At 45.5% G+C, this 253,951-nt stretch overlaps 5 protein-coding genes, 2 long non-coding RNA genes and 1 pseudogene across 37 annotated transcripts in view; 6 read left to right on the forward strand and 2 right to left on the reverse strand.

The window, feature by feature from the left end:
* The window catches only part of UNC13B (unc-13 homolog B), a 199,199-nt gene extending 193,488 nt beyond the window's left edge, over positions 1 to 5,711 (reverse strand). For all 7 annotated transcript variants that reach the window (XM_084791248.1, XM_084791247.1, XM_084791256.1 and 4 more), the window contains exon 1: positions 5,352 to 5,711. Coding sequence is in view for 6 of the 7 variants with exons in the window: in XM_084791247.1 (XP_084647373.1) it covers positions 5,352 to 5,373 (22 nt within the window). In the remaining variant the exon portion in view is untranslated. The remainder of the gene's footprint in view (positions 1 to 5,351) is intronic.
* A 12,613-nt stretch (positions 5,712 to 18,324) lies between these two features.
* Positions 18,325 to 33,950, forward strand: ATOSB (atos homolog B). 10 transcript variants are annotated; one of them, XM_084791267.1, is made up of 10 exons: positions 24,918 to 25,001; positions 25,409 to 25,460; positions 29,192 to 29,338; positions 29,616 to 30,584; positions 31,290 to 31,348; positions 31,524 to 31,629; positions 31,758 to 31,916; positions 32,143 to 32,211; positions 32,307 to 32,482; positions 32,719 to 33,950. In XM_084791267.1, exons 4-10 carry the CDS (start codon positions 29,691 to 29,693, stop codon positions 32,870 to 32,872), a joined length of 1,617 nt encoding a protein of 538 aa, XP_084647393.1. In that variant the 5' UTR covers positions 24,918 to 25,001; positions 25,409 to 25,460; positions 29,192 to 29,338; positions 29,616 to 29,690; the 3' UTR covers positions 32,873 to 33,950. The 10 variants fall into 10 exon arrangements, with proteins under 10 accessions (XP_084647395.1, XP_084647394.1, XP_084647392.1 ...); XM_084791271.1 differs by lacking the exon at positions 25,409 to 25,460 and adding an exon at positions 26,609 to 26,718 and having other exon boundaries at positions 24,928 to 25,001; XM_084791270.1 differs by lacking the exon at positions 24,918 to 25,001 and adding an exon at positions 26,609 to 26,718 and having other exon boundaries at positions 25,408 to 25,460.
* Positions 33,951 to 34,810: 860 nt separating this feature from the next.
* Positions 34,811 to 38,193, forward strand: STOML2 (stomatin like 2). 2 transcript variants are annotated; one of them, XM_084791278.1, is made up of 10 exons: positions 34,811 to 34,969; positions 35,215 to 35,352; positions 35,808 to 35,907; positions 36,039 to 36,097; positions 36,190 to 36,291; positions 36,443 to 36,577; positions 36,708 to 36,852; positions 36,945 to 37,024; positions 37,208 to 37,336; positions 37,923 to 38,193. In XM_084791278.1, exons 1-10 carry the CDS (start codon positions 34,925 to 34,927, stop codon positions 38,049 to 38,051), a joined length of 1,062 nt encoding a protein of 353 aa, XP_084647404.1. In that variant the 5' UTR covers positions 34,811 to 34,924; the 3' UTR covers positions 38,052 to 38,193. The 2 variants fall into 2 exon arrangements, with proteins under 2 accessions (XP_084647404.1, XP_084647405.1); XM_084791279.1 differs by having other exon boundaries at positions 34,948 to 35,087.
* A 4,601-nt stretch (positions 38,194 to 42,794) lies between these two features.
* On the forward strand, positions 42,795 to 52,460 carry PIGO (phosphatidylinositol glycan anchor biosynthesis class O). Of its 2 annotated transcripts, XM_084791284.1 has the most exons (11): positions 42,795 to 42,922; positions 43,567 to 44,078; positions 45,470 to 45,613; positions 46,023 to 46,146; positions 47,318 to 47,477; positions 48,424 to 48,603; positions 48,750 to 50,280; positions 50,753 to 50,959; positions 51,144 to 51,361; positions 51,869 to 51,939; positions 52,084 to 52,460. In XM_084791284.1, the coding sequence occupies exons 2-11, from the start codon at positions 43,568 to 43,570 to the stop codon at positions 52,211 to 52,213; spliced, it is 3,276 nt and encodes a 1,091-aa protein (XP_084647410.1). In that variant the 5' UTR covers positions 42,795 to 42,922; position 43,567; the 3' UTR covers positions 52,214 to 52,460. The 2 variants fall into 2 exon arrangements, with proteins under 2 accessions (XP_084647410.1, XP_084647409.1); XM_084791283.1 differs by lacking the exon at positions 42,795 to 42,922 and having other exon boundaries at positions 42,929 to 44,078.
* Positions 52,461 to 70,245: 17,785 nt separating this feature from the next.
* Positions 70,246 to 193,111, reverse strand: RNF38 (ring finger protein 38). Of its 13 annotated transcripts, none has more exons than XM_084791295.1 (13): positions 192,747 to 193,111; positions 146,348 to 146,418; positions 107,877 to 108,026; positions 100,909 to 101,102; positions 97,972 to 98,185; positions 87,977 to 88,144; positions 87,004 to 87,174; positions 85,358 to 85,519; positions 84,085 to 84,191; positions 81,561 to 81,645; positions 79,498 to 79,619; positions 76,372 to 76,471; positions 70,246 to 73,639 (listed from the first exon to the last, which is right to left on the reverse strand). In XM_084791295.1, the coding sequence occupies exons 1-13, from the start codon at positions 192,994 to 192,996 to the stop codon at positions 73,577 to 73,579; spliced, it is 1,857 nt and encodes a 618-aa protein (XP_084647421.1). In that variant the 5' UTR covers positions 192,997 to 193,111; the 3' UTR covers positions 70,246 to 73,576. The 13 variants fall into 13 exon arrangements, with proteins under 13 accessions (XP_084647421.1, XP_084647411.1, XP_084647416.1 ...); XM_084791285.1 differs by having other exon boundaries at positions 107,964 to 108,026; positions 192,747 to 193,051; XM_084791290.1 differs by having other exon boundaries at positions 107,979 to 108,026; positions 192,747 to 193,050.
* Positions 118,479 to 124,518, forward strand: LOC311602772. Its single transcript, XR_014780843.1, has 3 exons — positions 118,479 to 119,454; positions 119,583 to 119,651; positions 123,895 to 124,518. It is a non-coding gene; the product is annotated as an uncharacterized lncRNA (long non-coding RNA).
* LOC311603257 (large ribosomal subunit protein uL22-like) lies at positions 126,457 to 127,103 on the forward strand (annotated as a pseudogene). Its single transcript has one exon. The product of its transcript is annotated as a large ribosomal subunit protein uL22-like (transcript).
* Positions 130,487 to 135,092, forward strand: LOC311602771. Its single transcript, XR_014780842.1, has 3 exons — positions 130,487 to 130,934; positions 132,621 to 133,225; positions 134,394 to 135,092. It is a non-coding gene; the product is annotated as an uncharacterized lncRNA (long non-coding RNA).
* Positions 193,112 to 253,951: the final 60,840 nt, after the last annotated feature.

The following is a 253,951-nucleotide window of genomic DNA, read 5'->3' on the forward strand; positions in this document are numbered from 1 at the left end:
ACTTCTCTTAACCACTGAGCCACCACCCCAATCCCTCACTGTAGTTTGTCAATGTGCCTCTTACAAGGGACTATTCCAGTTAAGACAATTCCAGTTTCATCTGACCAATGTTGTCTCCTCTGTCCAGGTCACCTTAAGTGTAACAACACAAGACCAGGACCAAATTTCCAGACCACAAGCTCTTTAACAGAGAAAAAGGTCACTGAGGACTGAGGAAGTTTTCAGCTACAGAAGTAGACTTTAAGCTGCTAAAGGAAGGACATAGTTTATATAAATAGAAAACATAAGTCTTTTAGAAGGTCTAAGCACAGAAGAGCAAAGCAGATGCAGGCATGGGCAGTTAGTGCTGAAGAGCACAGTACTGGTAAATGTGTCATCTCGGCGAGATGCTCTGCCAGTTAAAAAGCACACACTGCAGCAGGGGCCCTGACATCAGTTCCCAGCACCCACCAGAGTGTCTTACCCTCCTGTAACTCAAGCTCCTGAACATCCAACTGTCACTCTGGAATCTAGGGTGAATACAACCCCCCACAGACGTGCACACACACACATAATTGAAAATAGACCCTTTTGGCGGCAGCAGGGTGGAGGCAGAGGCGGTGGTACACACATTTGATCCCCTTACTCGGCAGTCAGGCAGGTGGATCTCTGAATTCAAGGCCAGCTTGGTCTATGCAGCTCAGGGTTACAGAGAAACCCTGTCTCAAGAAAAAAAGAAAAAATATATATACATATATATGTATGTATGTGTGTGTGTGTGAGAGAGAGAGAGAGAGAGAGAGAGAGAGAGAGAGAGAGAGAGAAAGAGGGGGGGGCAGAGAAAGGAGAGCTGGGACCAGCAATTTGGCTTAGTAGCCAAAGGCACTTGTTGCCAAGCCTAACAACCAGACTTCCATCTCCAGACCACAGACACCAGCTGGTTGTCATCTAACCTCCACAAAAGGCATGAACCTACACATATGCACACACTAAATAAATAATTTTAGGGACTAAGGAGATAACTCATTGGTTACTCTAACAAAGGACCAGAGTTCAATTCCCCGTACCCACATGGTGGTTTACAGCCATCTGTAACTCCAGTTCCAGGAATCCGAGGCCTCTTCTGGTCTCCGAGGGCACACTTGTGGTACACAAACATTTGCATCCAAACATAATAAATTTTTAAAGAGAAAGAAGCACGTGAGTAAGCACACTGGAGTCGAGACCCTGAGAGCCTTCAGCCTGAGGGAAACGTGGCCTGACTGGAGGGTTAGAGCATGAAAATGAATTCTGGGAGATTTGGGGACAGTTAAGTCAAAACCAACTTTCCAGCACTTAGGAGGTAAAGGCTGGAGGATCAGGAATTCCAGGGGATGTGAGACTGTCTTAAATAAACAAATAAATAATAAATAAAGTTAAAAGCAAGACAATAAAACAAAACAAAAAAAACCCCAACAATTTATCAATTTAGAAATCAAGTTAAGTACTGTTTGAACTTAACTACATGAAAAAGTTGGGTTCCCCTCCTCCTTTTTTTTTTTCCCCTGAATAGCCCTGGCTGTCCTGAAACTTGTTTTATCGACTAGGGTTGCCTCTGTACTGATAATTGTGTGGGTTTGGTTTCTTTAAAAATAAATAAATATTGGGGGCTGGAGAGATGGCTCAGAGGTTAAGAGCACTGACGGCTCTTCCAGAGGTCCTGAGTTCAATTCCCAGCAACCACATGGTGGCTCACAACCATCTATAAACCACATGGTGGCTCACAACCATCTATAATGAGATCTGATGCCTTCTTCAGGCATGCAGGCACACATGCAGGCAGAACATTGTATATGTAATAAATAAATAAATAAATCTTTTAAAAATAATAAATAAATAAAGCCAGGCAATGGTGGCGCACGCCTTTAATCCTAGCAATCGGGAGGCAGAGGCAGGCAGATCACTGTGAGTTCGAGGTCAGCCTGGTCTACAAAGAGAGTCCAGGACAGCCAAGGCTACACAGAGAAACCCTGTCTTGGAAAAAAAAAATCCAGAAATATTATGGGAATGTTTTCGTTTTGTGGTTAGCATAAGGGGCTGCTTTGCAGCAGCTGACTATCATTTGCCTCATGCTTGGTTTTGCCAGCTGCAGAGAGTTTCTGCAAGGTGTGTGGCATTTGGAATTCTGTAGACTTTCCAGAGGGTATGGAAGTGCTAGAGCCCCAGTAAGTGGCTGGCAGCTGGATGCTGGTGGCTGCAGTGTGTCAAGTGGTCGTGTGCAAAGAAACAGAAAAGAAATTAGATGTCCTGACATCAAAGATCAACCTTGCCCCCAAAGAACTCCTAAGAACACCCTAATCAGCAGGAAGTAGTCTAACGATAACATCACTCCACCCCCTTTCCCCTCCATCCTTTTTTCTCTCCTATCTAGTATTAGGGGATTAAAAGGATGAAGAGGGATGGGGCGGGGGGACACGACACCATAGAGCAGCAAACGCCAGCCACAGGCCTCAAACTCAGAGATCCGACTGCCTTGGTCGTCCAGGGGCTGGAATTAAAGGCATGTGCCACCATACCAGACTGAAGAGGTTTCTAATCCAGTTCCGTTCCAAGATGAATTGAAACTGAGTTCTTAAACAGTATCACTAGATAGTTTGCTTTCAGAGTACTAATAACATTCCTACTGTCAGCTGGGGGGGTGGGGGTGGAGTCACACATTTATAATTTCAGCCCGTGCTTGTAAAGTTGTTTTGGTTTTGTTTGCTCATTTTTGTTTGTTTGTTTGCTCATTTTTGAAACAAGGTCTAACTATGTATCTATCCATGGTTGGCCTGCAATTCATTATGTAGACCAGCCTGACCTGAAACTCAGAGACCTGCCTGCCTCTGCCTCCCAAATTCTGTAATTGTAGGACAGGTACATTAAATCCCAGTACTTAGGAGACTAAGGCAGGAGAATCACCACCAGTTCAAGACCAGCCTGGGCTACACAGTAAGTTCTAGGCTATTATGGACCACAAAAATAGACATTATCTTAAAAATGACAACAAGAGAACAGCAACAACACAAATTCCAGCTGCCAAATATAATGCAGGGAATGCCATTGTAAAAGATTTACTGTAGTTTTTAGCCAGGCAGTGGGTGGCGCATGCCTTTAATCCCAGCACCCCAGAAGACAGAGGCAGGCCGATCCTTGTGAGATTGAGGACAACCTGGCCTAAAGAGTTCCAGAGCAGCTGGGGCTAAAACTGAGAAACCCTGTCTCGAAACACACACATGATTTAATTTTTGCCAGGTGTTAATAGCTCACTGGCAATCCATGCACTCAGAAGGCCAAGGCTGTCCTGGGCCACAAAATGAGACACTGCCCAACCTCCATCCACCCCACCCCAAAAAGGCAAACAAGAGTTAAGGGTATAGATCAGTGGTTAAGTACATGCGTAACATACCAAGGGTACTGAGTTCAAATCCCAGAAAACGAACAAGAAGCAAAGCAGGCATGGGAGCACAAACACGTAATCCCAGAATGTGAGAGGTAGAAGGCTGACTCTAGAGTGAGCCTGGGGAGAGGAAGGGAGAGACAGACAGACCAGACCCAGCAACAGTCTAAACAGCAGAATTTCCAACAGTGAAAGCTGACTAATATTAAAGCAAATAAGAACAGCATCAGCTCCTTTTCTAGTTATTTGCAGATAAATAACTTCTAATTTACAAGTGCTCCTGCCTAAAGAGTCTTTTATGGTCTAGCTCTGTATGGTGTGGCAGCAGAGAATTAAGCTCTGTATGGTGTGGCAGCAGAGAATTAATAAACTGTCCAAGAGGCATTTACAAACCCAACCTCTCCCAAATCCCGATACTTGGCAGCAGGAACCTAAAGGAATAAATAGACTCCCAGCTGCTGAGGGGAAAGGCTTCCCTAAAACCAAAGCAAAATTCTCATTAATGAAAAACCAACCGCTAAAGAAGGGGGGAAAAAAACTGTATCTCTCATAATCCCCGGAAATAACCAAATCCTATTTGGGGTTAGTGCAGATTTAATGAAACGTTGGAAGAGAACCACCCAAAGCAGTCAGTTCCTTTTGCCAGCAGCTGGGGGAACACTGTCATCAGAGAGATCACCAACAACAGTGCCTCTAATCTGTACAGCCAAAAGAAACATGAGCTGAGCTAGCCAGTAAAAAGCGACAGGAAAAGGCTCTGGGAAGGCTGTAGTGGATAAACGTGCTCTCACAACCCACCCACCTCATCCCACTCTGTTCAACTGATACGACTGGCTCGTAATTTGAATTTCCTGAGATCAAATTCAGTCAGCAATCCAAACCCTATTTTTTTTCTGGCCAGTTAATCTCTCTAAAATCACAGTTCTTGCATTCATTCAAAATTTCTACGGAGTCTGGCACTCAGAATACTACAAAAACCAGCAACACAGTCTTTATTCACACAGCGCTAAGTCCAGGGCGCGGTACCTCATAGGACTTAAACTCCAAAGCTCTAGTTTTATAAAAAGCTTCCCGTAATCCCAGTGCTCAGGAGGTGAGTTGGTTAGATCACAACTTCCAAACCAGCCTGAGCTACACAGTGAGTTCAAAGCCAGCCTGGGCTACCTAACAAGACTGTTGTTGTTTAAAAAAAAAAAAAAAAAAAAAAAAGCACCCTTTCCTGAGCGAAACAAGTGTCCTCAGAGACAGGGACTGAACCTAAAATAAAATAAAACCCTATCTCCATGTTCTGCTCCCAAAGAAGAGAAGCCAGCAAGCACATCCTTCTTCAAAGTGATATGTGAAAATAATTTTAACCTAGGCACAGGCTGAGGTTCGGGGGGAAGGGGGGGGGGGAAGGGGACGAAAAAGAAGCCAGGGATGAAACAGACAGACAATAGTAAGATGCAAATCAAGAAATAAGCTACGACAAGGCATCTGACAGCTATACCAGTAACACGGTCCGGAGTAGTGGGGGGGGGGGGGGAGGCTGTTCCTCCCCACCCACCCACCCACGCCCCCAAGAGCAGACTAGTTTCACAGCGCAAGGAGAATAAGAGGATACCCGCTACAGACAAGGCACCAACCACAGGAGTTCCCCTACTGAATCGCCCCCTCTCACCAGCCCCTTCTCAACTGTTTTATATAGCATCTGGCAAGCACCGCAGGACAACCACCCAGTCCTCACCGCTGCCAGAATAAAAAGGTAACAGGGGTGGGTGGGGTCAAGAAAGAGCGTGGAGAGCGCGACGAATGTTTCTAAGTGACAGTGGACAAACTCGCGCGCCCCCCCCCCAACCCAGGGAACCCCAGGTGGAGCGAAGTTGGGGAAAGACGGTGGCCGGACGCTCCTAGGGGCGTGTGGGGTGGCGTGGGAGACCTGGGTGGGTCCCGCCAGCCGCGCGGCGCAACTCACCACGCACGCAGAGCAGCGACATGGCCGAGGCGCGCGCGGACGAGCCTCCTCCGTCGCCGCCGCCCCTCAGCCGAGCCGCTCCCTCTCGCTTTTCCTCTCTCAGCAGGTGCCGCGCTGCCTCCCGCCGTCCGCCTCGCGGGTCCCGCCGCTCCGCATGGTGTGTCGTGCCCACCCCCCTCCGGTCACCGGCCGCGTTCCCTGCTCCCTCCGGAGCCGCCCGGGTCCTCACGGTCGGAGTGAGCTGGGGAAAGAGCTGAGGCTCCGCCGGCAAACCGGGCACTGGGCGCGGCCCGGAGGCGCCATCGCTGCGAGGCGCAAGCGAGCAGAGAACACTCCCCTCTTGTCGCTCCGGCGTTGCGGGGGGGGGGGGGGCGGCCCGGAGCGAGAACCTGGGCGGACTCAATCCTCGGGGCCACGCCCACCATCACCACCACCCGACCAATCGTCTCGCGCCTAGTCTGCAGACCCCGCCCCTCAGGAGCGCGTAGACTTACAGGTTCCCCCCCCACCACCACCACCCTTCATTTTCCTAAGGCAACAGATTGGAAAACAGTTCCGCCCACTGAAAGGCCTTTCAAAAGCAAGGACGGGAGGGGCTAGCCCTCAACCTGTGTGCCCTGGGAGTTGAAACCTTTAGCTCCTCCCACGTGTGTGGGGTTTCCAACACACAGAACAGGTTCTTTTCGTTGAACACTTTGCAATTGATGCCCTTAAGGGAGGCAAAGACCTTACAACCTGAGAGGTACTTGCCCTAGTAATTTCACAAGGTTGCGTTGGGGCTGTGACATAGAGGCTAGGGAATCAGGAGTTCAAGGTCATCCTTGGCTACACTGCAAACCTGAGGCCGGCCTGTGAGCTACAGGAAACCCTGTCTTTAAAAGAAGGAGAGGGGCTGCAGAGATGGCTCAGAGGTCCACATGGTGGCTCACAACCATCTATAATGTGATCTGATGCCCTCTTCTGGTGTGTAGGCATGCAAGCAGAGAACTGTGTATGTAATAAATAAATAAATACTTTTTTTTTAATGTAAAAGAAGGAGAAGAAGAAGCAGCCCAGCCTGGTGGGTCATGCCTGTAATCCCAGGACTCTGGGAGACAGAGGCAGGCGGATCACTATGAGTTCGAGGCCAGCCTGGTCTACAAAGCGAGTCCAGGACAGCCAAGGCTATCCAGAGAAACCCTGTCTCGAAAAACCCAGAAGATTGGGGCTGACAAGATGACTCAGAGGTTAAGAGTACTGGCTGCCCTTCCAAAAGTCCTCAGTTCAATTCCCAGCAGCCACATGGTGGCTCATAGCCATCTATAATGAGATATGGTGCCCTCTTCTGGGCTGCAGGCACACAAGCAGGCAGAACACTATATACATAATAATTAATTTAAAAAAAAAACAAGCCGGGCGTGATGGCGCACGCCTTTGATCCCAGCTCTCGGGAGGCAGAGGCGGGCGGATCACTGTGAGTTCAAGGCCAGCCTGGTCTACAAAGTGAATCCAATCCAGGATGCCAAGGCTACACAGAGAAACTCTGTCTCAAAAAACCATACACACAAACCAAGAAGAAGACCACGACGATCGAAGAAGATGAAAACGACAAAGAAGAAAGTGTCTTTCCAAATGCTACAGCTACAAATATTGGGGGGGGAGGGGGAGACTGAATCCCGAGGAAGATTTAAGCAGGGTAACTCAGCTCCCTAGCTGAGAGGTCTCACAGACAGTGGCTATTTTAGGGCTGCCAGTGGTTGGAGCACTTAACTATCTCAGTTTTCCTAGAGCGGACAAGGAACTGAAGAGGAGTTGAACTTCCTAATTCTGGTTCTGAGCTTAGGCAGAACAAAACAGAACTGATATAAAAATCAAGGCCCCTTCTAGAGGATGCAAAGACTGGCCAATGAGACACTGGCAAGCACTTTGCACTTGCAAAGAATATGGAGTGGTAGGGAATGTTCTAAAGAAATTGTGAGGAGCACATTTCAGAGCTCAGCAGACTGACCTGTATTACCTAGCGGCCTGTAACAAATAATCCCAGAACTTAAAGTCTTCGAACAATGCTGATTATCTCAAACTTTCCGCAGGTCCAGAACCCAGGCACAACTTAACTGGGTTCTCCAGTTCAGGGATTCTCAGAACTTAGAAGGTGCCTCTTGACTGGAGCATCTCAGTTACAAGATCCTTTCTGTGGTTGTTGGCATGAGCCCAATTCCCCCCGGGCACAGAATAATAGCCTCAGCTCCTTATAAACTGTGGGCAAGCCTCAGTTCCTTGTCATATGGGCCTGGACAACATGGCTGCTTGCTCTGTCAAAGCATGCAAGCTGGGGCCAAGCATGACTCACATCAATCAGGTGTCTGTAATCTCAGCACTTGGGAGGTGGAGGCAGCAAGATCACAAATTCAAGTCCACCCTTGGCTACATCAGACCCCGTCTTAAAAAGCAAATAGAAGAGGAGCAAGGGGCTGGAGAGATGGCTCAGCAGTTAAAAGCCTTTGCTGTTCTTTCAGAGGACTAACTCCAGTTAGTTATAGGAGATCTGATCACTTTTTTTTTTTTTTGCCTTCACTTGTATGAGACATGCACATGGTACACAAACATACATGCAAACAAACATTCATACACATGAAATAAAAATATTCTTTTCGAGGAGCTGGGTTTGAAACAGAGTTTCACTGTGTAGCCGTGGCTGTCCTGTCTCCTCTGCAAACCAGGCTGTCCTCAAACTCGCAAAGGTCCACCTGCCTCTGCCTCCTGAGTACTGGGATTAAAGGTGTGAGCCACCACAGCCCCGGGAAATAAAAATCATCTTTAAAAAATAGTTTTAAAAAATGGAATTTGAAGCATGAAGCTGAGAATGCAGGAAGTTTCCTGAAAAAAAAAAAGTCAAAATGTTCATTATCCAAACCAGGCATGGTGGCGCACGCCTTTAATCCCAGCACTTGGGAGGCAGAGGCAGGTGGATCGCTGTGAGTTTGATCAAGGCCAGCCTGGTCTACAGAGTGAGTCCAGGACAGTCAAGGCTACACAGAGAAACCCTGTCTTTTTTTTTTTTTTCTTAAGATTTATTTATTTATTATGTATACAAAGTTCTGCTTGCATTTATGCCTGTCCACCAGGAGAGAGCACCAGATCTTGTTATCGATGGTTATAAGCCACCATGTGGTTGCTGGGAATTGAACTCAGGACCTCAGGAAGAGCAGACAGTGCTCTTAACCTCTGAACCATCTCTCCAACCCCGAGAAACCCTGTCTTGAAAAACCAAAAAAAAAAAAAAAAGTTCATTATCCTAATTATGACATCACCTCATTTTAAGAATTTAGTTCATGTTTGATTATGTGTTTGTGTGTAGTATGTGTATCTGTGTACTAGTACCCTCAGAAACCAAAGGAATTGATGCTCCTATAGCTGGAGCTGCAGGTCTGTGTCACCCAACATGGGTTCAGGGAGCCAAGCTTGGGTCCTCTTGGGTCCTCTGCGAGAGCAGTACATACTCTTAACTGCCAAGCCACCCATCCCTCCATCCTCCCCCTACACCTCTTTTTTAACGTGTTCTGTTTATTAAAAGTGAGGGGGGAGGCTGGAGAGATGGCTCAGAAGTTAAGAGCACTGGCTGCTCTTCCAGAGGTCCTGAGTTCAATTCCCAGCAACCACATGGTGGCTCACGACCATCTATAATGTGATCTGGTGCCCTCCTCTGGCCTGCAGGTGTACATGCAAGCAGAACACTATACATAAAAAAATAAATAAATCGTGTTTGTGTGTGTGTGTGTGTTGGGCAATGGTGGCACACGCCTTTAATCCCAGCACTTGGGAGTCAGAGGCAGGTAGACCTCCGTGAGTTGGAGGCCAGCCTGGACTACAGAGCGAGTTCCAGGACAGCCAGAGCTGTTACACAGAGAAACTCCGTCTGGGAGGGTAGGGAGTGAGTCACGGGACTTGTAAGATGGCTCAGGGGGAAAGGTGCTTGACACTTGGCTTTCTACTTAATTGCTGGGCATGGTAGATGATGTATGCCTGAGATCCCAGCATTCAGGAGTCCAAAACAAGATCAGAATTTGAGCCCAGCTCCTGAACTGTATGTATATCAAGGGGGAGGGGCTGGGGAAAGGGGGGAGAAGGAGAGGAGAGGGAGGAAGAGGAGGAGATGTTGAGATTACGTGCGCTGTATTGGCTTGAAGTGACTTATTTTTTATTTTTTTTTTTGGTTTTTTGGTTTTTCGAGACAGGGTCTCTCTGTGTAGCCTTGGCCATCCTGGACTCACTTTGTAGACCAGGCTGGCCTCGAACTCACAGCGATCCGCCTACCTCTGCCTCCCGAGTGCTGGGATTAAAGGCGTGCGCCATCACGCCCGGCTGAAGTGACTTATTATTGTGCACGCAATTCACGTCACCACAGCTGAGAGCAATAGTAGTCCATAATGTCACACGGGGACAGAAGACTAACAGGAGCAAGAGGTGGCCTTGGTGATGAGATGGTGACAGAGATAGAACGCAGTCCAACAGTTCCCACCAGCACCCCACGCCTTCAACATCCATTTTCCACTCCTCCGCTGCTGCCGTCTCCATCTGTACAAGCTAGCTCACTTGGATTTTTGCGGCATCTTTCCTCTTCTATGCTTTCTTCGGACGTTTCTATATGGAAGATGAGCTAGAGCGAAACTCTTAAACCTTCTGGAGTGCTGTTTTGGGTAGCTGTTGGGTCCCTTATCTTTTGAGAGACAGCAGTACAGACAGCGCCAGTAAACCGGAGGGAACAACAGCAGATGACACTCGCAGTCCAGCGCCTTGTGTAGGCCTGAGGTGCCAGGACTCTTAGCATTACAATGACAGATGTTACCACCTTTTGTAGGCCTGGGGTACAAGAGACCCTTAAAATTGTTACAGCACTATGTAGACCTGAGGTGTCAGAACTTCGCCGCTTGAGCCGGGGCGGTGGTAGCGCTCGCCTTTAATCCCAGCACTCGGGAGGCAGAGGCAGGCGGATCGCTGTGAGTTCGAGGCTAGCCTGGTCTACAAAGCGAGTCCAGGATAGATAGCTAAGGCTACACAGAGAAGCCCTGTCTTGGAAAACAAAAACAAAAACAAAAGAGAATTCCTCAGCTTGTGCTAGCATAGCAACTTCCGGGACTACCAGCGACTCCTGGACTAGCTCTGGGTCTGCTGGCGCTGTTTTTTTATCTACTTTAATTGTGTTCCTATACCTCTAACTTTCTTCCTTCTACGTCCCAATCCCTTCCAACCCCCGAACACCAGGTAGGAGACAAAGAGGGTTAGTGTGGAGAGGGGACGTGGTTCTCTTAGACTACTTCCTGCTGTTTAGGGTCGTAGGGTACTTTGGGGCAATACCTGCCAATCTTCGTTTCAGGATATCTCCAGCTTCTTGTTAACCTGTATCAACAGCAACCAGGAGCAACAGGGGGAGCAGCCGGATTCTTATTTCTCAGAGCCAAACTGAAAAAAAAAAAATGGGAATAAGAGAATAAGACGAAAATTGCAGAGCAGGACAGCTGGTGTCCCAGTTTCATTTCCAGTTTGTGTGAAGAAAGCAATGGACGGGGAGAAAGGCGAGTTTGGTGTTTTGGGGTGTTTGTTTCAAGACAGGGTCTCTCTGTGCAGTCCTGGCTGTCCTGGACTCACTTTGTAGACCAGGCTGGCCTCGAACCCACAGAGATCCGCCTGAGAAGGGTTTGCTTTAGGTCACATTTCCAAGTTCCAGTCTATCGTAGCAGGGAAGTCACGGCGGCAGAAGCTCGAGCGAGCAAGTGAGCAGAGAATGCCTAGACGGTGTTCCGCTCACTGTCCCCATTCTTCTATGAGCCCCAGCAACAGTGTCACCGACATTCAGGCCAGTCCTCCCGTAATGTAATGAAGAAAACCCCAAAGCGTGTGAGATGGCTCAGTAGGTAAAACGGCTCCATGAAAATCCTGATGGCCTCAGTTCAAATTCAAACCTGGGACTCAACTAAGAGGAGAAAGCCGAGCCGGAGAGATGGCTCAGTGGTTAAGAGCACCGCCTGCTCTTCCAAAGGTCCTGAGTTCAAGTCCCAGCAACTATAACGTAACCTGATGCCCTCTTCTGGCCTACAAGCAGACTGTATACATAATAATAAATAAATCGAGAGAGAACCAAGTCCAGTAAATTGTCTTCCTGTAATCCTAGAATCTATCTTCAGGTGGAGATCTGTCTCCTCCCACAAGGGTTAATCAGCGGAGCACCAGGTTCACCTTAAGATAAGGTGCTTTCTTTCCCAGCATTCCCTCCCTAGTGAAGCCCCGAAGAGCCACCTTAAGGTTCTTTTGGCTCCATCCACCTTTTCTAACAGAAACTGGCCAGAGTCTTTTTTTTTTTCCTTTCTTCTTGTTGTTGTTTGAGATAGGGTTATCTCTATGTAGCCATGTAGATCAACTTGTAGACCAGGCTGGCCTCGAACTCACAGCAATCCGCCTGCCTCTGCCTCCCAAGTGCTGGGATTAAAGGCATTCGCCACCACGCCCCGGCTTCTAAGTACACTTTTAAACTCCCTAACTAGTGTTCAGTGCTTCCTTACTCTTTCTAAAGCTCTCTTTTTGGTTTTGTTTGTTTGTTTTGGGTTGTTGTTGTTTCTTTTTTGTTTTGTTTGTTTTGATTTTTTTGTTTTGGTTTGGTTTTGGTTTTTCGAGATAGAGTTTCTCTGTGTAGCCTTGACTGTCCTGGAACTCACTTTGTAGACCAGGCTGGCCTGGAGTTCACAGTGATCCACCTACCTCTGCCTCCCCAGTGCTGGTATTAAAGGCGAGCGCCACCACACCTGGCTCCTAAAAATTTTTAAAAGAGGAAAACAGGTCAACATCTGCAGAGGCTGTACACACATGCTCTGAGATTCAGCTATTCTGCTCCAAGATACATGTCCAATAGAAATGCAGGTATATTGGTGATGGCACACGCCTTTAATCCTGGCACTTGGGAGGCAGAGGTAGGCAGATCTCAGAGCTGGAGGCCAGCCTGGTCTACTTGGTCACAAAGCAAGTTCCAGGATATGCAGGGCTTTTACCCAGGAAAATCCCGTGTCAAAAATAGTAAACCAAGGGCCAGGTGTAGTGGCCCATGCCTTTAATCCCAGCCCTTGGGAGGCAGAGGCAGGCGGATCGCTGTAAATTCAAGGCCAGCCTGGTCTACAAAGTGACTTTTGGACAGCCAAGGCTACACAGAAAAGCCCTGTCTCAGGAAGAAAAAAGAAAGAAAGAAAGAAAACATAAGAGACCCTTGGGAAGCTGAGGCAGGAGGGGCAGGAGTGCGTGGTTGTGGTGACTGTTCCTGATTGTCAACCTGACTACAGTTGGGAAGAACTACAGTCAAGAAACGGCGGACACACTGTGAGAGGTTTTGGGGGTGTGAAGCGGGTGAATCCACTCCTAGTCCAGACCTTTGAGGTAGGAAAACACGTATCTCTAGTCCAGATCTCAAGGCGTGAGTATACAAGCCTTTGGTCTGGATCTTGAGATTAGGAAGACGCACCTCTAATGTGGTCTCCACCTTCTGCGGGAAGTCTAAACAAGGACATAGGAGAAGGAAACTTTGCTCCTCACCTGGTTGCCCTCGCCTTGCAGCACACCCACCCCCCACCTGCAGCAGGCCCTGATCTTCAGGATTCTGCCACAGACTGAACACCAGATGAGACATCCAGCCTTGCTGACTGAACAGCTACTGGATTCCTGGCCTTTCCATTCATAGGCAGCCATTGTTGGACTAGCTGGACTGCAGCTGGCAAGTCATTCCAATAATTACCATTTATTTATTTATTTATTTATTTTGGTTTTTCAAGACAGGGCTTCTCTCCGTAGCCCTGACTCTCCTGGACTCGTTTTGTAGAACAGGCCAGCCTCGAACTCACAGCGACCTGCCTGCCTCTGCCTCCCAAGTGCTGGGAAGAGATTCATTCTATAAGTTCTGTTACCCTAGAGAACCCTGACTAAATACAGTGGTCATCCTTTGCTACTCAGAAACTTCAAGCCTGGGTTATATGAGACTGTGTCTCAAACAAAGCAAAACGCATAAGAAAAACAAAGGCCAGTTTGCAAACTGGTTCCTTCTGGGGAACAAATGTGAAGAGACCATGGAAAAGGAATAAAATTAGGCAGGAGACTGTGAAGGTTTTAACTTTATCCGACTGTTAAATATTCAATTATTCTGTTTTTTAGTTGTGTGTGTGTGCATGTGTATATGTTGTTTGTGGGTGCCTACAAGCCCCAGTGAGCATGTGGTACTCAAAGGACAACTTTTAAAAGGAGTTCTCTCACCTGGCCCAGTGGCTCGCACCGTTAATCCCAGCACTCAGGGAGGCAGAGGCAGGTGACCTGTGTGAGTTCGAGGCCAGCGGTCTACAAAGCGAGTCCAAGACAGCCAGCGCTACACAGAAAAACCCTGTCTTGACAAAAAACAAAATGACAAACACACACAGTAAATGAAATAAATGTAATAATCCAAAAAGCAATGAAGAACTTCATGTCTGAAAGCCACACATTTATCACATCATTGTTATTTTCATTCAGAAATCTGAAAATGGATCTTTTTTGTTTTGCTTTGTTTTGTTTTTTCGAGACAGGATCTCTCTGTGTAGCCTTGGCTATCCTGGACTTGCTTTGTAGACCAGACTGGCCTCGAACTCACAGCGATCCGCCTGCCTCTGCCTCCCCGAGTGCCGGAATTAAAGGTGTGCGCCACCACGACCAGCTCTGAAAATGGATCTTGCAGAGCCATCATGCTTGCCTGGCACTAAGGATCCAAACTCAGGCCCTCATGTTTACACAGTGAATGTTCTACTGGCCAAGCCACTCCCCCGCTGCTAGCTTTCCCCGCTTTGGGACAGGGTCTCATATAAGTGAGGTTAGTCTCAGTGGGTCTAAGTAGCAGAGGCTGGCCTTGAACCCTTTTCTGCCCCCAGCTCTCCCTCCACAGCACTAGCGCGGCAGGTTTCTAGCACACATTCAGCTCCAGCAGACTGAAGGAGACTCTTAGAAGCCTGATGTGGTGGGTCACAGATGTAATTCCTGCTCTCGGGAGCCCAAGGCGGAACTATGAACTGAGTTCTGTTGGGATTCAAAGGCCATGACAAGTCAAGCAAATCTGAAAGGCCGTCACAGCCAAGAGAAGCCTAAGGAGACTTCATTTAGTGTGCGGTCCTGGAAGGTGTGGGGAAGGGGGATGGGACTGAGAAGAGCTGTATAAAACATTGCTGTTAATCAGCTGCGCGTAGTGGCACACGCCTTTAATCCCAGCACTCGGGAGGCAGAAGCAGGTGGATCACTGTGAGTTCAAGGCCAGCCTGGTCTACAAAGCGAGTCCAGGACAGCCAAGGCTACACAGAGAAACCCTGTCTCGAAAAAAGCAAAAAATTAAAAAAAAAAAACATTGCTATTAATCAATGGTACCATATTAATCATAACAAATGAATGAGCTATATGCTGTCTGATGTTAACAGTACCTGGGACTTAATAATCAGTGGTAGACAGCTTGCCTGGGATGTACAGTGCCCAAAGTTTAATTCCCATCATAAACATAAACATGGTGATGCTGGTGATGGTGGTGATGGTGATGATGCTGGTGATGGTGATGATGCTGGTGATGGTGATGATGGTGGTGATGGTGATGATGGTGGTGATGGTGGTGATGGTGATGATGATGGTAATGGTGATGGTGGTGATAGTGTGATGATGGTGATGATGATATGATGATGGTGATGAAGATGATGATGATGGTGATGGAAACTGAGTTTGAGGTATGTATGGGAACTATCCTATCTTTACACAATATCTGTAAGTCTAAAAAGACTATCCTATCTTTACATGAGTTCTGTAAGTCTAAAGAGAAAATTGTTCAGCCGGGCAGTGGTGGCACATGCCTTTAATCCCAGTACTTGGGAGGCAGAGGATCTCCTTGAGTTCAAGGCCAGCCTGGACTATAAAGTGAGTTTCAGGACAGCCAGAGCTGTTACACAGAGAAACCCTGTCTCAAAAAAACAAAAAAGAAAGAAGGAAAGAAAGAAAATTGCTCTAGGGCTGGTGAGATGGCTCAAGGTAAAGACCCTTTGCTGCCAAGCCTGACAGCCTGAGTTTGGTACCTAGGCCCCACAAAGTGGAAGGAGAGGACCAACTCCAGCAAATTTATCCTCGGACAGAACCTCAGTCTGCTGGCAGCTTAAAAAAAAGTCTCTATGTAGCCCTGGCTGTCTTGCTACATAGACCAGGCTGGCCTCAAACTCACAGTGATCTGCTGCCTGTCCCTGCCCCTCAAATGCTAAGAGTAAAGGCTTATGCCACCATGCCCAATCCTTTGGCACAATCCTTTAACCACACACTTAAAATCATGGGCCTGAAGCCAATCTGAAACTCATAGGGAAATCCTGTCTACAAACAAAATATAATTTATCTCAATCTATGGTAAGTAAAAACTTAAAATTCAGAGGGCAACCTTGTTATCTTCAACCCTGTGTTTTTCCCTCACTGCATACAACCCTTCCAACTTTAATTATATAAGTATTTATGTAGTTGTCTAAGTATATTTCTTTTTTTTTTTCTTTTTGGTCTTTCAAGATAGGTTTTCTCTGTGTAACCTTGGCTGTCCTAGACTTGCTTTGTAGACTAGGCTGGCCTTTAACTCACAGTGATCCACTTGCCTCTGCCTCCCAAATGCTGGGATTAAAGGTGTGCGCCACCATCTCCGGGCCATTGTTTTTTAAGATTTATTTTAATTATGCAGATGTACCTACAGATGCTGGCAAAAAGCCAAAACCAGCATCAAGTCCCCTGGAGCTGGAGTTACAGGCAGTTGTGAGCTCCAGTCAGAGCAAAGCAGCAAGTGCTCTTAACCACAGAGCTATCTCTTCAGACCTCATAAGTAAATGTCTTAAGAGTGGGAAATTGTTTTTTCTTTCATTTCCTTTTTCCTTTTGTTTGTAGCTATGTAGCACACCTTTGGCACTGAATTGACCAGTTTTTGTTACTCGCTGGCCCTCACCCCATCCCAGCTCCCAAGCAACTGAGACAAAGAAAAAAAAAATCTCAGCACATTCAAAGCCAGTGTGGCCTACATTGTGAGTTCTTGGCCAGCAGGGCTACAGGAAGATGAAGTCTCAAAACAAAAACAAAACAAATGAATAAACACCCACACCCACACACACAAAGGTAACTAAAGCTAAAATCACAGAGCCAAAAGAATCAAAGCCTCAGCACCTGTAATCTCAGCACTTGGGGAGGCAGAGACAGGTGAATCACTGTGAGTTCAAGGCCAGCCTGGTCTGCAGAGGAGTCTAGGACAGCCAGGGCTACACAGAGAAAACCTGTCGGGGGTGGGGGGGTGGAGGGTGGGGACAGGACAGACAGAGATAGAGGGAGAGAGTGAGGGAGAGAGGGGAGAGACAGAGAGAGAGAGACAGAGAGAGAGAGAGAGGGGGACAGAGAGAGAGAGAGAGAGACAGAGACAGAGACAGAGAGAGAGACAGAGACAGAGACAGAGAGCGAGCCTTCTTTGCCTCTTTGCCAGATCCAGCTCTCTGATATCCAAAGTACCCAAACTAGCTCTTTGGCCTCACTTTGTTCTGCAAGTGTCCTGTGCTGCCATCTACTGGTTTATTATTACACCTTTGATCCCCCTGGTATTTCCTATGGAGGACTCAGGACCTAATTAAATTGCAAAGCGTTGGCTCTCATAGTTCCCCCAGTACCTTTCGCAAGGCAGAATACTTTCCTCATCAGTTTCAGGCTTCCGTGGAGCCCACTTAAATGCTTTAACATTTCAAGTAACAGTATCGTGTTTCCATTTGTGTTTTTCTATTTGTAGAGAGTTCGTTGTTTATTCCCAACAGTCTTCTTTTGCTAGCGAAATCTATTTAAAGTATTTCTTCTCACTCTGCGCCTTGCCTCTCACTTTTGAAACAAGGTCACACATTTCCCTGAGCTACCTCAACAGAAATGGGTATGACTCCTACTGCCGGTTCCTGATCTCAGATTCAATCGAGTATTTTAACAAACCTGGAGCCCTGCTCGCTGTTCAGATTCTCCCACTTTGGGGGTGGTGGTGGTGGGGAGAGACAGGGTCTCTGTGTAGCCTTGGCTGTCCTGGACTCACTTTGGAGACCAGGCTGGCCTTGAACTCACAGCGATCCGCTTGTCTCTGCCTCTCGAGTGCTGTCAAGTCCTGGGATTAAAGGCATGCACCACCACTGCCCGGCAATATTCTCTTTTTTAAAAAACAATTTATTAAATTCTATTTTATGTGCATTGGTGTGAGGGTGTCAGAGCCATTGGAACTGGAATTACAGAAAGTTATGAGCTGCCATGTGGTAGCTAGGAATTGAACCTGGGTCCTTTAGGAAAAGCACCATCTCTCCAGGCCTGGTTCTCCCACTCTTTACAGACCTCTGAGATTTCTTTACACTAGGTTGCAAATCTCACGGATTTCCATTAAGGGCAAAAACTTATTACTAATTCAGTAATTTACAGAGGCTCAAGTTCCTCAAGTAGCTTGCACACACCAGTTAAGAAAACCTCAGGAGCTGGGTGATGGTGGCGCACGGCTTTAATCCCAGCAGAGGCAGAGGCAGAGACAGGAGGATCGCTGTGAGTTCGAGGCCAGCCTGGTCTACAAAGCGAGTCTAGGACAGCCAAGGCTACACAAAGAAACCCTGTCTCAAAAAAGAGAGAGAGAGAGAGAGAGAAAGAAAAAAAGGAAACCTCAGGAACCCCAGCACTCTGAAAGGGGAGGAAGAAGAATAACGAGTTAGAAGCAAGTTTAAGGTAGAAAGGGACCCTTAAAGGAAATGAGAGGCGGGAAAGGGAGGAAAGGGCGGATAAGGAGAGAGAAAGAACTTATTGAGTTTTGGCCGGAGCCTGGGATCCCCTCCAGCCACCGCATATGGTCAGGTTGGGGTTGTCGCTGGTCAACCAAAGCCCCGCCCTTCTGGACCTGTCATCATAGAAGCCGCACGTGGCCCGGGGGCGAGACCTCAAATGACCCGCAGCCATCACTTTGTCTCCTCCGTCATCTGTTGGGGCCACCGGCGCCAACCACAGCCAGCCGACCCGGGCCAAGGAGCGTGTGCGCCCGGGTGAGGCAGGCGGGGGAGAAGGGGAGGGGAACAAAAAGTCGCTGCATTCGGAGGTGGGGGACAGTCCGGCAGCCTTGGAATCTGACGGCGGGTGGGTGGGTCCCGGCGAAAGACGGAGAATCCAAAAGTGGGCGGGGCCAGGAGTAGTGGGTGGGGCCTCGGGAAAGCAGAGGATCTTGGGGTGAAGCAAGGAAGACTAAAGAAGGCGTGGTCTCGGGCTAGGGGCGTGGTCTGAGATACGGGGGAGGAGTCTGAAGGATTAAAGAACCGGGGCCAAGGGGACCAGCCTGGGGGGAAGGTGGGAGCTGGGACAAGGGAGAGGGGTGGGCCCGGGGGCGTTGCGGGGGCGGGGCTTTGACCCAAGGGGAGAGGTTTGCAGGCCCAGGCTGCTGCAAAGAGCTGCTCAGTCACTGTCCAAATCCACTACCTTCTCAAGTGCAGCGGGACCCACGGAACTACAGGTGTGGGGCCGGGTGCGTTGTCGGAAAAAGAGACAAGGCCGAGGGTGGGCTTGGGCAGACCTGGAGTAGAGAGCATCGCTAGCAAAGAAAAGAATCTGGAGATTGTTGCTTTGGAGCGGGTGAGGCAGGATTTGGGGGGCGAATCTGGGCGCTCAGTGTGGAAGCAAGGAGGTATACTTTCTAGGGGCTGCTGTTGGGGGAAGGGCGAGGAGTGCTTTGTGAAAGCGGGAGGTACGCTATTAGGGGGAAGAGAATCACTGTCTGATGTGGAGGATTACAGGTGATACTTAAGGGATTTGGAGGAACTTCGGGAGAATGGGGAGGGGGTGTATAAGTGGTGGAGGAGGGCTTGCGATCCAGCGTATGGGAGAGTCAGTGGAGTTCTGAGAGAGAGGGGATGGGTTGTGGGATATTGTAGGAAGGGTATTGTATGAAGCTGTAGGGCGCCCTGCGCTCTGGGGAAAATCTCAGTACTTCTAGGAACTTCTCTCCTGCGTTGCAGGGACTCCAGGAAGGCGTCTCTGGGCTGTGTTCTAGGAGTGAGGGTGCTGGACTCACTAGAACAAGAAGCCAGTCTGGTGCTACTGGCTGCTGAGCTCCTAGCCCCACCTTCTGGCGTGGGTACACAGAGAGAGCAGGCAGGCTCTGCTGGCCACCAGGGTTTGTGTCACTGTGTCTTTACCCTACTTTGAATCTGTAGCTAGCCGAGACTAGGATTCCTTCCGGGGGTGGGGGGAGCCGTCTCTGGGGACCCTTGTGTCACTGGGTTCCTGTCAGTCCCTAACCTGGTTCCTGTTCCTACAGAAACCTGCTTTGGTCTCTGCCCACCCCACCCCTCCCCCAGCCCCTCCCCCTGCCCTGCCCTTGTGTTCTGGGTGTGCTCACTTCCTTCCTCACTCTGGGGCCTGGCCTGGCTCGTGCCAGTCTAGGATCTATGACCTGCCTCAGACTTTGTACTTAATGGCCAGAGAGACCCTGGTAACCAGCACGGGGTGGGGGGGTGGGGGTGCTCAGATCCCACCCCACTCCTACCACCACCATCTCCGCCAGTAAATCCCCAGGGACTGATAGCCACATTTTAACCTCTTGCCAGAAACTGGTTTTCTCTACCTTTGTCTTTCCCTGGGTGGGGAGTCATAGGATCCTCACAAGGTCTGGGGGTTCTCTAGGACTGAAGGGCTTTGCTTTGAGGGGGTGTGTGTGTGCACTATGGTAAGCCTGACCAGGAAGGTCGGGATATGAGGCTCTAGCCCAGCTAGGGGATGAAGAGAGAACAGTGCCCTACACTCCAGACTTGGAAGTAGACTTATCAGAACAGGATGTGAGGCCTAGGGACTTGCGGTGCCACTGTTCTATTTGCCTCTAGGTTGGCTTGGGGAGTGGGGGGTGGGGGTGGGAAAAGGCTGCCTTCTGCACCACCGTGACTGAATGAGTGTGACAGTGTTGCTGAAAGGGGCCCCCAGCCAGCCTTCTCACACAGCCACGCAGTTGCTGAGTCTGGCTGAGGAAGGGAGGGGGTGCTCAGGACAGACAAAGCCATAGGGTAGTGTCGGGTAAAGAAGGGGCAGGCTGAAGCCTTTTGAGGAGGCCCTGATTTCTATGGCAACACTGCTTCCCAGATGCTCTCTGTCAGAGAGGGGTGGGCCGCCGGGCCTCCTCAGGCAGAGGCATTCAAGCTTCCTCTGGGCTAGGGCATTTTGTGTGAGTGGGTGGGGTATAAAGAGAAAAAAGCCACCAGTTTGCTATGCTGAGTATATAGCCTTTCTGCCTCAGTGCCAGCAGCAGGCAACACCGTTGCCTGAGCCCATCCTGGGATGAACGTGAGGCAACAACAGCCATTAGGATTATAAGGCCAGGCAGTAGATGTCCTCACCAGTCATTGTTTAATGGAATCCTTCTCTATTTATCATCTATTTATCTATTTTAAAATTTGAGGCAGGCTTTTTAAGTAGCCCAGGCTGGCCCCAAACTCACTAAGTAGCTGATAATGACTTTAAACTCCTGATGCTGACATGATAGACGTGCACCCACCAAACCCAGCTCAAAACATCTCTTTCTACAAACGTTTCAAAATTGTGGTCAAAGAAACTGGTTCCTAAGGCTGCATAGTGAAAGAGCAAGAGTTAAGATCCAAGTTTTCAGTCACAGCACTCAGGAGGCAGAGGTAGGTGGATCACTGTGAGTTCAAGGCCAGCAAAGACCACACAGAGACACTGTCTAAAAAAAAAAAAAAAAACCAAAACAACAATAAAAACAAACAAACAAACAAACTCCAAGTTTTCAAATTGCTGCTCCTTATCTGGGCCCATTGTTTTCTTCACAACATTTTATTGAGAATCTATTATGTGTCAGAATGTTAGCACAAAGAAAGGACAGAGTTGCTGGAGCTTCCAATGAGACAAAAGGGCAGGGGGCGGGACTATGTGTATGTTTGTGTAAAAAAAATTAAGTTGCAAGGCATTGGTGGCATAATACCTTTAATCATACTACTTGGGAGGCAAAGACAGGTGGATCTCTGAGTTCGAGGCCATCCTGGTCTACAGAGGGGGTTCTAGGACAGCCAGGGATACAAAGAGAAACTCTGTCTCAGGAAAAACACAAACAAAATAAAATAAAGTAACCTAGTGGTAGCTGCTATTTATTTATTTATTTATTTATTTATTATTTTTTAGTTTTTTGAGACAGAGTTTCTCTGCGTAGCCTTAGCTGTCCTGAACTCCGTTTGTAGACCAGGCTGTCCTTGAACTCACAAAGATCCACCTACCCCTGCCTCCCAAGTGCTGGGATTAAAGGCGTGCACCACCATGCCTAGCTTGCTGCTATTTATTTTTAAAGGATGGTGGGCAGGAAGGTGTAACAGTGTGTAAAAACACTTGTGCAAGCCTGATGACCTGATTTTGTTCCTTGACTTCATAGTCAAAGGAAACAACCAAATTCGCCAAGCTGTCCTCTTACCTGCCCTCACACACATACACATAATAATAATAATAATAATAATAATAATAATAATAATAATAATAATAATAATAATAATAATAACAACAATAATAATAAATGTTTTGAAGAGAAGGTCTTACTATGTAGCCTTGGCTAGCCTGGAGCTTCATATAAGGCTGGCCTCACACTCACTGAGATCAGCCTACCTTTGTCTCCCTGGTGCTGGAATTAAAGACATGTGCTACCATTCCTGAAAGCAAAAAAAAATTTTTGAGACAGGGTCTGTGTAGCCCTGACTGTCCTGGAATTCATCTTCAAACCAGGCTGGCCTCAAACTCACAGAGATCTGACTGCCTCTGGGATTAGAGTTGTGTGTCACCATACTGGGCTCATTTATTATCACTATTATATATTTTTTGTTTTGTTTTGTTTTGTTTGTTTTTCGAGACAGGGTCTCTCTGTGTTATTTTGGCTGTCCTGGTCTTGCTTTGTAGACCAATCTGGCCTTGAACTAACAAAGATCCACCTGCCTCTGCCTCCCAAGGGCTAGGATTAAAGGTGTGCGCCAGCATGCCCAGCCAGGCAATAATTTTTAAAAGATGTAATTTAGCACTTGGGAAGTGGGAACAGAAGGATCCAGAGTTCATGGTCATCCTCTGACATATAGTGTATTTGAAGCCTAAACTACATGAAGCCCTGATTTTAAAAAATGTTTGTTTGCCAGGATTGCTGTGAGTTCCAGGCCAGCCTGGTCTACAAAGCGAGTCCAGGACAGGCAAGGCTATACAGAGAAACCCTGTCTTGAAAAACCAAAAAGGAAAAAAAAAATGTTTGTTTGTTTGTTTAAGTCTGGCTGTGTCCAGTGACACCCACTTGTAATCCCAACACTCCAGAGGCAGAGGCAAGAGTTACATTCGATTTGGGCTGCTTAGAGAGCCTGTCTCAAAGACACAAAGCAAAGACAACAAGCAGAACACACCCCATTGCCTGTAATATGAACAATCTGGAGGCTGAGGCAGGAGGATCCTGAGTTCAGGCTCGGCCTAGGTTCCATAGCAAGACCTTGGCTCTACAAATTAAACAACCAAATGCAAGCTAATATTGTAGGGCAGCTAGGTCTGACCTCATGCATGATTGAGTCACACTACTTTCCCCAGGGCATACAGAGGCCTGGACATTTTTTTGATCCTGCCTCTTTTAGTATTCCCCCTCTGATCTTTCTAGAAAAGTAAGGCCTGAAAGTATAGTCATAGTAAGACAGAACAAAGTAGGGCAGCTGTGGGTTTTTTCCTGGGGTGTGCTATCTTTCTCTCTTCCTAGTGAGCTTTCCTAAGGCAAATAGGGTCTCATATTGCTATCTGCAGCTGTGTTTAGGACTTTGAGAGTTTTTAAAACCCTGCTTGTTAGCAGCAGGGAATTCAGTCTTAGGTAACTGGGTTCTTTTTTTAGAAATTTCCTACTCATCCGAGATAAGGAGAAAGGAGCCTAGTGAACTATTGTTTGCTTGTATTAATGGCAGACCATAGGGAGGAAGTAGGGGAAGGGGGCGGGGTCTCTTCTTATGGTCTAAGTAACAAACCTGCCGGTCCTGGGGCCTCATAGCATTGGCAAAGCAGAGAGAGACCTTGGTCCCTAGTCAGCCTTTAAACTATGAAAGCATGAACTTTTACTTCTTTTGGTTCTGGTGTTTGTTTCCTGTCTTCAGTGACTGACAGAAAAGGCCTGGTTTGGTGACAACCCGTGTGACTTGCTGATAAGTCCCAGGGAACGAGGTAGACAAGGTAGACATTCTCTGGTAAGGGGTTGGAGGGCTCCAAAGTGGTCCCTCTAAAACGTGCCCGTGAAGGCCCAGGCCTTGCGAAGAAGATTCCGCCCTGGCTATTTACAAAGCAAGAGGACAAAGGTTAGGGACTCTGCATCTGCTGTCTCTACGTTCCTTCTTTCTCTGGTTCTGGGTTGGGCCTGGGGCCCAGTGACTCAGGGGGAGGTTGGGGAGTTTCGACGGAGCCATGAGTCATGATGAAGAACTTGATCTCTGGACAGGAGGCCTATCTAACTCATTCCTTAGGATGCTGCGCTTCCTTGGAGCAGAGGCCTGTCCACAGAGTTGCTCCTCTGCAGCGTGATCTGTGACGTTTTGAGCTGCCAGGAGTAAGGCCTGACTCCCTGAAATTCAGATGTATTCCTAACTTAAGGAGCCCCCTGGGAGCTCTAGCAAAGTGGGGGAAAAAGATGCCATCCTTCAGTATGGATAGAGATAAGGTAGGACTTCGGGTCTTTTCCTTCACTTCTGACCTTTAGGGCGCTTACTGGATAGAACATTGCTCTCACTTGGAGCTCTGTTTAGGAATGCCGGAGAGACGGCTGGGCCAGAGGGATAATCCAATCCCGGGTTGGGTTTGGTATGAGTTGGATATTGTTGAGCTGTGTCTCTGAAAGCCCTGGAGCTTCCTATCAATTTACGTCAGAGCAGGAAAGGGTGGAGGAGAGAAAGGTTTGTTGAGACGTGAGAGGATGAGGTCTGAAGAGGTTAAATGACAGGGCAGCTTGGGGACCTGGACGGGGGGGGGGGGGGGGGGGGGGGGGGAGGGGAAGGGGTTAAGAAGGTAGGCGGGGCGACATTGGGTAGGCCTGCCCTTATGTGGACCAATAGGCGCGCGCCCCTTGGAGAGGGCGTGCCCCACGCTCGAGGTGGCCGAGAGGCTGGCCTCCACTGGGCCAATCCTCAGAGTTGTCGCCCGTGGAAGGTGTGGCCCGAGGGGGGCGTGGCAGCCGTGGTCGCAGTGGCGGGGGTGGCCGGGCGCTGGGCGGGGCGGGCGGCCCCATCAGCTGGTAGGAAATGGCCTGTGAGTCAGAGGGGCAGCGGAGTCTGCGGCGCGCAGCCGGGGCGGCCCCGGGGAGGGACCGGCGTAGGGAGGGGTGCAACAGCGGCTAGAGGGGCTGCGGACGCCGGGGCCGCTCGTGTTGCACACGAAGCTCATCAGAGAAGAGCCAAGCAGAGCGAGCAAGGCTGCTCTCAGCCTAAGCCACCCTTTGTCTGGGTTGGGGGGCCCGTAGCAGGGGGTGGTGTGGGGTGTGTGTGTTGTAGGGGGGGGGACTGGATACCCAAGGGGGAGGGACCGGGACCGGGACGGAAGGGCCCGGAGCAGCAGCCACCGCAGAGGAGCCAATTTGGGAGCGGGGTGAGTGTGTACGAGGTGGAAGGGGCAGAGCTCCAAAGCGTCTGCAGGGTATGGGGCCTCACCCAGGTTGTGGAGAGGAAAGGAGTGAGAACCGACCTGGGAGGCTTAAGCAAGGGGTTTGGGGAGGGGGGTTGGGGTTTGGGGGTGGGGGGGATCGTCCAGAACAAGAAGTCCAGGAGCCAAGGTGAGTCCACGCGTGTGAGTTTGGAGGGGTCGCTGAGGTCTGCTCTTTCTCTTATGAAGGGTGAAGGGGACTCTAGGCCAGGGAGCCAGACAGAGGGAGGCTGAAAGCAGAGGCTGACCTTCCTACTCACCAGCGGTGGGCTTGGAAACAGTCACGCTGGAGTGTGTATAGACATATGTGAGGACAAAATGTACAACAGTGAGCAGCAGCACTCTCTGCACAGGATGGGAGTGGAAAACACATGGATAGGAATTCTTCACCTGACAGTGCTTATGGTAAAAAATAATAATAAATATAATAATAAATATAAATATAATAATAATAATAATAATAAATAAATAAATAATAATGGGTGTCTTAAGCACTGAAGGGAAGGAGAGAATGAGCCTAGGTGTTCTTCGTAGACCAGAACCTCTCCCACCTGCCACAGGCCTCACAAGTATCTGAGGGTACAGACCTCACGGTATTCTGGGACTTGTTGTTTTTAGCTGGCCTTGCTCTCGGCATGTTGGGAGCTGTAGTCCTTGGCAGCCACAGCCTGGCACAGCTGTTTAATGCCAGCTGCTGCCCATCCCCTGCATGGAGGGTGAGGTTTGGCTTAGACTGGCCTGTTCTTCCCCCCCCCCCAGCCCCCCTCCTGCAGTGTTGCCCCATGAGTCAGCTTGAAGCCACCGTCTACAGCCAGACTGGCCGGGTGGCAGAGGGGTGAGTCTTAGAGTCTCTTGACAGGGAAGGAACTCTCAGTTAATGAGCAGATGCCAGGCATGCTGGGGTCAAGTAGGGCATCATGGTGTCATCACCTGGCTTCCTCGGGGCAAGGGCTCAGGAGGGCAACAGAGATGACCTGGAAATTGGGGTGCTAAGGAGAATTAGCCTGTCTTGAACTTTGAGGCCTGGGTGGGTGGAGAATAGGAAGGGAAGAAGGAAGAACAGGTTGAGCCATCTCACAACACTGCTTCTCCGCTTTCTACCCATCTCACCGCCATCAAAGACCAGAAAATTCTCAGTTCTAAAGAGGGCCTGGTGAGATGAAAAAGTATGGCCTGCTGTGATGGGGTTGATTGACAGAGGGAGCATCTCAGTCCTAACTGTAAATGTCTCTTTTCTCTCTGCCTCCTACCCCACACCTGCCATAGCAAATTCCCCCAGTACAATTATTCTCCCGGCTTCTCACTTGTGGGGTCTTTCTCTGCAGTCAGGACTGCTTCCCAGATCACTGGGAGTATTTTCTTTCTTTCTTTCTTTCTTTTTTGAGACAGGGTTTCTCTGTGTAGCTTTGGCTGTCTTGGATTTTGCTTTGTAGACCAGGCTGGCCTCGAACTCACAGCGATCCACCTGCCTCTGCCTCCCAAGTGCTGGGATTAAAGGCGTGTGCCGCCATGCCCGGCTCTTTTCTTTTCTTTTCTTTTCTTTTTTTTTTAAGGCTTGATGTGTGTTTCTCCTGAGCTTGAAATTAGCCTGAGGAAGAAACAAAGACCAATCCTCAGTCTGACATGATCAGAGCTCAACAGAAGTGTCCCTGGGTCACAGGAGGTAGGGACGCTATCACATGGAAGTCTCAGAGGAGAGAGATTTTTTGGAGGGGATGGACTTTGAGCTTTCCAAGGGAGAAGAGTGGGAAAGAGTATTTTGTTTTGTTTGTTGGGTTCAGTTTTTTGTTTGTTTGTTTGTTTGTTTGGTATTTTTGAGACAGGGTTTCTCTGTATAGGGAATTCTCTGGAATTCACTCTGTAGACCAGGTGGACCTGCCTCTGCCTCCCAAGTGCTGGGATTAAAGACGTGCATCACCACCACTGCCCACCTGGTTTGTTGGTTTGGTGTTTTGTTTGAGATCTAGAGTCTCTCGTAGCTCCAGCTGACCTTAACTCCTGATGTAGTGAAGGCTGGCCATGACTTGGTTTTTGTTTGTTTCTTTTTTTGTTGTTTTGTTGTTTTGTTTGTTTAATTTTGAAGAAGGACTTCTCAGAATGTAGCTAGATTGGTCTTAAACTCAGATCCTCCTGCCTCAGTCTCTGGCATTATGTTAAAGGGCACCGTGGTTGATAGTGCTCACGGGCCGCTGAAAGACAAGCTGGCCTTCACCTTGACAGTCTCTGTCGTGTTAGTTTTTGGTCTGTGACGACCAGTGTGTGTGTGTGTGTGTGTGTGTGTGTGTGTGTGTGTGTTGGCAGCAAAGAAATAGTCTGGTTTTGTTGTTATTGTTGTTTTGTTTTGAGCACTGGGTGAGCACTGGGGGAAGGGCATAGAGACCTACTCCAGTTGTTTCCAGCTGACTGCCTACTGCTTCCTTATCTCCAGTTTGCAGGGCCTGGGGGGAGGGGTGAGAACTACAGAACCTTCTGACATGGTCTCTCCTCCTACCACTTGTTTTTTGTTGGGTTCTTTTTTGTTGTTTGTTTGGTTGGTTATTATTTTTTCAAGACAGGGTTTCTCTGTGTAGCCTCAGCTGTCCTAGACTCTCTTTGTAGACCAGGCTGGCCTTGAACTCACATCAATCCTGCTGGGACTAAAGGCGTGTACCACCACTGCTGGGTTTGTTTTATTTATTTACTTTATTATATTTTTGGTTTTTCGAGACAGGGTTTCTCTGTGTTAGCCTTGGCTGTCCTGCACTTCCTTTGTAGACCAGGCTGGCCTCAAACTCACAGTGATCCATGTGCCTGGTTGGCATTAAAGGCGTGCACCACTATGCCTGGCTTCATTTATTTATTATTTTTTGTCTGTTTGTTTTTCTTTTCTTTTTCCTTTTCCTTTTCTTTTTTGTTTTTGTTTTTTTCAAGACAGGGTTTCTCTGTGTAACAGAGCCCTGGCTATTCTGGACTCTCTTTGTAGACCAGGCTGGCCTTGAACTCACAGAGATCCGCCTGCCTCTGCCCCCCGAGTGCTGGGATTAAAGGCATGCGCCACCACTGCCCAGCCTATTTTTGGTTTTTCTTTTTTTCATTTTTCTTTTTTAATTTTAAAGTCTTTTTTTTTTTTAAGATTTATTTATTACATACACAGTGTTCTGCCTGCACACCAGAAGAGGGCACCAGATCTCACTATAGATGGTTGTGAGCCACCATATGGTTGCTGAGAATTGAACTCAGGACCTCTGGAAGAGCAGACAGTGCTCTTAATCACTGAGCCATCTCTCTAGCCCCTTATTTTTGGTTTTTCAAGACAAGGTTTCTCTGTGTAGCCCTGGCTGTCCTGGAACTCTCTCTGTAGACCAGGTTGGCCTTGAACTTACAGAGATCTGCCTAAGTGCTGGGACTAAAGGTGTATGCCACCACCACCTTGATTTGGGTTTCATTTCTCTTGTGGCGCGCGCCTTTAATCCCAGCACTCTGGAGGTAGAGGCAGGCAGATCTCTGTGGGTTCGAGGCCAGGCTGGTCTACAAAAGGGAGCCCAGGGCTACAGAGAAACCCTGTCTTGAAACAAACAAACAAAACAAAAAACAAAAAAACCCAGGTTGCTGGGAGACATTGGGATTTCAGCTATGAAGGGCTGGCTTGGAACTAACCTGAGGTTTGTAGTTGTGTGATGGGGTGTGACTGCATGACTCTGCCCTTAGCATTCTTGGGTTGCACTTGGCCCTTTGGACATATGGAAATGAGTTGTGTCACTGTGTGGCCTTGAGTAAGAGAGGTAAATTATTGCTGAGAGGTAAAAATATAGCTGCCATGGTAGCTCTCTGATCTTTGGGGACCTCATCCCCTATTATTCAGGGCTAGTTCCCAAGATGGTGACCCCGACAAATGGTCCAACGCACCTCAACTCACTTCTCGTATCCTTAATCCAGCCAGCCAAGACTTGCTTTTCTCTGTTGACTCTTCAGGTCGCCTAACTCCTCTTCTGCCTGGGGCCTAGGCAGGTAGGGGAGCCTGCCCCCTACCCCCCCCCTCTGGTCCTGGAGAGCTTGTGACAAGCAGAAGGATGGCCTGGTGTGATAGCCCATAGTAGTGGCGGGATCTACCACTGGGCTGCGGGGATCTGGGCTTATGTTTTCTCTTTTTCTCTCAGGGTCCAGTTGAGCCCAAGAGCTGCACGGAATGGTGGTGGCAGTCACCTTGCCAGTGCAGTGGGCATGGACCAGACTGCAAGCTAGAGGGACAAAGCATCAGACAGGACGAAGGGACACGCGCCTAGGCTTGAGGCTTCTTCATCGGGGTAATCTCCAGGAAAAAGAAGGGGGGGGGGGGGATGCGTAGCAGCAAGTCCAGTTAGAAACTGGAGCTTAAACATGTGGCAGCTATCAGGGCTTCCGAGGGTGGCCTCTGGATTCTGTTAGTCTGTCCAGGTTTTGGACAACTTTGCCTCCGCAGACAGCTCAAGGTCCCCTGTTGAGGAGAGATGGGGGATGAGGGTGGGGGCATGGGATCTAAAACTCAGCCGGAAGAAAGAAGGCTGCTTGATTCCTCTGACCTCTTTTTCTTCTCTTCTACAGATGTCCCCAGGCCCCCCAGCCCAGGCCCAGCATAAAGGCCGTGTGGGGGGCCCCCCCTGACCCAAGGGGGGCTTCATGCGCCACGTGCAGGCGGAGCCGTCTCCATCCTCAGAGCCAGAGGCTGGCCCTTCACAGCCTCCAGTCAGACAGGGGACCCTCCAGGGTGGCCTGCTCATGGGCTACAGCCCTGCAGGCGGGGCGACATCCCCTGGGGTCTACCAGGTATCCATCTTTTCTCCCCCAACTGGTGCCTCCGAGCCTCCTAGGGCTTTGAAGCGGCCAGCCACTCCCACTGAGGGTCCCCGGGAGCTGAAGAGAGGCCCTGGGCTGGGCGCCAGAGAGGGACTACCCACTGAAGAACCGTCTCCTGTGGGACTGTTGAGCCCAGAGGGACTGGGTCTGGGACTGGGTGTGGCCAGCCAGCATTTCTCCCACCATGGCCTCTGTGTTGTGGAACAGGGAGGTAGGGCCACCTCCTCTTGGACTTCAGGGACCCAGAGTAACCCCTGGCCCTCATCAAATGCTTCCTGCAATACTTTGCACACCAGAGACTGGGCTTTCCCAGACCAAGGGGGACTGGGGTGCCTCGGGGAGTCCCCAGGGCCAGCCCCTTCAGGCCAGCTGCACACACTTGACACTGATTTGCACAATCTTGCACAAATAGGGGGTAAGAGCCCAGTGGCTAGGGTGGGCAACGGGAACAGCCCCTGGCCTAGGGAGGCCCCTGGAACTGTCAATGGGCACAGTCCCGAGCGCACGCCCCCTGGCCCTGGACCTCCAGGCCCCTGCCCCACCAAGCGAAGGCTGCTGCCTGCTGGAGAAGCCCTGGATGTCAGCCCTGAAGATGAGGGGCCAGCCCCTCGGAGGCGCCGGGGAACCCTGGGCTGCCCTCTTGCTGCCAATAGTTCTGATGCCAAAGCCACCCCCTTCTGGAACCACCTGCTGCCTGGGCCCAAGGAGCCTGTTTTGGTAAGCCAGTGGACACGTTCGTTTGTTCTTTTATTCCTATGGAGACAGGTTCTTCTGTATCCCAGGCAAGCCTAGGGTGGCCAAAGACGACCTTGAACTTCCTCTCCACCTTCCAAGTGCAGTGATGGGGTCACCAAAAGACATGTGCCACCAGCCAGGCGATGGTGGTGCACGCCTTTAATCCCAGCACTCGGGAGACAGAGGCAGGCGGGTCACTGTGAGTTCGAGGCAAGCAAGTCCAGGGCAGTCAAGGCTACACAGAGAGACCCTGTCTCAAAAAATCAAGAAGAAGGAAAAAATAAAATGAAAAAGACATGTGCCACCATACCTAGTGTATCTGGTGCTATAGATTGAGCCTAGGCCTATATGCCTGCTCTACAAATGTTCTGTCAACTGAGCTATGGCCCCAGCCTTCTGGTTTTGTGTATTTTTGTTTTGCTTTTTTTTTTTTTTTTTTTTAAGACAAGGTCTCAAATAGCCTAGAATGACTTCACACTCCCTATGTAGCCAAGGAGGAGTGTTCATGCTCTGGCCTCAGGCTCCTAAGTGCTACGATTACAGTGCTATGTTACCACATCTAGCCTACTCTCATCTGCTCCTAAGCAGACATTGTACAGGTGATGATGGTGGAGGAACCTACAGAGGTGTTCTGAGAACTTGTCTGGCCTTCATGCAGTCTCTTTTTTCTCAACATTTCCGCCATAGGACCCAGCAGACTGCAGTCGCACGGGGCGGAGGCTGAAAGGTGCCCGCCGCCTGAAGCTGTAAGTGACCTTATCCTCCTACCCTGGCTGTGAAAGTGAAGGCGGAGTCTGTACTGTTTTCCAACACTAGATATAGCCAAGAGCCCTGGGGAGCAGCAGAGAGTGGGACCCAAGGACTGCAGACACTCAGACCACTCAAGCCGACCAACCCTCTGTGTGTCTCTCCTCCCGCCAGGAGCTCCCTCCGAAGCCTCCAGAAGGGGCCAGACCTGCTGAGCCCTCCCAGTGCCTGCCCCTTTCCTTCCCCTGCTGTCAGCCGTACCCTGCTGTGCAACTTTGAGGTAGCTCCTTTGGGGCTGTGTGATTTAGGCAGTCCTGGGAGGGATTTGGTGGTGGCCCATGGCTCGAATGGACAGAGGGAAGAGCTGGCTTCCGCTCTCAGATGTGTCTTCTCTTAACCTAACACCAGGAATCCTTGCTTCGAGGACGCTTTGCACCATCTGGCCACATCGAGGGCTTTACTGCAGAGATCGGAGCCAGTGGGTCTTACTGTCCCCAGCACGTCACGCTGCCTGTCACTGTCACCTTTTTTGATGTTTCTGAGCAAAACGCCCCGGCCCCCTTCTTGGTATGACATAACACCTTCCCCCCCCCCAAAGTTACCTCAGGGCGGTTGGGTGGCCAGAGGTATTTCTTACCTGGCTTTTTCTAGGTAGGAGTGAGTCGCAGTCAGATGGGCAAAACTCCAGTATGGGGTGGAGTCAAGTCTGAGGGGAGACATTATAGAGCAGTCAGTATCGAGTGCTCATGATTCTCTAGTTCCTGCCCTGGCTAACGGTTCATGATTGTCCTAGGGAGTCGTGGACCTGAACCCTCTGGGGAGGAAGGGTTACAGTGTGCCCAAGGTGGGCACCATCCAAGTGGTGAGTGAGGGAGTGGCGCCCTGAGGGGGACTGAAGTGGGAAGAAAGGAAAATCAGTCAGAAGGTCCCCGCCAACCTGGACTGTCCTGTCCCCAGACCTTATTTAACCCCAACCAGACTGTGGTGAAGATGTTCCTTGTGACCTTTGACTTCTCGGACATGCCTGCTGCCCACATGACCTTCCTGCGCCATCGCCTCTTTTTGGTGCCTGTAGGTGAGGAGGGAAATGCTAGCCCCACCCACCGCCTCCTCTGCTACTTGCTGCACCTCAGGTAAGCGCAGGCCCCTGGAAGCGCTAGGGGCGCGGGGGGAGGGGGGTGTTTGGCTGGGGGGGGGTGGCTAGAGAGGGGGAGGGGGAAGGGGAGGGGGGCGGGGATGCAGATGGGAGAGGGAAGGGGGCAGGGAGGGAAGCACAATGTCTTTCCCCTATCGTCAAACAGGATCTGACCTTTCTTCTCAGTCAGGGTTAGGGTAGGCCACTGACATGGATGGTGCTGTGTTCCCTCAGGTTCCGGAGCTCCCGCTCAGGCCGCTTAAGCCTGCATGGAGATATCCGCCTGCTCTTTTCCCGCCGGAGCCTGGAGCTGGACACAGGGCTCCCCTACGAACTGCAGACTGTGACTGAAGCCCCCCATAATCCACGTTACTCACCTTTGCCCTGAAGACTGTCATTCTGAACTTAGGTGGGCCCAAAGCCTGCCTATGCTGTTCCATCTTGGACAGGGTAAACTGTGGAGAAACGGCAAAAAAGCCCCTTCAGGCTTAAATTAAAGCCCTCACCGCGCTCACACCCAAACTCATTATTGGGTGTTCAAAGCTTCGATCCTTCTATACCCTGTCTACTCTGTCTACTCCATGTGCCTGTCCCCTCCCTTGGGTTTCCCAGGCCAGCTTAGGCAGTAGGGAGGAACCAGAGCTACCCTGAGGTTGTCCCAAGTTCCCAGGCAAGTAATGCCAGCGATGCCTCCCTGTCCTGGGCAGGGACCACTTATTATTTTATTTATTTTTAATTTATAATTTATTCAAATTGGATTGCCTTGGAGACTCCCCCTCCCCCAACCTGCTAATTGGCATCACCCCACTCTCAGATAGTGTTCCCACCTCAGGACTTGAAGAAGCTGATGTCTGGGCAAGGGGAGAGCTGCTCTCCTTTGCCTAAAGGCAGGGGGTTTATTCCGGAGCAACTGAGTCACATGCCAAAGACTCAGCCCCCCCCCCTGTTTTGTTTCTACTCCTTTTCCTTTCTCTACCCTTCAACCCATCTTTGAAAGCCAGTGTGTGTGTGTGTGTGTGTGTGTGTGTGTGTGTGTGTGTGAGAGAGAGAGAGAGAGAGAGAGAGAGAGAGAGAGAGAGAGAGGAAACTTGCATGTATGCGTAACAGAGGGGTTTAACCACCCCTCACCTAGGGCTTCTTCCGCCTGTGTCTCCTTGCTTTGGGGTCCTGACTGAGGAAAGTGTCCAGGGACAGAGTCAGGCCTAAGGACTGGGGAACCTTCTCTCACCTGACCAGACTCTGACCCACCTACCTCAGCTGGGATGAGGGGTACCCCTCATATTCAGTCATGTGGTTCCCAGTTACCCCACTCAAGACTCTGACCCAGCCTCAACCCTTAACTCTTGGGGCTTGGCTGAGGGGAACAAGCATTTGCTGAAACTTGAAAAACTAAAACAGGAAAAATTGTACCTGGTACATTTTTTTAGGAAAAAAAATAAAGAATAAATTCTTGTTTGGAAACTTGAGCTAACCTCTACTTATTTTCTATGTTCAAGGGGACGTGGATGGAGAGGTAGGACCCAAGAGGAGCTGGGACTTGGTTCTGTGTTCTGAAAGGGAAGCAAAGGGCTGGACCATGAGACCTTGGGCTAGGTTGGGCCGGGTCTTGGAGTCCCCGGCCCCAGACAGGGTTTCTCTGTGTAGCCTTGGCTGTCCTGGACTCACTTTGTAGACCAGGCTGGCCTCGAACCCACAGAGATTATGCCTCCCAGAGAAAGAGTATTCTACAGAGTGTCAGAGACCTGAGCAAGGTGGCGTGCTCCAGACAAAATGAAAGGTTGAAGCTCTTTGCTGCCCTTTTGTATGTAAGAGGATCAGGCCTGATAGTTCTGGCTCAGAAAATACGAAAAGAGCTGTTGATGCCTTGGGAAAAGAGGGAAGGGGTAAATCTCCGCCCAACCGTCAGGCAAAGCTAGGCCTCCTAGTTACCATGACAACGGGAATGGGGTCACTCCGCAGTGGGAGAACTGGGCAAAACAACAGCTTGACTACCCAAGAACGTTACTATGGCAACCACGGGCAACTAGTCAGCACCTAGCCATTGGTCGTTGTGGCGGCAGTTTTACGAGCTGGGGGATAAACTGAGTCACGGCTGTGGGTACAGAGCTTGGTGGGAGGTGTTTCCGCACCACTTGCAGACAGACATTGCCTCAGTTTCTAACACAACGCCCAGGAGCTTCTGGGTTCTCGAGAACCAGAACAAACTTGCAGGCTCGGGCTCTCTCTTCAAAGTCTACGTTTCCCAGGGAATGATTTGACCTGACGTACGCTCGGCTAAGTATGCAGATTAGGGGGTGAGGGGGGAAAGAAATGTGGAAGGAGACACCGGAAGTAGGCCGGGCGGAGTGGAACTGCAGGAGGAAGGGCTCGGGTTTAGCGTCCGCAGAGGCCGCTCTGCTCCACGTCTCGTTGGTTCCGGAGGTCGCTGAGGCTGTGGGAAATGCTGGCGCGCGCGGCGCGGGGCACCGGAGCCCTTTTGCTGAGGGTGAGGACGAGGCAACCCTCTTCAGAGGCTCGGGACACAGAACACCCGGGTCCTCAGCTGGGAAGGAGCGGGATTCCAACTTTGGGGAAGGACTGGGGTCACAGGTCATGGTCCCCACGTGAGTCTTTCTCCGGGGATCCTTTGGGGATGGGGGAGATGGTGTCGAGGTTTAGGGAATTGCCTTCCGGATAAGGTGGTAGGGTTTCCACGCCGCGCGTCCTCAGCCGACTCTCGTCGTTCTCAAGGGCTCCGTGCAGGCCTCTGGCCGCGTTCCGCGCCGCGCCTCCTCTGGACTGCCCCGAAACACCGTGGTACTGTTCGTACCTCAGCAGGAGGCCTGGGTGGTAGAGCGAATGGGCCGATTCCACCGGATCCTGGAACCGGTGAGAACCTCTTTTGTCCGCCTTCAGCCAGCCAAGTTAGCTGATCCCTTACAGGTGTGGGAGTGGGGCCTTCCTTGGGGCCTGTCTGCACGATCACCTATTGGGACCAGCCCTGGCAGGGACTAGTTCTGGCAGAGCCCAGCCTCCTGACCCGTCTCATCCGCGTTTTCCTGCTTTTCTGTTATCCTAGTATCGCATAGGCTCCATTGTTGGAGCACCCATCCTCTCAGCCCGACCCGTCTGCCTGAAGATGGCAGTTCTTGCTAGCCCTCGACTCTGGTGACATTCAGAGGCCTAGGCTTTCATTCTTGGGTTTCCCTAGCAGTGACATCTCAACCTTAGAGGACGTATCTCGGGAGGAGTGTTTGCTTTCCTGTTCATGACTTAAGCTCCAGACGTCGTAGATTTCAGGTTTCCTGTTCCATCCTTCTGAGAACCTGTGACTCCTTCCCCAGGGCTTGAACGTCCTCATCCCTGTGCTAGACCGAATCCGATACGTTCAGAGCCTCAAGGAAATTGTCATCAACGTGCCTGAGCAGTCAGCTGTAACTCTTGGTGAGAGACAACAGGGTGACAGGGATGTGCTAAGCACAGTCGGATGTGGTGGCTATGGCTTAGGAGAAAGAGCTGCTGGGACTTAGAGGTCTGGCCACCTAGTTTGTTTGTTTGTTTGTTTGCTCCTGCAGACAATGTAACCCTGCAAATAGATGGAGTCCTTTACCTGCGTATTATGGATCCTTACAAGGTATCTGCCCGTGGCTTCATCCAGCCTTTTGCACAGCCTCTCCTTAAAATCCTCCATCTACGTTTCTTACCCCATCCCCAACCCCCTTTCAGGCAAGTTACGGTGTGGAAGACCCAGAGTATGCTGTCACCCAGTTAGCTCAGACAACTATGAGATCAGAGCTCGGCAAACTCTCTCTGGACAAAGTTTTTCGGGTAAGCAGATCTGGGCCCAAGGAAAGGTTTGACAGCAAGGCACATGCTGCCAACTCTTTCCTCCGGAGAACAAGATTAGCCTGGGACCTTCCCTGTGTAGGCTCTTGATAGATAACGTCGACCTGCGCTGCTCGCCTTTGTCCCCCTTTAGGAGCGGGAGTCTCTGAACGCCAACATTGTGGACGCCATCAACCAGGCCGCAGACTGCTGGGGCATCCGTTGCCTGCGCTATGAGATCAAGGATATCCACGTACCGCCCCGAGTGAAGGAGTCGATGCAGATGCAGGTGGGGAAAAGGACTTGGGAACTCGGGGGACCCCAGTGGGACTAGAGTCCACGGTTGTGGTAGGTAGGTCTGTAAGTGCTGGCTAGAGTTCCCCAGGCCTCTTTCTGATGGGGGTCGTTGGGGCTTCCAGGTAGAGGCGGAGCGGCGGAAGCGGGCCACAGTGCTGGAGTCTGAGGGGACGAGGGAGTCCGCTATCAATGTGGCGGAGGGGAAGAAACAGGCCCAGATTCTAGCCTCCGAGGCAGAAAAGGCTGAACAAATAAACCAGGCCGCAGGTGAGCCACGGGTAGCATAGAGGTCGAGGAGGGAGCCGAGCGTGGGCTAGGAGCGTTGCGTCCTTAGCCGCACCTTCCCCGCTTTCTTCCAGGAGAGGCGAGTGCAGTTCTGGCCAAGGCCAAGGCTAAAGCTGAAGCAATTCGAATCCTGGCTGGGGCTCTGACTCAACATGTGAGAGGCTGATGGGTGGGGGTGGCTTCTCGCTGCTGTCCCTGTGAGGGGTTCCTGACATTGTGGGCCCCATTAAGCCAAGTCATATGAGCTTTGTGTTACGACACCCCTTTTCCAGAGACCTAACCTTTCTCTTCTCTCCCAACGTCTGTGACTTTTGATTTTTATCCCCTGTGGCCACAGAACGGAGATGCGGCGGCCTCGCTGACGGTAGCCGAGCAGTATGTCAGTGCATTCTCCAAGCTCGCCAAGGATTCCAACACGGTCCTGCTGCCCTCCAACCCCAGCGATGTCACCAGTATGGTGGCCCAGGTTAGAGCCCTTTGAAGATAAGCGTAGGATAACAGGGTCGGGAGCTAAGAATGAAGTGTTTCCACACGCTCCTGCAGTGGGTCAGTGTCTAAGTCGCCCTGTTCTGGTGGCTTGTCACATTCTTATCATTGACTGCAAGGCTTAGAAAAACTGAGGCTTGAAGGAGCAAGAGAAACCAAGGGGCTGGGTACGATGGTGCGTGCCTGTGATACAGCAAACTAGAAGGAACTGTAGGGCGTTCAGAACTTAGAGGTGTGGTAGCGCACACCTTAAATCCCAGCACTCGGGAGGCAGAGGCAGGCAGATCACTGTGAGTTTGAGGCCAGCCTGGTCTACAAAGTGAGGTCAGGACAGCCAAGGCTACACAGAGAAACCCTGTCTTGGGGGGGTGGGAGAACAACTTAGGGGTGTATCTGGGCTACATAATGCAACCATGTCTCAAAAAAAGAAAAAGAAAGGGCGTTAGAGAAAGGGTGAGGAAGAAAAAGCTGGGCAGTGGTGGTGGCTGGCCCTCTTCTGGTGTTTGGGACAAAGCTGCTCTATGGTGTTCTTAGTAGGCTCTTTGTCTCTCTGTCTCTCTCCTCAGGCTATGGGTGTATATGGGGCCCTCACCAAGGCCCCATTGCCGGGAGCCCAGAGCTCGAGTGAGAACAGCAGAGACGCCCAGACTACAGATACAAGTATTGAAGAACTCGGTAGAGTCAAGCTCAGTTAGTGGACCTGCCTAGCCAGGGAGACTGTGGACAGGGAGCAGTTCCCTCAGGTCTGCCTCCAGCCTCCCTGCCAAAACCTTAGTTTTTATTTTTTTATTTGAACTTAATAATCATGTAATAAACTCACCAGTGGCAAATTGGAAACTGTCCTCTTTGACTGGGAACGAAGTTAGGAAAATCGCTCTTGCTTTCTTTGGATGCCCACGCCCAGCCTTCAGTCCCCATTATGTCTGGGGAGCGGATTCTCCATGACAAGGATTAACTCCATGTGATATGAGATCCTCTGTCTCCAAAAGAAACCCACACTACACAGGGATTAAAGCTCGTGTCTACCGAACTGCCAGCTGGAGACTGTTCTTGCCTCCTGCTCACTGGTGCAGGTTTTGGGGAAACACTGGAAAACACCTTGGCACAGTGGTGCTTTGGAGGTCTTAAAGGGCTGAGGGTGTGCCGTCCATTCAAAACCATTTAGTGTCTGCAGCATGCCAAGCAGAGTACTGAGGTTTAGACCAGGGTTTAACAAGCAACTGAGAGATGGCCGCGGTGACACATGTCTGTACTTGGTAGGCTGCAGCAGGAGGCTTGTGAGCTTGAAGTGCCCAGTGAGACTGTCTTAAAAAACAGCAAAAACAAAATTAAACCCCAGTGGGACCTGCTTTCACAGAACCCGAGGTCACGCAGGGAATACAGGGAGGCAGACTGATAGAAAGCCACAGGGCTGGTAGTGCAGCTCAGTGGGTAAAGCCTCTTGCTGTGCCAGCCAGGTGACCTGCGTTGGATCCCTAAGAACTACGTGGAAGGTGGAACGAAAGAGCCAGTTTCGCAGCGTGGTTCTCTAACCTCCAGGTGCACACGCACGCGCGCGCACACACATAGAGTAACATCATTTTTAAGTCACAGTCCTCTGATGAAAGGGCTTACGTAAGTTGAGAGTTCTAGGAAACCTAACTGAAAAGTATATTTGAGCTTGGACATGAAGGAGAGGAGAGAGACGACCTATTTGGTGACGTAGAAAGGAAAGAGTCAGGTGCGCACTGGCCGAGCCTATCTGGCTTGTAAACACACAGGCAAAGGGACTGCTGTGGTTGGAACAGTTAGTTACCAGACTCAAAGACATAGAACTAAGTGTAGGTTTGTAGGGCCCCTGTAGGTAGGCATCCCATTTTCTAACGAATCACAAGAAAGGTTAAGTTGTTTTTCCTACTGAGATACACCTTGTGTGATACAAATGACCCGTTTTGTTTTCTGTTGACGGGTTCAGTGTGTAGCTCAGGCTGATCCTGTATTTGTGACATAACCTGCCTTCACCTCCCAAGTGCTGATACAGCTATGTGCCACCATACCTGCCAGCTTCCCCATTCGGTGTCTTTTGTTTGTTTTTTTGGTTTTCGTTTTTTTGAGACAAGGTTTCTCTGTGTGGCATGGGCTGTCCTGGACTCAATTTATAGACCACACTGTCCTTGAACTCAGAGAAATCTGCGTGCCTCTGCCTCCTAAGGGCTGGGATTAAAGGTGTGCGCATCTGGCATGTGTAGGTTTTGTTTTGGTTTTTTGTTTTTTGTCTTTTCGAGACAGGGTTTCTCTGTGTAGCCTTGGCTGTCCTGGACTCACTTTGTAGACCAAGCTGGCCTCAAACTCACAGCAATCCACCTGCCCCTGCCTCCTGAGGGCTGGGATTAAAGGCATGCGCCACCACACCCAGCTTGTTTTGGTTTTTCATAACAGGGTTTCTCTGTGTAGCACTGGCTGTACTGAACTTGCTTTGTAGATCAGGCATAGGTTTTTATTTGGATTTTTTTCGGGGGAGGGGTTTGAGACAAGGTCTCTCTGTGTAGCCTTGGCTGTCCCAGACTCACTCTGTAGACCAGGCTGGCCTTGAACTCACAGTGATTCACCTGCCTTTGCCTCCCCAGTGCTGGGATCAAAGGCATGTGCCACCATGCCGGCTTGGTATTTTTTTTTGTTGTTTGTTTGTTTGTTTTTCTGAGACAGGGTTTCCCTGTGTAGCCTTGACTATCTTGGACTTACTTTGTAGACCAGCATAGCCTCGAACTCACAGCAGTCCTCCTGCCTCTGCCTCCCGAGTGCTGGGATTAAAGGCATGCACCACCACGCCCGGCTCAGCTTGTATTTTTAAAGACATAATTTATCCTGGTGTCTTAGCTTTTCTTTCTGTAACTGTGATAAAATGCAAACAATTTCAGGTTACCGCCCCTCATGGTAAGGAAGTCACAGCAATAAGAATTTGGAGCATGGGGCTGGAGAACTGGCTCAGGGTTTATGAGCATGTATTGCACACCCACATTGGGAAACCACAACCTTATGTGTCTCCAGCTCCTTCAGAATCCAACACCCAGCCGGGCCCAGTGGCGCACACCTGTAACCCCAGCACTCAGGGAAGCTGAGGCCAGCCTGGCCTACAAGAGTGAGTCCAGGATAGCCAAGGCTACAACCTTGTCTCAACCAAAAAGAGAAAAACAAACAGAATGCAACACCCCAGCCTTCATAATGCGCCTGCATTCACATACGCACACCCCCACACACAAACACACATGTAACTAAAAACAAAACAAGAACGGAACAGCTGGCCACATTACACCATCAGAGCACAGTGAGTCTATCTGTTGCATGCTTACTGCTCAGCCCACTGTGTCTCAGCTCTGTTCAGAATCCCCTGCTTGGGGAATGGCACCACCCACAGTGGACATATCTTCCATCCTCAGTTAACATAGTCAAGATAAACCTCTGCAGGCAGTACCCAGAAGCCCATCTCCCAGCTTGATTCTGTCAAGCTGACAGTTAACATGAAGTACCACATCTGGCTATGGACTTAGATGCACAACTGCTGGGTAATACAGCTGCTAAACCATTTGAGAAGCTGTTTTCTGATGCCGCCCTGCCTTTTTTTTTTTTTAACAATTGCATCAGTGTTGTGAAGGTTCCAGTTTCTGCACATCCTTGTTAATACTTGTAATCATCTTTCTTCCTCTTTGTGTTGGTTTCTTTAAATAGGGCCTCTCTGTGTAGGCCCCCAGCTGGCCTCGAGCTTGTGGCAATCCTCCTGCCTCAGTCTCCTGAGTCCTGGGATTACAAGCATGAGCAGCCGCTCCAGCTATTCTGTTTTCGTTGGTGCCAGTCAAATACTGTCTTGCTGAGCTGCATCCACAGCCTAACTAGCAGATTTAAAGTGCTCTTTCTAGCACCTCCCAGGTGGCTAATGGTGCTGAGAATCACTGTGTTTATTGGCTATCTGTATCTTTTTTAGAGAAATGTCTACAGGCCCTTTGCTCATCTTTAAATTGCATTATTTGAATTTTCCTCCCAAAACAGGGTTTCTCTGTGTAGCCTTGTCTGTCCCGCACTCACTTTGTAGACCAAGCTGGCCTTGAACTCACAGTGATCTGCCTGCCTCTGTCTCCAGAGTGCTGGGATTACAGGCGTGCACCACTGTGCTCAGCTGCATTATGAGATTCTTACTAACTTATTTAGATTATTAGATCCAGCTGTTTTGAGAGAGGGAGTGAATTTTATCAGCTCGAATCAGCTAAACACAAAGAAATTGCCCCCATTTCTTATATGCGAGCATCCATGTTTTTGTATGTATATGTGGAGGTCCAAGGATGATGTCAAGAATAATCCTCCATCTTTATTCTACCTCATTCATCAAAATAGTGTCTAGTAATCAGCCTCAGAGCTTGACAACAGGAATAGTCTAGCTAGCCATCCTGTTTTGAGGGTACCCTGTTGGCCCTGGGCTAGGGCCACATGCTCACCCAGCATGCAAGTGGCTTTCTGTGCTCCTTAGGATTGTGTGGGTAGCACTTCAACTGCTGGACCATCTCCCCTGTCCAGTGTTACCTTATTTTACACATGATAATGCCCAGTGATCAGTGAACAGCTCTAGCCAACTTTGACTCCAGAAGCCATGCTCTTCGTTCTAGTCAAGAAAGGACAGGAAAGCCAGGTGTGGTGGCGCACACCTTTAATCTCAGCACTGGGGGGAGGTGGGGTGGACAGAGACATGCACATCTATCTCTGTGAGTTCGAGGCCAGCCTAGTTTACAAAACGAATCCAAGACAGCCAAGCCTACACAGAGAAACCCTGTCTAGAAAAACCAAAAAACCAAAAACAAAAAACAAACAAAAAATCAAGAATGGGCAGTGAAGCTGGAGAGGTGGTTAAAAGCAGTTGAATTAAAAGAATTAAATGCATTTGGTAGACACATGCACATAAAATAAATGTTTTTAATGAATGTTTTTAATGAACAGTGGTTCCCTGAACGAACGTTTTTTCTTTCATGTACACACCTGTTTTTTTTAAAAAAAGATTTTATTTATTTACTTTATGTATATGAGTGCTCTATCTGCATGTACACCTGCATGCTGGAAGAGGGCTTTAGAGGGTATAGATGGTTGTGAGCACCATGTGGTTGCTGGGAATTGAACTCAGGACCTCTGGAAGAACAGTCAGTGCTCTTAACCGCTAAGCCATCTCTTCAGCCCCCTACACCTGTTTTTTTGTTTGGTCTTTCGAGACAGAGTCTCTCTGTGTAGCCTTGGCTGTCCTAGACTCGCTTTGTAGACCAGTTTGGCCTCGAACTCACAGCGATCACCTGCCTCTGCCTCCCTAGTAAGGGCGTGCGCCACCACTGCCCGGTGTCCTCCCAACTCTTAAGACTAGCATCTTGCCCCCACTTAATGAGTTTCAGCATCTCTCCTCCCCTCCTCCCAATCAAACTTGCCCGCCCCTACGTTCCTTGTCTTAATTTCTCCCCTGGCGCCAGCAGGTGGCGACGAAGCTCCCGGTAGGGCGCTCTATCTGGCGCGCACGCCTCGGTGGTGTCGGGCTAGGCACTTCCGGGCGCGGATCCAGGTGAGCCAGGGTCAGCCGGCTGTCCTCTATTGCCGGGGCGCCGAGCACGGGGGCGAGCGTACCCAGCTGCTGGCCAGGTTCCCACCGGAGGAGACAGAGCCGCCTGGGTCCCAGCGTAGCTCGGTGGGGCGTTCACACCACCAGGGGTGCTGGGGCGACGACGACGTCCCTCGGGTTTTCTGTGGCTCCTGGGCGCCCGGAAGCGGAGTGTGACTCCTCCCCGTCGTCTCCTCGGTTCCCGCTAGGCGGCGCCGTTTATACTCAGTCCGGTTTATCCGCGTGGCTGCTCCCTCTTGCCCCCTTGGGAATGTTGAGATAGTCCGGAAGAGAAGTCGTTAGAGTGGCCTGTCAGGGAGCAGTCCGCCCACCTCCCAGGCTGTGGCTTGACAGCGTGAGATCGCCTGGTTGGATATGCGCGGGCGCCTGTGCTCACCTCCAGAGCCGCAGTCAGTAGGTGCGGAGTGGGCTCCAGGCTGAGATCCGCAGTCCCAGCGTCGCTCCCTCGGATGGCTAACAGCCAGTTGACTATGAGCTGTTGACGTCCCCGGCGTTTATAGCAGCAATGGTTGCTGGGCGTTGTTTTGAGGACCAAAATGTCCATTCTTTCTTTGCACCACAGTGAGCATCTCCCTTTCCTCTACCAGGATGCAGAAGGCCTCTGTGCTCCTCTTCTTAGCCTGGGTCTGTTTGCTTTTCTACGCTGGCATTGCACTCTTCACCAGTGGCTTCCTTCTCACCCGTTTGGAGCTCACCAACCAAAGCAGCTGTCAAGAACCCCCAGGTGCTGGCTCCCTGCCCTGGGGAAGCCAAGGAAAGACGGGGGCCTGCTGGATGCCTTCTCGCTTCTCCAGAGTTGTGTTGGTGCTGATAGACGCTCTGCGCTTTGACTTCGCCCAGCCTCAGCGCTCACGGGCGCCTGGGGAACCCCCTGTCTCCGTGCCTTTCCTGGGAAAATTAGGCTCCTTGCAGAGGATTCTAGAGACTCAACCCCACCATGCCCGGCTATACCGGTCTCAGGTGGACCCCCCCACGACCACCATGCAGCGTCTGAAGGCTCTCACCACTGGCTCGCTGCCTACCTTTATTGATGCTGGCAGTAACTTTGCCAGCCATGCTATAGTGGAAGACAATCTCATTAAACAGCTCAACAATGCAGGTCAGTATGTGCCCCCTTTGGAAGCCAGGTGTATCTGGGCTTTTAGACGCCGGGCGCAAGGTGGCGCACGCCTTTAATGCCAGCACTCGGGAGGCAGAGGCAGGCGGATCGCTGTGAGTTCGAGGCCAGCCTGGTCTACAAAAGCGAGTCTAGGACAGCCAAGGCTACACAGAGAAACCCTGACTTGAAAACAACAAAAACAAAATGAAGAAGGAGAAGTAGTAGATCGGGAACCTGTGCTTAGGGTGTCCAGTTATGTGTTTGGCTATGGTGTAGGGAAACAGGTGTAGAAATAGATGAGACTGGGCTGGAGAGATTGCTCAGCTTCTGAGAGTACTGATTGCTCTTCCAAAGGACCCGGGTTCAGTTCCCAGCACCCACATGGCAGCTCACAACTGTTTGTAACACCAAGATCTGACACCCTCACATAGACATACATGCAGGCAGAATACCAATGAACATAAAACAATACATAAAAAGAAATAGATGGGACCTTGCTTGTGGAGAGCTCAAGAGATTTCTAAACCCTGTCTTGAAACCTCCCCCGCTCCCAAAAAGGATTTCTGTCCTTGGTGAAGCTTCTGATTCACACAAATTGTTGGTTTAACCTGTGAGAGCTCCCAAGTAAGGAAGAAATGAAGTCAGGAGTCTCGGCTTGCAAGTGTGGAGGAAAGAGCAGGGGTGTCACAAACAGCTCAAGGGCAGAGCATGGTGTACGCCTTCAGCCCCAGCATTCAGGAGGCAGAGGCACAAGGATCTCTGTGGTCCCGATTAGCCTGGTCTATACAACGAGACCCACCTAAAAACAAAGGAACAAACATGTCATGAGATGCCCTAAGGATGTCGGCTCGGTTGGTCATTCTGTAGTAACGGGAGGGAAGGGTCTAGAGGGAACATGGCTGTCAGAGAAAGCTGCTTTTCTGAGCCAGGGGTTCTCTGTGTAGCCTTGGCTGTCCTAGACTTGCTTTGTAGACCAGGCTGGCCTCGAACACACAGAGATCTCCCTGCCTCTGCCTCCCCAGGGCTGGGATTAAAGGTGTGCGCCACCGTGCCCAGCTCAGAGAAAGCTTCTAATGGGAAATTTGAGGTGTGTACTCTGGGATGAGTGGTTGGGGTTTCAGTTGGGTATGTACACACGCAGGCACACAGTGTATGTGTGAGTTAACAGGCCATGGCACAACCTCACCGCGTGGGTTCCGAGTACGGAGCTCACTTTGTCAGGCTTGGTGGCAGCACTTTGCCCACTGAGCTGTGTCACCTGCTCTTCCCTTCGTTGTCTTTTGTTTTCCTGTTTTGTTTTTTTCCTAAAGACTCTTCTTTCAGGTTATCCCCGAGTTCTGTGGTTCTCACAGGAACAAGATGCTCTCTGAGTTCCCCTCTTGTCTCTACAGGAAGACGGATCGTCTTCATGGGAGATGACACGTGGGAAGACCTCTTCCCTGGAGCCTTTTCCCAAGCTTTCTTCTTCTCCTCCTTCAATGTCAGGGACCTGCACACAGTGGACAACGGCATCCTGGAACACCTCTACCCGACCCGTGAGCGTGGGGGAAGACGGAGAGTTGGGGTGCGGGTGAGGGGGTGGTGGGAGGGGAGTCCATGGATTAGTGCAGCAGCCTGGGCGTAGAGGAATGTTGAGGCCTGGCTGGGGCGAGGCGTGGGTTTTACTGCCCTGTGGACAGCGGTGCGTGGGGCGTGCTGATTGGGCTGGGGCGAGGCGTGGGTTTTGCTGCCGTGTGGACAGCGGTGCGTGGGGCGTGCTGATTGGGCTGGGGCGAGGCGTGGGTTTTGCTGCCGTGTGGACAGCGGTGCGTGGGGCGTGCTGATTGGGCTGGGGCGAGGCGTGGGTTTTGCTGCCGTGTGGACAGCGGTGCGTGGGGCGTGCTGATTGGGCTGGGGCGAGGCGTGGGTTTTACTGCCCTGTGCTCAGTGCTGTCCCCTCCACAGTGGACAGCGGTGCGTGGGACGTGCTGATTGCACACTTCTTGGGTGTGGATCACTGTGGTCACAAGCATGGCCCTCATCACCCTGAAATGGCCAAGAAACTTAGCCAGATGGACCAGGTGATCCAGTGAGTGGGGGGAGATATTGGCTGGGGAAGTGGGTTTATGTTCGATGGGGGAAAAAACTTATTTGGAGACTCTTTCCTGGATGAATTCTGTCTATGTATGTATGTGGGTTGTTTTGTTTTTGTTTTGTTTTTTGTTTTTTTTTTTGAGACAGGGTCTCTCTGTGTAGCCTTGGCTGTCCTGGACTCACTTTGTAGACCAGGTTGGCCTGGAACCCACATCAATCCACCTGCCTCTGCCTCCCTAGTGCTGGGATTAAAGGAGTGTGCTACCATGCCCGGCTGTGTGTATGTGTTTTGAGACAGGGTCTTATTGTGTAGCTCTGGCTGACCTGGAAGTTGCAGTATAAACCAGATGAGCAGACTGAACTCAAACTCACAGAGAGCCACCTGCCTCTGCTCTTTTTTTTTTTTTTTTTGAGACAGGGTATCCCTGGTTGTCCTGGAGGTCACTCTGTAGACCAGTCTGGCCTCGAACTCAGAGATCGCCTGCCTCAGTCTCCTGAGTGTTGGGATTAAAGACGTACGCCACCACTGCCCAGCAGCACTGAATTATCTTATACAGTCCTTTCCCATCATCCTTTTTGAATAAGTCAGTGTGTAGCTCTGGACCACAGGGTTATGGAACATAGGTGTCTTTTTTTTTTTTTTTTTAAGATTTATTTATTTATTATTATGAATACAGTGATCTGTCTGTATGTACACCTGCATGCCAGAAGAGGGCATCCAGTCCCATTATAGATGGTCATGAGCCTCCATGCAGTCACTGGGAATTGAACTCAGGACCTCTGGAAGAGCAGGCTGTGCCCTTAACCTCTGAGCCACCTCGCCAGCCCGTAGAGATGTCTTTTGACAGAGGTTTAGACTCTCTCTGTTCATGGACGTCCATGGGGGAAGGGGCAAGTGGGCCCCCGAGGAGAACCTTTATCTTCCCCCATCCTCTTGACACATTTCTTTTTTTTTTTTTTTTTTAAGATTTATTTATTTATTATTTATACAATGTTCTGCCTGCATGTACACCTACACACCAGAAAGGGCACCAGATCTCATTATAGATGGTTGTGAGCCACCATGTGGTTGCTGGGAATTGAACTCAGGACCTTTGGAAGAGCAGTCAGAGCTCCTAACCTCTGAGCCATCTCTCCAGCCCTTTGACACATTTCTTGACCCCCAGGGGACTTATGGAACGTCTGGAGAATGACACACTGCTGGTGGTAGCTGGTGACCATGGAATGACCATGAATGGGGACCATGGAGGGGACAGTGAGCTGGAGGTGTCAGCTGCACTTTTCCTGTACAGCCCCACAGCCCTCTTCCCGAATGCCCCACCAGAGGTGAGTCCCGCAATGCCCTACTTGTGGTCTCCCTGCGTTGTGATTCCCACTTCTGGTCTCCCTGCATTGTGACCCCCATTTCTGGTCTCCCTGCATGTGATTCCCCACTTCTGGACTCCCTGCGTTGTGATCCCCCACTTCTGGTCTCCCTGCATTGTGACCCCCATTTCTGGTCTCCCTGCATGTGATTCCCCACTTCTGGACTCCCTGCATGTGATCCCCCACTTCTGGTCTCCCTGCATGTGATTCCCCACTTCTGGTCTCCCTGCATTGTGATCCCCACTTCTGGTCTCCCTGCATTGTGACCCCCATTTCTGGTCTCCCTGCATGTGATTCCCCACTTCTGGTCTCCCTGCATTGTGATCCCCCACTTCTGGACTCCCTGCATGTGATCCCCCACTTCTGGACTCCCTGCGTTGTGATCCCCCACTTCTGGTCTCCCTGCATTGTGACCCCCCACTTCTGGTCTCCCTGCATTGTGACCCCCCACTTCTGGTCTCCCTGCATTGTGACCCCCCACTTCTGGTCTCCCTGCATGTGATCCCTTTATCTTAGATTGCTCAAACCATGACCTGGCCCCACTCTCATTTCTTTTTATTTATTCATATGCATGTGAGATGTGTGTGTATGGTATATACACACACTGTATGTGCTAGTCCACATGCTCGTGCGTGCAAGGAGCCAGAGGACGTGGGACACTCTATCACTCTCCACTTTGTTCTACTGAGACAGGGCCTCTCTCTGACCCCGGAGCTAGTGTAGTGGTCCTGAAGGTGCTCAGCGTGGTGCTAGGTTACAGGCATGCACGGGCACACCCAGCGTGCTTACAAGGATTCTGTGACGCAGCAAATGCTCTTCCCCACCGAACCATCTCTCCAGACACTCCCTCCCACTACTCCTTACCTAGGCCTGGGCAGCCCACTGATACCCGTCTGTTTCCTTCTAGGAGCCAGAGGTTATCCCTCAGGTTAGCCTGGTGCCCACGCTGGCACTGCTGCTTGGCCTGCCCATCCCGTTTGGGAACATCGGGGAAGTGATGGCCGAGCTCTTCTCAGGCGGCAGTGACTCACAGCCTCAGGCCTCTGCTCTAGCCCAAGTCTCGGCTCTCCTTATCAATGCCCAGCAGGTGGGTGAGAGGACTCATGGGTAATACCCTTCCCCTCACTTCCATCGTGCCAGCCTTCCCTTTCCCCGTCTTGGGTAGGATTTGAGTCCCAAGCTCCGGGTACCTCTGTGCACGCCCTCCCTCACCTCGCTGCCCTTTTCTGCCAGGTATCCCGATTCCTTCAGACCTACTCAGCCTCGACTCAGGATCTCCAAGTTAAAGAGCTTCACCGGCTGCAGAAGGTCTTCTCCAAGGCTTTGGCTAGCTACCAGCAACTTCTGCGGAAACCCCAAGAGGCCGAGGCCACGCTGGGCACCCTAACTGCTGACCTGCAGCAGTTCCTGCGGGGAGCTCGGGCCCTATGCATCGAGTCCTGGGCCCGCTTCTCTCTGGTCCGAATGGCGGGGGGTGCTGCCCTGTTGGCTGCCGCCTGCCTCCTCTGCCTGCTTGCATCCCAGCTGGCGGTGTCCCCAGGCTTTCTCTTCCGACCACTGCTGCTAATTCCTGTAGCCTGGGGCCTCACTTGGGCCGTACTCTATGCTGGACTCTTGGTAACTACTGGGTCAAAGCTGGATTTAGTGGCTCTAGGGGCTGTGGCTGCAGCAGGTTCACTCCTCCCTTTTCTGTGGAAAGTTTGGGCCAGCTGGGGTTCCCAGTGGTCCCTGGCGCCCCTCCTTCCCGCCCCTAGACCTGTCCTATTACTCCTGCTTATTCGCTCGGCCACCTTCTTCTCCGATAGTTTTGTCGTTGCTGAGGCCAGGGCCACCCCATTCCTTCTGGGCTCTCTCGTCCTGTACCTGGTTGCTCAGCTTCACTGGGAGGGCCAGCTGCTGTCACCTAAACTGCTCACAGTTTCCCGCCCCGGCTCTTGTGCCCCAACAGGCCCCCTACGGCACGGTGGCACATACACCCTGAAGCTTGGAGTTGGGTTGCTTTTATGTACAAGGCTAGCTGGGTTCTTTCACCGCTGCCCTGAAGAGACACCTGCTTGCCACTCCTCTCCCTGGCTGACCCCTCTGGCATCTCTGGTGGGAGGTCGAGCCAAGAACTTGTGGTATGGAGCTTGTGTGGGGGCACTGGTGGCCCTGTTAGTGGTTGTTCGCCTGTGGCTTCGCCGCTATGCTAATCTCAAGAGCCCTGAGCCGCCTGTGCTCTTTGTGCGCTGGGGGTTGCCTCTCATGGTCCTGGGCACAGCTGCCTACTGGGCCTTGGCGTCAGGGGCAGATGAAGTACCGCCACGGCTCCAGGCCCTGGTTGCCAGGGCGACCATCGTGTTGCCCCGGGCCGTGGTGGGGCTTGCGGCCTCCGGCCTCCTGCTTCTGCTGTGGAGGCCTGTGACGGTGCTGGTGAAGGCTGGGGCTGCTGCTTCGAGGACCAGGACAATCCTCACTCCCTTCTCAGGTCCCCCTACATCTCGGGCTGATCTAGATTACGTGGTCCCACAAATCTACCGCCACATGCAGGAGGAGTTCCAGGGCCGCCTGGAGAGGACCAAAGCTCGGGGTCCTGTGACTGTGGCTGCCTATCAGTTGGGAAGTGTCTACTCAGCCGCAGTGGTCACGGCCCTCACCCTCTTGGCCTTCCCACTCCTGCTGTTGCACGTGGAGCGAGTCAGCCTGGTGTTCCTGCTCCTCTTCCTGCAGAGCTTCCTCCTCCTGCACCTGCTAGCTGTGGGGACGCCGCCGGTTGCCACCCCCGGTGAGTAATCCAGACCTCAGCCCGCGGCATCTGGTCCCAGGGAGTTGTTTCTTACTCTGCAGAGGGTCTCATGCCCTGCTTCCTCCCTTATCCCCGTTGCCGTGCTAATCCCCCACCCCTAGGAGAGGGAAGATGTGGACGGACTTCAGGACCCATTTCACAGAGAAGGAGAAATGCTGCCACCCGTCTGAGTGTATTCCCTGATTTCTCAGTTACAAAAGTGATACGTTATGAATATATCAAGGGACAGTGAGCTCTTTGTGAGAAAGAAAGAAGTTGAACGCTGCGGTCTGTGATAGGATCTGCAGCACCGAGGGGATTAGAGTAGCAATGCTGAGCTGCTGAGCGTAAGGAAGGGCGGGGCAGAATAGGACTGTGCGGAAACCCGCTCAAGTAAGAGGAGTAGCTGCCCCTACAGCAGCAGGCTGTAGGTCAGAGAACAAGAGGGACACATGTGTATCTTTTCTCCCAGGTCCTTTTACTGTGCTGTGGCAGGCAGTCTCAGCTTGGACCCTTTTGGCCACCCAGACCTTCTACTCCACAGGCCACCAGCCTGTCTTCTCAGCCATCCATTGGCCTGCAGCCTTCGTGGGATTCCCAGAAGGCCACGGCTCCTGCACTTGGTTGCCCGCTTTACTAGTGGGCGCTAACACCTTCGCCTCCCACCTTCTCTTTGCAGGTACCTCTTTGCCTTCCCTCCCTAATGTCTGTTTACTCCAGCATTTGCTAGGTCAGGGAGGAAAGACTTGTTGGCTTTCGGCCTTAAGCCCTTGGCAGCCCGAGCCAACTAGGGTGGTTGGGAACCGGGGTGGACTGGTCCCAGGGTCCTCCCGTGACGCTAGCCACATCCTCCCCGGAGGCAGTAGGTTGCCCACTGCTCCTGCTCTGGCCCTTCCTGTGTGAGAGTCAAGGGCCAAGGAAGAGGCAGCAGCTCCCAGGGAGTGAAGCAGAGGCCAGAGTCAGGCCCGAGGAGGAGAGCGAGGAGCCACTGATGGAGATGCGCCTCCGGGACGCTCCGCATCACTTCAGCGCAGCCCTGTTGCAGCTGGGCCTCAAGTACCTCTTTGTCCTGGGAGTCCAGGTGGGTCCGGGAAAGGTGACACAGCTAATGACCTTCCCCCAAGCGTGCACTTTACACTCTTGCCTGGTTTCAAGTACCTTGGGAAAGATCCTTAACGGAGGTTCAGCTCAGCGACATGATTGCTCAAATTCAGATGTCAAGCAGCAGATCTGAGACCTGGCTTGGGTCATTTCTTCTCTGCAGTGTAGATCCGGGCCCTGTTAGTAGCATTTTAGCTACTGGAAAAGCTGAGGGGATGGCCAGGATCATTTTCCAGACTGTGGTCTGGAGGCGGAAGATGTGTTACTGACATCTTCCTGTGCTAGGGGACAGGGCCTGGGTGTCAGCATTACAGATGGATGAGTCAGCGGTTGGACCAGGACAAGAACTGGGTTTCCTAACTCCTAGCCCAGGGTTTTCCCAGTGGCATACACTGCCTTCGTCCTCTTCTCGCCTGTCACGGTGCTCTACAGCAACCTCTCATTGCCTTCTTCCCCGAAAGCGACTGCCCCTCCTCTCTTCCTTTAGATTCTAGCCTGTGCCTTGGCAGCTTCCATCCTCCGCAGGCATCTCATGGTGTGGAAGGTGTTTGCCCCCAAGTAAGTGGGTTTGCTTGAGAGGAAATGGTGTGGAGGGACAGACTTTGAGGAAACTATGGATGGTCACAGTCGACAAGGTTTGCCTCTTTAGGGAAAGGGAACAGACCTATTGTCTGTTCTGAGACATTCCATTGCCCGCCACAGGTTCATCTTTGAAGCTATGGGTTTCATCGTGAGCAGTGTGGGACTTCTCCTGGGCATAGCTCTGGTGATGCGAGTGGACTGTGCTGTGAGTTCCTGGTTCAGGAAACTAGTCCTGGCCCAGCAGAGGTAGCCCAGGCTTTGCGTGTTGGCGCCTGGCCACAGAGAGAGCTGCAGACTAATCCGGCCTAACCTGTGCTGGTGCTGGATCTTCTGCAAGAGACTCAGACGTGCCTCTTCCCACCACGTGCCAGAGCCAGCTTACTCTGGGACGTCATCACCTGAGCCTGAGCCCTCGCTCCTGATTTGGATGTGTCTGATGGACAACAGGGGCAGCCACGAAAGTGGAATAAAATCAATGTAAAGGTGTGTGTCAAAAATGTGGAGGTGCTTGCCACGTCAGTCTCTCCTCTCACCAAACATGAATACATAGGTCGTCTTAGGCAAGGCTTGCTGTACTAGAGAATCTAGTCCAGGTGTACAAAGCGAGTCTAGCACAGCCAAGGCTACACAGGGAAACCCTGTCTGGAAAAACCAACTAGCCTACCCCCACCCCCACCCCCACCGACCCAATAACAAGAAAAACAACAACAAAAAGATCTCATTATATAGCTCTAGTCTGGAACTCAATGTATATACTATGCTGGCCTTGAACTCACAGAGGTCCACCTGCCTCTCAGTGTTGAGACTAAAGGTGCAAGTCACCACCCCTGGCTAATGGTTTTCTTGTATGTCCTTCCTGTGCCTCTTGTCTATCTGACCACTCACATGTCAAGTTTAAATTGTGAGGTTGTCCTGAAAATGTCCATTAGCAGACTTGGGAAGAGGGTCTGAAGAGTAGGGCTGGGTGCATTTGAGGTCAGGTCAGGAGGAGATGGAACTATTGGACGGCAGATGGACAGATGTTAAGACTGAGACAGCTCGGCACAGTGGCACACACCTGGGTCCCACACCTGGGTCTCACACCTGGATCCCAGTACTTGGAAGGTGTAAGCAAGAAGATAAAGAGCTCAAGAATGTCCTCAGCTACATATTTAGCTGGAAGCCAGCCTGGGCTAAATGCTGTCTTAGAAAAGGAAAATTCAACTGCAGCTGGAGAGATGTCTCGGGTCTCCTTCCCTTCTCAGTCCTCTTCCTCCTCCTCTTGTGGTCCAGCTGAGGCCCCCAAACACAGGAACCTTTGCTCTGCCTACCTTTCTTTAGCCAAGGCTGTCAAATCTTTATTAGCTAATCAGGGATAATTGGGGAGCGTTCTTTATATCACATGGATACAGGAGATGGTTCAACACAGCAATGCCAGTGGCAGGGCGGTAGCCAGATCTCAGGGCCCTGAAAGCAGCATCTGAAAACACAGTGTACAAGACCCTCCTCCAACATCTCAGCAGTTAGAGCTGGTGTAGTGGCATACTCCAATAATCCCAGCACTGGGGAAGGCAGAGGTAGGTGGATTTCTGTGAGTTCAAGGCTAGTCTGATCCACAAAGTGAGTCCAGGACAGCCAAAGCTACATAGAGAAACTGTTGTAATATTTGAAAATATAGGTGTTACATAACATGTATAAGATTTATTGTAGGACAGGAGGGAAGGAGGAGGGGGTGCCCCTAGGGAGACGGAGAGGGAAGCCGAGGAATTGACAGCAGATTCTGGCCTGTCTTTTATGTGGCAGAAGCAGGTGGTGATGTCAGGTTGCTAAGCAACCTAAAGGCAGGCTTGTGAATTTACAGAAACTGTCTGGAAAAAAAACCCAAAAAACAAAATGAGATAAAGCCAGGTATAGTGATACACACCTTTAATCCTAGCACCCAGGATACAGAGGCAGGATTATCTCTCTGAATTCCAGGCTAGCCTGGTCTACATGGTGAGTTCCAGGCCAACCAGGCCTATATAATGAGACTCTGTCACTAAAGAAACAATCATAGCTGGGCGTGGTGGTGCACGCTTTTAATCCCAACATTTAGGAGGCAAAGGCAGATGGATTGCTGTGGGTTCAAGGCCAGCCTGGTCTACAGAGTGAGTCCAGGACAGCCAGGGCTACACAGAGAGACCCTGTCTCGAAAAACAAAACAGAACCCACTGGGTCAGCGGCAGGGTGGCGCACACCTTTAATCCCAGCACTCGGGATGCAGAAGCATGTGGATCTCAGTAAGTTCGAGTCCAGCCTGGTCTCCAAAGTGAGCCCAGAACAGCCAGGACTGTTAGAAACCCTGTCTCAAAAAAACAAAACAAAACCTAGGCCACCTGGGGCTGCAGAGTAAGACAACTGTGTCAAAAGACCAGAAGTATGCAGTTCAGTGGTCACAGGTTTCTAACATGCAAGATCACAACTATCAATTCCGGAACAGTTCCCCCTCTCAAACTGCCCGATAAGTGCTCACTCTCCACCTACCCACAGCTGTCTACCCAAAACAGCTGTTCAGGGAGAGTCTGTGTAAGGCAGTGGTTCTCACCTTCCCAAGGCTGCACCCACTAATCCAGTTCCTCATCTTGTGACCCCCACAAGCATAACATTCTTTTTGTTGCTACTTCATAGCTGTAATTTTGCTAGTTATGAATCATAATGTAAATATCTGTATTTCCGATGGTCTTAGGTGACCCTTGTGAAAAGTCACTTGTGTAGGTCACTTGACCTACAGGAAGGGTTGAGACCACAGGTTGAGAGCCATTGTTCTAAAGGCATAAGGCAGAGAGATAAATTCCCTTCTTGGGCCTGCAAATACGTACATGTGAGCACACATGTATGCACACATAAACTCCTGGGCAGGGTCTTGCTCCTGGCTGGCCTGGAACTTGCTATGTAGGCCAAGCTAGTAATAAATTCTTAATGATAAATCTGCCACTGCCTATGGAATACTGGGATCAAAGGTGTGTGTGCATCACCATGCCTGGCCCATGAAAATAATTTTTTAAAAAATAGGACTGAAAAACATGCAGACATGTCCAATCTTTTGGTATTGCAATAAGTTTATGCTTCAGAACCATATAATCAGTCCGAGCGTGGTGGTGCACGCCTTTAATCCTAGCACTTGGGAGGCAGAGGCAGGTGAATCGCTGTGAGTTTGAGGTCAGCCTGGTTATAAAGTGAGTGTAGGACAGCCAAGGCTACAGAGAAACCATGTCTTGAAAAACAAACAAACAAAAAGAACCATATAATCAAGTTACAAAAAATGCAAAGTACATAAGTTTGTAATTTTGTGTTGGGACACACACATGGCTATCCTGGAGCACATGTGGCCCTCAGGCCAGAAGAATTTGCTTAGTAGAGAAACAAAGGAAAGTAAGAAGGGAGATTTGGGAGTATGGGGTGGAATTATATGCTCAAAGTATCATCTATTACTGTATAAAAATGTCCTATGGAAGCCAGTACCATGTACACTGAATGAAACCAATAGAAATTTTAAGGAAGTACATAATTATTCAAAGAAAAAAAAAAAAGATTGCCACAGGAGCTTGGCATGGTGAGGCATGCTTGTGATCCCAGCTGCTGGGAGGTTGTGGTGGGTTCATCATGAGTTCATGGGGCCCCTGCCCCAGAAACCACGTATAAGCCAAAGAGCTGCTGGCCTGTCTTGTAAAGGTACTCACCGTTTTGCCTTCTCCCCAGTGTAGGAGAGATAAACGTGTTTTTGTGTTGGTCCCAAGTGTGGGATGGAGAACAGACTAGTGAGAGAGCAGGATGTTTATCCCCCTTAGAAGTTGATCCACTCTGTGGGGGAGCTTGGATGCTGCCAGCTGAAAACATCCTAGTAGACACTCTGAGAGGAGATATTATATATGAGCCCAGAACAAGAAGCTTGGAGAAAGAGAGAGAGAGCACTGGGGGCTGTTCTGGCTGTTCATCAGCACTTCAGGAGATGCTCCTAGAGAGAACTGCTCCAGGAAAAGCTTCAAGGCTTTGGACGCCAGCTGAGGCTTCAGGTTCAGGTTGCTCCAGGTTCCGGCAGCAACTTTGGTGGAATTGCTGGTCTGCTGAGGTCCTGCTGACTACACCAGGAGAATCGTTCCTCGGAATTAATATCCTTAAGGTTTCATTATTGTGTTCTTTAATCTCCTTTTCCTTTTGTTTGGGTTAGTCGGGTTGTAAGGGAGGTGGGCTCGTTTAATAAATATTGTTTTTAAATGACATGTATTATCTACAGGCCCGGCTAGCAATCAGTCAAGACATAGACACTTGTTATGTTTTATTTTTATTTAATTCATTTTTAAGTTTTTATTATATTTTAAAATAGTCTTAGTTAACCTGGGGCAGGGCAGGGATATCAATCCTCTAAACTACCTCCCATACTAGGGCAGGCATGGGATCCCTGCCTCAGTCCCATACCATCTGTTTCTAATAACTTATCAAGTTACCTCCCATCCATAATCCCAAATATTTGTTAATGACCTTCATCTGGGCCAATCCCCATCCACACCAGCCACGTGCTTCTCTTCCCTCTAACCCATGGTAGCCTTTTTCTCGCTCCTCTCCTCCTCCTTTTCTTCTTCCCAGGATTCTCTCTGTCTAAGCCCAGGAACCTTAGCCACGCCTATCTCATTTTCCCTGCCCAAGTGGTATGGCTTTTTATTAAACAAAAGGTGGGTCAGAGACCACAAACAGTAATTAACATAAAAAATACATGAGACCACCCCCCAACAAATAAGTTCATAATAAAATATAATTGTTAAGAAAATTGAGGCCGGGCGTGGTGGTGCACGCCTTTAAGCCCAGCACTCGGGAGGCAGAGGCAGGCGGATCCCTGTGAGTTCGAGGCCAGCCTGGACTACAAAGTGAGTCCAGGACAGCCAAGGCTACACAGAGAAACCCTGTCTCAGAAAACCAAAAAAAGAAAAAAGAAAAAAAAAATTGAGCCTACAGGTGGCGCCCAAAGTGGGGCTATTCAACATTCCCTGTGGAAGTACCTTCCAATGGTATCTCTACACTGACCCGCTACTGTTCAGTGTAGGTGCTGAAAAGCAAATCTTTCCCTATCCTTCTCATGCAAAGGTATTGTTAAAACAACAACAACAAAAACTACCCAATCTTTTAAATCAATTACTATTATAGGCCAAGACTTAGGTAACAGGTAAAGGAATTACAGGCTGTAAATGAGCCATTTGTTGGATTACCTTATTAACTGCTCTCAAATCTGTTATCATCCTCCAGCTGCCTGACCTTTTTTTTTTTTCTTCCCACAAACAGGGGCAAACAGGGGAATTCCAAGGGCTAGTAGACCCTTCTATATCCTGAGCCTCCAGCTGCTCTTGTACTAAATGATGAAGTGCCTGCAATTTTTCTTTCACTAAGGGCCACTGCTCTTGCCACACAGGGCTATTTGAAATCCATTTTAGGGGCAAGGCTGTTGATATCTCAGCAGTGGCCCCTCTTATAAATGTGGAAGCCTAGGACCTGTGTGATTTTGGACAATGGGCACAGCTTGCGGTTGCTCCTGATTATTCACCTTAATACCTGCCCCAGAAGCATGTACCACCCCAGCACTGTATGCTTTTGTTTCTGTGGTTCCTTTGCTGCAACAGGGTCTCCTGTAGCCCAGGCAGGCCCCTACCTTATTTTATGTATAGCCAAAGCTGGCCCTGACCTTCTGATCCTTTGTCCTGCTTGAGTGTGAGGGTTGCAGGCCTACAATACGACACCGACTCGCACTTCCTGAGCGGATGGGCTCGGCTCCCCAGCCACCGGTAGGTTAGGGTTTCCCTGCATCTGTGTAACACTTGTAACACGGTCTCTGACGTCAGCCATCCTAGGGCACAAAGTGCTTTGGTTCTGCATCTTCTTGAGGCCTGTGGAGTAGTCTTCCTGTGCTTGTTGGAGAAATGTCCATTCAGATCCTCACTTTTTTTTTCTTTCTTTTTCTTTTTCTGCCACTGCCAGGTGTGGTAGAGAACCCAGCACTTGGGAGGCAGAGGCAGAGGCAGGCTATCTCTATAAGTTCAAGGCCAGCCTGGTCTACATAGAGAGTTCTAGGACAGCCAAGGGTATATAGTGAGACCTTGGTTTTTTTTTTTTTCCGAGACAGAGTCTCTCTTTGTAGACCAGGCTGGCCTCGAAACCACAGAGATCCACCTGCCTCTGCCTCCCGAGTGCTGGGACTAAAGGCATGCGCCACCACGCCTGGCCACTTGTTATTCTTATAGAGGATATGGGTTCAATTCCCAGCACCTACATATTGGGTCACCACCATCCCTAGCTCCAGTACCGGAGGATTTGAGGCCCTGCCCTCTTCTAACTTCTCCAGGCATCAAGCCTGTGGTTGGCAAAGCGAGTCCAGGACAGCCAAGGCTACACAGAGAGACCCTGTCTCGAGAAACTAAAACAAAAACCAAATGTATACTGGGCAGTGGTGGCGCACGCCTTTAATCCCAGCTCTCTGGAGGCAGAGGCAGGTGGATCTCTGTGAGTTCGAGGCCAGCATGGTCTACAAAGTGAGTCTAGGACAGCCAAGGCTACACAGAGAGACCCTGTCTCGAAAAAAAAATGTATAAAATAAATAAGAAATGTTTTGGTTGGGCATGGTGGCACACCCTTTTTTACTTTTACTTTTTTAAAAGATTTATTTATTTGTATATAATGTCTGCAGGCCAGAAGAGGGCACCAGATCTCATCATACCCAAACAAACAGCCAACCAAGCAAACAAAAAATCACCAACAATCACCAACACACACACACACACATACACACACCCTCATTGACTGCTGGGTATAGTGGTGCATAACTGTAATGCTAGTACTTGAGAGGCAGAGGCAGGAGGATTACCATCAGGTGGAGGTTGTAAAGCCAGTGGCAGTAGCAGGCCAGCCAAGATTACATAGTGATATTCTCTCAGGAAGAACACCGGCCTGAACAGATGGCTCCGGGTTAAGAGTATGTCTGCTCTTGCAGGCCTGTGTTTGAGTTCAGATCCCATTACCCATGTCAGGCAGTTCAGGCCCGAAATTCAGGCCCAGGGAATTGGCTATCTCTGGCCACCTCAGGCACCTGCACTCACGTGCAACTCACCTACAGACAGACACATACAATTACACAGGCTTTCAAAAATGATGACAACAAAGCAAGAGTCAAAGCTTCTTAAACCGGTGAAGGTGATCTCTCGTTTCTAAGCTTTTTATTTATGGCTCTTGAATTTCTTTTTGTGGCTCTTTTGAATTATGTTGCATATATAGTGTTAAGTACTTTTTTCTCCTCTTCCTGCCTTGGACCCACTTTGCAGACTAGGCTGGCCTCTACAGCGATCCACCAGCGTCTGTACTTCTACACATGTGTTTGTTACAGGAAGAAACAGCACGGTAACGCATGTTTCTGAAAGCAAAGTCACTGTTTCTAAGGAAAACTGAACACACTGAACAAACACTTGTGTGAGGTTCTGTGACTAAAACTAAGGTCCCTGCTCCCTGACAAATGAGAGAAATGCTGATTTCTCTAAGCACAGTTACTTATTCAGAACCTATACAACTGCATTGTAAGGCAAAAGTAGTGTAATCTAATGAAGCACTCCTTTGGCAAAAATACCCATTCTAATGAAATTGAACAAATGCATCTCCTAGGTCTGTAACTAGTTTCTTTGGTTAGAAAATATGGAAAAACAGTCGGTTTTGAAAGCACAGTACTCCTATACATGTGTTTGTTTCAGGAAGAAACAACACTGTAATACTTGTTTCTGAAAGCAAAGTCACTGTTTCTTTGGAAAACTGAACACTCTGACTAAACACATATGTGAGATTCTGTCACTAAAACTAAGGTCCATGCCGGGCGTGGTGGTGCACGCCTTTAATCCCAGCACTCGGGAGGCAGAGGCAGGTGGATCGCTGTGAGTTTGAGGCCAGCCTGGTCTACAAAGTGAGTCCAGGACAGTCAAGGCTACACAGAGAAACCCTGTCTCGAAAAACCAAAAAAAAACAAAAAACAAAAAACAAAAAAACTAAAGTCCATGCTCCCTGAAATGTGAGGGAAATGCGGATTTCTCTAAGGACAGTCACTTTTTCAGAACCTGTACCACTATGTTTAAAGGCAAAATTAGTGTACTCTATTGTCTCAAGCATTCGCCGGGCGTGGTGGCACATGCCTTTAATCTCAGCACTCGGGAGGCAGAGGCAGGCGGATCGCTGTGAGTTCGAGGCCAGCCTGGTCTACAGAGCGAGTCCAGGACAGCCAAGGCTACACAGAGAAACCCTGTCTCAAAAGACAAAAAAAAAAAAAAAAAAAAAAAAAAAAAAAAAAAAAAAAAAAAAAAAGAAACAAGCATTACAGTGTTTCTTTCTGAAAGAAACACATTTGTACAAGTACTGTGCTTGCAGAAGTGAGTGTTTCTAAAAGTTCTCAAAATAAAGGGAAGTAGAGAAACACCTTACTAATGTGAATGTTGCATGTGTTCAATTTCATTACAAGCAGTGTTTTCCCCCTCAGGCATGAGATCTTAGAGTGCACAGCTTTTGCCAATAAACACACATGTAAAAGTTCTGTGTTATTGATTGTACTTAGTGAAATCAACAATTCTCATACTTTTGTGATAAAAGAAATTTTAGATTTAAAGAGAGAAGCTTGCCCACTTGTTTGTTTAGTGTATTCAGTTTTCCTTAGACATGCTTTCTCTGCTTTAAGAAAGATGCGTTACAATGTGCTTGTTTCTGAAACAAACACATTTGTGCAAGTACTGTGTTGCAGAACTGAGTGTTTCTACACTTTTCAAACTACAGGGAAGTACAGCAGCACCTTACTAACGTGAGTGTAGCATGTGCTCATTTTTGTTAGACACGGGTGTTCCCCCTAAGGACTCAAGTCTTAGAGTGCACAACTTTTGCCAACACATGCACTTGAACAAGGTCTGTGTACTCGACTGTGCTTAGTGAAGTCAACCTTTCCCACACTTTTCTGAGAAAAGCAAGCGTAGACTTAGAAAACGAAGCTAACACAATTGTGTGTTTAGTGTACTCAATTTTCTTTAGAAATGCTTTTTCTGCTTTAAGAAAGATGCATTACAATGTGTTTCATTCTGAGACAAACACGTTTGTACAAGTACTGTGCTTGCAGAAATGAATGTTTCTACAAGTTTTCAAACTAAAGGAAAGTAGAGAATCACTTTACTAAAGTAAATGTTGCATGTGTTCAATTTAGTTAGAAATGGGTTTTTTTCCCCTAAGGAATCAATTCTTAGAATGCACAGCTTTTGCCAACAAACACACTTGTAAAAGTTCTATGTTATAGACTGTGCTTCGTTTCTCAGACTTTTCTAGGAAAAGCAAGCTGAGAATTAGAGAGAGGAGCCTACACATGTGTTTGTTTAGTATATTCAAGAGCTGAAAGTGGAAATAGAATCAATAAAGAAAACGAAAACTGAGAGATGATCTGGAAATGAACATTTAGGGACTAAGACAGGAGTGTCAGAGGCAAGTCTCACCAGCAGAATGCAAGAGATGGAAGCGGATCTCAGGCACAGAATACAACAGCAAGGGAGATAGGTATCTCAGTCAAGGATAATGCTAAATCTAAAAACAGCCCTGGCACAAAACACCAGGAAATTTGGGAAACTATGAAAACAGGACATCTTCAAACAAAGAATAGAGGAAGGAGATGAAAGCCAGGTGAAAGGCACAGAGCATTCACCCCTGCCACAGCCAGATGGGGGCCTTGGCTGACCACCTAGGCCCAGAGCAGGCCCTTGAGTTGACCAACCCAACATCTATTAACTCCTGGAGCTCGTGAAGGGGCTAGCCCCGGGTAACCATAGGTGCAGGATCTCCATGACCCTTGGCAAAAGGAAGAGTCTCAGGGAGGGACCAATATTGATGGTGTAGGTGGTAGCTGAGTTGGTCAGCTTCTCTCTCTAAATCTAAGCTTGCTTTTCTTTAAAAAAAAAATTTGGGGAAATCGTTGATTTCACTAAGCACGGTCAATTCCACAAAACAAGACATGTTCCTGTCCTAGTCCCTAAAATTTCATTTCCAGATCATCACTCAATTTTGGTTTTATTGATTCTATTTCCACTTCCAGCTCTTGAACTGTTTTATTCATTTCATTCCACTATTTGTGTTTTCATATATATTCTTTTCTTTTTTCTTTTTTGTTTTTTTTTTTCAAGACAGAGTTTCTCTGTGTAGCCTTGGTGGTCCTGGACTCACTTTGTGGACCACCTGGCCTTGAACTCACAGCAATCCACCTGTTTCTGCCTCCTTGAGTGCTCTTCCATCACCCTGTGGATGTGAGCTGTCCACTCTTCTTTGCTACAAGGTCTTAGGCAGGAGCAGTCAGGTATGTCATCAGAATATCAACAGGCCCCACTGGTCTTAGGGCCCTTTGTCGGGCAGCCAGGTCAGCACCCCACAGTGGAGGACAACCATCCGAAGAGGAAGCCAAATAGTCTTTAGTAGTACCAAGGTTTTTTCTTTGTTTTTAATATCCTTTCCCTCTTTTCCTTCAGGTGAGGAGACTTCCTTCTCTTTAGGTCATACCATGGATGCATGTTGTAGTAAAAGCATAGCCCCTGCCTACGTATATGGTAGTGGGCTTTCTTTGGCCCCACCTGAGAGCCTGGCTCAACTCCATCAGTTTTGCTTCCTGGGCTGACATCCTTAGGTCCAAATCATTAATGTAACTACCTGATTTCATCTTTCATCTTGTAACAATATGGATAAGCACTTGCATCATCAGGCACGAGGGTGGTCTAGGAGTAGGGCCTAGTACTGGCCCTTACACAGCCAGCATTCTGGTGTTCCTCAGAGGAGGGCCTCCATGGCATGGGATCCTGTGAGTTTAAGGTCTTGACCAGAGTTAACTTGTTTTCATTAGACTAGCAGTCGCTACCACAGCTCTTAGACATCTTAAGCCATTCTGTGGCTACTGGTCCAATCATTTGCGTAGGTGTGTCAGAGGGCATTTCTATGGCCCCAAAGTTTGGGTTAAAACCCCTTTTGTGGCTTTGAAGCACCTGGACTAGGGCTAGAGCAGAAACCAAAACTTTAAAAAAAAAATTATTATGTACAGTATTCTATGGCATGTACACCTGCAGGCCAGAAGAGGGCATTAGATCACATTATAGATGGTTGTGAGCCACCATGTGGTTGCTGGGAATTGAACTCAGGACTTCTGGAAGAGCTGACAGCGCTCTTAACCTCTGGGCCATCTCTCCAGGCCCCCAAAACTGTTTTTAAAGCCTCAAATGCCTTTTGTTTAGTCAGTCCAGATTAGGGGCTCAGTGACTACCCTACCCTTGTGCTGGTGTATAGAGAGAGGCCTTGCTATTTCCACAAATGCTGGTGTCCAGAGGCAGCAATACCTAGCCACACCTAGGAACTCTGGAACTGTCTCTCAGTTTTTGGAGCTGGGATCTGAAGGGCAGCAGCAATCCTACTCTGACACAGGCTCCTTTTACCTCTGCTCAGCTGATAGCCAAGACAGGCAGCCTCTGACTTACAAAGTTGGGCTTTTCTAGCCAACACAGTAGCTGTAGCCCAAGATCTATAACTCTTGCCTCAATCCTTCAGTGGTCTTTTATAACCTATTTTCCAGGGCAAGAGGTCAGAATTTACAGTCTCATCAAACAGGGTTGGAGAACTTTAAATCTCTGGGGCAACCTCCCTCTGGGTCTGCCCACTTAAAAGCAAAGATGGTTGACTCCTCTGCCAATGGGAGGCTGGAGAGTGCATCCTTCAGGTCCAATACAGTGGACGTCTGTTTCTCTGAAGAATCCAACTCATGAGAATCAGAGGTCCCCAGTTTCTTTCTTTTTTTCAAGACAGGGTTTCTCGGTGTAGGCCTGGTTGTCCTGGAATTTGCTTTGTATACCAGGCTAGTCTCGAACTCAGTGATCCCCTGCCTCTGCCTTCGCAGTGCTGGGATTAAAGGTGTGTGCCACCATGCCCGGCTGGGTCCCCAGTCTCTTTACGGGCAGGAGGTGTATCCCAGGGTGACTGGCAGGGTACCAGGATGCCTGTCTAAGCCAGGTAGTATGAACTGCAATTTTCCCTTTTGTTTCAAGGGTCATTACGTACTGCTTAATATAGATGAGATCAACTGATTAATTGAACAATTATAGGAACTTGGTGTTGGGCCAGTCCTGGGGGTTGGTTTCTGCCCAAACCCCCAGGAATCTTTGTTGTCAATCTGAGACATAGTCCAACTGTATCTTTTGATTGAAGGCAGAACTTTCAGCTAGGAGGTTTTCTTCTGACAGAGGGTAAGACACCAACATTTTGCTGGAAATCTTTAAGTCTAACTATGTCTCATCATCAGAGAAGGTGACAGTGGCTTTCAGTTTGTGCAAACTCTTTCTTCCCACTCTATTGTTAAGCACCTTTTAAGCTACCTCCAGCAACTGAGACCTATTTATACCTTTAAAGTTATCTTTTATAACTTTTTTCTAATATCCAGGACCAACTGAGTGACAAAAGAAATCTTCTTAGCTGTTGTGCCTAGGCCTTCTAAAAAAGAACCTAGTGAAAATTGTTTAAAGTCTCCTTGGTCAGTGTTGGACGGAAGGGAAAATCTGCTCTAGTTGCAGTGTCCAGCAGCAATCCCCTTGTCCAGCCCTAAGGCAGACTTTTTTCTTCCATTGCCCTCCCTCCCTCCCTCCCTCCCTCCCTCTCTCTCTCCTTTAAAGGATGGTGTTTTTTTCCGATCACTGGTGGAAAAGAAGGTATATCTCATGAAAGAAATGAAATAAAACTTTCCTTCCTGGGCACAGCCTTGGGGAATGTTGCTTAGCACAGGTTGGGGAGCTGAGGGATACTTAGATGAAAGGGCCTGGCTAAGAGGCCCATCCTTCCCCACCTCGACACTGCGACTGACTTGGGCCTAACTGAGCAGGAATCAAGTAATAAGATAAGTGAGTGGTCCAGGAGTGGGACAGGCAGAGGGGTTTCTGCCCGTGTGTGTGTGTGTGTGTGTGTGTGTGTGTGTGTGTGTGTGTGTGTGTGTATGTGTGTATATCTTGGAGCATCTTGTCTGGGTCAAAAGGATTTGGTCAGTGCTCCAACAGGAGGTCTTAAGCCAGGAAGTGGAGTCTCACACCAGAGAAAACCATTGTCCATACAGGGAAAAGAACTGACAGAAACAGACACAGACACACAGTAAGATAATCAAGGGTGGCCACCACACACAGGAGGAATCTAGTGACAGCTCACATGGATCTCAGAGACTGACCTCTCTTATGTGTCCAAACAGAAGGTGCAGACTTTGGTACCCAGAGGTGACAGACCAGGCAACTTTCTAGCTTATTTTCTTCTAGGGTGGATATCAGACTCCTCGGAAGCATTAGGTTCAATTGATGAAAGGGAGACCTGGAACATCTCAAGTTGCATGTCTCCAGGTCTGATCTCTGGGATCTCACTGGGGTCTCCAGAAATATTGTGGGATATTCAGAGAAGACTGCTTGGACATGGATTTAAGCCAATAGAGTCTTTATTAGCTGGCCAGTGACTACTCTGGGTGTTTGGGATCCCAAACCTTTCCTCAGGGTGAGCTTTTAAGCACTAAATCCGTCTTCTGGGTTGTCATTCTTCAGTTAACAAGAACGGTGGGTTAGCCAGAAGCAGAACCACAGAAGCAGAAAAGCAAGGTTAGTACATTTACAGACTTTTTCCAAACTGTGGATTTTGATGATTTAGTTCTTTGTTTCAGTCTTCTTAGGTGGTGCTGTGTACATACTGAGTTTCATGACCTGAACGGTACTTCCTTCATGGAGTCAGTTGTGCTAAGGTCTGGGGCCCTGTTACAGTCTGCTAGAGATAGGGATGAGATCGGGGAAAGGTGAAGATCTGCAGTTAGCCAACCTGCTTTCCCAACTGGACTGTGTTCTTGTGCTCTTTAACTGAAGCACAGATGCCTTGGAATGAGAGGGAAAATTATTTGTTTTTAAAGGTTTTGCCTTTAATCCCAGCACTCAGGAGGCAGAGGCAGGTGGATCTCTGTGAGTTCGAGGCCAGCCTGGTCTACAAAGCAAGTCTAGGACAGCCAAGGCTACACAGAGAGACCCTGTCTTGAAAAGCTGAAAAAAAAAATGCATTCCTTACATATCTGTGAGTGGTGCCCACGGAGGCAAGAACAGGTGTTAGACTCCTGGGAACTGGAGTTATAGGTCACAATGAGACCCACGTGGCAATCAAACCCATGCCCTTTGCAGGAGCAGCCTATGCTGTTAGCCACAGAGCTCTTTCCAGCCTGTGGGACGGCTTGAGGTTTTGTGCAATGCACATGTTATGATAGAAGACAACAAAGTGCACTTGCCTTCATCTTGCTCATTGTCTAGCAGTGCTTGTGGGTGAATAGTACCTATTTTTACTTTTTGAAGTCCCGGCTGGCCAAAACTATGTAGACCAGGCTGGCCTGAGTGCTGGGAATAAAGGCTTTTTTTTTTTTTGCTGCCACACCTAGACTGGCACCTACTGATTTGTTTTGACACAGGGTCTACTTAGATAGGCCAGGCTGCCCCTACTGAAATTAGTGCTGGAATTATAGGCACACCTAAGCTACCCTTTATTTTTAATTCTTTTAAAAACTTGTATTATGCATGTATACTGTGTGTGTGTGTACACGTGTATATATACCAGGGTGCATAAGTGGTTAGAGAACAACTCTGTGGAGTTGATTCCCTCCTTTAATTTGCAGGTGGGTTCTGGTATCACTCAGGTCACAGGGCTGCACAGCAAGCACCTTACAACCTGCTATCTCAATGCTTTCCCACTCTTTTGGGACATGTGTATCTTGCTATACTGCCTAGTGGCCTCCGAAGGCCTAGGCTCCAGGGACCCTTTTTCTTTTCTGGCTTGTCTCACCAACTAAAATCTGGTGGCTTGGACCTAGCCACGGCTTCTGGATCTAGCATGGCCAATCTACTTCCCTCCCCACCAGGGCTTTCTCAGGCTGAGTCGTGAGACATATAGTATATTCTCCTTGGTTAGCTAGCTTAATTTTGGCAGGCCAGTTGTTCTGATGTAGCAGCAATCTGATATCACTGTATTCAAGAGGCAGAAACAACTACAATGTGAGTCCCATTTCCACTTACTATAGAAAACACTTGTGGCATGGTTCACGCCCACCACTTACTCTATACTGTTGAATGCTTACTAGATTACATATTAGATTTCATGGTAGGTGTCATATAACCCAGGCTGATCTCAAATTCCTAAGATTGACCTCAGACTTCTTTCTGATCCTCCTGTTCCTTCCACCTTGTGCTATGATGATCAAATCCAGGATTCATGCACAGCAGACAAGCAATCCACCTCCTGAGCTGAATCTCCCGTCTGGAAAAGACTGACACACAGGAGGCCCAAGGCAATGGGAAGATGGAGGCTACCACATTCCCAATGTTTACTCCTAAGGAGAATGGCCAAGAAGGCAGCTTGTCAGTGTTTTCTTATACTGGTGACCATTGGTGACCTGCTAGGAATGGGGCTATAGAATACGGTCCAACAACCGCTTACCTCATTTTACCTTGTTTCATGTACAGGACAAGAACCAAGCGCTTGATGTGATTTTATATTTTGATGGTGCTGGGGATCAAATATGCTTGGCAAGTGCCCAAGCATGGAGACTTTAGTCTAGACTTTCATTCCTGCATTTCCTACTTGGGGAGGCACATGCATTGTACAGCAATCTCTCCAGCCCAACTGTCATTTATTTATCGTACACATTTACTTAAATAGCTGGGGGCTTTAACGGTACTAAACAAACATGACTTGTTTGTTACCTACAAACAACGGACACTGATTTTTCACGCAGGATCTCATAGAGCCTTTCTCTAACTCACTGTGTAGCAGTCAAGACTGTCTTGCCTCCCAAGTGCTGGAATTACAGGTAAGATGCCACAACATCCGGCCTATGGAACCCAGGGTTTTACCAGGCAAGCACTGAGTCCCCAGCCCTAGGAACAACTCAGTTCCTGAACTGTGCAGGGTACAGGACCAAGTGAGTCTTTACATCCTAACAGGTCACATTAGCTATTCACAGTGAAGGGCTTTGTACTCTACCTATAATTTAAGGCACAGTAAGATTTAAAAGATTTGAATCTGCACACCTCTCCCCCAAAGGCTTAGGACACGTGAAAGAGGAGGGAAGGGGATCACAGGAGTGCCGTGAAATGCTGTCTTCTGGACAGGACATGCTAGAACTCACTGCAGCTATGGTTATCCATACACAGTCAAGCCTACAGCAGTCAACATACCAACAGGCAGCAACTAGTTGGAACCAGTGAGTCCGTTAGTCAGGGTCTCTAAAGGAAAGAACTTATAGAGTGAATGGTTCACAGACTGTGGTTTAGGTAGTCCAACAATGGTCTACAGTGGAAGGCCAGGGAATCCATTACCTTGTTCAGCTGGTCTTCAGGATAAGCTGGAATCCTGAAGTAGGCTTTAATGCCAGTGAAGGAATGGCCTTGCCATGGAGATGGAGAGCAAGCTTCCTTCTTCTATGTCCTTTATACAGATTGCCATCAATAGGTGTGGTCCAGATTAAAGGGCTTCAAAAGATATGTATTATAAATAGGTCTTCCCACTTCAAGTGATTTAATAGAGAAATCCCACACAGGTATACACAGTTGCTTGGGTTTGTTAATTTCAGATGCAGTCAAGGTGACAACTAAGAACAGCTATCACAGTAGATTACAAGGCAGTGGGGGGGGGGGCAAAAGGAAGAGGAGATGGGGACATGTTGGAAGTGCCTGGGGAAGTGGAAGGGGCAAACTGAGAACACATATGACCAATACACATTGTTTAAATGTATAAAACTGTCTAAGAATATAAATTATTCTAGTAAAAGCAAGTTGGTTCAGGGGAGATAGCCAGTCCGTTAAGTACTTACCTTACCAGCACAAGGACCCAAAGTGGGTTCCCATAACCCACATTAAAACAAAACAAGGCCTGGAGATGATGGCCATGCTTTTAGTGCCAGTGCTGGGGAGACGAAACAATCTCTGGGACTCAGTGGCCAGCCAGCCTAGCCTGCTTGGTGAGCCCCCCCGCTACTGAGAGACCCTGTCTCAAAAGAACAAGAGGAACGCCTGAGTAACATCCAAAGTTGACACACAAAAGGTTGAGGGGTAGAGAATAAGGTCCATTTCAAGAGGATCTCCCTAAATATAGCCCAGGCTGACCTGAGTCAGCCATGAGGGTCAGAACTACAGGTATAAACTTCTACCCATCATTACTGCAGCTTCTTAGAAACCAGATAATGCCACACAATTGTCTGGACCTGAGGCATCCATCACGACAGCCGCATCCAGATGTAGCTACCTTTGGACTTGAGGGAAAACAAGGCATCTCATTCTTACAGATTGAGAGTACTGGATTGAATTAACTTTTTGTTCTTCCAGCTGGGGATCAAAGCAGGACTGTGGAAGTACTCTACCTGACCATTTCTTCTACTTTGAAACGTGGCTACTAATTTACACTTCTATTAGACCACATAGTTGTATTCACTGGTGTAAACAGGGGCTTCTGCTCTGCTGAACGCAGCCAGTGCTGTCTGCTGGCACAGTTGAGATGCATATGGTACTATCAAAACCTACTAGAGAACATTGTAAACACCGTCAAAGGGGAATGAACTGCAAGTAGGAAGCCCTCACAGCACGGGCGTTGTCAACTTCTACTTCCTGCTGGAACTCCTGCTGAGGATGCAATGGCTTCTTAGGAGGGCTCTTTTCCAAGTGATGGCTTGTAATCAGGACTTCTGAATGCTTCTGCTAGTGGGACAGCACACTCAGTTACTGCTTACATTTTGCCTTAAAGGAGACCTATGATGCAATCATGCAGGACAATAAGCAAAAGGGTCCTTTCCCCTTGTTATGCTGACGTGACCTGGATGTCAGTGGTCCCTAATGCACACTTGCTTTCCCAGTTACCTGGGATGTTTTCTATGTCTTATGGCTCATGGGGGGGGGGGGCAGTGATGAGATGCTTAGCTTCTTACACCTGAGGTTCTGTTAGGTATGCCAGTTGGTACCTATGTGTGGCTACATTTTCTGCTGTCTACCTGTCTTCATTTTAAGGAAACAAGCAAGTACCCTGTTACAATGCTCATTCTGTGACTCTAGGCTGTTTATACTAATGCCAAAGAATACACTATCAAAGACTAAGCCTGGTCTCAGCACCTCACCTCAGCTCTATGACGTTGCTGGATCCCATCACCCCTCCACCCCTTAGCAAACCATTTCTAAATACACTTAACATGAAACACAACAGACGTTTTAAGTGTACATCATACATTTATTACCAACAACCCTCTCAACTCCAAAATTGGGCACAGGGATTAAAAATAAAAATTCATTGCACTACTTAGTAAAGCATTACTAGTAACTTTCATAAAAAATGTACAAACTTTGTTAAAAATTTATCAAGCCTTCAAATGATTTTGGTTACAGATATTTATAATACATACATTTAAAACTATGTTAACTGATACAGTGGAATATGATTTGGGGAAATGATTCCAACAAACACCCCTGTGAGCTTTCATAATCTGAAACAAACAGCAACATGAGGTAACCAGATGCACTATGGGGAACAGATTCCTAAAGAAGGCCTGGAGATACTGTGAAAAAATATTCTCAGAAGCGAATAGGCAGATTGTATTTGAAATTATCACAAGAGGCCCAAATTTAAGAATTTTAGCACATTACATTTCAGGGAATATATAAAATCTAATATGCTTTTATAATTTCAGATTCTGCTAAAAAAAAAAATTAGGACAGAAAAATCTCAATGTGACATTCTAATACTTGGAGGCCTTGAGTTGTTCTGTGGAAGTTGGAGTTTAAAAAAATACAAAATATGGTGATTCACACAAAACCAAAACCAAAAACCAACCCACAACAGCAGCAACAACAAAACAAACCCACATAAACCAAAATAACAAAACAAACAAACCCACAGCTGGTTAAGAGGGTAAAGCCAATAATGTTCTAAGAACAAAGAGGATGAAGGCCACAACATCCTCTGCCACCTGGTGATCTCCTAAACTGGCAATGGCTGGGCAGGGATCAACTGCACTTTCTCATTTGCTAGCCACAAAGATGCCCACTGTGGCCAGTTGGAGGTCACACGTTAAGTGTGCACCTAAGATACACTAACCACTCAGTGAACACAACTCTGAACTCTGGGTCTCTAAGAGCTCTGTGCTAAGACAAGACATTCCCAAGGAAACAGACCCTGATGCCTCCTAAATTGCCAACCACCTCTTTAAAACAAAAACAAAAACAAAACAAAACAAAAAAGCTACTGGAAAAGGGACTTTATGGAAAACATTGATAGAAGACATGCTACTTTCCAGTTGGTAGCACAGTGTGCCTTGGTAGTTAGTTTCGCTGCATTAGTTAGGAAAGTGCTTCGCTTGTGTTCGTCAGTAAGATGACTGCTGAGGGAAGCAGGGTTCCATTAGCGCTGTACAGGTATAAAGTTTTGAAGCTATATAAAAGTCTATATATAAAATGGACTTTTACCATTTTAAACATGATTTCTTTAAATTAAAAAATAAAGATTAAACTGTATGTGATTTGGAGCTGATTATTATATATGCCAATAATTTTGGTCTTTAACACACCTTTTATTCATTAGGAACAGGAGGGGCATTATCCTAATGATTTAAAAGTAATGTGTGCATTTCACCACTATTTAAGTATTTCTGACACACTAACACAAATCTAGGGCAAACAGAACCTAGGTCAAATCCTATTTATCTAACTAGATAGAGGCAACAGTGTCTGGAAGAAGACAAAATTGTGCTTCTGTGTGAATTGACTTTCCTGAACTCTAGGCTGTGGTAAGCTTAGAGAGACTTCAAGGGAGGGTAAGGAACATGGCAGTAACTAGTAGTTGAACACTGTCCCTGTTCGAGTGAAGAAACAGGCCCACTGCCAAATGAGTTCAGTGAGGTTGGCAGAAGCTGTCACACCTGCGACAGGAAGGCCACAGCATGTGTGGATGCACAGATACCAATAACTCACAGAGGCAGAGAAGGCTGAGCACACAGAGGAGGAGAAAGGAATCCAATGTTGTTGAAAAATGACTTCAAACAATCTGATTTATGTTCAATGAACCTATTTAAAAAAAACACACACACATGTAGCTAGGTATCATTTCAAATTAAAGGCCAATTCCTGTTTGACAGCATTATCTTTTTATGCAAAAATTCAATCTTCACTTATACTGCAAGTATTCTGGACACTGCTGTATTCAGCTTTTCTTGTTCTAACATAAATTAAAAGACTAAGACATCAGAGCAGACCAGGCCTAAGAACTGAGCTTTCACAGCGCTTGATCCATCCGGAAACAAAGGTTCGGATGAGAACGGGAGGAAGAACTAGACAACGGCAGGACTGCGAATGGGAACTCAATTAACACCAACAGAAATACTTTTCTTAAAACAATTTAGTTGCCTATGGAGGCCTGAGTGAAGAACACAAACCAGAAATAAGGCTGAGTTAAGTAACAGATTTTGTTCTAGAGGAAGTCAAGGAGGTGAGTCTGATGGGACCAGTGGTGTTCTTATAAATATATTACTCAAACATCTTCAGAACAGACTACAAATCTATACACAAAAACACTGGTCCTTTCTGTAAGAAGCTACTGGAAATGTAAAGGAAAAACAAGTATCAACACTCAGGTCACTGACTGAAATGCTAATATTGCTGATGATGATGTATGATATTGCACCTTCTTTTTGGAAATATCAAGTTGGAGACTTAAGCTTCTTTTACAATTGAATTGAAAAAAAAATTCAGGTCATGGAGTGAGAATCTGACACTTTTTTCTTAAGCGACCCACTTAGGATCACCAAGGAAGAGAAGGGGACAGCTGCCTGAAGCAAAGGAAGAAGGCTTTTCTCATTCCATTCACTGGGAAGGAAGCGGATGGAGTATTCAATGCTTAGAATTGATGCACCCTTAGCAATCAGTGTGCAACAGCAAACACAAGGGGAAAACCAGTGTACAGTACTAGTGCTGTTTAAATAACACACCAGATTATACATTGCAGCATAATTAAAACTACACACACATTCTTGGTACATGCTGGTATATAGGATCTCATACACACAGTAGCTACCATGCCCCCACACATGTAGTTGCACACTCTCTCACACAGATTCACTTATCACCAACAGTCATATGCTGCACTCATTTCCACTCACAGTTTCTGAAAGGCTCTATATAAGGTAGATTGCTATATCATCTGGAGCTACCACTTTTTATAAAAGCACATGCTAAAAGATCACGTCCACTGTAATCTTGCAGCAACACTCGGAATGATCACACAAAAACCAGGGAATGTTAGTGCACACACAAAATTAAGCTAAAGAAAAGGTCTTTGGAGTTCCAATCACACAGTTAGTATAACAATCCCATAATTGTGAAGACTAATTGTAAGCTTTTATAGTTGATTAAGTCACACAGTGCAAAGAAAGGTCCATTGACCCTTTTGGTAAAGGGAGGGCTGGAAGCCACACAGGTTAAGTTCAACGGATAGTCCATATATACATGTGATGAGGAACACCCAAACTAAATTTGTGCTCTTAGGCTGGTCACTCTGAATCCCGATGCACTTCTGAAGCATCAGCTCGGCAAATTGGGCAAGTACGATTTCCCTGGAAAACAAGAAGAGCCACTGAAGGTATGTCTCTGACAGGTAAGCACCCAGCTCTACTGTTAGTCCCATATGGTCTTTATATTCTGTTCCTTTAAAAACAAATGCTAAACAGGATGGTGGGATAAACCGAAATCTTGGGAGGCAGGAAAATCAAGCCTTTCAAACCTCCTCTATGTGAGACCCTGTGTTTTAAAACAAAACAACAAAAACAAACGAAAGCAAGACGACCTACTCAAATCTCCAAGATATTACAAGGCCACAAGTGACTTTCATTTATTATTTATTTATTTATTATGTATACAGTGTTCTTGCCTGCATGTACACCTGTATGCCCAGAAGAGGGCACCGGATCTCATTATAGGTGATTGTGAGCCACCATGTGGTTGCTGGGAATTGAACTCAGGACCTTTGGAAGCGCAGCCAGTGCTCTTAACCTCTGAGCCATCTCTCCAGGCCCCACAGGTAACTTTTAATGGTTTTGTTTAAACTTATTAACATGCTATCATCTAGCTATCACTAGTTTGGAAAAACCTTAAAATCAAAACCCGGGCTGCTGTTTTGTTGTTGTTTAGAGGAGGACAGCAAGGGTGGGACTGGGGACTAAATCCAGAATGTCACACACTACTAGCTCTTCAGACTTTGGGGAATGGAATTTTCTCACTCTGTCCTCATCTCTTGAATGCTAGGTCTGTAGGTCGTGCCAAGAGCCTGGCTCCAGCCTTCACTATCTTTAAAAAAAAAATTTTAATGCAAAGTCTATTATGTAGATCAGGCTAACCTAAAACTCAAGCAGATCCACCTGCCTCTGCTTCCTGAGTGCTAGGATTAAGTTTCACTGGAATTAGCCGGGCGTGGTGGCGCACGCCTTTAATCCCAGCACTCGGGAGGCAGAGGCAGGCGGATCGCTGTGAGTTCGAGGCCAGCCTGGTCTACAAAGTAAGTCCAGGACAGCCAAGGCTACACAGAGAAACCCTGCCTCAAAAAACCAAAAAAAAAAAAAAAAAAAAAAAAAAGTTTCACTGGAATTAACAGAGTAAGCTCATATCAGTCACATATGGTTCCACTTATTCCTCCCCTGACTCCTAAAGTGTTCTCTTCCTTCTCTCTCTCTCTCTCCCTCCCTCCCTCCCTTCTCCATAGATGGGGAACACAAAGGCATCACTTATTGTCTTACCTGCTACAACCCACTACTCACCAAACACTCAAATTCCCACATTATGACTGATGGCTCTCAGGAGCAATCAGTCTTTTCATCTGACTGTCATGACTTTATGGTTGGCTCAACCTATCCTACTCCATCTTCCTTCGTGAGAGGCCACTTTTCCTTTCTCATTCTTTAAACAGTGGCCAATGAGGTTTTAAAAACACAATTGTAGCTGCACTCCCCCACTCCTTGCTTTCAGAATCAAGTATAAACTCCCACATACTTCAGAATGACTTTGCCATAATCAGTTATATCCCTGAATCCCTTCCTTTGTGTACCACCCCTCCCACACTCTCTCCTCTAGCTATTAGCAGCATGAACTTTTGGTTTCCTGACCATTCCTCATTCACACATTAGGACTTTGCACAAGCCATGTTCTTCTAAAGGAGTTCAGACTCTTCATTTTCAGAATTTAGCTTGCTTGTTCTTTCTCTTACTCAGTAGACAGGTCTCACTATGTAGTCTGGAATAACCTTGAGGGCAGATGGTCGTGGCTTAGTGTGTCCTCCAGTGCTGGTGTGCAGCTGTCATGCAGGTGCACACCAGCATAGCAGTTCTTTCTAGTTCTTTCTACCGTACCTGTTTTCTTTATTAGGCTATCAAGTTGCCTCATTAGCACATTCTACTAAAAAACTCAAAGTTGACTATTTTAAATTGTTTTATTGTATCATTTTATTTATATGTTATTCACATTAGTAAGATTATGCAGAGAGGGTTGGAGAAATGGCTCAGAGGTTAAGAGCAACAGCTGTTCGGCTGCTCTTCCAAATGGTCCTACTTGAGTCCAATTCCCAATAACCACATGGTGGCTCACAGCCATCTATAATGAGATCTGGTGCCCTCTTCTGGCCTGCAGGTGTACACGCAGGCAGAGCACTGTATACATAATAAATAAATAAATCTTAAAAAAAATATATGTAAAGAAATGCTTAACAAGGAAGACAAGAAGCCTCGGAGGTCACTCAGACAAGCCACTGCTGTCCTTAGTTTCTAAGCTTTTCTAAATGCACAAGTGAAGGACCAGCCAGAAGCAAGTTAAAAAAAAAAAAAAAAAAAAAAAGCAAAAAAAGAAAAAGTAAAAATCTCTGGGGGAAAAAACCCAGTGAAGTCACATATAAACTCTGATTTCAAAAACAAAAACTAAACAAAGTCCCACTAAGTAAGTCCTAAGGAGCCAAGGATGAAAGGAGAGCACACAGGTAACAGGGGCAAACAGGCTGCTTGCTCCGTGCTCCTGCCTAACTGCCACCATGAAGGTGGCTACAGTTTTTGTTTTTAATTTAAGAACAATGCTGGAAACGGACCCCAAGTCACTCATGTTAAGCACACGCGGTTCCTCTATCCCCAGTCTCTGCCGCTACTCTTCACTGCACTTTTCACGGAGCGCTTCTGCTAAGAGCTAAGCTTCTATCATGTCTTATTTCCTACGAGCCTGCCCCCCAGTCATGCACGGGCTTACCCAGATGAACCTACATCAATAAGAACACAGAACCTGGTTATTCTCCTCACACTTGGCATCACTTTACCTTCAGCCATTTATCAACACACTTGGCATGGAACTCGTGGTTACAGGGTAAGACTCTAAGAAGCTGCCTGGACTCAAAATCACACATGCACACTACACACCTGGAAAAGAGCAAAGAAATCATTTTTGGTTTTCTATTTTGTTATGACTATTATGTTTGCAAAGCCATTCTCAGTTATCAAAATATCACTTTTAAAAATTACCACTATCCTATAAATGATGATGCTAAGGGATTTCCTGAGGGTTCTTTATTTATTGACAGATTATCAAAAATTTCTGGTTAAGGAGCAGGAGACATGGCTCAGTGGATAACAGCACTTGTAAACATGAAGACCCAAGTCTGAAGCCCTAGCATCCATGTACAAAGTTAGGCATGGCTGTGTGTGTGTAACCCGAGCAGTGGGAGGCAGAGACAGGGAAGTCTGAGAGTTCCTGGATGGCCTGTGTAGAAGCAAAAGCATACTAGCTTAGTGAGAGAAGAGACCCTATTTCAAGACAATAAAGTGGAGAGAGCAACAGAGGGAGACACCCAAGGTCCTGTGCATGCTCATGTTCATGCACATGGGCACCACACACAGACTACACTCAAACACGTAACACACACACACATCCACCAGAAATAACAAGTAACAAAAGCAACATCCAAGCTAGTCTGAAAACTAAAGATACTACAGTATTGATATTGGATTATTTTTAGAAGTACTAGAGTAAGGTTGAGCATGGTGATGCACACCTTCAGTCTTAGTACCTGAGACAGAGGCAGGAGGAGCTCTGTGACTTTCAGGCCAGCATGGTCTAGTGAGTTCCAGGACAGCCAGGACTACATAGTTAGACCCTGTGGCCGCCCCCTTCCAAAAAAAAGTTTTAAAAAGGGGGTATTGAAATAGTAGGGTAGTAACATGAAAAAGAGCAAAGGTAGACCTCCAAATTTTACATGATATAAAAATTAATTAGGGCGGGTGGGAGTTTGTTGCATAAACATAAGGACCAGAGTTCAGACTCAAAGGGCTCACATAAAAAAAGCTGGGATCCCTGGGATAAGCTGGCTAGTCAATCAGCAAGGTTCAGTGAGACCCTGACTTAAGAGAACTGGAAAATGATTGAAAAGACACCACATATCAACTTCTGATCTGTGTGCACACACATGCATATGCACCTGCATATAAATGACAAACATACATGTATGCAAAAAAAAAATTACCTTTAAAAAGCAATGGAACAAAATTCTAGATTAAGGGGGAAACAGTAAATTTTTGTGATCTGGAGTAATAATAAGGTTTTCTGACTGAGGAAAATATCAACAGAAAAGCAAACAATAAAAATGAACTAAAAAAAAAAAAACAAACCAAAAAGCCGGGCGTGGTGGCGCACGCCTTTAATCCCAGCACTCGGGAGGCAGAGGCAGGCGGATCGCTGTGAGTTCGAGGCCAGCCTGGTCTACAAAGTGAGTCCAGGACAACCAAGGCTACACAGAGAAACCCTGTCTTAAAAAACCAAAAAAAAAAAAAAAAACCAAAAAAAAAAAAAAAAAAAAAAGAACTAAAACAAAATTAATCAAAACTAGGTGGGGATACAGCTTGGGGGTAGTGCTTGACTGGCATGTACAAAGGTCCAATTTTAATTCTCAATATCACAAAATAAATTGCATCAGTAATTTAAGAAATTTGTTTTTTAAAGGATGCCATCAAGAAACTATAAAGGGTATAATATAGTTCAGAGCACTTCACTGGCATGTGTGAAGATATGGTTTTGGTTCCTGGCACTATTAAACCAAAATCTACTAAGACAGCCCACAGAATGGGAGAAATCTGGGGAGGAGGGAGGGGAAGGAGGGGAGGGAAAGAGTGAGTGAGAGAGTGAGAGTGAGAGTGAGAGAGAGAGAGAGAGAGAGAGAGAGAGAGAGAGAGAGAGAGAGTGTGTGTGTGTGTGTGTGTGTGTGTGTGTGTACATGGAAGTCAGAGATCCATATCAGAGTGTCCCTCAATTGCTCTCTACCTTTCTTCCACTTACTTTGGTTGCTCAGGCACCTTTCTTTCGATGGGTTCCTGGAATGGAGCTCAGATTGCTGGCCTTGCAGCACAAGCACATCATCACCTCCTGACAGGGCCTCTTACTGAAACTGGAGCTTGCTCCTTTTCCCCAGTGCTGATATTGGAGTAATGTGCCCTCTCACCCCAATTAAAAGTGGCTCTCGGTTAGAACTTAGGTCTTCACCCAAGCAGTTTCACCCTGAGCTATCTCCCAGCCAAACCTCGCATTTTTGTTTTTTAAGATTCCGACACCATTTCTCTCTTCCTTTTTCTCTCTCCAAACCCTCGCATATAGGCCCCCTTGCAATTGCATGCAGAGGCAGGTGGATTGCTCTGAGTTTGAGGCCAGCCTGGTCTACAAAGTGAGTCCAGGACAGCCAAGGCTACAAAGAGAAACCCTGTCTCGAAAAAACCAAAGAGTACCAAAATTATAGTTATGAAGTAGCAACAAAACAACTTTATGGTTGGGGGCCACCACAACACAAGGTCACAGCATTAGGAAGGCTGAGAAGTACTGTGTTACAGGGTCCCAGATATGTGCTATCCAGAGACAGAGGAGCCAGACACGAAGAGGATGAGAGGCAGGGGCTGTGGTGGGGTGCACGCCTTTAATCCCAGCACTTGGGAGGCAGGCACAAGTGGATCTCTGTGAGTTCCAGGTCAGCCCTGACTACAGAGCAAGTTCCAAGACAGCCAGAGCTACACAGAGAAACCCTGTCTCAGAAAGAAGAAAGAAAGAAAGAAGAAAAAATAAAAAATAAGAAAAAGAAAGAAAGAAAGAAAAGAGAGAGTGATTTTTTTGAGTGATGGAATTATCTAAATCTGTGGTGATATCACACAACTTTATGAACAGTCTAAAAACACTTAAATGGTGAACTTTATGGGACAGGAAATTCAATTCATACTGGATTCAAACCTATATTGAAATCTCATAATAGCAGTCACTTGCTACTGTGACTAAGACATTTAAATAGTCCTTACTGGTCAGCATAGACTCAGAAAAGGTCTGTGCTGGCCACCTGCTTTTATTACATTATCTCTGGCACTCCAACTCTTACTTCATAAAGGTAGCAGGAGTGTCACAGAAACATACTTACAAAGTCTGTTCTGACTGGTGGTTGCTGGGGTTGAACCTGTAAGAAGGAAGCTGTTCAATGTCCGCCTTAGTCAGTCCCCGAGGCTTGGCCTCTCCCAATCGCTCTGCCAGGTTTAACAGGGCCTACAGAGGGGGGAGGAAACAGATTGTCATCTTTCTGTATATTTTTTATTGGAGTATTATTATAAATAGTCTAATTATTTGTGACTATGAACCTTTATGCATACACATGGCGCCATTAAACACATGTAGAGGTCAGAGGACAGTGAGGGGGATTAACTCTTTTTACACCAAATGAGTCCAAGGACTGAGTAAGGGTCATCAAGGCTTGGCGGCAAGAGCTTTTAGCCACATCCATGGCAGAGAGAAACTACTACTACAATTTTTTTTTTTTTTAAGACAAATATCGCTTTGTGGACTAGGCTGTCTTGGAACTCAGTGCATGGCCCAAGCGAGGTTCAAGTACATGGCAATCCTCCTGCTTCAGTCTCTCCTGTGACAGGGTTCCTGGTGAGAGCCTGCATTACACCTTTTTATTTTACACAGGAAACTTTATCTGGCCTAGAATTAAGTGGAGTTCCCAGGATAACAACCTTAACCCGACCCCTTTGCGTACTTCTCTGAGGCTGCACCCTAACTTGTTAAGATTTTTCACATTTGCTCTCATCAAGTCTTTCTAGCCACGTCTCGTCTTGACAGGACTCTCTCCTGTCCGCTGTACGTGGTGCTTTTCAGGAGAGGAATGGGCACAAACTTGCAGAGAGATGCATTAGGACACAAACCAGGACAGTGACGCTGGGATCGTAACTCTGGTCCTTTGATAAAGCACTAACTACTTTTAATGGTTATGACATCTCTCCAGCCCCTCATGTCTCTTTTTATCCTTATATTTGTGGAAGAAACCAAGTCAATGACCTGTAGAAACTGCCAATGGGTGGCTGTGACTGTAGCTCAACTGGAGTGCTTGCTTAGCACGCTCAAAATCCTGTGTTGCAGCCTCAGGACAGCATCAACCCAGATATGGCAGAGCTGTTGATAACAGTACTTAGAAGATGGAGGCGGGAATAATCACAAGTTCAGGGTAAGCTTGGCGGCCCTATCTCAAAACAACCAAGCACCACACACATTCCCATGTGATGCCAATGACTTTCCACTTCTGAACTATTTGGCTGAGCACATTCTGGCTGTTAAGTCACCAGGTTCTAATGAGCCTGTTGTGCCATTCATTCATCAAAGCTGGCAAAATGATACTAATATCATCATTAGTAAAAGAAATATCTTATAGTGAGTAACTTCCCCACACAAAATTTTACAATGAATTGGGTTTTTAAAAAGCATTTACCATGAACTTGTATTTTAAAATACCGGATGTATTTAGTATGTTAAGATTATTATATTTATTGATTTTTACATTAGTACTTCATTCTTCCTGATTTTTTAATGGCCCATTATTGATCTGCTTTAATCTTTTTTTTTTTAAACAAAGACAAGTATCATGTTATACAGCTCAAGCTGACATTGAACTCACGCTCCTCCTGACCCAGACTCTCGAGCACAATCCCAACATCATGCCTCCAACTTCCATCTTTAAGACAAGCTCTTCCTACACAGCCCAGGCTGGCCTCAAATTTCCTATACTTCTGTTTCCAACTCTTAAGTGCTGGCATCGCAGGCATGTTTCACCACACCAGGTCCACTTTGCTCCTTTCACTTTAGTCAGGGACCACATGCTATATTCCACGATGTGGTAACACTCCTCTCTCAACCTTATGCAATAAGTACATAGGTAAAATCCCTTTCTTCAAGACTCAGCTCAGACATCTTTGTTTCCACACATCTTTTCTAAACACCTAATCCTAACTCACCACATTCTCTCCCTGAAATGGCAACTGTAAACAGAAAAGGTCTACCTACTGTGATAGGTAGCTGTGTGGCAAATGTTCAAATATCCTAGAGATCCTAAACACTTTCATGACTTTTTTGTAACTGAATAAATGTTTAAGTGAAAATATAGGATGATTACATACAATACTCCCCAAAGTAATTCATACTTCATGTACTAACCTCATAATTTTCAACTTCTCCATCTTCCACATCCAATTCAAAGCTGAAAGTTGGGCCCACTGCAGGTGGTACTGGAAGCATTGATCTACAAAGAAAACCACCGAGGGAGCGTTAACACGTAGGTATATTAACACAAATATATGGCAGAAGGACAAACTACACAGATGAAGAATGGTCAGTGTTAATTAGTGGGAACTCACTAAAGGCACTGGCTTTACTAGGAACAGACTAAGCCGAGAGTAAAAGCACACCACTTGCAATAGCACACCAAGACAACAGTGGAGGCAAGAATGGCTCAGCAGGTAAAGAACTCTGCTAAACCTGATAATCTCAACTTGATCCAGAACCCACATGATGGAAGAAGAGCGCCCAACTCCCACAAATGGGCCACAGTATGCACATGTACAAGGCATGTGTAGACATAGTCATATTTAATAAATGAAATGTAACAAAAAATTTAAATGTAGGGATAGAATTAGTAAAACATGTATAATAATAAACTATATAATAAAACTACTAGGCAGGGAGCATGGTAGTGCATGCCTTAAATCCCAGCACTCATGAGGCAGAGGCAGGTGGATCTCTGTGTGTTCAAGGCCAGCCTGCTCTAACAGATCAAGTTCAAAACAGCCAGGGCTGTTACACAGAGAAACTCTGTCTTGAACAACCAAAACCAGGGGGCTAGAGAGATGGCTCAGTGATTAAGAGCACTGACTGCTCTTCCAAAGGACCTGAGTTCAATTCCCAGCAACCACATGGTGGCTCATAGCCATCTATAATGTGATCTGATACCCTCTTCTGGCCTGTAGATGTACACACAGGCACAGCACTGTATATACAATAAATAAATAAATAAATAAATAAATAAATAATCTAAAAAAAAAAAAAGAAGACCAAAACCAACAAAACAAAAACAGCTAAAATAAACAGTAATGCATAAGTAGACTAGAAAAATTCCTTGTTATTACCATTCCTCCATATTGATCTATGGGTTTAACAAAAAAAAAAAAAAAAAAATTAAGCTTTTTTTAAATGTCTTTTAGTACAAAATGCTTATTTTAAATTTTACATGGAAATGCAGAAGATTAAATAGAAACATTTTTAAGCTCTAAGTTAGTGTTATATTACCTTATTTTAAGACAGAGAAGAGGGTGAGGTGTGTGGTGAGGGGGAGGAGAGTGCACTAAAATGATCAGAACAATAACTTGTAGTTTAAAGATTACATTTCATACTTGTCTCAAACATGTGACTAAGTCCCAGTCAATGAAGTATCAATATCAACAACAGTATCATGTTCCATTCTGGGAAACGTCAAGAGAAGCAGGTAAACAGAGAACCCTATTTTTCTTTCTTTTTGGGGGGGAGGTTGGGGGGCTTTTAGAGAGAGGGGTTCTCTGTGTAACAGCCTTGGCTGCCCTGGAACTCACTCTGTAGATCAGGCTGGCCTTGAACTCACAGGGATCCACCTGCCTCTGCCTCCCAAGTGCTGGGAATGAAGGCGTGCGCCACCAACGCCTGGCTATTTTCTTATTTTTAAACCCTTCATTTCTTTGAGACGGGGTCTTGCTATGTTACCTGGTTTGGTACTTTTTTCTGTGCACCACGCTGGCTTTGAATTTACAGACAGCTTCCCTGCCTTGGCTCCCCGACTCCTGGTAGTACTGTGTACTGACACACGCGGCTTCCTACCTCTACGAGCTCGTCTCCCGACACGAGGGCTGGAGGATCATGAGCACACCCTAACCCACCCCACAGACACACGGCTAGCAGACCGCCCTGCATGTGGTCTACTTCTGTACTTCACTGTGTAAGGAAACAAAAAACAAGAAAAAACCCCAAAACCTGCCATGTTTAAGCCACGATGTTCAGTACAGATGAACTTAATCCTAACAGACTAGTTCTAAGATGCTGAAATAGCTATCTTTTTCAAGAAAAACACCATCAAAAGCTGGATAATCAAAAGCAATTCTGAGGCCTAAGAGATAACTCAGTAAAGTTTTTCCCAGCAAGGCGGATGATCCCTGACTCACATCAAAGAGAGAACTGACCTCCCCAAGGTGTTCTCGGACCTTCACATACAAGCTGGGCACACAAGTACTCCCCAACCCCATGCATGACAGGTAAAAGTTGTTTTGTGACTCTAAAGGCTGAAGAAATGGCTCAGCAGTTAAAAACTCTTGCTCAGCACCTCCTCTTCTTATAGAGAACCTAGGTTCAATCCCCACCATCCACGCATGTAACAGCTCACAATCATTTGTAATTCGAGTTCCTGGGATCCGATGCCCTCTCTGGCCTCTGCAGGCATGTACGGGTAAGTGGCAAACACTTTAAGATTGTCCATCTTGCAGTTGGTTAGATAGTCTGTGTCAGAGTTTTTATCTCCCCATTTCTTCCTTTAGGATTGCTCTCTAGTCCCATAACCACTTATCATCAAGCAAAAGCAGTCACTCAGCACACACTAAGACCACAGAGAAGGCATTCATAAAGCAACGACTGTCAAGAGAATTCAGTAAAAGGAACTTACAACACGTATGGTAGTAAGCTGGGATGGTAAGGGGGAGGTGGTATGGGCTGCTGGGATCGGTATCTACTACGTCCTGTGAGTCTCCGAGGCATAAACGGAGGATAAGGCTGTAAGAGGGAAAGGTTAAAAATGATCATTCTTTGCTTATAAACAATGTCAAACAGCTCTTTTCTTAAATTATGGTGTGTGCACGATATGTGTAGGAGCACATGTCACAGCATGCACGTATGTGAAGGCAAGGAGAAGTCTATGGAGTTGGTTTCCTCCTCACATCACTGTGAGGTCCACAACGTAACTCAAGTTGCCAGGCTTACACGGTAAGAGCCCTTACCTTCTGAGCTACCTTGCTGGCTCCAACTTGAATTTTTGTTGTTGTTGTTCATGTTTTTTGGGTTCGCATTTGTTTATTTGCTTGCTTTTTTCCAGACAAGGTTTCTCTGTGTAGTCTTGGCTGTCCTGGACTCACTTTGTAGACCAGGCTGGCCTTGAACTTGGAGCAATCCACTTGCCTCTGCCTCCTGAGTGCTGGGGTTACAGGCCTTTCTGCATATCCCTAGCTGTGCTGGATGACCTTCACTATGTAGATCAGGCTGGAGACCCACCTGCCTCTGCATCACCACATCAGCTTCCCAGCTTGGTTTTTTAGACAAGGTCCTGCTATCTAGCCCAGACTGGCAAGAAACTTGCTTTGTAGACCAAAGGGATTATAAGCCTATGCCACCATGTCCAGCTGCCACTTCTTTTTTTTAAAAATTTACTGTTCAAGGGTCATTAACTAGTTCTTTTTATTTATTTATTAATTTATTCTTGTTACATCTCAATGGTTATCCCATCCCTTGTATCCTCCTATTCTTCCCTCCCTCCCATTTTTCCCTTATTCCCCTCCCCTATGACTGTTCCTGAGGGGGATTACCTCCCCCTGTATGTGCTCATAGGATATCAAGTCTCTTCTTGATAACCTGCTGTCCTTCCTCTGAGTGCCACCAGGTCTCCCCCTCCAGGGGACATGGTCAAAGGTGAGGCACCAGAGTACGTGAGAAAGTCATATCCCACTCTCCACTCTACTGTGGAGAATGTTCTGTCCATTGGCTAGATCTGGGTAGGGTCATTAACTAGTTCTTTAATGCGAATATTGATACAACATCTGGGATAAACATACATGCAAATGATTTTAAGAACACATGAATTCTCAATATTTTCAGAGCTATACTGAAAACAACTCAAAATAAGTTGTCAAACAAATAAGTCAATATAACAATACAGGAAGACTTACTACTCCAAAGGACACCTCCTGATGCAAAGGGTCATGTGTCAGGAGCTGCAAAGGAGCTGACGGAGGTAATGCTGGGGGATGGGCTGAAGGAGGATAAGTAAAACTGCCTACTTGAAGATGTTCTCCTAAGAGCTCCACTTCATTTTCTATCCTCTGCAGAGGCTATAGAGGGAAAAAAGAAATCAACATATTCTCAGTGCTTACATTTTTAAAAAATATAAAATATTTTCAAGATCATGGTTGATACATCAAACCAAAGTACAGGTGAACACAAGATTTCCTGCCTTTCATTATAGTTGGTCTTAAATACACATTAAGCATTTCTGTTATCCAGTATAGTATACATGTCTTTTACTAATCAAACTCTCTCTTAAAACAGAAGACGAAAAGTCATATAGTAAGTCAATTGGGGAGTTAGAGTTTGAGTTATCATAAAACTCCAATCAACAGAATTTTCGGACCCTGAGCCTCCCACCGTGTGTAGGTCAGAAGCAGAGCGATGGCGTATGGGACAGTGCAAGTTGTGCTCCAGTACAAAAACCATGAGCTTTGGTGTCAATCAGCATGTGACTTTCAGATAAGTTCTGTGTCAGTATTCTTTCTTACAAAGCTGACATTTTTAGCATACTTCAGAAGTGTACTATGGCTGGGCATGTTAGCGTCTATCTTGGGATGAAGGCAGGAGAACTGTTTGAGAACAGCCTGGGACACACAGGGAGATTCCAACTCAATGTATCATGAACACCAAGTGAACAATAATTACAAAGAACATAGTACTAGGCGGCTCATTCCAAGTTTCTTTTGTATAATATACTGTGTCTCATGAACCTGGGTTAAAGGAGACTCTGTTAAAGAAAAAAAATAAATAAAAGCCAATAAAAGAAGAAAGGAAGAGGAGGAAGAAGTTCTTTAGGGTTGCAAAGATAGCTAAGAAAGAGGTTGTTGCTGTCACAGGTAGAATTCAGTTCCCAGCACCCATATTGGGTGGCTCAAAACCAGACTGAAAGTGCAGCCTCAGGAGGCTTGGACGCCCTCATCACATCTCCGTAAGCGCCTGCACACATGGTGTGCTCTCTCCTCCCTCTCCCCTGCCCCCCCCCAAGATTAAGTATTGACAATTACACAGTTTCCATTTCTCAATTTAGAAATATATAAGAAGCCAGTGAGATGGCTCAGATGGGGCTTGCTGAGCAATCCTGGCAATCTGAGTTCTTGAATGGACACTGAAGGAGGAAGAAAACCAACTCAACAAAACTGAGCCACGTGTCCCCCGCCCCCCCCCCCCAACTACAGAATGAACATACACATAATAGACTTAAAACTCTTTAGAATACATAAAACAGAAAAAAATCCCAGTAAGAGTTGTTCTTTGCTTTAACTTCTGGAAAGACTGCAGCTATGAGGAAACAATGACAACTCATTTCAGGTCAGTAGGACTAGAATAACCAGGGGAAAAGTTTTTAGATAAGCTCACTCTAAAGTATGTTCAAACTAATTTGTGTATCTTTAAGTTCCTTTTATTCTTCTAAGAGCTGAAAGAGTACCAACACTATAGTGCTTATTAAGTGGCAATTACATTACTAAACTAATTGGCCTAATCTTAATAGTCTGAAAATCTAGAAACACGAAGAGAAATAAATACCTACCGATCTCGACTGTTGTGTCTGAAAAGGAACAAATTGGCCTGGTGGTGGCAAGTGAGGAGGATGATGGGGAGACAGATGAGGAGGATGTATAAGAAATGGGTCACTAGAAATAAGGGGTGGGAACGCAGCATATGGAACCGGTAAGTGCTGAACTGAACATGCCTGAAGCATCTGTAAGGGAAAAAAATTACTTTTAGATTAAAAATGTCAGAATATGCAATTTCTTGAATTGCCCAACTCATAAAAGTAGTCTTAACTTTTTCTCAGAAACCAGCTTGGGTCACTTCATTGTTAAACTAGTAACCTCACAGGTGGACCAGGGGCTAACCTTATACTCAGGTTTTTCCAAGCGAGGATGAGTGACTGAGACCCTCTGGACTTCAGCCACCTGACTCATTGTTAAGTAAGACAGTTGAACTACGGGTCAGTATCACAAGGTAAAATACAAGCTTTCGAGGGAAGAATAAGTAGTCTAAATCTCAAGGTCTCTATGGCATAAGGAATAATTTTCCCTTCCAGATCAAGTTTATAGATACTGGGGATCATCACTGTATCTCATTGTGAAAAATGAGACTGGCACCCGAGTTCCCAGTGAAGCCTCAGTAGGGGCAAGGTGGCTAACTGATGAATATTACATTACTAAGCTTAAAAGCAAACGTTTACTAAGGTTTAATTATAAACTTTTTATAGGCATAAATATGGTTTAAGACATTTAAGTGCATATATTTTAATCACTATAAATAAAACATATCATACTTTAAAGCTAACTTTATTTAATAGTCACTATAATTATGATGAGATTTTTATAATAGTAAAATTAATGTTTTTACTTGAAAATGAAGCTACGAAGATGGTTCTTACACTTTGGTAGCTATCCTAAGTGGGGACTGCTGTACTTCAAGTCTTAAAGAAACCCACTGTCAGTCAGCATGCTATTTTAAATAGTTAAGATCCAATGAGAAGACAGACTTACTGGAGGAGGCACACTACAGACAGGGAGATGCTGTCCACTGAAAACCACAGAGCATCCTGGGACTTGCTGTGTACTGCAAGCAGGGATGTGCTGGCCTGTGCAGAGTGGAATCCCATGGGGTGCCACTGTGGTCACCGTGTAGGAAACAGGAACTGTTCCTTGATGTAGCTTTTAGGGAAAAAGAGAAGAACTTTTGATAAAGTGTTACCTATTTTAAAACTTAACATTTGAGGGCCTGGGGAGGGTAGCTCAGTTGGTAAGGTACCTCCCCCCCCTCCCCACCCCCCACCCCGACAGGGCTTCTCTGTGTAGCCTTGGGTGTCCTGAACTCTGTAGGCCAGAGATCCACCTGCCTCTGCCTCCCAAGTGCTGGGATTAAAGATGTGCACCACCGCCTGGCTGGTAAGGTAGTTGTTTACATACACGCAGTCCTGGGTTTGACCTCAGCAACACATAAACCAGGCATAGTGGCTCAAACATGTATCCTTGGCTCTGGGAAGTGGAGCCAAGAGGATCAGAAATTCAAGGTCATTTTTTACTTACACAATGTATTAAAAAGACAGCTTGGGATAGATGAGACCCTGCCCAAGCAAAATGTATTGCTTCCCCTATCTGCTATACAAAATTTCACAATGTACTTCTTCCATATATATTTTTTCTTTTTAAAGCAAGAGCCTAGTTCAAGTAAGCCTTTAACTCACTATGTAGCCAAATTTGGCCTTGAATTCCTGATCCCCTTGCTTGCACCTCCCAAGTACTGGAATTACAGGTCTGTGACACCATTCCTTGCTCCCTCTAGTAGTTTCAATTGGAATATTTTCTGTCTTAGATAGGAAAGATAAGTATGAAGATTATTTATTATCCTCACAAAACTAGAGCTAAAAGACTGAAAAAGAGGGGCTGGAGACAGCTAAATGGTTAAGAGCACTTGCTGCTCTTGCAGAGGACTTGAGTCAGCTCCTAACATCCACATGGTGGCTTACAACTATTCATAACTCTAGCTCCAAGGGACCCAACACCTTCTTTCTGCCCTCTGCAGGCACCAGGCATGTATGTGGCAAGGAGCTGGGAGAGGGAGAGAAGCCAAGTGGTGAGGAACAGTCTAATGTGAATAGCCTATGCAGCCACCTGAGGCCATGGCAATGTCCTTGCCCATGCTGCCACCAAGGGCCATGTCTGGGTTCATGGCCCTGCAATAGCACGGGTTTCTGGCAATGTCTATAGCCCATGTAACCACAAAGACTATGCGGTGTGGAGAGCCACAGATAGTAGTGCCCCCTGCTGCTTCCCCTGCGCAATGCGCCCCTTATGCGCATGTGCAGTGAGCCTTTGAGCAAGCCCCTTATGCGCATGCCTGAAGGCATAGCGTGAGGTGGCGTGATCCAAACGCACCAACCAAGAGCGACAACGTGGCAGTCTCTGATAGGACCAGGCACACTATAAAGGTTCTGTGGGAGCTTTTCCCGGGGTCACTCCGGTAGTCCAGGATCCTGAATAAACTGCGGCAAGAAGAGTTCTCGGTGTTGGTGTCTTTCCTGCTGGTTGGGGGCGGCATTGACATTTTGGTGGCCCGTACGGGGAATCTCAGAACTTGCGGCAGCCAGGGCAGCTAGCTGGTAAGTTCCCGGTCAGTGGGACATAACTGTTAAGTTCTCAGGCTTTGAGACAATAAAGTTCCGGGACTCGGACAAAATGGGGAATTATATTTTGGGGAAAGTGAAAGAGGAACGGTTTGAAGGGGACGATTCTGGCCCCGAGGATAAGAATTAGAGGAGTTGGCTGAACGGCTAGATAGCATTATTATACCAAAAAAGGGGATCAAGATTACGCAGCCTTCAGCTTCTGAACTAGAGCCACCTAAATCTCCAGGTGGAATAAGACCCCCGCCCCATATACCAGGGGGAGGTAGGTCTACCTGTCCTGAGGTATGGAGGCAATTTCATTTGCAAAATGCCCCTCATTGTTACCCAGTTTTTCAGAATGCACAAGGGAATCGTTATCACAAACCCTTGGATTTTAAAAATTGTCCAAAGACTGGCTGAGTCTGTTCGTGCTTATGGCACGACCACAGCCTTTGTTATGGCGCAGTTGGAGTCCCTAGGGAGATATTGCATGACACCCTCAGATTGGCAAAATTTAGCACGAGCCTGCCTTTCACCTGGCGCCTATTTATGGGGCAGGGACGTTTCGCTAACCAACAGACAGGATATCTGGTGCAAGTTTTTGAGCAAATTAATTTTATTGGCACAAGGGCATGGGAAGCCCTTCCTAAATGAGGGGAAGTATCTGGAAATCTCACAAAAATTATTCAAGGAGGCAATGAAATATTTGCAGACTTTGTGGCCAGATTAGTTGATGCCGCTGGAAAGATCTTTGGCGACCCAGATACTGCAATGCCTTTGATAAAACAACTTATTTTTGAGCAATGTACCAAGGAGTGTAGACAAGCTATAAATCCATACAAACATAACTCTTTAGATGTGTGGTTAAAGATCTGCAGAGAGATAGGAGGACCATTATCAAATGTAGGATTGGCTGCAGCCGTGATGCAGGCAGCACAAGGAAGGAATAGAAATGGAATTACTGGTCCTCAAAATTGCTTCAAGTGCGGCAAAGAAGGACATTTCAGACGCCAGTGTCCCAGGGGGATTAATCAGAATAGTCAAAATCCTCCTCCACGTACATCTGGCCTCTGTCCCAAACGCAGGAAAGGAAATCATTGGGCTAATGAATGCTGGTCAGTAAAAGACATTTATGGTCAACCACTAGCAGCAGGATTTGGGGAAGCACGGACAAAAAACGGGACACGGGGCCCTCGTCCTCAGGGCCCTCAAATATATGGGGCAATGGAGGAGACCAGAGCTCCAGAACAGTGGCCGAGTCTGCGTTCTCCCATAGAATGGCAACGCCCCGGAGAGCTACTAGAGGGAGCGCAGGCCTCGACCTCTGTTCTACCACCAGACTCGTACTGACCCCACAAATGGGGCCTCAGTTGGTAGCCACTGATTTCACTGGCCCTCTACCAAAAGACACAGTGGGACTACTAATTGGCCATAGTTCTACTACATTGCAAGGCCTTATTAACATTCAGGGCTCCATGACACAGCCTGAGTATAGGTGGGGAATCTTGTCGGGTTTTCCAAAACATACAACCGCAATTTTCCCAAGAATCTTCACCACCAATGTTTCGTTAACAAAAGAGATTGCACCTGATACAGAAAATATGGGCTTTCCCCTTAAGGGAAGCTTATGTTTTCAGATTATTAACTTGTCTAGCAGTCTCTCCTAGTATCTTGCAGGTAACTGGAACAGAAGCCTGGATAGTCCCCTGCAGGAACTGTGTCTCTCCCTGGTGCACATCAATTCTACACGAACTGACGTCTCCATGGTCTCTGAGCGGTCACAGTGGTTCCAGAACGCCTTCTCTCATCTGCAAGAATGGGCAGGAATAAGAGCTTTGACAGTGTGCCTGGTCCTTGTCAGCTGCCTAGCACTCTTGTGCATATGCAGGATGCACACCCGCCAACATCGCACGCAGGCCTCTATGATGTAAGCATTTGCTGCACTGGAGGCTGGGCAATCTCCTCAAAGGTGGCTTGGCATGATAGAGAAGTAGTCAGTGATGGGTATAGATCCTACGTTCACTTGGCGGACCAAGGCCATGACACTAATGTGCTTCCGTTTCCCCTTCCTTGGCATGGTGAGAATGGCATATACTCAGATATTGCCTGCCGTAAGGCATGGGCACCTGCAAGGGGTGTAGGACGAGGTACCACAGGGGGAGGACCTGATTGTCCGACTCTGAGTCCCCCGAGAAGTAAACTTGATTGCATAGAGGTTGATGTCGGAAACTGTCTTGTTCGCTATATGTTGGGGATGCCCACAGGCAGCAGATCAGGACTCCCCTCTCCTCCTCAAAAAGACATCTTGACAGGCCAATGTGGCCCCAGGAGGATCAGGTCAATGCTTCCCCCCTCTGGTTAATGCCCGCTCCCTCCGGGGACCCAAGTTCCCCAAGTATATGATGGATCCATTTACCTCCTTTTCTAATAAAGAGAGGGAGGAGAAGAAGAAGATGTTGAAGAAGATGTTGGGGACGGGCTACATGGCCAATGTTCAACCATCTTGTCAGCCTATTTCTCCAGTGCAGGGGGGACAACCTACCAGGCATTCTCTGTGCCACTTGCTCAAAATTTATTGAATAAGGGGGAACTGTGGAGATCCACAGATAGCAGCGCCCCCTGCTGCTTCCCTGGCGCAATGCGCCCCTTATGCGCATGCCTGAAGGCATAGCGTGAGGTGGCGTGACTCGAACAAGGCATAGCGTGAGGTGGCGTGATCCAAACGCACCAACCAAGAGCGACAACGTGGCAGTCTCTGATAGGACCAGGCACACTATAAAGGTTCTGTGGGAGCTTTTCCCGGGGTCACTCCGGTAGTCCAGGATCCTGAATAAACTGCGCCAAGAAGAGTTCCCGGTGTTGGTGTCTTTCCTGCTGGTCGGGGGCGGCATCGACAATGCGGACATCCCTGGTCTGGGCTGCCATCTGCCATATTGATGTCTAAGGCCTCATCTGGGCAGCACAATAGAACAGGTCCTGACGGTGTGAGCACTGGAGAGCCTGCCCCGCGCCCTGCCTGGGCAAAGAGAGAGAGCCTGCCCCTGTGGTTCTGCTGCGGGAAAACTGGAGGGCAGACCAACTTAGCTACTGGATTTGAGTTAGCCCACCCCAACATCTACCTTATTATCTATGAACTTCTGAAAGCGGCCAGTCCTGCAGAACCAATGAAAACCCTGAGAGAAGCCCCAGTGAAGATCCAGTATTGAAAAGTGTGGCAGAAGCCAGCGGCCTTTAAAGCCAAACCAATGGCTCATTGCAATCAACATTTGTAAGTGATGCTATTTTGGCACAAGGGTATGAACTATATGACAGTGCATACCAGACACAACTGAGCTTCCAAAGGAAGATTTTTTTTTGTTTTTGTTTTCTCATGGGAATGGGAGGAAGGTTGCAAGAGCGGAGGATGGATATGGAGGGACCTGGGGTAAGTGGAATTGGAGTGAATGTTGTAAAATTCACAATAAAACAATGAGCTAAAAAGGCCTTAATAGTATGTTAACTCTTTCAGCCTGCCTTGTAGAACAAAATTCCTAAAAACAAATCTTTTTGTCAAAAAATTAAAGCTTGTGAATTTTAAAAAGATTTATTCTGATTTTTTTTTTTTTTTATGTGTATGGTGTTTTGCCTGCATGGTCTGTGGACCAGTAAGTGCAGTGCCCACTCAAGCCAGAAGAGGGCAACAGATGCCCTGGAACTGGTTACAGATGGTTGTTAGCTTGGATACTCGGAACTGAATCTGAGTCCTCCCCAACAACAGCCAGTGCTCTTAGTTGTTGAGCCCTCTCCAGGCCAAAGCATGTGTGTGCTTATTCATACTCAACATAAGAAGACTTTCAGGGGCTGGAGAGATGGCTCAGAGGTTAAGGGCACCATCTGCTCTTCCAGAGGTCCTGAGTTCAATTCCCAGCAACCACATGGTGGCTCACAGCCATCTCTAATGAGATCCAATGCACATGCAGGCAGAATACTGTACAAATAATAAATAAATCTTAAAAAAAAAAAAGACTATCATTTAGCTATAACTGGTGAAACAATCAAAGTGGCATTAAAAAAATTTTGGGGGGAGGGCCAAAAAATGTGTGGTGGTGTACAGCTTTAATCCCAGCACTCGGGAGGACAGGACAGCAGGGCTGTTATACAGAGAGACCCTGTCTCAAAAAAAAAAACAAAAAAACAAAACAAAAAAAAAACATTTGGGTTGAGGATGCAGAACTTAAGTGTAAGTGTGCTTGCTCAAAGCCCTATGGTAGCAGCACCTACCATAAATACGCAGGTAATGCCTAACCCTCTTTTCCGTCTAAACCACACCTATGCCTTCCCATCATTTCTTTGAGGCTAAGCAGATATTTTAAGCATACTTGTTTGCTAATAAGTCATTAGGATATAGGTACTCAAACTGTCATTACTCTTTTGCAACTACATATGAAACTACAACAAAACAAAGCAAAAAAATCTGTTTTCTATTAGTAGTAGTAAGATTACTTATCTCAAAGCATACTAGGTAGCTAATGGAGATACAGTTCAGATTTTCAAAAGAGAGAGACTCATTTAGCATTTGAATGCATGTGTATATATGTACCTGCCTGTGAAGGTCAGAGGTTGCCAGAACCCCTGCAGTGGGGGTTCACAGGCAGTTTTGAACCTTCTAAAGCAGGAGCTTAAGAGCCAAACTCAAGTCCTCTGTAAGGGCAGAAAGCACTCATAACTCCAGTCCCATGTTGAAAAAATGTAAAGCTATCATTTCACAACGCCAACAGTAATGCTAGGACCCAATTCCTAGCATTTCTCCTCAAAGATGTGCATCACTAACATGCTTGCAATCAGAGAGAAATGGTATAGCATTTTTGCTTTAAATTTGCATGTCTCTAACTATAGAGGTTAAACTTTTTTTTGGCATAGGTTATTAACCATTTAGACTTCCTTTTTCATAGCTTCCATTGTTGTTAAAACCATGTTCACAGACCTGGAGCTCTCTTGATTCAGCTTGTCCCAGCCACCTATCTCCACCTCTGGGATTAAAGGCAGTCCACTATGCTCAACTGATTTTTATGTGCATCTTAATTCTATTCATCAAAATTGCAGGGCAGGCCCAGTATCTACTGAGCCATCTCCTTATCCCCATTTTTATTACTACATTTATGTGTGTCTATATTTGGACACACACACGCTCAGGCGCACTCAGAAATCAAGATGACAGCTTGCAGGAACTGGTTTTCTCTTTGTACCATGTGGGCTCTGGGGACTGAACTCAGGTGGTCAGGGTTGGTATCATGGACCTTTACCTACTGAGCCATCTTGAAAGACACTGCAATTTTTCAATTTTTCTTTTCTTTCTTTCTTTCTTTCTTTCTTTTTTTTTTTAAATAAGAGTTAGGGTTTCCCTGTGTAGCCCTGGCTGACCTAGAACTTGCTCTGTAGATCAGGCTGGCCTGGAACTCAGAGACCCGCCTGCCTTTGTCTCCGTAAGTGCTGAGATTAAAGGTGTGCACCACCATGCCCAGCTGCTACTGCAATTTTTATCTTAATAAAGTCCACATGACTTTTGTCAATTGTGGCAACTTAATACACTGGGATTAATAAATATCTGCTGGGGCTGGAGAGACCCAGTTCAGTTCCTACCACCCATATGGTTCAACCACCCACAACTGTAGTTCCAGACGACCACTTGCCCTCCTCTGGCCTTGGCAGGCACCAGGCATACACGTACTGTACATATACACAGGCAAAAACATTCACACACAGAAAAATAAGTCTAAGTATTTTTTAAATTAAAATTAAAAAAAAAAATTTTTTTTTTCACCAGGTGTGGTGGCACATGCCTTTAAATCCCAGCACTCAAGAGGCATAGGCAGGCGGACCTTTGTGAGTTCAAGACAGCCTGGTCTACAAAGTGAGTCCAGGATAGCCAGGGGCTTCTTACACAGAGAAACTCTGTCTCAAAAAAGCCAAAAAAAAAAAAAAAAAAAAAACCCAAAAAACAAAAAAACAAAAAAAAAAAAACCCACCACCACCACCACCAACAAACCAAAACACCAAACCCCAAACAAACAAAAACACTTTCCTACTTCATAAAAACAATTACTTTCACAAATAATATTAATTTTCTCATACAGATCTAGACTCTAACTTGAACTTTTTGTTTGTGTTGAGTCTCTAGTTCAGGCTAGCCCCGAGCTTACTCTGAAACAGGAAATGACTGGAACTGTTGATACACCAGCCTCTACTTCCTGAGCAACAGAATTGCAGTCCCATCAGCACAGTGTGGAAGATCATGCCCTGCCACCTTCTGTATGCTGGGCAGCACTGTACCACTGAGATACACCTCCATCCCTGCTGGAACTAACTTCTGTGTATGATTCAAAGTACGAGCTAAAGTTCAAATTCATCCAAATGGATAGCCAATATATATTTATGTCTGACAACGAACAATAGAACTGAACACTTTTAATCATTTAATTATAGACAACACACCACTAGTTTTGTTTACTTTTTGCCTGTTCTTATTTAAGAAAGCCCTTCCTCCTAAAGGATAAAGCTGTTTATAAGCTACCCCTTTCAGATACCTAATTGTTTTATAACATGAATTAAAGACCATCGTCTTCCAAATTCAACCATCGCCATATAATAAATACAAATTATCCACAGATGTGCCATCTTATTTCTAGACTTTATAATGTTTTAATAAGAATAACTGACCATGCCATAGATCCCTTCATTAAGTCCTAAAATTTGGAGGTAAAACATAAAACGCTGCTGAGGATATGAGCTCAGTGATAACATGCTTGACTTAGACGTAAAAAACCCTTGGTTTTATGCAAGACATGGAGTTCAGTCCCCAGTCCTGGGGGGGAGTTGAATTGCTATTCCTGATGACGTTGGGTTTTTCTTCCCTTTCAGGATTATGCAACAGTGTCTAAATGAAGTACAGACTTCAACACCCAGAAATTCTACTAACCTATATTGCTGGGTCTGCATAAGTAAGTCTACTATACACTTTGTGATTTGGCATTTAAAAATAAACAGTTTGTGTTTGTGTGTAGCTAAAAAGACACCCTGTGGTAGTGGATTCTCTCCTCCTGCTGTGCAGGTCCTAGGACTGAACTGTTCTAGGCTTGGTAGCAAGCACTTTTACCTACCGGTTCATCTCAGCAGCTCTGAACTGGCATTTCTAAAATGGATGTCTAGGTGTTGCTGTTTCTACTCATCCAATTAAAAACTGTTCTCAGGAGCTAGAGACATGGCTCAGTGGTTAAGAGCTACTGCAGAGAACCCAGGTTTGATTCCCAGCACCCAAATGGTAGCTGACAACCATCTGTAACTTCAATTCCTGACACCTTTTTTTTTTTTGGGCCTCCATGGACACCAGACACGCACACAGTATACAGACATACATGTAGGAAAAACACCCATAGATTAAAAAAAGAAAAATTCTATGAGAGAGCCATTTGCTTGAGGCTTTATGCCAAGGGGTAAGTTCTTGATTTTTTTTCTTAAAAGGCAAAGTAAAAAGTAATGCTTTAGGTTTGCAGCTGCCTGGGACTGCACATAGCTGTAGGTGATAAACAGGCATGCAGGGCCAAGGAAGAACAAAACTTCACAAAAACTACTAGCAACAGCTTGCTTTTTTCTGGTACCAATTATAGATTTAAGAAATATTGCCAGAAATCAGGATCAACTTTTCAAGTTATACTAAAAATCTACTGTAATTTTATTTTTGGGACTACACTGATCCTACATATTCTATACTTTAATTGAGAACTGACAGGTTTTTACAAAACTGGGCCTTTCAAGCCAACTGCTCATCTTTTACTTTAAATTTCCCCAACAATGTTTTATAATTTTCTTTATACAATTCTTTGAGGCACTTGTTAAAACTGATTCTTCTTGGGCTGGAGAGATGGCTCAGAGGTTAAGAGCACTGGCTGCTCTTCCAGAGGTCCTGAGTTCAGTTCCCAGCACCCATATGGTGGCTCACAACCATCTATAATGAAATCTGGTGCCCTCTTCTGACTTGCAGGCGTACATGCAAGCACAGCATTGTATACATAATAAATCTTTAAAGAACCTAGCTCTTCTTTCACATTATTTTATTTTTTCCTTTGAGTTTTTATCCTGAGTAGAATTAAATATTTAAACTTTCTTTCTTTCATTGGAACAAGGTCTCACTGTAGTCCTTGGCCTCAAACTCAGCAATCTGCTGGGATTGAAGGTATGTGCCACAACACCTGGTTAAATTTCCATTATTAAAAGGAATGGAGAACTTAAAATAGCTACATTATCAGCAATTAGATAAATCTACAACAAAATCAATGGATCCTAATACACAGCCACTAGCTTTACCATTTGTTTTTCCAACACATTTTGTTACTGTACCTGATCGTGTATGTCAACCATGACTGCGTTCTGCTGGGGTGGGTGAGCAGCAGGGTGTAACAGACGGGGAGACACATTTGGAGGGTGGAAGGCTCGAGGTTCCTCTATTGCTTGCTGCTGTCCGTAAGGGAGATGGTGATAGTTTTCATCTTGACTAATGGAATTGTGTCGAGACAGACGGTCCCTTCTTCCTCGCTGACGCCTAACAGGAGGACTATAACAGGGTAAATGCCAAAAAGAGAATCATTATGACAATGCTTACTGGTATGATCCATCAGGATTCTTTATTATCTGTAAACAATATATGCTAAGATAAGCTGAAGTAATAAAAAATTTCTACAGTTCCAAATCAACTTTAAAAACCGACTAAATATAAGACTCACCAATAATTTTTAACAAGCATGGATCTGTAAGAACTATGTTATTCTGATAGGGATTTTCTATTACCCTCGTTTCTACACTTATTAATGGAGCTGTTCCATAAGGAAGAGTTACCACTCCTCTTTTTTTTTTTTTTTTTTTCAATTTGAAGGCAGATGGTGACACAGCCACAGTGTATTTGTCCAGATTAGAGGCCAACCTGCAAAAGTTCATTCTTTCGTTTTACTTATGCGAGTCCTGGGGATTAAATTCAGGTTGTCTGACTAGGTAACAAGCACTCTTATACTCCGAACTATTTTGCCAGCCCAAATTAGCACTTTCTTCTCATCTATTCACTTAGTTGCTTATTATTGGTATGGGATCATGATTATTTATTCGCTGGGTTGTGATTCATACTAGTGTTTTGTGGGTGCTAGATATCCTCTGCTTCTCCTTTGTATTGACATGAGTGAAGAGCATGATTCTTTTCGCAGATTTAGGAACAAAAGGTAGTTACTATCTCATCTGCAAACATGGCTTATATCTAGTACAACTTCTGTACATTTAAATGATGTTTGTGTACGTATGTTCCTAATAGTACGCTTTACAGTAGTAATACCCTGGACATGACTATTAGCCAGTAGTAGGCAGATAAATTGTCACTTTAATGTAAGATTAAACCACAGTAAAAATAAGTGCTGGGCTGGAAAGATGGCTCAGCAGTTAAAAGCACTGACTATTCTTCCAGAGGACCTGGGTTCAATTCCCAGCACCCACATGGCAGCTCACAACTGTCTCTAACTCCAGTTCCAGGGGACCCGACACCCTCACACAGACATGCATGCAGGCAAAGCATCAACGTACATAAAATAAAATTCTCTATTTCCATCAACATTAAACACAGAATACTTAATAAAGTTGAAGAATATATTTAAATGAAAAAAAAAAAATCCCAAACTGTATTGTTTAAAAATATATATAGGCACTCAAAACCACAGTGAGTAGGGGGGTCCATAAACTACAAGTTTACTCACTTGGAAGGAAGATGACATGGCTGTGTGGTGTGTGTACATATTATCCTTCTAACTGTACATTTGTTTCACATGTGCTGAATATATATACAACAAACAGTTCACCATAAAATAGGGAAAGACTACATACAGACAAGGTGTTTAAGCTGTAAGCTTTATAAACAATCTTATTTCTGCATACTTATATCTAGTAGATATAAAAATAATTTGCTTAGAAGCCATAAATTACGCAAATATTTCCATATAGTTTGGGTACTTAATAAAGTATTAAGTGTCTGCTTAGGTAAGAACTTTATACTATATTATTACTGTGTCCCAACATTCACGCTGGCAATGGATCGTCCTTGCCTGAATCAGTTATTAAAGTGGGTAGTGCAGAATGACAACTTTGCCATCCTTTTAATTTTTTTAAAAATAAATACACTTGAGCCTGGAGAGATGGCTCAGAGGTTAAGGGCACTGACTGCTCCTCCAAAGGCCCTGAGTTCAATTCTCAGCAACCACATGGTGGCTCACAACCATCTATAATGTGATCTGATGCCCTCTTCTGGCCTGCAGGTGTACTTGCAGGCAGAGCACTGTATTCATAATTAATATGTAAATATTAAAACAAGCAAACAAATAAACATACTTCTGTAAACCAGAAAGAAAAAGAAAGTGTCTGCTTAAAGTATAACTGACATAAATTAATTTTGGCTGCTTTGGGATATCAATGGTGGTTTTTAAGATCGTATCTATTCAATCTTCTAAGAATGATGTAACAAAGTATTATAACCACCGGGCGGTCGTGGTGATGTCTTTAATCCCAGCACACAGGAGGATAGCAGAGGCAGGAGGATCACTGTGAGTTCAAGGCCAGCCTAGTCTACAGGGTGAGTCCAGGACAGCCAGGACTACACAGAGAAACCTTGTCTCAAAAAACCAAAAAAAGGAGGAAAAAGTAATTTCTGGCAGCTGAAGGACAAGGAGCTGAGGAAGAACTTAACTCCTCTGAGAAGGAAAGGCAAGGTCCAAGCTCTACTGAAAAAACAAACTAGTTTTCACCCTGACTTCACACCAGTTTTCTAAGAAATACAGCTCTTCAAAGACAGGAGACTACCAGAAGGGAGGGCAGAAAGGAGTGGGTCATCCATCTCTGAGCTCTAATACATTCTGATAGTTTTGGGGTACAGAACACACTTCTCAGTTACCAGAATTGTAGCCTAGCCCATAAAAAGAGGTGTGACTGCAGGGCTTTGTGGGTACTAGACAAACAGTCTACCCTGTAAGCTATAGCCCGGCTCCATAATTAGTCATAAGGTAGTTTAATTTATATGTAGTGTCCTAGGACTGACTTTAGGTAAATCACTTCAGTCTTTTTCAGTTTCTTTACTTATTAGTAAAAAGCTTAATGAACTCCCTATAACCTAAGATAGAAATAGAAGCCTTTTAATAATCTTATGCATGAATTATGAAATATCTACAAAAATATGCTTTCCGACATTATAAACTATTCACCAATCTACGGGTGGAAGGAAAGTAAAGAGATAAGCAGTAATTAACTAACCTTCTTCTGTTGCGTGCAGGTGTGTTGCATCGTTCCCCTGAGAAGTGATGTTGGTTTGGTCGAACTGAAGGGGGCTGCCTATTTGATGTCATCTCCCATGGTCGCATTGGCGGGGAGGGAGCTGGTGATGCTGACGTGTAATCAAAGACTGTGTGAGAGAGGCGCTGTCTCTTAGGACTTGGACTATCTTCACTCTGCCAGTGCAACAAAAACAGTCGACTGAATAAAACCATAAGGAGTTCACATTTCTACATTTGCAATAGGCATTTAAAACATAATTCCCATTAAAAACAAGGTATATACATTGCACTACCAATCCAAATTAAAAATCCTAAATTAAGAAACGTAGGGGCAGGGATAGAGAGAATAGGGTTGTACAGTAAACATATATGTGTGAAAAATGAACTGTTTAAAAAAAAAAACACCATGTCAGATAACAAACATATAAAGTTTACAGCAGCTTAGCCAACTCTTATATAGCACTCGACCTTCTAAAAATCCTAACCCACCTGAGAAATGTCACTGTGCTATAAGCAATCAGCTCATCCTTCAGGTAGTGATGTCAAGTTTTGTTAGGAAGAGGCCCTCCCCTTTTCCTGAGCAGGCCCCAAACTCAGAGGCTAAATCACACACCTCTACCATTCTTGTTGTTTGCGCCAATATAGTTACATTTTCAGTGATAGTTACATGGGCAAAATAAAGTTTATATGAAGTAGAGTCAACTGATTAAGATCAACAATTCTTTTTAGAATGCCATAGCACTTTGGGAGTATCACTCACTGTTCAAAGGTCACAGTATAAGCTTTGTAACTGTAAAATTTATATAATCATGTAACTGCTATTAACTCCAGGATTCCACAGTCAATTAAATTTCCCATTTAAGTAACCAAAACTGCCAAAATTCCTAACGAACTGAAACTCTGACAGGCTGTGCTTTTTAGAAAGACTGTTCCTATTTCTAATCTACATCTCCAAGTTCCAATCATTACATATTAGAGTAAGTTTAGTTGGTTTACAAAAGTTGGTATTTGTAGTGAACACAAATACATCAAAACATTAGTAAAATATACAGGGATACATACTATAATTTACGTTTTTTATCTTACGCACATGAGTACCATGCCTGAGTGTCTGTGCACTATGCATCGCATGCCCATGAAGACCATAAAAGGACAGCAGATCCTCTGGAACTAGACTACAGACGGCTAGCAGCTTGGGGATGGGGGAGGGTTGAAACTTGCCTAATGCAAGAGCAACAAATGCTGTCAACCAGTAAGAATGCTTTCTAGCCCCCCAAATGTCAGATTTTTAAAGAGATAAGCAAAGAAAACAACTGATTTTAGGGGCAAAGCAAATTAATAAATAGAGCCTGGTCTACAATGCAATTACAGCGCTTGACAAACAAAGGCCAGAATAGAGGTAATTTGAGGTCATTCTTGGTTACATATTAAATTCAAGGGCAGCTTATACTCCATGAGACCCTGTCTCTCTCTAGCCTTGGCTGTCCTAGACTTGCTTTCAGACCAGGCTGACGTTGAATTCACAGCAATTAGCCTGCGTCTGCCTCCCAGGGTGGTAGGATTACCAATGGGTGCCACTGTGCCAGTCTGAGACCCTGTCTCTTAAAAAAAAAGAAAAGAAAAGAAAAGAAAAGGTTACATTTGATCTTTCAAAATTATTTACGTATATGTATCACCAAACCTATATTCTCTTAATGGTTTATTTAAATAGACTTTTAAATTTGGTTAATAAGAAAGCCCAGTTTTTATATTCTGAGAAAACATGCATGCACACTCACAGGTACTAGCTGCCCAGACAGGCCTCCATCTTCTTCTATAGATAAGAACGGCCCTCCCACCTTGTCCTGAGTGCTGGGGTTACAGGCTCAGTTTATGTGGTACTCCATTACATACTTCTGTTGTTTTTGTTTTTGAAGACAGCGTCTAAGTAGCCCAAGCTGGCTTTGATCCATTTGCTTCTGCCTTCAGAATGCTGGGATTAAAAAGGTGTGCCCCACCTACCCATCAAGAATTGCTACTTCAGATATATGATTCTCAGTGACACTTGGTGCTGCTGGAACCAAACTCCAAGAAGTCGGTGGAATTAAGATAAAAGGGACTGTCTATTTTAAAGAAACTTGTTCTGAATTCTCAGGGAGAGAATTCTTTTATGTAACTTATCTAGATTTGACAATGTACCAAATGTTGGCAATTTAAATGTGTAAGATGTTAAATCATAGTTACTCTCTCTATGGTATAGAACACTGCTACAGATAAGGAGTCAAGGGAGGAAAGAAGGCAGGAGGGTTCGTATGAGGTTTTACAGTGAGTACCAAACAGAAGCAGAAGCAGGTTCTAGGTTCTACTTGACAACTAATATGTGCCTGACTCCAACAACCATTGTATTTTTTGAGGATTTCATTCCCAAAAGAAGAAGGAATTGACTCATGTTGGCAGAGGTTCATCTTGACTGACAACATAATAGGATTAAAAAAAAAATTCACCATGGAGTCAAGCTTATGACCATGTCTGAGAAACTTCTAGATAAGATTAACTAAGGTGAGAAGATCCATTCTAAATACAGTGGCTGGGGACTCAGACTGAAAAGGAAGCTGAACTGTGCTTCTTGAATGCTGGGCACAGAGCCCACTGCTTCACATCCCCACTGCCATGATGGACCAGCCTTAAACTGTCAGCTACAATCAGCTTTTCTATCTGACTTAGTTTCTAGCACTCGGGAGGCAGAGGCAGGTGGATTTCTGTGGGTTTGAGGCCAGCCTGGTTTACAGAGAGATTCCAGGAGAGCCATGACTGTTACACAGAGAAACCTGTCTCAATTAAAAATAAAAAAAAGGAAAAAGAAAAAAAGAAAAAGAAACAGGTCTCTCCCAGTCTTACTCAGAACCTCATCTTAGGTCAAGCACAGCATAATCTAGTTTCCAATTCTCTAGGTATTGCATTTTACAACAAAGTCAACTGAACATATCCCAGGAACAACAAATTCACTTATTTTTGTCCACCTTAGATAAACATGAAAGTATGTAGAAAAGTCACATTTTTTGTAAGTAACTTGCCATTAGAGGATAACTTTTTGTTTTTGTTTTACATTTTTGAGATGGATGAAAACACAAGCATAGTAAAGTAGGAAATTTCGTATTCAGATCACAATACAGTTTACAAAAGGACTGCCATACATTACCTCACTTAATGCTCTATGAGCTGGAGTCAAATTATGTTCTGATATAATTAAAATGTGTTTATCTTAGTGAGGCTAACCGATAGACAACTATCCCTTATTTATACATGGTAGGTTATTATCTTGATATGAGAGGTTTTATATTGATATACAGTTTTGATACTTTTGAATGAAAAAATATTTCATTATTTGGACCTATTTCTCAACCAGATAATATCTCCTAATTACAAAAAAACAACAATGCGCAAAAATTCTGAAGCATGAGGTTTGTTTTATTTTGTGGTTTTGTTTTATTTATTTAATCATGTATTTATGGAAATAAAAGTTGTAGTATAAAACAAGGAAATGAAACAGGAACCAGGCTAGGGAGATGGCTCAGTAAATTAAGCATCTGCCATGCAAGCTTAAGGGCCTGGGCTCTATATTCACAAAACCTGCATAAAAAGCAAGGCTAATCTCAAGCACTGGCTGTAAAAGAAACGTTTACAACTGGAGACACTGGGTCAGAGGGTCTCCGGCAGGCACTGGCCAGCCAGTGTAACCTACTGTGGTGGATTCTAGGCCAGTGAGAGCCTATCTCAAAAGACAAGGTACAACAAGGCTGACCTCTGCATCAAACTCAGGGGAAACAAGATCAAGGAACAGAAACGTTAACAGGGAGTAAACAATGGTCATAAACGACAAAGGCTTTTTGTTCACTGACACTGATGCTAGGCTAGGGCTGTGGGTTCGCAACCCCGGGAGTCCAGGCTGGGGGTTGACAGAGCCTTTCACAGGAGTTGCATGTCAGATATCTTCATTACGGTTCATAACAGTAACAAGATTAAAGTTATTTAAATAGCAATGGAATGTTATGGTTGGGGTCACCACACCGTAAGAAACTGTATTAAGAGGTAGCAGCATCAGGAAGGCTGAGAACCACTGAGCTAGGGTACAGCCCTATTGGTAAGAGTGTCTGCCTTAAAAGCATTAGGGCCCCGGTCTAGTAGCACATGAATGCAGGTACCAGTGCTAAGAAAGCCGAGACACGGGGCCTTTGGGGTTTCCTGCCGACCTAACCTAGCCTCCTTGTCTCAAGGCTAGAGAAAATTGTCAGAAACAAGAGTAAGGATAAAGAGTAATAGCTTTTACTATGACTGTCCTAATAATGAGCCATATGTCCAACTCTATGCTTATAAAATAATTATTTATGCCTAAAAAAACTTCAGGGGAGTTGAGTTCTTGGAAAATGGGAACTTCACCTAGGATACGGAAAGGGTGTTGTGAGAGGGAAGAGAGGAAGAAAAAAAAAGATTGAACATGGCAGCAGAGACTGTGATGCCACCTGAAGCAGGAGGATTACAAGTTCAAGGGTCAGCCTGAATACAGCAAGTCCTTGGCTAAAATTTTTTAAAAAAATTTGTTTTGTTTTGTTTTTGTTTTTTGAGACAGGGTCTCTCTGTGTAGCGTTGGCTGTCCTGAACTCACTTTGTAGACCAGGCCGACTTTGAACTCACAGGGATCCACCTGCCTCTGCCTCCCAAGTCCTGGAATTAAAGAGATGTATCACCACACCCGGCTCAAAATTTTAACAAAATGTTAAAGAACAAAAAAAGCGGCAGGGATGGAGACATGGCATTTAACAGCACATACCTGCCCTTGGCTCCCATTAGCCACATAGGTGACTCACGTACATATGTACTTGAGGCCAGCCTTGTCTACAGCGAGTCCCAAGACAGCCAGAGCTGTTACACAGAGAAACCCTGCCTTGGGGGTGGGGGTAGGGGGAGGAGAGAGAGACAAAGACAAAAACAGAGAAAATAGCAAGGGAATGACTTTCTAAGGATTCGCTTTTCATGTGTTAACCAGGGTTTATTTTTATTATTGTGTGTGTGTTGAGAGTATGCAGATACCCTAGAAAGCCAGGACAGATTTCAGAACCCTTACAGCTGGACTTACAAGCTGTCTAAAGTGGGTGCTGGGATCCAAACTCTACTCTTCATGGTAAGAACAGGAAGCGTCTGCAGCAAGCCAGGGTCTTACGAGAAGCACAGCTGGAACTAACTAAAGCCGCTCAGTTGACATGAGAACTAACTGATGTATCAGGACTTCTCAGGACTTGCTAAGATCAATCTAATTTCTCATCCGCGGCAGTAACTGAGTAGAGAAGCTCGCCCCTAGAGAATACAGTGAAGGCTTTGTCTAAGGGTAAAACAAGGACTAAACTAGTACTACAAACAGAACTGTAATACTTCTCAATAGACCCCAGGATTTAGTTAGTGTACCATATGACTAGTTAGACAGAGAAACATACTCAGAGGGTGTAGCACAATGTAGACCAGATTGGCCTTTAACTCAAAAGATACGGGATGAAAGGCATGTGTCATCACATCCAACCTTAAGTCAGTCTCTTTCCTTTGGGTTTGGTTCGCTGTTTGAGATTAGGGCTCTATAGCCTTGGCTGTCCCAGTTCATCTTGAACTTGCCTCCTTCCACCTCAGGAGTGCTGAGATTAAAGGCACCTGCTACCAAACCTGACTTTTCTTTCTTTTTATTAATTTATTATTATATACACAGTGCTTTGCCTGCATGTACACCTACAGGCCAGAAGAGGGCATCAGATCACATTACAGATGGTTGAGAGCCACCATGTGGTTGCTGGGAATTGAACTCAAAACCTCTGGAAGAGCAATCAATGCTCTTAACCGCTGAGCCATCTCTCCAGCCCCGGCTTTACTTTTAAGTACCAGTCATCTACTAATTATGTTGAACTTCTGTGTACAGATAATGCTGTAATCAAAATGGTAGTCAATAAGTCACTCAAGTCACAGACAGCTATGTCTCCTAAAACAGTTATGTGTTAAATACTTACAAAATGTATTTACAGATGTGCTATCTAAAGTATGATATAGCAAATATAAAGCAACTAAAGTCAGATGAGTTCCTCACTGTACAAATAATAGGATGGAATTGTGCACTTTAAACTTTTTAAAGCCTATTTTCTTATCTAGAACAAGATGCATAGTTTATTCTGAGATTTAAAAACAACAGACATAATACACACATAACAGATGATCCTAAATTCTAAAAGAAATACCAGACTAAAGAGCCATGGATCATCTATAGAAATAATACATGCCAAATTTAATATATCCTAAGTATTTCTCTTTATCCAGTTCCAGGTGCCAATCTATCACTTCCAAACAAACAAACAAACAAACAAACAAACAAAAAATGAGTGGCTTCTGCTGAAAACATTTAGTCTTGGTCATCCATCAACTATGTCAATACTTGAGGCAGGTTTTATACAGGCACACGCATGCCTACCATGCAAAAGTGATTCTATACACGTGGCTTACTTTTATCTACAGGTACTAAGAGGTACAGAAAGCAAATACCTTATGTACCCTCTCAGAAATATTCTGGGCACTAAGCAAATACACAGTGATAAAAACATATGCTTTCATTTTCCTTTCCTACATACCTTATGAAGTTTAGTATCTTCTATTTTCCTACAGAAACTGCATGATTAGGACAAATGATTAAGACAAAAAAAGATTTTTAAAAACAGAGTATTAAGTGGTCAAATAATGAATAGTAGTTGCTCAAGAGAAGACATTTTTCAGAAGAGCTGGTTGAAAGCTATACTGAAGAAATCCTCTAAGTATTTATTTATTCCCACATACAACAGAAATATAGAGGACACTGAGAAGTGTTTAAGCCTGCCTACAAGCAAGCTAGAATGTATCTATGACTTTCAGGCCTGTGTAGGGAAAGGGAAAACATATAAGAACCTGGAAGAAAGCTTTGAAGTGAGCATCCTCTTGAACGGTAGTGTTCTGATCACTTGGGAGGAGAGGGAACAGGCTCTGAAGTCTCACCCTTTCACAAATCACCTTGTTAGGATGGCCAGGTAGAGGTGCGGAATTGGCCCCGGGAGATATCTGGGAAAAAGAGGGAGAAGAAAAGGATAGTTCATGGCTAGCCATACCAATATGGAGAATCAAGCCTATGAAAGACAGTTTGGGATTTCTAGTATTTGATAATTCTGTCAGCCGAGAGATGGGGGGAGGGGGAGTAACTTTAAGCATCTAAACATACAGGAGGCAGAGATTCCTCTAGCAATGGAGCTTCCCACACAAAAAGGCTTCAGATAAAAACATTACAATTTGGGAAATTAACTCTTCTTGTTCCCCAAATACCTACTAATAATTTCTTTTGTTTGTTAACTCTAAAACCCTAAAGATCAGACTTCACGTTAAGACCTGAGGCAAAATCACCTAACTACAGAGTGATAAATGTCTGTCTACACTGTATTTTCTCTCAATGTACTTTTACAACTTTAGTTGACCTTACAAGTGACCACCAGGGTAAGAAAGATAAGATTTGACAATATTTATGGTAAAATTTCTATAAAATCAGCTGTAAGACTGTACAACATATAACAAGCAAAAATCTTATGTTTAAATGGGAATGGCATCTTCACTCTAGTCAGCAAACTTTAGCTATATTCCTTCAGCACTAACTAGGGAGGCTGAGACAAGAACATGCCACGTTCTAGGCCAGCCTGGGATAGAAATAATGATCTTGTCTCAAGATAAAAAAGTAAGTGAAATCCTCAGACAGTTACAAAAGGCCAAACAACAGAAATCCACAGGCCCTGCTAAGGAACCAGGGACAAACTCATAAGCCTGAAAGCTAAACAACTGCTGCAGCTTAAAAACACTAGACTGTGTGGATTAAATCTCCTTAAATTTGTGTGAATATACTTAATCTGTAGTATTTTAAAACCATGAACATCACTCTTCACTATGTTGTGACAATGAAATTCTCCTTGGGAGCTCCAAGTTTAAAGACTTGCTTGTCCTCGCACTAAAAGTAAAGGCCATGCTGATTAACAACACTGCTTTACAGCTTCTGTTTCACTGCATCCTTCAGTCTTAGATCTGAGAGTCTCCTTGGTGACAGGCACTAAACAAAAGGAAAGGCATGGTTTCCTACCTTCAAGAAGTATATGCTATAAAAAGAAAACGGAAATGGGAAAGGAAAAGGAAAAGAAAAGAAAAAATTATCAAAATTTTTTGATAATTGATAATTATCAAAAAATTATCAAATACTTGTATAGCAAGTATTATGATAACAGTAGACACCAAGTGCTAAGTTCTGGTAACTGGCAGAGAGCAGTGTGGTAAGGAAACATAGTAAGAACATGAAAATAAAAAGTGGATTTGATTCCCAGCGTAACAAAAGAAAAAAATTCATAGGGCCCTGCAAGTAGCTCATGCTTCTACTCAACGCAGAGCACTCCAGAGGCGGAAAGAGGACTGTTATAAACTCCAGGCCAGCCAACAACAAAACAAACCCAAAATAGATTAGAGGTGTATTTGCCATTTTTGATCTTCACTCAATATGGAACATCACAAACAAACTCTCCCCGAATGAGCTGGTCCTTCTGCAAGTTTAGCACTCTATCTGCAACTCCCTCAGGTTTTTTATGGTCACAGTAGGTAAATTTGTAGTGTCCCCCCCCCTGAAAAGTAAATAGATGTTGTCTGTGTCTGTGCATGCCAGGTGTTCCTGTAGGCCAAAAGAGGGGGTTGGCTCCCCTGAACTGGAATCATATACAGTTTTGTGCTGCAATGTGGGTGCTGGGAGTCAAACTCAAGTGCCCTGAAAAAGCAGCCAGTGCTCTTAACTGCTAATCTATCTCTCCAGCCCTGTAGTGTGTTTTAATTAGGTTATTTACCATCAACAATCATGCTCAGTTTTACAAATCACAAGTACAAGTACCTGGCTGTTAGAACAGAGTCAGCTTTATATTTATTCTTTGATCCTTTAGAAAATTTAAGATTTCCATCATCGTAAGTAAAAACAACAACCAAAACCCTGGCGCCCTTGGCTCCGGTTGTAATATTAGCAGCTCTCAAGTCTATCTTTTCCTGTCCACAACAGTTTTCTTTTGCCAGAAACTCCATGTGTTTAGTGTAACAAGACAATGTGGTGTAACAAGACAATGTGGTAGAAGAATTACATTCAAGTCCCACAGTATCTATGATAAAGCCACCGCTGGGCTTGATCAAAACCAACCCAGATCCTCAAAGTTCAGACATTTTATTTTTGTGTAGTATATAGTAGGCAGACTTCCTATGAAAGATATTAGCATAAATTCTCACCACTTATGTATAATCCTCCCCCATTCCACTTGATGGAGCAGATTATACCAATGGGGGACAGGGGTGGGGCAAATTGGGAAAGCTTTTCAGGGCAATCAAGATTCTAAAGGTTGGTTTTAAGTTAATCAAGAGGAAGAGATCATCCTGAGAGGGACTGACTTAATCAGAGGAAGTGCCTAAAAATGGAACTGGACCATTCTTGAGAGGCTCTCTACCAGCCTTTCACACCAAGCTGCAGCACCTGCTGTGAGATGAGAGAAAGGAACCATGGACACTGGAGCAGCTACCAGCTAACAATGAGTTAAAGGAGAGTAATATCTTCTATTAACCAGTGACTTAAAACAACAAAAAACGAGTAAAGAAGTTGAACCCAACAGGTAAAATAATGAACAAGGACCTAATAGCTAACTCATTCCAAGACTTCTCATCCAAGGTTTCTGTTTGTTTGGTTTTCTTGAGACAGGGTCTCACTAAGTAGCTCAGGCTGGCCTCAAACTCAAGAAATCTGCTTGCCTCTGCCTCCCAAAGCTGGGATTAAAGGCATGCGCCACTATGCCTGGCTTTGATACAAGTAAATTTTAAGATAACAGGTTCTGTAACTTCAACTCCAGGTAATCTGATAAACACAACAAAAAGCTAACACACATAATACATCTGACTAAACGTATGAAACTCAAACTTTCCTTAGGAAAGGATAAACTAAGACTTTTTTTTTTTTGGTTTTTCGAGACAGGGTCTCTCTGTGTAGCCTTAGCTGTCCTACACTCACTTTGTAGAGCAGGCTGGCCTCGAACTCACAGTGATCTGCCTGCCTCTGCCTCCCAAGTGCTGGGATTAAAGGCATGCGCCGCCACCACTGCCCGGCTTCTAAGACATTTTTATAAGGCTAGGATATTATTCAATGGTAGGGCGCTTGCCTATCATACACAGGAGCTTGCATTTCATTTCACAGAGTCCCTCCCCACTCCATGGACATTTTTATTTAAACAATATAGCAATTAAAAACTCAGCCTGAAAAGAAATACAGGAGATGGGGAAACAGAAGGACACAGAGGGTCTGAGAAACCTACAAGAAGAACATCCTGACGGGTGGATCAGGGCCCAGGGGGGTCTGCTCAAACTACTGCACTAACCAAGGACAATACAAGTAGTAAACATTGAACCCCTACTCTGATCTACCCAATGGACAGGACGTTCTCCACAGTTATGTAGAGAGTGGGGACTGACTTTGACATGAACTCTGGTGCTCCATATTTGACCACCTCCCCTTGGTGGGGAAGCCTGGTGGCGCTCAGAGAAAAGAATAAGCAGGCTACCACGATGAGACTTGATAGCCTATGTATATATGTGTGTATATACAGTGGTGGAGGAGGTCCCCCTCGGTCATAGACCTAGGGGAGGGGAATAGGGTGAAAGTGGGAGGGAGGGAGAGAGGAACCAGAGGATACAAGTGATAGGATAACAATTGAGTTGTAATCTGAATAAATTAGTAAAATTAAAATTAAAAAACAAAACAAAACAAAAACAAAAACAAAAACAAAAACCGCAGTCTGATAATACCTAACTTCATGTCAGGAGATGAACTGGGCCCTGTGCTGATGAGTTTTTGTCAACTAGACACAAGATAGTCTCATCTAGGAGAGGGAGCCTCAACAGAGAAAGTATGCCATCAAACTGGCCTCTAGGCAGTGCATATGGCATGCACCTTTAACTCCAGTAGGAAGATCTCTTCGTGTTCAAGACCAGCATGATCTACATAGTTCCAGGCTAGTCAGAGCTGCAAAGGGAGACCCTATCTCAAAAAAAAAAAAAAAAAAAAAAAAAAAAAAAAAAAAATTTTTTTAAAGGCATTTTCTTTCTTTCTTTTTTCTTTTCTTTTCTTTTTTTTTTTTTTAAACATTTTCTTGATTAATGATTGATGTGGCAGGGCCAGGGCCACTATGTGCAAGCAGTACCATCTCTGGGCAAGTGTCCTGGATTGTGTTAGAAAGCTGAGCAGGGCACTTCCTGCCTCCAGGTTCCTGCACTAACTTCCCTTTGTGATGGACTATAAGCAAAATTAACTTTTTTTCCAAGTTGCTTTTGTTTTTTTTGTTTTGTTTTTTGTTTTGGTTTTTCGAGACAGGGTTTCTCTGTGCAGCCTTGGCTGTCCTGGACTTGCTTTGTAGACTAGGTTGGCCTCGAACTCACAGCGATCCACTTGACTCTGCCTCCCGAGTGCTGGGATTAAAAGAGTACGCCACCACACCGGGCTACATGTTGCTTTTGTTAACAGTGTTTACCACTGCAATAAGAAGCAAATTAGGACAGGCTCTCTCATCTTTACACAAACAAACAAACAAAATATATATACTTGTTACCTTGTTTACCTGAACTAATTAAAGCCATGCACCTCAGAAAGACTACATAGGACTTTCAACCTTAGAATCTATTAATTCACTAACCCATCTTGTAGTTTAAATAACTTAAAAAAAGTCAAATTTTATGGCTACTTTCAGTTAATTAAAAATAAACTGGTCTACAAAGCGAGTCCAGGACAGCCAAGGCTATACAGAGAAACCCTGGCACAAAACAAACAAACAAACAAAAAGTAAATAAAAATATACTTGTTACCTTGTAAAAACTGTTTTAGGCATAGCTTCACTTACTCTGCTATGGTTAACTCTAAAGTTTTACCACACTCCTAAACTGATATAATACTGTCAGTCTCTAGCCTGCAAACATTGAGCAACTGCAGCCCATGCTCAGGATGCAGCTTGTAGCTGTCGCAGAACCACACTGGAGAGGGGAGTCATCTATAACCTCAGAACTTCTTGTTTTATGTTTGTTTACATGTAACTATATGACCAATTCACCCAGTGTAACTGGAAAGTAATGTTTACATATACTTTTAAAGCATCTGTGCATTAGGTTATGAAACTTTAATCTGACCCTTCTCTGTTTGGGTAGCTAAGAGCCTCAATAATCAACCATGTAATCCTTGTCTTGGAGATTAGCACAGTTAAAAGCTATTATGCTACAATTTAAGGAGACACTGCTCCTTTTAAAATTGTTTCTAATGGTAGCTTTCTACTATATTCAGTTAGTTTTCCACTCCATAAAAATGAATGAAGAGGAGAGGTTTAGCAGTCTTCTGTGTCTGTTTCTGTTTGTTTGTTTGTTTTTAAGACAGGGGATGGCCTGAAACTCACAATCATCCTGTCTCAGACTGGTTAAGTTTTGGGATTAAGGGTGTATACCAAAAGTTCCAGGATAGTACTAAATAATGCACTTTTTACAAATTACATTGCTTGAAACCTGATTTCAATGCACCTAGGATCCACATGTGCACCCTGATATATCTGGGGCACACATGTAAAATAAGCAAATATAGTTTGTTTAAAAATTGTGTAATTTGCCGGGCGTGGTGGCGCACGCCTTTAATCCCAGCACTCGGGAGGCAGAGGCAGGCGGATCGCTGTGAGTTCGAGGCCAGCCTGGTCTACAAAGTGAGTCCAGGACAGCCAAGGCTACACAGAGAGAAACCCTGTCTCGAAAAACAAAAACAAAAAAAAAACAAAAAAACAAAAAAAAAAAAAAGTGTAATTTTTATCAGTAATTTTTTCCTTATCACTTTTAATTCCTTGGTGGATTTTATCAACTGAAATCCTTTCAATCAGTATTTTTACCCTAATCATTGATGTATAAATTGTACACATTAGATGTGCGACACGTTTCTATACAAGGGCTGATTATGCTTAATGCCTGCCTCCTCTCTCCGCTGCCTGGCACGTCCCCACTCTGCTGTCTTTTCCTTAATGGTCTCCTTTCAGAAAAGCATGTCATATTTGTCTCTCCAACTTAGTTTGCTTACCACAATGCTCCCCCCACCCCCCCCTGTTCAACCTACTTTCCTAGAAATTAATAAATTAATGAATTGTGGAATAAAAAGCAAAACAAAACAAAACAAAAAACAAAACCCAAAACTAAACTATGTGCTATGCAACAAAGGGGGTCAAAACCATGTAAATTTATAAATGTTACATCACAACTATAGTATGGTCGCATATAACTACAGTTCTGGCACTTCGGAGAACTAGCAGCTCAAAGTCAACCTCAGCTACACAGTAAATGAAGCCAGGCTGCTCTGGAGACCTTGTCTCAACACACAAGTTTTGTTGTTGTTCAAATTTATGGGTAAGTATGTGGGACATCATTAATCTGAGATAAATTTTAGTTTACAAAACACATATACTGTGTTCAACACTGTATCACTATTACCTAGAAATATAGGTAAGAGAATATTCTTCCAAATTAACCAAATGATAGGACAGTCAACTTTTTGGGATTATGTCACAAGTTTATTATGACAGCTTAGAATGAGACGGCTAATAAAAACACGGGGTGCTGGAGAGGGGGCTCAGTGGGTAATTTGCTTGGCTCACAAGCATGAGGACTTGAGGTCCACTCCCTGAAACCTACACAGAATAGTGTGCATCTGTAATCCTGGTGCTCCTGTGTTACAGTATTTTGTATCCGTTTGGCCTAAAAGCACATAACTGACACAGGGAGACTGAAATGTACTTTAAAGCTGCCAGCACTTCGCAGGGCAGAGTCTGAACTGATTCTAATCTACTTGTAAACTAAACAAACTACTCTAAACCTTATAACATACATATATTCCAAACACTTGCCACTATGACCCCTGGGCCGGTCTGCATCCAGTTTCCACTGTCCTCCTCCAACCATCAAAAAATCTTTTTCTCTTACCATTAATTGTAGTTTGCCAAAATATTTGTTTTTTTGGTATCTTCATTACCTTTTATTTTATCTCTAGGGGCATTATTATCTCCATTAATTGGGTTTTCTAAGTCTTCAGTAGCCCTATCTCTTTTATCAGGCCTTGACTTCTTGTCAGGGGTCCTAGTTGACATACACATATACATACAAAATACTGTAACACTCCTGTGGTGAAATGAGCAGCATAGTCAGAAGAATCCATGACACTCATCAGCCAGATAGCCTGGTATATGCAACAGTGTGCAAGAGGCCCTGCCTCAAGATGAAAGGTAAGAACAAAGACCTGTGGATGGCCTCTGGCCTCTGGCCGTGCCTGTGTGTACTACTTTTGAAAATCTTACAGGCACTAACTGGGTACAAACTGGTATCCACATCAGGGAGAGTGAGCACTATTGTTCAGCACTGGGAAAGTCCCAGTCTTGAGTTAAGACAAGCTAAGTGAATCTATGTCTTTTGGGTAAGCATTCAAAACCAAGGTTGGGGACTAGGGAAGATGGCTCAGAGCACTAACTGCTCTTCCAAAGATCCCGAGTTCAATTCCCAGCGACCAGATGGTGGCTCCAGCCATCTCTAATGAGATATGATGCCCTCTTCTGGCCTGTAGAAGCTAGATGCAGGCAGAACGCTGTATACATAATAAATAAATAAATAATAAACCGATCTTTAAGTAAAACAAAACCAAAAAAAAAAAAAAAAAAAAAAAGGTTGGTAAAAACAACCAGAGGCTGCTCCTTTTCCTTTCCCGAGTCCAGAGTTTCATAACACAATGGTAATAAGGGAGAAGTGAGACACATACAACTAAGTAATACGGAGAGACAAGCTGGGAGGCAATGAGACTGTGTTTATCACTCCTGTACTTCATCTGTTTAAATTTCTCTTGAACTTACTATGAAGAATTCAATCATTTCCCACAGACAATATCATAATAGGTATTTAGCATCCACTGAACCATAACTATATGGTGCGAATGAATATTTGCAATGCTTATGTTCTCTGAAGAGAAAGACGAAAGCAAGCTATTAATGAAGCAAAGTAGAAAAGAAGTTAAAACTATATTGAAAACCCATCAGGGAATTTGTAAGCAGCCTCAGATACCATGCAATAATCAAGACTAATCAAGAACTACCTTCCCAGAACGAGGGAGTATAAAAGAGTACTACAAACAGAACTAAAGGCAGAGGGAGCAAGCTAAGGATAAACAGCCTGACCAATGTGCTCAAGCACCTAACCATTTTGGATATTTTTATTTTAAACATTTCTTAGCCACATTAACTTAAACAAAATATAAGCACAGCCTGGCAATGTTAAAACACAAGTGAACGAAATGCCTTATCCAATGCTGGGGGCAAAGAGACAGCAGAGCTATACTCTCCATTATGATGCTTGCTGATTCCTTTAAGCACTGTTTCAATCTTTGACGAAAATCAGACTGCTCTAGAAAAGTCTATACCTACGCAGATTAACATTTGCCAACTTAGTTTAGGACAGAGCCTGATGAAGTAGCTTAGCACATGAAAGCACTTGCTGGAAACCCAAGACCTATCAACCTCCAGAACACACCAGGCAGAGGCACAGAATCAATCAGGGCAAGTTGTCCACACATATTGTTTTTTTAAAAAGTGTTTTCTAAATCAAGATAAAATAATGTAAGACACCACTGGTGGAAGAATCAGGAATATTTAAATACAGTTTTTTCATAATTTACAGGGGATGTAAGGCCATCAAGACCTGCTGGGTGCAAACCATGACACTAACCTCAAAGTCCTCCAGTTCTTGCAAGCTAAGTCATACATACTCCTACAGAAAAAAAAATTTGGGAATTGGCTTTAAAGTAGATCCCTATAATTAACAGGATAGGATGAGCAGGTTTTCAAAAGGAAAAAAAAAACCTAGTACATTAATAAACTACAAGATACTATGGCAAGCGGACCACCAGTGATAAAACTCTCGCTCAAAATGATTATTTTTTAAAGTTTTCCACATTTCTGCGCCAGATCTGACACGTTTGATCTTGTGTTATTTTTTCATAAGCTGGATTTCTCCATTAGACAGTGTTTCCCAAAATGAACAAAATCTTACTTTCAGATTCACTATGACTCAAATGTGATTGGAAGTCTAGTTACAAAGCTATTTGTTGTTTTTACAGAAACTGCGGTAACAGTTTGTATCTATAAAACAGGCAGTACTCGACAGACTTAAGATTTCTAATAAAGTATTGTGTATAAGCGCCTAATTCGTTTCAAGTCCACCGCTTAGGAAGAAAAATAATCGCAACACATGCTAGCAATTACTATATTTAAGTATTCAACACTAAGGTAGAAGAATTAACATGTTCAATTTTACTGAATAGCACACACCATTTCCACAACACAAAGATCTGAATCTGTCCATGCTGGATCATACACGGGAGAAAACAAAACAAAAACCTTAGTTCTCTTTGGCCTTCAGTAATCTGAAAAACTCCCGTTTCAAAAACCAACCTCTCTCATTCTTCAACCCTGAAAGGAAGAACTTCCATCCACTGAGAACAAATCGGATCCCATCCAGAAACCCGCGGAGTTGGAAGGCCGCGAGAGAAGACCCCCTCCGACTGGGTTCTGAGTTCTCCCAGGTGACATCATTTCACCTGCGTCTTAGTCAGGCAAGGGGGACTGGCTCCCAGCAGCCGCGGGAACAAAGAGCGCTGGGCTGCAGGGAAACATCCGCCAAGCTCGGCTCCAACCTCCCGTGGCCAGTACCGCCCTCGCGCCAACGGCTGCGGCCGCCAGTACCTGCGAGGGGAGGCTCCGCCCTGCGGGGCTGCTCCCGCCGCTCCGGGCCGGGCCGCCGCCTCCTATTGTGACCGCTCGCCCCGCCGGCGGCCAGCTCGCCGAGGCCGCCGTCCCCCGGCCTCCTCGTCCCCGGAACCCGGGTTCCGACTGAGGCGCTGTCACGGCACTTCCTTCCTCCTGGCACCATCACACGAGCCTCTCCAGGAAACCACAGCTCCACGCCCAGCGCTGAAGGAGCCGGCTAGTGCCTAGGATCCCCCATCTTTTCAGCCCGGCGTCCCAACCGCTCGGCCCTCCGGAGGTCCGCCCGCCAGCCTCACGAGGGGACCCCGCCCCGCTGCACCCAGCCTCGGCACTCGCAGGCCCGCACGGGGCTGCGCCCGCGCAGTGGCTGGCGCTGCGCGCGCAGGCGGCGCCCCAAGCGCCAGGCCGCCAGGCGCTCCAGGTTCCGGACGCCCGGCCCTCCCCTCGCCCGTACAAACCTGGCAGCCAAGCGCAGGGCCGCCGGAAAGCTCCGCCTCTTCCCTGCGCCGAGCCCACTTTGTTTCCACCCGCGGGGGCGGGGCCGCGCGCGTCCAGGCCGCTCGGGCCGGTTCCGGCAACAGAGCCGGCGCGCAGCTCCTCTGCGCAGCCCCGCCCTGCTCAGTTTGGTCCGCGCTGGCAGCAAGGGTGGGTGGGGAGTTAGGGGAGCATCTTTCAGCGCTGGCCGTGCTTAGCTTCCGCTGCCGCCACCAACTCCAGTACTTAGCAGTAGAACAGTAAACCTCACAATATAATATGTCTATACATGACGGAAGAGTAGGGTCTCACGACTGAACAAGCAGCCTCATATCTAATTTGTCCAACCCTCAGGACGAGTCTGACAGATTCTCCAACTTCTCTGAGACAGGAAATACGTTCGAAAGCTGAAGCCTCTTGGCTAACGATTGCGTTCAAGAGCGAACAGAGAGGACAAACCCTATATTGTCTCAAAACACTAGGAAAAGATTGTTGAATGCCACTGGAAATTATGGAAGGGTGGGCTTTTTAAGCAGATAAAAATTACAGGATTAATTAAAAGTTCATGTTTAAAAGGTAGTAAAACGATCAATGAGCAGAAAACCCAGACTAAGCAGGGAATGGTCAGGGAATGGTGGGCTCACACACTGGGAAGGCGGAAAGCGAGGACTTCTGGGAGCTTGATGTCCGACTGGTCGACTGTATTAAAATGCGTTCTAAAAACCTAGAATAGGAGAGGTGCGAAGAGGGCAGAGAAGAAAGCAACCAAGCCCTAACTACTTTAGACAACTTAACCCTTCCTTCTCAGTGGCCTCGGGTAAAAAAAAGCAACAATAAAATGTTTTAGGATCTGTTACCACATGCATTCTGTTCATGTAACTGTATACATTTGTCAACCAGCATCAGACTGAGCTCCAGTGCTCTATTGTGACCCTAACTGCAAGTCCCACAATTTCAGGTGCTTAGCAACCGCTGAATCAAAATTCTAGCAATCACTCTAGCGCAAAGGGAGGCTGGGAGGAGACAGTAGGCCCCTGTTAAGAACTACCGCACACTCAGCGCTGCACTCCCATTATGTAACCCATTCCTCTCCTTCCGAAGTCCTCTTCTAGTTTTCTAGAGCAACCATTTTGGAGAAAACACTGTAAACTGTTAAGTCCCAATTCTCTTCTCCTCTCCTCTCTTGCCTCCTCCCCCTCCCTCCCTCCCCTCCCCTGCTCTCTTCTCTCCTCCTCCCTTTCTCTCCTCTGACAAGGTTTCTCTCCTCTCACTTTTCCAGGCTGGTCTCAAAATCACAGAGACCCATCTGCCTCTGCCTCCCAAGTGCTGGGATTAAAGGCGATTGAAGGTATGCACTACCACGCCTGGCTTCTAAATGCTTTCTTAACCCTAAATCTGATACTGATAAAAACACAGTAAGAGGGCAACCTAATGTAGTGGGGCTAAAATTATATGAGTAATTATACAACATAAAGCTTTGCTTGCTGTCTTTTTCCACAACGGCAGAAAGCTCTGTTGTAGTGCTTAAAAACAACACAACAACTTTCTGTAATGGGAAGTTTCTCCATCTGCACAGCCTAGAAGGCATCAGCTAACTCCATGTGGCATAGCTAACTCCACATACTTGGAATGTATGTAATTAGTACATACTAGTGAGCTAACACTTTAAATCTGCATATGCAGAATCTGAAGGGAAAGTTGTTGCTATGTTAAGAGCTTTTAAGAGAACTGACACCAAGGGCTGCCCTTTACAACTGATTTTCTTGCCACAGGGAAATTGTGAGTGAATACAAAGCTTCTTGAAGTATGTAAGACACTTAAGTTTCTAAGAAATGCATCATAGCACTGCCTATGAAATGGGGATGCGGAAGTGACTTCAAATGTATCTGGTAATTACTCCTGAGATCAGCCCAGGTGCCCTATATTCTAATACAAACTCGCGCCAACGGAATCAAAAACCTTACCTAGGTGGGCATCCACCCTCAAACAGGATCATAAAGGATTTTAGATTTGATCACAAAGTAATTCATACCACTCCAATTCTGAATTGTCTCATTTCAAATGGATTTGACTCGAACCTCTTACGCCATTATGGTTTTCTACCTTTATTGGAACATCACTAACACACTAACCATTAATTTTCTCCACCTTTACATTTTTAACTGTAGCTAACGGTTTGGTGTTCATCTGTTGTTACATTATTTAAAAACTACTCCTGGCTGGAGGTGTCGCTCAGTGATAAGGCAGTGTCTGACATGTTTAGGGCCTTGAGGTGGATCCCCAACAACACATACACACCTGCCTATCTACCGCTCTCTTTGCACTTAGATCATTAAGGAATTTTCTAAGAGATCTCTATTTCCTTTCTCATGATTAGATATACATATGACCTCGAATGTGATTTGGTGAGGTGGTAATCAAGTTGGCTTTCTTTGGCCGGGTGTAGTAAGCATAGGCCTCTGACCCCAGCTAAGAGAGGCAAAGGGCAGAAGACTAAGAATTCTGGTTCAGGGCTGGAGAGATGACTCAGAGGTTAAGAGCACCGGCGGCTCTTCCAAAGGTCCTGAGTTCAATTCCCAGCAACCACATGGTGGTTCACAGCCATCTATAAAGAGATCTGGTGCCCTCTTCTGGCATGCAAGTGTACGTGTAGGCAAAACACTGTATACATAAATAAATCTTAAAAAAAAAATTCTGGTCCAGCCTGGGTTGTGTAACAAGACACTGTTTCCAAAAAAAAAAAAAAAAAAAAGAAATTAAGAAAGAAAAAAAGTTATCACCCTCATGGATTGTGTTTCTGGGCTAGGGAGTCTCATCCCACTGTTTATCTGCTGGGGCACCAGATCACATTATATGTGTTTGCTGGGAACTGAACTCAGGACCTCTGGAAGAGCAGTCAAGTGCCCTTAACCTCTGAGCCACCTCTCCAGCCCCCAAAATTTAGTAATTCTAAAGAAAACAACAGAGGGAAAGAACAAGAACAAGTAGAACTTAGGACCTCACTGACTGTCGAGGAGAGGCGTGGTAACGCCACATCAGCCAGCCCCTGACAAGGCGAGGTCTTCCGTGTGCTCAGCAGCGTTTTCAGTCACGCTTCTCTAGTACTCTAGTTCTCTTACATCTCAGCTCTTGGGTTTATTCTAACCATTTTCTCTAATTCAGTTATTACGGTAGTTAATATCAACCCTTGAGGCTTATAAAAATATACAGCTGTGTTTAAATACTGTAGATTGAGCTGAAAATAACAGAACTCATCTTTTTCTTGCCATCACACATCACCTAAGAGCCTTCTGCAGCAGCTGGTGAGCACACTCTGGTCAGAGGGAGACCTTGCTTCTCCTGTCAAATCTCCACCAGACAATCATGGACAGCTGAGTATGAAGTTTTCAGGGTTTAATAACTTAAGGAGGCTCTTCTATTTCTACCTTGCTGAAAATGAATGTAAATGGTAATTTAATTTTGGTAAAATTCTTTTTTAAAAATAACCTATTAGTTTTATGTACATTGGTGTGTTTTGCCTGCATGTGTGTCTGTGTGAGGGAACAGGAGTTACAGACAGCTGTGAGCTGCCATGTAGGTGCTGGGAATCAAATCTGGGTCCTCTAGAAGAACAGCTAGTGCTTTTAACCACGGAGCCATCTCCTCAACCCCATTTTTCCAACGTTTTCTTTGCATATCATGATTTTTTTTCTTTTTTGGTTAATGTATAAATTACATTGGCTGGACTTTGGCTATTAAACTAACCTTATATTACTAACAAATCTATTTTAGCCTTATTATTGTCCTTTTAAAATACTGGTGGGTTTGGTCTCCTTAAATTCTTTAGGACTTTTACTTTGTGTACTTGTGCACAACTGTAATTTTCCATTTTTAATGCCTACGTCTAGTTTTATTACAAATATTTTTGTTAGCCTTAGAAAATATCAGAGTCAGTCAGTCTCTCTGTCTCTGTGACCCTTGTCCATGTGCCCACTCTGTCCCCCCAACCTCTGGAAATGAATGAAGGACTGCAGGGTCAGTGTTATATGGTTTTTAAACATGTGGGAAAATTCACTGGCTGCCAACCTGTACATGGAATTAAATGTTTTAGATTCTTAGCTCTTATTTCTAACTAAGAGGGAAATAGCTGTACTATTAGGACAGATTTATGTACATACACACAAAGATCTCACAATCTACTTTTGGAAAACTACATCCTAATCAGGTGAATTTAGAAAACATTATAAATATATTTTCAAGCACAGTACATAAATAATAATTATAAGCCTAGAGAAGTGCTACTTAATGCTGTCAAATGGCAAAAGTAAAATCTGTTTTTCAGATCAATTTGCTTTACCACATACTGAAGGTTATCAAGGTAATGACTATCTGAAGGACTGTTCTATAAAAAGGAAGACTGCGGCTGGGGACTTCTCTGTTTGAATACGATCATAAAATAACACCCTATTTATTAAATTACCATTTCTCTCACTGAACTGTAAGCTCCTTGAAGACAGTTCATATTTCTACTTGCTCATCACGGGTGACCATGTTGGAGGGGTGCTGGAGGGCAAAAAGGTTCAGTGATAAAAAAGGTAATTTCCTATTTTAAGGCATGAACAACATGATTAAGAAATACACTTGTGGGCTGGAGAGATGGCTCAGAGGTTAAGAGCACTGGCCGTTCTTCTAAAGGTCCTGAGTTCAATTCCCAGCCAACCACATGTTGGCTCACAACCATCTATAATGAGATCTGGTGCCCTCTTCTGGCATGCAGGCATACAAGCAAGCAGAACGCTGTATAAATAATAAATCTTTAAAAAAATAATAATAATAAAGAAAAAGAAATACACTTGGGAGGAATGGTGGTGACTCACTTTAATCCCCAGCACTTGGGAGGCAGGGGCAGGTGGCACTCTGAGTTCAAGGCCAGTTTGGTCTACAGAGTGAGTTCCAGGACAGCCAGGGCTACACAGTGAAACCCTGTCTTGAAAAGCGTAAAACAAAAAGCACAACAACAAAAAATATTCATTTTTGAGACAGGGATTCAGTATGCAACCCTGGCTTGTCTGAAAGTCACTGTGTAGATCTACCTGTCTTTGCCTCCTAAGAAATGGGACTAAAAATGTGTGACACCATTCCTGGCTAAACAAGTTGATTCTTCAAGTGTCTGTCTTTTGTATTGTATTGTATTGTTTTGTTTTGTTTTTGGAGACAGGGTTTCTCTGTGTAGCCCTGGCTGTCCTAGATTCACTCTGTAAACTCAGAGATCTGCTGCCTCTGCCTCCCAAATGTTGGGATTAAAGGCATGTGCTACCACCGCCCAGTTCCCTGTCTCAAAGTTAGAAAAAAAAAAATTGTTCTAATCCTGAAGAAACATTCATATGGGGGAAATGCTCAAGTAGATAACCAAGATAAGGAGTGCTTACTGGAAGCCTTGAATTCTAATGTTTAAGACTGTCAGACACTGAGCTGTTCATCTTCACATTTACTGCCAAATAGCCGGATGGCAACCCCATTCCAATGAGCCCAGCCTGACTCCTGAGTCGGTAGCCTTTCCTTTGGTCGTATCAGCAGTTATGTCTATTTGCCTGGTTCTTCTGCCCACACAGCAAACGTCCTAAAGCCAACGCTGAATCTGAATGGAATCTGTCAAGATTGGAAGAACTACATGCCACACGTATAGTTAATAGTTTAATTGGTAAGTAAATATCTGAAATGACAATTGCACTTTTTCTCAATAGGCAAGCTCCTAAGGAGAAATAGGGCATGAAAATTAAGGAAAGGGGAAAAGGAAATGGGGGAAGACCCACCACCACCAAAACACTTCAAAACTTCTTTCTTTCTTTCAATACAGGGTTTCTCTGTGTAGCCTTGGCTGTCCTAGACTCACTATGTAGACCAGGCTGGTCTTGAACTCACAGCGATCCGCCTGCCTCTGCCTCCCGAGTGCTGGGATTAAAGGTGTACGCCACCACCTCCCAGCTCAAAAAAATTTTTTGAAGCTTTTTTTGCTCTCTCTTCTCCCTGAAAATATTTTTTCCGCTAAAACAAGGTGAAGCTGGTAAGATGGGAACTGGTAATAGCTGGACAGAACAGCTTAGTGCATCTACAAGCAGGCCACACTGGATCCACTGCAAAACAAGCCACACATGCAATTTCTCCACTTGCCCTCAGGAAAGCTTAGTTAGCAGCAACTTTCAATTACAACTGCTAAAAGCCAGAAGGGGGCAGCAAAGGCCCATCTAAATCCAACCCACTCAAAGTCTTAGCAGCCAGTGGCCCACTGGGCTTTGTGGCCGCTGAATAGTCAGGTGGCTATTCCCATTGCAAGTGAGAGACTGCAGAGGCAGGACCACAAACACTAACATAATAAGGAAAAACTTATCGCAGTGAAGATGAGAAGGGGGTGAAAGAAAATGCAGGCTGGGGGCTGGAGAGATGGCTCAGTAGTTAAGGGCGCTGACTGCTCTTCCAGAGGTTCTGAGTTCAATTCCCAGCAACCACATGGCAGCTCACAACCATCTATAATGTAATCTCATGCCTTCTTCTGACCTGCAGGTGTGCATGTAGGCAGAGCACTGTATACATAATATTCAATAACAAAAGAAAGAAAGAAAGAAAGAAAGAAAGAAAAAATGCAGGCTGAAAAGCCATCAGCCATGGAATTAAAAAATAAATGACTCACTCTGCATCTCCAGGACCAAAAGAACAGAAAAACGCAGGCTGACAGCAATATGAGATGTAACGTGCCAAGAGCACATGCACACATGGTGCAGCATGTTCCTCTCTAGGACAGGATATGCAGGCAGGAGCTGCCTGTACTTTTAAAAAAGTATATCCTTTTGTGTCTGTGTGCATGGATTGTATGTGAGAACACAGCACACGTGTTGCTGAGGGATGGGTTCTCTTGTTTTCACTGCTGCCTCTGGCAGGAGGGCTGGCCCAAGAACTGAGGCTCTCCTGTCTCTCCTTATTTCCCCACTAGAGCACTGAGGTTCTGGGGATTCAAACTCAGGTCCTCATGCTTGGGCAAGCTTTACCCTCTGATCCATCACACCCCTTAGTAGAGCTGTTGGGTAACAAAGAGCATCTTGGGAACAACTCTAATTATAGCTCTTACTATAATACTACTTCCACAGGCTTAATCTTAGGGACATCCATCTTAACAGCATAGCTTTACCAAGTCCACTGCACAACTACACAGACAGGAAGATGCTAATCACAGACCTGTGATTCTGTCCAACAAAGCCTACACTTTTATTGTTAGGGATGGTCGTTTAACTTAAATTTAAAATTAATTAATTAATTAATTAATTATTTATTTATTGTGTATATTCTGCCTGCATGTACACCTGCAGGCCAGAAGAGGGCATCAGATCACATTATATAGAAGGCTGTGTTCGCTGGGAATTGAACTTTGGACCTCTGCAAGAACAGCCAGTGCTCTTAACCACTGAGCCATCTATCCAGTCCTTAATTTAAAATTTTAATGTTAGTTCATTTCAGTGTTCTGATATCATAAAGATACGAAAATTATTGTAAGATGTATAGTTTGGCACACACTTGAAAATATGCCCATAAAAGCAAATTTGTAGCTTTGGAGTTGCTTGTTCAAAGAATATGTACTTTATTTTTTTTTCTAGATATTATCTAAACTGTCTCCTAAAAGACTGTGCCAATTTGTCCCTGTACCCAAGAGTAAATGTGAATCGTTTAGTCTATTCTGTTAGTAGGAAACAGCAGTGTTTATTTAAAGGTATCCCCTTGGAAAGAAAGAAACTCCAGGGTCTGAGTGGCATGCCAAGCCCTAGAGCAGGGAGAAAAAAGCCCTGAAGCTGAACTTAGGCAGCTTCCTTTGAGAACAACCACACTTCATATCCAAATTCTAAGTTTTTGTCCTAACGCCCATCTGTGAAATCCTGGAGGCTTTACTACGGGTTATATGAACTGGAGTAACCTTAGGAACTGGACCCACACTTAAGCTAAAAGGACTCATGGACCAATGTGAATAGCAACTCGCTGTAAAAGCTACAAACCAAAAGACCCCAGGTTAAAGGACCTGCTGGGAAGACAATACTCAGGACACAACAGAGTTCCAGAAATACCTGGGGAGAGAGACTGATAAAACAAGCCGGAATCAACAAGACAGTAAAGGCTTGGCTTTGTTCTCAAAGTAAAATAAGGAGTCAGTTCCTCTTCCTGTAAGCGGCCTGAGGTGACCTGCGAAGATGGTTCGCTACTCACTTGACCCGGAAAACCCTACAAAATCATGCAAATCAAGAGGTTCAAATCTTCGTGTTCACTTTAAGAACACCCAGGAAACGGCCCAGGTCACCAAGGGTATGCATATCCGGAAAACCACCAAGTATCTGAAAGATGTCACTTTAAAGAAGCAATGTGAGCCATTCCGGCGCTATAATGGTGCAGTCGGGAGGTGCGCCCAGGCCAAGCAGTGGGGCTGGACTCAGGGTCAGGAGCCAAAAAAGAGTGCTGAATTTTTGCTGCACATGCTGAAAAATGCAGAAAGTAATGCTGAACTTAAGGGTTTAGATGTAGATTCCCTGGTCACTGAACACATCTAGGTGAACAAGGCACCTAAGATGCGCCAACGAACTTACAGAGCCCATGGCCGGATTAACCCGCACATGAGCTCCCCTGCCACATCGAGATGAGCCTCACTGAAAAGGAGCAGACTGTTCCAAAGCCAGAGGAGGAGGTGGCACAGAAGAAGAAGATATCCCAGAAGAAACAAAAACTGATGGCACGGGAATAAATTATGCATAAAATAAATGCAGATAAAAGTTAAAAAAAAAAAAAACGAGTGAAATGAATTTACATACAAACATTCTTCAAAAAAGAAAACTGGTCTAAGGAAAAAAATAAAGAACAGAGCAGCACGGACAAGTAGCTCCTTCATTTGAGGGATGACCATGAAAACAGGCAATCACTGACAAGGAATACATGGACATGAAATCCGTAAAAGATTTTGTATGCAAGACATACATACTACAGCTCTTGGTTGACTGAACCACATGAACGCCTTGTTACTGCACTGTGAGAAGAAATTTTCTCTGGGGAATCCTAGTGCACCTCGAGTATATGAATAATCACATCTAGTCCAGCCGACACACACTGCTACGGAGAATCCGAGTAGCACACACACATGAAATGTAAACTGCTCAATGAACTGACAGCGGCTCCTGCTACTGATCCATTTTTACAATGCTCCCAACCTTAGTGACTGTGGACATTTGTGACATTCCTACATATCCACAAAACCTGATACTGCCTGCTTATGCCACAGTCTACAAACCTTTCCAGGCTTCATCTTGGGAAATGTGTTGCCCGAGCAGATTTCTTTCTTTTTTTTTTTTCTTTGCTTTTTCGAGACAGGGTCTCTCTGTGTTAGCCTTGGCTGTCCTGGACTCACTTTGTAGACTAGGCTGGCCTTGAACTCACAGCGATCCGCTCGTCTCTGCCTCCCGAGTGCTGGGATTAAAGGCGCGTGGTGGCGCACACCTGGCATCCGAGCAGATTTCTAATCAGCACAAATCTAAACCTTAAATAAAAAATGCTTAAATAGTACAACTTTTAATGGGGTAAATTAAAAAAACATTTTTAAGCTCCAACAGGGGAGTAGATTTCTGGCTAGTGTTTTCCGTTGTTTAACAACTGAGTTTTATTTTAAGGAAAAATTCAAGGGTTCTGGCTATTTCGATAACACAAGCTAGAATAATTTTGGAAGAAGGAACTTCAATTGAATAAACGCACCACCAGACTGAGCTCCAGCTAAGGCTGCTGTGCATTCTCCTTGCTTTATGAGTGGTGTGGCAGGGCCCAGCTCCCTGCAGGCAGCACCACCACCTCGGGCTGGTGGTCTTGGGTGCTGTAAGAAAGCAGGCCGAGTAAGCCATGAGGAGCCAGGCAATGAGTAGTTACCCTCTGGCCTCTGCTTCAGTTCCTGTCTTCAGTTTCCTGACTTGAGTTCCTGCCCTGACTTGCATGTTGGACTACAAACTATAAGATAAATCCTTCCTATAAGGAAGGGAGGCTGCAATCAAGATGTATTGTAGAGAGGAAAATAAAAATTTTAAAAATTTATGGAAGAGATGAAGAAACAATCCCTAGTCCCCAGGGCTTGTTAGATAAACAAGTACTGAATAACTTTTTAAAAAGGAAAAAATCCTTTCCTCCCAAAATTGTTTTTGTTCATAGTGTTTTATTACAGTAATAGAAACCCTAAAAAGAAAATTTCTCCTTGTTTTCTTGTCCCAACAGTGTCATATATAAAATAATAAACATCATGGAACAAACGACAGTTTAAAGGCCAACGAAAATGTCAACAATAATCTTAAGATATCTATCAATAGATCATATTTCCAATTATCTCAGCTAAACTACAATAAAACAAGGTGAGACAAAACCAAAACCAAAAACTACCCATTTGCATAGTGCCAAATATCAAATAAACTCTAGGTAAACTCCAGGTAGACCAGAAAAGATGATGCAATATTAGCAAACATTAAGCTGCCAAATCTGAGGAACTGGGTTTGATCCTAAGGACTCAAGTGGAGGAAGGAGAGAGCTGACTCCTGAAAAGTAATCCCTGATCTCCACATGTGCACCACAGCACTCACATTTCTACTGGAAAAATAATCAGCTTGTTAAGATTTAGAATCACTTGGGAGAGAAGTGCTTCTTGGCATACCTGTGGGGGATTATCTTGATTAGATTAATGGAGGTGGAAAGACCAGCCCACTGTAGGTGACACCATTCCCTGGGCTGAGATCCTGGACTGTATAAAAAGTAAAAAATTAGTTGAGCAGGTACATTTATCTCTTTTTGTTTCTTGACTATGGATGCAATATGACCAGCTGTCTTACACTCCTGCAGCTGTGACCTCTGCACCATGATACATACTGTAGCTCCAACTGTGAGACAAAATAAATGCTCCCTAATAATAATAATAATAATAATAATAATAATAATAATAATAATAATAATAATAATAATAGAAAATGTTCCCTTAGGTTGTTTTGTCAAGGTATTCTACCACAATGACAGAAAAAGCAGAAAAGCACCCAGTATCATCCATCATTGGCAATACAATAAAATTAAAATGAGATGATACTTTACAATCACTGGTGTGATATAAGTGGGGCAGAGGCAGGTAGATCTCTGTGAATTCAAGGACAGCCTGGTCCACAGAACAATTCCAGTACAGTCAGAGCTACACAGAGAGACCCTGACTTGGAAAAAAACAAAAACAAAAAAACAGGCAAAACCACAATCTAAACATGTAACAAAGAAGTGGGAAAATATGAACCCTCATATACTTCTGATGGGAATATAAACGGTATGGCCCTTTGGAAAACTGTTAGTTCCTGAAGACGTTAAACAAAAATCTATTGTGTGACCAAGAAACAAATACATGCAAATGTTCACAGCATCATTATTCATAACTACAAAACTGAAACAATCATAATGTCTACAAACTGATGAGCAGATAAATGTGTTATATCTATGCAATCAAATATTATTCACCCACTAAACAGTATACAGCATTCATTTATGCTACAGTATAAATCTTGAAATGATCATGCAAGTGAGAAGCCAGACACAAAAGGTTATATACTACATAAAATCCATGCAATACTGAAAAAGAGCTGGGTGTAGCACAGGTAGAATGCTTGCCTACTATGCACAAAATCCATTGGACCCCAGAAAACAAAACATCTCCCAGCAGAGAATCACCAGGGCACTGATGTTCAAGCTATATACAGAAAGATATATGGCTATTAGGAAATGAGGAAGTGAGTGGCAGGTGACTGCTACTGAGCATTGGTGGGGTTTGTTTGATTTTTTTTTTTGGTGGGGGAAGGGCATGGGGTAGAGTTTGAGGATGTTCACAAATTAGATGGTGAAGACAGTTGCACAAACTTTGAAAGTCCTAAAAAGCAGGCCAGCAAGATCACTCAGTGGGTAAAGGACTTGCTACCAAGTCTGACAACCTGATTTTTATTCTTAGGCCCACATGGTAAAAGGAGAGAGCTGACTCCTTCTGCAAGCTGTCCTCTTACCAACACCATGGTATGTGTACATGTAGGTACATGTACGTGTACACACACACACACAGAAAATATAAATGTTAAAAAAGATACTAAACACCATATATGTGTGTGTGTGTTAAAGGGTTATGTTTATGCTATATGAATTACCTCTCAAATTGTTGCTAAAAATTTTAAGGCATGTTAAAAATTATAGGTATTAAAATTATAGGTATTAATAAATAAAAAACTTGCTGATTATTTTATTCAAATTCTCTTTATCTATTTTCCCCCTTCCCTTTTCTGCTACAGACATACTGAGGTGGTCACTAATGAGTCACTGTTCTTGTGTAATTCCTTCCTACTGGAGTATACTAGAAAGCTGTGACTGACTTCTAGCTGGACCATGGCAAAGATGGAGTGATGTCATTCCTTCATTACATAATACTCCATCTGAGCGATCTAGAGTCTCCTTCTGGTCTTGAAGCAGGAAGACATGCTGTGAGCTCCCTATGGACAGGATCACATGACTACATGTGGACAGCCCCTAGAACTCACTGCTGGCTGGAGGGATAGAAGAGCTCAGATCTTCAGTCACACAGGTACAGGGAAATGAATTTTATTAACAACTTGAACAAACCAGGAGGTAACAGATCTACCTTAATTAGAATTCTTTTTTTCTTTTTTTCCTTTGGTTTTTCCAGACAGGGTTTCTCTGTGTAGCCTTGGCTGTCCTGGGCTTACTCTGTAGACCAGGCTGGCCTTGAATTCACAGAGATCCCCCTGCCTCTGCCTCCCCAAGTACTAGGATTACAGGCGTGTGCCACCAAGTCCTGCTTTAATTAGGATTCTTAGTGAGATACAGCACTGAGTTTGACTTTGTGAGACCCAAGAAGACCACTTAGCCATTCTAGATTCCTAGCCACATAATGTAAAATATTTGCATTTCATAAAGATAACAGCAGCATGTCAGCACACTAACCTGGAGTGCTGACCCTCTTACAGCATCGGTACACCTCTATCGTTTTCTTCTTGCTCTTTTAACAGTTTTTGGCTTAAATGTTGGGAGTTGGGTGGGAGGGCGGGGCTTGTTTTTCTCTGATCTCACTAACATACATGAAAAGGTAAGGATTTCCCCTCCTAACAAAGTAAGCAATGTGCTGGAGCAGCCCAGAGCTGGAGTCCTTCACCTCATCTCTGTCTACCTGGAGAGCGTTAGATCCCACGGGCTTAGGGCTTAGCCCCCAGCCTGGAACCCTTCCTTACACATCTTGTTATCTGTCTGGCATTTCAGGGGTTGTTTGTGTAGTTTTGAAACAGTTTATTATGCAGTCCTGGCTCGCTTGGAACTCAGGCTGGCTTCAAACTCACAGAGCTCCACCTGCCTCCCTAGTGCAGGAACTACAGGTGTGCAGCACCTCAACGTGTGACCTGTGCTTCTGAATGACCAGCTATACACTAGGTTGCCCACAATCCCCTCCCAGGTCAGATAAACTCACCTGGTTAGATTACAGAACTCAGGGAAGCATATACTTCAATTCAAACGACAAAGAGTACTGATGACAGGCTGAGGCTGACAGAAGGGACACAGAGCTCCCTACGCTCTCTGGGTGAACCTTCTACAAAAGTGCTCTATTTGGACATACTTCAAGTCTAGCCACTGGATTCCTTCAGGGACATCACTGTATGGGGATGGCTGAAGCATGGGCAACCATATCTTAATGTTATTGAGTGTAGGCTGGTTGCCTAGGCTCTCCAGCACTCCTTCCTTTGCAGAGAAGCAATACCAGAGCCAGTGAGTCTACCTGAAGAAGAACTAGTGCTAATTGCACATTTCTCCAGTCTTCAGTATTGCCTTCCCTGTGGATCTGGAGAATGAAGGCCCTTGCCGTTTCTATCACATAAAGAATTCCTTTACGACCAGCTCCAAGGCAGAAACAAAGTTAGGATGCTTTGTGACATTCCTTGTGGGAGTTAATTATGAGCCACTAGCCATGAACAAAAAGTATGTACAACAGCATCAAGTACATTTTGGTTCATGGTCCTATATTAACTACACATTATGCCTTTTGACTCTTTCATACAGATCATTTATGATATGAATTCTACTAAAAATGTCACCTCTACTTGGATAGATGAGACAGACCTTTAATTTTTGCATTTGAGAGGCTGAGGCAGAAGGCCTCCATGACCACCAACCTAGGTTACATGAGATTCTATGGGGGAAAATGCACTTCTACTTTCTTTGTGTGCACATCTATGTTATGCTATCTTTCCTTATCTTTCAGAGCCACAAGTCTCCTCAGTGCCCGGCCTTGGTACCTCAGTCTCCTGAGTTCTGAGATTACACACATGTCACCACGTTTGACTCCATGCTTATATTTAATTTCCAGTTTTTGTGCCATTTTGTTATATGTCTGTTTCTTGTATAACATAGGCTTGAAAATTGTTTCTCTATGTAACCTTGGCAGTTCTGGACTCAGTGTGTAGATCAGGCTGGTCATGAACTAAGATCCACCTGCCTCTGCCTCCCGAGTGAGTGCTGGGATTAGAGGCGTGCGCCACCACGTCCATATTTTCTGTAACCAAGCAGCTCTACCACATTATTTTATTTGTTCACCTTCACTCGTGCCCCACATTTCTTAAAACTTACTGAAAGTTTCATGAACAATCAAGGCTTTCTAGCCTCTTTGCTTTCTTCTTTTGACTTAAAAATTTACATTTTATTTCTACAATTTGTATTTAGCATCTTTAAACTAAAAATCTAAAGCACTATTAAAATCAAACTTTGGGGAGGTTTGGAGTGTGTGACTGGGTAAGTGCGAGTGATTACTGTGTGTATGAATAATAGAGGTATGTATGGTGTGTTTGTGTATGTGTGTTGTGTGTGTGTGTGTGTGTGTGTGTGTGTGTGTGTGTGTAACTGGAATATGTGAAGGATTCTGTGTGAGTGTGAGTGACTGGGGGATGGGAGTGTGAGCACTCTAAGGCACACATGTGCAGGCCTGAGAACAACTTTTGGGATTCAGTTCTCAGATTCCATTTTGTTTTGAGGCAGAGTGTCTCTTTTCTGACACTTTATTTCAGGCTGGTTTAGATAATTCTCCCATGAAAATGCTGGAATTCTCCTGTGGAAGGGATTACAGATATGTACTAGCACAGCAGCCATTTTACAGGGGTCTGGAAATCACAACACAGTTCCCAGGCTTTGGTACCAGCACTTACACCCACTGAGCCATCTCCCCACACCTAACTACAAACTTTTTGATGTACTCAAAAAGTTAGAGGGGCTGTCAGTAAAACTGCTTACTTAGTAAAGATGTCTGGCACACACCTACTCTAAATAAAAGAAAAGGTAAACAAAGTTTAGAGTGTTTCTAATTTCAAATTAACTATGTTCAAGGAGGAAATCTGTGAAATATTCTAATATCTGAAAAACTTCCAGTCATAATCACTTCAGACGAGATCTCCCCTACTTCTAACTGCTTTTTTAAATGGATAATCACTGCTCAGAATTTTCAAATTGATTTTTTTTTTCATTTTAAGCTAATGAAAAGTTCTCTTTTAAGGTATAATCTAGGGACTTCAAAATACATGACCAACACACATGTCCCTAAGAAGCTTCCCCTAAAACAAATTTTTTGTGTTGAAACTGATGTCCCTTAAGTGGCACTCTTCAGTCTGTTAGCTGCCTCGCAGTCTCAGTGGCATCAGTTGCTTCCATTCAGGACTTTACACCTAGCGTTAGACACCATCTAACCCCAAAAGGTTTTCTCACTATCAACCTACTTTGGCCACGACTGCCTTAAAAGCCACGTTAAAGACATTTCTGAGGCTGTGCTAATTAGCAACAAAAAAGCTATCTGCCAAGGGAGACCCCTGAGTGAATGTGTAAGAAGAGGCCGATGTTCTAAGTGATCTGTGAGTAAATGTGTATGACTGGCAGACACATGAAGGACTCCAGAGCCACAGAACGATGGGATTGGCCAAGCCTTCCCCAGGGAGATCCGAGGGACAGCAAAGCCTTCCCATGGTCCATGTATTTAGGAATAATCCACCAGTGTGTGTAAAAACCATCAGTTGCAGCTTCCTCCTTCTAAATGACTACAACCTAAGACTGCTCCCCTGCAGTGACCTCCTACAGAGACTAGCTACCTCTCATCCCCGTTCTGCACTTAATGAAAGCACTAAGGTGTCTGGTTGTTGCATAGTTGGTGTTTCTCATGGTTACATGCTGCCCATTGGATCTATCTGTGTGTCTGTGTGTTTCTCATTCTCTGGTCACCCCAGTCAGGTTTCTAAAACCAAGCTGTGGTGCTCAAACTGCAAGCCTGAAGTGTGTGGAATTTGCACTGTTCAGACCAGGGGATGCTCCCCAGAGAAGTAGGCACATAAGACAGATGAGAGAGAAGAAAAGTGGGGTGAAGAAAAGCTTTGGGTGTAAAGCACAGGGTAAGCAGAATCTAGATAGCAGTTCTATGTTGGTGGTACGTGGGGAGATTTGTGAGGTCCTGTGAGTGAAGGGTGAGAACATGACGGGGCCATAATTCTTAGACTGGGCTCTGGAGACATGCCCTTGGTTCCCAGAAGAAGGGACAGTAAGTAAATACTACACCCCACAGGCAACAAATCTACTACAGCTGTCCTAGAAGAGCCATTAAAACCAGCCCCCCAACACACACACACACACACACACACACACACACACACACTCATACACACACACACATTCTCTCTCTCTCTCTCTCTCTCTCTCTCTCTCTCTCTCTCTCTCTCTCTCTCTCTCTCTCTCTCTCTCTCTCTCTCCATACCAATCTCACCTCTGGCTTCTGCTAAACCACTGCAAACCTGGCACTGGAAGTCACACTTGGTTACACAGATCCTGTTTTCCTAGTGTGCTAGACAAGTAGCAGCTTTTTGAAAAATAGAAGTAGCATAACTGAAAAGGCACTGTTGAGGTGATCTTTTTGTGCACTGTGTAAAGACTCTGTTTTATCAATGCTGAGATCTGTGCCACAAGACAGCTGAGTACAGGCCAGATTTTGGTGGTGTTATCCTTTTTCTGCATCTTATTTTGAAAACAGTCCTTCCAATACCTTCTTGTTGGTTTAATAAGGAGCTGAACAGCCTATTGCAAAGGCAGGAGAGGAAGGCAGATAGGAAGTCTAAAGAAAGAGGTGCAAAGATTCATATCAGGATGGGAGGAAAAAACAGGGTGCCAAGGCGGAGGGAAGATAACAAGCTATGTGGTAGAAAGTAGATTAATTTAAGTTAAGACCTAGTTGGGGGAACAAGCCTAAGTTAAGGCCAAGCTTTAATAATTATAAAAAAAAAAATCTCCGTGTCATTATTTGGGAGTTGGTGATGCAATCCAGACCCATAAAGACGAGTGAACACTGAACGTTCTCTTTCACTTGTGGGTCCCAGCTCCAAATCGTCAGGTGTGGGGACACGTCCTGGAGTAAAAAGAGTCCATTGCCTGTGGAGAAGAGTATGGGGGCAATAGAGAGGGGAACAGCAGGAAACAGGTGATCTATCTGATCAGAGAAATGGGAACGATGGAAGGGGCCTAAGGAAGGTGGGGAGAGCGAGATAAATGCAGAAGAAAGAGAAGAGGGTAAAGCAACAGTAAGGATGTTTGAAAAAGCCATACAGAATCATAACAATCTTCCCTTAAAAACTACAGAGAACAAGTCTGCGTATAAATATGCATATATAGTTTAACGAAATGTTCTCATCTAGGCTGACAATGCCAAGAGCCAAAGACCATTTAACAAAACCCCCAGCACCAGGCCTGAGAAGCCCTCTTTTGAGTTTTGGTCAAGACTATCCCACAAACTCTCCAAAGATTAGACTATTGCTATTGTCATTGGTTGCCTCCCAAAGGTAAAATGCAAGTCTCTGTTTCTAAAGATACCATGCAATTCAGATGCAGGGCTCTGAGGCCCGCAAACTGGAAATGATAGGACCTGAAAGTCTCCTCGTTGAGGACTAGCTTTCATGGTACCAGAAGGCACACTGCAAGCTTCCAGAGGAGGGAAACAGCCGACAGTCCTGCCCAGCTATGACACGTAAGCCACAACCATGACCAGCCTGGAACAATAAACCCAAGGGCACAGTAGGTAGCATGTGTACTCTGGCAATAACCAGCAGCTCTCTAATTGGACTTAAGACCCACTGAACACAAGAGCAATCATACCTGGCACTAGAAACCTAACTAACTACCCAGGGCGAGTGAAGCCATGGATCTTGAAGGAGAGCTTATAACCACCAGACCAGCGTACTAAGCCAGCAGAATCTCTAACTACACTCTAAACATGTGTCCTTATGCTCACAGGTAAGTGCAGTCCTCAACTCTCATCAGGGAAGCATCTCTTTGCAACAGGCAGGCCATTACCGAAAACCACAACCAATCAAAATGGAGAGCTGTGCTGGGCGTGTGGCCCACACCTTTAATCCCAGCACTTGAGAGGCAGAACAAGGCAGATCTCTGTGAGTTCGAGGCCAGCCTGGTCTACAAAGCAAGTTCACAACAGCCAGGACTACAAGTGAAACCCTGTCTCAAACCCCCTACCACCAAAAAAAGTAGAGCTGTGATAACAGATACATCTTCAAAATAATTCCTATACCGAAGGCTCAAGGATCACTGTGGAAAAAGGGGTAGATAGACTGTAAGAGCCAGTGGATAAGGAAGCTTGCTGTGAGTGTGTCTTCTAGTAATGTCAGAAGTTATACTAGGCCAACAGACATACTAACAGAGACAGGAAATCCTAGGAGGCCTCAACCCTAGATTAAGAACTACAGGCAACTAAGGAATATTGAAAGCAAGAAAAACTGTCTTCCCCAGGGAAGCACACACCAACTGGTTATCCCATATAAAATGGTCAGTCCTGAAAACATACATACAAAGCAACATTACATAGACTAAGAAGGATATAATCATGAATTTAGGAATATATGTGTATATGCCGGTGTGTGTGTGTGTGTGTGTGTGTGTGTGTGTGTGTGTGTGTGTGAGAAAAATTAATGAAAAAAGAAACCATGAATTTGAAAGCAAGAAGGAGTATATTTAAGAGTTTGGAGGGGGAAAGGAAAACGATATATTGTAGTCCCAAAACATAAAAATTTACTTAAACAAACAACAGAAATGAGAGTGCATGGCCAGATCCACAGGAGCTAAAGTAGACAGTCAGGAATAGTATATGGCAGCTTTTAAAATGCACAAAGTCTATGTACTTATGGCAGTGCTGACACACATCTTTAGACTCTAGCACTCAGGACACAACGGCAGGCAGAACTCTGAGTTTGACGTCAGCCTGATCTACAGAACAAGTTCCAGAACAGCTAGGGCTACATGGAGAAAGCCTGTCTCAAAACAAACAAACAAACAAACAAACAAACAAAAACACCCAAATACTACAAACACACACACACATATTCACACACACTCTCTCTCTCTCTCTCTCTCTCTCTCACACACACACACACACACACATACATACACATACACTTTATTCTCTATTTTCAACTTCTTTAAAGGAAATAAAACCATTTAAAAATTTAAAGTATTCAGTGACAACAGGCGAATTATTTAATTGGCCTAACAGTTTCTTCCACATCTTTAAGCATGTTAGTGATAGCACCCACACTTCCTAAGGAGGTAAAAGATTCTTCAGTGCAGAATGCTTAGAGAAGTTCATGGCTGTGGAAAATGCCTTAATGGCATCACTACAAATTACACACCATTTACCAACATAAGATGTGGCTATTATTCCTATTTAATAAATGAGTAACATCTGACCTAAAGAACTTGCCTACAGTATACAGTTTAGCAGGTGAGAGAGGAGGAATTTTAACTTGGGTCCCAGACTCCAAAAGTACATTTTCTCATGCTGCATTCTAAATTCACTTCACAGGTCAGTGGGGTATGAGGAAGATATATTTTCTTACTGAGTCTTAACATGGTCTGTCATCCTTAAGACCTAATCAGAGATGTCTAACCATGGCCTGGTCCAGCTATGAATGTGGTCTAACACAAAATCAAAACTTATTTAGAACATTAAATTTTTTTGCACATCAATTATCAATAATGTTTTTAACTACCAATGTGAACTAGCAGCATTAAATGTCATTTAGAATGCAAGAAAGTATTCCATTTTGATGACTAAAAGCACTACCACACCTCAGCGTGCCTCTTGCACCCACCACTCACTGAGCTTTCTTTGGCCCTCTACTTTGTGCTGCTTTGGCAGATGAGATGTGGAAGGCCCACTCTTTGTTATTGTCAATTAATTCCATGGTAAAAGTAAAGACAAGGGGCTGGAGAGATAACTCAATAGTTAAGAACACTGGTTGTTTTTTTAGAAGACCCAGATTAGATTCCTAGCACCCACAAAATGGCTCACAACAGTCTGTAATTCCAGGGGATCTGATGGCATCTTCTGGCCTCTGTGGGTACCAGGTCCATGTGTGGTATACAGACATACATGCAGGCAAAACATTAAATAAAAGCAAATAAATCTTTAATAAATAAATGATAAAAAGTGACAACAGCATACAGACTATCACCAAGACTGAATTTCCTAAGTGGCAATAGCTCTAACCATCACTGATGTCAGGTTATGGAAGTATCATTTACAAGTTGGACAATAGCTAAATCAAAGCCAAATGGTAAAAAGAATTTGTGATTTACAACATGTTACCCAGTCCTTTATGGTATCAAAACCATAACCTGTGCCAGAACGTGACACTAAAAGCTGACTTACAGATTTAGCCTGTTTAGTAGATTTAACCACGCATTTGAGTGAGCTAACATGCCTTCAAGGGAAAAACCAACTTATCAACACAATTTTCCAAATCATATCACATTTCAAACAAAACTGAAACTATAGCAAGCTCATAGTAATCAGAAAATTGTATGCACTTCTATGCCTTGCCTAAACAGTCCTGTGATCAGCTAAAATATGTAGCCTTGCTTCTTTCCCCTTCATTTGAAACAAGAATTTTAAATAGACTTTAACATTTCCAGGGAATTATTAACACTTTGGTGTGTGTGCTGGGCTTCTCAAGTGCTCTCTGTAGCAGCAGATGTCCTCTCAGATGCATCTCATGGGTGGCACCTTGGGATAAGGTAGCGCAGAGCATCTGAGGAGCACCTTGACAACTTGCTGGAATTATGGCCACCCAACCCTGATGCTGTAGCTCCTAAAACAGTGTCACATATGCTATTACTTTTATGTTGCTCTCCTTTTTTACATGTTTAATAAAAATATACTTAAAATCAGTGAAATTTTACTACTTAGCTATATTCATTTCCTTATTAGTGATCATAAACTATAACCTGCTTGACAATTGTAAAGGACTCTCCCATGGAGAGTCTCACTATGGTGTAAAGATATCATGAAAATCATATACAGTGTTTATATACCTCATGGTAGCCTAAGACAACACTTGGTCCAATGTGGCCCAAAGAAGCTAAAAGATTATAGACACCTTTAGTCTAAACTAATCATTTTAAAGAATGTAAAGCCAAATGTGTTTGCATATTTACATTTTCTGAGTACAAGTATTTTGTACATATGTATATTCTGTTCACAAAATAGTTTGCAAAGATGAAAAGTATTTCCTAGAACTATTTCTTTTAAAAAGCCAGGCAGAGCAAGGTGTGGTGGCACACGCTTTTAATCCCAGTGCTCAGGAAGCAGAGCCAGGAGGATCTCAGTAAGTTCCAGGACAGCAAAGGCTACACGGAAATACCTGTCTCGAACCCTGTGCCCCTCACTCTGCCCCCACCCCCACCTTTAATAAAAGCCAGGTGTGGCAGCACACACCTGTAACCTCAGCATTCAGGAGGCTGAAGCAGGAGAACTGGATGAATTCAAGACCAACCAGAGCTGCACAGTGATAAGCCACCAGCTTGGGTTTTAAGACCCTGTCTCGATTTAAAAAAATAAAAAGCCATGTGAGGTGACTGTGGTGATGCACACATTTGATCCCAGCACTGGAGAGGCAGAGGCAAGTGAGTTTGAGGTCAGCTTTGTCTACATGAGTTCTAACCTACCTAGGGCTACATATAAATGTGTGTGTGTGGTGGGGGAATTGTATATATAAAATTTCAAAATCCTGTTAATATAAAATTCTAATTGATACTATTTCTGGGGAGTGAAACTGAAGGGATTCCTACATTTCTTGTCACAATGTGCTTTTTTGTTGTTGTTTTTGTTTGGTTGGGTTTTTTTGTTTGTTTGCTTTTTGTTTTTGTTTGAGACAGGGTTTCTCTATGTAGCCTTGGCCTTCCTGGACTTACTTTGTAGACCAGGCTGGCCTCGAGCTCAGATCCGCCTGCCTTTGTCTCCCTGAGCATGGAGATTACAGTCATGTGACACCACGCCCAGCTAATGTGCTATTTTTTCATACTAAAAAAGAAAAAAGAAAGAAAGAAATGTTTAAAGGAGTATGTTGTCACAGAAGAAATGTGCCCCCTTCCCCACCTTCCCTGAGGGCAGTCTGGATTTCTTATATACAAGCTAGACTGATGCTTCTTCCCACACAAGTGGATCAACTTTATTACAAGAAGTTGTTTTGTCGAGAAAAAAAGTCTTCTGTTCTGAATTACCACTCAGGCACAAGCATTTCTCTCTCTATTGCTCAGCACTCTCATGACATAGTGCAGTGCTCTTGAAAAAAAAATTTTTAAAGTTTTTTATTATATTCATTCATTTATGGTGTGTGTACACATGTGCCACAGTGTGAGATGAGAGGGCAATTTGAAGGGGTTAGTTGTCTCTCTCTAGTAGATGCGTCCTGGAGTTCAAACTCAGATCATCAGGCTAACTCAATAGCTCTCAAATGTTTAAAATTCTATTTTATCCTTAAGGCAGACCTAGTCCCTGTGTCAGGTTATGTTCTCACTGAAAACATCTCCTTATTCCCAAACTGACACTTGTTTAGGATAGGTTAACTTCAGTATCAGAAAGATACTACAACAATAACAGTCTTCTATTATACTTTATATTGATAAAATAATGCTTTATGACAGTCCCATGGGAAATGATGCACTATAGCAATCACAATGTGAGGTTTCTTACAAAGCAGCATAGACTTCCTAGCATGATTTCCTCCCACATTGAAGCATTCCATCCTGCAGGGATGGTAATGGCAGAGTAAGCAATGGCATTTAAACAAGAAGGTAAACAACTCAAAAAAGCTCCAGGGAGTCCCTGAAACTGACCAAATTTACTAAGCCCCCACTGAAGGGACTCTGGCCAGCTTGAGCGTGGCAAGCATGGCCCCGGCAGTCCCTCTGCCTAGCCTAAAGCTGGCCACCAAGGTCTGTTCCCTCATTTGGCCACTTCCTCCTCCTGAGGCTAACTGCCAAGAGCCAGCTATCAAAGTACTGAAATCCAGCATAGAAAACTTCTTTTGAGATTCCTCCAAATTAACTACTCGGGATAAAAGAAAAAAGGTGAAATTAATACTGGTAATAAAGTTTATTTAACATATGATATTAAAAAAAAAAAAACCTCCCTTCGAAGCTGGGCATGGGCGACCCACACCTCTAATCCCAGCACTTGGGAAGCAGAGGCAGGGGAATTGCTGTGAGTTCCAGTCCTCCCTGGTCCAGTCCTACCTGGTCTACAGAAGTGAGTTTAGGACAGCCAGGCTACACAGAGAAACAAAAACAAACAAACACCAAAACAAAAAAGTTACACCTGCATTGCTTTTTAAAATTATCTGTATTATCTGTAGGTCTGGTTAGTAATCAATCAAGACATAGACACTTCATTATATTTTAAAATAGTCTTAGTTAACCTGGGGTAGGGCAGATATCAATCTTTTAAACTACCTCTCATAGTGGGGCAGGCATGGGATCCCTTAATTTTATGTCATTTGTTGTTAATACCTTTATTAAGTTACCTCTCATTTATAATTTTAAATACTTGTTAATGTTTTTTATTTGGGCTGGATCTTTTATCCATGCCAGCCATGTGTTTTTGTTTTTTTGTTTTGTTTTGTTTTGTTTTTTAAAATCTAACCCATGGTGGCCTCCTCTCTTTTCTTTAGGGTCTCTCGCCTCTCTTTTTGTGGTGGGTTTGTTTTTGTTTTTTTTTTTTTAGATTTTATTTTTTTTTAGCCTCACCTATCTCCTTTGTCCTGTCCAGGTGGGATGGTTTTTTTTATTAAGCAAAAGGTGGGTCACACAGCAAGCAGTAATTAGTATCAAAATACATCAGACCATCCCCCAACATACCTGCAAGGTCATTTGCTGCTATTTTTCTGCCTGAGTCAGAAAGCCACCACCACATTAACTTTTCTTCCTCGTTAATAAAGGATCTCTCTGTGAAACCAGGTTTTGGGTGTGGTTTGTGCCTAATTCAGGTCTAAAGGGGAATGTGGGGTCTCCCAACACCTCCCTGCCAGAGTGCCCCACAGGTGGAAAGAAGCTGAGCTGCAGAGGACTCTGAGACCTGCCCAGCTGCCTGAAAGAAATGTAGAGCGACCTGAGGGGCCTGGAGGGACATCCCTGTGAGTGGAGGGACATCCCTGTGAGTTGCTTGCTGTGCATTACTCCAGGTTCCCATGCTGGGGTGGGCTTTGGTGATGCAGCTGTCTGTGAGTCATTTCGGCTCCTGCAAGGAACCCTTCCCCCGTATTCCTGTAATTAACCCCAATAATACTCATTGGTAAACCAAGTTGGACTTTGGTGGTACCTGTATTTTTGGCTGCCATGGGTTCCCTATCTGGAGTGAGTAGGTGTGTGCTTCATCTCCCCGGGTAAAGTTTTGTCACACAACATTGGGATAAGTGAGTCATTGTCTCAAACATGTAAGATAAGAGAAGACCAGATGGATGAGATGAAGTGAGGTAAAATGAAAGCAGACAAAGAGCCAGAGAGACAGCAGCGTGGATAATGGCACTTGCCACGCAGGCCTGATCCCTGCAACCCACGTGAAGGTAGAAGGAGAGAACCAACTCCATAAAGCTGGACTCTGCCCTCCAGAGGTGTCATCTGGCACATACTCTCCCCCAACAACAAATTGAAAGACAAGAATAATAAAAAACTAAAATAAAATACTAAAATCTGTCATCGGTGTCATCCACCTTTTGATGGACATCATTCCACATACCATGACCTGTCTTTTTGTTTTGTTTTGTTTTTTTAATTGAGACAAGATCCTACTAAGCAGCCCTGGCTGCCCTAGAACCCACAGAGATCCACCTGCTTGCCTCTACTTCCTAAGTAGTGGGGTTAGAGGCTGTGCCACCACATCTAGCCCTACATTTTCTTTGATCTAATTCTTATTGTATTGCTGCACATGGTGGAGCATGCCTGTAATCCTAGGACTCTGGTAAGCAGAGACAGGCAGCCTCTGAAGTCCAAGGCCAGCCTGGTCTACAAAGTGAGTACAGGACAGCCAAGGCTACACAGAGAAACACTATCTTAAAAATCACAACAGGGGGAAAATGGTATCTTATTGTAACATACTATATAACTGCTTTTTTTTTAAAAACTGCCTGTTTTCCCCAGTTACACTGTAAAACCATGGGGGAAAAAGGAATTTCTATCTATATTGTATCCTGATATATTCCCTAAGTGTCTAGAAACATAGCTACCAATCAAATACTATATGCTGGCTCAAATCAACAGAATAAGCTATAAATGCATAATAAAAAAAATCCTTGGGCAGGGCATGGTTGCACACACCTTTAATCCTAGCAGAGACAGGCAGATCTTGGTGAATTTGAGGCCAGCCTAGTCTACTAAGGGAGTCCAGGACAGCCAAGGCTACAGAGAAACCCTGTCTCAAAAAACAAAAAAACAAAAGAAAAAAGACAATTCTCTCACTCCACTCTGAGAAGCAGCTGAAGTACACACTTCAGGAGAGATGGCAGAACAGTCCCAACCATCCTTGGTATGCTGACCAAACAGAACGCTTTAAAGTTCTCTCCTCCTGCCCCACCCCACCCCCTATGGTGGGGGATGTTCTAATTATGAAAAGCACAAAATTAGTCATATAAAAATTGAAAATTGTGAACTATTTCAGGGAGATAGATGGAAAGTAAGAGACAGGATGTCGTCCCCAGACTCTAGGGCCAGGCATCTCACTTTGTTTCAATACCATAAAGGAAGGGGCAGAGCAGAAACTGAACTCCACATAGCTTCACAACCCTTGTAATTACTGACAAGATGACTTCATCATCTTCTGCTTTTATCACTCTTACGTTCACATGCTCATTTCTAAATTCTGGTATATTACATTTTAGAAAGTCTCTTTTATGGCCTCCTGATGAAAATGAAAAATGAAACCCACACCTCTGGGTGACTATAACATAAAAAGAGACTTTGGGATGCTCTGAGCAGAGCTGACAGAAACAGTGAGGCCAACAAACAGAGCAGCCACAATGAAATATTTGAAAAAGCTTAGTGATTAACTAACGTCTCCAACAGTGAGAGCAGGACCTTGGTCAAAATAAGGAAGAAGATGGCTTCAGTTGGTCTGCACTGGCTGCTACCAAGGGAATGACACTCATGCACAGAAACACAGGAAATGGAAAAGGCTTTGGAAACTGATAGTGAAAAGCTAAATTTAATCTCATCCATATCAGCAGACACACCCAGACCACAGAAATCTACTAGAAAGGAGGCTAGAAAGGCCTCCAAAGTTTCTCCCTTTTTATTTTTGATATTAAGAAGGTCTTCCAGAGCCCAGGTGACTTAGAGCTTGCTAGGAAGTAGAGATGTCCTTGAATCCTCAGGGATTACAGTTAAGGACCACCAACCCCAGCTAAAGCAGGTTTTCTTAGAGACAAAAAGAACGCAAACAAAACCAACACAATGGCCAGGCATGATGGCTCACACCTTTAATCTCAGAATCTGGGGAGTAAAGACAGGCAGATGTCTGTTGAGTTCACGGCTAACCCTAGTCTAACATAGCAAGTTCCGAGCTAGCCCCATGGCTATACTCCAAGACCTTGCCTAATACAAAACCAAAACTAACCCACAATGAAACAAATCCACCATTAAGTTGAACATGATTTAAAAATGAAACAATCAGGCCCAAAGCAGTATACACACAGGCACACTACCACCCTGAAGAATCAGATGAGTTGCATTCTCAGTGACCAAGGTTTAGTTTAGGCTTTGGGAACAAAGTAAACAACAACAATAATAAAGTAAAATCAAGGTAAGTCGTAAAAAGAATACAGGAGCAGAGGGCACACCATGATCCAAGCACTTGAAAGGGTGAGAAGATGCTGCCAGGCATTAGACCCTGAAACAAAGAAACATTCACAAGGGTAGAGGAGTCAAGTCTGTGGCTAACGCACTTGCTGTGCCTAGTGTGAGGGCCAGAGTATGCGTCTGCAGAGCTCACATAGAGCTGGGTCCGAGACATATGTCTTCAATATAAGCTTTCTTCTAGCAAGATGGGAAATTGAGATGACCATGAGATGACAAGGAATCCTGCTTCAAATAAGGTGAGGACCAACACCCAGGTTTCCTATGACCTTCACACAACACTCACGGTGGTATTCACAAACCTGCACATGTATGTGTACACACACACACACACACACACACACACACACACACACCCTCACATTTAAAAAAGGGAAAATGATGACAATAATCAACTATGAAAGTGAAACAAATATGGAATGTTTGGAATATTTGTGACTAGAAGCACACAGACTACTAACATGTGTTCAGAGAGCACATATTCCTATGTTAATAACCCTCATGTCCAACTGTGTGGAGAGAGAGAAAGGACAGAGACACATCAGGGACCTGGAGGACTAGGCAGGAGCCCAGGTCTTCTCTTCTGAGGACTGAGCCTCCGGCTTTCTAGAGTAGTCCAATAATCTGACACACAAACAGTAAGACCCTCTGTACTCGGCATCTCAACACTGTGCCCAAGTCTACCCAGTGGCTAGGTCCAGAGCTACACAAGTGAATCCAGCAGTACAGTAAGGTGGCATGCATTCTCACGGTGGCAGACATCAACAAGGACCTCACCTTGTCACTGTCATCATGACAAATGTGGTCGTGATGGATGGACTGGCACTGAAAAGAAGCACCAACACTACCTACGAGAAAAAGGAAGGAGAGTTAAGCAGCAGTCATCCCTTACATCAAACTGCTTTAGCAATTAAAGAGATTTATGTCCGTTATCCCATCTAATCCTCAAACAGTCTCAGAAAGCAGCACGACAAGATTATCTGTATGTGTGTGCATGAGTGCATGCGGGTCAGACAGCAACTTTAGGAACTGTTCTCTCCTATCTATCACTATCTAAGGACCAGGCTCAGGCTGTCAGACAATGTGTGGGCCCTATTTGGAGCTTCTTCACAGGGGGAAAAAACAAAAACAAAATAAAACAAAAAACGGACACTGATTCATTTGCAAACAGCAGCTAACAGTGAAATGGCATATCTGAAACTGAAGCCTGGTTATTTAAAAAAAGTTTTTTTTAATTTGTTTTTTCAACACAGGGTTTCTCTGTGTAGCCTTGGCTGTTATGGACTCTTTGTAGACCAGGCTGGCCCCAAACTCATAGAGATCCACCTGTCTCTGCCTTCCTGAGTGCTGGGATTACAGGTGTACGTCACCACTCATGGCTAATCCTGGTTATTCAAACCTGACTCACCACTTTGAAGCACAGCAAGTACTTTCCAAATAAGACCCCCTAAGTAAATACATCTTCCAGGAAGGCAAAGTCTCACTAATGAAGGATATAATTACATTCCTGTTCAGTGTACACATGCTTTAAAGCAGCCCCTATAAATTCAGCATATAAAATACAATTTACTATAGTGTGTGTGTGTGTGTGTGTGTGTGTGTGTGTGTGTGTGTATTTGGTGAATGCATTTGAGTATACAATGTATCTGCCCATGTGGAGGCCACAGCAGGACATCTTCCTCCATTGCTCTTCACAGTGTTTGTTGCCTTAAGTCTGGGTCTGATGCTGACCTAGAAGTCTCAGCTTCTGATACTCCAGCTGGCCACAAAGATCTCAGGAGCCGCTTGTCTCTGTCCCAGGTGCTGGGGGTCCAGGCCCATGAAGCCATGCCTGACTACCCCCTCCCCCACCTTTTTAAAAATGTATAAAATATTCTGCCTGCATGTGAGCCAGCAGGTCAGAAGAGGGCACCAGATCTCATTATAGATGGTTGTGAGCTACCATGTCATTGCTGGGAATTGAACTCAGGACCTTTGGAAGAGCAGCCAGTGCTCTTAACCTCTGAGCCACCTCTGCCTGACTCTTTATGCAGCTGCTAGGGATTCAAACACAGGTCCTCATGCCTGTACACAGAGCAAGCTTTCTTAACCCTTTGAGCAATCTTCCTAGTCTCTAAATAATAATTTTAAAAAGAAGATTCGGAGCAAGCTTTCTTAACCCTCTGAGCAATCTTCCTAGTCTCTAAATAATAATTTTAAAAAGAAGATTCTCCTAGAGAAGAGCCTACATGTTTTATACAATTACCAAAGGAGTCAAAGGTACAAATACATAAAGAATCATTTTAGCAGCAGGAGACACCAGGAAGGCAGGAATCACCTGGGCCCGGAGCTCTGCAAGGTAAAGGTAAGCAGGTGCATGGAGGGGACTGGGGCTGCAGCTTAGTACTGAAGCACTTGCCTACCAGGCATGGAGCCTGGTGTGGCCCAGGACTTCAAAGAAGGATAGGAAATCCAGAGGAGAGCAAGCAGAAGAATAAAAACGCAGGGAAGAGCCCAAATTTTGCAAGACTTGGAGAACAAAGAAGTCAAAGCTGAAACAATGACAAGAAAATAGAGAAATTACAGAGCCAGTGTCAGTATCAGCTGGATGTTTTGTCCACAGGATTCCAGTAGGAACACAAAAAGCAAGTTGGGCAGTGGGGATGGGGGGTGGAGGGGTGTCGCTGTGAGTTCAAGGGCAGCCTTATCTACAAAGCTGGTTCAGGGACAGCCAGAGCTGTTACACAAAAAGAAATCTTGTCTCAAAAAACCAAGAAGGAAGGAAGGAAGGAAGAAAGGAAGGAAGGAAGGAAGGAAGGAGGGAGAAATTATCTGTCATGCTCAGAGACTGTAGTACAAAACCCAACAGTCAGCTCTGAGCACTCGTCTGCTAGTGTCCAGGTGATTCAGCTCTCCTCCTCAAAATGCTCTTCTTCATGTTGCTGCAGTAAAACAAGGGCAGATGGCACCTCTATGCAATCTTATGAGGAGCTATCAGACAGTCCCCAAAGTGATGCATCATTCTATAATCCCAGCAAGATACAGAAGGCTATTTTCTGTGGTTCCTGAGTATAGTCCAATTTGGAGTCCTAGTAAAATGCAGTTTAGGGATTGGCAGACTGTGTAATCACAGGCAAGTCACTCTACAAATCCTATGCCTCTCTCACTGGAAAGTGAGAGTAAACATGAAAGTCACAAAGCACTTCTTAGAGTAAAGATTAAACAAATGGAAAGGCTAATAACAGATGCACAGCACATAAGCAAAACAAATACCAACAAAAGGCATGTTACCTCTAACTCAGGTTGTCATGGAGTTTGCATTAGGTAAGAATTTAGCAACGTCTAGCACAGAAACAGTCACACTGCTAATCTGGAGGGGTCTGGCATGCCAGTGCACATACCCACACACATATGTGAGCCACATACGTGGCCTGTTTATCACACTTGGCCTTTTCCCCTTGAGACAAGGACCACAAGAAATTTGGAGCTAGTCTGGTGGCCAGCAAGCCCCAGTAAGCCTCCTGACTACAACTCTACACTCTGGAGTTACAGGTACATACCAGGCTTTTTATTTGGGATTTTCCCCTGAGGATTTGAAATTACACGGAAGTGTTCCTACCCACTGAGCAATCAACTCCCAGGCCCAAGTTGTTACTCCTGTATCAACTGGAAGTTAACAGTACCAATCTCCTTTCTCTAGATTTCCCAAAATTGCTATAGTTGTTACAGGGAAAAGCTTGCTGGTATCAACAAGAAGAAATGATTGAATATGATTCTGTTCCTTCCTATGGACTATTTACAGCTCTCCTGAAAACTACTGATGTGAAAAAGCCATTAAAATATACTAGTAAGTAAAACAAACAAACAAACAAACAAACAAACAAACAAAAAAGCGAGAGAGATGGCTCAGAGGTTAAGAGCACTGACTTCTCTTCCAGAGGCCCTGAGTTCAATTCCCAGCAACATGGTGGCTCACAACCATCTAGAATGTAATCTGACGCCCTCTTCTGGTATGCAGGTGTACATGTAGGCAGAGCACTGTATACATAATAAATAAATAAATAAATAAATATTTTTAAAAAGTACACTTCAAAACAATAAATATAGTAAGTTCTTAAAGCCAGCCAAGCTGAGTGCCTTTAATCTTAGCGCCTGGGGGACAGAAACGGGCAGATCTCTGTAAGTTCAAGACCAGCTTGGTCTACAAAGCGAGCTCAGGACAGCCAAGGATACACAGAGAAACCCTGTCTCAAAACAAAAACAAAAACAAAAACAAAACAAAACAAACCAACATACAAATTATTCACAGTAAGTAGCCTTAAAAAGGATAATGGGACATCAACATGTTTTTTGTATTATTTTCATTCTGTAGGTATAAGCTGGACTTGTGTAACTGTCCTCAGTGGTAAAAGCACTTGCAGGGCAAGCCTGCTGGCGGAACGGAGGCCAGGCCTACTGTATGCAGCACAGCAGTAAAACAACAGAAGGGCACTGCCTCATACAAGGGGGAAGGTAAGGGTAGACTCTCAAGGCTGTCCTCCACATCCATGCCATGGCACAATCACATTCACAGCAAGAGAAACAGATAGACTGAGATAACAAGAGTATTACTTACTTAATTAAAGTGAAATTATATAACCTTAAATACTGATTACATAATTACTTATGCAACCTTAGATGCTTCCTATTGAAAGCCACCCCCCCCCCCACAAAGTACCTCATGATCTAAGTGCCTTGAAAACCTCATAGCAGGTAGTTTTGGCTCTGTCAGCCAAAGCCATGGTGGTTAGGTGAGGGAATACAGCTCTAAGAGGGAAAGGTAGTAGAAGAAAAGGGCGAAGAGAGCTAGAGGCATAGCGCTGTGATGGATACTTGCCTATGCGCCCAAGACGCTGACTGCACAGGCTAATGGGGAAGGCTCGCTGGGAAACGCACACCCTTCACTATGCAGTCATGCACGCTGCTGTTATAAAATGATCCTTGCTCAGCCTGGAGGGCCTCTACTGTGACCTCAACTATCTAAGTGCAGCACAACCAAGCTTTTCATGAAAATCAGCTGATACATAAGAAGTAAACTAAATCATTTCATTTACAGGCATTTTACCTGTTCACAGTTACTAAATTATTCTATTTTTTTTTCAGTATTGATTACTTCATTTCAGATTAATTTCCAAATAATGCCTCACCTCATGTTCTTTCACCAGATACTTCCTCATCCATACAATGACCTAGTTCTAGAACCAGAAACTTGGCCAAAAGGCCAGGTGTGGTGGCACAAGCTGTGATCACAGTACTCATGGGCACAAGTAGGAGGCCTTTTTAAAAAGATATGTGTATGCATGTTTGTCTATATGTATGTATGCCACACATATGGGTACTCTGAGTTCTAGAAGAGAGTGTTGAATCCTCTGTAGCTAGAGATACAGGCAGCTATATGAGGCCTGATGCAGGTGCTGGGAATGGAACTCTGGTCCCCCTGGAAGAACATGGAGCATTTCTAACTTCCTTTAAAAAAATAAAATGTTTTGAGACAGAGTATCATTATGTAGCCCTGGCTGGGCTGGAATTTGCTGTATAGCCCATAACTCACAGAAGTCTGTCCAGAGGTAGGAGTTCGAGGCTGGTCTGGTCTATAGGTCAAGTTCTAACCAGCCAGGGCTACACAGCAAGAGCCTGTCTGAACAGAAAAAAAGGGGGGGGGGGAGGAAGGAATGAAAAAAAGCGGATAGATTATGATCTAAAAACTCACCACATATATGGTGAACAAACTGCTATCTTTATTAAATACCATATATTTTGAAATGTAACTTGAATGCACCAAAAGAATGATGTCCTAAAATTCCACTGCAGAACTGAACCAACTCCCCACCTAATATCAGTCACAGCTGTAAATGATGCCCATACACGAGTCTGTTCCTAGAAAAACCTAACAGTCTAGTTTGGGAAGAAGAAAAACAAAAACAAAAACAAAAACAAAAAAACTAGAAAACATAGGCTACAAGCAGCTGACTTCCAAGGAAAGAGACTGAGCTAGGCCCGGATGAGCTCCTAACTCAAATTTTCTACCATTAGTCATTCCACCCTAGTCAAGGAAACATGGGGCAGGAGAAAGGAGAGTCTACAGCCCACAACAGTTTCTACCCCTGACTTCAAAGTTAGTCATTTTCAAATGTGGGCTTCTGAGGGCCTTTAATGTTTTTATTTAAGTTTTGGTTGTTTTTATTTACTAGTTTTGTTAAATCCAAGTGGATTTTAAGCTGCTAGAGGGTAGACTACTAACAGACTGTCCACAGGCACAAGAGTGAGCAGCAAGGTGCAGCTGGGAAGCAGAGGTTTGGAGGACAATGATGAGCCTGACAGTAAAACCCCAGATGACCTGAAAGGAGCAAGGCAAGAAAAACACTCATGTAAGGAGCTTTAGGGAATGACAGCAACAAGGCGTGAAGGCACAAACCTCCAGAAGATGAGAAAGCAATGGTAAGAGTCCCAAATGTGAGGAAACGCCAGTGCTGGGCCATGTTTACAAAGAAAAGGGAAACAAAGCAATTCTGTTTCTATCATTCATACACAAGATACAACAACCACTTAGTTCTGAAGGCACATTAAGACTCAAATAGCAATTAGGAATCCCTAGAAGCAAATAGTCTTAATTAGCATACACTGCTACAAAATTATAGCAAGCCAGATAAGCCAGAAAGCAACAAATAATGACTGAAATACAACACTGAAAGTCAGACAATCACTAAACTAAAAGAAAAAAATCCTACAAAAGCAACTAGCCGCACACTGCCATGAACCTGTAATCCCAGCACTACGTGGACTGAGGCAAGACAATCCAGCATCCAGAGTCATCCTAAAGAGGCAAACAGTCCTCATCTAGTTTCTGTGGCTAACGAGACAGGGCTGTTCAGGAAGAGGGAGCAGAGAGAAAGGGTCCTAGGTGAGAAGTTACTGGCTATGACCCAGAGGACAAACGTATAAACCAAAATGCATATAGGCAAAATTAACCACAATTAACTCTGGCTAACAAGTGAATGGTGGCACATGCCTTTAATCCCAGCACTCTGGAGGCAACGGCCAGGCTGATCTACAAAGTGAGTCCAGGACAGCCAGGGCTCTACTACACAGAGAAACCCTGTCTCAAAAAAAACAGGGGGGGGGGGGAGGGGAGAGAAAAGAAAAGGAAAAAAGAAAAGAAAAGAAAGAAAGAGGAACATCAGCTAGGCATGATGGCGCAAGCCTGTAATCCCAGCACTCGGGAGGCAGAGGGAGCTGGATCTCTGTGAGTTGGAGGCCAGCCTGGTCTACAAAGAGTTCAAGACAGCCAAGGCTACACTGAGAAACCCTGTTTTGAAAAAAGAAAGGAAGGAAGGATTGGAGGAAGGAAGGAAAGAAACTTAAGAAAGAAAGAGGAACATCAAAAGACTAGCAATAACAGAAGGCTAGCTAAGGAGCCTGCTGATCAGATTTGCTCTTCAGTGAGCAAGAAAGGGCTGACAAAAGACTGCAAGCAGGCTACTATGAAATACAATCTTCAGCAAACAGCCACAGGAACTTAAGTAACCGATAGTTTAGAAATTCTTGCCATAGCAACTAAGTCATCTATATACACCAGCTTAAAACATCAAATTCACCCTGGCTTTAGAAACACTATAGCTACTTTTTAAATTTTCTAGGAGAGTTTAAAGGCAAAAGAGTAAAATCTGAATCACCAAAGAAATTCCATCCTCTTCTCCAAAATGCTGTTGGTGCTTTTTACTAACCTGGAAACTTAGCATCATTATAACCTTACAAATTACTCCTGGCTGGTGAGAGGTTATGTGTTACCATGCCTGACAACCCGAGTTCCAGCCCCAGAACCCATGGTAGAAGGAAAGAACAGACCATGTGTTGTCCTCTCACCTCTGGACAAGCACTGTGATGTCCCACCAAAACAAAAATGCAAAATGAAAACAAACTTTTAAAAAGTGAGGACTGGCTGGGCGGTGATGGTACACGCCTTTAATTCCAGGACTGCAGAGGCAGAGAGGCAGAGAGGCAGAGGCAGGTTTATCTCTGAGTTCGAGGCCAGCCTGGTCTACAGATTGAGTTACAAGACAGCCAAGGTTACACAGAAACCTTGTCTCGAGAAACAAGAACAAAAAAGTGAGGTCTGGAGAAATGGCTGAGCAGTTAAGAGTACTTGCTACTCTTCCAAAGGATCCAAGTTCAATTTCCAGCACACAGCGGCCTATGCTCCAGGGAATCATATGATCTCTGGTCTCTGTGGGTACCTGCACACAGCACACACTCATCAGACATGTACACATAAATAAAAATGTCTTTGAAAGAATTGTTTTTCTTTCTCTTCATAGCCATTTCTGAAGATCCTTGATACAGCCATTACTACTCCAGGCCCTAAGCAATTCCTGTATATAAATACAAAGGTTTAGATTTCCTATGCTAGGGTAGGAATATTGCTCAGTTATAAAGTGTATGTGCACCATACATGAGATCCTGGGTTCAATTCCTAACACTATACAGAAGAAGAAGGGGGGAAGGAAAAAAATAATCAGAGGGGGCTAGAGAGGTAGCTCAGCGATTAAGAGCACTAGCTGCTCTTCCAGAGGTCCTGAGTTCAATTCCCAGCAGCTACATCTGGAATGGAATTTGATACCTCTTCTGGTGTGCAGGAAAACAGAGCACTCATATATATAAAATAAATCTTTAAAAGAGAGAGAGAGAAAGAAAACAATCAAAACTCTCCCAGGCTACACTATGTACACAGGACCGACACACAGTAGCTCCTTGGGTCCTGAGTGTTCCTTTGCCTAGCATGTACAGGGCCTGGCTGTGGTTTCTAGCACTGGAGGCTGGGAGAGGAGATCCATATGAATGTGTAAGTTCACTATTAGTAAAAAGTATGCTACATAATGATGCTTCCATTCTAAAATGTCATAGAAAATACAAACTTAAATCAGCAATTAAATAGTAAGACTCAGAAGCAAAGAATGAGGAGGGAAAGGCATACAGAATAAAGTTAATCATAAAACGCTTTGTGGGAAAATGTAAACATGGCTGAGACCCTGAACACAGTATGTAGCTGGAACAATCAAAACAAGACATACTGCACTCTGAGAGCGCATCTGTGACGGCAGAATAGAAAGAGAAGAACCAAGGTCTTTTGTTGGTGGTGGTTTTGTTTTTTGAGTTTCTCTGTATAAGAGTCCTTGGGCAGACTTTGTAGACTACACTGGCCTTTAATTCACAGAGATCTGCCTGTTTCTGCCTCCTGAATGCTGGGATTAAAAATGTTAAGAATCAAATTTTTTTTTAATTTAAAAAATATGTTTTAAGATATATTTATTTCTTTTTATGTATATAGTGCTCTATTTGCATGTACACCTAGAGGCCAGTAGAGGGCATCAGATCAAATTATAGATGGTTGTGAGCCACCATGTGGTTGCTGGGAATTAAACTCAAGACCTCTGGAAAAGCAGACAGTGCTCTTAACCACTGAGCCATCTCTCAAGCTCCCAAAGAATCAAATTCTAAAGGTGAAAAAAATATATATATATTTAAATCATAACAGCTAGGTAGTAGTGGTACATTCCTGTAAGCCCAGCACTCAAGAGGCAGAGGCAGGCAGATCTCTGAATCCAAGACCAGCCAAGTCTATACAGGGCATGTTCCAGGACAGGTGGGGCTTCACAGAGAAACCCTGTATCAAAAAAAAAACAAAACAAAACAAGCCAGGCGGTGGTGGCACACACCTTTAATCCCAGCACTCGGGAGGCTGTGAGTTCAAGGCCAGCCTGGTCTACAAAGCAAGTCCAGGACAGCCAAGGGTACATAGAGAAACTCTGTCTCAAAAAACAAAACAAAACAAACACGCAAAACAAAAATCAACATAAAATTTCTCAAACATGGAAAAAGAGATGCCAATCCAAATATGATGTGTTTAGAACACCTAGACACCAGAAGGGAACTGTCCCTTGTTATAGTTAAGTACTAAATACACAAAGGCAACATCCTGACAGAGCAAGGTATACCACATACCATAAATGGCAGACTCGGCAGGATAACACCAGACAGAGGATTCAACTGAAACTTCAGAAGGCAGGAGGGCCTGAGCAGATGTATTTCAAATTCTAACTCAACTGCCAGCCAGCCCAGACCATTATATCCAGCAAACCTGTCTGCTGTAACTAAAAGAAAAATAAAAACTTTCCATGAGAAAAATAGTCTAAAAGAATGCATAACCACTAAGCCAGCTCCCCAGAAAAATACAGCAATTTTTCGTACTGAACAAAAAACAAATTTATCTACATGTCCTAGGTGGGGGGCGGGTGAGGGGGTGGGTGAGTTAAGCAAAAGAGAAAAAAGAAAAAACAAATGAACACTACAAAAACAACAAATGGAAGAAAATAAATAGACATTTTTCAATAATAACCAAGTATTAATAATCTCAATTCCCCAATCAAAAGACAGGGGCCCCCACAGCAATGGACTCCTCAGGCACCTGTAATCACATACACAAACCTATACATAGGCACACACAATTAAAAGTAAAAATAAATCTTTGAAAAAAATGCAGGGGGTGGGGAAGACTAGCAGACTGAATCAGAACCATTTATTTGCCTCCTCCAAGAAACAGATGTCACTGCAAAAGCCAGATGTCACCTTAGGGTACAAAAATGGAAAAAGTTCCAAGTAAATGGAACTAGGAAACAAGTAGGTATTACTGTTCCAATATGTGACAACACAGACTTCACATCAAAACTAGTGAGAAAATATGAGGATGATTGTGTCATACTGATTAAGGAAACACTGATTAAGAGGACAGTATGATTCTAACATATGTACCCCCAACACAGGTGCAACTAATTTCATAATAAATAATATTAGATGTAATTCCAGATTAACTGTAATACACAGTCAGGGGTGACTTTAATACTCAAACAATTGACATACCTCCCGAGCAAATTAAAGTGATGCTATAGATCAGGTGGACTAACAGACATCTATAGACCATCCCATCAAACTCTACAGAGTACACATTATTCTCGGCAACCCATGGAATTTCAACAAAATAATCACATATTCTGAGACAAAGCATGTCTCAACAAATCCGGGAAACAAGTCCTGGTAGCCTGCATGATCACAATGGAATAAGACTATAATGAGCAAGAGAAACCCTGAAACACACTCAAACTCATGGAGATTAAACAACACATTCCTGAATAGCAAATGGGTACTTGAAGAAATAAAAAAGGAACATTTTAACTCTCCTAGACTATCAAAACCTATGGGATGCAATGAAAGTGGTCCTAGGAGGCCTACTTTAAGAAGCCAGAGAGGTCGCACATGCCTTTAGTCCCAGCAGAGAGAATCAGATCTCTGTGAGTTCAAGGCCAGCCTGGTCTACAAAGTGAGTTCCAGGACAGCTAGAGCCACACAGAGAAACCCTGCCTCAGAAAACAAAACAAAAACAAAATAAAACAAAAAGAATCCAGAGAGCTCAAATAAATAATGATTTGTCTTAGAGACAAAAAATGAAGAATAAGGCAAACCCCAAATCAGTAGATAAAAAGAAATCAAGATCAAGGCAGAAACTAATTAAATGGGAACAAAGATAACACAAAGAATCAATGAAACAAAGCTCTGATTCTTTGAAAAGCATGATTGACAAACCCTTAGTCAGACTAATAAAAAGATGAAGATTAATAAAATTACCAACTCAGATTAATAAAATTAAAGATAAAAGAAGAACTACTACAACAGATACTAACAAAATTCAGAAAATCATTAGGATTTATCTTGAAAATGGGTATCATTTTCCAAATAAAAAATAATCCCAAACTTAGCTTTTCTGAGCTGTCTGTCTCTATGCAGCCCTGACTGTCTTGAGGCTCAATGCAGACTATGCCGACCTTGGACTCAGAGAGATCTTCCTGTCATATCCATGCTCTTAAATCAGGACACCATAACATCAACTTTACTATTATATATATATATATATATATATATATATATTTTTTTTTTTTTTTTTTAAGATTTAGTTATCTTATGTATGAGTTTTCTATCTGCATATACACCTGTGTGCCAGAAGAGAGAATCAGATTCCAGTATAGATGGTTGGGAGCCACCATGTGGTTGCTGGGACTTGGACTCATGACCTCTGGAGGAGCAGACAGAGTTGTTAACTGCTGAGCCATCTCTCCAGCCCCCATCAACTTTACCATTTTAACCAATGAAAATGCATAATATAGAGGTACAACTGTATTCATAATGTGTGTGAACCGTTGCTATTTTCAAAGCATTTTAATTACCCCAAACAGAAAATCTGTTATCAGTCAATAGCTTCTCCTTACCATTTCCTCTTAAAAACAACTACTACAGTTTAGAAAGACTTACTTTCATGTTATAATATGCTGCCACCAGGTGGCTAGAGAGTGTCATGGCTGCCCATAACTAGTATGGAAGGCAGGCAGAAAAATTTTACCTTCCCTAAAAATTAAAATAGTAATACCATCTATATAATGAAACTTTTTAAAGTCCCCTGCTTTACTGTGCGTATTAGTGTTTCGTCTGCAGGTATGTCTGTATAAGGATGCCAGATCCCCTGGAACTGGAGTTACAGAGAGTTGTGAGCTGCTAGCTGATGCTAGGAATTGAACCTGGATCCTCTGGAAGAGTAGCCTGTGCTCGTCCATCTCTTCAGGCCCAATAATGAAACTTTTAGTGCTGCTGAAAAATGCACAGCAGCTGTGGTGACAGCTGAAGTATGGGTTGGTAGAGGAGGGCTGCTTAGCACGTGGTTCGTTCCCAAGTAAGATATTTAAAGATTAAAACTGAACTCATACAAACTTTAAACAAATAGAGAAACTAGCTGGGCATGGTGGCTTAGGCCTTTAATCCCAAGTCTCAGGAGGCAGAGGCAGGTAGATCCTGTGAGTTCGAGGCCAGCCTGGTCTACAAATAGTGTACAGGACAGCCAAGGCTACACAGAGAAACCCTGTCTCGAAAAACCAAAAACAAACAACAACAAAAAAGATGTGTGTGTGAGCTTGCCAGAGTCTCATGGTGGAAAGGGTCTCACAGTGTAGAGCAGGTCACATCTTGTAGAGTACTATACACCAGCATCCAAGACCAAATAAAACAATTCCCAAACCAAATCTGTTCCTGAATTATTTCTATTTACTAATTCATCAACCTCTAATCTTTATTAAATTTTTTCACAATGCCTCTTTCTTTCCCTCTCTCTCTCTTTCTTCTTCTTCCTCTTCTTCTTCTTCCGCTTCTCGTTCCTCCTTCTCCTTGTGGTTCTTCAAGACAGGATTTCTCTGTGTAACAGTCCTGGCTATCCTGGACTCAAACTCATAACGATCTGCCTGCCTCTGCCTCCTGAATGCTGGGATTAAAGGCGTGTGCCACCACTACCGGCTTTCACAATGCCTTCTTAAAAGTTTATCAAGGGTTCAGGCTTGACAGCACACACATTTAATTTTAGCACTAGGAAGGCAGAGGCAACAGATCTCTGTGAGTTCAAGGCCAGCCTAGTCTACATATTCCAGGCCAGCCAAGGCTACATAGTAAGACCCTGTCTTAAAAAAAAAAAACAACAAACAAACCAACTTTATTGCTGGGTGCAGTGGCACATGCCTGTAATCCCAGCCCTCAGAGAAGCAGAGGCAGGCAAGGCCAGTCTTGTTTAGGACATCCAAGGCTACACAGAGAAACTCTGTCTCAGAAAACAAATCAAAACACAAAAAAGTTTCTCGATGGCTGGCAAGATGGTAGATACATCATTTACTCTTCCATTGCTGTGATAAAACACCGTGACAGGGGCAGCTTAAAGCAGCAAGTTGACTGGGGCTTAGAGCCCCAGAGGGAGTAAAAGGCCATGATGACAGAGTAGAGGCATGGCTGCTGTAACTGGAAGCTGGGAGCTTATACTTTCAATCACAGCAGGAGGAAGTCTTTTTTGTTTTTTAAACATTTTTATTTTGTGTATATTTTTTGCCTGCATGTATGTCTGTGTACCATGTTCATACAGAGGCCAGAGGAAGACATTAGACTTTCCTTGGATGTGGCACTAGGGACAGTTATTATCTACCATTCCATGGGTGCTAGGAATCAAATGTAGCTCCTCTAGAAAGTCAGTCAGTGCTTCCAACTGCTGAGCCAGTTTAAAACTGGCTTTAAGAACTAGGCGTGGTGGCACACGCCTTTAATCCCAGCACTCGGGAGGCAGAGGCCCAGCCTGGTCTACAAAAAGTAAGTCCAGGACAGCCAAGGCTACACAGAGAAACCCTGTCTCGAAAAACCAAAACCAAAACAAAACAAAACAAAAACCAACAACAGCAGCAAAAACAAAACAAAACAAAACAAAACAAAAACAACAACAACAAAAAACCCCAAAACAAACAAAAAACCAAAAACTGGCTTTAAAGTGGTTTAAAGAGGAAGTCTTTAAATTCTCAAAGCCAGTGAGAGTTTACATAAACTCCTCATAACACCTCAAACAGCATCACCAACCAGGGACCAAGTATTCAAAAGTCAGAGACTCTGGGGAACTTATTATTGCAGTCTGCCAGGTAAAAGTGCTTGTTTTATAATCCTGATATAACTTGTGTTTGATCCAGGGAACCCACAGTAGAAAGAACCAACTCCTGCAAGTTGTCCTCTGACCTGCCTGCACACACACTTACAGGTAGGTACACACACATCATATACACAGTAACAAGAACTTAAGATGTAAAGAAAGCTTTAAAAATGTATTAGAAAGTATACATTTGCTAAGTCAGGCATGGTGATAAACACCTTTAGTTCCAGCACTCAGAAGGCAGAGGCAAGCGTATGTCTGAGTTAGAGGTTAACCTGGATGGTCTACAGAGTAAGTTCCAGAGGTCAGGGATATCCAGAGAAACCCTGCCTCAAAACAAAGAAGTAAACAAACAAAAGGTATGTATTTGTTGTCTTCTGGTTGCAAAAATAAACACTGTCAAAAGTTTAGCCAGGAAAACAAAGGGCACTTATTTGAAGTCTGTGGAGATCAGTTGAGAATAGTTATGTGGATATTCACCCAGTGCTGTTTCTGTAAACTCCATGTGTGCAAATTCACAGCGGGACCGTACTGTACTTGTCTGTGCTGAAGGTTTGCTCAGGGCCTTCTGTATGCTAAGTAGGTACCATGCCACTAAGCCCAGCCCTGCGTGTGTGTGTGTGTGTGTGTGTGTGTGTGTGTGTGTGTGTGTGTGTGTGTGTGTGTGTGTGTGTGTTCCCCACCCCCTCCCTTCGAGATAGGGTTTCTCTGTGTAATAGCCTGGCTGCCCTGGAATGCACTTTGTAGACCAGACTGGCCTCGAACTCAGAGATCTACCTCTGCTTCCTGGGTGCTGTAATTAAAAGCGTGGGACACCATGCCCATCTTGAAAATGATTTTTTAAATGCTTCATGCCATTATGTAGCCAGATTTACATGTATTTGGATTCAAATGTATTTTAACTTTTTTCTTCCCCCTTCTCCTCCCTAGACAGGGTTTCTCTTTGTAGCCTTGGCTGTCCTGGACTTGTTTTGTAGACCAGGCTGGCTGTGAACTCACATAGATCCTCCTGCCTCTGCCTCTGAGTATTGGGATTAAAGGTGTGCCCCTTTGAAATCGTTTTTTTGTGTGTGTGTGTGTGGCCTTTTCTAATACCTGCCCTAGCTCCCAAATAATGATACAGAGACTTATAAGGTTTATTCATGAAGCGTTAAAGTTCATCTGTTCTAACCTAGTTTTGCTGCTCTAGCTACTTCCCAGTCACATGCCCTTGCCTTTGCTTTCTGTGGTCATGTCTCCTCGTGGGGACATCTTCCTCTCTCCTCCTCTTCCTTCTCTCTTCTCTGTCTCTCTGAAACACCCCTGCCCCCCAACACAGAACAGAAGTCCTGCCTGCTCTCTCCTCTGCCCAGTTATTGGCTAATTCAGCTTCTTTATTAACTAACCAGAGATAACTGGGAGCACTGTTCACACAACATTGAGACAGGAGAGTCTTCATAGACAAAGCCCACGTCAGACTGCAGCCAGATCTCAGGGCACAGAAATCAGCGCATGAATACACAGTGCACAGGACCACGTTGTGGGGGGGGGGGGGGCGCGTGTGTAAGCTTTTGATGGTCTCTTTTCCCCATCACTTTCTCATTCTTAGGACTTGGGCCTGTACCCTCATCTCTTTTCTATGTTCTTTTTCTAGCCGATAGCATTTATTTCCAAGGATATAAATACCACTTATGCTGAGAATTCTCAAATTTATATTTTACAAGAAGTTCATACTTTACATGTTCCAAACTATTATTATCCAGGCAGACTACCTACTTCCTGGTGTTTTTCATCAGAAAATGGCACTCAGTTGCTTAAGCTGGGAAATCTGGGAATCTGATTGGCAATTGAAATTTTTTCTTTTTTTAAAAAAAAGATTTATTTATTATGTATACAGTGTTCTGCTTACATACATGTATACAGCGTATATGTATACAGTGTTCATACCTACATGCCAAGAGGGTACCAGATCTCATCATAGATGGTTGTGAGCCGCCATGTGGTTGCTGGGAATTGAACTCAGGACCTTTGGAAGAGCAGTCAATGCTCTTAACTTTGGAGCTATCTCTCCAGCCCAGTAACTGCAATTTTCTTGTATACCTCTCTCCACCACATCATTCTCCAAATCCCTTTCACCCACCCTTCCTTCCTTCCTTCCTTCCATTTTGTTTTTCAAGGCAGGGTTTCTTTGTGTGGCCCTAGCTGTTCTGGAACTAGCTCTGTAGACCAGGGTGGTCTCAAACTCACAGAGATCCACCTGCCTCTGCCTCCTGAGTGCTGGGATTAAAGTCATGTGCCAGCACCACCTGACCTTCAAGTCCTTCCAAATTTCACCTGCAAAAATGCACCTTACAAGCCAGCAAATGAGTAAAGATGCTTGCCCTAATAACTTGTGTTTGATACCTGGAGTCCATGTAGTAAAAGAAAAGAACTGTCAGCAAGTTGTCCTCAGACCTCTACATGTGTCACACATAAAGAATATATAAACCACAGCCTAGGTGCTGTATGCCCCTCATTCTAGTTCTGGGAATGCCAAGTCAGGAAGATGGTAGAATCCAGGTCAGCCTATAGACACACAAAGGTCTTGCATCTTTCCATTTCTTCCTGTTGTAGCCTTTTAACTGGTCCTCACCACTCTCTGGCCTCTGTCCTATTTTCTGTTTGTAGATAGCCAGGGACAGCTTTTAAAAGAATGGGTCCCATGCCAACTTCAAATGTCAGGGGCTCCCCACTGCACTTGAACTTACCCAGTGTCTTTTTGTTTCTTACTTTCTCTGATTTGAGACTTTAGCTCCTGTTCATCCTGAGCTCTTATCAGTCCTCCCATGCCTCCTTCTCTTCCTGCCCTCTTCCCTTTCCCCATTTCCCCCTTTTCCTCCCTCCCTTTTGAAGTTCCCTAGCCTTTATCTTTTTCTCTTTCTCTTTTTAGAGGAACAGTACCTCGGAAAGCAATATATACTCTTAAACAGAGCCATTTCTCCAGCCCCTGATTTTGTTCACATTTGTAGCTGTTGGATGACATCATGATTTTTGTTTATCAGCATAAATACAAATCCTAGTTTCCTTTCCTATTTACATGATAAAATACCCTGATAAAGCAACTTAAGGGAGAAAATGTCATTAGGCTCAGAAGGCTACAGCTCATCACTGTGGGCAAGTCAAAGCAGCAGAAACTTAAGGAAGTGGTCACTTCACATCCAGTCAGAAACAGTGCAGAATGAATTAATGTACACATGCTTGCTCTCTGCTCACTTTCCTCTCTTACAACTTCAACATTCTCTGCCCTAGGGAATGGAGCTACCTATAGTGAGCTCCTCTTCTCACCTCAGTGAACATAGTAAGAGAATCCCTCATGGACACTTTCCCACAGGCCAGTCTGTTTATACAGCCCCTTTCCTGGTCGTTTTAAGTTGCCAAAATGAAACATCACAGTATGCAACCTTACAAATCTGATATGTAGCCCCATGCCTTTAGCCCCAGCACTTGGGAGGCAGAGGCAGGTGTATTTCTGAGTTCAAGAACAGCCTGGTCTACAGAGTGAGCCCAGGACAGCTGGGGAAGAGGGGTGTAGGGGAGCCAGGGGTGATAGCTTATGTCTGTAATTGTAGCATTCAGTAGAGTGAGGCAGAAGAATCCTCAACTATCTTTATTTCTAAACTAGAAGGATAGAGCCCCCCCCCTTATCTTACACACACACACACACACACACACACACACACACGGGGGGGGGGGGGGCGCGCGGAGGGGCAGGCAAGGAGAAGGGTGGGAGAGAGGAGGAGAAGGACATCGAGAGGGAGAGAAGAGAAGCGGATGCTTTTATAAGGTATGTTTTACCTCAGGTTTTAAAAAGAGTGCCTGAGCAGTTGGTGATATGGTTCACAGGGTAGAGATAGCCTCTGCTAAGCTTGAACACCTAAGTTCAATCCCAGGACTCAAGCTGACCTCTGACCTGCACCATGTGCTATGACATGCATAGCGACATACAACCACACATATATGCTAAATAAATAAATTGTAGTAAAAAAATTAAATTACGCAATACTTGCTGTGGGTGTGGTGGCACATGCTTTTCATTCCAGCGTTTGAGAGGCAGAGACAGGTAGGATCTCTCTGAGTTCAAGGCCAGCCTGGTCTACAAAAAGAGTTCCAGGACAGCTAGGGCTATTATATAGAGTAAACCTGTCTCAAAAAACCATAAATGAAAAAAGAAGGGGAAAAAAGGGGGAAGGGAGAGAAATACTTCCTGGGGTTGGAGAGATGGCTCAAGAAATTAAGAGCACTGGCTGCTCTTCTAAAGAGCCCGAGTTCAATTCCCAGCAACCACATGGTGGCTCACAACCGTCTATAATGAAATCTGATGCCCTTTTCTGGCATGTAGGTGTACATGCAGGAATAACATTGTATACTAAACAAACAAGTAAATAAATAAGTAGGAAAAAAATACTTGGTAGCTGATGAGATGGCTCCGTAAAGGCTCTTCCTACTCCCTAATGATGCAAACCTCAGCGTGACATCCAGAAGCATGCAAAGTTATCCTGTGACTTCCTTTCTTTTTCCCCAAGTCAGGGTTTCTCTGTGTAGTCCTGGCTGTCCTGGAACTCACCCTGTAGATCAGGCCTCCAACTCAGAGACCTGCCTACCTCTGCCTCCCAAGTGATGGAACTAAAGATGTGCGCCACTGCCACCACTATCTTCTGACTTCTACACACGCACTGTGGCATGAGGGCCATGCACACATATCACATGCACACAAATACAATGAAGTAAAGCAAAAAAGGGAAAAAAGCATAAGTACTTGAAGTCATATATTCATCTATTACTGATATGTAAAATATGCAGTTTTCTAGAGTCTTAAATGCATGAAAAATCATATCTATTTATAATATACTTAAGTTATAATACTTGTTATGGAAATTTGCATATATGTGTACACCTGCTTATCTGTCACCTAGTACTGAAAAATTTCTTCATCTGCATCTCCAGCTACTCCTTCAACCTTACTGTTATTTGGAACAAATCCAGATACCATGTCACCCATGTAGAACTATCTCAGTGTGAGTCTGTAAGAGTCTGTGCATGGCTTATCATACCACCACACTAAAACACTCCTGCTTCTCCTGCACGCCCACTATCACGGCTGTGGAAGACAGGCCAGTGCTAGTGGATGTGCAGTGACACCTACATTCAAGCAAGCTGTGGCAAGTGAAGCAATGCAGCTAGTTTGGGACACAGCTGAGCAGTTGTAATGTTGCCCAATAATTCTGCTGCTAGGTGTGTACAAAAGAAAATTGAAAGTGTAATTTTATGTAGAAAACAAATGTTTGCTCCATCACTCATTATTCATAATAGCCTAGAGGTGGGGACAACCCAAATGCCTATTAGCTCATGACTGGGCCCACAAGACGTGGTATGTATACATCATGCAATATTATTTATAAAACAAAACACTTGCTAAATGGAGGAACCTAGGTACAAGCCCCCACCCCCTCTGTCTTACACACTTTCCTTAATATACAATATCCCAAATAGGCAAATCCACTGTGGCAGAGTATCTGCCTCTTCACCTAGAGCTGCTGGATAGAGAAGTTCGGTGACTGCCTATGGGGTGTGGCACTTCTTATTGGGGTGATGAAAATACTCTAAAATTAGCTGTGAGCAGTGTGTAACTATGAATACTTAAAAAACAATAAAGCTTAACAGGGTGAATTTTATGATGTGTCAACTACATCAATAAAAATTTAAATGTTAATAATGCTCAGGTTAGGCATGGTGACTCACACCTGTCATCTTAGCACTTGGTAAACTGAGGCAGGATTATAGAGACTTCCAAACCAGCCTGCAGTACACTATAGGCCTTGTCTTGGTGCGTGATTGCGGGGATTACAGACACACGCTGCTGCCCTGGCTGTGTGTGCGATCTGGGGGCGCAGGTTTAGGTCTTCGCGCCTGAGCAGTGAGCACCTGACTCACTGAACCATCTTCCCAGCCCGATACCTAGGTCCACAAGTCTATGGCGTGCTTTACTTTTGTAGTACTAGGGACTGAATCTCAAGCCGTACACACGGTAGGCAGGTTCCCTTCTCCCAGTCTCCATGTAGTTTCTACTTTCATGTCCTTTTAAAATATACACTTTAAAAGGTGCAGGCTTTCTATGCCACTCCAGCTTTGAATAATGACATGAATACTTTTATTTACTTATAATAGCTTTAGGCCTTAGCTTACTCTTGTTCCTAACTAGCTCTTATAACGTATGTTTAATCTATGTATAGTAATCTACTTTCTACCATGTGGCTTGTTACCTCTCCTCAGTTTCATACTGTGTCTTGTAGCACATCTTTTCTTTTCCCCCAAATCTTTTTGATCTGCTTTCTTTCCCAGAGTTCCTCTGTCTCTGGAAGTCCTGCCTGTTCTCTCCTGGTTTGCTGTAGGCTGTTCAGCTCTTTATGTCAACCAATTGGAAGGTGATGGAGAACAATGTTTACAAAACACTGAGACCGGTGACGTTTGACAATAACCAACGTCAGGTGTGTACTCAGCTCTCTGCTGGTACAGCAGTCAGCATCTGAACAATACAAGGACAATCTTTACACAGTGCACAAAAGCGTCACTCCAGTTCTTCATTTCACATATGAGAGATACTGTATTTCTCTGAGGTTGACTTATTTTGCCTAATATAATGATCTTTACTTCCAACCATTTTCCCAAATTACATTATTTTTTATTAGGACTCAGTGCGTGCGTGCGTGCGTGCATGCGCGTGGTACCAGAGTTTACCTTGGGAACCATTCACTTTTTTCCCCCCTTTTTAAAACAGAATCTGTTATTGGCTGGCTGGAAAGTTAACCCCCAGAATCAGCTTGTCTTTGCCTCCCCGGTGTTAAAATTACAAGTGTCAGGTGTCGTACCTCAAGTTTTTCATGGGGCCTGGGGATAATATTTGATCTTTATATTTTTGCAGCAAGCACTTTATCACCTGGACCCCTAAGGCTCTTGGGGATGGCCTAACTCTGGCCTTGAACTTAAGCAGTCCTTACTTTAGCCTCCCATTTGCAGAGATTACTGGTCTAGGCCAACACACTTAACACTCTCCCTCCATAATCCAGGCTGGTCTTGAACTCATGGAATCATAATGTCCCCCCCTTCCAAGTGCTAAGATTATGAGCAGAAGCCACCCTGTGTGGTTTGTCTTTTGTCATCTTGAGAATAGCCATTGTAACTGGGCTCAGTTGGAATATGAGTGGTTTTTTTTTGTTTTTGTTTTTTGTTTTTTGAGGTGAGGTCTAGTGATAGACCTGGAGGGCTTGAGCTTTTAATCCTTTCCCAAGAATGGAATTTTAGGTGTACACCATATTCTGCTCTCAGGTTTTGAGACAGGATCTCATCTATCTCAGTCTGGCCTTGGACTCTGATCCTCTTGCTTTTACCTTCATAGTGTTAGTATTACAAGCATATACCACTGTGTCCCAGTTTATATGCTGGGGCTAAAATCCTGGGCTTTGTGTGATTAGGCAAGCATACTACTAATTTAGCTACATCCACAGCCCTTAGCATAGTTTTAATTTGCAATTCCTTCATGACTAAAGATATTGAAGCTGGGCGTGGTGGCGCACACCTTTAATCCCAGCAGTCGGGAGGCAGAGGCAGGTGGATCCCTGTGAGTTCGAGGCCAGCCTGGTCCACAAATTGAGTCTAGGACAGCCAAGACTACACAGAGAGACTCTGTCTTGAAAAACAAAAAGAAAAACAAACAAACAAACAAAAAAAAAAGAAAAGAGAGAAAAGAAAAAAAAGATATTGAACTTTTTTTTTTTTTTTGAGAGAGAGAGAGGGTTTCTGTGTATCCTTGGCTGTCCTAAACTTACTTTGTAGACCACACTGGCCTCAAACTCACCGAGATCCTCCTGCTTCTGCTTCCTGAGTGCTGGGATTACAGGTGTATACCATCATACCTGGCTAAGGATTATTTGTGTTTCTTTTGAGAAGTTTATGTTTATTTATTGCTGGTATTATTCTTTTGATCAAAGGTTTTGAGTTCTTCATGTACTCAGCATACTCTGTGATGCAGGAACAGCTGGTAAGTTATCTCGGTCCACGTTTCACTCTTGATTACTTTCTGTGCTGTGTGGTTAATTCACTGCAGCCCCCACTGGTCAATCCCTGCTATTATCTCCTGAGCTATTGGAGCTGTATTCAGAAAATCACTGCCTGTGCCTCTATCCTGAAATGTTTTCCTGTCTTTGATCATTTTGAATGGATTTTTGTGCAGAGTGAGAGAACAAATCTAATTTCAGTTTTCTTCTACCTACTTTTCCCAGCAATGATTGTTGAAGAGACTGTCTTCTCTCCGGTGCATGTTTTTATCCCTTTTGTTGAGAACTCAGGAAGCTGGAGTTGTGTGGATTTACTTCTACTCCATTAGTCTGTGTGTCCGTTTTGTGCCTGTATCACGCTGTGCTTGTTACTACAGCTCTGTGATAGAGTTCTAAAGAATGCATCATGCTTCCTCCAGCATTGTGCTTTCTGCTCATGGTTGTTTGGCTATTTGGAGTCATGTGTGCTAATATATGAATTTAAAGCTAAAAATCTTTGTCATGAAACAGATCTAGATAAATAATTTTCTTATTAAAGAAATACTTTGGAATCAAGACATATCTGTTCTTCCAGCTTTTGGGAGGCTGAGGCAGGAAGATCTAGAATTTGAGACCAGTGTGGACTGCATTACAACATCCTGTCTCAGCCAAGACAGAACACAGGGATGACGGCACACACCTATATTCTCAGCATTGGCAAAGCAGCAGAAAGATCAAGGCCAGCCATCCAGCACCCCTACCCAAAACAAAACAAAGACAAAAGACAAAAGGTCTCACTTATAGATGACTTACCAAGCAAACACTAGCCCTTAAATCAATCCCCAGGTCACTGTCCCCACTACCCTCCCCAACTCCCACCCACCAAGATGGGGATTATTTGGTACTAGACTAAAACTCTTTAATTTTGAAACTTGAAAAGGTAAAGTGATGATTATTAAGTCCTTGATATAGTCACTAGTTGGTTTTTTTTTTCTTTTAGTTTGGTTTTGAGTTTTTTGTTGTTTGTTTGTTTTTTGTTTTTCAAGGCAGGGTTTCTTTGCAGAGCCTTGGCCATCCTGGACTTGTTCTGTAGACCAGGCAGGCCTTGAATTCACAGAGATCCACCTACTTCTGCCTCCCTGAGTGCTGGGTTTAAAGGCGTGCATCACCATGACCTGGCTTCACAAGTACATCTTAAGGTTAAAAGAAATAGTGGCTCAGGCTCAGGCTGAGCAACCAGGTGCATGTCTGCGTTCCCAACACCTGAGGCTGAGGCATGAGGACTCCCTCAGGTTTTCTGTTTGCTTTTTGTTCTGTTTCACTTTGTTTTTGAAGCAGGATCTCTCTATGTAGCATTAGCTTTGCTGGAACTCACTACAGACTCAAGGCTGGCCTTGAATTCACAGACTTCCCTCCCTGGTCCTGGGCTGCCAGTAGGGAGGCGAGGCTCTCTGGACCCAGTTGGCTCTTGAGCACCTCCTATCCGTGCACTCCTAGATTGTGCCTCTGTAAAGAGTTGGTAGACGAAACTAGAAAATGACCAACAGATTTGGCGCCCAAAACAAAACAAAACGAAAAAACCCTACACACGAGGAAGAAGGCTTGGAGTGGACTAGAGAGATACTCTGCAGAGGATGCCAGTTCTGTCCCCAGCACCCACATCAGGCAGCTCACTTAGACCTATAAATTTAGCTTCACTGGGGATGAATGACTCTCTCTTCTACCAGGAACTCAAAAAGGCAGAGGCAGGCAGAGCTCTGTGAGTTCAAGTTCCAGGCCAACATAAGTGAGATCCAGAAATTCAGAATTCAGTCTTAAAAAAAAAAACCCAAGAAATTCAGATTACAAACTCAATATAGCCAGGAATAGAGTCCATACCTACAATGCTAGCATTGGACCCTCAGGAAGAGCAAGAAGATCATAAGTCTGAGGCCAGCCTGGGCTGCACAGATTCATTTATAAAAATTAGCTCATTTACAAAAAGCAACATCTTTTTCTAATAGCACAATTCAAAAGACATGATGAAGCATTCTTGTCAAAAGAGTAATAAAAAGTGTTGTAAGATGAACAGCTGGGCAGTGATGGCAGTGGCGGCACACGCCTTTAGCCACAGCACTCAGGAGGCAGAGGCAGGTCTCTGTCTGGTCTGTCTGTAAAGTGAGCTCCAGGACAGTGAGGACTACACAGAGAAACCCTCTCTTGAATTTATAATAGAGAGAAGTATTATAAAATTAACAAATGTGAATCAAAACTTCACTAATATATTATGGCACATTAAAAACACAAAAAGAAATCATGGCACTAGACAAAAGGCTTAGTAACATGAAAATGTTAGCCATGTCTTACAATGAATGGTCGGGGAGTACAGCTTAATTACCAGAATCCCTGTAGGTCCAGTTTTCTTAACCACTGTATTTTATTATGAACTTATTACCGAGTGTACGTCACTTATAACCCGACTAGCCTAAACAATAGGAAAAGGAGATTAGAGAATACAGTAACAAAACTGTAAGGGTATCAGTTCCTAGGAACGATTCTCCTGGCGTTGCCAGCAGGATTTCTTCTGCTGGAACCTGCAGTAACCAGAACCTGGAACCTCAGCAGGAGCCCAGAGCCTTCCCTCAAGCGTTTCTCTCTAGGAGCCTCTTGAAGTGGAGAGATGAACAGCCAAAACGTCCCGCCTCTTGTTTCTGGCTCACTTATGTATCTCCTCTCAGAGTGTGTTCACGATCTTTTCAGCTGGCCTCGAACTCACAGCAATCCACCTGCCTCTGCCTCCCGAGTGCTGGGATTAAAGGTGTGTGCACCTGGCTCTCTTTTTCTTTAATGACACAAAGTTGGCCACAGAAAGTTAGACAGTGCTCAAGTGTGGGCATAGGCTCTATTCTGAAATAAGGCAGCCCAGGCCTGGTAGCATAAGCTTGTAATACGGAAGCTAGAGACTGTAAATTCAAGGAAGTTTAGACTACAGAATAAGCCTATGGCAAGCCTGGTAACTTACTTAGGTCTGACCTCAATTTGTTGTTGTTGTTGTTGGTTGGTTGGTTGGCTGGTTGGTTTTTCAAGAAAGGATTCTCTGTTTTAGCCCTGGCTGTCCAGGAACTCACTCGTAGACCAAGCAGGCCTTGAACTCAGAGAGACTCGCCTGCCTTTGCCTCCTAAGAGTGCTGGGATTAAAGGCATGCTCCACCACAGCCCTGCCTAACTTCATTTTTAATGTGGGCTAGGGCTGGGTTCAAAAGATCCTCTGTACTGAAGGGAGAGAGAAAGTAAAGACAAAGGGGAAGGGGAGGCAGGCAGGCAGGGAGGGAGGGAGCGAAGGAGGGAGGGCCAAGATGGAGAGGGTGGTTCTTGTCAGGGTCATTTACAGTCTACCCCAAAGGCTCTAGAAACTGCCCATCCCTCTCAGTTCTAACATCATCTAGGAAGTGGCTTAAAAGGTAATTTCATCAGGACTGGAGGTGTGGTGAGTGCCCAGCATGCACAGAGTCCTGGGCTCCATCTCAGCATGGCATAAAATCAGGCAAACTGACAATCATAATCCCAGCACTCAAGAGGCAGAGGTGGGAGGATCACAAATTCAAACTCATGCCCGCCCTAAACAGTAAGTTTGAGGACAGCTTGGAATACAGAAGACCCTGGTGATAGAAACGAAACAAATGGCAAATTATCAGGCCCCATCTAAGCAAGGTAAATGCAAACCTAAGGTGCCCTCCATGTGACACTCAAGTTAAAGAACCACCTCTTTACCCTCTGACTACTCAAAACATGCTCCATCACCACTTGGGTCTTTGCATTTTTTTCTTTTATTTTTATTTTATGTGTATGGGTGTTTTGCATGCATGTACATCTTTGTACCACATGTATGCAGTGTCTGAGGAGGCCAGACAATGATGTCACATTCCCTGGGACTGAGTTACAGACAGTTGTGAGCTGACATGTGGGTACTGGAAATCAAACCTGATCCTCTGAAAGAGCAGAAAGTGCTCTTAACCACTGAGCCTGGGGTCCTCAAATTGTTCACAAGTTCTTCACATTTTGAGGAAATAAACTCTGAGCAATAAACTCTAAAACTAACCCTATTACCTCCACCCTCTATGCAGTGATTCTGAGAGGCTTCTGTGGATGAGTGCTGCTGAGGCCGACAGAGGCCAACTGTCTATACTGGCTAAATGTGAGCCGATCACTGATCAGTCCTGTGGGAAGGCAGCAGCACTGCGTGCCCTGGTTGGAGCATTGTAGCCAAGCCACACATGTGACAGACAACACCTAGTACCAAGAAGCCTCCTTGGAAATGTACTCTTGGTTGTCAACATTATATCAGAAGTAATTCTTTCAAAATAAAAAAATGTTGACTTTCACTCCAAATCTAACAGAACTAACAAGAACAGCTCATTTTTTATTGAAAATCCAATGGAGATAGAACCTATTTGCTAGACACATACTTTCCCAAAACACACAAGTATTACCCATCCTCTTTGGGGCAGGGAGAAATATCTACCACATTCTACCTTTGATTTCTTGCAATCTCAAAGCCTGCACCTGAGCCCCCCCCCCCCCATCTTTCCCTTGGCCTCCTACATAGTCCTCTCAGAGTCTCAGGTATGCCCTATGCAAAACACTTCCTGAGGAAGGCTGTGGATGAACGCACACACTGTGCCTGACAAGTCCAACCTCCAAGTGCAGTTCTGCTTTGCTCCTAAGAGCTGCTTTTTTAAGCACTTGCCGTTTTCACTTCTGGTCCTAGCAGGCTCCTGCCCTACACCAGTGCAGCACAGCCACACACTCACCCCGCCACACCTCTACCCACCTCACTTCCCAAGCACAGGAAGTGATGTGATATGTTTGTGCGGCCCAGGCCCAGTTTGATTTGCCTCTCCCTTTTTAAAGCACTCTTAGAAATTAAAATCTCTAAACCTTTCTTTCATATAAACAAGGGAGTTTAATAGTCTTAAAATAAATTCGGGCCTTGGGTTTTTAATTACATACTATTAAGAAAAATAATAACAATCTACTAAATTATCTCAAAAGGAAACATCTTTATATCTCAAATGTGTTAGTAATGATTTTGGTTTGGGGCTGGTAAAGTGGCTCACCAGGTAAAAGCACTTGCCACCAAGCCTGGCAACCTCAGTTTAATTCTTTGGACCCACATGGCACAGGCTGTCCTCTAACTCTGGGGCACACATATACAGATAGATTGATTGATTGATATAGATGGATGGATGGATGGACGGACAGACGGGCGGGCAGGCAAACAGACAGAAATGTAATTTACAACTAAGAATATCCTGGTATGGTAGCTCATTTCTAGCCATTTCTTATGCCTGTAAACTTTTCCTGTTTTGTTTTGTTTTGTTTTGTTTTTCCGAGACAAGGTTTCTCTGTGTAGCCTTGGCTGTTCTAGGCTCACTTTGTAGTCCACGCTGGCCTCGGAACTCACTGAGTTCCAGTCTGGGATTAAAGGCATGCTCCACCACTACCCGGCCCCTGTGAACTTTTCCAGCAGCTCCAAAATTTCCTGTTAGTTTACTTCTGGAGCCCTCTGTGGTAGTGCACATCTGTAATCCCAGCACTCAGAAGGCAGAAGCAGGCAAATCTCTGAGTTCAAGACCAGCCTGGTCTAGCAAGTGAGTCCAGGACAGCCACAGCTACACAGAGAAACTCTGGCTTGGAGCGGGGGCGGGCACCTACAACAAGAAGAAAAATTACTTCTGGAACAACAGGTAAAGGCACTTGACAAAGCCTGGGAACCTGAGTTTGATTCCCAGAAGCCATGTAAAGGTGAAAGCAGAGAACAAACTCTACAAACTTGTCTTCTGAACACACACACACACACACACACACACACACACACAGGCACATTCACTCACATGTCTGCCATAATAATAACAACAAGAACTTCTAAAAGTTATTATTGCACCTCTCTACTTATTTGTGTAAATGTGTAGGCTCTCACGTAGGGTCAGAGGTCAAGTGGCACTATGTGGGGTCCAGGGATTATTGGGTCTAGTGGTCATGATTTTACCCACCAGCATCTTGCTAGTCCTAATTAAAAATTAAAAAACAAACAAGCTTTAAAAATAACATCTGTTAGCAGATACAAGTGATAGGCAGCTGTAATTCCAGCATAGGTGAGAAAACCATTCAAGGGTCGTGAGTTTGAAGCTGGCTGGACTATCTAGCAAGACAACAAAAGCAGGGCTGAGGAAACAGCTCACAGTGAGAGCGTAAGGACCTGCATGTGGACCTCCATGTAAATCGCCAGAGGCAAGGACAGATGCACTGAGACAGCAGCAACCTGTCTCAAAACAAGGAAAGCAGTAAAGGAAAACACCCCATGTCAGCCTCTGGCCTTCACACATATGAATGTATGTGTTAGCTGTCCTGTCAATTAAGCTAAAATCAGAATTGGGGGAGTGGGCAACTAGAGGGGACAATATGTAACCAAAGCTGGCCTTGAACTTCTCTATTCATCCTGCTTCTGCCTCCCAGGAGCAGGGTCACAGACAAGTACTATCACAGTGGCTCAGGACTCATTTTTAAATATTCTGTTCTACTAAAACTTACACTCAATACATAACAGCATTGCCTGAGCATTCCAGGTCAAATTCTGACTGCCGAAGTAGTAGTTGTTGTTTGGGGTGGGAACTCACAGGTGCTAGGCAGATGTTCCGCCACTATGGTCCAAGTTCACTACAGTTTTTATCTCAACAGCAAGTTCACAGAGCTACAGAAGTTTAAGAAGAAATCCAAGGGAGAGTGCGGCACCAGAAGGAACAGAGGTGCTGGGGCTGAGAGAATGGTGACAACTAGCCACGTGGAAGGTCGTGGGACACAACAGTTAGGGTGGGCTAGTTTAAGAGTCTGCCCAGCTAAACGCCTAAGCTTTGAAATATGATATTTTGACTTGTTGTTACACTGGTCTTGGATTTGATGTTTGTCTTTCTCTGTTTGTCAACATCAACTTTAACCTAATCTTAGTGTAGTTCCATGACTATAATAACTCCTAATTGTTCCCAACAGAGTGTGCAGTTTTAAAGAAACCATGAGTAATAAGGCCACATAAGTTCTTAGCTCATGTCCTTGTCATAGTAAAGAGTCAACACCTCTTCCTTAGGAGCCCGCGAACAGCACGCCCTAATCCAGCGCTACTCCACCTTCCTGGTGCTGTGCTGGCCCTTTAACAGCTCCTCATGTTGTGCTGACCCTCAACCATAAAATTATTTCATTGCTACTTCAAAACTGTAATTCTGATGCTGTCACGAATCATAATGTGGGTACCTGTGTGTTGACCCACCCCCATCCCCAAAGGGGATGATTCTTCCCAAATGTCTGCATTAATCAGTCATGACTCCACCTATAAAGAACAAAGGCCTTCCTTCTACGAATCAATTCTATGTTGCTCAGCAATTTTGAAAGACAGAATGCATTATTCCTAAGTATCCACAAGTAAACTAGGGAAAAAAGATTGACTTGGTAATTCATAACTCAAAAGCAGGCCATTTTCTAAGTCGGTAAGCAACACACCTAAATTGGGCCTTAAAATCCTACTTTTGCACAGAATATAGTTTCCTAGAACAACCTACCACTGCCCAGGAGTCTATTCGGATGCACATGTAAGTAGTCAGGAGGAGACTTACTAAGGGGGATGTGCACATCAGGCTACTCATGACCTGACCAATAGAGGAGTAACAGACATCCCAAGCAATTGGGGACAGCTCATTTGGAAATCACTATGCTGGACATCATCCTCAACCATCAACACAACTCCAGACTCTCCAACCAATGCTTGAACGGTCACAGCCTTATGCTGATGAATTAAGGGATATGCTTGCACCTTAGCACACAGCAAATCAGAATCAGAAATTAAGGTGGTGTGTATACATCAACATGTCAAGGTAGTGGGGTCAAAGGTCTCACCCACCACCCTGTTCTAAGGCAAGGACTCTCTTTCCTGTTGCCCTGCGGCACACTCCAGGTTAGGTGACCCATAAGCCTCAGATGGTTCTGTCTCCACCTCCCGTCTCGCCACAGCAGTGATGGGATCACAGGTAAGCATTACTGGGTCCAGGTTTTTATGTGAGTTCCAGGAATCTTGCATGCTAAGCATTTCAACCAGACTGGAAATTAAGGCTAAAACCCAAATATCTGTTCCTACAATGATTGGGGGAGGGGGGAGAGCACTACTCAGAAGGGCCTACAAACAGAATCCATATTTCTTTGACAAGTTTGTTGAAACAGCCAAACAAGCACTTGGTTAAAATTCTAGAACCAAGGCCTAGTAGCACTTATCTTTAATCCTGGCACTCTGGAGGCAGGAGGAGGCAGATCTCTATGAATTCTGAGGCCAGCCTGGTCTATCTAGTGAGTTCAAGAACAGGCACTGGGCTATGGAAAAAGATCCTTTCTTAAAAAAAAAAAAAAGACAAAATGAAACGAAAAGAGTCTAGAACTAGATAATATGAGAGGTTCTGTAAGAAAACTTCAGGACTTACAATATAGCTCAGTCCTAGCATGTTCAAGGCCCTGAGTTCAATTCTCAGGACCCTAAAAAACAAAAAAACAAAAAAAAATTTTTTTTTAATGCCTAATTCAATTTGACTTTACTCCAGGGCACATACACAATTCCCACTTCTAAAAGGAAAAGGTAAACAATGAAGCTGGGCTCACACCTGTACATCAGGAAGAGCAAGAGTTTCTGGCAGTAGACCCTATCTAAAAGAACAAAGTGGAGGAAAAGGAAGAGGAGGGGAGGGAGGGGGAGAGGGAGAAGGGAGGAGAAGAAGAAATGAAAACTCCTAAGTCTCAACATGTGTAATTTAGAACTTTAAAAAGGCATGTACTTTTCAGGAGAGAGACTTCATATTCTTGCTGGGTTTGATCATGCACAACTGCAATCCCACTGGGGAGTCAGAAACTGAAAGATCCCTGACTCAAAATATAAACTATCCTACTTATATTCATGTTCAGTGTTTTGTTACCAAAACTAACTGTTAAGCTAAGAAAGGCTCTCCATCTATAAGTGAGACGCAGTGAAGCATGCCAGGTAAGAACAGGCTCTAGGGGCATGGTGGCACACGCCTATAAACCCAGCACCTGGGAGGCAGAGGCAGGTGGATCTCTGTGAGTTTGAGGCCAGCCTGGTCAACAAAGCAAGTCTAAGACAGTCAAGGCTACACTGAGAGACCCTGTCTCAAAAAACCAAAAGTAGGATGAGGAGAAGGAGAAAGAGGAGGAGGAAGAGGAGGAGGAGGAGGAGGAGGAGGAGAAGCCAGGCGCAGTGGCACACGCCTGTAATCCCAGCACTCTGCGAGGCAGAGGCAGTCGAATCGATATGAGTTCAAGGTCAGCCTGGTCTACTAAGCAAGTCCAGGACAGCCAAGGCTTCACAGAGAGACCTTGTCTCGGAGGAAAAAAAAAGAGCAGGTTCTAGAACAGGCTGCCTCAGTGCTCTCCCAGAAGACACTTTGTAGGGGGCAGTGCTGACGATTTAACCCAGGGCCTTGTGCAGACCAGGCAAATACTCTACCACTAAGCTACATCTCCAGTTCCACAGATGACATCACCAAGAGCTGTATGAATCTACTAAGTTATTTACCCTCTCCATGCCCCAGTTTTTTCATCTGTATTGTAAGCATGGCAAGAGTCTACACCTTAGAGGACTACACTGAGGAGTCATTAATCCACGTAAGTTACTTATAATAGACTTCACAAAATAAGCACACTTTAGTTGGCCAATGTTATCCAGAAATTAAAAAATAAGATGGGCATGGCTGCTCCTGTCTGCGGTTCCGGCATGCAGGAGGCAGAAGCAGGACTGCCTTACAACCCACGAGCTGGAGCCAGGTGCGGTGGCACACACCTGGAATCCCAGCACTCAGGAGGCAGAGGCAGGTGGATCTCTGTGAGTTTGAGGCCAGCCTGGTCTACAAAGCAAGTCTAGGACAGCCAAGGCTACATAGAGAAACCCTTGTCTCAAAAAAAACCAAAAAAGAAAGGAGAGAGAAAAAAAAACAACCCAAGAGCTTAAAAAAAAAAAAAAATCAAAGAGCTGGGAAGACTAATGCAGTGAGGCTGGCAAGCCTGAGGCCAATGAAAGATCTTGCTTCAAAAATCAACATGGAAGATGCCTAAGGAGTGATACCCGAGGTTCACCTCTGGCCTACATGTTCGTGGAGAGGGAGATATAAAAAGACTCAGGAAATCAGGTGAAAGAGAATATGCATGTCAAGTTAAAGCAAAAATAGTAGATTAGAAGAAAGAAGACTGAATTTAAATATTAAACCAAAAAGTAAACCTTTTCAAAAAACTCTATTTTTACTTATTGGGGGGAGTGGGTACTGAACTGCTTCTGTGGAGACCAGAGGACAACTGGAAAGAATTGGTTCTCTCCTTTCACTATGTGTGTCCCAAGGATTGAACTCAGGCTGTCAGGCTCAGAGGCAGGTGCCTTCACCTGCTATGCAATTCACTTGCCTAAAATTTTATTTTATCTTTTTACTTTTTTGTGATAGTGTTTTTCAGTGTAGCCTTGGCTGTCCCTCACAGCGATCCGCCTGCCTCTGCCTCCCGAGTGGTGCTGGAGCCCTGCCCAGCTCCAGCTCTTGGGTTAAAGGTGTGCGCCACCACACCCGGCTGTACCCCCACCAACTTTTTAAAATATATTATTTCCCTCTTGTATAAGCAATATGCTGTGTATCTCTACATGTATGTGTATTCACCTGTGTGGGGGTACATGTGTCCAGGTACATGTGGTGTTTGCAAAGAGTGACTGACTCACTGAGCCAGGGTCTTTCAATTAAATCCAGAACTCACTATCAAGGTTAGCCTAGTCTGGCTAAGTATCTAGCTCTGAGAATTCCACATCTTTCTGAGTACTGGAATTGTGCTGGTAAATCCAAATGGCAAGTGCTTAAACCACTGAGCCATCTCTGGTGACTAGATCCTGTGCTTTAAAAAGATTCATTATCGGGGCTGGAGTGATGGCTCAGTGATTAAGAGCACTGGCTGCTCTTCTGAAGGAAGAGTCAATTCCCAGCAACCACATAGAAGCTCACAACTGTAACTCCAGTTCCAGGGTATCTGGCACCTTCAAAAAGGCACACATGTAGGCACAATACCAACCCATATAAAATAAAAAAATAAATTATCAAAAAAATTATCAGGGTCATCATATTGTACTATTTTTGTTTATGGACAGCCTGATTCTACTGCCTTCACTCCTCAACTGTTGGGGTCACAAGGATGCACCACCATAGCTAGTCACATCACAACTATTAGTCTAATTTTTGTTCTCTGCCCTCTTGTTAAGGACCAAGAATCCCTAAAATACATTTGTTCTTATGCTAGCCCATTGCCAGATTCTATCAATGAAGTATTATCACATGTCTGCATCATCTCCAAAATCCTAACTCTGCCTAGTACACTGTAGACATGTTTATCAAATCATTACTTTTAGTGGCCACCAGGCTACAGTGAAATAGTCAAGAGTTAATTTTAAAACAAACAAAACAAAACACATATGTGTTACAAATGCAACAGTCCAGATAATAGTGGACGATTTAAGCTAAAAATAAAAGTCACTCCTGATCAACATACTTGATTTAAAAAGGAACTATTATCTTGGTTTCATGAGATGGTGGTGTGTGTAGCCCAGGCTGGCCTTGAACTACTCCCAACCTCAACCACCCACATGTTAGAATTATAAGCATGGACTACCACTTAGAAAACTTTATAGCCACTGGGCACAGGGGCACACACAGAGAGATAGGCAGCAGAATTTGAGGCCAGCCTGGTCTACAAAGAGAGATCCAGGACAGCCAGGGCTACACAGAGAAACCCTTCCTTAAAAAAAACAAAAGAAAGGAAAAAAGGAAGAAGGAAGGAAGGGCCAAGCAGTGGCAATGCACTCAGCAGGCAGACACAGGTGGGTGCCTGTGAGTTCTAGGCCAGCCTGGCTGGTATACAGAGCAGGTTCCAGGACAGCCAGGAAGGATGGAAGGAAGAAGGAAGAAAGGCAGGCAAGCAGCCAAGCAGGCAGACAGACAGAAGGAAGGAAAACCTTACCCTTCTTCCATTAAAACTGATGAGAACAAAGCCAGTAAGATGGATTATTAGTAAAGGAAGCTGCGACAAAGCCTGGCAGTCTGAGTTTGAGCCCCAAATTCTCATGGTAGAAAGAGAATCAACTGCTGTTAAGTTCTCCTCTGACCTCTACTGCATGCTGCAGCGTAAGTGTTTACAGAGATACACACACACACACACACACACACACACACACACACACACACGCACGCGCACACACACACAGAGTTCCTGTAAAGAAAACCAATAAGTATAAATACATATGCAAATTTTAAAAATTATGTGTGAATGTTTTACCTGCACATATGTATGTGCACCATGGTTGTGCCTGGTGCCTGTGGAGGTCAGAAGAAAACACTAGAACCTCTGAAACTCAGCCTGGTCCTCTGCAAGAGCAGTAAATATTTAATTACTGTACAATCTCTCTAGCCCCTCCTTATGTAATTTTCCTTTCCTTTTTTTCTTTTTTAAGATTTAGTGATTTATTATGTATACAGTGCTTTGCCTGCATGTACACTTGCATACCAGAAAAGGGCACCAAATCTGATTATAGATGGTTGTGAGCCACCATGTGCTTGATGGGAATTGAACTCAGGACCTCTGGAAGAACAGCCAGTTCTCTGAAACATCTGTCCAGCCCCCTAATGTAATTTTCAGTCTCACAACATTTAGCTATCAAATTAATAGTACCTTTTTTAAAAATCTTAAAATGTTTATTTTGGTTGATGGTTCTGGAGGTCAAAGGTTGATGATGATGGCCTTCTTGATGACAAGAGTCCCATGGTGGCACAGGACATCACCTCATGAGAAACTATGAGTTTGCCAATACCAACTTTTCAAATGATTATTTGGACAGGGTCTTACTGGGAATTGAACCTATAGCCTCAAGCATGCTGAGGAAGTACTACTCTACCAACCTAGCTGAGTGAGATCTTGTTTTTTGTTGTTGTTGCTGCTGCTGCTGCTGCTGGGGTTGTTGTTGTTGGTGGTGGTGGTGGTGGTGGTGGTGGTGGTGGTTGTTTGGTTTTTCAAGACAAAGTTTCTCTTTGTAGTCCTGACTACAAAGGAGTGCTGGACCTGAATCTAGACCAGGCTGGCCCTCAACTCAGAGATCTGCATTCCTCTAATTCCTGAATGCTGGGATTAAAGACATGCACCATCACTACCCAGCCTGGACAGGCTGTTTATAATGGGGTTTCCAGACATATTTATGTGGAGATAAGTTTAAAGCCGATTTCTTTAAGCAAAGATAAAATCATGCTAAAAGTCAAAGTCCAACTGTGACTCTGACTCAAGAAGATGGGGTAGCTCATAGCTGTACATTTCCATTAGGTCCATGCTATCAACCTATACAAAACACCTGTCAATCATGGATGCAGCCCTTTATCCTCACCCTAAAAATACTATGGTCTACTATGCTGCTTGCTTTGAGTTTGTTTGTTTGCTTGGTTTGGTTTTAGGTAATATTCGAGTCCCATGTAGCCCAAGCTAGCCTCAACTCCATAGTCAAGGATGACCTTGAACTCCTCCTGCCTCCCTTTTCCCACATGTCAGGATTACAGGGTATGTTATCACACTAGTTTATAGGGTACTAATAACAGAACCCTAGGCCCCACACATGCTAGGCAAGCATTCCACCAACCAGCGCTCCTTTCTATAAACAATTGTTTGGTGTACTTCTTTCTCTCTCTTAAACACTAGTAATAAGTAATACAAGTGACTGCTTACACACTAAGAAAAAACAGGCAGTGCTTGCCTATAACCCCAGCACTCAGGAAACTTAGAAGAATTCAGAGTTCAAGTCACCCTGGGCTACATAATGAGGCCCTATTAAAAAAAAAAAAAAAGCAATGGGGCTGGAGAGATGGCCTGGTGGTTGAGAGAAGCACTGCTCTGTTACAGGCGCCCAGAGTTCCACTCCCAGCACCCACTTCTGGCAGCTCATGACTACCTGTAATTCCAGCTCCAGGGGATCCCAAGTGCGCGCGCGCACGCGCATGTGCACACACACATTTTTTTTTGTTAGCCTGTCAGTGGTGGTACACATCTTTAATCCCAGCAGAGACAGGTAAATCTCTGTAAGTTCAAGGTCAGCCTGGTCTACATAGTGAGTCCAGGATAGCCAGAACTACATAAAGAAATCCTGTCTTAAAAAAACAAACAAAAATTAAAGGAAAGGCAGGTAGGCAGGAAACAGAAAAAAGAATGGAAGGAAGGAAGGAAGAAAAGGCTGGGCGGTGGTGGTGCGTACCTTTAATCCTAGCACTTGTGAGTTCAAGGCCAGCCTGGTCTACAAAATTTGAGTCCAGGACAGCCAAGGCTACACAGAGAAACTCTGTTTTGGAAAACCAAAAAATAAGAATAAAAAATAAATAAAGGAAGGAAGGAGGAAGGAAGGAAGAGAAGGCTAGAGAGATGGCTCAGAGGTCAAGAGCACTGGCAGCTCTTCCAAAGGTCCTGAGTTCAATTCCCAGCAACCACATGGTGGGTTCTTAACCACCTATAATGTGACCTGGTGTTAAGGGATGCAGCTAGCTCTGTTAGTAAAACGCTTAACTAGTATATATGAAGCCCTAAACTGAACAGGCCGACATAGTTGTATAATTCCAAGCACTGAAGATGCGGAGGCAGAAGGTCAAAGTCATCCTCAGCCACGGAGCACGCTTGAGGCAAGCTTGGGCTACACAATCTCTATTTCAAAAAACATTTTTAAAGAAAATACTTGATTAATTTAAACCAACTTATTAACACATTTCCCAGAATAGTCCCCCCTCCCAGTGGTAGCAATATAAAATCAACTTCTCTGCTTAAAAAGAAAAGAAAACAAACAAACAAAAACCTGAAAGCCAAGCTGGTTAACAGAGACAAGTTCAAAGCCAGTCTGGGTGTTGCAGTGAGAGCCTGTTTTCAACAAATTAAACAAAATTCCACAAGAGGGGCCTCAGTGGTTAAGAGCGCTTGTCGCTCTTATAGAGGACCCAATTCTGCTCCCAGGCAGCTCACTACCACCCACCCACGATCCAATACTCTCTTCTAGCTTCCACGGGCACACTCACAAGTGTAATACATTCCTATACACATATAAATAAAATAACACGCATAAACGTTTTCTAAAACTAAATGAGTGGGCACATCTCTACAGAATAGGCAAAATAAGTATTTGGCTTTCTAGAACAATCAGTCCGTTCTAGCAATACAAACAAAGGTAAGCAATCAGATACCTACACACCTTCTTCTGAAGTATTTTTCAATTATAATTTCATATTAGAAAAAATGTTCCAGGCAGAGTCTTGTGATTTTTAGAGCTTCAAGTATCTTGCACGTAGTAGATTTAAAACTCTGAAACATATTCACTTAAACACACTCTTGTCAGCATTACAACAACGCTCCATTATCCACTTTTGGATGCTGTCTCCAGATAATTTTTAATCCCGCCTGACTTTTCCTTACCAGCAAGAACTTGGATACCATCTTTACCCTGCCTGCCCCCATTACTTGCTTGTGCTTAGGGAATTATAATTACAGTGATCCCGCCTCTTAGAACATCCGCCAAGCACAAAGCCTCTTTGTATGATTTCGGGAAGGGTGTGCTTTCCAGGCTCACAGGAGAAAAGGATGAGTGGCAGCAACGAAGAAGAGCTGGATCTCTTATGGTGGTCTTGGTTCTGCCTGGATATTATTCATAGGGGTTTCCTTTTCTATGGCCCAACTCCTTTTCTCATCTTCTTTTTGAGACAAAGTCTTCTTGGGTAGCTCTGGTTGACCTGATAATACTCACTATGTAGTACAGGCTGGCCCCAAACTCCCAGCACTCCTCTCTCAGCCATACTCACTCAGCCATCGGGGTTTTTCTTGTGGGTGACCATCAAGAATCCTGTTCCACCTCTGTGGAGGTGCAGAGTTGGAAGGACAGAGCCCATCCTGACATAGGCACAATCACTAAGCCCAGAAGGCCAGGGAGCAGCAAGAATCGAGAAGGGGAAAAAAAGCAAGCACACTGCCCTAAGTGCACCCGTGTGGCTCATCTCAGAACTTAGCAGCAGCTGACTGTGAAGGCTATTCACTCCAGTGAATCAGTGCTCAGTGTGTTTACTGTCACTACTGGGAGATGCTCGTATATGCATTCAGGCAACAAGACAAAGTTAGGAGGGACACAAACCTAGGTTTTATTTTAAGTAAGATAACCCAAAAGCCAAACAAACAAAAATATTTTTTGTTAATCACAAGCATCTCAACCCCTCAATATTTGTAAAGACAACTATGAAACAAAATTTGTTTTACTTTCAGCCTACCGAATCTTGGCTTGCTTGGTAAGCAGCACTAAAAGGTACTAACGCAGAAGGAAACAGGCACCTTCTCTTCAACCCCAGGAGCACAGCAAAGCCTACACAGAGCAGACCCTACCCCCGGCTACTCTTTCCTCCAAATGTACCACTTTTCTCCACTGGTCTTGACAAAATCATATTATATTCAGGGAGAAGCACACATTCTCACTCCTTTATTTCTACACATGTTTTTACCACAAAAGCAGAAAGTGCAGAAATAGCTTTTCTTGACTTGGCACAGACAAAACAAGGGAAGCCCCATCATCCTACACCAGCCCAATATTACTTCAGTCTCCAGTCTATAAAACAAAAACAAAAACAAAAACACAGCACTGGTAGCCAGTTAAAAACAAGAAGAAAAAAGTAAAATCACGTTGATGAAGTCTACAGTTAAGATCTGTCTATCCTCCTTGTGTGAGCATAAGGCCACTTTATTTTTGTTAAACATTTCTATTTAAATTACTTACTTCTTCAAAAATTCCTTGTAGACTTCAACACATAATGGACTTCTCTATCCAGCACCTCGATCATGTTTTACAATAATAAAAAAGACAATAAACCCACTTCCCATGCAGCTCTCTCTGAGCCAACAGGACTGTCATTTGACCAGGACAACTGCTCTGGAAAATCTCTGCCATCGTTTCCAAAAGCAGGAGGAAGTCCAGTCTGTCCTCCCTTCTCTCTCTCTCCAAGAAAAAAATGAAACAGCAGGAAGCATAAACAACAACTTAATGGAAAATACAAACGGGTAAATATTTTTAAATTGGCTAAAAAGCCTCAGGTCTTGGAAATTCAGGAATGCTACACTAGTATGAGTGGGAAATAGAAAAAGAAAAATTACACTCCCCCCAAGTGACCACTGTAAGAACATAAGAGCAAATATGGTACGCAGCATCTTTCTCACCTTCGTTTACCAACACCATTGTCTTTCCTACAGATTTCTCTGTTTTGCCATAAGCTAGTCTCTTGCTTGTTCTGTGTGTATTTCTCCAGTCTCATAATAAAGTTTATCACAATTCTTTGATTCAGGTTATTAATCCCTGCACTCTGGGAGGCAGAAGCAGGTGGATCTCTTTTGGGTTTGAAGCCAGCCTGGTCTACAAAGTGAATCCAGACCAGCCAAGGTTACACAGAGAAGCTGTCACAAAAACCAAAAACTAAACAAAAAGTCAGGACTAAAATCCTTTTGATGGTAAGTTCAGGTGTAGAACTGGGGATATGTTAGTGGTGGGGTGCTCACTTACCATTTACTTAGACACTAGTTTCAACTCCCAGAACCACACCGCCCACCCCACCCCCCAAAAGAAAAAGGACTAGGAATGTGACTATGTTGGAGGAGTAGCTAGCTGCCTAGCACACAAAGCACCACGTAAAGCTGGGACTATAATCCCAGCACTCAGGCGGCAGAGGAAGGAGGTCAGAAGTTCAAGGCCAGATCAGGTCAAAAACCAAGTCTGAGACAGGTCTGAGATGCATGAGACCCTGATGCAAAAAAAGTAAACAAGAAAAACTCACAGCAAGTTCTCAACCCCAACACCAAACCAGCCTTCAATCAGAACCACAGTAACTATGGATGGCACACTCACTGCTGAACCAGAGGCCCAAAGCTGGCAGGTTATGCTAGTTAATATTTCACTTTTTGAGACTGAGAAGCAGGTGGCCCTTCAGAGGGCATTCAGCGACCATCTTTTAAAAATATATAAATTCTAGCCAGGCGTGGTAACACACAGACCTGTAACCCCAGCACTTGGGAGGCAGAGGCAGGTAGATCTTTGTGAGTTCGAGGACAGCCTGCTCTACAAAGTGAGTCTAGTACAGCTAAGGCTACACAGAGAAACCGTCTTGAAAAACAAAACCAAACAAAAAAGTGTGTGTGTGTGTGTGTGTGTGTGTGTGTCTGTATTCATTCATTCCAGGACAGCCAGAGCTAAAACAGAGAACCCTGTCTCAGTAAAAAAGAAAAAAACAAAAACAAAAACAAAAACAACAACAACAACAAAATAAAATATATGTACTTTTGTTTTAGTTTGTTTTTGCGTGTGAAAGCTAAAGAACTTGCAGGCCTCAGTTTTCTCCTTCCACCATGTGGGTCTCAGCATCAAACTGAGGTCACCTTGGTTACAAGTGGTTTATTGACTGGACCATTTTTGCCAGCCTTTAGGTGCTCATCCTGGCAAAGAGTTTTCACCCTCTCTTGCTACCTGAAGTAATAGTCTGTTCTGGAGGTCATGTATATAATCCTATATAGCAGTCCTGCTTAAAATAAATTTAATTAGGATCACTGTGAGTTTGAGGCCAGCCAGGATAGCCAAGGCTACACAGAGAAATCCTGTCTCAAAACACCAAATAAATAATTTGATTAATTAATTAATTGACTAGAAAAACGTAAAGGGGAGGGGCTGAAGACATGGCTCAGCAGTTAAGAGCACCAACTGCTCTTCCAAAGGTCCTGAGTTCAATTCCTACCAACCACATGGTAGCTCACTATAATGAGATCTGGTACCCTCTAATGGCCTGCAGACATACATGCAGGCAGGATATTGTATAAGTAATAAATAAATCTTTTTAAAAAAAGAACAATCATAGTGTTTAAAAAAAAAAACTTAAAACCCCCTGGAGGCCTGCTGTAATGGCTAAATGTAATTCAGAAAGCACCTCAACAAAAACAGGCATTTCACTAATTTCATCATCAAAAACTCACCTTCAATATAAGATTATTTTTGTGGCTTCAAGACAGAGTTTCTCTGTATTATCTTGGCTGTCCTGGAGACCAGGCTGGCCTCGAACTCACAGTGATCCACCTGCCTCTGCCTCCCAAGTACTGGGATTAAAGCATGTGACACCACCGCCCAGCCCAATATAAAAGTCTTAAATGAATCAAGACTAAAAGGAAAACTAGTAAATTTGGGCGAGGAAACTCATCCAACTCAAGGGCTAAGTGGTTGTTTCCTAATACCTAGACCTTCTGTCATGGCTTCAAACAGCTGAAGCTCAGATGGAAATAGTATGCCAAACAATCTCAATATCTGCGGAGGGATGGAAGGGCAGGAGGGACCTGAGAGAAGGCTAAGGTACTTGTGGCCAAGCCTGATGATGGCCTCAGTTCCATCCCTGGAACCTGTATCGTGAGGGAGCAAACAGACTCCTGAAGGCTGACCTCTGTCCTCTGCATCTGCACCCACCCCACACACAAAGTAAATAATAAGTGTGAAAAGAAAAGGGGGCAAGAAGGCTGGGCGTGTGTACAGTGCATGTCTATTAGCATGGCTGAGGCCCTCCCACATTCCCATGCATTGTTCTTCTCTCAACTATAAAATGATACGTTGACAGTGTGGTAGAAGCCCGTAAATTCTGATAAAAAGTCTTCTTAAGTTAGCCCCTTAGACACCTGCCTAGAAGTAAAAGGAACTGGCAACCTGGATTAAATGGGCGTGGCCAATCAGGTATGCACACCTAAACCCTAGCACTGGGGAGCTGCAGCAGGAAAAGCTGTACCTCGTGACCAGCTCAGCTACATAGAAACTGGAGGCCATCCTGAGCTACTGAGACTCTGTCACAGAAAACTAGAATAGCACTGGGGACATAGCTTACTTGGTAAAGTACTTGCCTGGGATGTACCAAAACCTAACACAACATGAAATGGGTTTGGTGGTGCAAGCCTATAATCCCAGCATTCCCACCATTCAGGTGTAGACAAAAATATTAGAAATTCACACCTTTAATCTCAGCACTCAGGAGGCAGAGGTAGGTGGATCTCTGAGTTTGGGGCCAGCCTGGTCTACAAAGCAAGTCCAGGACAGCCAGGGCTGTTACACAGAGAAACACTGTCTCAGGAAAAAAAAAGGAAAGAAATTCAAGGTCAAGCCTGAAACACATAAGGGGGAGGTGGATTTAAAAAAGAAAAAAAAAAAAAAAAAAAAAAAAGAAAAAGAAAAAGAAAAAAAAAAAAAAAACAAGGGCCAGGTGTGGTGGTACACGCCTTTAATCCCAGCACACGGGAGGCAGAGGCAGGCCAATCACTGTGAGTTCGAGGCCAGCCTGGTCTATAGAGTAAGTCCAGGACAGCTAAGGCTACACAGAGAAACCCTGTCTCAAAAACAAAACAAAACAAACAAACAAAAAACAGACTATGATATCTGGGCCTGTAACCTCAGCACCCTGGAGGCAGAGGCAGGTGGATCTCTGTGAGTTCAAGGTCAGCCTGCTCTACAAAGTAAATCCAGGACAGCTAAAGCTAAAAAGAAAAACCCTATTTTGTGTGTGTGGGGGGGGGACTGCAGAGGTTGGCACTGTGTGTCTTTGATCATTCTCCACCTTGAACCTAAAGCTTGCCAACTTAGCTAGTCTAGCTAGCCAGCTCATCTGGGGGGGTCCTCTGTCTCTAGCTCCCAAGCACTGGGATTATAGGCAGCTGCCTGTCATTTACCTGGTGCAAAGGATCTGAACTTTGAGAGCACTTTACCCATAAGCCATTTCCCCAGCTGCTCCCTTGTCAGTTCTTTATGCTCCACAATGGAGTAAGCATTTTGGTAGGCTATGCCTGCACTGAGAAAGCTGGGGCATGAAGATGGAGAGGAAGGCTGGCCTGCGCTCAGAGGGCCCGATATCCAAGTGATAAGCATCACAGGGTTCAGATCATACTAGGAGCAGGAAGAAAACACAGCCTGAGGAAGAGCCCAGGGGCTGGGCTTTGGCAAATCTGAAACAAGCTCTCAAATTCTAGTGCACCTCAGAATCAGGTGTGTGGCCGTCTTCTACCAAGTTAATCAGCAGAACACACAGGCGCACTTTCACTTCTGACAGAACTCAAGCTGCTGATCTAGGTCTGCCAGGAAACTCATAAACACCAGAAACTCCTCCACAACCAGCAGAAATTCAAAAGGTATTCCTGGCTGGACAAACAGCTCAGCAATTGAGCAAGGGCCACCCTTGCCAGCACTCACATAGTTGCTTACAACCATAACTGCAGTTCCAGGGGATCCAAAGCCCTCACCTACCCTCAGGCACAAGACATGCTGTGGTACACAATCACAGGGTCTCTCTGTGTAGCCTTGGCTGTCCTGGACTCACAGTGTGCCAGTGAATGCACATGTTGTTTGCAGGTACTCCTGACTATGCATGCCCATGTGGAGGCTAGAGGCAGTTTGAGCATCTTCCTCTACCACTATCCACATTACCTTTTTGAGGCAGTGTTGACTCCATAGCTAGACTGGCTAGCCATTAAACCCACAGGTACATCTGTCCCCACCACACACACACACACTCTCTCTCTCTCTCTCTCTCTCTCTCTCTCTCTCCCTCTCTCCTTCCCTCCCTCCTTCCTTCTCGGACTGCAGCAGGCAAACGCTGGCATACTGGCACGGCTGGCTACTGGTGCCACCTGTGAGCTGGAGCAAGATGCTTGTACTTCTCTTGTATGTATTATTGCCTTTACACATTTTAGATAGATGGGCATGGCAACCAGCATTCAGCTAGATATTTGTTACACTACTATTCTCCAAGGTGGTTGCATCCACTTATGTTCCCACTAACAGTGTGGGGGGAAAAAAGGTACAATTCATTAACCCCAACAGTCAGAAAGTAGGGAAGGGGCAAATCTGTGAGCTCAAGGCCACCTACTCCTACATAGCAAGCTCCAGGCCAGCCAGGACTACACGGTGAGACCCTGTCTTTAAAAATATACTCCCTAGCCAGGCATGGTGACACACACCTTTGAAATCCCAGCACTCAGAAAGCAGATGCAGGGGGATCGCTGTGAGTTCGAGGCCAGCTTGGTCTACAAAGTAAGCCCAGGACAGCCAAGGCTACACAGAGAAACCCTGTCTCAAAAAAAAAAACCAAAAAATACTGCCCCACGCAGAGCTACAGATACAGAGTACTGTTGACAGGGTAGTCAGCTTGGGGGGAAGCCCTGGGTTCCACTCAAACAAAAACAACAAAGCAACAGAAAGTTTATTTCTGCCTGACTGACAGGTATGACAGAGCATGCACTGCTGTTCAATTTACATTTGTCTGAATATGAGTCTCTGACAAATAAATGTTCTTATGCATATGTGCATATGTGTGGACATATCTATTAAACGTGCTTCTTACAGTCATGGTTTGTTTGCACTATTAGAAATCTAACCCAGGGCCTACAGTATGCTGGATAAGCACTCTACCTTTCTATTACATTTCAAAAGAGGATTTTGAATCCGGAGCACTGGCTCAGCAGTTAAGATCACACTGGCTGCTCTTGCAGAGGGCCCAGGCTCAGATCCCAGCACCTACACAAAGGTTCACAACAGCCTGCAGCTCCAGTTCCAGAAACCCTGACATTCTGTTCTGGCCTCCATGGGCACTGCATACATGTGCATACATACACAGCTGCAGATAAAACACTCAGACACATAAAATAAACTTTAAACACACACACACACACACACACACACACACACACACACACACACAGCAAAAACAAAATCCCAGGATGTTCCTAAGTTGCCCAGGCTTCCACCTTAAGGTGGTGAGCCTGGCCTGCAACTCTTGATCCCTTTTCCCTCAGCCTCCCTCATGCTGGGAGCACAACCCCAAAGCCCCGTTCCAGCAACATTCAAGATGGAAAACTCAGGTACAGTGCTGGACCTTAAAACAAACTGCGGGACTTTAGGAGTCAATCTGGACAAAAGCCTTAATTAATTCATTTGCTAATTAGGCTCTTCTCTGCCCTCTTTTGTTAAGCTTTACTTCTAAGACAATACCTTAGACCTGTCCCCTTAGGGATGAGAAAGGAGGAGGTAGGAGATGCTGAGGCCAGCATGTGTCTATAAAATATTACAACTGTCCTTATTCAAAGAACATGAAATTATATTAGACCAATAGGTAAACTCTCCAGTGTGGACAGCATTCAGCTTTAAGAGATGCAGTTCAAACTTATCATGTTTAGTTCCCTTTTTGAAGCATCTCAGTCTTTTTCTCTAAACTAGCTGCCCTCCTTCCCTCCCCTTCAGCCATGCCTTCATCTCCCTTCCCCCACAATGACTACAAACCCCCTCCTCTCCCACCATTCCACAGCCTCTACTGGCCTTTCTTCATTGCCTGCTCTCCGTCCATTGCTTTCTCTCTCTCCTCTAAACTGACATCCTATCTCTTTTCCTAAGATGCACTCAAAGTAAAAGCAACTCACCTAGTCACCCCAAGATTTCTCCTGCATTGTATAGCAAGCAGGAGGGTGACTTGTCCCAACATTCCTAACTTCCTTCCCACTTCAGGCCTGGGACAGCTAGCTGTTCCTCCTCTGGGAATTCTCCCAGTGTGGTTAAGCCCAGAGCATCTAGAAAAAGCTCCTATGGCCTTTCTGAGGCACACATGCCTTCACCAGGGCTACGTACGTATTTCTTCTGTTCGTGGTATGAACAGAACTCGGGCAATTTCCAGGAAAAGACACTGTATGAACAGGCCTCCTTCCCTTTCTTTCCCGCTGGGCTGGCTGAGCCTGTGCTGTGGTGAGGAGGATGACCAAACGGTAACTGAGACAAGTTTCCAAAGCTCCTCTCCACTAGCTCAATAAAACCCCCTCCGAGCACATACAGCCCCTCCCCGCCCCCACCCCGGCTGGAGTCTTCCTCCTTTTGGCTTCCCAGGGCACTAAGCTCCCAAGGCAGCTCCAGTTTCTCCTACCCACCCATCTTGGTGAGCCCAGGACGGCAAGCTACCCTGGTGGGTGTGCCGGGGCGCAGGCCCCAGCCCACCCCCCCCTCCAGACCACTCTAGTCCACAGGGGCTGGGGACTCTGCCTCCTCCCAGGCCCCTCGGCTGGCGGCCCGCGCCAGCTCCAGGGTGGCCCTGGTTCCCAGCCAAGACATGACTCTAGCTGGCTTTGTGACCTTGGGCAAGTCACTTCCCCCGTAAGCCTCAGTTTCCTCCCCGGCCCAGCCGATTCCTCACGAGGTCCTGCCCTGCCCACCCCGCAGGACGGGGCTGCTCAGCGGGTGCGAAAACGCTTTGTGAGGCGCTCGGCCCCGCGGAGGTGAGGGGGCTGGGGGGGGGTCTCCCCGGCTGGACAAAGCTGCGGCGGACAAGGCTCCTCCCTCTCCGCGGGACCCCTGGCCCCAGACTGACCCTCACCCCTCCCCGCACAGCCCGCCCCGCCCCGCCGGCGGACCCCGTACCTGCTCCGGGAGCTCTGCCGCAGGCGCCGCCACCCTGCGCCCCGCTCCGAAGAGGCCCGTGGCCCGGAGGGCTGAGGTGGCCGGCGGCGGCGGGCTCGGGCCGGGGCGGCGGCGGCGGCGGCGGGGGGCGCGGGCGGCGCGGGGGCCCGAGCTCGGCGGGGCCCGGCCTGGGAGATGACGGCCGAGGCTGGAAGTGCGCGGCGGCGGCGGCAGCGGCGGCGGCGGCCGAGGCGGCGGCGTTTCCGCTCATGGCGGGGCCGCGGGCAGCGGCTCGGGCTGCGACTAGACTCCGGCGCGGCGGGCGCTGGCTGGGCCCCGGCCGGCGGCGAAGGAGGTTGTGGCGGCGACGGAGGCGGCTCCCGGCGGGCCAGGAGGCGGAGCCCGGCCGCGGCGGCGGCGGCGGAGGGGGCGGCGGAGGGGGCGGGGACGCCGGGGGGCGGGGAGGCCGCGCCTGCCGCCAATGAGCGCGGGGCTCCGGGCCGGGGCTCCGGGGCGGCGTCCGGGGGAGGGTGGCGGAGGGGTGGGGGTGGGGGGGATCCTCCGCAGCGGCGGCCCGCCCAGGCGGGGAGGCCCGAGCCACAGCCTGGGCGTCCGCGCCCCCCACCCCGCGCCGCCCCGCCCCCGGCCCGCCCCCTGGGCTCCGCCGCCTCGGGCGGTGTCTGCGCCGGAGAGGGTGCCTAGGTCCGCCCGCCCGGCGTCCCACGGCCTGCGCCGCGCCGGCCTGCTTCCTGCTGCCGCCCCTCCTGCACGTCGGTCCTCCCTTCCCGCTGTTTCCTCAAAGTTTGTGCCTTGGAGACACTTAGGAAAGAAACTCTCCCTTCGCTTCTGAGGTTCACTGGCGATGGCTCGGTCTCCGCGGAGCCCCCAGAGCACCGCAGAGGCGGAGACGGAAGAGTGGGAAAGAGATGAGCTCCCTTCCCTTGGTCCTGGAGACCCATCTTGAATTCCCACCAGAAGCCAGTCGGGCTCAGCCTTGACTCGCTCCCATCCCCGACTTTCTCTTCCTCTTTCTCACTTTATATACATACCCCTCGTTGGTAAAGCACTGACAGGAAGCCGTCCAGGCATCTGGGCCTAATCTCAGAAGAGGGAGAAGCAGTGAAGTGAGAAAACACTTGGGGCTGTACTGAGGGCTTTCCTATTATTTCGGAAGATTTCTGCGGATTCCGGACTCCCTCTCCCCCAACCCCCGCCTGCCCTCATTTTCTCCTAAGTGTTGTTGGAGGCTGAACCCATTTCCCTCCCATCTTTCTCTGGCTGTCGTTATCCATGGAAGAGCAAAATAAACTCAACCATGTGCCAAGTGCCTCTAAGTACAGGCATGTGGGTAAGGGTGCAGCTAAGCTGCTGGCTAGATTGTTTTAATAAATATTATTCTTAGCCTTTTCCGTGCATCATGCAAAGAGGCGAGGTCAACGAAAGCTGTCTCTGGCAACAGGCATTTCCAATTCCATGATGGCACTAGATGATGTATTGTTTTTCATCTATCTGGTTATAGCAATGCCCAGAAATGGAGATACCATGATAGTGAAAATATTGTTCAGGCCTTCAAAGAGCTTGCAATCTCCTTGGAGGTCATAGAGTCTTACAAGTTATGGGTGAAAACTGCATCAGAGAAGGTCATTCCTGGTCACGTAAGAAATTTGTGTCCAAATTTCTGAGCTACACAGAATCTGTCTCAAAAAACAACAAAACAAAACGTTTTGTTTGTTTGTTTGTTTGCTTTTCAAGACAGGGTTTCTCTGTGTAGCCTTAGCTGTCCTAGACTCACTTTGTAAACCAGGCTGGCCTCCAGCTCAAAGAGACCCATCTGCCTCTGCCTCTGCCTCTGCTGGGATTAAAAGTGTGCGCCACCACCGCCCAGCCAGTTCAGACTTTTTATCCCCAGAGTCCACACCCCAGTTTCATCTCTTAGAACTCCAAATTAGAGCAAATGCCTTAAGTGACAATCCTAAAAGAAACTAGCAGACTAACAATTTAATCTAGCCAGACCGTCAAAGGATGCCTTGAGACCAGGAAAAAATAAGGGACAGGGCCATCATAGGCCGGAGTCACATCACCCCCCCCACCCCCCAGACAGAAACGAAAGCATGGCCAGGTCCTGGCTGCTGTGGCCCTTGTCACTTACATATTCGATCTTCCGTTGGTGATTATTTAGAGAGACGAACACTGGGGGTGTAGGAAACCTGAAGGCTTGATACAGACATGCAGACATCAGGAGGAAGAAGAGATTGTGAAGAGATCAAACTTGGAAATGTGGTGTGTGCAAGCAGTGCAGTGTTATTCAGCTGTAAAGAACAAGGACAGCTCATCACCTGCAGCTAAACAAGTGGAACAGAAAGACATTATATTGAGACGGGTACTACATGTTCCTCTCACATATGCAAAGTTTTACAGAGGAGACCTGATAGGCTATCAGATGGCTCAGCAAGTCAAGGTGCTTGTGGCCGCCAAGCTGGACAACAGAGGGTCCATCCTGAGGACTCACAGGGAGATAAGAGAGAACTGGTTCCTGCAAGCTGTCTTCTGCCATCCATATTCTCTCTCTCTCTCTCTCTCTCTCTCTCTCTCTCTCTCTCTCTCTCTCTCTCTCTCACACACACACACACACACACACACACAAATACATAAATGTAATAATTATCTAATAAAAAATAAGAGCTAAACATGGACACACATGCCTATAATCCTAGCACTGTAAAGGCAGAGGGAGGAGGAGTGAAGATTTGAAACCAGGCTGAGCTACATAAAGAGAATTTGTACTTCAAGCACAAATAAATAAAAATTTGTAACTATACAGTGAATAGTATAGTGATTATTGGACACTGGAAATGGTGGGGAATAGGTGGTTAGATTTAATTGGTACTAATTTGTATGCATACATGACAATATGCTGAATCCCATTAATATGTGTAATTAATATGTATTGAAGAGATAAGACCAGAAGCTGGGTGTGGTGGCTCCACCTTTAATCCTTGCACTTTGAGAGGCAGAAACAGGAAGATCTCTATGAGTTGGAGGCCAGCTGGTCTACAAAGCAAGTCCAGGACAGCCAAACTACACAGAGACACCCTGTCTTAACTCGTCCCACCCCCCCAAAAAAGGAAAGAAAGAAAAAGAAAACATTTTAAAAAGAAAAGACCAGAGGGGCTGAGAGATGGCTTAGTGGTCAAGAGCACTGGTTGTTCTTCCAGAGGACTTAGGTTCAATTCCCAACACCTACATAACAGCTCACACCTGTCTGTAACTCCAGGATCTGACACAAACATGCAAGCAAAACCACCAATGCACATAAAGTAAAAACAAATAAAATATTTTTAAAAAGAATAAGACCAGAGCTGGGCCTGGTGGCACACGCCTGTAAATCCCAGCATTCAGGGAGGCAGACAGGTAGATCTCTGGGTTCGAGGCCAGCCTAGTCTAGAAAGCAAGTCCAGAACAGCCAAGGCTACACAGAGAAACCCTGTCTCAGGAAAGAAAAAAAAAAAAAGAGTTAGACCAGATTATGAAGTCTTTTTTTAAAAATTAATTTATTTTTATTTTTATGTGCGTTGTGTGTCTACGGGTGTCAGATTTTGGAGTTACAGTTGTGAGCTGCCATGTGGGTGCTGGGAATTGAACCCAGTTCCTCTGGAAGAACAGTCAGTGCTTCCAACCCCTGAGCCATCTCTCCAGCCCAAGATTATGAAGTCTTGAATGACATGTTGTAGAGGCGTTTGCGCTGACTTATGAAATAAAGGAGCTTGAAAGAGTCACTGAGAAAGCGGCATCATTAGGAGGCCCATTGGGAACACTCTGGCTACTATATAGAAGGTGAGTCAGAAGGAAACAACCAAGATGGGCAAGAAAAGAGGCCACAAAGTCTTAGGCAAGAAAGATGTAAACTGAGGTCCTGACAGCAGGGGAGAGGCATGAATGGGTAGTTGAGCCTCAGTGTTTGTGAACACTATCTGTTCTCTTACCTGTGTGGGGGGAAGAGTGGGGCCGGTGTAGGCCAGTGGGTGACTTGCTAGGGTCAGTTCTCTCTTCCCATGTGGAATGTCAAGGATTTAACTCAACTTTGTTTATTTGACACCCCTTAAGGCACAAGGGCTAAGTGGCTTGGACTGGAATCAGCACCATAAAATTGCTAGTGTTCTTAGTGTGTGTGGGGGGGGGGGGGACCAATAATTTATAAAGGGGAGAAAACAACAGAACTACTCATTTCACATTTTCTTCTTCTTCATGTTTTCTTTTCATTGTGGTAATATGTATGCAGCATGCAATGTATCATTTGAAGCCCTTGCCAGTATGCTGTTGTAATTTCAAGTGGCACTAGCTAACAGAGCAATGGCATGTAGTCTATACTGCGATCCATCCCCATTTCTTTATCTCAAATAAAAACTGTCTACTCAGTAAATAAGAACCCAGTTAACTGCTTCTCCCAGCCCTGACTTACCTGCCTCTGTCTCTGGGACGTCATAATCCTTTTCTTTTCTTTTTCTTTTTTTTTTTCATGATGCTTTTCTTTTTCTTTTAACGTGGTCTTAGAAATAGAGCATAGGCGCTGGCTTGTGTTGGGCAATACTTTCTGTCTCTGTGAATTTAAGTATTCTAAGGTCCTCACACAAGCTGAACACCCATATGTTTGTCTTCTTTTGTCTATCTAAATCATTTTTATTCAATTGCATGTTTTCAAGATTTATTCAAGAGGTAGCACACATCAGTGTCTCTATCCTCTTTAAAGCTGAATAATACTCTCTTTATTTACTCACCATATTTTGGCCATCTAGGCATCTGCCCATGGACACTTACGTCATTCTCACCTTTGGAGTATTGGGAATAACACTTCTGCAAATGCTGGATTATTTATTTGTTTGAATCCCTCTTTTAGTTATATTGAATATGCTGCAGTGAATGGGATTGCATCTCTTTTTGTTTGTTTGTTTGTTGTTTCATTGGTTGGTTTTTTGAGACAGCATTTCTCTGTGTAGCTTTGGCTGACCTAGACTTACTTTGTAGGCCAGGCTGGTCTTGAACTCACAGAGACCCACCTGCCTTTGCCTCCCGGGTGCTGGTTTTTCTTTTCTGAGACAGAGAATATTAGTTACTTCTCTGTTGCTGTGTTAAACCATTACCAAAGGTGACTTATAAGAGAAAGAGTTTATTTTAGCTTAAGGCTCCAGAGGGAGAACCCACTCTTCTGAGGGAAGCTTCCACTACCTGCTAACCCCAAGCCCTGAAGGGGTGAGTTCATGTAAAACTACAGAACAAGGCAGACCTGTCATCATAAGTAAAGTCAAGAAAAAAGAGCCAAGTAGTCATATAAGTATTACAGACTAGTGGTTTTGTTTTTGTTTTTGTTTTTTGAGGTTTACTAACTGAAGGAAAACTCAGGGTAAACTGAGGTCAATGGAAATTATCACTGCACCTGGCAACATAGTAGGACCAGCAAAGCCTAGTGAAGAATAGAACGAAGGGGCTGAGGCAGGGGCTGAGGTTTGTTGTTGTGTTGTTGTTGTTGGTTTTGTTTCTGCTTCTTTAGTTTAGAAGCTTAGAATGTTTGCTAGTTGGCTGATTTTATTTTATTTTTTAGGCAGTGGCCTCATATACCAGGCTGGCCTTGAACACTTGATCCTTCTACCTCTACCTCTAAGTGTGAGAATGACAGATCTAGAGTGCCACCACATCTGACAAGGAGGTGACAAACACAGGTGGAGCCCACAGAGCTTTCCCTGATCTACTGGAGGATGGTGACCATTTTCCTTACTGTGTAAAACCCATGTATGTATGTGAGCCTGCTCTTCTCTTCTCTTTTTCTTTTTGAATGGTGTTAGAGATCAAAACTCGCATCATGTGTACGAGATAACTGTCCTTCCACTGAGCCATATCTCTGGTCTGATTTCTTTAGACTAGACTCCCTCCTTAAGTATGAGTGCTACCCCAGGTTTTTTTTGGGGGGGGGTTGTTTTTATTTTTGTTTTTGTTTTGGGTTTTGGGTTTTTTTGTGTGTGTGTGTGTATGTGTGTGTGTGTGTGTGTTTTGTTTTGTTTTTTATAACAAGGCCTCCTGTAGTCTGGCTGTCAAGCTGCTTCTGAGCCCCCCCACCCCACCCCAGCTTCCATGTCACAGGAAATGGGATTAATGATGGGCACTTATACACATGGCTTGCCTCAATCTTTTTTCTTTAATGGTTTTACTTTCCAGAAAAACTGTGGCCCTTTTCTTTTAATCTAGTCATTTACTTATTTTTATTTAAATAGAAAGTTGACTCATCATACTTCTCATCTGAAAATCACCTCTTGTTTTTTTGCTTGTATGAGAGTGAAGGTCAGAGGATACTTTGGGGGAGTCATCTCTCTCCTTCCACCATGACAAAACTGAACACAGGTCATCAGGCTTGGTATCAAGCACCTTTATGCAGTGAGCCATCTGGGTAGCCCCATGTGTCTTTTCCTTCTTTCTTTCTTTCTTTCTTTCTTCCTTTCTCCCTTCCTTCATATATCTATATCTATATCTATATCTATATCTATATCTATATCTATATCTATATATATGTTTTGTCTGCATGTACATCTGCACACCAGAGGAGGGCACTGAATCCTATAGGACTACAGTTATAGACAGTTTTGAGTCCCCATGTGGGTGCTGGGAATGGGGACTTGAACCCAGGACCTCTGGGAGAGCAGATGGTGTTCTTAACCACTGAGCCATCTCTCCAGCTCCTGCACATGTTTTTTGGTTTGGTTTGGTTTGGTTTTTATTTTTTCTTTTTCTTTCTTTCTTTTTTTGTTTTTTGTTTGTTTGTTTGTTTCGAGACAGGGTTTCTCTGTGTAGCCTCGGCTGTCCAGAACTTGCTTTGTAGACCAGGCTGGCCTCGAACTCACAGCCATCCACCCCACCTGCTTCTAAGGTGTGTGCCACCACACGCAGCTTCCCCACATTTTTTTTTAAGGGAGGAAGAGTTATCAAAGCACACTAAAATCAAACTATTTCTAAGCTCTGCTCTGTTAGCCAGCCATGGTGGCACACATCTATGATCCGAATACTTGAGAAGTAGAGGCAGGAAGATCAGAAGTTCAAGGCCAGCCTTGGCTACAGAAGACACTTCAAGGTCAGCTCCCTTTCTAGGAGACCTCTCCAGAGCAGACTAGGCAGTGAGGTCTATAGTGCTGCTGCTAATGATTGCATATACTCCACTCAGCCCTCGGTGACCAAGGACACCTAAGCTGCCTCCAGCCTACCACGACCCAAACCAGTGCTGCACAACAGATGTGATAACACAGGCCTAGGATGCTAGTGCTCAGGATGCAGAAACAGGACAAGCAGCCCAAGTTCAGGGCCAGCTTGTTCTATGTAGTGAATTCCATGTAGGTCAGGGGTACACAGAAAAATCCTGTCAAGAGAGAGAAATCCCAAAAGGCATTTTCATAAATATCTTCACACCCCATTATAGGAGCTGTGAGGAAAGGTCTCTGAATTATAAATACAGCAGGAGAGTATTGTCATACTTCTCCCATACAGGTGTGAGACACCATACCAGATTTTTTTTTTCATTTGTTGGTAGGTGTAGGTTTGTGTTTTCATTTAGTCGTTTGTTTGTTTGTTTGTTGTTTGTTTGTTTTGAGAAAAGGCCTCAGGTAGCTCAGGGTGAACTCAAACTCTCAATATGTATGCAAAGATGACCTCAACCTTCCCTTCCTACCACTACCTTTTATCACATCCTTAATTCTATATTTTTTGCTGCTTCTTTTAGAGACCAATTTGGTCTATAATTGATTGTAATTCATTGGTTTCTTCTCTTTCCCCCGAGACAGGGTTTCTCTGTGTAGCCTTGACGGTCCTGGACTCACTTTGTAGACCAGGCTGGCCTCGAACTCACAGTGATCCACCTGCCTCTGCCTCCCGAGTGCTGGGATTAAAGGCCTGTGCCACTACCACCTGCCTGATTGTAATACATTGAATAATGTGCTACCTGAGTCATAATGAAACTCACAGAGAGACAGAGAGACAGAGACACACACACACACACACACACACACACACACAGAGAGAGAGAGAGAGAGAGAGAGAGAGAGAGAGAGACAGAGACAGAGACAGAGACAGAGAGACAGAGAGAGACAGAGAGAGACAGAGAGAGAGAGATTTAGAAAGGGGGAAAAACCCAACTCACCAGCATCAAAAATACTATAATACCAGGCTGGAGAGATGGCTCAGAGGTTAAGAGCACTGGCTGCTCTTCCAGAGGTCCTGAGTTCAATTCCCAGCAACCACATGGTGGCACAACCATCTATAATGAGATCTGGTGTCCTTTTCTAGTGTGCAGGCACACATGCAGGCAGACTACTGTATATAATAAATAAATAAATCTTTTAAAAAATACTATGCTACCACTGAGTGATTTTTTGTTTTGTTTTGGTTTGGTTTTGGTTTTTGGTTTTTTGAGGTAGAGTTTCCCTGTGCGGTCTTAGCTGTCCTGGAGTCACTTTGTAAACCAGACTGGCCTCGAACTCATGGAGATGCCCCTGACTCTGCCTCCCAAGTGCTGGGAGGACAGCCATGTGCCACTATGACCTGTGTGTGTGATGCCTTTTTTAAAAAAAAGACCTATTTATTTATTACGTATACAGTGCTCTGCCTGCATGTACATCTGCAGGACAGAAAAGGACATTAGATCACATTACAGATGGTTGTGAGCCACCATGTGGTTGCTGGGAATTGAACTTAGGACCTCTGGAGGAGCAGACAGTGCTCTTAACTGCTGAGCTACTTCTCCAGCACAGTGTGTGATATCTTAATCTTTAATCCCAGCACTCAGGAGGCAGAGGCAGGTGGCAATCTGTGAGTATGAAGCTAGCCTAGTTTATATAGCAAGTTCTAAGATAGCCAAGGCTTTATAATGAGACTATCTAAAAAAAAAAATTAAATGAAATACTATGATACCAACTTCTTTTGTCAGGAACTGGGTCATTAGAGTGAAAGAACAAAGCATTTAACCTACCATTGAGGAAGAAATTAGATTCTTCCCTGTTTGATGAGGGGAAACCTTTCTTTACAGAAGAATGTCAGCTAATACATGTAGTAGGATTGATAGAATTATGAAAACCACCATTTTGCAAACTCCAGCAAGATAGCTGAATCAAGGAAGGATCATCTGTAAATGTTAACCTATTTCAAAGGAAAGAAAAAAATGACCAATCTGCTATTGTATGAATTTCCCACCATTTGCTTGCTCTACAAACATTCCCAGTTTCTTTTCTGCCACCCTGAAAGACAGTGGTGACTTCTCAATTGCAAATACAATGGTCTTTTCTCAGGTCTGGCTTTCCAAGACCTCTTCAAAGGCTTTAACAAGAGGGCACTTCCTTTTCTTGTAACTATCTCCTTTCATCCACAAAAGATAAGTTATCGGCTGCACAACAAATCCCTCTAACATTTACAGTCTTAAAAACGTTCTCGTTTCTCGTGATTCTTGCTGTAGATGTAGCTCTGGAGAGTGGCTGGGGCTGGATTCATCGGAAAGCTAAGCAGGGTTCAAGAGGGCCTTTCAGTCTACGCATGGGGGCATATGCCTGGAGACCCAGGACTCAGGAAGCAGAGGCAGGCAGCTTCCTGTGAGTCCCAGGCCACAGGCATGCTCCGCCACACCTAGCACGTCAGTGCTTCATATAAGACAGTTTATGCTATTTTACTTTCCATTCGATATATAAATGTGCCTCATCCACTAATTAATTAAAGCATTGGGGCCCTGGAGAGATGGCTCAAAGGTTAAGAGCACTGTCTGCTCTTCCAAAGGTCCTGAGTTCAAGTCCCAGCAACCACATGGTAGCTCACAACCATCTATAATGAGATCTGATGCCCTCTTCTGAGGCACATGTGTATACATAATAAATGAATAAATCTTTAATTCCAGCATTGCTTCTTTTTGATTGTTTGCTTTTTTTTTCTGTTCTTATTTTCTTTTTGTTTTTGTTTTTGAGACAGGTTCTTATAAATTTCAGGCTGATCCCAAACTCAGCAAGTGACAAGACTGCCCTAGACCGCCTGGCCTTCTTATCTCCACTTCCCAAATGCTGGTGACAGTCGGTGACACTCATATTCCACTGTTCCTGGCCAACAGTGGTTCCTTTAGAGAAGAAAAGGAGAGGCAGGATCTCGTTACATTAACCAGCCTGGTCTTCTGGTTGATCTTCAACACATAGTGTCAAGTAGTCCTCCTGCCTCCGTGTCCATAGTAGCCGGGACCACAGGCCCATTGCTTGGTTTTTCTTGTTTCTCTCTGTCTCTCTGCATCCCCTCTCTCCTTTTTCTTCCTCCTTCTCTCCTTTCTCTGTCTATTCCTTCCTTCCTTCTTTTTGCCCTGGGGATTGAAGCCAGGCCCTCCCACATACAAGAACTCTTCCTCCCAGCTCCTTCTACAGCCTCCTTTCTGCCTTGAGAGTGGGTTTCACTAAATTTCCCAGACTGGCTTTGAACTTACACTGTAGCCCAGGCTGCCCTTGAACTTTTAATCATCCCACTCAGCCGCCCAGGAACTTGTGATTACATTCTTGCGTCACCAGGCCCAGCTTTTTGTTTCAGTTTTTCTGTTGTCAGTGATTACGGTTTAATTTTTAAGGATGTATTTAGCCATATCTAATGCAAGGCAAAGTTTGAAAAATTTTTCACCAAGCCTTTCAAGAAAAACAATTTAGTTTTCATAGGCCAGAAATTGGTTCCTCTTGTGTTTGTATTTGTTTTTACCTTTGTTGTTGTTGTTGTTCTTGTTGTTTTTTCAAGACAGGGTCTCTCTGTTTTAGCCTTGGCTGTCCTGGAGTATGTACTTTTTTAAGTTTAATTAATATTAAATAGCAGAATTTCAGTAATAAATGCAACCTGTATAAACAAGTTTGGGGATAAACTTTTCTCTTAACTCATAAGATCAGTGCTAGTAAGCCCACTGTCTGAGCATGTTACTATACATGGATGTCCGTTAGCACATTTTAAATAAACATCAAAAGAATTAGTTAATCTCACTAGCGAGTTAGAGAATTAGAAGGCTTTATGTCTTCCCTTTTGATATTTTGAGACAAGATCTCTTTATACAGCCCAAGTTGGCTAGCCTTGAATTTGAAATTCTCCCAATTTAGTTTTGCAAGCACTGGGATGCAGATGTGTGCCCCCATACCCAGCTAAACTTTCCCTAATGTATCTTTTTCTAATTTAGTATGTGTCTTAGTAACCTTAATATTGTTTCTGCATATGTGTGTGTATTTCTATGTGTCTGGGTGACATACATATGAGAGAAGGCCAGGAAAGAGGGTCAAATAGCTCAAGCTAGAATTAAGACCAGAAGATGAGTAACCTGGGGGCTAGGAGCCATGGGTCACTGAGCCATCTTTTTTTGTTTGTTTGTTTGTTTTTTGAGACAAGGTCTCTCTGTGTAGCCTTGGCTGTCCTAGACTCACTTTGTAGACCAGGCTGGCCTCGAACTTACAGCGATCCGCCTGCCTCAGCCTCCTGAGTGCTGGGAGTAAAGGCACGTGCCACCACCGCCCAGCCACCGAGTCATCTTTCTAGCACCTTAAAAGCATTTTTTAAATGATTTGTGTGTGTGTGTGTGTGTGTGTGTGTGTGTGTGTGTGTGTGTGTTCATGTTCTCACAAGCACACGCATGCTTTGTCAGAGGGCAACTTGTAGGAAATTGTTCTCTCCACCACATAAATTCAAAGGATCACTGGGTGTGGTGGCGCACTCGGGAGGCAGAGGCAGGCAGATCTCTGTGAGTTCGAGACCAGCCTGGTTTACAAAGTGAGTCCAGGACAGCCAAGGCTACACAGCAAAACCCTGTCTCAGGAAAGAAAGAAAGAAAGAAAGAAAGAAGCTCAAAGGGTCTGGCTTCAATGGTAAGTCATGGCAGCAAGGACCTTTACCCTCTGAGCCATCTTGCCAGCTAGCTCTCTGATGCTTTGTTCACTGAACCTTTTAGTGGGAAGTAGCATAAACCACTTTAGGAAACACAGAGCTTATTGACTAGTCTGGGGGTGAATGTTGTCCCTTGCTAGTCTTCCTCCACCATATTAGACTCCAAACGATGGCAAGGTTGTGGCAGCAGCTGCTGGCACAGAAGAGAACAGGCCTCTCAGCAAAGTCTAGCACAACTCTGTGACTGAGAGTGAGTATATACCACTCTTGTGCTGACCTGTACCAGGGTAACTGGGACAAACTGAGGCCCTCCCTGAGGCCCTGCCTAACCCAGTGGACTGAAAAGAATTGCCTTGGAGCCTTGGAGCCTTGGAGCCTTGCAGCCTCCAATTGTAGACGTCCATTCCTGAGGTAATGATTGGCAGGGAAGGCAGAACCATCTGCTGCCTGAGGGCACTTCTAGCAGAAGGTTCTTCTCTTCCCCCTTTGCTCTGTAACCCAGCTCCAGCACATCCCCCCCGCCCCCACCCCATACAGAGCAGGCAGGCATTGCTCAGGCTTAGTATAAATGAGAAATTTGCATTTTCTTCGCAGTCCACTGTGCACCTCACTACATTTTATGGGAAAGACTTCACCGAGCAGGACATCAGTCTTCGTTTGCCTTGGTCTTGTCATCTTTTGGTCTTTTGTGCGTCAGAGCATAGGCTTCACCAGGGTTTGCAAGCAAAGAGGCAGAGAGCTGTGCTCCTTAAAGCATATCCCAAGGAGGTACTTTGTTGGTCCTGCGTTTGTTTCCTAGCGCTGGAACTGGTGAGACGGAGGCGAGCTTGTCTCCTTTTGGGTTTCTATCAGTGGCACTTTTTTTTGGGTTCTTTCTGGGTCCTCCCCCATCCTCCTCCCTGAACTTAGCTTTCCCTGGCCCGTTGCTTCCCTGCAGCCACAGCTGCTTGGCTCGCGGGCACTCAGTCGGCACTGTCGCCTTGGCAACCCAGAAGGGGGCTTCAATCTACTGTCTCCCCAGAGGAGCCTGCTGGCCCAGAGCCAGAAAGAGGCAGGGGGCAGGGGACCTGACTGGCCCTGAGCAGAGCATGTTGGGAAATAAACAGACTGTCGGTGCTCTGCCTGCCACGAGGGAGTTGCCATGGGTGTGATTGTCTGTGTATTGAACAAGCAAATGGCCAAGGATACCAGCAACCTATTAAAGAAGTAGAAAACCCGGACAGAGAAAGAAGGCCTCTTGTGCGTCTTGGGCTAAGATCCGGAGGTCTGGGTTTAATGGCTAAGCCTTAGTGATAGTTTCCAGGGCTGTCATAACAAAATACCACAGACCTGGTGCTTAAAACAACAGAAATTTATTGCCTAAGTCCCAAACTCCAGAAGTACAAAATCTCTGAAACCTGTAGTGAGATTCTTCTTTGCTTCTTACCAGCAACCTTCGGCAATCCTTTGCCTATGGCTAGTAACTCTAGTTACTCCTTTGGGACTCTGTAGTGTTCTCCGTTTGATTCCATGAAGCCTTCTCCTAAGGACACTCTTCAGGTCCAGGGCTACCTCACTTCAGCAGGATGGCACTATTTGTTTTCTTTTGGGAGGTGGATTTTTTATTTTTATTTTTATTTTTATTTTTTTTTGAGATAGGATCTGGATGGCTTCAAACTCACTCTGCAACCGATGGCCCTGAACTCCTGATTTTCCTGCCACAGTCTCCTGACTGCTGGGATTATAGATATGTGCTACCAGGCTCAGCCTATTAGTGTTACTTTTTTTTTCTCCACCCATCCCCCACTCCCCTCTGTCCCTTTATTCTTTTTTTAAACTGTGAATTGAAACCAAGTCCCAAGCCACAGCAAGCAAGCAACTGTACTAGCTGAGCTATATGCCCACCTCTGATTTTATCGTAGCTAGTTAGAACTTCAGTGACTATGTTTTTAAACAAGGTCACATCCTAGGATGCTGGGATTTGAAGCAGGGCATGTTATAACCCATAAGAAGCTTTTAGATGGTGACTATCTGCTCTTTCAGAAGACTGGGGTTCAATTCCCACCACACACATGGCAGCTTCTGAATCTTCACACAGGCATATATGTGCAAGCAACAAATAAATAAATTAATTAAAAAAAAAGAAGCTCCTAGATGAATATAAAGATGAAGCTTTCTTTGTTATTTGGCTTTTAGTTTTGGTTTTTTAAATTTTTGATATTCAAGACAAAGTTTCTCTGTGTGGCCTTGGCTGTCCTGGCTTTGAACTCACAGAGATCCGCCTGCCTCTGCCTCTGCCTCCCAGAGTGCTGGGATTACAGGCGCGCGCCGCCACGCCCGGCTAAGGATGAAGATTTTGTTGAGTATTTATTTACTGAAACAGTGTCTCAGCTAGCCCAGAGTGGTTCTCCCAACTCTTCCTCTCAAACGCTGAGGATACAGGCATGTGCACTCACATCTACCTGTGCCTTTACTTAGTACAGAAGAGGCATGAAGGGAGCATCCTGGCATAGCAGTGTGTCAGCCTGTAAGACTCAGCTTGCCGACAGATGCTTTGCATGGCTTAGTGCTGGTGGGGTGGGCACCCTTTCTCCAGAGCTGGCCCTCTAGCTCACAGCACAGCCACATAAAGAAGCAAAGTGAACAAACAAAGCCAGCACAGATTTGGGGGTAGCTCAGAAGTGAGCCGGTCCCTTATCGATTGTGTCAGCCTCATCAATTGAATAAAGGTTACCATGAGTATCCTTTTTTTTGTGTGGGTTGTCAGAAGGATGTGTGTGTGTGTGTGTGTGTGTGTGTGTGTGTGTGTGTGTGTGTGCTTGAGAGGGAGAGGGGGAGGGGAGAGCGATTGAACAAAGAGATTGGAGTCCAAGCACACAGCGAGCAGTGGCAGAAGAACCAAGAGGTCCAGGCCAAGCTGTGCTCTCTAAATAGTAAAACTGATAGTTCAACACAACCAACCGAAACAGAAATGAAAAACAAATGCCTGACCAATAACTCAGGAAAGGGTCGAAATTATTATGCAAAAGCAAACAGCTGCTTGTGGCACTGCAAACACCCCCAGCCCACCCCCCCTGAACTTCTGCCCCTCCCCTCCAGGGACAGTAACCGCTCATGTCCCAGGCATAGTCCTTGCCGGGTTTCCAAGTACTAGCTCATCCATTCCTGTCTCTGCGTCACCTTCATGACAATCTCACGAGACAGGGAGGCCTGTCATTGTCTCCATTTTGCAGACAAGAAACTGAGACCCAGGTGGGTTCCGTCAGCAGCCTTCAACTTTTCTTAGGGGACGCATGACAGATGATGCCTTCGGGTGGAACACTCCCAAGTGCAGTCCTGCCATGTCTTTATCAGTCCCCTCCCACTGGAAAGCGGTTAGTGCTACGTAGCTATAAGAGGGTAAGAAGAGTTATATATAATTGATGGGGAAAATAGCTCTGATATATTGTGGATGGAAAAAAAAACCAGATTGAAAATTTACTATTCATAACAATGCTGGTATTACTATGTTTATTTAGCACATGTGCACTTACACGTACATGAGGTTATCAGGAAGGCTGCATATGACACTGTTAACAGTGGTAAACTCTGAAACAGAGGTGGATGGTGGCCAATGAGGGCTCTTGTACCATTTTTTTTTCAAAGAGTATGTATTATTTTTATCATGAAAGCATTTGGTATTCAAGCAACATTATAGGCAGACCTTGAGTCTGCTCTGATTTTCTTCAAGGAAATCATTCATGAATATGTATTGACTACCTCTGGAAAGATATTTAAGAAGCTGATGGCAGTGCTTGCCTCTAGAGAAGAAGTCTGGGGGACTGTTGTTTGCAGGCAAGGATGGGAAGAAAATGGACTCCTCGCTGTATCCTCTTTTATAAGATTTAATTTGTTTTCAACCAAGTGCATGCATTATAAATTCAAATAAGTTGAAAGAATATTATTAAAAGCTTCAGTGGTTTATAATTACCAGTGAATTATTTGTAACCCACCTTCTGACTGACATTACATACCAGCTATTCCTACTGGGTCAGATGCTAACGTGGAGGGCTTACATTCAAGCTCAGGGATTCTCTGAGTCGGTAGCTTTTTATATTGTGTCACCAGTGTGTTACTTCAAGGGGCACACCTTCAAAAACCCACTGTCCCCCAGACTCCCAAAACCCACTGTCTCCCCAGACCCCAAAAAACCCACTGTCCCCCCCCCAGGCCCCAAAAACCCACTGTCCCCCAGACCCCCAAAACCCAATGGCCCCCCCAGGCCCCAAAAATCCACTGTCCCCCCAGACCCCAAAAATCCACTGTCCCCCCAGACCCCAAAAATCCACTGTCCCCCAGACCCCAAAAATCCACTGTCCCCCAGACCCAGCTTCAGGATCAACACGCCATGGGCAGAAGTCATGAATAACTTACTATGGAATTCAGTTACTTTTTATGATAACATTTTATCACTTAGCACACATTCTGTGTTGTTTTACTCTCTGTTGGGTTTTTTTGTTTTTGTTTTTGTTTTTTAGAGACAGGGATTCTCTGTGTAGCCCTGGCTGTCCTGGACGCACTTTGTAGACCAGGCTGGCCTCGAACTCACAGTGATTCACCTGCTTCTGCCTCTCAAGTGCTGGGATTAAAGGCGTACGCCACTCCTGCCAGGCTCTTTTTCCCTACTGTATTTTTTCTGAAGTATAACTTACTTCAGGAAAAAGAAAGAAAGAAAAGATCATAGCTCTGTCTCAAAAACAAACAAACAAAAACACCACCAACAACACAGAAAAAAGTGTACAATAATGAAATTTGGCTTAATGAGTGTTCTTTAAAAACGTTTTATTTATTTATTATTTATACAGTACTTTGCCTGTATGTGAGCTTGCACGCCAGAAGAGGGCACCATATCTCAGTATACATGGCTGTGAGCCACTATGTGGTTGCTGGGAATTGAACTCAGGAACTTTGGAAGAGCAGACAGAGCTCTTAACCATCTCTCTGGCCCCTGAATGTTCTTATTGTTTCCATTTTTACATGTATTTGCTTGAGGTGTGTGTGTGTGTGTGTGTGTGTGTGTGTGTGTGTGTGTGTGTGTGTGTACAAGCACCACCACACTTGTGCAGAGGTCAGGAGACAAGGTTCAGGAGTTCGTTATCTCCTCCGCCATGTAGGTCCCAGGGATTGATCTCAGGCTGTCAGGCTCGGCATCAAACCATCTGAGGTACTTCGTCACTGTTGTTTTGAGGCAAGGTGTCACTCTGTACAGCCCACACTGACCTGTTTCTCAGCTGTTTAAGCTTTAAGATTACAGATGTGAGCCACCACTCCAGTGAACGTTTGCATATGTCCTACCCGTGTAACTGACACCCAGATCAAAACATACCTGTGCCATCTCTTCAGATGGTCCCTTTCTACCCTCGCCAGCCCTTGCTACTTTCTTATGCTGATTCTTATCACCGGAGACTAGTGCTTGGGGTGTCAGAAAACTGGAACACACAGTGTCTCCTCTTCGCTGTGTGTTTCCGTACAGCCTACCCATGTTGTGGCGGGCAGCAGTTGTTTGATCTTTACCAGACTCGAAGTCCTGACTCACATGGTACACATGTATTTAACTGTATGTATCCAGCCAGGCAGCTGTCCACTGGTATGAAAGGTCCCCTGTTTTCAGCCTCGGCATCATCAGTCCTGTTCATTTTAGCCATTGTAGTAGGGCTTGCCAACTCTGCTATGACGCCTTCTCGGTTCCATGGTCCCCCATCTGCTCACTGTTCTGGAAGACCACCACCACTCCAGCGCACTGTCCGAATGCCTAACCACTCTATCTGCACTTTCCTTTCTAGGACAGAACCCTCTGCTTCTCTGACCCCAAGCCCTGACCAAATCCCAGCACGCAACACAACAAATCCCGCCTCTGCCTCTGGCAGAGACCGGTTTCCAGCAGAGACTAAGCCCTAATGTGAACCACAAACTGTCCTCTTAGACCACCACACACTGAGTCCTAATCACAGCTCCAGGGTGACTCCGCCCCCAATCCCAGCCACCGACTCCACCAAGACTGAGCTCCCCACCCACTTAGCTGGTAATTTAAATTGACCTAATCTGAACTCCATCAGGAAGACACAGAAGGGCCAAGCATACTGTCTAAAATTATTAGGAAATGTGCAATTGCAAGAATAAAATGCACCGAAAAGCAAACTACCGTCTCAAAAGCGTCTCCTTGATGCACTTGAGATGCTCATTGTGACTGAATGTTTCTAAGTTAGAGAAAGAAACTACAGTCAACCCCACTCTGGTATGTAATAAGGAACAGCCTGGGGGTGGCAGTGGGGGTGTGCATCTCAAGGAAGCCTTAAGCTGAGCTAGTCCTCCAGATGGTGGTAGAAGGAGAGTAACCTTCCTCCTGTCCTCACAAGATGGTAGGTTTATTTTAAGGCTGTTTCTAACAGCTTGAGAAATGGATTCAGAGACCACTGGGGAAAGCCTCTGATTTGGGGCCTTTGTCCATGGTGTCTTTTTTTTCCCCTTTAAATAGTGGTATTTGACTCCTGGTGAGATTTTGTTCTTTCATTAAGTTCTGATTATATTGCTGTTTGCGCCACCACCACCACCACCCCTGCAGCGTGGTGTGTGTGTGTGTGTGTGTGTGTGTGTGTGTCTGTGTGTGTGTGTCTGTGTGTGTGTGTAGGGGGGATTCAGTGCCTTCGCCTTGGAGGAGGGAGAATGCTTCGGGTTCTGTTTGCTCTGTCTGCTAATCAGTAGCAAGTTGAAAGTGTCATTTTCACTTTCCTGTATATCCTTGAGAAAACTGTGGTTTCCTCTTTAACACTGGGAGGAGTGACTGGGTAAGGAACCTGTCCTCTGACATAGTGTTTCACTGTGAAGCCTTAGCTGTCCTGGGTTCGCCTTGGAGACCAGGCTGGCCTCGAACTCACAGCAATCTGCCACCATGTGCAGCTTGGACGTAACCTTCTTGTTTAGCCAGTCTAGAAGGGTTGGTGTATCCACTGAAGAGGATATGGGTCAAGGGTTTCCCCTTTCTCATTTCCCCCCTGTTTTTAATTACATTTACTATATGTGGGAGGGGGTGGGCACTTGAGTGTTAAGGCATGCACGTGGAAGTCAGAGGCCTTCAGGAGACCGCTCTCCCTTTCCACCTTGATAAAACCTAAGCCATCAAGCACAGCGACAGTTACCTCCTTCCGCTGAGCCATCTTGTCAGTCCTGTCCTTCTCCTTGTCCTGGGACAAACTAGGGTTAATGTCCTAGGTTTCTCCTAGAAGCCAAGCAATGCCAATTACAGAATGAGGGAGAGGCCTAGGCACTTTATGTGTCACTGAGATCACAATACCTCACAGGATCACTCAAAAGAAGAAAGATAGCCATTCTTGGTTTTAATCCCAGCACTCCGTAGGCAGAGGCAGGCAGATCTCTGTGAGTTTGAGGCCAGCCTGGACAGCCAAGGTTATACAGAGAAACCCTGTCTCAAAAAACCAGAGAGAGAGAGAGAGAGAGAGAGAGAGAGAGAGAGACAGAGACAGAGACAGAGACAGAGACAGAGACACAGAGAGACAGACAGACAGAGACAGAGAGAGGGAGAGAGAGAGAGAGGGAGAGAGAGAAGAAAGACTTCTTTTGGCTCACATGTTCAGTGTTCAGTCTACTGTGACGAGAAAAGCATGGTGGGTCTGCTCAGGTTGTGGTAGCAGGTTCACATCACAGAAGACCAGGAAATAGATCCTGAGGGTTGAACCTTGGGTTGGGCTACTGCTTTCAAAACCCTTCCCCTAATGACCTACTTTTCCCATGGAGGTCCCACCTCTGAAAGTTCCCATAGCCTCCTAAAATAGTGCCACCAGCTGAGGAATAAATATTCAAAATACGAGCCTGTGAGGATCATTTCAGATTCCCCAAGCAGACAGTATTACTTGTGCTAAAAACAACTCCTGACTGCTCAGGTTCCCCTGGGATAGGCTGTGTACTATACCTAATGGAAACTGTGGCTTTAGTTTCCCTAACTGTTGTGATTCTTACTTGTTTGTTTTTGGTTCTTGAAGTTGCTAAGCAAGTATGAAGCCTTAATCTTGGTTGTCAAGTTGGGTACGTGCGGAGTCAACTAAAACCCAAACATCTGGCCAGACTTGTGAGGAAACTTCTTGATTGGATCATTTGAGTTGGGAAGACCCACTTGATTACCTAGATTGCACCCTTCTGTGGCAGCCATAGAGGGACATGAAACAAAGATGCTTTTTTTCCCCTTCTTCTCAAGACAGGGTTTCTCTGTGTAGCCCTGGCTGTCCTGGCGTCACTTTGTAGACCAGGCTGTTATGGAACTCAGAGTTCCTTCTGCCTCTGCCTGCTGAATGCTGGGATTACAGGTGTGTGCCACCAGACCCAGCAGACACAAGGATGCTTTTGACTTTTTTGTGCTTGCCTTCAGTCTCACTGGCATGTTCGTATAGCCTGAAGCTGGTGTTAGAACTTAACTTCTTTGGGATTCCAATGTAGTCTGAGACTACCTGAGACATTTGGCCTTGTGGACCGAACAACTGGCAGATTCTTGCCCTTTCCTTTGAAAGGCAGCAGCCATTTTAGACCTAGCTGAAACTGGACAGCCTATAAGCCACTCTAGTAAATCCCCTCTTACTACACATCTGTCCCATCAGTTCTTCTCCTGTAGAGAACCCTGACTGACACAGAGAGTGTCCTGCCACTGAGCCACACCCCTAGCTGTAGAGTGATTCACAGAACAAGGCTGAACTCCTAAGAGCCTCCTGAAAGGTCTGACCACAAGATACAAAATCGATCATAACTCCTGTTTGGAACAGGGCATCTCCAATTAATATTGCTGTCATATCTACTTATTCTACTCCCTTGCCCATTCATGGTCCATTGGGAGCTTCAAGAAGCCTGTCATTGGGTCACTACAAGAGTGCCTCAAAGCACAACTTCCAGGTGGCATATCCTTGGCAGACTGCTCTGCATCTTAGATCCTTCTGAATTAACATGATTGCCAAAAGGCAGTTTAGACACACAATGAAGATGGGTGAGGTGCACAGTTGAGGTTTGAGGTCTTGAACTAAAGGCTCATTCTGGCCTGCAGAATAGAGAATGTGAGCTCATTCCTGTTAGTTTATATACTGTAGCAAATATGGCAGGTTGAATGGGATGCCCGATGCTCCCAATGTTCTCAAGCATCTGAATACTTGGTCCTCAGTTGGTGATGCTATTGGGGTAGTGTCCGTTCATCATCTGGCTTGAGAAGTTTATAGACCTTGGGCAGTGGGATGGGTTTCAAGGATGAATGTGTCTGATTTGCTAGGGCTAGAGATGCTAGGGATACTTAACCTACATGTAACAAAACAGCCATACCATATGGGAGGAAAAGCAATACTTAATTATCCTATAGGTGAGGGGGAGAATCTCCAGGTAGTGTTAAAGGTCATTGGTTGAAAGCCAAAACATCTTATTAGGATAGGGCGGGCATCTCCAGGGATACCAAGGTGCTTGCTGAACAGGTTCCTTATCAGGAAAGGGCTGGGCATGTCTATCCCTGCTGGCTGTGTGATGCTCCTTAGAGTTCCTAGGGTTCAGGTAGAGAAAGGACTCTGCTGAGAAAGGGGGTCCACTGCTATACACCAAGCCCAGAGGCTATCTGGAAGAATCAGACTTTGACCTTTCCAGAAGATCCCCATGGGGTAGGTTTAAGAGGCTTGGCCTTGCCAGTGGAAGCATGTCACAGAGACTGAGCTTTGAGCTTTCAAAACTATACACTGTGTCCAGTGGGCTCTTTCTGCTTCTTGTCTGCTCTGCCATCATGGGCTCTTATTCTTCTGGAGCCCTAAGCCAAATAAACCCTTTCTTCTATAAACCGCCTTGTCTATAGTATTTTGGTGCAGCAATAGGAGAGCAGCCAAAGCAGTCAGCTTGCACTAGGAATGCCCTGTCTCTGTCTCCCAAGTGTTGTCATGACAGGGAGTCCCCATATCTGCTCAGCTTTGATGTGGATTTGGGGGTGGGTGGGTCTGAACTCCAGTCCTCACACGTGTGCAGTAAGCATTCTATCCACTGAGCCAATTACCCAGCCCCAATATGAAGTACACGTGCAGGAAACCATGCACAGTGATGCATGCTGGGAATCTCAACACTCAAGAGGTTAGAGAAGGAAGATAGGAAGTTCTAGGTCAGCCAGTGCCATATAGCAAGAGCCTATGCCAACAGTAAGCAGGGTAATTGAATAAGAATAACATGCAATGTCTTGTTTTAAGTCATTTTAGAGGCCAAAGAGCACCTAGACTTGAGTCTTGCTCCTGTTGAAATGTTCATGCTAGACCAAAACAACTTTTTAAAAATATTTACTTTTGGGCTGGAGAGATGGCTCAGAGGTTAAGAGCACCGTCTACTCTTCCGAAGATCCCGAGTTCAATTCCCAGCAACCACATGGTGGCTTATAGCCACCTGTAGTGAGATCTGCTGTCTTCTTCTTGTGGTGGGCAGGCACACACGTGGGCAGAGTACTGTATAAATAATAAATAAATCTTTTAACAAAATATTTACTTTTGAGCCAGGCTTGGTAGCACCCGCCTTTAATCCCAGGACTCAGGGAGGCAGAAGCAGGAGAACTGATGTGAGTTCAAGGCCAGCCTGGTCTACAGAGGGAGTCCAGGACAGCCAAGGCTACACAGAGAGACCCTGTTTGGGACGGGGGGGCAGGAGAAAGAGGCAAACACCTATGGCTGAGATCTATGACTAAGGGCAGGTCGTGAAATAAGTCTCTACACAGCTGAAGTTTCAAGGAAAAGGCAGATTCGGGCTTGGAGGTTAGCAGTAGGGACTTGTCTGGCACGTACTAAAAAACAAAACAAAACAAAAAACAAAAACCACCTAAATTTCTCAAGATGATTCCAGAAGGGACAATGGCTGCTGAGTGGAAATTGGGGCAACTAGAGTATGAAGAAACTCTTTCACAAAGCCTCAGAGACCTTATGGCTTTCTCCACACACCACGACCCGTGCATCCAGTTGTTACTTACTCCCCATGATAGACTTTGGGATACAGAATGAGACATGGATCCCAGGTCTTACTGACGGCTGAAAATTTAAACTCTGTGTGTGCGTGTGCGTGTGCCTGTGTGCACACATGGAGACAAGAGAACAATACCACATACCTCTACTTCTCTCTGCCTTATTCCCCTAAGAATAAGACTATTGCCGGGCGTGGTGGCCCACACATGTAATCCCAGCACACAGGAGGCAGAGGCAGGCAGATCTCTTTGAGTTCGAGGCCAGCCTGATATACAAACCAAGTTCAGGACACCCAGGGCTACACAGAGAAACCCTGTCTCGAAAAAACAAAAAACAAAAACAAACAAAAAAACTATTTCTCACTGGCCTGACTGAAGCTTGCCCCTTTTTGCTAGGCTAGCTGGCCACCAAGTTCCAAAATTCAGTATGTCTCCACCTGCAGTGTTGGGGTTGGGGGTGCATATGGATATGCCTGGCTTTAAAAATGATTTTATTTGTATTGCTGACTCTCCTCTTCTCTCTCTCTCTCTCTCTCTCTCTCTCTCTCTCTCTCTCTCTCTCTCTCTCTCTCTCTCTGTGTGTGTGTGTGTGTGAGACTGACTATGTGCACATGTCACATCATGTTTGTGGGTGCTCTCAGAGGCTAAAAGAGGGCATCTGATCCACTGGAGCTGGAGTTACAGGCCATTGTGAGCCGCTGAATGGGTTCTGGGAACTGAACCTCAGTCCTCTGGAAAAGAAGTGCACACTTAGCCTCTGAGCCATCTCTCTAGCTCCATGCCTGGCTTTTTAGGTGCAGGGGATTAGAGAGTAGGTTCTTATGCTTACATAGCAAGCTCTGTGAGCTACCCAGCTACCTCCCTTGCCACAATGGCTGAAGCTTTAGTTGCAGTTTATACAATGAAATTCTTTTCAAAAAGAAGGCTACTAATGACCCAAGGGCCTTGGGTTTCTAGTCGTTTTGGTGTCCCCACACCATTATATCAACCATATCTGATCCCCACCCATCCCTGTTTTTATTTTGTTTTTTGAGGTGAGGTTGCTCTGTGTAGCTCTGGGTGTTCTGGAACTCTCTCTCTGTAGACCAGGCTGGCCTCGAACTCAAGCAGATCTGTCTGCTTGTGCCTCCCGAGTGCTGGGATTAAAGTCACACAGTGCCTGCCTGTGGGGGCATGGTGGCGCACGCCTTTAATCCCAGTACTGGGGAGGCAGAGGCAGGTGGATCTCTGTGAGTTTGAAAACCAACCTGGTCTACAGAGTGAGTCCAGCAAGCCAGGGGTACACAGAGAAGTAAACCCTGTCTCAAAAATCAAACAAACAAAAGAGGCACATGGCATTGCCACTCCACCATTCTCTCCTTTTTTGTGTGTGGTTCTGGGGTCAAATCAGGGCTTTGCATGTGCTAAGCACACTTGCAGCCACACCTAGATTACATTCTTTTACACTAAAGAAGCAACATTCAACTTTATTTTTCTTATTTAGGGTTTCTGCAACCAATTCAAAGATGATACGCTAAGAAAAATGTTGGGTTTTGTTTTGTTTTTTGATTTTTTGAGAAAGGTTTCTCTGCATTAGCCTTGGCTGTCCTGGGCTTGCTTTTTAGACCAAGCTGGCCTCAAACTCACAGCGATCCTCCTGCCTCTGGCTCCCAAGTGTCTTTTTACATTATTAATTTTTTTCTGAATAGCAAACAACATTTTAGCCGGGCGTGGTGGCACACGCCTTTAATCCCAGCACTAGGGAGGCAGAGGCAGGCTGATCGCTGTGAGTTCGAGGCCAGCCTGGTCGACAAAGAGAGTTCAGGACAGCCAAGATAACACAGAGAAACCCTGTCTCAAAAAACCGAACAAACAAATGATAAAAACAAAAAAATGACGTTTGGGATCCTTGTTATAAATACTTGTAGAGTTCCAATTATCTCCTAGGTAATGTCATTTTTTGCATGCACCTTCCCTCCACATATGTTAGGGGGACCCAGTCTCTCTGGAGTTCTTTGGCTTTCCCACAGCAGCTTGTTTATTTCGCCAGGATAACACTCATCACGCTGAGTTTGTGCCAGGCCTCTTACCCACTTTTGCAGTTCCGGTGCAGTGCACCGGTTGCAGCATGGGCGTGGCCGACACGGAGAGCTTTGAAATGGGAGGCTGCCTGTGTTGCTGTCCACGGTCCTGAACTTTCCAAGCGTTCTGTGGCTGTGGATGCTTTCTTATCACGGAGACATTAATTACACTAACTTTACTAAGGAATTCTGAGCTGTTAAGGGAAAGGTAAACATGTGATAAAAGAATGAAGGCTCAGAGGACAGCCAGTGAGAGAAGGCCAGGGAAGGAAAACAACCAATGAGGAAATTTTTAAAAATTGCATCAGAGTCAAGGAAGATGGACAGCTAGCCAGGGGTGGTGGTGCACGGCTGAAATTCCAGCGTTTGGGAGGCAGAGGCAAGGGGTTCTGAGTTCAAAGTCACCCTTGGCTACAAAGTGAGTCTGAAGTTAGACTGGCCCATATGGAATTGTGTTAAAAGGAAGGAGAGGAGGAAGGAGATAAGGGATGGGGGGGAGACAGGAGGAAGAGGAGGAGAGGGAGGAGGAAAAGGGGAGGGACAGAAGGAAGAGGCAGAGGGAGAGGGGAAGGGAAGGAAGAGAAAAGGGGAGGAGGAGAAGGACTTGCTTTACAAGGCCTCAGACCTTCTCCTTAAGGTTCAACAGGCAGGTGATGGTTTTGTGGGGAGGGAGAGACATTTTCTTCAGTGGTGTAGCCACTGACAAGGTGTCCATGCTCCTGTAAGTAACCCTCATTAAACTCATTGGTATATACGCGCGCGCACACACACACACTCATGTACACACATATACACACATACACATAGACACACACAAATGCATGCATACACACATGCACACACACACAGACAGACACACAAAGAGCATCAAAAAGGCAGGGGACTATTTGGGAGAAAGGAGAAATATGAAAGTTTTATAATAAGCAAATTAATACATATGAGTAATATATGATAATAAAAAATAAATAATAAGCCAGGTGGTGATGGCCCAGCCTTTAATCCCAGCACTCAGGAGGCAGAGGCTGGTGGATCGCTGTGAGTTTGAGGCCAGCCTGGTCTACAAAGTGAGTCTGGGACAGCCAAGGCTACACAGAGAAACCTTGTCTGAAAACCAAAAAAAGGGGGAGTTGAGGATTTAGCTCAGTGGTAGAGCGCTTGCCTAGCAAGCGCAAGGCCCTGGGTTCAGTCAGCTCTGGAAAAAAAATCCTTCAGTTATTAAAATACCTTAATTTATATCTTTAAAAAAAGATGTATTTATTTATTACATATACAGTGTTCTGTTTGCATGTATGTCTGCACACCAGAAGAGGACATTAGATCACATTGTAGATAGTTGTGAACCCCACGTGGTTGCTGGGAATTAAACTCAGGATCTCTGGAAAAGGAGTCAGTGCTCTTATCCTCTGAGCCATCTCTCCCCAGGCCCTAATTTATATCTTTTATTCTCTAACTATAAACACATATAATTCTTTCAATGTTAGAACATGTTATTTGAGGCCACCTAAATCTATGTTTTCTGGGTTATGTTAACTCATATTAGGTAGTCTTCAGAATAAGCTGTCTCTTATTTCCCTTTGAGCTGAGAGCTGTGTTTTGTGGCAACAGATACTTAAGGATGTCTCACAAGTTTGTGTTCCAGGTGATACAAAGCTGTGCCAGTGTTGATATGAGCAACTATGTTTGTGCAGACGGGGAAACAACATGTCCTGTAGGTGGAGATGGAGGACAACGTGCTCTCACTCACACTCACTCACACCAGCATTCGTGTGTTTGCTTTTCAATCTTGACTGCATTTGATGAGTTTCCAAACAAGTGAATAGGGGACTGGAGCCACAGTGCAGCTTGGGGTGTGCTTACCCAGCAAGCACAGTCCCCGTATTTCGTTTCGACCATGGCGTAAACTATGTGGGGCACATGCCTATAATCCCAGCTCCCTGGAAATTGATACAAGATGAGAAGACATTCAAGATCCTCATCGGCCATGTTAGCTTACTGAAGATCAGCCACGGATACGAGAGACCCTATCTCAATAAAAAAAAAAAAAAAAACAAACTCTTGATCTTAGTCAAAAGGCCAAAGAGTGACTAAATTAGTTAATCATTAATTAAACAGTGCTTCACGAGTCAGGGATGTAGTTCAGCGGCATGGGATTTGCTGAGTATGCACAAGCTCTAGGCTCATTCACCAACACACACACACACACACACACACACACACACACACACACAGTTTAAAGATTGTTAGATTGTTCCGTATCTGTACAGGGTGCAAGTTTTCTCCTTCTCTGAAATTTGGAGGGTGGTGTGTTTTTCTTATAATTCCCTCATATTTGTCAGTGGCTCCCTCCTGCAAAAGAGTCTTACATAGATCTTGCTTCAAGCTCATGCTAGGTGCGTAAAAGATGCATTGTCTCAGTTAAACCTCCAAACAGCCCACTGTACCACTGTGCTCGTTCTCTTTACAATTAAATTCATGCCATGGATCTTTGAGGCTGTTTGTGAAAAGCTGAGACAATGAATAGTGATTTTAAAATGTCAAGGGTCTATTCATAGTCTCGTATCTGTCTCCCAAAATAGCCTTTGACTATTTGGAAGTCATACGACATACCTTATTCATGAGTAAATTCTCCACATTACCTAGTATGGTTCCTAACACATAGTAGGGGCACAGAAGTAGTTTTTGAATAAATGAATCAATTAATGGAAATGTACAATGATTAGCATTGCATTTGAATAATTTAAATAGCTGCACTTTTGCATAACAGAGCAAAGATACCTAAGGGAAACTGGTAAAATAGTCTTAGTTGCAGCGAAAAGCTTAGGAAAAGGTCTACATGCAATGTCTGTTAGTTGAAAAGAATGCTCCCTGTGGAGACCAGGCTGGCCCTCAACCTGTGGCCATCCTCCTGCTTCCTGACCTGAGTACCATGATTACAGGTGTGCACTGTTACGCTCAGCCCTACAAAACGCATTTTTAATTTCCAATTAAGACATGGAACAAAAATAGTGAGATAACCCCTCCCTTACATAAAGCAAAACTCATTTGTTGAGGAAGAAAGTGGGGGGCCCTCCAGTCTGTCTTCTTCTTTTTGTCCCTTCTGTCCCTCTTCCCCATGTACCCAAATATTTGTGGAGATCCTCTGTGGGGGTGCACCATGAAGGCTTCAGCTGGTTTTCGAAGAATTTACTTTTTCTTTTTGGTTTTTCGAGACAGGGTTTCTCTGTGTAGCCTTTGGCTGTCCTAGACTCCCTTTGTAGACCAGGCTGGCCTTGAACTCACAGCAATCAGCCTCCCTGAGTGCTGGGATTACAGGTGTGTGCCACTGCACCCAGCTAAAATAGTTCATTTTAGAGCCAATATGAGCGACTATGGCCTAAGAACACTGATTCAGGTCATCCCAAATATTCCAGCATGCTAACAGGCCCATGGAAGTCTTATAGAACAGGACAAAGGAAGTCACAAGTTAAAGGACTTTTCAGTATGTTTGTGGGGCCATTTGGAAGGGGTTACAAGTGAGGCCGGCAGGTCCTCTGCTAAATGAGAACATCCTTTGCATGCTGGTTGTTGGAAGCTCCTGGTCAGTTAATACTCTCCAAAAGGTTCCACTTGCTAGTTAGCTCAGCTAGAGGCAGCCAAGGAATGACTGTTAACTGGACTAGAGCTAGGTGTGGTGCTACACACCTTTAATCCCAGCACTGGGAGGTAGGGACAGGCAGATGTAGGTCTGAGAACAGCTTGGCTTACAAAGAAAGTTCCAGAACAGCCAGAGCTACACAGAGAGACCTCGACTCAAAATGGGGGAGAGGTTAGAGATAGCCTCAAATAAATTACAAGTGGGCCCTGAACCTGCAACATCGCAACCTCACCACACTCAGCCTTGCAGCAGGTTCTGTGTTGCACTTTCTGTGGAGCACTTTCCTTCACAAGCTCTAGTCAGCAGGGAAAGGTAATGAATGGCCCGAAAGAACTTCCGGGACAATAGGCAGCTTTCTACAATGATTACAAAGACCAGGACCTTGCTCTGAGCTGTCTTCTTGCCCTCATCCTGGAAGACTTGCCTGATATTCTATACTTAAACACAGAAGCAAAACAAACAAGCAAGCAAGCAAACTGCTCCCCAGTCCTCAGACCCCCTACGCCCCCAGTCCGTAGGCGCCTGTGGTAGTTTGCAAACCACAGTAATAATAAAAGCGGGGGCAGCTTCAAAATCTTGTTCACTATGATTAAAGACTCAGAAAAAGGACTCTGGGACAGCTTTCTAGAACCTCTGTCTGGTTCAGCTCCTTCATTGGCTGAACCAGATAGAGGTTCTAGAAAGGAATACAGTTGATACGCCTTTGGACACAGCCTTCAGGGCCAGTGCCGGCCAGCAGTCCAGCTTCAGGCCTCCCTATGTGCTTCCTGTTTTCCACGATTATATCCTGATGTTTCCTCTATTACTAACACATCAATGCTAGGACCTGAGCGGTGACTGTAACAGGACTGCGAGGCCGTGGAAGCCTGCACTTCTGGGTTTTTAATAGTTTATTCCAGATTGTGCAAGAGGAACTTTTTGTTTTGCAAACTTTTTTGTTCTGTGGTGGCTTTAGTTTGCTTTCTTTTTTCTTTTCCTTTCTTTCTTTCTTTTTCTTTGTTTTTGTTTTGTTTTGTTTTTTCGAGACAGAGTTTCTCTGTGTAGCCTTGGCTGTCCCAGACTCACTTTATAGACGAGGCTGGCCTCAATTTCACAGAGATCTGCCTGCTCTGCCTTCTGAGTGCTGGGATTAAAGGTGTGCGTCACCATCACCGCTAGAGCTGTTTGTTTATTTTTCTAGACAGGGTTTTTCTGTAGTCCTGGAACTTGCTCTGTAGACCAGGCTGGCTTCAGAGATTTGCCTGCCCCTACCTCTGGAGTGCTGGGATTAAAGGTGTGAGCCGCCACCACAACCACCACCACCACCAGGCTCAGAGAAAGTTTTGCTATGTAGTCCAGGCTGGCCTTCTTCCTTGCTTCAGCCTCCTAAATGGTGGAATTACAGGTAGCTAGCTAAGTACAGGGCTGGGAAAAGCTTTTAGGAGAGAGGCCTTTTTTGTTTTTTTGTTTTTTGTTTTTTGTTTTTTTGGTTTTTTGAGACAGGGTCTCTCTGTGTTAGCCTTGGCTATCCTGGACTCGCTTTGTAAACCAGGCTGGCCTCAAACTCACAGAGATCCACCTACATCTGCCTCCCGAGTGTTGGGATTAAAGTCATGCACCACCATACCCGGCTGAGAGGCCTTTTTAAATTAAAAATAACAGTACTTATGCATGTGTGCAATATATGTATATGCATGTGCCAGCGTGTGTGTGTGTGTGTGTGTGTGTGTGTGTGTGTGTGTGTGTTTGAGAGAGAGAGAGAGAGAGAGAGAGAGAGAGAGAGAGAGAGAGAGAGAGAGACAAACAGACAGACAGACAGAGAGACAGAGATGTTTTTGGTATGCAGGTGTCCATAGAGGCCAGAAGAGGATGTTGAATCTCCTAGAGAGGGCGTTATGGGAAGTGGACAGCCATTCACTATGCATGCTGACAACTCCAGCTCCCACTCCACCCCCCCCCTTTTTTTTAAGGTAGGGGCTCAGGCACACCAGACTGCCTCAAATTCATTATGTATGACCTATGTCTCTGCCTCTCTAATTCTGGGATTACAAATGAGTCTCACAATACCTTACTTATGAGGTGTTAGGGGTGAAACCCAGGCCCTTGTGTTCGCAAAGTAATCCCTCCACCAACTAAGCTACGTCCCCAGCTGAAAGACACTAATAATTCTTTTTAATCTTAATGTTTAAGAAACATGGGGGGGGGGGGCTGGAGAGATGGCTCAGTGGTTAAGAGTGCTGCCTGCTCTTCCAAAGGTCCTGAGTTCAAATCCCAGCAACCACATGGTGGCTCATAACCATCTATAATGTGATCTGATGCCCTCTTCTGGCTCACAGGTGTATGTGCAGACAGAACATTGTATAATAAATAAATAAATAAATAAATAAATAAATAAATATTAAGAAAAAGAAACATAGGGGGTCGCCAGGCGTGGTGGCATATGCCTTTAGTCCCAGCACTCGGGAGGCAGAGGCAGGCGGATCACTGTGAGTTCAAGGCCAGCCTGGTCTACAAAGCAAGTCCAGGACAGCCAGGGCTACACAGAGAAACCCTGTCTGACCTCCTCATGTACTTCCTATTTTCCATTATTTCTTAGTTCCTGGTTTTTGTCTTTTAGAAACCAAATGTTTCTTTAAAAACCCAAACCCAAACCAAACCAAACTAAACAAAACCAAATCAAATATCCCATCCCCCCCCCCAAAAAAAAAGAAAAGAAAAAGAAATACAGGAGCTGGAGAATGGCTGAGCAGTTAAGAGCACTCACTGCTCTTTCTAGGGACTCATATTCTCTTCCCAGCACCCACACTGTGGCCCACAACCTTCTGTAACTTCAATATCAGGAGATCAGGTGCCCTCTTCTGCCTTCCTTGGACACCAGGCACCCACAGGTGTACACACACACACACACACACACACACACACACACACACACCACCCATATGCATAAAATAAAAAACTTTTAAATATTGAAAAATCACATTAAGCTTCGGTTTTTGAAAAATTTCTTTTACATTTTATTTTATTTTGTATGTATGAGGGTATATGTGTATGAATGTGGAGGTCAGAGGACAACACTCTGTCCTTCTACCTCGTGGATCCTGGGGATCAGATTCAAGTCATCAGACTTGGTGGCAAGTACCCCTACCCACTGAGCCATCCTACCAGCCCAAACTGATTTTGGAGAGACTACCAAAGAACAATGAATCATTTCCTTTGGGTTTGGAGAGGTTGCTCCCTGGTTAAGATGGCTGTTCTTATTCCAATCCTACAGGGTCTAAGACTCTCTTGGGACCACCTTGGGCACCAGACATGCATAAGTGTACATACATATATGTAGGTACTCACACATACATAAAGAAAATAAATCTTGGCCTGGAGAGATGTCTCAGAGGTTAAGAGCACTGGCTGCTCCTCCAGAGGTCCTGAGTTCAATTCCCAGCAACCATATGGTGGCTCACAACCATATATAATAAGATCTGGTGCCCTCTTCTGGCATGCAGGTGTACATGCAGACAGAGAACTATATACATAATAAATAAATCTAAAAAAGAAAAAGAAAGAAAATAAATCTTTAGAAGAAAAGTGTTGCCAGATATTTGATCCTGTTGTGAACTCTGAGACTGTGAACTGTAAAAACCTGTTTCTTGTTTGGTGTGGTTCAGCCCTAACACATGCCTTTAATGCAAGAACTTTCTGTTTATTGTAAACAGGTGATACTGGTGCAGCTCAGCCCTAGCACACAGGTAAAAGGAACATTTGCTCAGCTGCTTCACTTGTTGTCTCTGAGGCTTAAAGCCTCTGTCTGCTAACTTAGGCCTACTCCTGGATGCTTATAGCCTCCGTACCTAGGCCTAGAATGTTTTCAGCTTCTGAGACTTACTGCTTAATAAGCTCGCCTTTTTGTTTGTTTGTTTGTTTTGAGATAGGGTTTCTCTGTGTAGTCTTGGCTGTTCTGGACTCATTTTGTAGACCAGGCTGGCCTAGAATTCATAGAGATCTGCCTGCCTCTACCTCCCAGGAGTACACCACCATGCCTGACTTTTTTTTTTTTTGCTTTAAAATTGTATTTTTATTTATGTCTATATGTGTGTTAATATTTGCTACATATGTTTAGAAGGTGTCAGATCAGCCAGGTATGGCGACATATACCTTTAATCCCAGCACTTGGAAGGCAGAGGCAGGCAGATTGCTGTCAGTTCGAGGCCAGCCTGGTCTACAAAGCAAGTCCAGCACAGCCAAGGCTAACACAGAGAAACCCTGTCTTCTCTCTCTCACTCGCTCTCAAAAAAAAAAATTTGTTGGCATGATGGCGCACACCTGTAATCCCAGCACTCAATGAGGCAGAGGTAGGCAAAAATAATAATAATTTATTTATTTTTATTTTATATGAATGGTGTTTGCCTACATATATGTCTGTGTGAGGGTGTCAGATCTTGGCGTTACAGTTGTAAGCTGCCATGTGGGTGCTAGGAACTGAACCTGGGTCCTCTGGAAGTGTAGCTAGTGCTCTTAACCACTGAGCCATCTCTCCTGCCTCAAATGTGTACACTAGGTTTAGCGAAGCATCAGGGAGCAACCCTGTGACCGCTTTCCCTGTGGTCATGCATGACAACCACAAGATCCTGCTCCTGCTGGGAAGCTTAGACCTCTGCTGTGTCACTTAGCTCCTCTGAGTTTATGAAGAAGAAAAAAACGTGGCTGCAAGGGATCGCTTTAGGATTGTCCAGAGGCTTTGAAAGGAGAGCAAATAGAGGGGGCGGGGTGGGGAGAAAGAGGAAGCTGACAAAAGAGGAAGCCAGGTGGGAGGGACTATAAGAAGAATGAGGTTATTGAAATGATTTCAGGCTCCGTGTGCTGAAATAGTCACTCTTGCCACAAGCTGCTGGGTTCTCTTCTTACGAAAACATGTCTAAGGTGGCAGATGAATATATTTAAATTTTTTTTCCTGAAACATAACACTCCAACAGGATGTGTCAGAGAAATGCCAAGAAAAGGAGATAGAAGGAGGTAAAATCCCTGAATGAAGTCAGCGATCGAGGGGCTTCTGCGTGGACTCCGGGGACAAGTCCCACATTCACACTGAGCTCCCCTCGCCTCCTGGGGGAGCTGGCTGTCTCCTTGTTGGACTCCTCTGATGTTCATGTACCTTCTTGTGGGACTGGTGCAACAGTTTTTGAGTTTCTTGGTTTGTCTGTCATTGCAGGCAGCTGACAAAATTCTAGAGTACTAGCATTGTGTTCTAGACATTTTATTCCCAGTTCCTCCCACAGAACCTACCTGTGTGACATGTTGGTGGCTGTGGAGTGCATGAGCCTGAATCTAGGACTTGGAGCCGTGAGGGAAGAGTGAAATCCAGGGGATTACTTGGATGCCACAGTTGATTGGGTTTTTTGTTTGTTTGTTTTAATTTTTGTTAGTGATGTTAATTTTGGAAGGGGGTGCTCTTTTCTTTTCTTTCTTTCTTTCTTTTTGTTTGTTTTTGATTTTTGAGACAGGGTTTCTCTTGTAGTCCCGACTGGCCTGGCCTAGCTTTGTAGACCAGGCTGGCTTGGAAATCACAGAGATCTGCCTCCCTCTGTCTTCCGAGTGCTGGGATTACAGGTATGTGCTACCATGTCTGGCTCGCCTTCTTTCTTTCTTTCTTTCCTTCTTTGCCCTGGGGATTGAAGCCAGGGCCTCACACATACAAGAACTCTGCCTCCCAGCTGCTTCTCCAGCCTCCTTTCTGCCTTGAGAGGCAGGTGGATTGCTGCGTGTTTGAGGCCAGCCTGGTCTACAAAGCGAGTCCAGGATGCCAAGGCTACACAGAAAAACCCTGTCTCGAAAAACAAAACAAAACAAAACAAAACAAAACAAAAGAATTGCCTTGATCATGAGGTCTCTTCACAGAAACCCTGAGACAGTGTGGCAGCACAAACCTTTAATTCCAGCAGTCAGGAAGCAGAGGCAGGAGGATCCCTGCAAGTTCAAGGCCAACCTGGTCTACAAAGTGAGTTCCAGGACAGCCAGGACTAAATGTAGAGGCCCTGTCTCATTCTTCCCAGGAGCAAATAGAAGCAAAGAACTAGATTATAAAACATGGGATTATTGCCGGAGAGTTCTAGGGCAAAGCTGTTTCTCCGGAGTTTCTTTCACTACCCCCACTCCAACTCCCTGACTTTAAGTCTCTTACTTCTTGACCTCAACTCCTATATTTTAAGACAGGGTCTCCTGTGTAGCCCAGGCTAGCCTTGAACTCTAGCCTCCTGAACGCTGAGATCAGGACGTGCACCGGCGTGCTTCTGCTTTCCACAGCCCACACCATCCTCTCTATCTCTGCAGTCACCAGCTTCTCCCCGCTCCCTGTGAAACACTTGAGGCCTGTCTGTAGCTTCAGCCTGTGTATGTGCCTGTGCGGTGTATGTCTGTGAGCTCACATGTGCAGGTATGTGTGGAGGCCAGAGGCGCACCCTGGCATGTCTTCTTCAATCATTTCTCTCCCTTATTTTTTGACACAGGGCCTCTCAATGAATCAGGAGGTCTCCATTTTGGCTAGACTGGCTGTCTGGCCACTGAGCCCCTAGGAGCAGCACATCTCTGTCCCCACATGCACACTAAGCCATAGCTGACTTTTACATGGACACTGATGAACCTAAACTCACGTCTTCTGAAGCAAACTCTTTCTTTACTGAAGCCACCTGAGCCGGGGTGTCATGCAGTACAGGCTAGCCTTGAACTCAATATGTAGACAAGGATGCCCTTGAACTTCTGATCCTTCTGCCTCCGCCTTCCAAGTACTAGGATTCCAGGCTGGCAGCACCATACCCAGTTTGTTTGTTTTTAGTTTTTCAAGACAGGGACAGGGTCTCTCTGTGTAGACTTGGCTATCCTAGACTCACTTTGCAGACCAGGCTGGCCTTAAACTCACAGCGATTCACCTGCCTCTGCCTCTGCCTCTCGAGTGCTGGGATTAAAGGCCCGTGCCACCACACCTGGCTCATACCCAGTTTCTACTCTTAATTTTTTATTTTCCTGGTTAGAGAGCAGGTGGGGGAAAGCAGAAAGAAGAATTTGAAATGCTACAGTTCAATGTTTTTCTCTTTTATCTTTGTCTCAATCATTAGTATTTGCAGAGTGAGTTCTGTGAGAACACGGGAATCCTTTGCTCATTGTCAAGTATTCCAGAAAAGAGTCCATATACTTCGAGGTGGGTTCATCAAAGTCTACAAAGTCCTTTAGAGCCAGGCAGCCAGGCAGAGTGGCTCAGACCAGCACTCTCAGTATTTAGATGGTGAGGTAGGAGGATCAAGAATTCAAGGCAGGCATGGTGGCACATGCCTTTAATCCCAGCACTCAGGAGGCAGAGGCAGGCGGATCACTGTGAGTTCGAGGCCAGCCTGGTCTACAAAGCAAGTCCAGGACAGCCAAGGCTACACAGAGAAACCCTGTCTTGGAAAACCAAATAAATAAATAAATAAATAAATAAATAAATAAATAAATAAGAATCCAAGGTTATTTTCAGATACATAGTGAGGTCAAATTGTCTGTGAGGGGGGTTTCCCAAGCCCCGCCTTGGTTGGCTCCATTCCCATGGGCTGGGCTCCCTTACTGAGAAAGCATCCATCTCTCTGCTTCCTGAGTGTACATGCAATGTAACCAAACGCCTCAATGTTCCCCCACCATAGCTTTCCTGCCATCATGGGAGCTACCTTTAAGCTGTGAGCCCAAATAAGCCCTTCCTTCTTCCTCTTTTAGCATTTATCTATTTTGACATTATTTGTTTATTTTGTGCATGTGCAAGAGAGAATATGAGCCACATATCCTCTGGAGAGTAACTTTCAGGAGTCAGTTCTTTTTTCCTACCATGTGGGAACTGAGGATTGAACTCAGGCTCTCAGGCCTGTGCCCACTGAACTGTCTAGCTGAGCCTATCTACCGGCCCTTCATTTTTTTTTCTTTGCTCCTCCCCTGCACTTCCCTCTACCCTTTTTAAGTTGATTTTGTCATGCATGCTTGTTTGCTTTTGTTTTTTAAAATAATGGTAAGAAGAGTAACTGTGAACCCTGGATGTAGTTCGGTTGGTTAAGTGTTGACCTGGTATGCACGGAGGCCTTGATTCAGTTCCCAGGACCACACAGAACCAGGTGCAGTAGTGTGCCTAGAACCCCACGCTCAGGAGGCTGAGGTAAGAGGGTCACACATTTGAAGCCAGCTTCAACTACATAGGGAGACGAAACAAAACAGCCCCCAGCCCCCCAAGGACCAGCAAGCTGGCTCAGCAGGTAAAGGTGCTTGTTGCTAAGCAGGGTGATCTGAGTTTGATTACTGAGGCTCACGTGGTTGAAGGAGAGGGCCAATTTCTGGAAGTTATCCTCTGATTTTCACATGAGCACTGTGGCTTGTACACACACACACACACACATACATGCACACATATATACAGGAGTAAATATGTGTGTTGCAAGCACAAGGACCCGAGTTTTATCCCCATACACAAGTCCAAAATGGGTGCTGTGGTGCTCAGCTGTATGCTTTATGCTTGGAAAGTATAGACAGGCAGGCAGGTCTCTGGGTCATGCTGGCCAGCCAGCCTTGTAGAGTTGGTAAGAGTAACCCCAGTAAGAAACACTGTTTAAAAAAAAACAAGGCACATGGTGGTGGCGCACGCCTTTAATCCCAGCACTCGGGAGGCAGAGGCAGGAGGATCCCTGTGAGTTCGAGGCCAGCCTGGTCTACAAAGTAAATCCAGGACAGCCAAGGCTACACAGAGAAACCCTGTCTTAAACAAACAAACAAACAAACTAACTAAACAAAACAAACAAAAGTTGTTCCTGCAGAATGATTCCAGAAGTTGTCCTCTGACTTCCACATATGTACAGACCCTCCAACATGGACACCCATGCGTATAAACACATAAGCAAACCCAACCAACCAACAACAAAACCAAAATATTAACAACAACAAAAAACCCCATGAGGGTGTTCAGAGTAAATGGTGGCAAAGCGGTGCTGCTGGCTCCGAAGCCATCTCTGACATCCTGATGTTTCCAGCCTCTCATTCGCTCTGTTGCCAGCTGCATCTGGCATGGGTGTGAGTCTCAGGGCATCCTGCCAGATTCTTAAAAGAGGCTGTCCCTCTGCACAGAGGAGATTATAACATTGGAGTACACCCCGTGTGTGTGTGTGTGTGTGTGTGTGTGTGTGTGTGTGTGTGTGTGTGTGGTTTTTCAAGACAGGCATTCTCCCTGTGTATCCCTGGCTGTCCTGAAATGTGCTCTGTTGACCAGGCTGGCCTTGTATTCACAGAGACCCACCTGCCTCTGCCTCCTGAGAGCTGGGATCACAGGCATATGCCACCATGCCCAGAGCACACGTTTAAATTCAGAGCAATTCCTGACTGTAATGAGGGCGGAGGCAAGTACTTCAGAGATGTTGCTGAGGACAGAACCTTACTATTCAGGGTCCCATGTATTTATATCAAAGGACCTCCTTTAATGGAACGGTGGCTTAGGTAACTGTGGAATCTGGAAGGAGACATGGCACATATGGGGCTTGCCAGTCCCCTCTGTCTCTTCTTCTCTGGCACAAACCCACAAGGATACAATGACTACTCTGGTGTGTTTCGTTAAACTGTAAGTGTTGTATGAGATCACTAATTGCCCGGACCCACGTGAGGATCAGGGATGTAATGGCAAGAACTATCCGGTACTTTGGATGAAGAAACTATTGCAATTGTAGATACGGTTCAATGGTACAGTGCTTACCTAGAATACCCGAGACCCTTGGTTCCACTACTAGTCTTGGAGAAACAAACAAACAAGCAAACTATATATGTAAATTTATATGTAATTATATATGTGTAGTTCCATAGTTACATATGAAATATGTATCTAGACGTCAAACAAACTATGTAAACAGACTTCAAGACAAGAAAAAACACTACAGAAAAGAGTTAGGGGAAGTGAGCATAATTAAGGTTGTACAAACACTAGAGTGTTGTAGAAAATAAAAAGTAGCTAATAATGTTTATTACCAAATTCCTATACTTATTATGGTGACATGATCTAACTTGCCATAATAATCAATAAAAGATGCAGATACCTGTTGTATTTTAGATAAGCTCTATTTTACCTGGGGCTGGGTAGATATTAACCCCCTAAACTACCTTCCATTATCTCCCAGCCCCCACTCCATGCCATCTGCTTTAATCATTTCTATCTGGGCTATTTCCCATCTGTAATCCCAGAGTACTTGCTTAGGTGGTACATCTGGGCCGCTTCTCTCCATGCGGAACTTCAGAGTTCCTCCCCCTGGCCCATGTGGTCCTTCTCTGTCCCTTGTCCATTCCACTCCTTTCTCCTCCTCTGGTACCACTCTCCTTCCCAGATCCTTCTGTCCCCAAAGCCCAAGAAACTTTGTCCCTCCCTTCTTTCTGCCCTGCCCAGGTGTTGGTCCTTTATTGCTCAAACAGGGAGGCAAGGTTATACCGCAAGGCTTGGGGTACATGACAATCTGCTCACAAACAGTAAGAATCCCAGGGTGCGGGTGGGGTGGGGTGGGGAGGCAAGCGATTAACAAATATAAAGCACTAGACCACACCCCAGCCTTAGAGAGTCTGATGTTTCGTGCAAATATGTGGCAGAAGGATTTGCGGTACATGTTAGAAAGTGACAGAAAAGGTGGTAAGCCAAGTGTTTGTGTCTGGATCAATACTAGCGTGTGTATCTTGAATCAAGAGTCATGTTTATCCAGCGCCTGCTGCTATTCCGATGCTTAGAATGGTGTCCAGCTCAGGAGAAAGGATGAAAGACATTTGACTATGTATTTCCTACGGGCAATGGGACTTTGAGACTGAATTCAGCTGCCACAGTTCAGTCTCTGTTTATTTCTTGATGCATAGCAAGGGCCTCTATAGTGCTCTCTGTTTTGTTTTGTTTTGTTTTGTTTTTTGGGCTTTGTTTTTGTTTTTCTTTCGAGACAAGGTTTCTCTGTGTAGCCTTAGCTGTCCTGGAGACCAGGCTGGCCTCCAACTCAGCGATCCACCTGCCTCTGCCTCCCGAGTGCTGGGATTAAAGGTGTGCCCGACCACGCCTGGCTCTGTAGTGCTCTTTGTTACAGCCACATGCTTAGAAGCCCCTGTGTGCTCAGCCAGCGGCATTTAAACTAATAAACATGGCTCATCAAGAGAGTCCATATGTGTACTAGACAGAAGTCAAGTGTGTATGTTTGAGTCAAGTGAATACAACATACGAGCAAGCAGAAATAGAAAACATAACCTTTAGGAAAAGACAACAGGCAAGTGCAAGCCACAAGAAAGCAGAACATGCATTATTCATACTGCAAAACAAATCTGAGACAAGAAATGTCTATTTAGCTATTTACCTAAAGAAAACCACTACCGAACAACACTTACAGGGATGGGCCAAATTTCCCAGAAAAGTAGCAATCTTTGGCTTTCTTTTTCTCTTTCTATTTGTTTTTGAGACAGGGTCTCTCTGTGTAGCCCTGACTCTCCTGGTCTTGCTTCATAGACCAGGCTGGCCTCGAACCCATAGAGGTCCCTGTGCCTCTGCCTCCCAAGTGCTGGGGTTAAAGGCATATGCCACCACCTCCCAGCTCCTTTCTCTTTCTTTTCCTTCCTTCCTTCTCCTTCTCCTTCTCCTTCTCCTCTTCATCTTCCCAGAGCTCATGTAGGTCATGCTGGCCTTGAAACTGTCACACAGTCCAGGCTGCTCTTCAATTCCTGGTCCTTCTGCTCCCACCTTCCAAGGGCTGGGATTACAGGCACGTGCCAACATGCACAGACTCTTAAAGTTTCTTTTTTCTTTTTTTAATTAATTAATTTAGTATGTATACAGTACTCTGCTTGCATGTACACCTGCAGGCCAGAAGAGGGCATCAGATCACATTATAGATGGTTGTAAGCCACCATGTGGTTTCTGGGAATTGAACTCAGGACCTCTGAAAGAGCAGTCAGTGTTCTTAACCCGCCCCCCCCCTCTCTCTGTCCTTCTCCCTTCTCCTCCCCCTTCTTGAGACAGGGTATCATTTATAATGTAGCCTGAGCTGGGTTTATTCCTCCATGTGTATGGGTGTTTTGGGTACCTGCAGAAACCAGAAGAGGACACTGGATCCTTCGGAACTGGAGTTACAGATGGTTATAAGCAACCAAGTGGGTGCCGGGAACAAAATGCAGGTCTTCTGGAAGAGCAACCTCACTCCTGAGTCATCTCTTCATTACACGTAACTGGTTTTAATCAAGGATAATAATATTTGCTTTCTTGCAGGGAAAAATGCCTTGAGCCATTCAGAGAAAAGCTGTTTTTTCCAAACCACAGGAAAACTCCATAGCTTGAGAAAACCAACAATAGAGCCAGTCAGATTACACTCACTGATGACCTGAGTTCAATCTCCAGGATCAAGCAGGGTGTGGCAGCACATGCCACATGTCCCAGCACTTGGAGGCAGAGGTAGGCGAATCGATGTGAGTTCGAGGCCAGCCTAGTCTACAAAGTGAGTCCAGGACAGCTAAGGCTACACAGAGAAACCCTGTCTTAAGAAAACAACACAAAACAAACCACCACTACCACCAAAACCAATCTCCAGGATCCAGGGTGGAAAGAGAGAACCAACTCCTGAAAGTTGCACTCTAATGTCCACATGTGCCCCTACTCATATGTGCGTACACGCATATGTGCGTACACGCATATGTGCGTACACACACACACACACACACACACACACACACACACACACACAAATAATATAAATTTTTTTTGAGGCAGGGTTTCTCTATGTAGTCTTGTCAATTTGGATACTTGCTCTATAGACCAGGCTGGCCTCAAACTCAGAAATCTGCCTGCTTCTGCCTCCCAAGTGCTGGGATTAAAGGTGTGCACCAACACCCCAAGCTATAAGATACAATTTTAAAAGTAAAATAAAAACAACTGTATCCAGCATTGTATAAGGGTATGCATCTGGGACCGCTGTCAGGAGGATGACCACAAGTTGGAGGCCAGTCGCCACTACCTACCTAACTCTAGACCAGCTAGGGCTACATAGGGAGACCCTGCCTGAAAATAAAAACTATGCAGACATATAAAAAACTAAAAGAAAACCAAATTTTATAAAAGAAAGCCACAGATGCCTGGGCCACATTTCAATTTCCAGAAATATGGTCAGAGACAGAAAAAGAATAGGTTTGGGAGTTAGAAGTCCTGACTTTGTCTTTCTCTTGTCTTTTCTTTTTTCTTTCTTTGCTTCCTTTTCTCTTTCTTTCTTTCTTTCTTTTTTTCTTTCTTTCTTTCCTTCAGACAGGTTCTCACACTGTAGTCCATGCTGGCTTTAGACCATGTCTTAGTTTGTTTTCTATTGCTGTGAAGAGATACCATGACCAAAGCAACATACAAAAAAAGAACATTTAAATTGGGACCTGCTTACATTTTCAGAGTTAGTCCATGACTATCATGGCAGTCAGGGCAGTGGCAGGATGCAGCATGGCACTGGAGGAGTAGCCTAGCATTTTTTATTTTTTTTTTGTATTTTGTTTTTTGAGACAGGGTTTCTCTGTATGGCCTTGGCTGTCTTGGACTCACTTTTGTAGACCAGGCTGGCCTTGAACTCACAGCGATCCACCTGCCTCTGCCTCCCGATTGCTGGGATTAAAGGTGTGAGCCACCACGCTCGGGCAGCCTCGCATTTATATCTGACCCATAGGCCTGAGACAGAGAGAACCAGACAGGACCCAGCATGGGCTTTTGAGATTGCAAAGCCCACCTCAAGTGACACATATCATTCAACATGGATACACCTACTTTAACAAGGCCAAACCTCCCAATCCTTCTAAAAACGGTTCTACCAACTAGGGACCAAGCATTCAAACACATAACCCTATGGGGATTGTCCTTATCAAGACTCTCTATGTAGCCCAAACTGGTCTCAAAGTCCCTGTGATCCCTGCCCCCCCAAACAAAACAAAACAAAAGCCTTCAGCCTCCCTGATGTGGGCATTACAGGTATTAACCCACATGCCTAGTTGAAATCAGGGATTTTGTACTTCTGAGTGAATCATTTGCTTTTCTACACTCCAGTTTACTCTTCGGCAATATGTAATAAGTGCTGTAGAGGCTTCTGCAAAAATGAAGTACTTTGATACTTGCTATAATTTAATCCTAATGTATTGCAGTTAGGTTGCACTTTTTTCTGGTACCTGGGTGCTTTATTCATATTAGGGAGAGTGCTTTATCACTGAGCTACACCCACCTATCTAATTATTGATAAGAAAATTAAAAATACTTGTAAGCTGGGTGGTGATGACGGTGGTGGTGGTGGTAGAGGCACACACCTTTAATCTCAGCAGAGGCAGTTGGATCTCTGAGTTCAAGGTCAGCCTGGTCTACCGAGCAAGTTCCGGGATATCCAGAGCTGCTAGGTTACAGCAAAACAAAACAAATCATGGTAGCAGGTGGCTCGGGCTCACTGGAAACTGCATGGAAAGCTGAGCATCATCTTGAGCTCTCTCTTGGGGCGGGGGTCACACGCACCACCTTTCCTGGCCCATGGAGTGCTGGACCCCCTTCCTTGTTTTTCGTTTTTTGCTTCCTTGAAATGCAGTCCCACTGCAAAGTCTTGGCTAGCCTTGACCTTTGAAGATCTTCCTATACCTCCCACGTGCTGGGATTATGGGCCTATCACAACCAGGTAGAAGAAGTTTAATTACTTCATTTTGCTTCTTTCTTTTAAAGATGGGTTTCAATATGTAGCCCAGACTGGCCTTTGAAATTATGATCTTAGGCCAGGCATGGTGGCACATGCCTTTAATCCCAGCACTTGGGAGGCAGAGGCTGGTGGGTTGATGTGAGTTCAAGGCCAGCCTGGTCTACAAAATGAGTCTAGGACAGCCAAGGCAACACAGAGAGACCCACAATATAAAATGTAAAAGCACATATTATAAATATATTATTTATTTATATTCTATCTATCTATCTATCTATCTATATTTATATATATCTTTTTTTCTCTCTCTCTCTCTTTCCATGGCAAGAGCTTCCCAGTTCCTATGCAAACACTCTTTTACTGAACCTTTCTCAAGTCCCCGGTCCCGTGTGGATTTCCCACTGAACTCCATCTAAACTGAGGCCCAAACATAGGGCAACCCACGGAGCTAAATGTTTGGATCCTTTAAAAACATTTCCTTTGAAAGTTAAGCACTATACAGCCATCAGCCCCCTACCCCACATTTAAAGATTTGGGGGAATGGCTCAGGAAATAAAAGGCTTGTTATGCAAGCATGAGGACCTAAGTTCAAATCCCGAGAACCAATGCAAAGCTAGGTGCAGCAATTGCAGCGTCCCTACAGAGAGAGGAGAAGCAGAGACAGGAGAATCTTTGGATGCCCTTGAGCCAGGTAGTGCGTGGAGTAGGCAGTGAGGGATAACAAAGAAACTCTCTGAGGGGCTGAAGAGATGGTTAAGAACACTGGCTGCTCTTCCAGGTTCTATGCCCAGGACCCACAGCACTACCACCTGTAAAATCCAATTCTGGGAGATTTGATACCCTCTTTTGGACTCTGCTGGCACTAGGCATGAGCATTGTACACAGACACATATGCAACCAGGTTCAGTTCCCAGCACCCACATGGCAGCTCACAGCTGTTTGTAACTCAAGATCCAGGGGACATACATGCAGGCAAAACACCAATGCACATAGAAATAAATAAATCTTTGGGGGCTGGAGAGATGTCTCACCGGTTAAGAGTGCTGGCTGATCTTTTAGAGGGCCTGGATTCAATTCCCAGTAGGCACATGGCAGCTTACAACTATCTGTAACTCCTGTTCCAAGGGCGCCAACACACTTACACAAACAAACATGTAGGCAAAACACCAATATAGATAAAATAAAAATAAATTATAAATTAAAAAACAAAATATGAGAGAGTGATTTTTCAAGACAAACAGTGTGAAAAGCAAGCATCTACACTGATTATTAATTGTCCTGTCACCTGCTCATGTATGCTGTGTGTGTGTGTGTGTGTGTGTGTGTGTGTGTGTGTATTTGTAAATTTGTATCTGAATCCCGGGCCTTTGAACCAATGGCCTCACTCACGAGAATCACGTGCTCTTTCCCAGGTCTCAGGTTTGGCTCTCATTTTTCATGACGAGGATGCTTCATGGATGGTGCTGCTGTGTACACATACATCAGAAGTTTCATAACGTTGACAGTCTTTCTGTCCTTACTGTTTTAAGGTAGTCATCTTTCTAAGCAATGGAATTGGTGGTTAGAGTATGCTGCCACCATGTGGTCAAAGTTCACTATAGCCACAAAACAAACTGCTTTAAGATCCTAGGGAGCAAGATTCTCCTGGGTGGAGGGGGTGGAGGTGGGGGGTGAGAGCTTGGAGGGGGTAGGGGGGAACACCTGTAATGCCAGCACTCAAGGAGGCAGAGGCAGGTAAATCTCTATGAGTTTGAGGCTAGCCTGGTCTACAAACTGAGTCCACAATAGCCAAGGCTACACAGAGAAACTTTGTCTCAAAAACAAACAAACAAACAAACAAACAAACAAAAACTCAACAACAACAACAAAAGAGATTCTCCTACAATTGACTATAAATTGCCACCATTCCCCAAACACATTGAGGTGCTGGATATGGAGTCCTGGGCCTTGCATATCCTAGGAAAGGGCTTTACATCCAAGCTATATCTGAAGCTGACTAACCCATATCCCGACTAGATAAGTAGATAAATAGATGGGGGTCTCATCAGGTAGCTGTGGTTGGCCTAGAACTTGCCATTCAAAGCAGGCTGGCTACAAACTCATGGCAACCCTCCTGCCTCAGCTTTCAAAGTGCTTGGATGCGGCCAGGTGTGGTGGTGCACACCTTTAATCCCAGCACTTGGGAGGCAGAGGCAGGTGGATTGTTGTGAGTTCAAGGCAGCCTGGTCTACAAAAGTGAATCCAGGACAGTGAAGGCTACACAGAGAAACCCTGTCTTGAAAAACCAACCAACCAACCAACCAACCAACCAACAAAAAGCAACAACAAAAAAGTGCTTGGATGCATTACAGGTATATACTATCATATCTGACACTGCAATATTTCTCCTTTCTTTCTCTCTTTCGTTCTTTTCTTTTTTAAGATTTATTTATACAGTATTCTGCCCACATGTATGCCTGCATGCCAGAAGAGGGCACCAGATCTCATTACCGATGGTTGTGAGCCACCATGTAGTTGCTGGGAATTGAACTCAGGACCTTTAGGAAGAACAGACAGTGCTCTTAACCTCTGAGCCATCTCTCCAGTCCATCACAATGTTTCTTTAAGATGATATTTACAAACAATTCTTTTTCTGTTTGTTTGCTTGTTTTGTGAGACAGGGTTTCTTTGTGTAATAGCCCTGGCTGTCCTGGGACTCACTTTGCAGACCAGGTTGGTATTGAACTCATAGAGATTTACCTGCCTCTGCCTCCCCAAGTGCTGGGGATTACAGGCACACACTATCTCCAGAGGCAATACATTTTTTTTAAACACAGGGGCTTGCCAGATGTAGTGGTTCATGCCTTTAATTCCAGCACTTGGGAGGCAGCAGCAATCAGATCACTGTGAGTTCTAGGCCAGCTTGGTCTACAAAGTCCAGGACAGCCAAGGCTACATGGAGAAACACTGTTTTGAAAAAGAAAAGAAAAGAAAACAAAGCAAAATATACAGGGTCTTGTGTATCTCAGACTGAGATCAGAAGCCCAAAGATGACCTTGAATTTCTTATCCTTCTGCTTCCATATCCAGAGTGCTGGGATTGTAGGCATGTCATTAGAACCAGTTTTATGCAGTCTCTGGGACAGAACCCAGGATTCATGCATGCTAGACAAGAACTCTATCAGCCTATCTGTGTGAGAGCCTAACAGGCTGCTCTTTAGAGTAAACCAATGCTGTGACTCTATGGCACATTATAGTAGCTAGAAGTTATAGAGCCCAAGAAGCTCATATTTTAGAAACTGCAGGATTATTAAAGGCAAGTACATCAGCCCATAATCCTCTCAATTGAGGGGCTGAAGGAGAAGAGTTGCTGCAAGTTTGAGGCCAGCCTGGGCTAAATAGTGAGGCCAGCCAGAGCTGCAAAGCAAGACTCTGTTTCAAACAAACAAACTCAACCAAACCAAACTATCATCCAGAAATATTAAACCCCCATATCCACATGCCACAGACATACATACAGAACATACATACACACACACACACACACACACACACACACACACACACACACATAATTACAGAGCATTTAGCATGTGGCGGGCATGGTTGTCAGTGAGTTCTGAGAGCAGCCCTCTGGAGGAGACTGAAGCTGGTCCAGGCACTGTACTTACTGATGTTAAGGGTTTTTTTTTGTGTCTTGGCATGTGTGTGGAGGTCAGATGGCAACTTTATCTTACCTTCTCCTTTGTTTTGAGGCCGGATCTTTCTTGTTTCTTTCTCTGTTACCCTGGGTTAGCAGGGCCATGAGCTTCTAGGCAATTCTCCCATTTCCGTCTCTCATGCGACTGTAGGAATGTTGTGAGTACAGATGTGTGCCACGGTATCTGGCCTTTCATGTGTGTCCTGGGGATCACACTCAGGTGGTGAGGCTTACATGGCAAGTACTTCTAACCACAGAGCCATCACCATGACTGCAGGCTCTCTTCCTTACTGTTCGAATCCCTTTGATTGTTTTCACTATAATTTAGATGAAAGTATTTCATTAGCTAGGCATGGTGGTACTGTCTTTCCAGCACTTGGCTCGTGCACCAGGAGCTCAAGTCCAGCTTTGGCTTACTAGTAAGCTTTAGGTTAGCCTGAGCTCTACGATGAAGCCATATCAAGGCAAACCCGCAGATCATGCCTTTAGTGGTGGATGTATGAGTTGTTCAGTGTAAAAGACAATGGTGTGCTGAATATCCTTGTCATTTTGTATGTGAAAAAGGTACCTGGGGAACAAATAAATAGAATTAAAATCCCTGCACCAAGACCTCATGCCTTTTCAAATTTGGTAAGTAATATTGAAGTAGGCATGGTCACACTGCCGATTGCCATACTCCTGTTATCAGTGTGTGCACTGCTCCCTATGCACCATTGTTTCCTGTGCATTCTTGTTAGCACAGATTGTTATTAAATGGATATTTAATAACTCGTTAATAAAACATATGTTTTTGGAGTATGTTGTAGTCCAAAAACAGCCATATAAGCCACTGAGACACTAATCTCAGTCAGATGTGGATGGTTTAATTGAACGTAACACCCCAAGACTGACCATAGTCAGGGACACAGTGGACTTGGAGCCAAACTGTGATCTGTGATGTTGGTCTGTTTCTTTTCCTTCCTTCCTTCCTTCCTTTCTTTCTTTTTCTGAGACAGGGTTTCTCTGTGTAGACTTGGCTGTCCTGGACTCACTTTGTAGACCAGGCTGGCCTCGAACTCACAGCGATCCATCTGCCTCTGCCTCACAAGTGCTGGGATTAAAGGCGTGCGCCACCATGCCCAGCAAGGAGCTCTATTTTTCAGGAGGTTACAACACCAAAGTTTCAGTTTGCATTTCTCTTAGAGGTACAGCTGAATATTTTTCGTATTGATTTGTACCAACTATACAGGAAAGAAGACACTCTTCTGCAGAAAAGTGGTAATTGTTTAAATTGATTAACTACCTTTCTGGAGTAAGGCTCTTGATCTCACTCTGTGTAAGACCCCCTCCCCTGTGCACCCGACATAGCAAGCATAGCAGCAGTAACGCTATCTTGCAAGGCAAGACTAGAATAATAGGTTCCCGGGATAAGATAAGGCCTGGGGCTCAGAGAAAAAAAGATAAAAGCGTGCTTGTCCTTGTCAAACAAGATATTTATGGTCGGCCATCTGGCCCAGGGAGTGGGCAAACTCCCCTGTTCCCATCCGATGGCCAGGCCATAACCTCGCTCCATGTCAAACAAGATATTTATGGATGGCCACCTGGCCCAGAGAACGGATAAACTCCCCTGTTCCCAGAGCCCACCTAATGACCGGACTATAACCTCGCCTCATTTAAATTTACCAATCAGAGCCCTGTAACTATGCTTTTTCGCTTCTGTAACCGAGCTTCCCGCCAAACTCCCTATAAAGGACCCCCTAAAAACTCGCTGGGCGCGCCAGCCTCTCCAGAGACTGAAACGCCCGGGTACCCGTCCCCTTAATAATAAAGCCTCTTGCTTGTTGCAGCCGAAGCCTTGGTCTCGTTGGTTCTTGGTGGGGGTCTCCACGTTAAGACCGCCGTGTCGGGGGTCTTACATTTGGAGGTTCCACCGAGATCGGGACCCCCGCCCAGGGACCACCGACCCAAACTCGGGAGGTAAGCCTTCGTGCCGGCCGGCTTAGTCGTTGTTGTCCTTTCGTCTCTTTGTTAATTGTTACGTTACGTGTCTCGGTGTTTGCGCAGACTCTCTGAATCTGGCAAGGGCGGGGGAAGCTGACGGGCTTGTACTCCCCCCTTGCGGCCCTGGGAGACGTCCCAGTGGAATTCTGTACTAGAACCCTGTCTCCTCCAGGGTTATTTGGGGCTCCGGCCCATCTGAGAGGCTATTCGCCTCATCTGGAAGGCGGGGGGGGTACGGATCCCCTGCGGCGGCCGAGCCGCCGCCTGCAACCGCCGCTTTATTTTCGCTTTGGCGCAAGCGTCCCGCGCAGGCTGTGTCTGGTCTTCTGTGTCTAGTGTTTCTCTGTTGTGTTTCGTTCTATATTTTTGGTACCATGGGTCAGACTCTTGTCACCCTGCTAACCCTTACTTTGCAGCATTTCAAAGAGGTCCGTGCCATAGCGCACAATCTGTCAGTAGAAGTTCGCAAGGGCAGATGGGAAACTCTTTGTTCCGCTGAATGGCCTACGCTTTATACCGGGTGGCCACAAGATGGCACTTTTAACCTTTCTCTCATTCTACAGATCAAGTCCAAAATTATAGACCCTGGACCACACGGTCATCCGGACCAGGTCCCCTACATAATGACTTGGGAATCTCTCGTTCGTGACCCCCCTCCATGGGTCAGACCTTTCCTCATTCAGCCCCCTCCTATCCCCACCTCTCTTACTACGCCCGCCTTAGAACAACCGCCGGCTCCCACTTTGAAGGCTCCCGCGACTCCCGCCGGGACGGGGCCCCACTCCACAACAACCCAGCGGGCGCCTTCTGCTCTGGCGGGTTCCGCCGGGACGGGGCCCCACTCCGCAACACCCCAGCCGGCGCCTTCTGCTCTGGCGGGTTCCGCCGGGACGGGGCCCCACTCCGCAACACCCCAGCCGGCGCCTTCTGCTCTGGCGGGTTCCGCTGGGACCGGGCTCCATCCCGCAATGCCCCTGCCTGTAGTTTCTGCTCTGGCGGGTTCAGCTGGGACCGGGCTTCCCCTCGCTCCGCCCCAGCCAGTGTCCCCTGCCATGGCAGATTCAGCTGGGACCGGGCTTCCCCTCGCTCCGCCCCAGCCAGTGTCCCCTGCCATGGCAGATTCAGCTGGGACCGGGCTTCACTCCGATCCGCCCCCCGCTGGGACAGGTCTCTATCCCGCCATTGTCCGTCCAGCCCAGAAGGTCTTGCCACCAGATGAGGGGCCCCTCCTGGATCTCCTGACTGAAGAACCACCCCCCTACCGGGCCCTAGTGGTTCCAGGTCCAGCCTCATCGGCCGGACCTCCGACTCCCTCGGCTCCTCCCCCGCCGGGGACACCTGGGGATATCACGCCCCGCCCTGAAGATTTTGCTCCCACCGCAGCGCCCGAGGCCTCACCGATGGCCGGCCGACTCCGTAGCTGGCGCGAAGTTCCACCTCAGACCTCTCAGGCCTTCCCTTTTCGGGCTGGCACGGGTGGCCAGATGCAATATTGGCCGTTTTCCGCCTCAGATCTTTATAATTGGAAAAATAATAACCCTTCTTTTTCTAAGGACCCCTCCCGGCTAACCTCCCTTATTGAGTCCATTCTAGTCACTCATCAACCCACTTGGGATGATTGTCAACAGCTTCTACAGACGCTCCTTACCTCTGAGGAAAAGCAGCGCGTCCTTCTGGAGGCACGCAAGAGCATCCCAGGAGCTAATGGGCGGCCTACCCAGCTGCCAAATGAGATAGCCAGTGCCTTCCCCTTGGAACGACCCGACTGGGACTTCAATACTGAGGAAGGTAGGGCCCACCTACGCCTTTATCGTCAGCTGCTTATAGCGGGTCTCCAAAAAGCCGCCAGGCGGCCCACCAATTTGGCCCAGGTTAAGATGGTTACTCAAAAAGCAGATGAGACGCCGTCAGCTTTCCTTGAGCGTCTAAAAGAGGCTTATAGGGTCTATACTCCATATGATCCGGAGGACCCCCTCCTGGCCACCACCCTGGCCATGGCTTTTATCTGGCAGTCTGCCCCAGATATCAGACGCAAATTGGAGAAATTGGAGGAACTTAAAGAGAGTACAGTTCAGGATCTTTTAAAGGAGGCAGAGAAAGTTTATAATAAGAGAGAGACGCCGGAAGAGAGAGAAGAAAGGCTTAGGAAAGAGTCTGAAGAAAGGGAAGAGAGATTGAGAAAAGAAGCGGAAGAAAGGGAAAATGCTAGAGATAAGAAGAGACATAGGGAAATGAGTAGACTTTTGGCCACCGTAGTTTCAGGGCGCCAGGATAGTCAGGGCCAGGGAGAACGGAGAAAACCCCCTGTGGATAAGGACCAATGTGCCTATTGTAAGGAGAGAGGTCACTGGGTACGGGACTGTCCCAGGCGTCCCAAAGGGCCCCGTAGAACCCCCCCTCCGCGGCTCTCCTCAACCTGGAAGACTGAAGAAGTCAGGGTCAGGAGCCTCCCCCTGAACCCCGGCTAACTCTAAATGTGGGGGGGGCAACCCGTCACCTTCTTGGTGGATACGGGAGCTCAGCACTCCGTCCTTACCACCGCACCGGGGCCCCTGACAACAAAGACTGCCTGGGTGCAAGGAGCGACTGGCGGGAAGCCTTACCGCTGGACCACCGAGAGAAAAGTACATCTTGCCACCGGTAAGGTCTCACATTCCTTTCTTCATGTCCCGGACTGCCCATATCCCCTCCTGGGAAGAGACTTATTAACCAAACTCAAGGCCCAAATTCACTTCGAAGAAGGGCACACTCGTGTGACAGGACCACAAGGGCGGCCTATTCAGACTTTGGTATTAAATTTAGAGGATGAATACAGATTGTATGAGACTGACCCCCCTGGGAGCGATACCCCTAGCCCAGACTGGCAAGCCCTGTATCCATCATCATGGGCCGAAACTGGGGGAATGGGCCTAGCTCACCAACAGCCCCCCATATTAGTACACCTTAAGGCTTCTGCCACCCCAGTCTCTATCCGGCAGTACCCTATGTCACAGGCAGCCTACCTGGGAATACGGCCTCATATTCGGAGACTCCTGGACCAAGGCATACTGACTCCTTGTCAGTCTCCCTGGAACACCCCCTTGCTTCCTGTTAAAAAGCCCGGAACGGGGGATTATCGGCCGGTCCAAGACTTAAGAGAAGTCAACAAACGGGTTGAAGACATACATCCTACTGTCCCCAACCCTTACAACCTATTGACGGGGCTATCCCCAGACCATGTCTGGTACACTGTGCTGGACTTAAAGGATGCTTTCTTCTGCCTAAGACTGCATCCCTCCAGCCAGCCTCTCTTTGCATTCGAATGGAAGGACCCCGACTTGGGGATTTCGGGGCAACTAACATGGACACGGCTGCCTCAGGGATTTAAAAATAGTCCCACCCTGTTCGATGAGGCCTTACACCGTGATTTGGCCGACTTCAGGGTACGATACCCAGACCTCATATTGCTCCAATATGTGGACGATCTCCTCCTGGCAGCCCCCTCTAAGGAGAGCTGCCAACGGGGAACCCACGCCCTCCTACAAGTCCTAGGACGGCTGGGGTATCGAGCCTCTTTCAAGAAGGCACAAATTTGCCAGACTGAAGTAACCTACCTAGGTTACTCCATCAAGGATGGACAGAGGTGGCTCACTCCGGCTAGGAAACAAACTGTCCTCCAAATCCCGCCACCGCGGTCCCCCCGTCAGCTCAGAGAATTTTTAGGAACAGCGGGCTTTTGCCGCCTCTGGATCCCTGGGTTCGCGGAACTGGCAGCTCCCCTGTACCCCCTCACCAAGCCAGGAACGACGTTTACCTGGGGGCCCACCCATCAACAGGCCTTCGAGGCTATTAAGACTGCCTTAATCTCAGCCCCCGCACTGGGGCTGCCCGATTTAACCAAGCCCTTTGAGCTGTTCATTGACGAGAAACAAGGCTACGCCAAGGGAATTCTAATCCAGAGACTGGGGCCCTGGAAAAGGCCTATAGCCTACCTCTCTAAGAAACTGGACTCCGTGGCAGCAGGTTGGCCCCCTTGCCTACGGATGGTTGCTACAGCCGCCTTACTCCTTAAAGACTCTAACAAACTCACCATGGGACAGCCAATTACTATCTTAGCGCCACATGCCATGGAATCCCTGGTCCGGCAGCCCCCAGACAGATGGCTCTCCAACGCCCGGGTAACCCATTACCAGGCCATGCTTTTAGACTCGGACAGAGTCACCTTTGGGCCAACAACCAATCTCAACCCTGCCACGCTGCTCCCTCTCCCAGACGGGCCCGAGGATCATGACTGTCAGCAAGTCCTGGCGGAAACCCACGGAACCCGCCCTGACCTCACTGACCAGCCCCTCCCTCGCCCAGACTTCGTTTGGTATACGGATGGGAGCAGCTTCCTGGATAACGGGACACGACGGGCCGGAGCGGCTGTCACCACCACCGACCAGGTAATATGGGCCAGCCCTCTGCCCCCAGGGACCTCCGCCCAGCGTGCTGAACTGATCGCCCTGACCAAGGCCCTGGAACTGGCAAAAGGAAAGAGGCTAACAGTATATACAGACAGCCGGTATGCCTTCGCCACGGCCCACGTACATGGAGAAATTTATCGGCGCCGAGGACTCCTCACCTCAGAAGGTAAAGAAATTAAAAATAAGACTGAAATCCTGGCCCTCCTGAAGGCCCTCTTTTTACCCCAGCAGCTCAGCATCATCCATTGCCCGGGCCACCAGAAAGGGGACTCCCCTGAGGCTCGAGGTAATCGGCTGGCTGACGAGACAGCCCGCCAAGCCGCTACAAGACCCCTCGACACTCTCGAGGCGCTCTCCTTACAAGGGGACACCGGAGCGCCAGGACAGCAGGATCGGAATTGGAAATTCACCGACGACGACATACAAAGACTTCACAAGATGGGCGCTCTTCCTGAAGGCCCTAACCATTGGCGATACCAGGACAAGGTAGTCGTCCCCTCAAAAGAAACTGACTATTTGATTGACTACTTCCACAAGCTCACTCATTTAAGCGCCCAGAAAATGAAGACCCTCCTTGAAAAAGAAGAAACGAACTTTTACCTATTGGGAAAAAAGGAGGCCCTCCAGAGAGCCATTGACAATTGCCGGCCCTGCACGCTGGTCAATACCAACAAGTCCTTAAATTTGTCAGGAACTAGGGTCCGAGGACACCGGCCAGGGACCCATTGGGAAATTGACTTCACGGAGATCAAACCAGGTATATACGGATACCGGTACCTGCTGGTCTTCGTAGATACTTTTTCAGGATGGACTGAAGCCTTCCCCACCAAACATGAGACGGCCAAGGTGGTTTCCAAGAAGCTTTTAGATGATATTTTCCCTCGCTACGGGATGCCACAGGTAATTGGGTCCGACAACGGACCAGCCTTCGTCTCCCAGGTAAGCCAGCAGGTGGCCAAACTACTGGGGATTAATTGGAAATTACATTGTTCTTATAGACCCCAGAGTTCAGGACAGGTAGAGCGCATGAATAGATCTATTAAGGAGACTTTGACTAAATTAACGCTTGCAGCTGGCACTAAGGACTGGGTGGCCCTGCTACCCCTAGCCCTATACAGGGTTAGGAACACCCCTGGCCCACATGGGCTTACTCCCTTTGAGATTGTCTATGGTTCACATGTTCCTATTGTTCACTTCCTTGACCCAGATATCGGCTCCTTCGCTACCAGGCCTTCCCTCCAGGCACACCTAAGAGCCCTCCAAGAGGTGCAAAATGAGGTATGGAAGCCCCTAGCCCGTGCTTATAAAGACCAGCTTGACAAGCCCCTGGCCCCTCACCCATTCCAGGTCGGAGACTACGTCTGGGTCCGACGCCACCGGACCAAGAACCTTGAACCCCGCTGGAAAGGACCTTACGCTGTTCTCCTGACTACTCCGACGGCTCTCAAGGTAGACGGAATTGCCACCTGGATCCACGCAGCCCACGTCAAGGCAGCCAGGGATACGGACCCAGGCAAGACAGCATGGAAGGCTCATCGAACCGACAATCCCCTAAAGATAAGACTTTCCCGAGCCTAATTCGCCCAATAACCCTCACTTTCCTCTTCCTTACCCTCCCTTGGACCCTGTCTGCCAGCCCCCACGTCCCGGTTCAACACACCTGGAATGTCCTCAATGAAGAAGGGGATTCCATCTGGTCAATTTCAGGCCTCCACCCCCCATGGACATGGTGGCCAGACTTAACTCCTGATATCTGCAAATTGGCAGCAGGATCACCCACCTGGGACCTGCCTGACCATACCGACTTGTCCAAGCCCCCCCGTGAGGCAGCCTGCATCCCCAAGGGAATAGGAAACAACCTTGGGTGTTCCAGCCAGCTCTACCGTGCTAACCTCCGCGCCGCTGAATTTTATGTATGCCCCGGACAGGGTCAGCCTCGCCATCTTAGGCACAAATGTGGGGGAATTCTTGACTACTTCTGTGCAGCTTGGGGATGTGAAACCACTGGAGAGGCACACTGGAATCCCACCTCTAGTTGGGACTTAATCACTGTAAAGAGGAATAGTACCTATGACGCTCATGGGTCAGGAGAAAGAAACAGGTATAGATACTGGGGGGTTGACTCCGGGTGGGAGTGTGCTCCCTTTACTGGCCCAGAAGGCCCCTGCAAGGACAAATACTGCAACCCCATAGTCATTAAGTTCACGGAAAAGGGAAAACAGGATCGTGGCTGGCTTCGGGGACACACCTGGGGATTGCGCTTGTATACTTCAGGCAAAGACCCCAGCCTGATCTTTAAGGTTAAAATGACTCTGACTACTGTCCCCACCATAGCATTAGGCCCAAACCCCGTCCTGGCTCAACCACAACCTAGTCAGTCAGGACCCCAGGCGCCACCCCAACTTACTCCCCTGACGCCATCCTCGGTAAACCCTAACACCCTTTCTGCCTTACACTTACATCCTAACACGAAAAATCAGCTCCTGGACCTGGTTACAGGAGCATACCAGGCTCTAAACTATACTTCCCCGGAGAAGACCAAGGAATGTTGGATGTGTCTCACCTCCCAACCCCCTTACTATGAGGGAGTTGCCCTTACGACCAGCATTACCAACTCCTCCACCCCAGACAATAGGTGTCTCTCCAATACCCCTCACCGTCTTACGCTGTCTGAAATATCTGGTAAGGGAACTTGCTTAGGGACCGTCCCCTCATCCCATAAATCTCTGTGCAACACCACTCTGACCAGCACCCCGAAAATTTCGGGAACCAGGTACCTTACTGGCCCAAATGGAACCTACTGGGCCTGTAACACTGGGTTAACCCCATGTGTCACAACATCCGTCCTTAAAATGTCCTCAGACTTCTGTGTATTAGTCCAGCTCTTCCCCAAGATCACATACCATGACCCCTCCGACCTATACCGCCATTTTGAGGGGATCAATCGTTACCCCCGAAAGCCAGTATCCATCACTCTGGCATTGCTACTGGGAGGATTAACAGTCGGGGGAGTTGCGGCAGGGATCGGAACTGGGACTACTGCTCTCACTCAGGTTGCTCATTTTCAGCAACTACAACAGGCCATGAACGCAGATCTTCAAGCATTAGAAGAATCCATTAGTGCATTAGAACAGTCCCTGACCTCCCTTTCCGAGGTAGTGCTCCAAAATCGTAGAGGGTTAGATATTTTATTCCTGAAAGAAGGTGGACTCTGTGCAGCCCTCAAGGAAGAATGTTGTTTTTACGCTGACCATACAGGGGTAGTTAGAGATAGTATGTCCAAGCTGCGAGAGAGACTAAAACAGCGACAGTTGCAATTTGAATCAGGACGAACTTGGTATGAAAACTGGTTTAATAAGGCTCCTTGGTTCACCACTTTAATATCTACCATAACAGGTCCATTGCTAATTATTGTTCTGCTCCTACTTTTTGGGCCTTGCGTCCTTAACAGACTGATGCAATTCATCCGAAACCGAGACCACCTATCGGTTGTACAGGCCTTGGTTCTAACCCAACAATACCAACAGCTCCAACAGGCACAACCAGAGGTCATTGAATGAAAGATTTCATTCAGTTTACAACAAGAGGGGGGAATGTAAGACCCCCTCCCCTGTGCACCCGACATAGCAAGCATAGCAGCAGTAACGCTATCTTGCAAGGCAAGACTAGAATAATAGGTTCCCGGGATAAGATAAGGCCTGGGGCTCAGAGAAAAAAAGATAAAAGCGTGCTTGTCCTTGTCAAACAAGATATTTATGGTCGGCCATCTGGCCCAGGGAGTGGGCAAACTCCCCTGTTCCCATCCGATGGCCGGGCCATAACCTCGCTCCATGTCAAACAAGATATTTATGGATGGCCACCTGGCCCAGAGAACGGATAAACTCCCCTGTTCCCAGAGCCCACCTAATGACCGGACTATAACCTCGCCTCATTTAAATTTACCAATCAGAGCCCTGTAACTATGCTTTTTCGCTTCTGTAACCGAGCTTCCCGCCAAACTCCCTATAAAGGACCCCCTAAAAACTCGCTGGGCGCGCCAGCCTCTCCAGAGACTGAAACGCCCGGGTACCCGTCCCCTTAATAATAAAGCCTCTTGCTTGTTGCAGCCGAAGCCTTGGTCTCGTTGGTTCTTGGTGGGGGTCTCCACGTTAAGACCGCCGTGTCGGGGGTCTTACATCTGTAACCCAGGCTGGCCTTGAGTTTATGATCTGCCTGTCTCAGCCTAGTGAGGGCTGGGACATGCACCACCACATTAGATCCAGCAATTACTTTTATTTTCAGAGCTAAAGATTAAACTCAATTTCTCACACAGGGAAGGCAGATGTTTTAGCCATGAGATACATCCCTAGCTGGTTGCTTTTTTGTTTGGTTTGGTTTTTTGAGACAGGGTTTCTCTGTGTACCCCTGGCTCTCCTTGAACTCTCTTTGTAGACCAGGCTGTCCTTGAACTCACAGAAATCTGCCTCTCAAGTGCTGGGATTACAGGTGTGTGCCACCATGCTCCTGGCCTTAGCTGGTTACTTTTTATTCTGTTTTGGGAACTTGTTTTCTGGAGAGACATAAATGTCTACCCCTCTTTATATGGCACCAATGACAAATCAGATTAAGAATCCACCAAAGTCTGACTTGGGGAACCAATGAATTATTTGGCTTACAGAGTACAAGTATCACTCAGAGAGCACAGGTGAGGGGTCACTTACAGAGCACACGTGAGGGATCACTTCCAGTGCATATGTGAGGGGTCACTTAGAGAGAACAGGCGAGTGGTCACTTAGAGAGTACAGGTGAAGGGTCACTTACAGAGCACAGGTGAAGGATCACTTACAGTGTATATGTGAGGGGTCACTTAGAGAGAACTGGTGAGGGGTCACTTACAGAGCTCAGGTGAGGGGTCACTTACAGTGTATATGTGAGGGGTCACTTAGAGAGAACTGGTGAGGGGTCACTTACAGAGCTCAGGTGAGGGGTCACTCACAGTGCACAGGTGAGGGGTCACTCACAGTGCACAGGTGAGGGGTCACTTACAGAGCTCAGGTGAGGGGTCACTTACAGAGCTCAGGTGAGGGGTCACTTACAGAGCACAGGTGAGGGGTCACTTACAGAGCTCAGGTGAGGGGTCACTTACAGAGCACAGGTGAGGGGTCACTTACAGAGCACAGGTGAGGGGTCACTCACAGTGCACAGGTGAGGGGTCACTTACAGAGCACAGGTGAGGGGTCACTCACAGTGCACAGGTGAGGGGTCACTCACAGTGCACAGGTGAGGGGGTCACTTACAATGCACAAGTGAGGGAGGGGTCACTTATAGAGTACAGGTAAGGGGTCACTCACAGGGCATGGGTGAAGTAGTCACTCAGAGAAGACAGGTGAGGGGTCAATTATGGAGCACTGGTGACCCCAAAACAACTGCACCACTGGAAAGTCACAGCCCCCACATGGAGGATGACTTCCCTGGAGCTGCGTAGATGGTCTTCTCCCCTTCAGCTTACCACCCACACAGCTAGGGCGGAACTCTGGGCAGAGGGCTTGGAGGCAGAGGGGGGAGCAGGCAGAATCCCAGGTGAGAAGCCAGCAACCTGCTCCACCCTCTCCTTTAGTGAGGAAATATCAGCAGTCAGGAGGCCAGACATCTTGCAAGTAATTAGCAGTGATAAGAATGATGGATGGAAGGTAGGCTGTGGTGGCGCACGCCTTTAATCCCAGCACTTGGGAGGCAGAGGCAGGCAGATCGCTGTGAGTTCGAGGCCAGCCTGTCCTACAATGCGAGTCCAGGACAGCCAAGGCTACACAGAGAAACCCTGTCTCGGAAAAAAAAAAGAATGATGGATGATGCTTTGAGGTGTGTGGGAGGACATGTTGTGGACTATTTAATGTAGGGCATATACAAATATTTCAGTATATTTTAACTAGATTAGTATATTCACTCTCAGATATCATAGTTCAGTGACCAGGATTAGAAAATTTCACAATCCCTGAAGTTGTTTCAAAAATCGAATCCTTGAATGTTTTCCTTTTGTGATAGGATCTTGCTACATAGCCTGAGCTATCCTAAGCTCACCACCGTGGCCTTCTTCCTTGGCCTCCTGAGTGTTGGTGTAAGGGCAAAATTAATGCCATATTCTATATGTACTTTATATTCTACAATTAATGCCATGGTCTGTGAGAAAGTTGTCCTCCAGGTGATTCTACTACTTCCTGCGTTCTGGGAAAGACCACGCACTGCCATAAGCTAAACCTGCCAGCACTTTCCAGAAGATACAACTGATGCCCAATGATCCTCTGAGACAGAACAGTTTCCTTGGAGACTCAGCCTCCTGGACCCAACCTGCTGGAAGGTCTGCATTCCTGAGCCTCACAACTTTGCCTGGATATCCAGTCCACAGCCAGCCTGCCTGAAGGACTGCATTCCTGAGACTCACGACTTCCCTCCCCCCACCCCCCTTATGGTTTTGTCCTTGCTTCCTTGTGACCCCTACCCCTAAAGTTTTTCCCTTTATAAGCCATTACCCTTGGAGCTCCGGTCTCACTCTCCTATCCTGCTGCATCAGGAAGGACTGTGATCCGAAGCTCTGAGCCCATAATACAGGACCCTGTGTGTGTTACATCTGTATAGAGTCCTGGTGGTCTTTTTGGGGGGTCTTGCGATCTGGGTGGTCTCAGTATAACATTGGGATTATAGTCATGTGCCACCACCCTTATCGCCGCTCAGAGCATTTCTTTTTTCTTTCTTTTTCTTGAGACAGGGTTTTTCTGTGTAGCCTTGGCTTTCCTGGACTTCTTTGTACACCAGGCTGGCCTCGAACTCAGAGATCTGCTTGTCTCTGCCTCCTGAGTGCTGGGATGACAAGCATCTGCCACTATGCCCTGCTTCGATCTGAGTATTTACTTATTTCATTCATTTATTATCAAACACACACACACAGAGGAATGCAATCCAAATTTAATGCATAAACACTAAAATATTATAACAATAAAATGAATTGTGCATAGCAAATATTCCTTAAAAGTGATTACCAAATATTGATTGGGATGGTTTGGAAGTAGCCTAGATAACAAATATTTCTTTCTTTTCTTTTCTTTTCTTTTTTTTTAATCTGAGACAAGCTTTCTCTGTGTAGGCCTAGACTTCTGTTACTTGCTCTCTAGACCAGGCTGGCCTTGAACTGAGAGATCTAACTGCCTCTTCCTCCTGAGTGCTGGGATTAAAGCTGTGCGCCACCACCATCCAGATTCAAATGTTTCTAATTTTCTTATTAATCATTAAGGGTGTGTGTATATGAATTAATGAGAATGATTTCTCTTTTTCCACCAAGTGGATTCTGGGTGTGTTGAATTCAGATCATTAGTAGCAAGCTGTTGGGGGATGGTCTGATGTATTTTGTTGCTAATTACTGCTTGCTGTCTGTGACCCAACTTTTGCTTATTAAAAAGTCATCCCACTTGGGCAGTACAGGAGATGGGGGGGGGGACTAGGAGAGAGAGGAATTCTGGGAAGAAGAGAGCCCACCAGGAGGAAAAAGGAGGAGACCTGAGGAGAGGAGAGGAAGGCCACCATGGGTTAGCTGGAGGAGAAGCACATGGCCAGTGTGGTTGGAGAATCCAGCCCAGATGAAGAACATTAGCAAGTATTTGAGATTATGGATGGGAGGTAGTTTGATAAAAGTTATTGGAAGCAGATGGCATGGGATTGAGACAGGGATCCCATGCCTGCCCCACTCTGGGAGGTGTGGAGAGCCACAGATAGCAGTGCCCTCTGCTGCTTCCCGGGTGCAACGCGCCCTTGAGTGAGCCCCTTATGCGCATGCGTGAAGGCATAGCGTGAGGTGGCGTGATCCGCATGCACCAACCAAGAGCAACAACGTGGCAGTCTCTG

This window comes from Acomys minous (genome assembly GCF_964271855.1).
Source record: "Acomys minous genome assembly, chromosome: 8".
NCBI classification, from domain to species: domain Eukaryota; kingdom Metazoa; phylum Chordata; class Mammalia; order Rodentia; family Muridae; genus Acomys; species Acomys minous.

Coding starts and splice junctions, on each gene's coding strand:
- ATOSB (XM_084791269.1), top strand. CDS start 29,691: ATGCGCCACGTGCAGGCGGAGCCGTCTCCATCCTCAGAGCCAGAGGCT. Junction 30,585..31,289: donor GGCCCAAGGAGCCTGTTTTG/GTAAGCCAGTGG, acceptor TTTCCGCCATAG/GACCCAGCAGACTGCAGTCG. Junction 32,212..32,306: donor AGGTGGGCACCATCCAAGTG/GTGAGTGAGGGA, acceptor TCCTGTCCCCAG/ACCTTATTTAACCCCAACCA.
- STOML2 (XM_084791278.1), top strand. CDS start 34,925: ATGCTGGCGCGCGCGGCGCGGGGCACCGGAGCCCTTTTGCTGAGG. Junction 36,098..36,189: donor GTATTATGGATCCTTACAAG/GTATCTGCCCGT, acceptor ACCCCCTTTCAG/GCAAGTTACGGTGTGGAAGA. Junction 36,853..36,944: donor ACAAATAAACCAGGCCGCAG/GTGAGCCACGGG, acceptor GCTTTCTTCCAG/GAGAGGCGAGTGCAGTTCTG.
- PIGO (XM_084791284.1), top strand. CDS start 43,568: ATGCAGAAGGCCTCTGTGCTCCTCTTCTTAGCCTGGGTCTGTTTGCTT. Junction 48,604..48,749: donor TCCTTATCAATGCCCAGCAG/GTGGGTGAGAGG, acceptor CTTTTCTGCCAG/GTATCCCGATTCCTTCAGAC. Junction 51,362..51,868: donor TCTTTGTCCTGGGAGTCCAG/GTGGGTCCGGGA, acceptor CTCTTCCTTTAG/ATTCTAGCCTGTGCCTTGGC.
- RNF38 (XM_084791295.1), bottom strand. CDS start 192,996: ATGAGCGGAAACGCCGCCGCCTCGGCCGCCGCCGCCGCTGCCGCCGCC. Junction 85,520..87,003: donor AGACACAACAGTCGAGATCG/GTAGGTATTTAT, acceptor TTCCCTCTATAG/CCTCTGCAGAGGATAGAAAA. Junction 81,646..84,084: donor AGCTTACTACCATACGTGTT/GTAAGTTCCTTT, acceptor TTTTCTTTGTAG/ATCAATGCTTCCAGTACCAC.